General features: G+C 54.3%; 7 protein-coding genes and 1 long non-coding RNA gene across 13 annotated transcripts in view; 5 read left to right on the top strand and 3 right to left on the bottom strand.

Moving 5' to 3' along the window:
- LOC142003679 (intelectin-like protein) overlaps positions 1–6,803 on the top strand; it is a 12,787-nt gene extending 5,984 nt beyond the window's left edge. Inside the window, exons 4-8 of the mRNA XM_074980819.1 lie at positions 1,793–2,040; positions 2,452–2,610; positions 4,104–4,224; positions 5,093–5,196; positions 6,527–6,803. Coding sequence (XP_074836920.1) covers positions 1,793–2,040; positions 2,452–2,610; positions 4,104–4,224; positions 5,093–5,196; positions 6,527–6,679 — 785 coding nt within the window. The 3' untranslated portion in view covers positions 6,680–6,803. The remainder of the gene's footprint in view (positions 1–1,792; positions 2,041–2,451; positions 2,611–4,103; positions 4,225–5,092; positions 5,197–6,526) is intronic.
- Positions 6,804–23,468: 16,665 nt separating this feature from the next.
- FCRL6 (Fc receptor like 6) lies at positions 23,469–44,314 on the top strand. The gene is made up of 12 exons (XM_074980725.1): positions 23,469–23,606; positions 25,298–25,564; positions 32,923–33,210; positions 33,977–34,264; positions 35,130–35,417; positions 35,786–36,088; positions 36,997–37,101; positions 37,993–38,020; positions 39,890–39,975; positions 41,453–41,524; positions 43,595–43,626; positions 43,739–44,314. Exons 1-12 carry the CDS (start codon positions 23,516–23,518, stop codon positions 43,868–43,870), a joined length of 1,980 nt encoding a protein of 659 aa, XP_074836826.1. The 5' UTR covers positions 23,469–23,515; the 3' UTR covers positions 43,871–44,314.
- A 3,939-nt stretch (positions 44,315–48,253) lies between these two features.
- PEX19 (peroxisomal biogenesis factor 19) lies at positions 48,254–64,313 on the top strand. 3 transcript variants are annotated; one of them, XM_074981414.1, is made up of 9 exons: positions 48,255–48,425; positions 51,306–51,415; positions 52,411–52,576; positions 55,483–55,568; positions 55,975–56,136; positions 56,227–56,403; positions 56,705–56,749; positions 62,671–62,795; positions 64,038–64,313. In XM_074981414.1, the coding sequence occupies exons 1-8, from the start codon at positions 48,368–48,370 to the stop codon at positions 62,752–62,754; spliced, it is 888 nt and encodes a 295-aa protein (XP_074837515.1). In that variant the 5' UTR covers positions 48,255–48,367; the 3' UTR covers positions 62,755–62,795; positions 64,038–64,313. The 3 variants fall into 3 exon arrangements, with proteins under 3 accessions (XP_074837516.1, XP_074837515.1, XP_074837514.1); XM_074981415.1 differs by having other exon boundaries at positions 48,254–48,425; positions 52,432–52,576; positions 62,671–64,313; XM_074981413.1 differs by having other exon boundaries at positions 62,671–64,313.
- A 15,244-nt stretch (positions 64,314–79,557) lies between these two features.
- DCAF8 (DDB1 and CUL4 associated factor 8) lies at positions 79,558–130,304 on the top strand. 3 transcript variants are annotated; one of them, XM_074981411.1, is made up of 14 exons: positions 79,558–79,617; positions 80,282–80,352; positions 104,691–104,761; positions 106,287–106,960; positions 108,115–108,255; positions 110,086–110,180; positions 111,876–111,986; positions 114,866–114,938; positions 115,865–115,922; positions 116,494–116,601; positions 117,095–117,225; positions 126,407–126,526; positions 127,653–127,769; positions 129,059–130,304. In XM_074981411.1, the coding sequence occupies exons 3-14, from the start codon at positions 104,713–104,715 to the stop codon at positions 129,170–129,172; spliced, it is 1,791 nt and encodes a 596-aa protein (XP_074837512.1). In that variant the 5' UTR covers positions 79,558–79,617; positions 80,282–80,352; positions 104,691–104,712; the 3' UTR covers positions 129,173–130,304. The 3 variants fall into 3 exon arrangements, with proteins under 3 accessions (XP_074837512.1, XP_074837511.1, XP_074837513.1); XM_074981410.1 differs by having other exon boundaries at positions 79,563–79,696; XM_074981412.1 differs by lacking the exons at positions 79,558–79,617; positions 80,282–80,352 and adding an exon at positions 93,612–93,771.
- An 8,180-nt stretch (positions 130,305–138,484) lies between these two features.
- PEA15 (proliferation and apoptosis adaptor protein 15) lies at positions 138,485–173,385 on the bottom strand. Of its 2 annotated transcripts, none has more exons than XM_074981209.1 (4): positions 173,198–173,385; positions 141,874–142,047; positions 139,740–139,895; positions 138,485–138,681 (listed from the first exon to the last, which is right to left on the bottom strand). In XM_074981209.1, the coding sequence occupies exons 2-4, from the start codon at positions 142,043–142,045 to the stop codon at positions 138,617–138,619; spliced, it is 393 nt and encodes a 130-aa protein (XP_074837310.1). In that variant the 5' UTR covers positions 142,046–142,047; positions 173,198–173,385; the 3' UTR covers positions 138,485–138,616. The 2 variants fall into 2 exon arrangements, with proteins under 2 accessions (XP_074837310.1, XP_074837309.1); XM_074981208.1 differs by lacking the exon at positions 173,198–173,385 and adding an exon at positions 149,973–149,995.
- Positions 173,386–184,631: 11,246 nt separating this feature from the next.
- CASQ1 (calsequestrin 1) lies at positions 184,632–213,693 on the bottom strand. The gene is made up of 11 exons (XM_074981138.1): positions 213,396–213,693; positions 203,817–203,901; positions 201,817–201,917; positions 200,988–201,099; positions 197,240–197,313; positions 196,669–196,799; positions 192,620–192,665; positions 190,053–190,107; positions 189,216–189,316; positions 186,352–186,426; positions 184,632–185,414 (listed from the first exon to the last, which is right to left on the bottom strand). The coding sequence occupies exons 1-11, from the start codon at positions 213,633–213,635 to the stop codon at positions 185,268–185,270; spliced, it is 1,167 nt and encodes a 388-aa protein (XP_074837239.1). The 5' UTR covers positions 213,636–213,693; the 3' UTR covers positions 184,632–185,267.
- On the top strand, positions 208,026–213,062 carry LOC142003944 (uncharacterized). The gene is made up of 4 exons (XR_012642906.1): positions 208,026–208,223; positions 208,999–209,142; positions 212,341–212,443; positions 212,690–213,062. It is a non-coding gene; the product is annotated as an uncharacterized LOC142003944 (long non-coding RNA).
- A 19,058-nt stretch (positions 213,694–232,751) lies between the features above and the next one.
- On the bottom strand, positions 232,752–260,849 carry LOC142003865 (sodium/potassium-transporting ATPase subunit alpha-2). Its single transcript, XM_074981201.1, has 23 exons — positions 260,714–260,849; positions 253,085–253,189; positions 251,957–252,016; positions 250,988–251,191; positions 249,859–249,972; positions 247,338–247,472; positions 246,427–246,544; positions 245,370–245,638; positions 245,085–245,283; positions 243,488–243,597; positions 241,932–242,066; positions 241,075–241,264; positions 240,731–240,906; positions 240,037–240,173; positions 239,815–239,965; positions 238,025–238,193; positions 237,679–237,833; positions 236,133–236,256; positions 235,325–235,470; positions 234,992–235,122; positions 234,482–234,583; positions 234,049–234,140; positions 232,752–233,661 (listed from the first exon to the last, which is right to left on the bottom strand). The coding sequence occupies exons 1-23, from the start codon at positions 260,723–260,725 to the stop codon at positions 233,633–233,635; spliced, it is 3,063 nt and encodes a 1,020-aa protein (XP_074837302.1). The 5' UTR covers positions 260,726–260,849; the 3' UTR covers positions 232,752–233,632.
- Between the last annotated feature and the right edge of the window lie 18,275 nt (positions 260,850–279,124).

Raw genomic sequence — 279,124 nt, 5'->3', positions numbered from 1 at the left:
CGCAGGCAGGACCAGTGGCAGCCTGCTCCACCGCGCCCGCCCACCCCCCTGCCGAGGCCGGCTTCTCCACACACGGAGCAGAACGGAGGCCGCTTCCCATGGCCATGGAGAAGTGGGCCTCAGCCGGCCCAGAAGGCGCGGTGGAGCCGAGCAGGCTGCCGCTTGTGCTGCCGGCATGGTGAGGGCAAGGTGTGTGTGAGGGGGGACAACCCCCAGCTGCTGCCACCCACTGCCCAGCCCTGCCCCACGTAATCCTCCCCCTCCCATCTATAGAATGGCTGGGGCAGCCACCGTGGGGCCCCCAAAGCAGGGAGCCTGAGGCGGCCGCCCCAGTTCGTCCTGTGGCCGGGACAGCCCCGCGGCTGGGAACGGCGCTCAGGCTGTCTTTGCCCGCTGGTGATTTCAGTGCAAACAAGCTCTTCCTGCAGCCTCTGTGGGGACGAGTTACCTGTTGAATGTGGCCACACGGGGTCTGAGGCCTGCGCCCCTTTCCTCTGCCTGGAGAAAGACTGTTTATCAGTTCCCCTGACCTGCAGGTTAAATGCAGCATAACCATAGCTGTGTGCGCCCTGGGCTCACCGAGGGACAGAGAGGCCCATTACACGTCACCCCTTAGATACAGATACGGGCACATGGAGCTGCTCCGGCCAGCTGAACCTCACTGCAAGGTACCAGGGAGCTTCAGGCAGAGGGTTGCTCTTAGGCTTACACTGGCTTCTTCCGAACAGAGCCAGGGCTGGGACAGAGGGTGAGCAGGGCAGACCGGGGGGCAGCATTGTGTGCTGAGGCCACGTGCAGGGGGATCTCCACGTAGAGGGAGGCTCATGCGCAGCAGCTGCTGGTAGAGAAAAGCCCATTAAGGTCATCTTTGCAGGGAATTTCAGAGGCCTAAGCGGCACAGAGGTGCCCAACTCCCAGTGTCCAGCATGTGCCTCTAACCCTATCCTCCCCGCCAGCCCAGCCCAGCCGGGACACCACCCTGAGTCTCAGATGGTGCAACGCGCAGGACTCAGGCAGGGAGGCCAGAGGCTGCTCTTGGGGATCAGCTCATCCAGCACCAGGCCACGTGTAGGCAGTGGGGGACAGAATTTTTGCCTGGCTCCGTTCCACCCGTTGTGCAGACTGCAAACCAAGCTGCGGCAGGCTCAGGCCCCAGTGAGGGACACAAGTGGGGGAAGAGGGGGGGAGTCGCACAGACATCAGAAGGGGAAGGGGACCTAAACAAGGCCTGGGGCATTTTCCTGGCATAAACGGCCCCGGGGTCTGAGCCTCAGTCACACTTAGGCCGGTTCTGCTGGAGTCTCTGCCAGTTCAGGGGGTGGTTTTCCTGATACAGTGATTCCAATCCAGCCCCAGGGGGAGCACAGTTATTCCAGAGCAAAGGTTCCTTCGAGAGGGACATTCTTGTCCCCTGCCTGGGTGGGAAGGGCTGTCCCAGTGCAACGCTCTTCACACCGGTCCCCGCTGCATTTGCACGAGGGGGCCTTGGTGCTTTCCCTACACCCATACCATTAACGCAGGGCGATGTGCGTCGCACACCTTGTGCCCTCACGAGTGTGTGGGAGACCTTGTCTTTGCACTCACTCTCTGCTGCCAGGGGGGCTTCTGTGTCCCTGGGAATCTGGCTGCCCTGCTCCCAGAGGAGGGGCTGTCCTGCTCCAGTGATGCTGGGTTCACTCCCTGCTGCCTGGCACTAAAAGCTCTCTTTTAGTGGGCGTCTCTGAGCATCGCCTTCCCATTTCAATGGCCCCAGCTGACCTGCTCAGTGCTCCCTCTTTCCTACCCCCTGCAGATGGGATTTACACCCTGTCCACCCAGGATGGGGAGATCTACCAGACCTTCTGTGACATGACCACCAGTGGGGGCGGCTGGACCCTGGTGGCCAGCGTGCATGAGAACAATGCCTACGGGAAGTGCACTGAGGGTGATCGCTGGTCCAGCCAGCAGGGAAACAACATCAACTACCCCGAGGGAGACGGCAACTGGGCCAATTACAACACCTTTGGCTCTGCAGTTGGCTCCACCAGTGACGACTATAAGGTGGGGGTCCCTTTCTCCTTGGCCAATAGCCACCTGTTGGGGAGAGGGGCATTAGAATGTGCTTGAATGAACATGGGCGGGTTGGAGACATAGGAATGGGGGTTAGATGGGAGGAAGTGGCCAGTGATTAGGGTACTTGCCTACGGCTTGTTAGCCCTGGGATCCATCCCCTGCCCTGCCACAGGCCCTCTGTGTGACCTAGGGCAACTCACCCAATCTCTGTCCTTTGCACTGCCCCCGCTCCCTCCCCACCCAATGCAATGAGATGGTGCTTCTCTGGCTGGCAGTGCAGGTCTCAGGATAAATATGTCACAGCTGGTGAGGTGCCTGGATGCCCCCGTGATGTCGGGCGGTGGATGGTAAATACCCAGGACATGGCTGAGAGGTTTCAGCTGGGTCCTCGCTTTTCAGAATCCTGGTTATTACGATCTGCAAGCCCAGGACTTGTCCGTGTGGCACGTAAACAACAAGGCGCCTCTCAAGGAATGGAAGAGCAAGTCTATCCTGAGATACCACACCAATACCAGCTTCCTGTCCTCGGAGGGAGGGAACCTCTTCAAACTCTACCAGGTGAAGGTGCTGGGCTGGGGGCTTTGGAGACGCATGTGTGGGAGGGACAGAGTGGCTGTGCTGGTCCCAGTGTACATGGGGGAGCGAGAGTTGGTAAATTCCCAACGTGCTCCATGTGCTCCATGATGGGGCCCAGGAACTGATAATGGGACAAGGAGCTTTCTCCTGGATGCAGCCCGTTGGAATCTTACCATGCCCTGGGTATGAGATGAGCTGGCCAGTCTCAGCTAATTGCTGGGATTCACATCCCAAACCAGCAACACCCCCCAGCTGCTGACATGCTGGCAGACTCAACAGAGGGCCATCCAGGCCAGGAGACTGACCCCACCTCATACCCTGGGGTTAGGGGAGCATCGGACACAGGTGTTGGTGCTAGGCCAAGCCCTTGACTCACGCTTGTCCCCCATTTACTGCACACACTGTGGCAGCCCCTAGTGGCCTCTTTGTTATGTTGAGCTGAGTGGGGAGGGGGTCTCACTGAGAGTGCTCAGTCAGGGCGAACTGCAAAGAATGGGGCACGAGATTCCCCAGATCTGGTGGTCATTCGGATACTTAGATTCACCAAACCAGCATCAAAACAGCTCCTGCATTTCTCCACTGGTTACCCAGAAGCCAAAACACGACTCCCTTGAAACAACCCAGCCTTGGGTTCCCACCCCGACTGCCAAGTGAAATATGAGGCGGATTACTGAAAACCTTATTCATCATACAAAAGGATTGGACACTTTGCCAAGCAAGTTAATGCATATTTCAGACGTTACTCAAATGAATGCTTACAGCCAATCCTTATTAACTAAGCTAAGATTTATTAGAAAAGAAAAGAGAGGTTGTTGGTGAAAAGATCATAATACATCCAGACAGGAATAAAATCCCTCCGGTCAGTTTCAGGGTGGAGCTGGTGAGTTTCAAAGTTGCACAAAGTTCTTTTAGAATCAGTCCCATGGGTTACAGTCCAATATGCAATACCTAGGGGACCCAGACTGGAGCATGAGACTCAGACAGTGAAGCTCAAATGGATTTGAGATACACGATTAGGGCCCTCAAGTTCCTTTTATAGTTGTCTAGGAGCCTCCTGAGCACAGGCATTCCTTGGGTGAATCAGTGCGGCTTTGAAGTAAGACTTCTTGTTTCCTGTGTGCTCCTGGTAATTAGCTTCATGGATTAAGATAAGGCAACAGGTTTGCCTTTTAGAACTCTTGCCTCCCTAACATGGCTTTGTTAGTTATTGATAAGGCAGAGCTCTAAGCACCATGTATATACTTTTCTATTATGCCTTCAACGGTTGAATTTGGGTCATTTAGCTTGCAAGCTGCTCACCCCTTTCTGGCCCAGTGTCACACCTGCCCCAAAGAGTCTGTGATAAATCCACCCCGGGGACATGAACAAATCACCCAGGAAGCCGTGTTTATCCCCCATGCCTTGTCTGTGCTGGAGCTGCCCTGCCACCGGGACAGAAACTTACACTGGCTGCTCGCTGTGCTCATGTCTTTCAGAAATACCCAGTGAAATACGGCGCTGGTGTCTGCAACACCAACAACGGCCCCAGTGTGCCCGTCATCTATGACTACGGTGATGCCCAGCTAACTGCGAACTACTACTCTCCAAATGGCAGAGGTAAGTCTGATAATGAGCCTGCATGTTCTGCCTCTCACCTGCACAAACCAGCCCTGCCCAGGGCTTAAATTCTCAGAGTGTCTGGGAGGTTGCAAATATTTACCACGGCTCTTGGCTTTGCTTCAGACCACTCCCTATGAATGGAAGCTCTGAGCCTGTCATTCCAGTGTGACGGACTGGACTGGGCTGGACTGTTCATTTTAGAGCTGTGAGGCTCAGACCTCATGATTCAAGAGCCAAATTAGCGATCAGCATTACCCTAAAGAGCCACGAGAGTACAAATCCATGGTTTCGTTTACTACAGTTCTCGTCATATTTAAACACTATGAAAAGGAAATATTTATGTATTATTACCACAGCAAATAAGCTAATAACTTAGTGCCAGTTGATAACTTAATTGATTAATCTAATGAAAGCCTCCTGATTGGTTAATAACTTAGATTGGTTAGCAATTAATTCACACAGTGTTTTCATATGATTTGCTGCAAAGAGCTGCAGCAGACACATTACAGAGACACTTGTGGCTCGCAAACCACAGTCTGAGCTTCGCTAATTTAGAGAAAGGGAAAACAATGAAACAAGGCAGAGCAAATTGGAAAGCGACAGGAGAGAGCACGGTGCGCGCTCTTCATTTTAACATACTGCATGGCACCCACACCCACTCTAAGATGCTGTGTTACAGAGCTGTGAACTGCCTGCCTGAGACTGGCAATTCCTGGGACTGAAGTTCCTGATCCTTATTCCCTGGTCATTCTCAGTTTGCACAAAGGGATTTATAAAAGGGGCTCAGCTGGGATCAGAGCTCTGCCACTTCTCCCCACTTGTCCATGGCAAACAACCATCCTGACTTCCCCTTCTCTGTTGCCAGGTGAATTTGTCTCTGGCTACATCCAGTTCCGTGTGTTTAATGTTGAGAAGGCACCCATGGCTCTGTGTTCTGGGCTGAAAGTCACCGGCTGTAACACTGAGCATGTGAGTATCTGGCCAGCATGGGGGCTAGCTATGGAGCCACAGCCACCTGTTCTGTCTTGGAGCTGCCTCATGTCTCTGTCAGAGCTGGCTGCACCAGGACTGCTCTCAGCTCTGCACTGGTGCAGGGAGGGTTTAGCTGTGCCCAGGAAGGCAACTATCTCCAGAATAGGTCACGGGGATGGATGTTACGCCTCCTGTGAGGGGCCACTGTGGGTGGGAACAGCTCGCAGGAGCTCTGTTGTCAGCCGCTGCTGTGGGCACTTTGCCCCAGTGGGAAGTTTTTTAAAGTATAATTTCAGCTGACAAGGGGCCTGCAGCCCAAAAGTCTGCTGGGAACGGGGAGCGAATCAAACCACTCACAAGTGGGTCCAGAACCGGAGAGGTCCTTGGAGTTCTGGGTACTTGCTTTTGTAATAATAATCCCTAGCTCTGGCTTGGGTTTAGTCATTGAATCGAAAGTGCTGGACAGAGGGGTCAATATCATCATCCCCATTTTACAGAAGGGAAAACTGAGGCACAAAGCAGCAGAGCTAGGAAGAAAAACCAGCTTGCCAGAGTCCCAGCCTAGAGCTGTTCCCCATAGGCCATGCTGCCTGCTCAGCTCAAAGCCCAGTTTCCATCCTAGGACATGTTACACAGGTGGCAGGCACGGCACCAGTAGCGCTTTCTCCAGCAGCCCTGTCTCTGGGGCCCTTGGATGTGGAGGCTGGAAGGGCCAATGCACTGGATCGTGTAGCCTGACTCCCAGCAGAGCACATGCCAGGGATTCCTCCATCAGGCGTTCTGACCTCTGCCGATCATCTCACTTCAGGTCTTCCTCAAGCCCTTGTGGTGAGGACTAAGTTGTGAGCTCCTTGGGGCAAGCGTCATACTTCTGTTCTCTGCCTGTACAGCACCTAGCACCAGAGGGGCTGTCCAGCACTGGGGTCCAAAGTGGTACTGCAATACAAATAGTAAATAATAACAACAAAACCCAGTGGCCTAAACCCACTTAGCCCTGTCCCTTGTGCGTTCAGAGCAGTACGACGGGGTGGCAAATTCAGATATTTGGGAACACTTTGCACCAGGGTAAGTGACTGCAGAAGGGCCAGGCAATGGCGATTCTGGTCCCAAGCATTAGGAAGGGATTGAAACCCTCATGCTTCAGGGCATTTGCTGACCTCGGTCGGGGTCAGGAAGTAATTTTCTCTGTGGGCAGAATATTCGCCAACTGGCTATTGCACGGTTCCTGGCACCTTGGCTCTGAAGCAGCTGGCACTGGCCTGGAGGCAGGAGAGCAGATGGGCACCTGCTCTGCTCCTGCCTGGCAATGCCTCTGCTCTCTCCCCAGCACTGCATTGGAGGAGGAGGGTTCTTCCCAGAGGGGAGCCCGGTGCAGTGCGGCGACTTCCCTGCCTTCGACTGGAACGGCTACGGAACCCATAAGGACTGGAGCGTCTCCAAGGAGATGATTGAATCTGCAGTGCTGCTTTTCTACCGCTGAGGCTGGAGAGGCTGGGGCGCCCTGGTGAACGACCCCGCTTCCTTCCAGCCAGGGCTGCTCCTCCACAGGAGAATGATCGTCTCAGCTTGGACATCTGTGATGCAAATAAAGAAAATGAAGTGCACGGGGGTCTGGGTGTGATTTACTCCCCAGGTGAGCCAGGGATCCCAGCGCTTGTCAGGCTCAGGCACAAACACCCAGCCCTTTGCTAGTGCTCTGGGTCCCTGGCACTTTACCAGGGCAGGTGGTGCTGTTACCCTCAGGTTACAGACTTAGGGACAGCGATCAGGTTGTCATGGTTGCTGAGTTGGCTGCACCTCTGACCCGCTCCTGCTCCCCAACCCCCGTCTCTTTGCGCAATGCCCACCTGGAGGTCAGGCCTCCTGCTGTCACTCGTCTCGGGGCTGGGTTCTGCACTCCAGAGCAAGGCCTGTGCCCCCATTATGAAATGTCATGCCCCCAGAGAGGGTGCACCCCCTACACTTTGCACACCTTTATTAGCTGTTTGTTTGTGTAGCTGCCCAAGAGAGACTCCGATGCTGCCCAACTGATTAGCAGAGCACCCCCAGCTAGATTTGAATGTTGACTGCGGTGCTCATTCACACGTGCTTCAGTGCACAGAAAAAAGTTTATTCTGCACACGGGTGGAAAAAAATTTCTCACTGTTGGAAAAGATGAGCGGGAATGTTGCTAACAGTTAGTGCTTCAGGCCCAGTGTGAAGGCCGCAGCTGGGGCCAGCAGATTCAGAAGCACTTGATCATGTCTGTGCTGTGAGCAGGGGTTAGTGCTTACTGTATGCTAGGGCTTGCCAAAGCGACAGACAACACATACAATAGGCACAGGCCTCACCTGCCTGAGGAACAAACTTCCTCTAAAGTTTTCCGCCATTGCGCACCCTGGCTCACAACCTCTGCTTTGGCCTCTCCCCCCAGCAGGGCACCCCAGCCACTAGCTCTACAACAACCATCACACAGCCCTGCTCTGATCAGGGGTAACCGGCCACCCCCTCACTGCCCTGGCCTCTGCCTGTCCCACCCCGTCAGCTCTGCTGTGCCCACAGCACCCGGCCCAGCATCTGGAGCCTCACTCAGTGTCTTCACTCTCCCTTTCCCAGATTCACCCTGCACTGACTCCATGGAGAGTTCTCCGCCCCCCAGAGCCACAGTGCTGCCACCAGGTTGGTGCCTCCCAAGTTATGGGGAGGCCCAGGCCTCGAACAGTGCCACTAGGCAGGAGCTAGGTAGAGGGAGGCCAATTGTGTCTTCCCCCCCGCCAGAACTTCACGACCGCCCGAGGGCGCATGAAGGCGGGGTCATGCCACAGCATTCCAACCCGCAGCGGAGTCAGCATCCCGAGCCGCAAATGACTCCTCAAAGAGCTGCATGTGGCTCCGGAGCTGCAGGCTGCCGACCACCTGCCCTAGTTCAATGCTCCATCCAGTAGGCTATGCTCCCTCCCCTTGATACAGGTGGGACTGGTTGCACACCCAATTATCATCAACTCACACTGCCCGTGACAAGACTCTGTCCATGACGGCATATCATTTTGCCAGACTTCAACCCTTTGGGCTGAAGTTTTCCATGCCAGACTCATGACTGAGTCTGTGTCTTCCTCTTTTTATCTTCTGCCAAAGGCTTCAGTGCTTTCTGAGACCAGGAACCTTGTTTTTCCCATGTGATGCCCATCTGACAGCATTTTATCTGAATGGCTGTAATTCAGGACTGTCGTCAAGTCCAACCCCCTGCCCAAAGTGGGACCAATATCAACTAAATCAGCCCAGCCAGGGCTTTGTCAAGCTGGGACTTACAAATCTCTAGGGATGGAGATTCCACCACCTCTCTAGGTAACTCATTCCAGTGCGTCCCCCCGGTGAAATAGTTTTTCCTAATGTCCAACCTGCACCTTCCCCACAGTAACATCAGATCATTGCTCCTTGTTCTGCCATCTGTCACCACTGAGAATAGCTTCTCTCCATCCTCTTTAGAGCCCCCTTCAGGAAGTTGAAGTTGGATATCAAATCCCCCCTCACTCTTCTCTTTTGTAGACTAAATAAGCCCAGATTCCTCAACCTCTCCCCATAAGTCATGTGCTCCAGCCCCCTCACCATTTATGTAGCACTCTGCTGGACTCTCTCCAATGCGCCCACATCCTTTTTGTAACAGAGGCCCTGGAATTGGACACAGAATTCCAGGTGCTCATCTCTTCTGCCTGTGTCTTTGGAATGGTATGCAACAAGATGGACATTATGGACTCAGAACCACACAACAGCCAGCAATGGGTCACAGTCTGAAGGGTCTGCATCTGTGTTCCCCCAGGGCAGTGAGAATGGCAGCTCTTCAACTCTGCCATGACTGTGCCTTGGCAGGACACTTAGGGCAATAGAAAATGTGCTGCTTCTTCTAGTCGGTGTCTCTCAACAGAGAGCTTTGTTCCTGCAAGGTGCGTGTCCACACTAAGCTCCCACACCATCCCCAATGTGACCTCCTCAACCTCATCTCAGCCACGGGAGGTCATTTCCTCAGCCGTTGTTGTGGAACTGCCAAAATCCTGTGATTTCACAACCATCCTGACCATGGTGAGTTGCTTTTCCAAAATGATCCATTCTATTCCCTGTCTGGTACTAGCCTCTGCAGAGGAGAGTGCAAAGTTCCAGATAAAAAGACATAATCTGCATTCATGGCTTACCAAGTTCCCACATCACGGCACCTCTGACCTTGGACCCCAACTTACCACCCACTTCTGACATGCGGCCCCTGCCACTATTAGTCTCCAAGCAGCCAAATGAAAGAATCGACCACCTCCTTGAGCAATACCTACGCTACAGCAGCCATCAAATCATAGAATCCTAGGGCTGGAAGGGACCTCAGGAAGTCATCTAGTCCAGCCCCCTGCTTCATGCAGGGTCAATCCCAACTAAGTCCTCCCAGCCGCGACCTTGTCAATCCATCAGTCGGGCGTTGGATGTTTCTGTTACTATATGCCAAATTCTCCCATAATAATGCAACTCACACATCCCCAGGCCATAGCCTCTTCTTTGTCAACTAAGGGTGTATCCCCAGTTTCACCTTCAATGACCCACATCCCCCCTGAAACCATCAGCCTTGGACCTTGTACAACACGCCCATCTCATCCAAGAGGAAGCCAAGGGCCACGTGAAGAAGGAAAGGAGGACTTCAAAAGTATGGAGACAAGAATATGCCACAAGCTTTCCCCACTCACGCTGTAGAACCAGGGCCGTCAGCCTTTCCAAGGAGGAGAGCTGAAATTTGACTTTTGAACTCAATGTGTAGGCCAAGTGCCGGTGATACTTTTTAAAGTCACTAATAGTCCAACTTACCACAGATTCATTAACAAATAAATTCAGATGTGGAGCTTTACCGTTCAGGGGGCGGTTGGGAGCATTAGCTGGTCTTTTCTTAACCCGCAGGTGGCCTGGCTTTGAGAAAGCTCTTGGCTGCCAGGGTGAGGAGGGGTGGGGCTGAGCTCCCGCCTCGCGTGCTGATGAACATCAGCTTGCATGCCACTCTTGGCACCTGTGCTGGTGGTTGCTGATCCCTGCAGTATGTATGGCTTTCTCCTGAACGCCTCTGCACGGACAGACTCCCTCAGAAACCAGAGTGTTGGTGGCTTGACCCTTACTGGGCTAGCTGGGAAATCAGCCCGGCCATTTTCGAGCTCCAGCTCCCTGCATTACCGCAGCATCTATGTTGTATTCCACATTTCACTTCCCTATAGAGCCCAGTCACCACCCCAGAGTAGGTATCAGGTCAGGGGGGATACATTGTTCATAAAGTCCTTGATTCTAAGATCACAGGGGGCAATTCGTGGAACCTGGCTGACCGGGAAGGGTATGGCCCAGAAGAACACATCTGGGAGCCAAGAGAAAATAGTCAAGCTCCTTCCACAGGAAGAGAAACCAGGACCCGCATCACGCTGAGGAATCAGGACCCGCATCATGCTGAGGGGAAGAGGAGGGATTGGTGTCATGACTCAGGGATCTCAAACTTGGGCCACAGGAAAAGTCAACAAATTAACAAAGACAACAATTAACATTTGGTATGAACAAAGACAACAATTACCTCACGCATTACAAGCACTGCTTCCCTTCCTTCGATGCTTGGAATTATCTCAGGCAAGATACTTCACACCCCTCACCCCCCGCCCCCACTTCAGTCCTATGTACTTGATTTGTCAGTTTTTATTGCAATTTTTTTATTTTTTGGACCTCTGTGCTTATAACTGTCAGCCTGTATTGGAAATGCGATTTGATCTGATGAGGTGGGTATGTCCCACAAAAGCTCTTCACCAAGTAACTCATTTTGCTAGTGTTTAAAGTGCTACAGGACTTCCGGTTTGTTTGCTTAGAATACAGGTTAGCACAGCGACCACTCTGTTACTGTTTGTCCAGAAGGTTCATGGAAGCGGCCAGTGATGAAATGCTGCCTTGTAATCATACCCTATGAACCAGCATATTAATATTTTGACACATTATAACCTGTCAGATAACACAAACTGGTCAATATTGTCTTAGTGTAATCCCTGTGGCAACACTACTTGTGAAGTAATACAATTCCCCTATATGGTGCTCGAAACTCAGGTAGCGTCAAACTGGTCAAACTTGCTTGCTGTGAACAAAAGGAAAAAACAGTCAAGTAGCACTTTAAAGACTAGCAAAATAGTTTATTAGGTGATGAGCTTTCGTGGGACAGACCCACTTCTTCAGAACAAAAGGAGTGTGTGTTTGCCTTAATTTTCATTTAAACAATATGCAGAGTTGTCACGCAGGGAGGGAGAGCAAACGTAGCTGAAACCAGAGGAAGAAACATTCTCCCACATCATCTTTTTGTCTCCCAGTTTATCTAAGCCACTTTGCATGAGTTGAAGTGGCTGGAAGCTCCTATGTACACTCGTGTATTGGTCCATTAAAGGAATAACAGAGTTAGGAGATTTCTACTGTCCAAGGGAGGGCTGGGCCAAACAGGACAGCCATTTCTGGGGAAAAGTCCAAGATAGGGGGTGTGTTGTGGTCATGCTGCAGGATAACCCGGACTGGTGAGTGCTGGGGGGTGGGAAATGGGGGGCATTGTAGTCACACACAATGCTTGGGGTGTGGCTTGCAGGCTGGAAGGTTGTTTGTGAGGGGATCAAGCGGGGGCTACAGCCACAAGGCATTGTAAGGCACCCAGTGTTGCAGAGCCGGGTGACACAGCCCCACTGGTCTGGAATGTACCTGGGTATGTGACACAGCCACACACCAGCCTTCCACCTGGCCCCATGACACTTCCCTTCCAGTGTGAGGATCCACCCCATGGTCTGGTTGGCAGAATCCTGAGGGGTTTTTTTGGCCCTCTGGTCCTGCTTCAGCCAGCAGGAGGAACAGGAAACTGTCCACACACAGTGCCTGTTCCTTCTCCTAGCATCCCAGCCCAACTCGAATCCTGGCCTCTGACCTGTGGTTTCAGACCTCCAGCCCGCCGGCTCCCACCTCCCAGAACTGGAACAGCTGATTCACAGCCTTCCATCCCTGGGAGGAGCAGGGACAGAGCATAACTCAGGCAATTCACGCGCTCCGAAAGTGCTGGGAGGGAGAAAGAAGAGGAAGAAGGGCGGGAAACTAGTGCCCAAGTGTTTAAGAGGTGCATGCGGTGAGGGGTGCCATGGAGTGTGCAGGACACAGGTGAAACCCTAGTGGGCAACACGTGGCCTGTGGGGTGCAGGATGCCCACCAGTGGCTTTGAGCCAGGTAAGGACTATAAGGAAATACTGTACTGTGGGGCTGCCAGCAATACAGAAATTGCAGAACCAGGAGCTTGGGACATGATAAGTGAACAAACCAGGAACTGCTTCCTAAACAGGACGTACAGAACAGGCCGGTGATTGGGAAGCCGGCCCTACCTCCCACTCACGGCCTGTCCTTTCATATCCAACATTTCCCAAGAGCGGTGCTGCTCAGGGGATGCTTCAAAGGTAATTTCAGTAGCATGACAGTCATGATGTCCGCATCACATTCACGTTAATGTGCCCAACAGCATGGGGCTCAGGCTCAGGCTCGGCTGACACACGACGTCTCTACTGCTGTAAATATGCCCCATAGGGGTGTGACTCTGACTGGCAGACTTATCCAGTGACTGAGCTCTCTCCTGCCATCAGGTGATGAACTGGAGGAAAAGATCCCATGAGCAGAGCTGATTTGCATTGATAACTCTTGTCTCAGAGGAGGCACCGTATTAGTCTGCATCATCAGCATCATCATCATCATCAACAACCGTGGGCTCAGTGCCCATTGCCTCTCTCCCTATTTCCTTCCAGATTTCCCTGTCCAGCGTGGAGTGGCTTAGCTTCTGCAGACTAGCTCCGCACCAATCTACTGCATCATCTATCCATTCTCTGTGGGGTCTGCCTCTCCTGTTCAAACTACCTATTATGCCAAATACCAGGGTCTTGATTTTTCATTCATCGGTCATTCTGCAAATGTGCCCGAATAGCTGTAACTTGCGTTGTGCAACTTTCTGCAGTAGGTTCTCTTTCAGCTGTATCTTCCTGTGTAATTCCTCATTGGTGACCAATCCATCTTATTCTCAGGATCTTCCCATAGCAACTCCTCTCAAGGGCCAATATTATTCTCTTCGAATCTTTCGTTATCATGTTAGTCTGTAGCTTCACAAAAGCCAAGCAATCTTGTAGCATCTTAAAGACTAACAATTTCATTTGTTAGGTAGTGAGCTTTCATGGTTAAGACCCACTTCTTCAGATTCTACCCATCCTTCAGAATCTGATGAAGTGGGTCTTTCCCACGAGAGCTCATTACCAAATAAATGCTATTATTAGTCTCTAAGGTGCTACCGGACCTCTTGTGTTTTTTTATAGATGGCTCTAGCATGTCAAGGTGATTGTAACCCAGCCTGGCTGTCCCTGAGGGAGATCACGCTCATGCCCTCTTCGCTGTTGAGCCCTTCACACTGCAATTGTTTAGCAGCAATGAGCAGTCTTTAAAGATCAATCCTCTTGATCCGTGCTGGGCAATAATGATTCTTTGAGCTTCGGCCCTCAGGCATGCTGGGGCACCAACAGTCAGGGGCTCTGGCCTGTGGTCAGGGCAGGACAACACAGTCTGAAGGCCCAGGTGCTGCTAACGTTTAGGAACAACAAGAAGTCTTGTGGCACCTTATAGACAAACAGATACTTTGGGACATAAGCTTTCGTGGGCAAAGACCCGCTTCAACAGGGCTCCTACACTCTTCACTGCCTCGTGCATCTGATGAAGCGGGTCTTCGCCCACGGAACCTTATGCTCCAAAATATCTGTTAGTCTGTAAGGTGCCACAAGACTTCTTGTTGTTCTTGAAGCTACAGACTAACACAGCTCCCTCTCTGAGATGAACATTTAGGGGCTCTGGCCAGCAACCAAGACAGTAATGCAGTGTCGGAGCTCAGGCAAAGTTTCAAAGGAGAGCACTGAACATAGGCCTCTGGGTCTAAAGAGAGGAGGCTACCACCCCAAGCTCCCTCAAAGCTGCATGGCTGCATGGCTGCCTAGCAGGCCCCAGGCAGGGGCTCAGGGCTCTCACACAGAGCACTGTCTCTGTTCGCTGGCCCCAGTGGAGCTGCCCTGGCAGAGCTGCATAGCAGCTCTGTGGTGGGGTTAGTGGAGAGGGGCAGCTCTGACGCAGATGCAGCAGCTTTGTGCTGGGGCCTGGGTCGGGGCACCTCTTCCCCGCCACGACACCCAGCCAGGAGCTGCTGGGAGAGAGACACCCCATCCCTAGCCCACCAGCCTCGCCCAGGCCTCTGGCAATTTTAACTCACCACAGCCAAAATAGATCACCTGGTGAAGTTGTTGTGCCTTTCGGTCCCTGTAATGAAAAGTCCTGGTCTTCTGAGAGGCCTTTTTCACACACTGCTTTAAAGTGCTACTTGACTGCTTTTTGTTTTGATAGTGTATAGACTAGGCCGGCTTTCTCTCCGTTGCTTTGCTTGGTGATACGCAGCCAGCCCCCTCCAGGTCCTGTTATCACCCACCGTGACAGCAGGTGGCGGCACACACCCAACTGAGTTACCTGAAAGCTTTACCTAAGCCAGTGGTTCCCAACCTTTCCACTAGTGCGGCCCCCCCAGTCACCCTCCCCAAGCCATTCACAGACTCCCCATCACCTTCCCTAGGCCATTCACAGACCCCTAATCTCCCCCCAGACTGTTGGCGGTCCCCCACCAACAGCCTCACTGTGATCTGACTTCCTCTTTACCTCCTCTCCATGTTCTTTGTCCCTTCTGATCCAGTTCACAGTGAACAGAGGTGGAAAACACATCCCAAAAGTGACTTGAGTAAAAGTGCAGGCGCTTTCACTCCTGGGTACGTGAGTACAATAAAGGCGTGACGCGCATGTGTGTTTGAGCATGTGTGAGTGCACGTGTGCATGTGCTTTTACTCAAGTCATTTTCCAGGGGGACAGTAGTGAGTTCGACTTACGTACCCCCTCTCCAAGCAGCTGTACTTTTACTCAAGTAACTTTTTTAGCACCTTTTCCACCTCTGATAGGGAACAGATCCCTGTTCTCCCCTCTACTCCACGGTCACCACTGTGTTCCTACTGGTGCTCCAGCTGGGTTCTATTTACATACACGTCCTCCAGTCAACAAGAAGTCTTGTGGCACCTTATAGACTAACAGATATTTTGGAGCATAAGCTTTCGTGGGCAAAGACCCACTTCATCAGATGCATGAGTCAGGGGTGGTTTCAGAGCCGTATTTAAAGGGTGGCGTCCCAGTAAGAGGGAGGGCCAGAGCTGACAAGGTCTATGCAGCAAGGTGAAAATGGCCCAGTTTCAACAGCACTTATCAAAAGAAGAAAAACCAAGTCAAATCAGACAGGTGGATATGAGCCTTTGTCAGAGTCTAGTGGGGAGCTATTAGCACCCAGAGCAGAGAAGTGGCCTTTGTAAGCTGCGAACCACTCCTAGTCTCTTTAATCCATGGTTAATGGAGTCAAATTTGCAAATAAATTGCAGCTCAGAGATTTCTCTCTCCATTTGATTTTTGAAATTTTTTTGTTTCAGGACTGTCGCCCTTAAATCTGCCACTGAATGTCTGGGGAGATTGAAGTGTTCCCCCACGGGCTTCTGTACATTACTGTTCCTGATGTCTGATTTATGTCCATTTACTCTTTTATGGAGAGAGTGTCCAGTTTGGCCAATGTAAATTGCAGTGGGGCATTGCTGGCACATGATGGCATATATTACATTAGTAGCTGCGCAGGTAAAGGAGCCCCTGATGGTATAGTTGATATTAGGTCCTGTGATGATGTCACTGGTGTAGATACGTGAGCAGAGCTGGCAGCGAGGACAGTTGCAGGGGCTGGTTCCAGGCCTACAGTCACTGGTTTGTGATTTGTAGTGGCTGGTAAGGATTTGTTTAAGGTTGGCAGGCTGTCCATAGGCGAGGGCAGGCCTGCCTCCCAAGGTCTGTGAGAGTGAAAGATCATTACTGGGACCCCACTCTTTAAATACCCCTCTGAAACCCCTCCCCCCACTCATGCATCTGATGAAGCAGGTCTTTGCCCATGAAAGCTTATGCTACAAAATACCTGTTAGTCTATAAGGTGCCACAGGATTTCTTGTTGTTCTTGAAGCTATAGATTAACACAGCTCCTTCTCTGATACTTTCCTCCACTCATCATCCTCACCATCACCATCATCACCGTCATCATCAACAACTGTGGGCTCTGCGCCCGTTGGTGTCTGATGCCTCTCTCACTGTTCCTTTCCATCTTCCCCCGTCCAGTCGTTTTGAGCCTGCAAAAGCACAATTGTTTTGCCTCAGAAATCCCCCCGACTTTTATACACCACAACATTCAACATTTTTTAACCAATTTAATTCTTTTCTTGCCTTTACAATGTTTGCTGCAATTAGCTGGTTAACTCTGACTTGCATGTGGCTGAACAGTTTAGCAAGGTTATGAACAGTGGAAATGGTGCACCGTTTCTTCAGTCGCCAGGCCTTAACTCCATAATTACAGGTTCAGAAGTAGACTTGGCTCCCTGGTGGAAAAACAGTGAATGTTCTGTGTGACAGGCAGGGTTCTGCTGGCTGGGCTGAGGCACCTACGTCAGTCCTGTATGGAGGTAGTCCACTCCATCACTTTGATCATCAGGGCCCTCATCAAGTGGGTAATTCTATGCTGGAGCCCTTTATCTGAGCATGTGCAGCAGGGAACGGGGTGTGTGAGCTCCTGGGCCCATGATAATTGGCCCACCATAGGTAGCTCTGTATGGGGTCTGCGTGCCCTGTCACATTTCATTGTATACCTACATACAAATAGATACACACACATTTTTCATATCACACCTACCTCAACTGAGTCGCCAGGTTCAGATAATCTTGCCATATACCTCATCAATTCATCTAGATTTTGGAGTTTCCTATTTTGAAAGAGATCAGACGGCGGCGTAATCTTTTGCTCAGCCTTTGAGTCCTGTGCGCATTCCTGATAAAACGCTAGTCTATCAGTTGACAAAGAAGTATACGGGAAAATACAGTTGCTTGTACACAGTAAGCCAAATTCATTCATATTGCCGTGATAAAGATTTAAAATCACAGGCATGTGAATTTACTTTGCTAAGAAATATACATTTTTAAACGACAGTTAAACCTGGTTCAACTAGTAGTTTCTAATGTCCCTGGAGAGAACCGTATGCTCAATTGTCCATACATGGCAGACTGAAATTAACGGCTCAGTATATATAAAGCAGTTCATTTTAATTTTCTTGATTGTTTCTTCATTGTGTACTGTTACCTTCCAGTGTCTGTGGTCTAGGGGATGGACCCATAAATAGCTTATGGTTAACATAAAAAGCTTTTGCTTGTTTGCTTCACATTTCTCTTATTTTCAATTACCTAAATTTGATATACAGATAAATTTATGTTGTAAAAGAGAAAAAAGTCTTCTGTAACACAAGCTATGCTTTTGTTCTGATGTTTTCCAGTTTTTAGCATATAGAAAATTGTGTCGGATGCTCTTACAATTTTTGCGTAGTCAATTATTTTTACTTCCTTAACACGGGCACTGCTTGTTTTACATTCTTCTTTGAGATGATGTATTGCTTTCCCCTCCTGAGCACTCTATTTTAGCAGAAGTTATTGCGGTAACAGAATTTTTCACCCACATTTTTTTAGTATTAATTTGTGCAGCATACCAATTCAACTTTGGTTAACTGTCAGGAAGCACACATTAACAACCTCTGCATACCTTACTCATAACATAAATGATAAACTTGTAGAAATTTAGGCAAAATTAATGTTATGCAATTTTATACAAATACTGAGGGTCCAGGTTGAACCTCTCAAGTCTGGCACTCTCTTGTCTGGGAATATCCACGAGCTGACATGATTTTAGTTTGCTGCATGACCACTTATCATGGATGTAGCCAAGTTTCCCATTGTCCCATAAAGTTTGGTTACAGCCACCAGTCCTGGCTCTCAGAGTTCTGAGCTGTTTTTTATCTGTAATTTACCCCTAAATGTCTCCAAAGAGTAGAGTGACCATATCCCCCCCCTGGTCAAATATGGGACATGGGGGAATGATGCTGTCCTGCCCAAAATGGGATAGATGGTCACCCTCCCTGGGAGTCAGGCGGTGCGGGGGGTCAGCTGAGGCTTGTAGCTATCCCATGACTTGGGGCCCTGGGAACTAGGCTGCTGCCTTGCCATTGACGCTCCCAGCTCTTCCCAGTCAGGGGAAGTTGGGTGACAGCTATACCGCCGCAAGGGTTCAGATCCCAGCTCCCTCCCAGTGGGGGGAAGTTGGGTGGTAGTCATGCCACCACAAGGGTCTGGCTCCTGGTTCCCCCTGTCCCTCCCGTCCATAGGAATATTGGGGCAGCCAGAGGGGTCCCCCAAAAGCATATGCTGGGGGAGTCACCCCAGTCCATCCAATGGACAGGACAGCTAGGCTGCCACCGTTGGGGTTATTGTCTTAACCATCTGACAGCAATGGCCTTAGTTTGCAGTCTGGTACCTTTCTTGCACTTGGTATTTTCTAGAGTCCACCCTCTCCCCTCCTAGCCTTACAAATTCCAGCCCGTGTTTCTCCCTGTCATTTTTCAGTCCCATGGGCCACTTCTTCTCATGACCCTGCACTGCACAAGCCGGCCACACCTCGTGTGCTGGGAGAGAACAGGGGATTTCCTGCCTCCTCATTTTCCATCACATTAGGTCACAGCCTCTTGGTCAGAGGCATTAAGGTGTAACCATGTAACCTGATAGTGCCAATGTGGGCCCCAGGACCCCGACCATCAGCTCTGCTTGGAGCTGTGCAGCTGCCCTCAGCTGTGGCCTTAGCCTGGGGTGATGAGGGGTGCAGACAAAGTAAAGCAGAAGACAGCCACAATTCAGCATCCTGCCCACAACACCGCCCCCAGCTACAAATTGTTCCAGTGTCGCTGGAGGAAGAAGTGCATTCAAACACTTCCTGCAACCTGCCAAGGCCGAGCTGATGTTTGCAGAACAGCGCGCTGCTCTCACAGCAGCAGTTCCTCTTTGGCCCAGAGGGAATCTCCTGCTTTGCATAGCGATGACTCTAATTCACCCAGGTGTGTTACAGCCTCATCAGCGCCTGCTGCAAGCAGCAGGCCCAATGGCATATCACCCGTGGGGCTTCAGTGCTGGGGTGGATGGTGATGGAGAGGGGGATGCATGGCGGCAGAGGGGTAGGTACCTTTTGACTGGGGTTGGGCTCCAGTTTCTTTGGGGACATGGGTTTCAAGCCCCCACCTGCCCAGGAAGGGAGTGTAGCCTAACAGTTAGGGCTCTGGACTGGTCTGCTGCTGTTCTGCTGGATGACCCTGGCAGGCTGCTTCTCTCGGTGTTCCTCAGTTGGCCACCTGTAAAATGGGGATAACACTTTGAAAGCTAATGAGGCACAACTCTGCCTGAGCAGGGGGGCCTTGGAAGCAAACACAGCCAAGCAGCATTTTCAGTGCATCCTTTTTTAACCCTGTTGCCTCTTGGCTTTGACCTTTTTCCTATGTTGGCTTCTTGCTTGGACTGGATCACCTGAATACCATGCACACCGCTGGAGGGAATCAGGAGCGATCCTCTGGCTGGTCCTGGGAGCAACACCAGCATGAGGGAGAGCAGAGACAGGTCTGGCCCTGGCTGGCTGGGAACCCAGCATTGTTACTGGCATTACGGACAGGGCAGACAAACTGGGCAGGCTGGGAAGGAGGGGGCTGGGGATCCAGGGGATACAGCTTCTCAGGGTCAGTGGCTGAACACTGACAATGTGCAGAGAGACCAGAGGGAGGAGAGCGCCTTGGGTCAGATCCCCAGCTGGTGCAATTCACTCCATCGACTTCAGCGGAGCAGAGAAAATTTATACCCACTCGCACAGCTCAGTCTGCACAAGAGGCAGGACGAGGTGAAATCCAGGCTTGTGCCTGGGGGCGGTTCGACGTGGTGGTCAAAGACACACTGGTCCCAGGACAGGCGTTGGGGACTCCCGGCAGCACCTCACCCCCAGAGCCACGACAGCTGGCTGGCTGCGGGCAAGTGCTGGGCTCACCGCAGCCGCCTCCGGGTGCCAGGTTGGGTGAAGGGTGCTGCCCCTGCAGCAGCACATGGGGAGCAGCCCCTCTGTGAAGGAGAAAGCCGTTTCCTTCCTCTTTCCCAGCAGAGACAATATACACAGGGGAGGGTGTTCTGCTGCTCTGGGGCAGCAGCTCTGCTCACAGTGCCCCCGATGCTAGGAAGAGCAGCGATGCTTGTGCTGGGTGAGTAAGGGCTGAGTGACGGGGACCCATGGGGGCAAGGGCTATGGTGCAGTCCCAAGTCACTGGCAGCCCTTGCAGGCTGCGGGGGATGAGCTGCATCCAGCTGAGAGCAGAGGGATCCCCACCCCTGCAGGGACACAGAGCAGGGCACAGTCTGTGTCCTGTGCAGTCCCTGGCCTGAGGGGCAGTTAGTGGTGGGGGAAAATGTCTGGAATAAATTGCTTAGGATGGGTGTAGATTCTCCATCCCTGGAGATATTTAAGAACAGGCTGGATACACGTCTATCAGAGATGGTCTAGACCCTGGCTTCCCAAACTGGGGGGCCTGCTGAAATTCCAGGGGAGCGCAAGGCAGCCCAACCTCCCCGCATCATTTCCTCCCACCCGAAGAAAGAGCCGGCCTTTGCTTCTGGCTCTCAGCCCCTGCCATTTCACATGGGTGACCCAGTACAGCCACGATGAAAAGCAGGTGGCCAGCCAAGACCCACATGCAGTGGTGAGTGAGTGTGGGTTGGGCAGGAAGGAGGAGGGGTGCAGGAAGTGTTGGGGGTTGGAAGGAGGAGGAAAATGGGGTAAGATGGGGGGCTGGGGTGCCTGGCTTGGGTAAGTGGGATGGGTAGGGTAAGAATGGGGGGCCAGTGGTGCCTGGCTTTGTGGGAGGGCAGGGGCTCGGGCGGGTGGCTCGTGGGGCTTGCAGGTCTTGGGCGGCTAGTCAGCTTGCAGGACTCTTGGGGCTTGGGCGGCTTGCCTTGGCATTGCAGGGCTCAGGCGGCTTGGGCTGGCGGGCAGGTGGCTGGTCCTGGTAGCACAGGGCTCGAGTGGCTCGGGCTGGCAGTGGGCTGGCCGGCCCCAGTAGCACAGGGCTTGGGGCAGCTTGGGTTGACGGGTGGTCAGCTGGCCCAGGCAGTGTGGGACTTGGGCGGTCGGTTTGGTGGCTGGCCCACAGCTGGAGCGGGAGGCTGGTGGGTGGGCATGTGGCTGGTTCTGGCGGTGCAGGGCTTGGTCAGGTGGCTCTGGCAGCACAGGTCTCAGGTGGGCGGGCGGCTGGCGTGGGCAGCTCTGGTTGCCGGCACAGGGCTCAGGCAACTGGCCAGCTGCAGCTGCACCAGGCACCCACAAGGGGCCAAGAAAAACTATTTGTGCTTATTTTTAATTGTAAATAACATTTTTATATCAAGTTTTTGTGTTTATTTTAACTTACAAATTGAATTTTTTGTTGGGGGGGGTTGGATGCTGGTAAAGAAGAAGGGGTGGCCTGAGGGGTTCTCAGAAATCAAAAGGGGGGCGTGATGCCAAAAAGTTTGCAAACCACTAGCCTAGGTGGTGCTGGGCCCTGCTGTGAGGTCAGGGGACTGGACTCGATGACCTCTCGAGCACGCGTCTTTGCCCACCAAAACTTATGCCCCAAAATATCTGTTAGTCTATAAGGTGCCACTGGACTTTGTTGGTTTTGGAGATACAGACTAACTCGGCTCCCCTGATACTTCCAGTTCTAGTGTTCCATGGCTCTTTGAAAAGGCCACTTTAGCTGCAGGCAGGAGGTGGCAGTGAGGTTGGGTGACCTCAAGACATTTCACTGCCCAAGAACAGGGAAGATGTCCAGCCCATCTGTCTGCAGAGCCCGGGCGCCCAGGGGAACAGCGTGTCTCCTGCCCAGCTCGGAATACGCTTGGCTAGTGGTTTTGCTGGGTTCCCAGATCTTCACACTTGTGGGGAAGTGAAATGGGGAGGGGATGAAGCGAGCTGGGCTCTGGTACCAGCTGGTCTCTAAGATCCTGGCCTGAGTCTAGGCAGAGGCTGTTCCTCTGCTTCACAGACCATGCTCTGGGAAGGGGCTTTCTGCTCTGACTGCCCTTGGTGAGCCCGGAGTGCCTGTCCGGCTGGAGAAACATGCCATGGCCAGTGCCAGCAGGAACAGGCACAGAGGGGAGGGCAGGTGAGCTGTGGCACAGGTCCTGCCACACTTCACCTCCATGGGCTCACACGGAGCCCATCCCAGCTGGGTTCTGGGCCATGCTTAGCCCCAGCAGTGCAGGGGACTCACGGTTCTAGGCATCTGGACACCTGGGCATCTCCTCCGCTGTGTGACAGACTGTACAGGAGGCACCAGGGGAGTTTCTGGCCCTTGTGCAGGGAAGGAGGGGGCTGCGATGGCTACGGGAGCAGGCTCCCACCCCAGACAGTGCAGCCAGAAGGGACTTCTATTGCCGCCTCTGAGTGTCTGCTCGGCAGGGGCCAGGGAGGCTTCCCGTTAGATCCCCAGTGCTGGCGTCGGGGGCACTGGGACACGCACTGACACGGTCTCTCTTGTTTCATTCGCAGCCCTTGGCCTAGCTGGTGAGTCCTGCTCGTCCAGGTACCGGGGCTGCTGCCCCTGCATCCTCCTACTAGACAATACCTGTGTGCCAAGAGGCACTGCTGGGGCATTTCCCCCTGCCCCATAACACCAGACACTACCTGGGTACTGGGGGATGCTGCCAGGACATTACCTTGCTGCCCCCTAGTACCAGACAATAGCCGGGTGTTGGGGGAGGGGCTGCTGGGTTCATTACCACAATGCCCCATGATACCCGGATACAGGAGGTGGGTGGAGGGTTGCTGGGACTGGGATACTCTTGCGCTGCCCCTAGCACTAGATAATATCTGGGTGCCAAGGGGCACCGTTACCCCACTCTCCCCTGAGGCTAAACAGGGCCTGGATGAACCCTAATGTGGCCCACTCCCCAGTGCTGAACAGCACGTAGTAACCAGGGGCACTGCCCAGGCGGTTGGGCGCCTGACCCTTTGGCGGTCCCAGAGTCGCACTGCGCCATTCACTGGCTCCGTGCTCAGGGCCAGCGGCTTGTCTCCCTTACGCTCAGGTCAGCTCTGTCCTGTTCTCTCCCTTCTCCTCTGCCTGGCTCCTCAGCAACTGCCCAGAAGTGCACTCTGACCCTCGAACCTCCATGGAGCACAGTGTTTGAGGGGGAGAGTGTTTCTCTGACATGCAACGAATCCTGCTCTTCTGGACGGCGCTGCCCCTCATGGTATCACAACCAGAAGCTCCTTTCCCACAAAAAAGAAAAAAGACTGAGGATGAAAACTGCAGAGGAGGATACGGGTAGCTACTATTGCTGGGCTCCTGGCTGCCAAGCAAGCAACACCGTTCAGCTGACAGTTTCCAGTGGTGAGTAACTGCTCTGCTCTGACCCAAAGGACCCCAGTGGGTCGAACCCAGCCTCAGGCAGCAGCAAGCAGGGGGTGATGCTGTCAACTCCGTCCAGGGCCTAGCAGGATTCCAGCCTGCAAGTGGGGTGGATGGACCTTTGTTGGACGGAAATCAGGGAAAACCACATGAAAAATAAGGGCTGATTTAGGGACACACGAGGTCCCTTAGCAGAGTAGATGTTTCTCTCTCACACGGACATTTCTCTGTCTCTCAGGAACACAGAGGGATTACTGTAAGCTTCAATTTAATATTTCAAATGGCCAAAGGGTGGTCCTTAAAATAACAGATTGGTGGTCACGCAGGATAAAAAGAAAAGAAAAGAAAAAAGAACCACCCCTTAAAACAGGGCATGTGTGGTCACCCTGCCTGGACCCCACTGGCTGCAAGCTGAAAGGCCATGGGGCACCTGCCCCCCAGCTCTTGGTAGCTGGAGTGCAAATGGGGCAGGCACGCTCAGAGCCTGGCACAGAGACAAAAGTTGCCTCCGCATCTGATTCTGCGAACCGGAACAGTGAACACCTGTGGATATAAAGCTGATACCTGCGGCTTTACGGGGCAGTAGGAATGCTCCCATCCCTGCAGTCTGAGGAGGCTGCTCATGGGTTCAGCTTTGGTGGGGGGGATCGGTCAATAGAGTCTGGGTTTGATGCTGAATTCCACAGCTGCAGGCCAGCTGGAGCAGCCCCCTCCTCTAGCTCGGAGAGCTGCCGCTCCACCGCCTGGGATGCTGTTTCCCTCCTGCTCTCTCTCTCTCCAGAGACCCTGACTTCTGCTTCCCTCCTCACTCAGCCTGGGCTCTTTGCTCAGGAGATGCACCATCCCCCAGCCAAAACTTTAATCGCTCTCACATGCCCCCTCCCTGCCCCTCTGGGTGGCTCTTACTGCACCCACTTGCCCTGCAGGCACCACTCACTCCTCTCAGGCTCACCCCGCTCCCTGCCAGGGCACATGGCCGTTGGGCCGCTTCTGGCTTGAACAGAGTCCCTTATCATTCACTTTAAGTTGGGGCTTTTTTGCCTGGCTCTCCCTTCCTCCCCCTGTGGGGGGGATTGCAGCTTGCAACCCACAACCTGCAGAGCGGACTGTGCTGAATTCCCTGCTGCCTTTGCAACAGCCCACTGGGAGACTTGAACCTGGGCCCTCCTGCAGGAGCCTCTATAGTGTGAGCTAAAAGCCCCCCCAGCTCAGCTAAGGCTGCAGCGGAGACTGAGTCTCTGTGTAAGTGGTCTAGGTGCCACTACATGAGACAGTGACCCACTCCTAGGTGTGTGGGGTACAGCCTGATACCCTGGGCCACCTGCTCTCGGCAGAGGCAGATGAAGTTGGAGCAAGTGGGAGGGTCCCCAGTCCAGAACAATGACCTGCCCTTGTTCCACATCCAGCCCCTCTGTCCCTTCCATCTGTAACCCTGCCTCATTTTGCCCTTAGCTCCGCCCTATTCTGCCCTTCCCTCACGGTGCCTCTCCCTGCTTGTGCCTCTCTGTCCAACCCCCGCAGCCTTGGGACTGGAGAAGTTCCGCCCCCAGGGTTACAGCAGAGAGCAAGTGCGGGAGATATTTCTGGTGGGCTCCAAATTGTCGGGTCCCAAGGCACAGGCCCAACTGGGCCACGCAGTAGCCTGCTAACGGCGTTCAGTGTCTCTCTTTCAGACTGGCTGATTCTCCAGACCCCTTACCATGCCGTGTTCGAAGGGGACCAGCTGCCCCTGAGGTGCCGCGGATGGACGCACTCAAAGTTGTCTGAGATAAGATATTACAGAGACGGAAGAGACATTACACCTCCCCACGCAAACTCAGAGCTGACCATCGAACGAGCAAAGACCGCTGACAGTGGCACGTATTGTTGCAAAGCACTCATGAAACCTTTTCTTCTTAAGCGTGAAGAGACGTCTCGTGGGGTACCTGTTTCTGTGCAAGGTGAGGAACTCTTGAGCGTGTGGGGGCTGGGCAAAGAGGGGGCAGTCCCAGCACACGGGACTTGCTCAGAGCTGTCCATGGGGCAAGGCACGATCTTGCACATAGAGCGCATGTGAGGTCATGGGATGCAGAACAGCGGTTCTCAACCGGGGGCCCGAGCCCCGCTACTGGGCCACAACTAGGCTTCAGGAGGTCTGCCAAAGATGGCTGGTTTCCGTCTTGCAAGGACGCTGGGCAGAAAGCCAAAATGCAGCTTCTCGGGACTGCAGTCGGGGCCCTGGAGCCTGAGCAGTTTGTCTTTGTGCTCTCCCCAGTGGCGTGGGGTCCTAGACAATCCCCTACTGGCGGCTCTGGCTCTTATATGCACAAAAACAATTGTTCTGGCCCAGCTGGGCCATCCAGCACGCAGTGGGGGTGGGGCTCAGAAAAAGAAAGATGGGACTTGCTGGTACAGAGGACATTGGCACTGTTGCTTGAGCCCGGCTCTTCTCTCTTCACACAGGAAGCAGAGTACATCCTGCCCCTGCCTCGCTTGCAGGGGAAGGCTTTGCCTTCGCTCGGTGCCCTTAGGAGAGTGATCATTTGGTGCAATGACTGTACTCCTAAACCTGGTCTCCCCTTGCTTTGACATAAGTGTTAAGTGCACGGGCTGTGCCAACAAACATCCCCCAGGGCATGTGAGAGCAGAATCAGGCCCTTTACCTCTATCTGCAGGAGCTGCAGCGTTACAATGCAGCAGGCAGGGACGGGCATCGGTGTGAAATGGGTCGTTTTAGGAATTCACCAAGAGGCTGAGTTGATTTTAAAGCTCAGATCTACCAGACTTGATTTAGCAAAGTGATGAAAAGCTGTAGCTGATATCGAAACAGGCTAAGCCCTTCAAGGCTGTGTCCACACAGCAAAGGTATTTCAGAATAACAGCCATTATCCAAAAGAACTGTCCTAGCAACACAACGCAACTGCTGTTTCGAAACTGGTAAACCTCATTCTATGAGGAATAGCGCCTATTTGAAACAGTTATTTCTATAGGTGCTGTTAAGACAGGGAAAGGAGCCTGTTTTGAAATATGCCACAGTGTATCCAATGGCCCTATTTCAAAATAGGCTCTGTGTACGTTGGTGCTGTATTTTGAAGTAGCTAAGTGCTATTTCAAAATGCATTTTCGTGTGTAGCAGCGGTTTTTTTTTAAACAAGCTATTCCAGAATAGCTCTTCTGCAATCGCTTATTGAATCATAGAACCCTAGAAGCCTAGGGCTGGAAGGGACCTCAGGAGGTCGTCGAGTCCAGCCCTCTGCCTAAAGCAGGACCAACCCCAACTAAATCATCCCAGCGAGGACTATGTCAAACCAGGACCTAAAAACCTCTAGGGATGGAGATTCCATCACCCCTCTCGGTAACGCATTCCAGTGCTGCACCACCCTCCTGGTGAAATAGTTTTTCCTAATATCCAACCTACACCTCTCTCTCTACAATGTCGGACCTTGAGAAATAAGGCTGCTGTGTAGACATATCCCTAGAGATTCCAGGGAGCTTACTTCTTGTAATGCGAGGGTCTTTTCAGGTCAGCTCTTACAAGGGATGGTAACACCCTTCAGGCTGCTCAGTGCTCTGTGGTCCGCAGACCTCAGCGCTCCTCATAAAGAACACCCACAGGCAGGACTCAGTGAGAAAGGCCCTCAGGCCTCAGAGATTCACCAGGCCCAGCGCTTCAGGCTCTCTCTCTGAGCTCCATAGCCTCAGCCTTCTCCTAGGGCTGGGTTTACTCTCAGGACAGACACCCTGTTACATCCTGGCACAGGAAAGAGCTCTTTCTACCCAGCTGGTCCAGGAGTTGGTAACACTTCTGGATCTGGTAGCTTATTGGTGAGTTCAGTCAAATTTGCTTCAGGCTGTGACCGTGGTGGGGGAGGAGAGGGTAGGTGCTTTCTCCCATGAGGGTTTAGCAAAGCTCTGAGGTCCACACGTAGTCACAGGCTATATCCCCTGCTGCTTTTATTTGGTACGGGTAAACAGGGGCTCAGATGATGGTGCTGGTACCTGACGCATTTCTTGGATGCTGCTATGCAATGTTGTAGCCTTGTTGGTCCCAGTATATTAGAGAGAAAACGGAGAGTGAGGTAATAGTTCCTGTTGGTGAGAGAGACAAGCTTTGGAGCCACATGAGAGCTCTTCCTCAGGGCTGGGAAAGGCTCTGAGAGCTCACAGGTGGGACAGATTGTTTAACATCAGGACTTAACACATTTTAAGTGAGCATTCAAGGCAACATAGCCAGTTTACGCTCCGCCAGTTACAGGGGGGAAAACGAAATGGGCAGGTTGAGAAAGTGTGTGCAGGTGGAGGAGGTTAATGGAGTGTAGAATCTTCTCTCACGTAGTCTGTTGTCCGTGAGGTCGGCAATCACGTTTTCATGCTACCTCTTTTTGTGGATTCTGGAGTTCTGGAGCACCTCTCAAGTCCCAAGTGTGATGCATATGCTGGTGGTGAGCAGATCAAAGAGACAAAATCATTGGTGAGCTCTTGGTAGCTATAGCAGAAGTATAATGCTTTCCCCTAGCAAACAATTATTTCTGTCCCTTTCAAAGGCTTGGAAAGCTCTAAGCATTGTATGTCACCAAGCTGAGCTATATGACATAGCGTTTTTGAGATCATCCAGTTTTATTGAACCAACTTGTAGGCAGTACTTGATGCTGGTCTTGTAGTGCTTTCTTGGGCAGCCATAATTCCAGTGTCCTTTTGCCAATTTCCCATGGGGAGTCAACATTCAGGCATCATAGCAATGGGTCCAAACCAGCATAGTTGGGTTTTTAGTGGATGGCCCCAGTGCTTATGGCATCTGACTTCTGGAGAACCTCCAGACTGGAAATTTTGTCTTGCCAGCAGATCCCCGTAATGGTGTGAAGAGGCCGCCTGTGGAAGACTGACGGCTGTTTGATACGCCATGTGTGTGGCAGCCAGACCTCACAACAGTAGAGGAGAGATATGACCACAAAATATTGCAAAGCTTTATTTTTATTGAGGGGGTTAAGTAGTGGGGGTTCAAGACTTTGTTACACATCTGCCCAAGGCCACATCTACACGAGGCAAAGTAAATCACGTAGCTAAAATCCACGTATCTGGGCTCGGCTAACTTGGCTGTCCCCACTGGAGAAGGTCCACGGGAGAGTTTCTCCCATCGAGCTCCCTTAGTCTTCATGTCTTTCGAGGAGTTCAGGGGTCGACTGTGACCCCTGAGAGGTCGATTTTGCGTGTCCCTACTAGAAGCATGAAATCGAACCTCGTAAGATTGACCCTGAGTGGGTAGATCTTCCAGGGTAGTGTAGAAGTAACCCTACTAACTAAGAAGCTTTCTGAATGCTGTTAGTGATCCCATTGTCAAGAGAGCCATGCCTGAAGATGTTGTAGCTGAGAGGTAAATTGTCAACGTGCCTTAGCTGGACTCCCGCAATGGATATGCTAGGGAATATGACATGGAGTGGTGAAGATGATTAATGTGACACCATAATTTTCTTCAAGGAGATTGTGAGGCCAAACAATTCATATGTAACAATTTTTGTAAGAAGCCAGAAATCTAGCATCTCCTTCAGTCCATGACTTCTAGTTTCTAACAAAGCTCTAAATTTAAGTTTCCAGGCTCATCTTTTGAAGGTGTTGGACAAGTTTCCTTTGAGGACAAGGTCTGGGAGGTCAGATACTCAGTGACTGTTCTGTGAAGGTTATTCACCTGTCAGTGATAGGATGTTTTGGACTTCTGTCATGTTGCTGTGTGAGCTCATTTGAGAGCACCATGATTGTCTGATGTCACCTGCATCGTTGTTGCTGGGGCAGTGAGTGGACTGGAAGAGGTACCACACATGCTGGTACAGGCCTGTGTGGGACCCATGGATCTTGACAAGTGTGTCGTGAGGGGTTTTGATTATCGTAGCCATGGAGCTGTGTCTACAGGCTTTGCACCTGTTGTTCTGGCAGAGTCTGGTACTGCTTTGAGCTGGTGGGTCCTGGTCCATGTGGGCTGCTGAAAGATTCCAGAGAGAAATGGTTCCTGATCCTCTTCATCCAGATTCTGTAGCCTCTCCAAGCTGATTCTCAGAAGCCAGCTCCCCTTAGGCCAGGACTCACCAATTAAACCTAGCTTTTCCCTGTGACACGCGAAGGGTTTATCGACACATCAACTGCTACAATAGCACATCATTGCCCCTGCTCCACTGTGAAGACACTACCTACACCAAGAGGAGGAGTTCTTCCATCAGCATAGCTAATCCATCTCCCTGGGAGGCAGGAGCTAGGATTTTCCCACACTGTCTACACCAGGGATTAGGTTGATTTAACTGTATCATGCAGGTGTCCTGACTGTTCACGCTCCTGAGCAAGGTTGTTATACCAACCTAATTTCCTAGTGTAAGGCTAGACCTGAGGAGCTTTGCTGGACCCGAGGAAGAGCTCTGGGTAAGCCAGAAGCTTATCTCTCTCACCAGCAAATGTTGGGCCAGTGGACAATATTACCTCCTCCATCTGTTCCCTTCAGTGCTTCTATTAGTCCAAAGGTTAAATTCATCTGATGGATTGTATTTCAGTATTAGCCTGGGCTACGAACTGGGCTTCCCCCTTCTAGGTGCTTCTGCCTTTCAACATCCCTTTCTTTTACTTGCGTTATACAATAGCTATCACTTCCAGAGCTCAGAAACTCCCTGGAAAGGAAACAATCAACCTCTTACAGCCTTCTAAATCGAAGGATGCCAGCCAGGTGTTCTTTGATTGTAGCTAACACCTTCCACTTCCCAGCTACCAGGGCTTAGCACTGGATGTGAGATGCTGCATTGGAGGAAAAAGACGGATTATTCACACGGAATTAAATCAGCAAATAGATATACATCTTGGACTGGGGATGAGGACCAGGTGGTTTGGATTGCTTGGGTGAGGCCGGCAGCTTACCCCAGCATGAGCTTCCGTCTTTTGGGTCTCCTAGCCAATTGGATCTCGTTGGTTTAACTCCTACATCTTGGTTCCCACACAGGAGACATAGGGCACCCTGGATGGGAAAGTGGCAGTTACTTCCGTCAGTCACTCAGCAGGGGGTTCTCCTTAGCTAGGCGGCAGAGACAGGAGTTTTAGCCACAAGTGAATTCTGGGAACCTTTTGTTCAGGGAACCAACATTGGTTGGAAGATTCCTTAGCAAGGATCAGAGCTTTCTTTTCTGGGGGACTGCATACTTAATGCTCCGCAGGCAGATGTCCCATCTGTTGGGATGGGGCTGTTGACTCTCACTGGCGTTAGCGTGCAGGGAAAGCTAAGGGTCTGCAATGTGCACGATGGGTGAGCGGTGACAATCTTACCTGCTGCAGACAGTTGGAAGGGGAGAGGAGGAGCAAGGGCCGTAGCTGCCAAAAATGTATGTTTGAAGTATCCGTACATCTACACACAGCAAAGTGGATCACACAGTGAAAGACAATGGTGAGGATAAACACCAAATAAAGGCCTCACAATTCATTGGCCGTGTCTACACGTGCACGCTACTTCGGAGTAGCGGCGCCAACTTCGAAATAGCGCTCGTCACGGCTACACGTGTTGGGCGCTATTTCGAAGTTGAAATCGATGTTAGGTGGCGAGACATCGAAGTCGCTAACCCCATGAGGGGATGGGAATAGCGCCCTACTTCGACATTCAACGTCGAAGTAGGGAACGTGTAGACGATCCGCGTCCCACAACATCAAAATAGCGGGGTCCTCCATGGCGGCCATCAGCTGGGGGGTTGAGAGACGCTCTCTCTCCAGCCCTTGCGGGGCTGTATGGTCACCGTGTGCAGCAGCCCGTAGGCCAGGGCTTCTGGCTGCTGCTGCTGCAGCTGGGGATCCATGCTGCATGCACAGGGTCTGCAACTAGTTGTCGGCTCTGTGTATCTTGCACTGTTTAGTGAAAGTGTGTCTGGGAGGGGCCCTTTAAGGGAGCGACTTGCTGTTGAGTCCGCCCTGTGACCCTGTCTGCAGCTGTGCCTGGCACCCTTATTTCGATGTGTGCTACTTTGGCGCGTAGACGTTCCCTCGCAGCGCCTATTTCGATGTGGTGCTGCGCAACATCGATGTTGAACATTGACGTTGCCAGCCCTGGAGGACGTGTAGACGTTATTCATCGAAATAGCCTATTTTGATGTCGCCACATCGAAATAGGCTACTTCGATGTAGGGTTCACGTGTAGACGTAGCCATTGTGTGGCGCCAGCTACCTGCTTCCTTCGGGGGCCTCAGAACGCACAGAACCAAACACGTATTGAAATGAAGGCAATATTATTTATTCAGTAACCAGCGCCAGTAAATAAATACCAGAGTGGGCTCAGAAATCCTGCCCTCCTCGCCCCCAAAACCAGCCCCAGGAGACAACAAAACAACCAGCCCCTCAAATCTCAGACCAAGAGACAGAACTGCCTGAGGTCCTGCTCTGCCATGAACTCCCTGTCCATCTGCAGAGTCCTGGACCTGCCTCCCACTGCAGGGTCCACAGTTCCATCTCTGGTGCTCCTAGCTGCCGTGATGGGAGACAGAGCAGCAGGTGCTCCAGGGAGGCCTGTTTGGATGAGGTCTGAAGCTTATAATGCCTCCTTTTGAAGCAAATCAGTGAGGGACTGTTACTGGGTATCAGGTTTGGAAATGAGGGTGAAACGCTCTCTCACGGGGGACAGGTGGTTCCTTGTGATGGGAGATTTTAGGGATGAGGAGCAGTGAGTGGAAATGGAACAGGGGATCACTGTCTGTCTGTCTGTCTGAAATGCATTACAGGTTGCACCTCTCAGAACCAGAATTCTCTAACCCTGCAACGTCAGTTGTCCAGCAGGAGGACGGGTGTTCCTGGGTTTGAGAGCCCCAGCCGGGAGGCTGCTAGGAGAAGGGCCGGTGGCTGAGAAACCTGCTGGGCAGGAGCCCAGTAGTAGTGGGGCTGGCAGCCCTGTGAAGGGGAGCCCAGGGGCTTGTGTCCCTCATGCAAGCAGGCTAGCAGGTGCTGGGGCCAGCAGCCCAACTCTCTGGCCAGGGCTTGTGCTGGTAACCCAACTGGGGCTTGTGCTGGCTCCCTGACTTGGGCTGGAGTTGGCCTCCAAGGGGCCAGCAGCTGTGGCTGTGCAAGGTCAGGGCCGTCAACATCAGTCCATAAGGAGCCGGGGTTGGCCACAGGTAAGGGGACCATTAAGGCTGGAGGTGGGGGGCCGAAGCAGGGGACGTCTCTTCCTCTGGCAATTCCCTCGTTAGGATCGGATCAGGTCCAGAGGGTACAGGACAAGGGAGGTGTAATCTGTAGTTTCCAAAGCCCACCTCCCCCAGCTACTGGCCCTGGCTCTGGACATGGGTGGTGACCAAGTCTGATGTCCTTCTAGAGTTGTTTTCATCTCCAGCGCTGAGTGTAACAGGCTCAGGTGACATCACAGAAGGAAGCCCAGTGACACTGAAGTGCGACACGCGGCTTAATCCCCAGAAATCAGGCATATGGCTTCAGACATTTTTCTACAAAGACAACAAGCTCTTGAGAGAATCTGGCAGCTCCATTACCTACCACATCCCAGAAGCAGGCCTGGAAGACTCAGGATTTTACTATTGTACGGTGCAGACGATGACCTCGAGTGTAGAGAAAAGAAGTCTCAAGTCATTACAGATTGCTGTTAAACGTGAGTGTCTGGGGCAGGGGTGCTGGACGCGGGTTCTGAAGCTTCCCACCTACTTGGGGTGGAAAGAAAACCATGTGGAACCTATGCAGAGCTTGCTGTGCCTTCTAAGCCCTCAAGGGAGCAGCAGGCCCTTGCCGCATTCCGGTGGCTCTTGCAGGCTGAACTCCGAGGAGCCATGAAGCGCCTGATAAGTTCCATGGTGCAAAATAGAGAGTCAGGGCCAGGGGCGAAAAGAGCACAGCATGTCAGGTGCATGGGGCCATGCTGAGCTTGAGGGAGAACCTGCCCACGCTGAGGAATGCTGACTACTCCCATACACCGAACTCATTTCTGGCCCCTCCTTGCGTCCTGCACTCCCCAGCTGGTGCCTTCCACCCCTCCTGCCTCCCAAGCCCCCCTGCCAGCCCAATGAAAATGAGCATGGGGGGGGTGTAGAGCGAGCAGGGGTGTGGCCTCAGGAGAGGCGGGGCAGGGGGTGGGAGAAGAGTGTTTGGTTTTGTGTGGTGCTGGGCAGGTGCTGGCCCATAACCTGTGGTGGTGTCCACAGCTCCTGTCGTATTCCTGCTCCAGGCCCCATGCCTGCAGTGCCGGGAGCATGTCGGCCCATGGGCCATAGTGTAGTGGGCCTGGGCCCTACATTCTGTCCCTCCTGTGCACATAGGACCCCCGTCCTCACTGGGGGGGCGGAAGTGCCGGTCTGTCCAGAGGGCACCGAGCCACCCCCCATAGGTCACAGCAGCACATCCTGCCCTCCTCTTCTCCACAGGAATCCCAGTGTCTGGAGTCTCCCTGGAGGTCCAGCCCCTCGGGGGGCAGGTGATGGAAGGGGAGTGGCTGGGGCTGAGCTGCTCCGTGAAGAGGGGCACAGGGCCCATCACTTTCTCCTGGCACCGAGCGGGCTCCAGGCTGGTGCTGAGAAATGAAACTCAGTGTGCGCAGCGGCTGGTCCATGAAATCCCCATGGCCACAGAGGCGGACACGGGCGAGTATTACTGCCAGGCCTCCAACGACAAGGCCCCAGCATCCAGCCCGGCGGTGAAGGTCGACGTGAGGGGTGAGCAAGTCTCAGCCGACTGGTGGAGTGCCGGGGCTTTACCCTGGTCCAAGAGGGCAGGAGAGCCTCTGCCTGACTGTGAGCTCAGCAGAGGGGCGTGGGCGGGATACTGTCTCTGGCCTGGGCCTGCTGAGGGGTGAGGCCCACAACGGCTCGCCAGGGGCAGCTCCTCGGAGGTGCCTACTCTGTTGGGGCCTGAGCCTTTAAATGCCAAAGGCCATGAGCTGCTGTTTCTGGCTGTGGCAGCCCTGGGTGGGAGCGGGGGGGAAGTGGCCTCCCACAGGGGTGTGAATGGAGCTGGGACGTTTTGATCAAACTCATCCTCGGGGCATCCATCTCACACACACCCTGGGGTCCTTCTGCTGGCTTCCAGCTGCCCCATGCTGCGGAGAGGGGCCAGTGACACTGCACCCTCAAGTGGGATGCTGGCAACCGAGAATGAACCTGGTATCGGGCTGGGAATGTGTGAGCCTCTCCTGCCCGAGCCGAAAGCCCCAGCTCGGCAGCCACAGCTGCAGCCGGCACAGCCACTGCTAGGCGGGGCCCTGGCGCCACTAGAGGGGTCCGAGCACCAAGCTGGTGGGCCAGGGGCACGTGTGGGCCCAGTGGCCTTGCAGCTGGGCCTCAGAGCAGCCTGAGGCCTCAGTGGCAGGAGGGGTAAGTGCCAGGTCTTCAGGACGTGATGGTGCTTCCCTTTGAAGGGCTGGTATCCATGCTGGGCCCTGGCCCTCGGTGCTGGGTGCTGCAGACACAGGGCCAGGGGCTGCTCTTGCCTACATCGCTTCCAGCCCTTGTGACGGCCCTGCCCCTGCTCTCAGCTCCCTGGGGTACCGCTGAGCCCTGACCTGCCCCAATTCTCTGTCAGTTCCAGTGTCCCCGCCTCTCCTGACCCTGAGCACGGCTGGCTCCGGGGCCGCCGTTGGGGACATGGTGGAGATCCGGTGTCAGGCGCCCCACGGCTCTGCCCCCATCCTCTATCGGTTCCATCATGAGGCGGCTGCCCTGGGGAACAGGACGGTCAACTCCCGAGGGCCAGGGTCCCTCACCCTGAATGTGACATCTGAGCAGGATTCTGGCACCTACTTCTGTGAGGCGGACAATGGCCTGGGCGAAGGTGCCCGGAGCAGCGCCCCGTTCCTCCTCTCTGTGCTCGGTACGCAGCTCCACGCGCTCTCTCAGGGTAGGGGGGCGAAGCGGGGGGAGGGCCGCTGCCTGCCAGCTGGGTTGATGCTCGGTTACAGCAGCATCCTGCCTCCCACAGGTCGGGGCATCTCAGCACTCTGTCTCTAGTGCTTCGGTGTGATGGGCAGGATGGGCACTCGATGGGCTGAGGGACTCTGCCCACAATCCCCCCATCACTGTAAAGCAACCCCCTCAGGCGGAGCAGGTCCAGACACCGCTGCCCCCAGAGCCTGTTCTCTGTTGCCTTGCCCAGCCTGGGTTACCCCTCTCTGGGGTGTCGGTGATGGAGCATCCCTCCAGCGCTGGCCCTGCTGTCGGGCCAACTCCTTTGTGTTGCAGTGCCTGTGTCCGGGACCACCATCACTGCAAGTCCCCCGGGGCCAGAGGTGATGGCTGGCGAAAGCCTGAATCTCACCTGCTTGGTGAAGTCTGGCACCACCCCTTCGTTCAAGTGGCTCCACAACGCCCAGGAGCTGGATGCGGCCTCGGGGCTCAGCCTGCCCATGGCCATGGGGAACATGCTGCATTTTGGGTCGGTGCAGCTGAGCCATGGAGGGGATTACCAGTGCATTGCCAGCAACCAGCTCAGCCCTCAGAGAGTCTTCCAGGCCCAGAGCGAGATTCTGGCCATCACCGTGATAGGTACTTGCAGGGCTTGGCTCAGGGATGGGGAGTGGGAGGCCAGGCTGGGATCTGGGCTCAGGTCTGGTCTAGGTTCATCATTCAGATTCCAGACCCCAGCAGTGTTGCCCTGAGGGATGGTGTGTCCATGTATTACCCCCGGCCAGTGTGTGCTGTGTCCTCCTTGGGCCTAGTCCATCAAGGGGCTGGGTTGGGTGTGTGTCTCAAGTTGTAGCTGCTGCTGCCCTCAACATGCGAGTTCCCCTGTCCTGGAGTGTCAGCCAAGGTGGTGGCCAAGATCTCAGGGCTTGCCTGGTGCAGTGTGAGACACAGGCTGCAGCGGTCTCACAAGATCAGCTGTTCCCCTGAGATTCTGGCCATGCTGGAGTGGCAGCTGGGTTTGGATTGGACCCAGAACCAAAGCTACAGAGGCAGGCTCAGATGCAGAGGGTAAAACCTGAGCTTCCATCCCTCTAGCCCTCATTTGGCAATGGAAGGGCTCTGATTGCTGGTGGTTCTCCTTACAAGAATGACCGGAACGGAGCTTCTCGTTACTACATCCCAAAAATCAGATCAGGTCCTGGGCTGCAGGCGCTAGCTGAAGTGAGAGTTATTTTGGGGAAGTTCTAGGGCCTCTGCTATCTGGGAGATCAGACTGGATGAGCTCACTGGCCCCATCTGGCCTTGAAAGAAATATATGAATTGAACAGAGTGGGAAACTGAGGCACAGCCTCACAGTGAATCAGAAGCAGACTGGAAGACAACTCCAGTGCCCTGGCTCCCTGCCTGATTCCTGATCCATCAGACCAGGCCTGGGCACAGTGGTCATTGGCCGAGGTGCGGTTTGATAGGCTCAGCTGGTTCCTGTTGGGAAGTCTTTTCTCCAGGGCACTGTGTCTACTGGGGTATGTTCCCTTTCTCTCCTTCAGAAGGTGCTCGTCCCTGGGTGGCTGTGGCTGGGACCTTCTCCTTCCTGGGCCTGATAGGTATCATGGTGGCTCTGGTGTTCTACTTCAAGTTCTGGAAGAACGCAGGTGCGTAGCTCCTTCCACTGAGTGTGGCTAGCACAAGGCATTGGGTGCTGGGAAACACGCTGCTGTTTCTGAGCGTCTCGCCCTTGCTCCCAGGGAAGGGGGCTTAAAACAGCCAGAGCCAGGTGGATGCCAACTCCCTGCCAAATTCACACCTGGAATTCTAGGCTTTTGGTCCCATGCTTGCTCTGCTGTAATTAAGCCCTTTTGCCAGCCCCAGCCCCCACACCTTCAGCCCTGGAGGCGCCTGCCAGGGGAAAGGCTGATCCCTTCCCTCACCTTTGTCTTCCATAAGGAGTCACCTGAGCAGGGCCATCCTTAGCAATGCTGGTGCCCCACACAGCCCAGCATCCCTGTGGGGGCAGAAGCTTTGGGGTCCAGGGGTACTGCAGGACAGGGAGGCTCATCTGTAGCTTCAGGAGAGTAGACGGGTAACATGGGCAGTGGTGAGCGGCCTGAGTTTGCAGGCTGGAAGACTCAGAAGGAGCAGGGGGGGAGCTGCACCACCAGCCAGAGAGAAGCAGTGGTTTCCTCTTCCACCTTTCTGTCCAGCCGCTGGCATGGCCGCTCGCTGCCACCCTGAGTCCTCTAGCCTGCAAACTTATGCAGCTTGCTGCTGCCTGGTGAGCAGTGGCTGGAGGATGGAGCCGGGTGGAGGATGGGCAGGAGATGGGCTTGGCCTTGGAAGCCAATAAGCTGCTAAAGGCACCATGAAATTTGGGACAATTCGGTGCCCCACATTTGGTGCACACCTCTATGCAGCTGCATAGTTTGCGTATCAGTGCGGACAGCCCTGCACCCTCTTGCATTCACTCCCGTCAAGACCGACCCAGACCAGATTGCCAAGGTGACATTTGGAGACATTAATGTACCGTCTTCTGGTTTGCTTTGCAGACGGATGGTTTTTCAGTGCCCCGAGGAGGTGAGTTGGGCACAGACTGGGCAGAGGTTGGGGGGAAACATGTTGGGATATGGGGCAGGAAAAAGGACGAGTTCAGTATTGCCCTGATTCAAATGGGTCATGATTTAATCATTGACTGGCCCACTAGTTTCAGCTTGTGGCTCTCCTGGCTGTTTCCCCTACTCCCGCGGTGGACACGCTGCAGGAGACTTGTAACTGGGGGTTACCGCTGCAGCGCCTCCTGCTGTCTGCTTGGGAATTAGCTCAATCCAGCCTCCAGAGTGATCTCTCCAGGCAGGGTCTCACTGACAGTTACCTGATGTTGTTTTCCACCACCTGATATCAGGACCCACAGACCACAGTGCCCGTCCCTCAGGCTGCTGCCCCGTAGCAGTGCCCCACACTCTGGGGTCCTCCCCTCCTTGGAGACCCCAAACCCCTGCACCCCCACTTAGAAGCATAGAATACTAGACCTGGAAGGGACCTTTAGAGGCCATCGAGCCCAGTCCCCTGCCCGCAAGGCAGGGCCAAGCACTGTCTAGACCGTCCCTGATAGATGTCTGACTAACCTGCTATTAAATATCTCCAGTGATGGAGATTCCACAACCTCCCTGGGCAATTTATTCCAGTGTTTAACCCCTGACAGGTAGGAAGTTTTTCCTAATGTCTCACCCAAACCTCCCTGGCTGCAGTTTAACACCCCTGCTCCTTGTCCTATCCTCAGAGGACAAGGAGACCAATTTTTCTCCCTCCTCCTTGTAACCCTCTTTTAGGTACTCGTAAATCACTATTGTGTCCTGTCTCAGCCTTCTCTTTCCTAAACTAATACCCCCCTTACCTCTGTGACCCCCTGCCAGTCACCATCTAGCCCCTTACCTCAGAGGCAAACTGCAGTCTGGAATGGTCACTCATCGTTGGCACGGGATAGGACCTGCTGCTGTCCTAGGACCCTCAAGCCTTGTCTCAGGCCTTGCCGCCTGAGAGCTTGCCTGGCCAGAGCTCCCCCAGCCCTGCCTGCCTCAGACAACTCAAGCTCCCTTCCAGCCTGACATTTCTGATTCTCTTATATTTTTGCATCCAATTCGAGCCACCTTGTGGCAAAAGGGGAGGAACAAAAGTCACAGGTTGATCCTTAATATTTGAGGCCCCCACTTGTTTGTTGGTGGGAGTCACACACTCACCTCCTCCTCATTATGCGATGTGAGGAACCAGTTCTATTCTGAAGCTGGCTCCTGGGATTTTTCTGACCTCTCCACCGTTTTCAGCCTCCAGTGGCAACCTCCACCACAGGGTGGATGGCAGCACCATATGGTCTAGCATTATGTCTTGGAGCTTACGTACCTGGCTCCACAAGAGCGTATGGCTTGGAAACCACCTCTTCTCTTCCTGTTCCAAGGCAATCCCACCTCCAGCTGATCAGAGGCCAACAGGCTGATGTCCGTCCCTCTGTCCACCAGTCCTGTGGAGCCAGGACAGGGCCAGAGAAAAAGGGCTAAGGACAGGATCCTAGCAGGGGAGTAGCCAAGAATGCTAACAGGCCTTTATTAAGAATGTGGTCCAGCAAAGGGACATGGTTTGGAAGGTGGGGTTTAGACAGGGATTTGCCAGCTGGGAAACAGGTGACCGCAGAGTGTGAGGTGCATTTCTGACAAGAGTTTCACACAAGTCATATTTAGTGGAGGGTGTGGGAGGGCCCAGGACTCAAAAGTAGCAGGACTCCTCCCGCTACCTCTTTCCCCTGGAGATGCTCAGGGCTGGATTCTCATTACGCTCGGCCCCGTCACCTCGGCCATGCCCTGTCTCAGTGAGTTCTGGTGCTTGGCCTTCTCCTGCATCCTACATCTTGTGCTAGTTCTTCGTCTCTCTGGTCTGCATCTTTCCTGTTGCCAGAGACATGCAGCATAAACCCCCTGGCCAGAGGCCGCCTCCGCCGGACAGCAGAGACCTCCATGCTGAGGAGCCATCTTACACCAATGGTAAGGGGAAATAACCTGCATTCAGGGCACTTCATGTGGCTTGGGGCCTGCATGTGGCCCACACCAGAGAAGGGAGGCAGTGCTGGGGTGTTGTGAGCTGCACAGAGGTAACAATGCTGCTCTCTCTGGCTACGTCTACACGTGCAGCCAACATCGAAATAGCTTATTTCGATGTTGCGACATCGAAATAGTCTATTTCGATGAATAACGTCTACATGTCCTCCAGGGCCAGCAACGTCGATGTTCAACTTCGACGTTGCTCAGCCCAACATCGAAATAGGCGCTGCGAGGGAACGTCTACACGTCAAAGTAGCACACATCGAAATAGGGATGCCAGGCACAGCTGCAGACAGGGTCACAGGGCGGACTCAACAGCAAGCCGCTCCCTTAAAGGGCCCCTCCCAGACACAGTTGCACTAAACAACACAAGATACACAGAGCTGACAACTGGTTGCAGACCCTGTGCCTGCAGCATAGATCCCCAGCTGCCGCAGAAGCAGCCAGAAGCCCTGGGCTAAGGGCTGCTGCCCACGGTGACCATAGAGCCCCGCAGGGGCTGGAGAGAGAGCATCTCTCAACCCCCCAGCTGATGGCCGCCATGGAGGACCCAGCAATTTCGACGTTGCGGGACGCGGATCGTCTACACTGTCCCTACTTCGACGTTGAACGTCGAAGTAGGGCGCTATTCCTATCTCCTCATGAGGTTAGCGACTTCGACGTCTCGCCGCCTAACGTCGAAGTTAACTTCGAAATAGCGCCCGACGCATGTAGACGCGACGGGCGCTATTTCGAAGTTGGTGCCGCTACTTCGAAGTAGCGTGCACGTGTAGACGCAGCTTCTCTGTTGTTGTCCCATTGTGCACACAGCCTGTGGCCCTGCTGGCAGGCACCAGTCAGACATAGATGCTGTGACCCTGGCCACTATTCCAAGGGGAGACTATGGGTCTTGTCTGTACTAGAGCAGGAACCCCTGCCTTCCCCAGGCTGGGAGCTCCACGTCCATACTGGGGCCCCGGGAGCCCCCACCTGTCCCAGCTGGGAGCCTGCCCCCTCCCAGGAGTGAGTGCCTGGCTGAGAACCCCAGTGCTAGAGAACCGAGCTGACCCCTTGTATTGAGCCTATTTGGTGCAAACAGCTCAGCGTGTCCACGCCAGTCGGGCTGGATCGAGCTCTGAGTCCTTGCACGCCCACTCCAATGCCATCCTTTCAGCGGCCACACTCACTGAGTACCTATCCCACAATCCCCAGCGAGGGTCCGTGGCGGGTGGACAGTTTGTGCCCTTTCAGTCAAGCCCCTGGCACTGAAAGGGGGCAGGTGCCAGTGGTCTGTCTTGCTCCAGGCTCAGCCCTTCTGTAGCCTGGTCTGACCCAGCTGGCAATGGGTGACAGGCACTCTGCAGCAGCAGCAGGGAGAGCGGACGGTGCCTAACAGAGACAGGGTGTGAGGCCGAAGCGAGGACCGGCTTTGTTTTCACAGTGTGTCCCCTGAGACAGCAACATGGCAGAGATGTGGTCTATGCAGTTGTCAACATCAAGAAAAGAAGTGATGGTGAGTGGACCATAGGGCATCTTGCCTGGGGAGGTGAAGAAGGATCCAGGAGAGATGCGATGGGGGGAGATAGGTAGATGCAGCTCGCACCTCGCTCACTTGCTCCGTGACTGTCTGGGCCAAGTTAACTGGTCCCAGGTGAAAGCCCAGGCAGGTGTACGTGTGTAAAGAGCCTTCAGTGGCTGAAAGCTGACAAGTGGACAGTAGCACGCTGTGAGCCGCCATGGTTTAAAGAAAAAAGAGCTCTGGGAGTTAGTCTTCAAGTATTCTCAACCATGGCTCATCAGTGTAGGTTGAACCTGAGACCTTTAGCAGTGAACGCCCAGGCCTCTGCCATTGGACCTCAAAGCGTAAATCCACATGATAGCAGTAGTAGGCTTGGTCGTCTATGTAGAGCAGGTACTAGCGGAAGACACAGGCCTTGTAAGCTAGTGTGTCACATTGTCAAATGATGAAATAACACCCCCCCACCCGCCAAAATGGAAGAAAGTAGTTTCTCTGCATTAAGAACATAAGAACGGCCACACTGGGTCAAACCAAAGGTCCATCTAGCCCAGTGTCCTGTCTTCTGACAGTGGCCAATGCCAGGTGTCCAAGACAAATGAACAGAACAGGGAATAATCAAGTAATTCCCTCTCTGTCACTCATTTCCAGCTTTTGACAAGCAGAGGCTGGGACACTATTCCTACTCATCCTGGCTCATAGCCATAGATGGACCCATGCTCCATAAATTTATCTAGCTCTCTTTTTTGAACCTTGTCCAAGTCCTGGTCTTCACAACGTTCTCTGGCGAGGAGTTCCACAGGTGGACTGTGTGTTGTGTGAAGAAATACTGCCTTTTGTTTGTTTTAAACACGCTTTAAACCTATTAATTTCATTGGGCAACCCCTAGTTCTTGTGTTATGGGAACAAGTAAATGGCCTTTCTTTATTTTCTTTCTCAATATTAGTCATGATTTCATAGACCTTTATCGTATCCTGCCCTCAAGTCTCCTCTTTGCTAAGATGAAATGTCCCAGTCTTTTTCAATCTCTCCTAATATGCAGCTGTTCCATACCCCTAAGCATTTTTGTTGTCCTTTTCTGAACTATTCCAATGCCAACATATCTTTTTTGAGAAGAGGTGACCACATCTGTATTCAAGATGTGGGTGTATCATGGATTTATAGAGAGGCAATTTGATATTCTCTCTTATTCTCTATCCCTTTATAATGATTCCTAGCACTGTTTGCTTTTTTGACTGCTGCTGCACATTGAGTAGATGGTTTCAGAACTAGCCACAATGACTCCAATATCCCTGTCTGGAGTGGTAACAACTAATTTATTCCCTGTCCTTTTGTGTGCATATTTGGGGTTATGTTTTCCAATGTGCATCACTTTGCATTTATCAACATTCAAATTTATCTGCTTCATGTTGTTGCCCAGTCACCTAGTTTTGAGAAATCATTTTGAAGTTCTTCACAGACTCCTTCAGATTTAAGTGTCTTGAGCAGGTTAGTATCATCTGCAACTAACTTCTTGCAGTCCCGCTATTTCTTATAACTTCAATAACTACAGAACAGGCAGATGAATTTGATTTGCAAGTTGCAGGTGTCCCTTTGAATCAGCAGGGAATCTTGAGCTGGGTACATCTCCTAGGTTGGAACTGGGTTGCTTTTCTGAGTCTCATGGGTGGAGATTTCTCCTGACATGTGGCTCAGACTGGGACTTTTGGAGGAACGGGGTTTCCCTTGGCATTTTAACTCTTGTGCCTCCATTCCCCGTCAGAGCCCGGAAGCAAAGAGGCAAACACAAACATGAGGATGAGAAAAAGTGGCCCAGATTTTTGAGTCCCCTCAAAGGCAGGTAGTGGGCTGGCAGAGCAGGGCTCTGACCTCTTGAATACACTCTGCTTAACATTTAGCTTGGTGGATGTAACTCCCCAGGCTGTGGTACGGCCAGTGCCCCGGGGCAGAACCCTGGGATCCTCACACTCCTCCCCTAGCTGGGGCTGGCTGCTGAGCTGCTGGGAACGGAAGCTCAAGGGGTGAATGTTAATGCCTAGTCCTGATCCCTTCCCATTTCTCTTACAGCCACACCGGAAGGAACTCTACCAGGGGACACCGTAAGTGTGACGCCCTCCCCCGTCCCCGCCAGCTCTGCTGCTCCATCCCTGCTGCTCTCGCTGGCCTTTGTCTGCCTCTGTCCCCTACTGACTGTCCATGTGCCCTCTCCAGGGGGAATACTCGGTCAGCTATTCTGTGCTCTCCAACCACCTGCCCACCGGGCAGCCAGCGGCAGGAGCGAGGGCTCCGAAAGAGGAATCTTCCCCCACCAGTGACATTTATGAAAATGTTCCCCACCTGTGACCTGTGAGCGACCCCAGCCTGTCCTCTGGTCCAGCCCAGGGAGCCTGGTTGCCTTGTTAACCTTTTGTTCGTCTGCTTGGCGTGTAGGGCACAGCGTGCAGCCCACGCAGGCTGGGCCATGGGGCCTTGGTCCTGGCTGGGGCTCTGTGCATGGGGACTGATGGGCCAGAGCAATGACAGAGGCAAATGCTCTGGGTCTGCACCGCTGCTACTGCCTAATGCGGAGTTGTGAGTAGATGATTTGATGAGGTTTGTGACTTGCTGTGTTAATGGCCCCCCATAAAAGGAGCCTGGGCTGCAGCCCTGATCTCTGTTAATCCCTGTGATGGGTCTGTGCCTCTCAGATATCCATCCCAGGGGGTGTTATGCATGGAGGGTCCGGTTTGGTGAGACTTGTGACAACTGAGCTAGTCTCCTCTGGTGCCAATAAAGGTTTGATTTGCTGCATGATTTGTCTTTGAGATTCCTTCTGTTCAGGGACTGATCCGCAGGAAGTGCCCTCTGCCTGTCCTGCTCTCCTAGCTCAGGGCTTTCCAGCCATGCGTGGCTCTGTGCAAGGAAACCCTAATAGAAACCCATCCATGGCCAGGTACCAGAAAGAACAGAGTCTTTAAAGGAGTGGGGTAACACCCAGGGGACAAGTCCCAGCTGGGCTGATCGTTCCAGGACTGCAGGAAACTGCAGGAGGGAGAGACATTAGCTATCGTGGTGAAATACCGCAGTAGACAGCTTCAAGGCTAGGTCCCTAGCCAGTATGCTTACAAGGAGCCTGCCTGGAGAATGGCTGTATCCATGATCTCACAACACAGAGCCCAACCCAGCTGGGCCAGCTGGTGCCTGACTGTGAGACTCAGGTGATATGGGCTTTGGCTTTCTCCCACACAAGGGCTCCAGGTGTCCAAAGACTGCCGGTTTTACCTGCATTTTTCCTTCGTCGTCCATTCTGCAGATAAGCCCGAAAAGCTGGAGCTTCTGTTGTATAACTGTCTGGTATGTGACATTGTTACGGAGTAAATGAAAGCGCTGATTGTTCTGAAGGACGCCTTTGTTCTTTGGCAAGCCGTGCACTGACATGCAGGGTAACCTTTCCCACCCATGTGGTCAGGGAGATGCTGGCAAAGTATCACAACTAGCAGCTGTGTTCAGGTCCAGGCATCAAAATCACAGCTGGGAGAGTGCAGAGGAAAAGCTGGACTCCCAGAGGAGGAGAAGGCATGTGAGGGCATGATGGGGGGGTGCTGCACATGGCCTTTTAAATCTGCTGTATGGGGGTGCAGGAGAGCGGGCAACTTCTTCACTGTGCTGCTTCAATGCAGAACTGGGCGCAGAGCCTTCTCGCGGGGCTCTCTGGGTGAGCGGTTCTAGCTCAGGGCCGAGCAAACTTTTTACACTAGGCCCAACTTTTTGTTCCTGCAATTAGCAGGGTCCCCCCAGCCTGTCTAACGTAGGCCAGACGGATGGAAATTTCAGTTATGTTCATAAGAAAAGAACCCGGTCTGTTCTGTGAGATATATGTACAACCCTGTCGCATGCGCAAGCAAATCAGTCTGTAGAAAGTAACAATTTTATGAATCAGTATGGAAATGTGACTACACAGACACAACAGTGACGTATTTCAATGTCTGTAATGAGATGGACGAGCCTGAGACCCAGCAGCCGATTGTGCTGTGCGCCCCCCCAGCCCTTACAAAATTTCAAGCTCCTCCCGAGGGAGCCGCCCCTCAGTGTGCACGCCCCTGCTCTCGCTGACAATCCAGCCCCAGTTTCAAGTGGGCTCAAAGAGCTCTGATGCCACCTACTGCACAAACAGGAAATGCTCCCGACAATAACAAGAAGTCCTGTGGCACCTTATAAACTAACTACTTTGGAGAATAAGCTTTTGTGGGCAAAGAACCGCTTCATCAGATGCACGAGTGGGGATGTTTCAGAGGAGGATTTAACCCCACCCCACTGAGTCTGCGGCTTGGGCAGCTGGCTGGGGCAGCTGGCTGGTGGGTGGCTGTCCCCAGCAGTGCAGGGCTCAGGCCAGTGGCTTAGGAAGCTGGCCCGTGGGGCGGGGGTGGCTGGCCCCAGGAGCATGGGGCTTGGGCAGCTGGTGGTCACGTGGGCAGCTGATCCTGGCAACTGGCAGGCAGCTGGCCCTAGCAGCACAGGGCTCAGTCAGCTCGGGCAGGTGACTCTGGCAGCACAGGGCTCGGACGGGTGGTCAGCTGGCACGGTCAGCTCTGGAGGCTGCCACGGGGCTCAGGCAGCTGTCCAAATGGGGCTGCACCAGGCACCTGCAAGGGGCCAAGAAAAACTATTTTTGCTTATTTTTAATTTTAAATATTTTTATATCAAGTATTTGTATTTATTTTAAGTTACAAATTGAATTTTTTGTTAAAGGGGGATTGGATGATGGTAAAGAAGAGGTGGGGGGTGAGGGCTTCTCAAAAATCAAAAGTGGGGGCGTGATGCCAAAAAGTTTGGGAACCTCTGTGTGTGTGTGTGTGTGTGTATACACCAGAGGGTATATTGATTTTGAGATGGGGCAACCAGTACCCAAGCTGCAGGTGTGCCATAGATTTATGTACAGGTAATATGGTATTCTCTGTATTAGCTATCTCTTTGCTAATGATTCCAGCACTCTGTTGGTGTTTTTGACTGTCACTGCACACTGATGTTTTCAGAGAACTATCCACAATCATACCAGAGGCAATTTCTTGAGCAGTAACAACTAATTAGACCATAGCCTTTTATATGTATAGTTGGGATTGTGTTTTCCAATATGTGTTATTTTGCATCTATCAGTATTAAATTTCATCTGCCTTTTTGTCATCCAGTCACACAGTTTTGTAACTCTTAGCAGTCTGCTTGCACTTGAGTAGTTTTGTATGATTTGCAAATTTTGCCACCTCACTGTTTCCCCCTATTTCCAAATCATGTTATGCATATGTTGAATAGTACAGATTGAACCTCTTTAATCCAGCATCCTTGGGATCTTACCAGAGTCATATGAGAAAATTTGCCGGACATCAGGAGCTCAATATTTTTCAGAAGCATTACCAGCACTTCCACTGTCTACCAGGCTCTTAGAAGACATTTAGGGGCAAACTAGAGCTAAATGACAGCACAGAACACTGAAAACCAGGACTGATAGCTGAAAACAAACTTTTTGGAGGCATGGGAAACTTGGCCATACCTATGGTAAGTTAACAGTCACAGAGACATAGCTGTGGTAGTCTGTATCTTCACAGAACAAAAAAAGCAGTCCTGTTACACTTTAAAGACTAACAAAATGATTTATTAGGTGGTGAGCTTTGATGGAACAGATCTGAAGAAGTGGGTCTTAGGACTTGTTTGGCCCTCTTGCTATATTTTTAACTGGGTTACACCTTTAGGTTGAGCCTCTATTATGCTGTCTTTTACAAAGTTTTCATGCAGATTACAGGTATTTCAATTTCACACTGTAGCTTTTCATTTGTTTCACTAAATTCCTCCTGAAACTGCAACAACAGGCAGGGACACAAGGAAGGGGGCACAGCCGCACCCCCGACAGGAGCTGGCTGACAATGGCAGGATATGCTCCGTAGCAACGTTCTAGTTGTCCCCCAGGGTGGAGGCAAATTGTGTGCCTGATCCTGACAAGAGGAGGAGGAGGGTGCCAGGCTCTAGCAGAGACAGGCCCTGATAGGAGCAGCCAGCCCCAGAGAAGGCCAGTGGGCAGTACTAGGCCCAAAGGAATATAAGTGAGGGTGCCCACCACCAATGGGGGGTGTCTGACCCAGGCAGGGCAGGTGAGGGATGCCAGGCAGGGAGCAGCCAGGGCCCAGTGGGGCAGGTAGGAGATATCTGGCCCTAAGGCGGAGGCAGCAGCTGCTGGTGGGGGCAGGTCAGGGTGCCAGGCCCTAGGGAGATAAGGCAGGGGAGTGCCAGGCTCTAAGGAAGAAGGAGAGACAATAAAGGAGTGCCTGGCCCCGAGGAGCATGCCAGGCCACGCAAGAAGGGGTACGGGGGGCACGTGCCAGCAGGGCTGGGGAGTTCCCTGCACTTTGAACCTGGCAGCAGTGGGTATGGGAGCCAGACCCTGGGGTGGGAAGGCGGGGGGGGGGGGGGGTCAGGCCTTCAGGGGAGCTCCAGGCCTGCTGGAGGCAAGTAAGGGGGTGGCGGCCATGCCGGGTGGGGCAGGGACGGGGGGTCGCGCCATGCTGGAGTGGTTCCCAGTGGGAGAAGGAAAGGCGGGGGGGAGGGGCAGGCTGGGAGCCGGGTCCGCTGCGGGTGGGGAAGGAGGTGAGGGCGAGGAGCAGGAGCAGGAGGCGGACCCGGAAGGGGGACCGGAAGCTGGACCCGGATAGGGGGCGGGGCCGACGAGGCGGGGCCGGAAGCGGGACCGGACGGAGGGGGAATACGGGAGGAGAGGGGGGGCCGGCGACTCCCCGCTCTCGGAAGCGGGCGGCCGTGTGGGACCTGCCCTGCCCCGCCCCGCGCCGCAGGACGGGCCTGGAGGCGGCTGTGAAGATGGCGGCGGGGGCCGGGCAGGCGGGCCCGGACCGGGAGCTGGACGAGCTGCTGGAGAGTAAGTGGGGCCGGCGCGGCGCGGCGCTGCGGGGGGCGGGGGGTTAGACCGATGGGGCGGGAGGAGACCCCGCCGGGGAGCGGTGAGGGCTGGCGCGGGCCCCACGGGGCGGGGGTCCCGCTTTGGGGCCCGCGTCACCCACCCGGGCTTGGCCCGGGGGTCCCCACCCCGCCGCCAACGCCCTGTGAGACGCCGCTGCCCGGGGCTCAGACCCCCTGGCAGGGACTGGGGTCGCTGCTGGTGCAGGAGCAGGGGGCTCCTGCCAGGCCCTGGGGCGCTGCGGGGGGTTCAGGGCTGCAGCCTCCAAGGGGCTCTGAGTGCCCTGCAGCGGCGGTGGGGGGGCATCAGCGACAAGGCAAAGCGGGGAGCCAAGCACGTGAGACCCCGGGGAGGGGAATAAACTTAGTCCTGGACACAGCTTGGGCCGTGCGATGGGGTGACTGGGGGCCTCTAAGGGGTAGAAATACTTGATCCCCAAGGGCTGCGGGAGCAGGTCTGTGTGCCCTGCCTCTGCTCGGCAGGGGGAGTGCAGCCGGCTGGGAAGATCTGTCGACAACAACTGCTCTTTGACCCCTTGGCTCTAAGCTGTCAGGTTGGCCCTGGCCGGTGCCTGAACTTGGGAGATTCAGAGGGTGTCGGGTGACTCTTCCCAGTTATGCGGCACCCAGTGCAAGAGGTGGAGGTGGGGGTGGTGCTGGCCAAAAAAGATATAGTGGAATTGGAAAAGGTGCAGAAAAGGGCGACAAAAATGATTCAGGGTATGGAACCTCTGCCGTACGAGGAGACAGTTATAAGAATGGAACATTTTAGCATGGGGAGAAGAGGCGATTAAGGGGGGGGTATAATAGAAGTATATAAAATCATGACTGGTGTGGAGAAAATAAATCAGGAATTCTTATTTACTCCTCCTCATGACACAAGAGCTAGGGGTCACCAAATGAAATTAATAGACAGCAAATTTAAAACAAATAAAAGGGAATATTTTTTCACACAGCACACAGTTAACCTGTGGAGATCCTTGCTGGAGAATGTTGTGAAAACCAAGGCTGTAGTAAAGTTTAAAAAAGAGCTAGATAAATTCATGGGGGATAGGCCCATCAGTGGCTATTAGCCAGGATGGGCATGGATGGGGTACCTAGCCGCTGTTTGCAAGAGGCTGGAAATAGGCGACAGGGAATTGATCACTTGATGATTAGCTGTTCTGTTCATTCCCTCTGGGGCACCTGGCATTGGCCACCATCAGAAGACAGGACACTGGGCTTGATGGACCTATGGTCTGACCCAGTACGGCCGTTCTTATGCTCATATGTCGGAGGGCTGCATCCTCTGGAAGAGAGGTGTAAGTTCCCAGTCTTCTGTACGGCTTTCGGATTCCCTGGCCGTGCATTAAATTATGGCTGAATTGTGGCTCAGGCATCTTCACAGATTTCCCTGTGGCTTTATGTAGATACAAGATATGTTGTCCCTCATTTACCCTAAGTTTACTTATGTTGCTGTTGAACAGCCACTAAGCATCACCCCAGAGACAGTGGCATTTCGGTGCATGAACTGATCTCTGTTGTTGCCAAGGGTGAGGCCAGTTTCTTTTATACTGCAGTAGGGCCCAGAGGCTAACCACCTTGAGCTCCATTGTGCTAGGTCAGGGGTCTGCAACCTGCAGCTTCAGAGCCACGTGACTCTTTAAGGACTACTTTGTGGCTCTTGATGCTACAATTGCAAATTAAAAAAACTAACCAAAACCCCTCCTGATTGTTTTTGATATTTTGGTGAACATCTAAAAGCCAAACAATGAATAACTAGTATCTAAATAGCAAACAATATGTAATCTTGAAACACTGGATCACTCCCGTTTAGTATGTGCAGTGCATTATGGGTGTGTGTGTGTGCGTTATAGGGGTTATACAAAGTATGGTGTGATGTTATTTGTTAAGGACAGTCTCATAGTCACATGCATTGTGGCTCTTGAATTACTGATTTTTTTTTTTTTTACCAAATTCGGAAAAAAAAATGGCTTTTGCTCTTTTGATGGCTGGCCCCTGTGTACGAAAATGGCACCCCCACCTCACAGAGCTTGTAACCTACATGCCAGAGCATCTAACATGGATGGGATAAATGAATGATCGATCTGTGGTGGGGAAAGAATGTAACAAATAATAGGATGTGGGTAATTCTTAGCCAGGAGCAGGGATCACAGTATAAATGTCAGTTCACTAACTTGCCTTAATTTGCAATGAGATCTCCGACTGGACCCAGATTACTGCATTGCAGGAATCAGTGACTCCTTAGAGGAATGCTGTCACACTGAAGGAAAAAGGGGAACTTGCCCCACAAAGCAGGGATCATGGCTAAGTTGCCCTGCGGCAATGTGAATAAATGAAAGTACCACAAATAGGATGAGGACGGGACAGTCCCCTCCTTTTGCCCTCATCTTCTTCAACCCTGGGATTGGAGTGCTCTGTCCCATTGGAGCAGTGGCTGGCTAGCGGGTGGGGTTCATGATAAAGCAAAACTCAGTACAAGCTGTCTGAGGCCTCTGACAGTGGGGAGATAGCATTTTGGAGCAAGCCTCGGAGCCTTGGCCAGCAGATTCAGGCTGGCGGGTTCACACTCGTGCTTGCGCTAGCATGAGCCGTGCTAGGCCAAGTCTGTCGCAGCAGAGGCTGGGAAGCTGGCTCCAAAATTCTGTGTAGACAGACCCTTAGGCTTCTGAGATGCTCATGCAGTACTTCATCCTTAACATCAGGTGGTGTGTGGCATCCCTTGGGCTGGCTGTGGCGGTTTCATAGTGTGCTTAGTGTAAACTTCCCCTCTTCTCCCTCTCTTCTGGGACCTGCAAGGTTCTAGCCACACCAGTGAACTCTCCCTGCTTCTCTTTTTAAGGTGCACTCGGTGACTTTGAGAAGACCAAACCAGTCCCGCCCCCGCCGCCCCCTGCTGCTGGAGCTGGGGATGCCTGCAGCTCTGAGAAGTCGCCTGGCGATGCAACCCAAGTATGAGTGCGGAAGGTCCATCTGCGTGCCAAGTAGAGTGGGGTTGGGGAGAAGTTACCTTGCTTTACAGATCTGGTAGAGTTCTTGGTGGCTGGGCTCTTATCTGGCAGTTCGTGGCCTTCTCCTCCCCTAGCCCCAGCAGCCTTCCTCCCAGGTGTGGAGGCCTGTTCGGGATAGGGCATTAACTGTTAGCTTTGGGAATGAGTAGAGGGGCTGGGTCACATGGCTCAGGAACTGCTTCACCTCAATTGATTGGCCAGAATGTTCTTGCCGCTTGTCTCCAGAATCAGGCACTGGAGGCTCCGTGGCAGGGCTGTGAAGGGTCTAGCTCTCTGTCTCTGGAATTTGTGCTTCCTGTGGCTTGGTGGAACCTGTGTCCATTCAGAGCAGCTCAGTTGTTGGACGGTTTCCTTGTGGGTGGAGGTGGTAGGGAATGGACACGTCTGGGACCAAAGGTCACTGTTTCTGATGATTGTAACTTACGTGGGTGGAGCCCTAGTGGGGTCCATGGCCCTGGAGAGGTTTTAATGACTGGAGGTGGCCCCGGAGGTCAGGTGTCCTGGCCTAGTCACTGACCTGCTGTGTGAGCCCAGGCAAGTCATGTCCCCGTGTAGGTGTGAACTTCCCTGCCTTTAAAAACACCCAGATCTCTCCCTCAGATTCGATCCCATCCCGAACCCTTTGGAGGCTTTGAACACTTTGGGCTGTTTTGTTCTTATGGGTCTTTGTTCTTGCTGTGTCTTTGTGTTCCCTATTTTGGGAGCAGAGCAGCTGTTGTGCAGGAGCCTGGTCTCAGGGGCCTCTCAACTCTGGTTCACCACCTTGGCAGGTTTGGATCAGTACTGGACTTGGCCCGTGGTTCTTCCTGGCCAGTTTCCTAAGGAACACCCATGCGTCTGCATTGCACAGTCCCTGCGTGTCCGTACAAAGGGGAAGGTTTCCCCTGAGTGGGGCACAGAGTGCTGTGAGACCAGAGTTTTCTTGTTTCCTTCCAGCACTCCCTCTTTGCCTCCCAGGAGAAGTTCTTCCAGGACCTGTTTGACAGTGAACTGGCCTCGCAGGCCACCGCTGAGTTTGAGAAGGCCATGAAGGAGCTGGCAGAGGAAGAGCCCCATCTGGTGGAGCAGTTCCAGAAGCTGTCGGAGGCAGCCGGCAGAGTTGGTGAGGAGCAGTTACCCTTTGCATGGTACCAGTTCCATCGGCGCCGACTCCCTGTGTGTTCCAAGGGTGGTTGCAGCCACAGAAAAAAATAGCAGGTCCCACCAATCAGTTTCGCACATGAGCCCCAGTTCATCCTGCCTGCCAATGGGTCTTGCTGGTCATTTCCTTCCCCCTCATGGTGTCTCCCACCTGCCAAGGGGCAGCTGTTCAGCAGTGGGCAGGAGGCTCGGGGGGAGGAGCAGGCACAGGAAGAGGTGGAGTGAGGATGGGACATGCTTGGGGGAGGGATAGAGGAGAGGGGAGTAGCGTGGGGCAGGAGGCCAGGTGGGGTGGGATCTGGGGGAAGAGGTGGAATGAGGGCAGGGCCTGGGTAGAGTATCCCCTGGGAAATCAGAAAACGGGAAGCTCTGATTGCTTCTGCTGGGGGTGGACGTACCTGGATTTAACATTAGAGCAGTTAGTTGCCCAGTGGGTTAGTGTGAGGACCCAGGAATCCAGAGTCCTGGGTTTTGTTGCTGGTTTGTTGGGTGGCCACAGGACATTTGTTTCCTCTGCCCTTCTGCCTGCCTCTCCGGGGCAGTAAGGGGCGTAATTCATGGTGGGCAGCCTGCGAGACAGGGGCTTCTGCAGAGCATTGTAAAACTTACTGTAGTATTCATTGTCTGGCACAAGCAGTGGCTGCTCAGGTGTTCCATGTGTTGCCCGCCAAGGCACATCCATCCCGGTCAGAAAGGGATGAGGAGAACTCTGGCTTCATGACCCCATTAGGCTGTCAGTGGGGGTGGGGTGGGGCCAAATGGCACCAGCTGAAGACGGTTATTTTGCAGAGTGAAATATATGGAACCAGGGGACAGTGGGGAGCTTTGGGTTAAACACACAGGAGTGGCCCAACTTGGGGGGGGTGGGTATCAGGTCCAGCGTTTGTTTCCAACAGTGTTTGGTGTCAGCTGCTTCTGAGGAAAGTGCAAGAAATCCAGCAATAACAGGACAGTCGACTCCTGAACCCAACAGTCAATGGCTGGCTTGTGCAGTGGGTTATCTGCCCTTGCAAAATGTGACTTGTTAATATTTACTAGTCTAACACTGGATGCGCTCATTATCCATGTAAGTCCTATGGGCTTTGATTCCTCCAAAACGCTCAGCCTCAATGCTAGCCTGTGGAACCACTGCCACCGAGTATCCAGGGCTCACATGAAAATAGTTTTCTTCTGTCAGTGTTGGGTTTGGCAGCTGTCAGATTTGTGGACTCTCCTGTGTAATGCGGCCCCAGGGCTTCTGGGAATGAGGAGAATCCTCCTTTAAGTGATGGCTTTCAGATGTCATCTTTCATTGTGCAGAGTCAGATTACCTAACCATGCCACAAAGAATCTCTTTGAAACTGACACGGAGGGTGTGCTTCAACCCCAATGCCTTCTGATCACAGAGAGCACCAGGAGAGCAAGATGTTACAGTGGAGCACTGAAAAAAAACAAACCACTATCACTTCACATAGTGATGCTGGCTGGCTCTTGTGGCGGAGAGGACCAGGAATAATTGTAGTGGAAATCATGCAGTCGTGGCATTAGATATTTAGATGCACTTTGTTCACTTAGAAGCCTTATGGAGCTGCTAAAAGCTTAGGGCACAGAAAGCTTCTACCACTTAATTTGGCTAGGTCGACTCTAGAGTTGCTTTGCTAGTGCAGCTGTGCCAGCATCACTCTACTGGCAAAGTGCTCCTAGCATGGACGTCGTTTGTCCTGGCAAGCCTGTGCTTCTGATGATGTAGCTTGTTTCACTCTCAGCATGCTTTTACCCCTCAACTGTACCTCCCGAGGTGCTTTTTCAGCATTGCTATGTGGGACACAGGGGTTCCAGCAAAAGATTGTAGCATAGACTTTATTTCAGATCCATAGAGAGACAGCAGCAAAAAACCACCCCCTCTCCTCCCCCCATTCCTCTGGGCAGATGCAGTTAGGTTGGTTTAAGTGATTATACTTCTGTAGCTTATTCCAGTTCTGGAAGCAAAATCAGCTGTCCTTGTACAAGATACCTCTGTGCAAATACACATGAGTAGCACTAGAGGTTGTAGTGGTGTAAGTGGGTAGGTAACAAACCGCCCCAGTCTACGCTGTTCTACTGGTGTAACTTTTTGAGTTTGGGTGAGTCCTTACAAGAGAGCAAAAAAGTCCCACGTGAGGAAAATCTTGTCTGTAAACAAAGTTTTCTTTTGTGTCTGGGCTGTGGGCTCAGGTGCAGAGTAGCACAGACTGCAGGGGAGTTTGGGTTTCCTCTGTCCTTCACATGCTCTATTTATGTTCCTAATCAAAGAGCAGAAGATAATTTTTATAGAGCTGGGCATGTTGTTCACAGCACCAAGCAGCCTCTTCCCAGTAATTGACAGGGCCTGGTGTGCTCCAGATTTGCAGGGAGAGTTGTGTGTTTAGTGGTTTGCCATCATTTCCAAGGAGCAGCAGACATCAAGTCAGCCAGGCACCCTACCCTGCTCTGCACCAACCTGGAAGACTGGAGGGCTGGCTTTTCCCATGTCCCCCTTGCTGTGTGACCTGGGTAAGTCACGTCCTCTCTCTGTGCCTGTAGAATTGGGTGTGATAATCCAAGACACTTTGATGGGAGCTCTCTGAGACCTATGGATTAAAAGAGCCGTAGAGAAATCCAAAGTATTGTTCTTATGCAGGTAGCTAGGTCTGCAGTCCCATCCCTGCTCTGTCGCATACATAGAAGCGCCAATAACTTGAAGGTGTAATTTAACCTGTTTAATAACATGGTGGATGAATAAGCCATTAGAGGCTGCAGACTCACACACCGCTCACAGATCCTCCCCGCCACTGCTAAGCACCATCTCTCGAGACAAAAAGGGGCCATATCTATTCGCCTGATCTACCCTCTCTCCCTTGGTCTCTGCAGGAAGTGACACGACGTCCCAACAAGAGTTTACCTCCTGTCTGAAAGAGACGCTCAGTGGCTTGGCTAAGAATGCCAATGACTTACAGGTAAAGCATCTTCTGAGGTTCCTGGAACCTCTTCACGTTCTAAGCCAGTCCAGATGAGGTGACTTACTGTCTAGACACTGACTTCTCTGGGGCCACGATCCTGAAGGGAAATAGCTGTAAAGATGCCAGAGGAGGAAGCGGCAGGTTGTCGAGGTGTTTTGGGGCAACCATTCTTGGCTCCTGCCTTGCAGGAGAGCATTTGCTTGTAGTGGTGGTGGCACAGTAGGGGGCGCTCCTCCCTCCGCCAGAGACGTTCCGGTGGGGGGCGCTCCTCCCTCCGCCAGAGACGTTCCGGTGGGGGGCGCTCCTCCCTCCGCCAGAGACGTTCCGGTAGGGGGCGCTCTTTCTGGCCCCTGGGATGTGGTGGATGCAAATGTCATTGGTGGGGTTTGATTTCCCTCCCCAGAACTCCAACATGTCAGAAGAAGAGCTGGTGAAAGCCATGGAAGGCCTGGGCCTGGAAGAGGGTGACGGTGAGGGGAATATCTTACCCATCATGCAAAGCATCATGCAGAATCTCCTATCCAAGGACGTCCTCTACCCCTCCCTCAAAGAAATCACGGATAAAGTAAGTGGCTGGAGCAGGCGGAGTGGTGTGACGTCTCTCCTCCCCCGCCGGCCTTGAGAGTCACCTTGTCCCCACGTCCTTTGCTCCTAGTACCCGGAGTGGCTGCACAGCCACCGTGACACCCTGCCTGAAGAACAGTTTGAGAAGTACCAGGAGCAGCACAGTATCATGGGTAAAATCTGCCAGCAGTTCGAGGCTGAGCGGGCTACGGACAGTGACGCTGAGCAGAAAGCTCGCTTCGAGATGGTGTTGGATCTCATGCAGCAGGTGAGCGGCCGTTCTGTGGCAGAGTCCACCTCTGGGGGCCTGGGGGCTCTTGCTGAGGGGTGTCAGTCCTTGCATGTCATTATGGATGGTGGTTGTTGAGCGCCTCAGTCAGCTAGGACTAGGCTGGGAGCCTGGACTCACAGGCTACACAAGTGCTGTTGGTAACAACCCGGTTCACTCCTGACCTCTCTGGTGGGCCAGGATCCAGCCACTGAGGGGCAAGAGCTGTCCAATCCCCTGCTCACATGCTGGGCCTGCTGCTTGGAGCAACTCTTCCTTAATGCTCCTGTCTCTCTTCTAGCTCCAGGACCTGGGGCATCCTCCCAAGGAGCTGGCTGGAGACTCGGTGAGTATGGGACATACTTTCCTCATGTAGACACTGTCTGATTGCCAGCCCTGGGCTCTGTACTCTTAGAGCCCACTGCAGCTGAGTGTGAGTTCAGGACTTCTGCACCTGAAGGTGGGCCCCAGGCTCACCCAGGACTCTGCTGGGAGATGGTAGAGCCCTGGACCTTGTCTCTATCTGCTCCACCGGTCTTCTTTCTGTTGGTTGGTAGCTAACAGAAGCCAGCACCTTCTTGCTACTGAGTAGGTCAGTGCTGAGTGCCTGTGGGCTGGCGGGGATGTGGAAGGGCTGACTTTCCTGATGGGATCAGTGTCTTGAGGGGACAGAGACCACCTTGTGGCAGCTGTCTCTCTCCAGCTGGGAGGGCTCCCGAGGGCTAGACTCCAGACACACTTCTGTGCTCTAGTTTCATTCCTGGCTCCAGCGCCAAAGGGCTGTGACCACGAACAGTCGTTTCCGCAGCTCCTGTGTCCAAGGGAAGATGAGGTAATGCCAGGCGTGGGCAAAAGGGACTCGTGAGGCTTTAAGGTCTTAAGGGCCACTGTGGTCTAATGGACGTTTCTGTGATCATCTGTTCTCCTGACCGGCAAAGGTCTAACTAGCCAGGTGTGACCCTTTGGCACCTAGTGGTGCTGACTCTCTACCTGCCTGGTTCCAGACACATGAAAGGAGAAGGTGGGATCTGCACAGGAGAGCAGTGAAAAGGGATTTTAGAAGGAAAAATCTTCCTGGACAAACTCTTCTGGTGCTGCTTGACCATGGGCCCCTGGGGGAAGAGTAAGTGTCTGTGGCTGGTTCAGTGGTTAGAAGACTAGATTGGGGTGTAGGAGACCCTGGTTCAATTCCCCCCTGTGCCATGGGGCCAATTCTATGAACTTCAGCAGTCACACAGCCTCTCTGTACCTCAGATCCCTCTCTGGGATAGGACTTTCCTGTCTATCAGCTAGTGAAGAACTCTGAAATCCACTCAGGAAGAGCCTGATATGTGAGTTTAGTGTTTGTGGAACCTGGGCCCTGCTTCACTGAGCTAGAAACAGCTCCAGGGCCGTGGATTACATGCACCAGTTGACTTATGCTTCTCCTTGCAACTGACGGTATTGTTCTGACCATGCTGCTCTGCTGTCTTGCCACCATTGTGCCTGCTCATAGGCACGCTACTGCCAGGCTCTGCAGCGGAGAGCAGGACTCTGGAGCAAGTCCTTCTCCAGGCTTCTGCTTTATGGGCTGGGGCTAGAGGGGGCTGATCCAGGGTCAGTGCTGTGTTTGTGGCCTGCTCCCCACTCTGGGGAGACTGCTGGAACTGGAGCTGAGCTAAAGACCTCAGTACTGGTTTTGCAGCTGGTGTCTGGGACATGCTCGGGGTGTATGGATGTGAGGGGTTGTACACATGAGCCAAGCTCTCCCACGCCAGTGCTGGGGCCGTGCCATGATCCCAGGTTTCTCTGCACTGGGCTGTTTTCCTACAGTCGCTCTAGCATCCACGCGGTCCCTCAGTGCTGAGAACACTAGTTCACAGCGATCGCTCGGCTCTTTCCTTGGTGTTGTCAGAGCCAGCTGGCAGCACTGTCGGCAGTTGGCCTGCACTCGTGTGCTCACCACTGCTAGGGCTGGTGCTAGCCCAGCCCTGCGAGAGCCCTGGAACCTCCGAGGAGCAGGTGAACCGGTTTCCAGCCGCACTGCAGTGTTGTCGTGGCTTGTGCCCCTGGGAGCGGCTTGTCTGCACACAAGCGGTTGTGCTTTACCCGTCTCGGTCTAGTTAGCAATGCGACCCCTATAGAGCAAATGCGCTTGGATTGGTACAAAGGTGCTTATGCCCTGAAGGGAAGGGGAATAATTGTTCTGATCTAAGGCTCCTCTAGGCTGGTCGTCCGCACTAGCAGCTGCCCCCGTGTCATTATATTGGTAGAAAATCCCTCCCATCTGATTGGCCTTATTGTACCACTATAAAAGGCGTGTGTGGACCAGCCAGCGCCCTTCTGGAGCTGCTTGGGAGTGCTCCAGCTGTGCTAGCAATTGCTTTAAAGGCTCTCTGCCGTCAGCTCTGCTGGTTGTAGTCTGTGCCTTCCCAGCAGCCCTCGCACTGCACAAATTTCTGCCTGGGCCCTTTCTTGCATAAGAGGGCTTAGCCGGGGAGGGGATGGGGAGGAAGCCAGCAATGTGCTAAGCCTCAGTCAGAATCGAGAACACGTGTGCTCCTCTCTCTTCCTACACAGTCCCTCCTCGGTGCCAGTGATAGCATGCGGGGCTGTGGGAGGGGGGAGAGGAAAAGATGCCCCCTGTGGAATACCATATGTGGGGCTCAGCTCTGTTAACTGGCAGGTCCGAGCACAAACCGAGCCCAGGAGCCAAACAATCTGTTTGCTCACACAGCAGGCACAGTGACATTTGGAAATATCGGCGACTTCCCAAACAGCCATGAATCAGCCCCTGGCTCTTCCCCTTAACTGGGCATTGCAGAGCAGCTGATGCTGGGTGGAAAAACATTCGCTCCGCGAGCTGTTGCCTGAGAATAGACTGCTCTTAACCCATCGCTGACCATGGAGCTGCAGCCTCCTTGGGGGGTGTTTGGGGAAAGGCAGGGAATTGTGTTCCACAGGCCATGTCCTCTTTCACCCCCGAACTGCTTGTCCTCAGCCTGTCTTTGCTGATCATTGGTCTGACGCTAGAACTTGGCTTGGCAGCATAAAACTCTGGAGTCCAGCAGCTTTTCCGTTCCCTGGGAGAGCTGGCTTTCCTTTGGGGAAGGCAGGGTGCTAGGAATAGGATCCAGGATCTTAGTCCAGGTTCTTGCTGACTCTGAGACCCTCTCAGTCTGGCCCTGGCTCAGTTTAACCCTTCAAATCAGGAGCGGTGCTATAATCAGAGAACTGCTTAGTTGTGTTATAGATGTACTGCTGGAAGGTAATAGAGCGTCTCATTTAGAGCACGTGAAAGGAGCATTGGTTTTGTCTTAAAATTCTCAAATGTGCACCTGTGACATGCTTAGAAAGCCCTTGGTTCTGACATAACATGCTCCTCCCCATCCACCTGTTGTCAGCGTCTTCCCCTAATCGACCTGAAGAATATCTGTATTACTTTGTCCATTGCTTGTTTTGCTCCTTTATCCACCTGGTGCACTCGGGATTCTTGGGAGAGGACTTGAGGGCGAGGCCTGGTGCAGGCTATTTGATAGATCTTCTCGTTCCTGGTCATGCTTCTGAGCCCATGGGGGGTGCCAGATAGTGTTCCCTGTAAGCTGAGCACTTGGGCAGCCACCCAGGGAGAGATTCAAATGCTGATTAACAAGGCGTTTCTGCCAGTGGTGCACATCCGTGCATGCCTCAGTGCACACAACAAAACTTATTCCACAAATGGATGTTTAAAAAATGCAAGGGAAGCAGCAGGAGCGCTGAGGGGCAGCCAGAGTGAGGAAGCAGCGAGCTTCTGACTTTCCTGTGGCAGGAATCCCAGGCTGCCTTAGGGGTGCGTCTTCCCCCCCGAAGCCCCGGATCAGAACAGAGCACATCTCAAAGCTCGCCCATTTATAAGCTGAGCATTAGCAGCTGTGCTGAGATGTGACAACACGGATGGGTGGTGTCACATCCCATCCTGTTCCTGCCGCAGAGAGGGAGGCTGCACTCACTCCTCCAGCAGAGGTGAGTAAGCTGACAACCGTTCCTCTCTCCCAAAGCCTCAGGGTCCGTGTGGATCAGGATCGAGCTTTGCTCCTTGGGCGCACCTTTGCTTAGCTGTTCATTGTCCACAGGCCTCCAGGGGTGAACAGATCATGCAGAGAGCTGGCTGGAGAACAGCTGCTTAGCTGTTATCTTTCTCTGTTTGCATAAAATCCATGGGCTCTTGTTGCGTTAGGCTGTGATTGGATGGGACTTTGCTCCACTCACCCTTGTGCTCAGATGACTGAGGCACAAACACTTGCAGGCTCCCAGGACTGAAACTGTCCTGCTGAGGTTTGCTGCCGTCTCCCAGCAAGGGAGTTGTTCGCACTGAACGCCATGGCTAGGCTTCTGTGCTACAGCTGCTAGTCTCGCCCCGTGGGGCGGGAGAAGGGGTGCCAGGGAAGATCTCCCTATTGCTGCACCACAAATAACCTGGCACAGGTGGACTGCAGAGCCTCGGGGTTGGGCCAGGTCAGAGCTTTAAGGCAGCCACCTGGAGGTGAGCAGGTCTTAAAGGAAGCTGGCAGAATTGCAGGAAGGTAAACGCCACCCCATAAGTGCCCAGTCCAGCCGCCTTTATCCCTGCACTGCCCAGACTGTGACGGAGGGCTGGGGGTAGAGCCACTGCTTTAACTTCCCCCTCCCACACACCCTTCTCGCCTGAGCAGAAGGGTGCAGCTCCCGGCATGGTGCTCCCATGGCTGTTTTTTCCCCACTCTGCCCCAGAACCCCTCCTGGGGCAGCCAAGCCGCTGAGGCACGAGGAGCCTCTTCTACTCTCTGACAGCACAGCACTGATTAACAGCCTGATGGGCTGTGCTGATATTCACCTGGGTAGCACCTTACAGCGCGGTGAGGTGGCAGCGTCCCAAGCCGCAGGCAGAGCTGCTGTCTCATTGGCACCCCAGAAGGCTCTTGGGAGGTGCAACTTCTCTGGGAGTGATGTGTCAGCAGCTCTGCTGGAGACAGGTAGGTGGAGAGGGCAGCGGGGTAGGGGGGGAATGTCTCTCGCGGCGGGATTTCTGCCAACTGAAGGAAAGGGCCCTGGAAGCATCTGGGTGGGGCAGCTCCCCGTGTGGGAGGTCAGCAGCGGACTCTGGTTCACAGTCTGCAGAACAATGGGGAAGGGAGGGGAGCCAGGCCAGCCACTGAGCTAGAGGACACCGCAGCTGGGTGCAGGAGGCAGGAAGGGTTGTCAGCTAATTCACCTCTGCTGGAGGAGTGAGTGCAGCCTCCCTCTCCGCGGCAGGAAGAGGGGTGGGCGGACAGCTGTTCTGCAAAGCAGAGTCACTCGCGCGCCTTTAGCCCCTTTTCACGGCAGTAAAAGCACAGATCCCCTCTGCTCTGCTGGAGATCCTTGGCACTCACTGAAGTGACTGTGCTGGCAGCCTGGCAGATAGTCAAGGGAGCTGGGTTCTGTCCCTGGCTCTGCCTAAGATCCCCCTCCCACCCTGTGTCTGTTTGGGTTGTAAGACAATTGTAAGGGACCGTGGCAGTGTTGGCACAGCACCCAGCTCACTTGAATTCGAGTGATGAGCACCTTTCAGTAGGCAGGCAGGTCCCTAAAAGCCTGGTACCAGTGTAAGGTGGAACGCTAGTTTCATGCTGGGATGGGAGAGAGGGTGCCTGCAATGGGCAGCTAGGCTAACAGTGTGATGCAAGGAGGCGGCCCAGTCTGGATGCTCCAGGCTGTAGAAAGGCGCAGAGACTGGGGGGAACGTGCCAGGATTTTGTTGACTTCAGGAATGTAACTGATGTGAGCCCCGGGCCACCTCCCTGCTGGAGTGCAGCCTGGGCCAGGGGCTGACCCCACCCCCAGCTGATCCCTCTGCCTGACTCCCTCGGGTGATGTGTGTCTAGCTCAGGGCTGGTCGAAGGCTGCACGGGGGGTTAGTCCCTTGCCGTTGGTCCCTTGGCAGGCTGAGGGGTGCATAGGGAGCTTGGTGCCGTGGGCAGCGGCGGTACCTGCAGGATGGATAAAGCCTCTGCTATCCCTGCACAGCTGCGTGCCCAGCAGGTTAGGCCGGTCATTCCCGGGTGAGGGAGTGTCGCCCTCTCCCTGCGTGGGGCAAAAGGCGCTGGTGTCACGGAAGTGCTGAGCCAGCAGCAGAGCTGGGAGGAAAGCACCAGCCTGGGGTCTGGGGTGCTGGGTTCTGGTCTGTCCTGTGCCTGAAGCCTGAGGCTCTGGCCTGGTCACACCAAAGCCAGAGCAGGCGGCTGTGCCGTGGCTTTCCACATGCTAACCCTTTCCCGCTTCTCTCCACAGCCGCCGGGGCTGAACTTTGACCTCGACGGACTCAGTCTGGGAGAGACAGCCAGTGCCGGAGGTGACCAGTGTCGGATCATGTGATCACCACCTGCACCAGCTGACCCCAAGGACGGGTGATGGGTGTAGGTTGGGCGACAGCCCCCCGGAAATGCTGCGGTGCCCAGACAATGCTGGGCTCATTAACATACAATTAAAAATCCCGATAGGGTGGCCTCAGTCGGAGACTTTGAGAAAGACTAACGAGATGCCAGTAGATGAGCAAGTGCACACTGCAGAGATGCCTGGAGCGCTCTGACCGTGTGGTTCCTCCCCAGTGCCTCGGAGTTAGGGCTCCCCCAGACTGCTGCACTCAGTCTGTATAATTTAGCCTCTGGGGTGCTGGAGTCCTCTGGAGCACCCCAGCTGTTGAGGGGTGTCTCAGGGAGTTGGGGGGGGGTCAGTTGCCATTTGACGGTGGGGTTTGAAATACGATCCTCGTTCAAAGGAAAACCAGCCCCCTTGGCCCAACAGGTCCTGATCCAAGCCTTTTCCTGCTGTGACTGATCCCCTAAGATTGGCAGGGCTGGGGGGCCCTGCTGCTGAATCTAGGGAGCACTGCAGTAGCTGAGCTAACCCCTGGGTTGGTCTCCGCCTCTCATGTGCCCAGGCTCTGTTAGTGACTGAGCCAGCCTGGACAGGCAGTGCTGCCTTGAGGCCAGGGAGATCGTGCTGCATTGCTCCTTCACGGTAAGGACGCACAGGTTAGTGCGTCAGGGTTGCGGGGCTCTAATGGCGCCGCTGTCACTCATGGCACTTCCACACCCTCTCTGCTGAAACGTGGAGCCAGGCCTGTGCTGAACTCTGATCCTTTCCTTTCACTTGCTCCCCTGGGCCTGATACCAGCAGTCTTCTAAAGGCTGGTGCCCTGCCAGTGGCTCTGTGCTGCGGCAGTCATTGCCTGACTCCCTGGTGAGGGGCTGAGTGTGCACTGCACGTCCCTTGCCTGACCCAGTGTGCCAGCAGTGCCTGCCTTGGTCCCCGTGAGAGCATCCTTCATCCATCTGTCTGCTCCAAGCCAGGCTCCTCCGAGCACTGAGCTCCTCTGAGCAATCTGAGATCAGTGTGGGCCTCCCAGGGACGGGGGATCTGCCGGGAAGTTACACTCCCCAGCTGGGTTTGCTTTCCGCTGCCATGCACCCAGCAGGCCCCACCCACAGCATGCCTGGGAGTGCCCCACTGACTCACTCCAAAGACCCCTTTAAAGGCATCTGCACTGAGCTCCATGCCATTGGCACCTGTATGCCACTGTTTTTCCTCTCGCTCCTCCCAACTTTGCAATTAACACGTGGCGCTGTTTAACTCAGACGTTCCTTACTTGCTGCCAGGGTGACGTGAGGACTTGAGCAGTTCCACTTCGCTCTAGCTAAACAGGAATGCAACCCCTGGGAGCAGCTTGCGAACACCCTGCTGGCTGCTTCCAGACCCCGCACTGCCCATCAGGGCCTCCCTGGACCTGGGCTTACTGGGGCAGCTGGGCCAGAAGTGATCACCCTGACAGCCGTCAACTCTGATGTGAATTTTTCTCCCCTCTTCCCCCACCGGCGGAACCCGATTGTACACAACAGACGGTCCAAGCTCCCCGAATAAAGGTGGTGACAGTCTCCACGGTTCAGTCCTGTGCGTCTCAATGGTGGGAAGTAGGGCCAGGGATCAGCTGAATGGGGAAGGAACAGAGCGCAGAGGCCTGCAGGGAGGAGGCAGGAGCGGATCAGCCCTTCTCCCTACTGCTGAAATCCAGCTCTCCCCAGTGACCTGAGCAGTCCAGCCACGCTCACCCCTGTAATCCCTGTACAGAGCAGTGACGCTGTGGGCTGCTGCTCAAAGGCTCCACCGCAGGGATGCCTACGGACGTGAGGGAGGAGAACGTTTCTGAAAGAGCTGGCACCTAATCTGGCAGCAAGGCTGCTTAATCCAGCAGCGCAGGGGCCGTACTGTGTGAGAGGAGAGAGGCTAACGGCGTGGCGTGAGTGAACGATGCCAGTACAGACCTGTAAGTCTGGTCTGCGGAGGTAAAGGGGATGCAGTGCAGCAAAGGTTCTCCAGCCAGACAAACCCCGCTGCCCCCTTTGAGAAAATGTGTTTGCCTTTTAGATAAGGGAACTGCAGCCACTGGGGTGCTCTCAGCATCAGTAAAGCATTTGAGCCCGTGCTGCCTGGGAAACCCTTCATCAAATCAGGGGAGATGGGCTGTGCTTACAGGCTAATCATTGCATGGCTGGGAAGTGACTGATGGAGTTGCTCCAGGGTTGCTCTTGGAGCTGGTCTTAGTATTTTTATTCATGACCTCGGCACAAAAAGGAGTACGCCGATGAAACTTGTTGATGATACAGAGTTGGGAGGTGGCATCGCTGCAGAGGAGGATCAGACTATCCTACAGGAAGATGTGGCTGACCTTAAAGCCAGGAGTAACAAATGGGGTGGAATCCAAGAGCGTGAAGTCATGCACTTAGACCTTAGTAAGAGTTCCCACTACCAGCCTGGGCCTCATCAGTTGGACTCTCTGGAGGAGGAGAGGTTCCTGGGGGCACATGTGGGGATCACAGAACGACCAGGAGCCACCAGTGGAGAAGGAAACTGCAACCCTAAGAAGTATCAAAAGGGGGAGCGATATTAATACCATTGTAGAAAGAACTGGCGAGGCCTCAGCTGGAATATCGCATCCAATTGTGGTTACTCCTGTTCAAGAAAGGTGAATTTAGCCTGGAGCAGGTCCAGCGTAGAGTGACTAGAGTGACCTGGGGGCTGGAGGGCCTGTCTTGGGGGACTGGAAAACAGAGCTTGTTTAGCCTAGCAAAAAAGAAAGGTGAGCAGGGCTATGGCTGCCCTCTCCAACTACATCGGGGTGGGAGCTGGGGGGTATTGGGAATGGGGGACATGAGTGGGAGTGGAAGGGCAATGTTAGCCCAAGAACAAAGCCAAAGAACCAAAAATAGTAATCAAGGTTGAAAAATCAGAAAAAAAGTATCCAGAAAAAGAGTAGAGGGGTGGGGGTGGGGAATCAAGAATTAGGTTAAGCCAAGTATGCAATCTAATTCTTGACCCCCCATCCCCGCTTCTGCCCCTCTACTCTCTGACTTGCTCACCTTGATAAGGTTGACAAATCAGAAAAAAATGATTAAGGTGAGCAAATCAGAGAGTAGAGGGGCAGAAGGGGTTGGAGTCAAGAATTAGATTGCATACTTGGCTTAATCTAATTATTGATCCCCCCCCCCCCCCGCCACCTCACTCTCTGATTTGCTCACCTTGTTAATTTTCAACCTTGATTACTATTTTTGGTTCTCTGTGCCTTAAATATTGAGTCTGGTCTGGTCTGGCTCTGGTCTGAAGAAGTGGGTCTGTCCCACAAAAGCTCATCACCTAATAAATTATTTTGTTAGTCGTTAAAGTGCTACTGGACTGCTTTTTTGTTTTGATAGTATATGGACTAGCCCGGCTTTCTCTCTGTTACTATTCAAATTCTTGGTGTGGCAGCCCAGCAAAAATTACTGCCGTAAACTCTGCCCCGGTCGCCAGGGGACTGCAGCTTCTCAGGGAGGAGGGGACTGTGATGGCCACTTCCAATCATGAGCCAGCTTCTGCTTAATGCTGCCCATACCCAGCTGAAACGGCTGGGGCTATTTAGGGATGTGGAAAGGGATACCTCCAGCTGAAGGGGGCTGGGCTGGGACAGGACTGGGAAGCGCACCCACAGGCACGTTGGGATCTTCACTGGCAGCCTGGGACCACACTGAAGTAGAATCTTGTTCCAAATTGGTGATAGAAAGGGAAAGGTGTTACCGTGGGCGGCAGCGGCAGCGGCAGCAGCAGCGTGACACACTCACAACCTCCCAGGGCTGCCCTTCGGATTTATGCCTGCCCCCCCCCCCGCTGTGTTATTACAGTGGTGCCCCCAGAAGAACCCTCCTGTGCTACTGACACACCCAGAACATCGTATGCACGAGACGCTGCAGCAGCTTGAGGAGCGGGAGGTGAGGTTGAGGTGGCAAAGGATCCCGAGTGGCCCAGCCCACCTCTTGAGGGTGGAGAGTCACAGTTCCCTGCCAAGACCCCCTTACCCTCTCCCTCATACAGAATGTGCTGCGTAGGTGCATTTGGCTCTGTGAATATGGCCCCTGCCTAGGGAGACGCAGCACCGCTCTTCCTTACTGTCCCAGCGGTGACCTAAATTTTCAGGGGCAGCTGCGTACGCCTAAGGATGGTCCCACTGCCTCCTCCTTCCTACCCGGGTAGGAAGCAGCTCCGGGTCCTCCAAAATGGTGATAATACATGGTTGGGAATCGTTCGACAGCCAATTCCTTCCACATACACAATGGTACCAACCATAACAAACCCTAGAGGGTGGTTTCCCACACTGGGGGTGGGGTGTCCCCATGGGGGGTGTGAGGTGACTCAGCCCCTCCCCCACAACCACCCTGTCATTTGCCCCACCCAAAGAAAAAGCCGGCCTTTACTTTCAGCTCTCAGCCCCTGCCATTTCTCATGGGTGAGCCAGCGCAGCCGCTAGAAAAAGCAGGCAGCTGGCAAAGACCCACATGGAGCTAGCTGCCTCCTGCAAAGGTGAGTGTGTTGGTTTGGGAGGGATGGGGTAAGAGAGGGGGGCTGGTGGTGCCTGGCTTTGTGGGAGGGGAGGGGGTTGGGTGGCCAGCTTGCGGGGCTCGTGGGGCTTGGATGGCTGCCCCCAGCATCACAGGGCTTGGGCGGTTCAGTCTGGCAGGTGGGCAGCTGGCCCCGGCAGCATGTGGCTCAGGTGGCTGGGCCTGGCAGCTTGGGGCTTGGGCGGCTCAGGCTGGTGAATGGGCAGCTGGTCCTGGCAGCATGGGGCTTGGGCAGGTGGCAGGGTGGTAGGTTGGTGGCTGGCCCTGGCAGTGTGGGGCCCTAGCGGCTGGTGGGCAGGCAGGCGGGTGTCAGCTGGCACGGGGCTCAGGCAGCTGGGCAGCCAGGGCTGCACCAGGCACCTGCAAGGGGCCAAGAAAAATGATTTGTACTGATTTTTAATGTGTGTGTCTGTTTTAAATTACAGATTGAATTTTTTGTTAAGAAGGGGTTGGATGACGGTAAGGAAGAGGTGGGGGGGGGGCGTGAGGGTTTCTCCAAAATCAAAAGTGGGGTGCGATGCTGCAAAGTTTGGGAACCACACTGCCCTCGAGCAACTACACAGATACACAGTCAAGAATATAAAAAAAATCACCATGTTTTTCAATTCTATGCAGAGATGCTGCTTACATGTAAAGAAACACTGGGCTTTGGGAGTCCTTGGGAAGGTAGCCTTGGCGTGCAGCAGAGAAAAACATGTATTTATCAGTGCTGTCTCTCCTTATGCCACCAGCACCATATGCATTGCTAAGCTTCATCTGTGCTGTACTCGCACATCTCCATAGAAGGCAGGCTCTTGGCCAAACATTTGCAGGGCGGTGAGCATCTGGTGTTGTCACACGAGCATTTGATTAGCCGAAGGATTGATTTGAGGGTTTGTGGTGGTTCACACATAACTAGTGTGAACAGTTCATCTTCCAAGATCCATCCATGCCTGATAGGGGAGGGTAGTTTTGGATGTGTGTCATCATCCTTGAGCCATTCCATAGCTTGATAATTTGCCCTATTGAGAGGAGGTATAAATGTCCCCCTTCTTGGTGGCTTTTTTCCTCCATTTGTTTGTTTCTTTGAGGATGTTCACCTGTGTGGCTCTGCAAATGTCATGATGTCAGTCTTCAAATGCCAAACTTGGCCCATGGCTGCATCCAGTACAGCAGTCACTCGTCAATGACTGTTTCAGCCACTCTGAGCACCATTGGAGTGAGGAGAGAGTCTCCAAACACTGAATCAAATACCTTTCAGGAAGATAATTTGGTCTTTTCAGCCAATCTTCCAGTAGCGTCAGATCTGAACGGGCATGAGAACCTGGCAGTGCAGTGGCTTTGAACTGTCCAAGAGATGGGGATACATCTCTGAAGGAATACACAGTGAGTCTGTTTCCCAGCCGCTGGCACAGAAATGGACTCTTGTAGACATCTTGGGTAGCATTCCTCAGAGCACGAGAACATCTGCCTCTTGTGCAGAAATCCAGACATCACTAGCACCTTTATCTCTGGCACTGAGGGCAGGCAAGAGAATTAAAGTGTCAGCCTCCTTGTGGGAACTAGAAAGAAACTGCACTGATCATTGTGAGGCAGCAGCTTTGTTCAGCCATGCAACTCTTTGAGAAATTCTTTGCATGTTGGAGTGGTTTATTCTTGCAAGATAGCTGCTAGTGAATCCTTTGGGCGAGTATAGGATAATAGTTTCTTCATTATGGCACTGAAGAACTTTGTGGAATCAATTATTTTTGCACTGGACAGAAGCAATGTACATAAGAACGGCCACACTGGTCAGACCAAAGATCCATCTAGCCCAGTATCTTGTCTTCTGACGGAGGCCAATGCCAGATGCTCCAGAGGGAGTGAACAGAACAGGGAATCACCAAAGCGATCCCTCTCCTGTCATCTATTTCCAATTTCTGACAAACAGAGGCTGGGGACACCATTCCTACCCACCCTGGCTAATAGCCATTGATGGACGTACCTCCATGAATTTATCTAGTTCTTTGTTGAACCCTGTTAAAATCTTTGGTCTTCACAACCTCTTCTGGCCAGGAGTTCCACAGGCCTACTATGTGCTGCGTGAAGGAAAACTCCTTTTAGTTAGTTTTAAACCGTGACTGGTTTGACTTAAACCCTTGTACTCTGCGCAGAGCATAGGTCATCTACAAGTCTTCTCCAATTCACTTTGTTTCGAGACAAAACTTCTGGCTGACTCCAGGAGTACCTCAGTTGTTGTCCTTCAGTCCCAGTCGATCTTCTCCACGTTGTCCGAGGTCTTCCTCTTTTGCATTTTCCTTGGGGGTTCCATTTGAGAGCTTGATGGACTGCGCTGGATGATGGTTTTCTGACAGTGTGGCCCAGCCACCCCCACTGTCTTCTCTTGATTTGAACGTCAAGTGGTTCTCATCCCACTCTGTTCCAAAGATCCTCATTTGTGACAAAGTTTTGCCATTGAGTGCAAAGGATGTACCTCGGGCATCTGTTTATGAATGTCTGTAACTTGTGGCTTGAAGACTTTTTAGTATGACAGGTCTTGCATCCATACAAGAGCGCACTTTCCACATTGTGTTGAAGATCAGTTTCATCTTCACAGATAACATTTGTGAACTCCATATGGAATGAAGACGCTTGAATGCAATTGTTGCTTTCCCTATCCTGGCACTGATATCCTTGTCTAGTCCTCCATGTCTGCCCATAATACTCCCCAAGTAGGTGAACAGCTCCACGTCTTCCAGGTCATCCCCTCACAGTGCGATGGTGTTGTTGGACTGGTTGACCCTCATTGGCTTGGTCTTTCCCTTGTTAATGGTCAGTCCAGTCATTGAGGCAGTTTTGTCTGGTGTTGCCACCTTTTCCATGTTCTCATGTCCGTGTGAAAGGAGGGCGACATCGTCAGCAAAATCACCGTCCTCTACCTGTTTGAAAAGTATCCACTGAATGCCCCATTGATGGCCATGTGTTGTCCTGCTCAGAATCCAGTCCATTGTGATCAAGAACAGGAAAGGTGACCATAGGCACCCTTGTCACACTCCTGAGAGTACTCTGAAAGACTCTGTCAAGACACCATTGTGAACAACGTGGCCTGTCGAGGGTTCGTACGTTGGATTTGGATCACCTCTCCCAGAGGCAAAAGGGGTTAACAACCCTATCTGCGAAAAAACCAAAAGTTGCAGAAATATCTACAAAGAAATTAGTCTTGGGTGGTGTTAGCAATCTGCATGGATTGTGTATGAAGTATGGTAGGCAAAGCCAAAAGGAAGCTGCCCCGCAGATGACCCTTCTCTCATCTAGGACAACCACCCAGTTTTGGTACGTGGAACGTTCAGACCAGGTATCAAGTGGGGAAGGCAGCACAGATTGCGGCGGAGATGAAACAGTTCAAGCTTGCGGTTTTGGGCTCGTGTGAGACAAGAGGGACCCAGTCTGGGCAGCTACGCTTGGCAAAAGGTGAAACGCTCGTCTGCTCAGGACAGTTTTAAACCTGCTTCCCATTAATTTCATTTGTTGACCCCCCCCCTAGTTCTTTTGTGATGGGAACAAGTAAATAACTTTTTCTTACTCATTTTTTCCAGACCAGTCGTGATTTTATAGACCTCTAGCGTATCCCCCCCCCCCTTAGTCTTTTTTTTGTTTCACTGAAAAGTCCCAGTCTTTTTAATCTTTCTTCCTATGGCACCGTTCCAAACCCCCTAATCATGTTGTTGCCCTTTTCTGAACTTTTTCTAATATATCTTATTTTGTGATAAGGCCCCCGAAAGTCCCTCTGCCAGACCCCCGGCCTGCCAGAAGTTACACAAACTCACTCACAGGTTCTCCAGCTGCTCCTAATGCGCAAACTCGCACCCCTCTTACTCAGGTGAGAGGCTGTGAAATCCTATTTCACCAAATCCACACAGATTCCTCCATCCCCCAAAGAATCCAGCCACATTCCCAGGTCAGTATATATTTGGATCTGACCCAAAACAGCACACTGGGCCAATCCTTTAGAATCTACGATCTAAAGGTTTATTAATTGCAAAAGAAAGACTGGGGTGAGACAGAAAAATTGTTAACTTGATACCTTACTTACATCAGTTACAGCTCTTGCTGCAGGCCAGCCGTGATACGTGCTGATTTCTTGAATGTCTCTGCACATACACCTTTTGAGGGATGGGCCCCTCAGTCCACAAAGGCTTCGTTCAGGAAGACTGAAGGAACAAAGGTGGTCACTGCCAGGGCCATCTGGAAGGAAAAACGCCTTTCTTCCAAATCCAGAGCAGATGGGCTGATATGGCACTACCATTGGGCGTTGCCAGCCAGCCTCACTCCATTCAGTACGTGGCATCCACGGCTGGGCGTCTGATCCCCATGCCTTTCTTTGTTCAGCCCAGGTCATCTGACTGGGGAAGTGCTCACACCTGCCATTGTGAATCTCCACCCTAAAGCATTTCTCGTTTGGGTACAAAGCCAATTTCTGTAACTTCACGTACAAACATGGCACAGATGGATGAGTAAAACACGCAGATTCAGGGTGCCCCAGCTTCCATTAGACACGTCATTTGGCCCACTTGGCATAAGATTTGGTGCTGCTATATACAATGGTGACAGAAATGGCTTTCATACTTCTTATAAAAATCCAGCCATGTCGCAGGTCCCCTGAGGAGAGGTATCCATGCACAGGTGGAGTAGACAAGAGCTGTGCTTCTTGCCAATGAGTGCGGGGCTGGTCCCACCTGCTCCCCTGAGCAGCACGCCAGGAGAGCAGAGGCCACTGGGGCAGCCTTGCTCTGCTTTCCCTGCTGCTGCTGGTGAGTGTGTGGATGGGGCAGGACCCCTGGTGATGTCACCAGCTCGCCTCTCCTAATACCCTCCCAAGATGCAGATGTGCATGGATGCTATAATTGCTGGCCAGCCATTTGTCCTTCCTGTGTATGGGATAGGGGGCATGTGCCCCGTCTTGCCCCCCACAAGTAGGCCCTGCCAATGTGTGGGAGTCTCCCCACCCCATGTCTCAACCAGCAGACTGCCATGCTTCCAGCAGCTCAACCTCCCGCCAACATACCTGTTGCTCCTCCTAGTCTTTGTTTTGCTTCCTGGGCAGCGTGACCTGGTCAAATCCCCCTCCTGGTCTCAGTGAGCATCGGCCGTAGCTTAGGGGTAGAGGGCTGGAGCAGCCTCCCCTGCTCCTAGGGGTCTCAGCACATCACACATCCTTATTCACACAACAAATGAATTAGTGTATGGGGAAACTTAGGCACACAATATTTATGCAAAACAGTTAAGGTTCAGATAGGCTTGCGTACAACATAATCAAGGAAAAGCTCCACTTTGTCACACACAAACCTATAAAGTCTAATCGCTATGTGCAATTTTATAACTATCATCTCTTTTTATCAATACTAACACACTGGCACCAGGCTAATGCCCCCTGTGTGTTTGTCAGCCTTCAGCTGAGAGATGATGCCTTTGGTTCAGCTGTCCCCTGCTCTGCAAGCATCATGCACATGACAACTCTTCCGATATTATGTACAAAACTGTCAGAGGGGGAGCTGTGTTAGTTTATTTCCACAAAAACAACAAGATCGAGGGGTGACATGATAGCTGTTTCCAGGTATCTAAAAGGGTGTCATAAGGAGGAAGGAGAAAACTTGTTCTTCTTGGCCTCTGAGGATAGAACAAGAGGCAATGGGCTTAAACTGCAGCAAAAGGGAGGTTTAGGCTGGACATTAGGAAAAGGTTCCTAACTGTCAGGGGTGGTCAAACCATGGAAGAAATTGCCAAGGGAGGTTGTGGAATCTTCATCACTGGAGATATTTAAGAACAGGTTAGATAGATGTCTGTCAGGGAGGGTTTAGACAGTACTTGGTCCTGCCATTGGGGCAGGGGGCTGGACTCGATGGCCTCTCGAGGTTCCTTCCAGTCCTAGTGTTCTATGATTCTAAGAAGTCCTGTGGCACCTTATAGGCGAAGAGATCTTTTGGAGCATAAATTTTGTGGGCAAAGACCCACTTCGTCAGATGCATCTGACGAAGCGGGTCTTTGCCCATGAAAACTTATGCTCCAAACTATCTGTTAGTCTATAAGGTGTCGCAGGACTTCTTGTTTGTACGAAACTAGTGATCATTGGCACTGAACTGCTTCTTTGCTGATGATGGCAAATTGATTGGAAGCACTTTTTCTATTTATTGTAGTAATCTGGACCAGCGGTTCTCAACCAGGGTTACATGTATCCCTGGGGGCAGGAGGAGCACTTCCAGAGGGTACATTCATTTGGTGTTCCCCAACCTTTTTTTATTCATAAAAAAACTGGACTTACCCTGTTTGCACTATCATAAATATGATGGCAAGTTTATCACCTATAGGCCATTTCTTCCAACCCATCAGTTATGATTAAGTTGTTTAAACAAATGTGTTGCAGTGGTAGAAAAAAACCAAACCTGTGTGTGTGTGTGAATATTAGAAGTACTGAGGGTACTTATATATATTTTTAAAAGGGGTACTTTTATAAAGAAAAAAAAAAAGCTTGAGAAACACTGATCTGAATCATTAAAAAAACAAAGCGGGTATCATGTTCTGAGCATTAACTGGTAACACAACGCTGCCAGGCAAAGGCTGCAATTTAGCTGTGGGAGGGCTGAAGGTTTGATGTGCCTGCGTTAAGGTATAATTTAAAAAATCCTGGGTTTTTAAATATTTTCTTGGAGGTATATTTGCATAATTGTTCTAGGTTTGGCATGTTTGGTACTACCATGTTCATGGGAGAAAGGACTTTCAACTGAGCCTCTGCTTGACCCATTGCCAGTGCCAGGGTGTTATCAAAATTCCCCCTACCCTGAGAAGGTGAGCTTAGAACCGGAGCAGGGTGGACAGTGAGTGACCCCTGGCCATGCCACAAAGGGGGCGACCAATGAAATATGATTCTGTAGGTTTTTACAAATCCTTTGGCACCTCCTTTCCCTTCCTGTCGTGAACTTGCCCAGGGAATGACGTGGGCTCCCAGGCCGGGGCCTCCAGCCCTGAGAACCTTGGGTTCTAATTCTCGCGACACGGCCTCCCTGCCCCACCCTCCCCAGGAATGCTCTGGGGCCTTCACTGGCTCTGTGCAGCAGCATGGCTGGCTCACGCCACTTCCTCAGAAAAGGGCTGTCTGCCAGGTTGGGACTGTGCCAAACTTGCAAAAGCAGCAGCTCAGCCCGGCCTTGTGTGCTGCAGGAGGGACTGTGTTCCATCCTTGGTCCCCTTTTCGAGGCAGCCTGTTAAAAAGCCCAGCGCTCGCCTGGGTTGCTAACTGTCTAATCACACAAACCCAAACACCCTTCCACCCTTCCTCAAGGCCCCACTTCCTCATTCCATGTCCCCCCTGGCCCTACCTGGCTCACTCTACCCCATCCTCACTCACTTGCACCAGGCTGGGGCAGGAATTGGGGTGCCATTGGGGCAGGCCTCAGCGGGGTGGCATTCACCTCGGACAGCTGCTGGTGGGTGGTGCAGCAGAGTTAAGGTAGGCTCCCTGCCAGCCTCGGCTCTGTGCTGCTCCCAGAAGCGTCCAGCATGTCCCTGGGGCCCTAGAGAGTGGGACATGGGTCTCTATACACTGCCCCTCCCGACAGGCACTGCCCCCACAGCTCTCACTGGCCACAAGTTCCCTGTTCCTGGCTAATGGAGCTGCAGTCAGCACTCAGGGCCCCAGGGCGGGGGCTAATATGTGGCACCTCCTTCTCCAGGGCTGCAGGGATGTGCCAGCTGCGTCCAGGGGTGGCGTGGAGCCAGGGCAAGCAGGCATCCTGCCTTAGCCCCGCTGTGTCGGTGGAGTTTTAGTGCAGGTTGGCTGCAGTAGCTTCTAGAAGGTAGAACCCGATTTTGGGAGGCTCCCGGCAAAGCCAAGTGGGTTGGTAACACTAGCGCCGGCCTCCATGGCTGAGTGGCACAAACCAGAGAGTGAAGTTACTGCAGGGAGAAGAGGTGGGACAAGCTGGGTTCCACTTCTGACCCTTCCACCACCTGGGAGGCCAAGCCCGCACAGCTGGTGCTGAAGTGGATGGGGCTAGCAGGTGCCTCCCCCTCTTCTCCCCGCCCACAGCCTCTTCCTCTTTGTACGATAGAGCTAATAAGCCTCACACCAGAGCAAGAGAATTAATTCACAAATGACTGGAAATAACTTGAGGTAAAGAACTTCCCCCTGCCCCCAAATGGTGCATCAATTGTGCCAAAATCCTGGCTGGATTTTCAGAGCTGCTGAAAAGGTTCCTTTCGGTCTTGGACTTTATAAAGGTGAATCCCCCCCAGGCTAGGCCTTTTAAAGGCACCACTTTACTATCCCTTGCCTCTCTGAACACTACCCCTGGCACTGCCCTGGCCTGGGAATGGTCTTTTCACCCTGGATGGAGACTTGGCCAAAGCTCGCAGCATGTGAAGGTTATCAAAGCCGCTGGGAGTCAGAAACAGCCTCTGCCCCTTCTCGGCTTTCCTTACTAGTGCTTGGGACATCTCCCCCAGCTGGATCTGGCCATGCTGCTGCCCCTGGAACAGGAAGCCAATGACGCTTACTAAATGGCTTTGTACTGGTTGGCTTCCCTGCAAGATCTTTTCACGCACACCTTCCATTTACGAAACGGTTGTGTTCTTTGGGATTATTAGATGGCCACATCTTCATCACTGGAATGGTCCTCTGAGCCTAAGCCGGGAATACTGGGAGGGTGACAGATTCCCAGAGCACAGGGGAGAAGCAGAGTCTCCTCCTCTCTTCCCAAGAGCGAAGAGGTGGAAGAACAGGCAGTGAGGGGCTGCCAGGTGCCAGGTAGTCTAAGGGCACCACACTACCAGGGTTAGGGAGAGTGGAGTCAAAAATGAGCTGTTTGTACAGCTCTTGACCTGTGCGTGTGCTAGGTCAAGCTGCCTGGAAATCTGACCGCTTGTCTTGTGGTGTTTGAGGCTGACGCTTGCCAGTGGTGCAAATGGCACGGCCAAGCTGTGTGCACAGGGTTAGCTGGCAGGAATGAAGGCCCTTTCCTGGGGAATGGGTGAAATGGTCCATATCCACGGGGCACAGCCAGTCTCCCTGCTCATGGGTTGTTTGTTTTAAAATCCTCCTTGGAAACTGCCTGATTTCGTAAGTGTGTTTAAAACTCACAGTGGGAAATGACACCGGTTGAAAAGCAAACTGCCTGCGTATGACTGAAACCTGCCCTACTGCTGGGTTATGTCCGTGAAGCCTGTGTAACTGGTTGAAAGAGTCTGTTTTCTCTCCCACCACACAAAGGGTCAGATCCTCAGCATCTCCAACTCCATGAAGCAGGGCTAATTTCTGACCAGCTGAACACCCAGCTTAACATCTGCACTGCTATATTGTCTCTGTCTTTAAAATCAAAGCTGTTGCAGCAGTTGTAGAGATTTAAAAAACCAAACCCTCTTGTGCCTCCTGCTCTCTGAGGTTACTGTTGTCGGTGTGCCCTTTTCAGACAGGACAAGCAAGTACATGGCATCTCTAAGATGGGGAGGCTAAGGCAAGAATCTTGTCACAGGTGCAGCAAAGAGGTAGAGCCGATGCTTAGCTCTAGATTACAAATCAACATGGCCCAGGGCATCTTAATATTTACCCAATCAGGCTGAGATGGGTACCACAGAGCGAGCGTGTGTTCTAGGAACTGGTGGCTTGGTTGCTTTGTGACACACTGAGAAGGATGTTCTGATGTTTTTACAGGACTTTTCCCCTGCTTGGCTTTTCCCTGAAGGCCATGGAGCCTGTTCTTCCCTCTTTCAAGGACATTTCCTTAGAGCAACCAAAGCTTTCTCTGTCCCTCCTTGAAAAGGGGAGATGTTGGATTCCAGATTCCAAAGTACTAGTGTGCAGGAGACGGGGAGGAGGAAAGGCAGATTCAGGTGGCATATTGCGATGGTCTGAGCCATGGGAAGATGATCACAACCCTCCTGAGGTCATGACTGGTGCAGGGCCCCATTGGGCATAGCAGCTTGAAGAGCTCAGCCAAGGAAGCAACGGAGGCCACTGCCAAGTGGCTGAATAAAATATAGCACACTGCTATTTGATGACAACACCTAGCTCTTATCCAGTGCTGTTCATCAGGAGACAAAGTGCATAAGAGAAGAGGTCAGTATCATCATCCCTGTTTCCCAGGGGAGGAACCTGAGTCATGAAGCACGGATGTGATGTGCTTGAGATGCTCTGTCCAGCATCTGACCCGTCCTCTATCCATTAGATCACACTGCCTCCCCAAGAATCTCTTGTTCTTGGCTCCAGGATAGTGGAATGGTGACAGAGTGGATATTTGTCCTAACACAGTAAACCCCTGAGATGCGCATAACCGAGATGCACGTGTATCAGGTTAATGTGACTGCTGCCCCAACAGGAGCAGGAAACCACAAGTCAGGCTGCCATCTCTGACGGGAGTGGGGAAACCGCTCCTGTCAGGGGCAGCAGCCTGACTCTTGCTGGCCCTGATAGGAGTGGTTTCCCAGTCCCCAGAATGGTGGAGAGCTGGGAAACTGAGCAGGACAGCAGCCCTGGTTAGTTTCCTGGCTCCAAGAAGTGGAGGGGAGCCAGGATCCAGGCTGCCCCTGGTTCCCAGCTCCCCTCAACTGGCTGGAGCCAGGAACTGACCAAGGCTGCTGCCTTGGTCAGTTTCCCGGCTTTGTAAGTGGAGAGGAGCTGGGAGCCAAGCTGCTGCCTGGTTCTCAGCTCCCCACAGGAACAGGGAAACTGACCAGCTCATGGCTGGTCAGTTTCCAGGATCCCCCTAAGCAGCTGGGCACTCTGGGAGGCAGGAAACTGACCAGCCCTGACTTGCACAAAAATTTGAGTTAGGCTGGGTTGCAGGAACACAACCCCTGTGTAACTAGAGGGTTTACTGTATTTTGAATAGCAACAAAGGGTCCTGTGGCACCTTGTAGACTAACAGAAAAGTTTTGAGCATGAGCTTTCGTGAGCACAGACTCACTTCATCAGATGAGTCTGATGAAGTGAGTCTGTGCTCATGAAAGCTCATGCTCAAAACTTTTCTGTTAGTCGATAAGGTGCCACAGGACCCTTCGTTGCTGTTACAGATCCAGACTAACACGGCTACCCCTCCGATACTTGTATTTTGAATGAGTGCTGTGTATGCCTGAGTTTCCTCCATGACCTACCTGGTTAACAAGATGCATGGAAAAGATTGTTTACTCTTTGCAGAAATCCAGGTGTGACTGGTGCTTTGGGGGTCTGTGACCCAGGGCCAGGGTGAGCCCCAAAAGACAGTTGTCAGGAGATTTGCTACCTAGGAACTGATGATGACGGGTGGCCCACCCTGTAGAGGAAGCCAGGAAGATGTTACTAACTGGAGAACAAAGAGGTAAGGAGCATGGCCAGGACAACGTATTTCCTGGGAACAGGAACAACAGACTAAGAAGGGGCCAAAGGAGAGCTCTGGGCTCTGAATTGACCCAGATGGACTGTGCTGTAATCTTCTATCCTCTGTAATAACTAAGGGCTTTCGATGCTGCGTCCCAGACACCTAATAACTCCCGGTGCCCTTTCATGATCCAGGTTGAGAGTCATTCCCCAAGCTCCCTTCTGCACCCAGCCTCCATCCCGGACCCTGAACCTTCCCCATAGAAAAGCACGGCCCTCCACCAGTCACAAATTCTTGGACTGGCCTCCATCAAAAATGGTTGCCTCACCCTGGCTTATGAGTTGCTCTGCAATAACAGAACAGATTGCAGGGAAAGGGGCCCCTACAGCAACAGAGAGAGAACTGACGGAGCGGACTTGACAACAACACCGAGGGGTTACAGGGAAAGGAGCCCCTACAATAATGTAGGGAAACCTGGGTGAGGGGACCCTACAACAACCCAGGGGGCTAATGGGGGGGTCCTATAATAATATAGGGAGAATTGGGGCAGGGGACACTACAACAATCCACGGGGAACAAGGGGTGAGGTCCCTATAATAACACAGGAGATAAGTGCGGGCGAGGCCCCTACAATAGGACAGGAGAACTGGGGGGACTCTGCAATAACACACGGGGTAATTGGGGTGGAGCCTCTAGAATAGCACAGGGAGACCCGGGGGACCCGACAATAACCCAGGGGAGAAGTGGGGGCGGGGCCCCTACAATGGCACTGGGGGACCCGACAATAACTCAGGGCAGACGTGGGGGCGGGGCCCCTTTAACAGCAGAGGCCGGAGCCGGGGACTGAACGCCACAGCGAGGCTGGCCCTGCCGCGCGCGGCCCCTCAGGCCCCACCCACGCGACCCTCCCCAAACCCCCGGCCGGGGCAGCGGGCGTCGCGAAGCCGCGGCTGCCGTAAAGCGCGGGCGGGAGCCGCCAAGCGTCGCCGGCGGAGGGAGGCGGCGCAGTAAGATGGCGGCTGGGCCCAGAGCCGGTGGCAGGGAAGCGGCCGGGGGCAGCAGGATCCCGGCCTGAGCGGGAGCAGGGTCCGTGCGCGTCCCCTGGAGCCGCGGCCCGAGCGGGCCCCGCGCCCGGCCCCCCACTCCCCCTGCCCGGCCCAGCGGCTCCCCTCCTCTCCCCTCCCCCACCGGGACAGCCGCCCCCACCCCGCCTCGGCCGCCGGGGGCTTCTCCTCCGGCCTCGGCCCCGGAGCGAGGGGGCTGCGCCGGGACCGGCCGCCCCCGGCTCAGCAGGCGCCGCCGCCGGTGCCCGGCCCGCCGGGTCAGCGCCCTGCTCCCTGGCTGCTCAGCCTCGTGCCGCCGAGCGAGGCCGGGCCTCCAGCCTTGGCTCGCTCCCGGGGGGACGTGGGCTGCGTTTGGGGGGGGGGCTGCTAGCGGCTGTCACTTCCGGGGGTGTGCGCGGTGTCCCGCCCGGGGCCCCTGGCCGTGGAGGCGCGAGGGGGGTGTGCAACCCTCCAGCTGCCTCCGATCTCTCGTGAAAACATCCCTGCGCCTGGCCGGGGTGGGCAGGCTGGCGGCGGAGCGCCCCTGTTCCCCGTGCAGAGCCGTAAGGCGGTGAGATGAGGAGTGGTCACCTGCACTTCTTGAACTTAAACTGTGCGTTTTTCTCAGTCTCTCCACACAGGTACAGAGCCAGTTTCCCAGGTGCTGCTGGGCCTGCGTGGTGGATAGAAGTGGGAGAGGTGAGTGCCTCTAAAACAGGCCTGTGTTCAGTCTAGTCCTTCCCAGCCTGGAGCCAGCAACTTTTCTGTGTTGTATTTTTATTTTTGGACCAGCGAGTAACATATTTGGGGTTTGTTGCGGGAAGGTGAGTCTGGTTTAGTCAGCTGCCGCTCACTTGCCTGAAAATGTTCTTTCGCCCTTAAAGCAGTGGGTTAGGAATCGGGGCTTGTGGGTGCCATATCTCTTTCTGCCACTGACTCTAAGAAAACACGAATTACCTTACTGGTGGTCAGGCCAGTCCAGTGTCCTGTTTTTACTGTCACCTGTAATGGAGGCTTCATGCAAGAAGCCCTTTATGGGCAATGTGGAAGGAAATTCCAATGAGCAGCTTATGCCATAAATCCAGTAGTTTGGCTTATGCTTTGCAGTAGTGGGGCTTATATATATCCTTTTCTTATCTTGTGTAGTGTAACTGGATGTTCTCATTATCCGTGTAAGTGTTTAATCCTTTCATAATCCTACTAAACTTTTGCCCTCAGTTATTTCTTATGGCAGTGAGTTCCCCGTATCGTGTTGCTTTGCATTTAAATTTTAAACATGTTTTGGGACTAAACCGGGTTGCTACCCTCTTATCTGAATTGGATGTGCCCTTCTTATAATGACTCCAGAAATGGAAAATTAAGGAGCGCATCATCTCTTTCTGTACTGTTTCTTAGTTGGTGTGTCTGCTATAGGGAAGATAAATAAGGAATTGTCCACCTTAGAAGACTGTATTACGTTAACATTACCAGTGTAGTTAAATAGGTTTAATCACCCTCTGCCTTCAGATGGGCATGGTTGAGTATTTTTATTGAAATACCAGAATAAATGTTATAAAAGAGAGAGAAATAACTATACCAGTGTAAAGGAGGCATATGCCAGCATAATCGCATTTAAGTTCAGTCTTCTACCTGAATAACTAAATCACATCCCTAAGTGTCATAGGTACACTACTGAAGTTTTACAAGCACAGACAGGTGTGGTCTATGCGTCCCAGTCTTTCCATTCTCCTTTCATATGGAGATCTTTCCATGCCTCTGATCACTTTTGCCACTTACTTTAGAACTTCATCTTCCTGAGAAGAAGGTGGCCAGAAATGAGCCCAGTAATCAAGTTACAGGTGTCCTGTTGCCTTCTGCAATGGCTTTTTAAAATTTTGCTGTCCTGTTGTCTGTACGTCAAAGTGCTCTAGAAGTTTTTTGACCATATTGCACATTGAAGTTCCAAAAATGATACCCAAATCTGTATCTGACAGTTTGACTACTCTTACACAAGTGAATGATTGTGTAAATCTTTCACCTTTTTTACTAAAATAACTGTATCCACGCAAGCTCTTTAGCAAGTGTACACAGTAACAGACTGAGGCTCTACTGATGAGCATATGCTGTCATAGCCCCTTCATTTAGATGGAATGAACAATGACAGGAAAGGGATTTCTGGCTGGTGTAGGAACACCCACTTATGAGCTGGACTGATAGAAGCACTCTTTGTTGGCATAGCTTTCCTTACGCTGGGGTTTGTGTCAGTTTCGCTGTGTTGTTAGGGTGTGTGCTGTTCCCCTGCCCCCCAACTCCCACATCCCCTGCCTGATCTCGCCATGATGGTATAAGCATAAAGAATCTTTACATTCTGGTAGTTGTGCCTGTGCTAGGGGGGTTGAATGCTTTCATTTATACTGACTCAACTAATTTGAGTCTTGAATGCAGACAACCAATAAAGTGGGTGTGAGTAACTCTGAGGATCGTTCTTTTCAGTGTACGCTACCTTCTGTCTGACAATGAATTTCATTGACCATCATGCAGCTCTTCTCTGCTCCTGCCAAATGGAGTTAGTAATCTCTCTGTACAGGGTTGGGATGAGCCTGAATGGGAAGGGTTCTGGGTGTTGCTGACAAAAAGTAGAGGAGGAATCTGTCTCCTCATAAATGCTGCCAAACTGTAAGCTGGTTGTTTCAAAGCCTCTCTGAGGTAATTGAGTGCCTTGGATACATAAATAATGAAGAGCATTATTATTCATTGACAAGGCTGTTCCATATGCTTCAGAACTAGTGTATTGTGCAGTAATTTAAAGGTATCTGATTGGTGGCAGCTTTATGAGGTGCTTATCTCTAAAAAGATGACCCAGTAAATTAAGGTTATCTTCCTGCTCTCTACCTCCCCCAGTCCCATATCTTTAAGGAAAAGAGTAACCATGAGCTGATTTGTGTGTCCCCAAGAGAGGGTGAATCTTGAAATTAAAGTTTATATACGTTTGTTCAGGACAGCACTAGGTTTTAAAAAATATAGACACTTAATTTGGAAAATTGCTTATTTGATGCAATCTTGGGGGCTCCTGTTAGCCTCATAAGCTTCCCTAATATAGAGAGGGCCTTTCTAAAAACATGCTTGGTGGTGTTAGCAGTGGTTCTGCTTTTGATATTAGCCACACTGGGGACCCTAACACAGGCAGGCTGCTGGTATTTCTAATACAACAACACATTAGAACATTTCTAATATGTTCTTGATTTAGATGTGCTCAGAGCGTTCTTATCCAATATGCTATTAAATGCTGGCATCCTGTCCTGCACAGAGCACCATGCAAGAGGTCATCTGGGCCTATGCACTTCTATGTACGGGATCAGGTCTTAAGTGTTCCAGTGTGGCTAACAGTTGGCGATCTTTACAAAATATCCCTGTTGTAAATGAGGTATTGCTAGTGAATGACAGACTGATGACTAATCAGTACAGGAATGGCATAAACTTTGCTCCACAGGGTGTTCGTGTTGCTAGTGCCATTAGGGTATATGGCCTTTATCCTAGTTCTCAGGGGCTATAACATTCTATTGATCTTCTGGTTGGTTAATATAGAAAATGTTAGTGAAGATGTGTTCATGTGGGGGAGGAAGGGAAATGAGATTTACGTAGTGATAGGCCATAGGATCTTAAGTTGTAGGTCAAAGCCCCATTGTGCTAGGTACTGGACAAATGCATCAGAAAGGTGATTCCTGCCTTGAAGTGATGATGAGCTTAAGTAAGGTGTTACTGGTGTGTGTGTGTGTTGGGGGGGGGGGGGGGCGGTAAGCACAATAACTGATATCCAGTCTCCTTGAGCTTTTGATAAAGTCTTATAACTTAACTGAGATTCAGCTCCTCTGGAAAGGCTCAACTAAGAGGAGCTGACTCTAGTTGAGAAGCAAAGTGCCGTTTATTGAACTGCATCTTTCTGATGCGTATCAGAAGCAGCATTTGTCTAGTGAAAGAGCCTCCAGACTGGTGGTTCTAGGTAGGGCCCTACCAAATTCATGGTGTATTTTGGTCTTTCATGGTCATAAGCTTTTAAAAATCATAAATTTCAGATGTAAATAGCTGAAATTGTGACATTTCCCGATGTTGTAATTTTGGGGGTCCTAATGCAAAAGGAGTTAGGGGGAGGGTCATAAGGTTATTGTAGGTGTGTGTTGGTGAGCAGGGCATTGCAGCATGACTGCCCTTGTTTCTGTGCTGCTGACAGTGGTACTGCCTTTAGAGCTGGGCAGCTAGAAGCAGCTGCTTTCTTGGAGCATGGTGTGGTATTGCCACCATTCTGCTCTGCTGCCTTCAGAGCTGGGCCATTGGTCAGCAGTCGCCATTCTCTGGGCACCCACCTTTGCAGACAGGGTGGATGAAATTCAATGATCTGAAAACATTTCACATTTAAAAATAATTGCAATTAAATCTCGTCACAAACATGCTACACAGGCATTTACAGTCTCACAAAAAAGGCATTAATGGCTCTAATATATCCAGCCTAACTTGTAGCTCTTGCTTCTTGGAAGATCTGGGGCTTTCAGTTTCTGTTTCTCAGCAGACAAAAAGGCACAGGTTAGATAGGATTGTTTTTTATTCTGTGCTTATATGGTAGTGGACCTTGGCCAAGCACAGCAGAGGAGTTAGTTTAAGTATAGGGGACTATGGAGGCAGCATAGAAAGGAACAGTGGAGTGGAATGGAAGGAAAAAGAGAAGGCATTATTCAGCGTGCACAGGTTGTTTTACACGTGCCACTTTCTTTGAAAGTGATGTGCTAATAAATGCCCCAAAATATGCTAATGAGGTGCAGATGCAAATTCCCCACACCTCATTAGCATAAGGTCACGTGATTTGGAGTCCAGAAGACATTTTTCAGGACTCCAAAACGCTGTTTAGAAGTGCAGCCGCCGGGGGGTCTTCCGGAAGGACGTCCTTCTTCCAGAGGTCCCTTTGTCCTGAATGTTTTTGGGAAGAAGGGGCCTCTGGAAGAAGGACATCTTTTCAGAAGACCCCCCTGGAGGCCACGCTTCTAAACGGTGTTTTGGAGTCCAGAAGAACATCTTCCAGGCTTCCAAATCATGTGACCTTATGCTAATGAGGTGTGGATAATTTGCATACACGCCTAATTTGCTAATAAACAGCCCAAAATATGCTAAAGTGGCATGTGTGGAAATGGCAACAGAGAGCCTCCTGTATTCTCTGGCACTTTCGCCACAGAAAACCTGTTGCCTTTTAGGCATAGAGGGGAATCTTTGAAGAAGTTGATTCCCTGGGTAAAAAAAGGAAAGTGCAAGCGTAAGCAATGCAAAGAGGAAATGCAGGGCCTAGTTGCAAGAGTGAAACATAATAAGAAACTGCTTTTTGGGAGAAGATGATATGGAAGATGTGGATATGGCTGAATGGATCAACTGGTTACTAACTTGAGTGCTTCGCTTTGCAATGCATCATTCTTCAATACGCTCTCTGTGCCTTTTAGTAGAAGTGTGATTTGACAAGTAAATTCCCAAGCTGTTGGCTGGTGCTAGAGCAAAGTATCTTAGCTAACCCTTCTGGCTTGTTTGATTAGTTAACCATGTTTAGAATCCATCACCCAAGTGTACAATACAGAAAGCTGCAATAAGAGAGATCTAGAGGTGCTAGTTGCCTTTGAATAGCCTGTTTCTATTTTTAATACTACGTAATACATGCCCCTTAGTTTGGAACATCATGACCATGGACCATTATGGTGATGTCATAAATCTGTTCCCTATTTTACTTCAGCATAACTCCACTTTTCCAAGGGGACCCCATTCTGTACATGTTTTCTCAAAATCCAGAAGTATCAGAGTTCAGTGGCATTTACTCCAAAGTACACTCTAATTACAGTCAGTCTTAGCTTATTTTGGTAACTTGATTTAAATCAGTCATTTTTTTTTTTTTTTTTTTTTTTTGGTGACTGAAATTGTAATTTAAACCAGTTATTTAAAATGCCTTAATTTAAATAAATCCACCCTGTCTGCAGGCAGTGTAGATGTAAGGATGGCCCCCCATAACTATTTCTGTGCCATCCCTGCAGCTTTCTCTTTGGTTCAGAACCTCCTATTTGAGTAACACTGGTCTTCTGGAGGAAAATCTGTTTGGTGTTGGGTAAAAGCACACAAGACTACATTTCATGGTGAGAAACCAGATTTTGCTGTCCATGATGCCTTTTTCATGCCTGTCAGTTTGGTAGGGTGCCAGTCCTAGGACTTTTTCTACTCCCAGTTGTGCCACTGACTTCCTCTGACCTTGGGCAAATGGCCCCTGTGCCTCTCCTTCTGTATCTTACAGGTTGGGAAGGCTGAGGGGCAGGGTGGGTAAGGCTACACATCTGGCTGCAACAGACAGAGATCTGTGATGGAATGTGCCATGGAAGTACCGTGTTTTTAAAGCTAAAAGGATTATCTAAGCACTTAACCTACTGTCTTCCATAGATGCTGTTTACTTTAGTTTCACTGCCTACCCAGAGGAATATTAAGTCTGGTCAGTTTCACTGTCAGATTCTCATGCTCTAGGAGAGTGTAAATCCCTGTCACTTTAAGGCAAGGCTTAAGACCAATCAAAATATTTTCATTGAAATTAAAATGTAGCTATAAACTGGCACCCCCATACCTCTATTATGCCTGAATTGTTTTTTGTAATGCTGAAGTGGGGGGCGGCAATGGCAGTGTTTGAGTGATAGCTGAAAAGGCTTGGGGAAGAGTGAGAAGTAGCTGTCTGGCTGAAATGCCATTAACTGCTGTGCTGACTGGAGGAGAAGCCAGTGGTAAAGGGGGTAGAGATGGAAGGAGAGAGATGGGTGGGCATAGAGGTTTTGTCTTGTTTGCGTCCTGTGTTAAGCTTTGTGTATTTTACACATCTGAAATGCAACTGGGTGCTCAACAGCAGCATGTGTCATTTAGATGGTGGGGCCTGAGGTTATCTGCAGCTATGTACTGAGAATCAGGGTGCTGCCCTTTTGGTGTGCTTCAAAAGTAGCATGTTAGGATGAAAGGATTAGTCAGCAGTGTGAAATCTTGCAAGTCACATATTGGGCCTAAATCATGTGACAGCCTTGTCATGGAGTTACAGAATATTTGTCAGGTTGCCATACTTCAATACTTCAGAGAAAACCTTGCTTAAATATAGGAGCCCCAGAATAAAAAAAAAGTCATGTAACACTTTAAAGACTAACAATAATTTATTAGGTGATGAGTTTTCATGGGACAGACCCACTTCTCCAGATCTGGAATTATGATGAAAGTAAATTGACACAACGAGAGTTTAACAAAGACAGAAAAAAATAAAATGAAAACTGACAAATCCACTACGTAGGGCAGAAGGGTGGTAAGGAAGAGGGGGAAGAAAATTACTTACTCCAAGTGTGTGTTAAGTGAGTTGCCTGAGATCACTATGAATGTCAAAGATGGGGAAACTGTCCTTGTAATGTTTAAGGTAATTGCTATCTCTGTTGAGACCTAGGCACAAAGTGTTGAATTTAAGAATAAACTCCAGGTCGGATGTCTCTCTCTGTAGTCTGGTGTTCATGCCTTTGTTTTAGGATGCAGATTTTCAGGTCTTTAATGCTATGGCCTACTCCATTGAAATTCTCTCTTATGGGTTTGTGTATTCAGATGCCTAATGTCTGATTTGTGTCCATGCTTTGGTGAAGTGATTGTCCAGTCTGTCCAATATACAGAGCAGAGGGGCATTGCTGGCACATGACACACATAACGTTAATGGAAATACAGGAATATGAATCCTTGATCGTGTAACTGACACGGTTAAATCCAGTGATGGTGTCTCCAGAGTAAATATGTGGACAGAGTTGGCAATGGCATTTGTTGCAGGAAAAAGTTCCAGGATTAGTATTTCTGTGGTGTGGCATGTGGTTTCTAGTGAGAATTTTTCTGAAGCTGGGTGGTGTCTGTAGGAAAGCACAGGCCTCTCCTTACATTCACCCCATCTTGTATGGAGATACACAGCCCTGTGTTCTCAGCAGGGATCTGTCTGCAAAGACCCCTGCGACTCTTACTGTCTGGGAAGACAGACCGAAATCAGGCTGGCCATGGAAGTCGGGAGTCTTCAGTAGACTAGAGAAATGCCTGACATTTTTCACATTGTTGCCCTATCGCCACGCTCATTTTGCCTGTGCTTCTTGGTCCAAATGCGACTGTGGTGCTGCTCTGGCAAAGCTAGTCCATTAGTGTGTTTATAGCTACATATCCATTATAATAATGGATTGTTCGGTAACTAAGGAGCTATAAATATCAATTCAACTTGCTTAAAGTTGGCTTGTCTGCAGTATTTTAAGCATGTTATTGGGCTTTGTATTGAGTACAACTGAAGTTGTCCAAACGTAATTGGACGTTTTGATCAACTGTCTTTTGCAGGGTGGACATTAGTAGGTGGTAGACTTCAGCCAAGCGCATCTGTGTCTGTTCCAAAGGGCCATGAATCCTGTTTTGTTCATTTTTAAAAATATCAGGTAGATATTGTTCGTTAGAGTCCTGGGGGTTTGCAACATAGCCTCTATTCTAAGGAAGGGGCTTGTGGCTAACACCCCTGCATTTACTTCCGAAATGTCAACCATCACCATTCAGTCACTTGATCCCAAAGTGCCTAAGCCTCAGCTCATTTCTGTGAAACAGAGGTCATCCCTGTGGGACATCTGGGGCACTCAAGGCACAGGGCCTGGAAGTGACTGCACTAGAGCTGGGAATAGAATCCAATTCTCCATTCCTGTTCTTGTGCCTTGACTGCAAAACTAACTTGCTCCTCCGTGCTCCATTTCTTAGCATTGCGTAACATGGAAACCCCTCTTCGGTGGGCATAGTAACAGTCTAGCTCCATAGGCTAAGTGCAGGATCTGGGGTATCCTCCAAGTGTTCTAAGTTTAGGGTGAATCCATTAAACACTCAACATAGGTATCCCAGAAGCTGTCCAATGGCAGTGGATCCCTTGGTAGGAGCTGGGCTGGTGCAGAGGGTACCCTGGAAGGGAAACTCCTGCCTACCTTCACAAGCACTAGACGAAGGAAGGATGAATATTAAGCACAAGTGCTATATGTTCTGTGCTGTCTGTCTGTCTACTGACTTTGGGTTATGCCCTTTCAGCTCTCTTGGCCTCTTTGTCCGCCTATGTACAGTGGGGCTAATGTGTAACACGGTAGATGGGGGCGCTGAATTTACTGGCTCTTGTAGAGTGCATATACATCCTGGGAAGGAAGGTGCTGGAGGGTGAATATTTCATTGGGCGGATGGTGTCGGAGGGATGCCAAAAAGAGCTACCTATGTGCTTTATCGGCTTGTGCAGTTGCTCTTCCTTCAGCCCCAAATATTTGCACGGTGCTCCCCTGGTTATAGGGTGTTTGGAAGCAGATAGCATTTATGGGAACAAGGCATGATGCAGTCAGCAACTGTTTCCTTTGTGTGTGGTTTGGGCCATGGTCTCTTGCATGGGGAGGCTTACTGGCTTTGAATATAGCAATCGAGTTGTGCTGGGCAGTGCCCTGGCATAGTGAAATCTAGTGTGTTGCAAATATGGGGTATTGGTGTCATGGCCTATTGGGGAGACGGCATCTCTTTGGTTCAACATGAATTGGATATTGTCTGTAATTAAACTCTAATTGTCTCTGGCTTAGTTGAAGATCCTGGTGGCTGTGCACAGGGCCTGGAGTGTAAGCTTTTGGGCAGGAGTTTTATCTTTCTCTGTCTTTTAGGACACCAACTCTGCACTGCAGTAGTACCCAGAGCAGCAAAGCAAATAATGCATACCAGAGCTACAGACACAACTTGCTTAGTCTCTGCAGGGCTGGGAGCCAGCAAGTGTTTTCATTTCTCAGCTAGCTGTGTAATTAGTGGGATCCAGAGCTTGTAGATATGTGTGTACTGATGCAGAAGGGAAGAATGGGAGCTGACCAGGAGTTGCTTTCCATTCTGGCTTCACTAATGGAGAAGTTTGTGGTGCCAGACCCTAGGCCTCAGGTGACTGCTTTGCTTGTGCTTCTGCTGTCAAGCCAGTTTTAGGGAGTTGTATTGATGAGTTGCCTAATGTATAGCTGGTACTCTGATGGCAGGATTGTGCTGTGTTTGAAGGAATCTGGAACAGTGTTTCCCAAACTAATTTGGCCAGGGAACACGTTTGGGCTTGGAATATGTTGATGGAACACATACACGGTGGTGGGAGCGGGGACGGGGGAAGGTTTCATACTGAAAAATTGCTGCACTCAATGCTCAAAAGTTGATTTAAAAGTAGTTGTTTTAGATGTCCATTTTTTAATACAAAGAACAAAAAATAAGAGAATCAGCTGAATGAACTGATGTCCTTCTGGTGGGAGGATAGTTAGTAACCCTATAGTTAAGTAGAACTCCAAAACAAGCCATCAGTGTAACAGCTGAAAGGAGGATGGTTAGTGGTGGTTGGTTTTTTTTTTTTTTTTTTCTTAAAAAAGACAATATTATTAAGAGAGGACTTTTCTTCCTTAAAGCTTAAACAATTTTTATGTAAAAGGAATGCAACACAAAACAGGTATGGGAAAAATATTTTTAAATTGTGTGTGGTGTCTTTACAGAAAACTACTGGAAAATAAACATTTGACAGTTTTAATGGGAAGTGGTGTTTTTTTGCATCTTTTCATTACAAATCTGCTTAATATTAGGAACAATGCTGGAGAGTTGGATCCTCATGTCAGTTGCAGCATCAAGTCTATGCCTGTATTTTGTTCTCATTGCAGTGTAAGGTGAAAATCCAGTTTCACATAGGTATGTTGTAGCAGAGGGAAGGAGCACTCAAGCTGCACATTTTGCCCCATTTGGGTACTCTGCAATTAGACTGCTTCAGAAATTATTTAGTGAAAGTTTGTTAAACTTGTTTCAGTTGAGAGTCTGAAATCGTCAGACTGTCATAATCTTGCACTAGTAAGGAGACTAGCTTGAGTATAATTGCAAAACAGATTTTGAATCCAAGCAGCATTGATGGTTGTTGGAGGGAAATATTCAAAGAGAGTAGAGTGCGAATGATGCAGGTGTGTTAGAATTAATTTCAATCAGAAAGTCACTAAGCATTGGAAAGCAGTCAGAGTTCTTTTCTTCTACGGATGCATTCCAAAATTTCAGTTTCCTTTACGAGGATGAGATTTTCTCCTTTTCAGTAAAACTGGTTCTTTCTTTGCAGTGACAATCGCTTCATTTAAGTGTGTAAAAAAGTATCTGCAAGGCACTCAAGTCCCAGCAGCTGTGAGGAACTTGTCAGACAGTTGAAACTTAGAATCCAAGAAAACCAATAGTTTACCTAGAAGCTCAGCCTTACAAGTACTTTCCCTCACAATAGTCACCTCACCTCTGTATGTAGAAGTTCATACACACATAATTTCATGTTTAGTATTTTAGAAGAGAGAAAAAATGTCACCAGCATTGAAGTTTTTTCACAGAACACCTATTCACATCGCGTGGGTTCCACAGAACACAGTTGGGGAAACACTGCTCTAGAAGGCTTTTCGCACAAGTGTGGAGGGGTATCTTCAAGCCCTGGAGAGGGCACTGGGAATGACAGCCCTTGGACATATGAAAGCTAGTGTAATTATCACCTCCAGATGTGTGGAGCACACGGCTTTATTCGGGCCCGTCCCTCTGTCTCTAGAGGCTGAAAACTAAAGAGTTTTTTGAGCCAGTACTTTACTCCTACTTCTGCCTTTGGCTGTTTGAGGACCCTGAGGTGTATGGAGCTGTTGCCACCGCTTCAGTGTGTTGATAGATGACAAAGATCCCATTAAGGTTTCTTTTCTCCGCAGTCAGGATATTATCTCAGCCTCATGGCCAATTTCATCACTTAAAGCAACTGTGTCCAATAGGAATTCAAAGATTTCAGTCTTCACTGAGAAATCTGAAGGAATGCCTGACATAGAGAATGCTAGTGACAAAGGGGTAGGTTTAGAAGTTGAAATACGAAAAGGACAAATTAAAATTTACTTAGAAAAATTAGATGTCTGCAAATCACCAGGGCCTGATGAAATGCATCCTAGAATCCTCAAGGAGCTGATAGAAGAGGTATCTGAGCCTTTAGCAATCATTTTTGGAAAATCATGGGAGACGGGAGAGATTCCAGAAGACTGGAAAAGGGCAAATATAGTACCCATTTATAAAAAGGGGAACAAGAATAACCCGGGAAACTACAGGCCAGTCAGCTTAACTTCAGTGCCAGGAAAGATAATGGAGCAGGTCATTTAAAGAAGTAATCTGCAAGCAATTGGAAGGTGGTAAGGTGATAGGGAACAGCCAGCATGGTTTTGTTAAAAACGGATCATGTCAGACCAATCTAATAGCTTTCTTTGATAGACTAATGAGCCTTGTGGATAAGGGAGAAATGGTGGGTGTGGTATACCTAGACTTCAGTAAAGCATGTGACATGGTCTCACATAATATACTTATCAATAAACTAATCAAATACAACTTAGGTGGGGCTACTATAAGGTGGGTGAACAACTGGCTGGATAACCGTACCCAGAGAGTAGTTATTAATGGCTTTCAATCCTGCTGGAAAAGTATAACTAGTGGGGTTCCGCAGGGGTCTGTTTTAGGACCGGTTCTGTTCAATATCTTCATTAACGATTTAGATATTGACATAGAAAGTACACTTATTCAGTTTGCAGATAATACCAAGCTGGGAGGGGTTGCAACTTCTTTGGAGGATAGGGTCATAATTCAAAAGGATCTGGATAAACTGTAGAAATGGGTGGAGGTAAACAGGATGAAGTTTAATAAGGACAAATGCAAAGTGCTCCACTTAGGAAGGAACAATCAGTGTCACACATACAGAATGGGAAAGGACTGCCTAGGAATGAGTACAGCAGAAAGGGATCTAGGGGTTATAGTGGACCACAAGCTAAATATGAGTCAACAGTGTGGTGCTGTTGCAAAAAAAGCAAACATGATTCTAGGATGCATTAACAGGTGTGTTGTGAACAAAACACGAGAAGTCATTCTCCCGCTCTGCGCTGGTTAGGCCTCAGCTGGAGTATTGTGTCCAGTTCTGGGCACCGCAGTTCAAGAAGGATGTGGAGAAATTGGAGAGGGTCCAGAGGAGAGCAATGAGAATGATCAAAGGTCTAGAGAACATGACCTATGAAGAAAGGCTGAAAGAATTGGGCTTGTTTAGTTTGGAAAAGAGAAAATTGAGGGGGGACATAATAGCTGTTTTCAGGTATCTAAAAGGGTGTCATAGGGCAGAGGGAGGGAACTTGCTCTTCCTTGCCTCTGAGGATAGAACAAGAGGCAATGGACTTAAACTGCAGCAGGGGAGGTTCAGGTTGGACATTAGGAAAAAGTTCCTAACTGTCAGGGTGATCAAATACTGGAATGAATTGCCAAGGGAGGTGGTAGAATCTCCATCACTGGAGATACTTAAGAAGAGGTTAGATAGATGGCTTTCAGGGATGGTCTAGAAAGTGCTTGGTCCTGCCATGAGGGCAGGGGGCTGGACTCGATGGCCTCTCGAGGTCCCTTCCAGTCCTACTCTTCTATGATTGTGTGGGTGGGGGCTTAGGGTGACATAACTTCACCACGCAGGGAGGTGACAAATTCACAGCTGTGAGTGATACAGCATAGAGCTGACTTTAGTCCTTGTCTGGTTTCTCTCTGGGCCACCTCGCTACTGCGTGGGACCTTAGCCACCATGCCTGGGTACTTACCCCTATCTCTCTTCCCCCGCATCTACTGTCTTCTGCTCATCTGTACCCAAACTCTTTCCTCCTGAGTGTCTGAGAGACTACAGTTGTGCTTTGATTCCTACCTCTGGCCACACCAGTGTTCTTGCTAACTCTGGCTGTCGCTTTGCTTCAGGGATCTTAAGAGTCATCTTTGAGCTGAGCTGCTATCTTCCTCTTACCATTGTCTTGATATGATTGCTGAAGCATGGGCAGGACTTGTTTACCTTGTGTGTCTCCCAGGGCTAAACCTCAGAGCTGTCCAACCCTTTGCCGTTCCGTGGGAAAGGAGCAGAACACAGCGCCGTGGGATTCCTCTCCCAGAGCGGCCTGACTAGACAGTGGGAGTGCGTCATATTGGGCCCGTTGAGAACTGGCTGGTGTGTCGGAGCGCAGAGTTCTGCTGCAGTTGGAATGTGGCAGTTGATTGGAGAAGGTGGGAGTAACAGCTTGGGGGGGCGGGGGGGTGTAACAAAGGGAGGTGGTTTCTCCCATGGTCTCCTACCCTATCTGCCCCTTGCTGGATGCACAATGAGTCTTGTGAGCTGAGGAAGAGTGGAGCTGGGGAGTGCTACGAGCTTGCCGCCGTCTTGAGAAGAGCAGTTGCACAGAGGGTGTCGTCACCCACTGGCCCCATGAAATTAGGCCCTTGGCTGCTTTCCAAAATCTTGGCCTACCCTCTTCTCCTCACCCCCCCCATCAGAAACGATTGCTGCTCATCTAGACCGTTCTTGACAGGTGTTTTCTAACCTGCTTTTAAAAATCCTCTACAATGCCGGTTCCAGTGATAGATCTGCAGTCCATTGCCTCAGCAGAGACGTGCCCGAGTCGGCAGCTCGCATATGTCAGGGGAGCAGTTGTTCTTTAGTAGCTGAAATGTGGGATCAGGCATCAGCAGGACTCCGGGCTGTGGGGCTGACGCCTACTGCAGACCCTGGAGCAGGGTGGAAGGGGCCCCGAGCTCTGTGCCCCTGGTGAGGCCAGGGCAGAAGGGTTGGTGTCTAGGCTGTTAGCCCTTACTGCTGCCCCGACTGAGGTGCTGCTAGCCCACTCTTTTTCCCCTCCCCGCAGCTATGCAGAGTGTGACTGCCCCAGCTCTTCAAAGCGGCCTGGAGCTCTGGCTGCCACTGCTGCAAAAACCAAGCTCTGGGGTAACTGCTCCCTTTGCCCCACCCAGGGTGGGCCTGACTCTGGGCTTTTATTCCCAGTTCCGCTGTCTGGACACTGTGGTCTTGGGTGGGCCTGCGGGAGCTACAGTGTAACTGATAACAGCCTTTTGTAAATCACTTTGGGGGCCTTGAGTGGAAGAGGCTCTGTGAGGCCTGGGTGCAACCAACAGAGTGAGTAAACTGTGATTAGAGCAGCTGGAAGGGACAGTAGAGCTCGTACCACGTCTTGGGGGCATAAAATCACTTACGCCCCATAGCAAGAACAATGCGGTAACTGCATTGATCATACGCCCTCACCCGTTGTACCCACCTGTTCACTTGTGCCTACTGACCTAAACCTCGAATCTGGCTCTGCTCCTGTATTTCATGAGCAGTTGTCTATTAATGGCCACTTCTCTGTCTTTCCAGCCGTGCAAGGCATTGGTTTATGTTCTTTTCAGGCTGGCCTGAACATTGTTGCATTGCATACTGAGAAGCCCTTTTTTAGAGGCTATGAAAAGCAGAATCGTGCTTGGTTTTTTTTTTTTTTTTTTTTTTTAAGATTAATGCCCGTGGAGCTGGGCTCATGGGCCTAAGGCATCTTTGGCTTTACAGGGGTGTGTAAAAATGAGTTAGTAAAAACTTCTGGGGTTAAAATAAAGTGGGTCTAAAGGTCTGACACTTGTTCAGGGTGGCCTCTAGAGCTCCATTATGGATTACTTGGCCATCTCCAGTGTCTGTCAAGCCAAACTTTATTCCATGAACTACATTCTACTCCAGAGAAATAAATCGAGTAGCTGCCATGACCTAAATCTTTCCAATGCAATGGCTGCCTGCCTGCCCGTAACAGGCAACAAAGCTGGCATGTTACATGAAGAGCAGCAGGCTCCTGATGGTATCTTCAGGCATCCTTTAAAGCCATCCTTATGTGTGGGCTCCACCATCAATGTTCCTGCAAATGAACTACTTTTTGGAGTAAGTGACTTGGAGTAAAGGCCTTTTTAAATATGAGAACATTGATTTGGGCTGCTTCTTTGATGTGCCTCTATGTAGCTGTGAAGGAGATGGGAGGAGAAATCACACCCCAAATCTACCTTCACCCGATAGACCTCTGCTTGCACTTTTGTCACGTCAAAATTATAGGACTGGAAGGGACTTTGAGAAATCATTTAGTCCAGTTACCTGCATCCAGGGCAAAACTAAGCATTATCTAGACAGGGTAGGCAAGGTGCAGCCACAGGCTGGATTTGGCTTGCCAAGCCTTTTAATCCTTCTTGCCCCGCTGGCACACTTAGGCTGCCCCACCCCAGCACAGTCTTTCAGCTCCCATTGGCCTGTTCTGGGGGTGGGCAGGGACAGCACACACAACTTCCTCCTGGTCTCCAGCATGCAGTGCAGAGGCTCACGGAGGGAGCAACTGGCTGCTTCAAGCAGCATAGGGCTGTTGCAGGCAGGGAGCCTGCCTCGGAGTTCTGCTGGCAGGGAGCTGCCTAGGGAAGCGCCTCCTAGCCAGAGCCTGCACCTGACACCCCAGCGCTTCCCACTCCCCCAGATTCCTGCCCAAGGTCACCACCCAAACCCTCTGCACTCTCCTACACCCATCCCACTTCCCAGGCCCTGCATCCCAATCCTCTGCCCCAGGTCACAACTCCCTCTTTCACCCAAACTCCCTCTCCAACCCCACAACCTGCCCCGAGCTCCCATCTGTACTCAACCTCTGTCCACAAACTCTGCACCCCCTCTGAAGAAAAATGTGGCCCCTGACTGCTTTCCAAAATCTTGGCGTACCCCCTCTCTCTCCCTTCCCATCAGAAACAATTGTACCTGATCTAGACCATTCTTGACAGGTGTTTTCTAACCTGCTTTTAAAAATCCCCTAGGATGACAGCTTCTCTAGACAGTTTATTTCAGTGCTTGGTCACCCTGATAGGAAGTTTCCTAATGTTCAGCCGAGACCACACTTGCTGCAATTTAAGTCCATTGCTTCCTGTCCTATCCTCAGAGGTTAATGAGAACAAGTTTTCACCTTCCTCCTTGTGTGCTCTCGTTTATACACTTGAAAGCTGTTCTTCTGTCTCCCCTCCGGCTCCTCCTAGCCTGACTTAAGAAATCCATTTTTTTCCCCCAACATTCTCCCATAGGTCACATTTTCAGGATCTTCAATCACTTTTTTGCTCTTCTCTGGACTTTTTTTTCCCCCCCTTCAGTTTGTCCAAATCTTTCCTGAAGAGTGGTGTCCAGAATTAGACACGCTACTCCAGCTGAGGCCCAATCAGTGTGGACTAGACCAGAAGATTTATTTCTTGTCTTGCTTTGCAAAACATCCCAGAATGGTGTGTGTTTGCACTGTTGTCCCACATTGAGCTTGTGGTCCACTATGACCCCCAACGTCTCTCTCTAGTACTCTTTCCTAGGCACTCGTTTTCCATTTTGTACATGTGCAACTGATAGTTCCTTCTGAAGTGGAGCACTTTGCATTTGTCCTTATTGAATTTCCTCCTGTTTATTTTGGACTATTTCTCCACTTTGTCAAGATCATTTGGAATTTTAACCCGGTTCTCCAAAGCACTTGAAACCCTGCACAGCCTATCTGCAAACTTAAGGGGACTCTCTGCCTCAGAGGGGTAGCGTGTTAGTCTGTATCTTTGCAAGACAAAGCCAGCAGCAGGCCCTGTAGCAACTAACGATGGAAAATATTATTTATTAGGTAATGAGCTTTCGTGGGAAAGACCCACTTCTTCAGATTCTGGTGCAGAACTCAGAAATCCACCTAAATGTAAAAGTTAAATTAGGGACCTCCCCTCCCATTTCTTGTTTTACTTTCTATGCCATTATCTAAATCTCTTATGAAGATATTGACTTAGAAATGATCTTTGTGGGACCTCAGTCATTATGTCCTTGAAGGATGACTATAAACTATTGATAACTCTCTGGAAATGGTTTTCCAATCAGTTATGCACCCACCCAATAGTAGCTCCAGCTAGGTTGAATTTTTCTAATTTATTTATGAGTAGGGATGTGCGAGGCAGTATCAAAGTGTTACTAACGTTAGGATGTGCCACATCTAATGCTTCCCCCTTATCCACAAGCCCTGTTACCCTGTCTAAAAAAAACTTATCGGGTTGCTTTGGCACAATTAGTTCTTTACAGATCATCCTGTTACCTTCTAGAAGTTTGCAAGTTAATTATTTGCTTCAAGTTGAGGACAACCCTGCTGCTTTCCGTTTTTATAGATGGCTACTATATTTGATCTTTTCCAATCTTCTGAAATCTTGTTCACCTTTGACTTTTCAGAGATGATTGCTCATGACTGAGATTTTTCAGTCAGCCCCTTGAGTATTCCAGGGTGCATTTCATCAGGCCCTGGTGACTTGAAGACATCAACCTTGTCTAAGTAATTTTAACTTGTTCCTTCCCTATTTTAACTTCCTGAGCCTGCCTTATTTTCTCTGGCAGTCACTATGTTCGATGTCCAATCTCCACCAGTCTTTGTGACAAAAACTGAAACAAAGAAGTTCATTAAGCAAGCCCTGGCTTTGTCAGACCGATGGAGAACGTGAACTGCTGACATAGTCCCTCCACTGGGACTGTCCTGAACCAGCCCTCAGAGTCCTCCACGCTTTAAACAGCTTGTTTCTAGTACAGCAGCCTAAAGGAGGAAATAGACCTAACATGGGTGGCTGGGTTCCAGGTGCCGAGGGGTTGTTTGGCCAAGTGGAGGCTAGGGACTGATTCCAAGGAGGACATCCCTAGTGAAGAGATTTAGGGGAACTGGCAAAGGATCTCTGGTTGGTCCCCGCATGGATTGCAGGCTCGACCCTCTTCTGCAAAACTCAGTCTGCTTTTCTGTTTGGTCTTTGAGTGCTACTGTTTAATGTCCTTTATTATTATTGAGTGGTGTATTCAGCTCTGTACACCCAGTCCCTGCCCCAAGGAGTTCCTAGGCTAAGTACAATGTAATCTCATTGTCAAGTTAAACTGTGTTTAACTGTGTATGAATCGGATCGCTAAGAGGCAGTTTTAGACAGGCTGACACAGAGTCTCTGCAGTTGGAGAGAATCCAGCCTGCCTTAAATACAAATGAGTATATGGAGCCCTCAGTTTGAACTGCTTCAGCTATCTAATGGAAGAGAGGTGGCTAACTGGTACAATCTGTTATCTCTATGGCGGCGGAGTTAATACTGCCAGAGGAAGCAGGAGGTGGAGAAGCAAGAGGGCAGCTGAGTGTTTGTTTTTCAATTTTGCTTCTTTATTTCTTAACTAGATTTATAGCTAGAGCAGATACGAAATACAAAGCACCTCACAGCAGCTGCTCCTGCCGCTCTTTCCCCTCAAGGCTGGGCCTGCCTCGCCGCAGCAGACAATGGGACCTGGCCCACTGCGTTGCAGAACCTCCCAGCCCCCACCCCATTTGGCTCACCTGCCTCTCCATCTTCTTCCCAAACCTGAGCTGTGCTGTGACCCTCTGTGCTAGTTTGCAATGATTGAAGTGTCGCACGACTGAGTCCTGGATGGTTCTTTTTCCCCCTCGTGTGGCTGAAACAAAATAATGCGAAACTCCTGGAATATTTTAAAAAATAAATAGAATTTTTGCAGAACTAATTATAATCGTCTGTGGTCGGTGGGTGAGGGAGTCAGATTGATTACCCAGTAATAACTACCTTTCCGCTTGAAGTGAATTTCTTTTATATGCCTTGATGAAAGTGTGTTAATGGCTGATTTTTGAGTAGGTAGTTTGGGGAGGAGGGCAAAGCTTGCTCCATAGCAGCTGAGCCCAGACCTACGTATTTCTGTGTCATGATGTATCTGATCTTCCAGATTCGTACATCTGCTGACTGTGAAGTAACTTTAGCTGCAGGGTCCATAGGCGCATTCATCAAGTGGAATCGAAGATGAAAGCCAGTTAATAGTTTCAATCTGCTCAGCTCTCAAGGAGGATAATTGACAGTTATCAGTTTATAGTCCCACTTCCCTCCTCCCAGAAGAAAACCTTCCATCTAAGAGTGTTCTGGTGGTTGAATGTAATCCTTGTATGTACCACATATCCGGAATGTTACAATAAGAGACACCACGTGTCTCTGTAATGTAGTTGGATTAAAAGGAGTTGTCATATGCTTGCCCTGACAGTAGCAGTTTTAAGTGTGAGTTTCTTGCCCCTCTTTTGGGTGGAAGCTGCCTATACAAAGAAGGAAAGTGGACTGGAAAGAACAACCTAAACTTTGTAAAATGATTAATGATTTTGCAAAAATGGGGAGTCCTGTGGCACCTTATAGACTAACAGATTTTTTTGGAGCATGAGCTTTTGTGGGCAAAAAGTGGGTCTTAGCTCACGACAGCTCATTTTACAAAGTTTAGGTGGTTCTTTCCGGTCCAAGATCCACTTTTTGCCCACAAAAGCTCATGTTCCAAAAAATCTGTTAGTCTATAAGGTGCCACAGGATTTCCCGTTTTTGCTGTTTGTGCGCTGCACGACGTCTTTGTAGTCCACTCTGCTCTTCCTTTCTATGCTACCTCCATCCTTTTCTGTATATTGTCTCCGTGTTTTAACTATTTCCTCTGCTGTGCTTGGCTACAGTCCACTACCCCCAAGCACAGAACACAAACAATCCTATGCAGTTTGTCTGTCTTTTCACATATTAACTTTTAGCCTGCTGAGAAACAGAAATTGGAAGCCCAGAACTTTCAAGAAGTAAGAGCTAGTAGTTCGGCTGGACAGACTAGAGCCGTTAACTTAATTTCTGTGGGCTGGGTCTACACTTGTCCCCAACTTCGAAGGCGGCATATTAATCAGGGCGATGGGAGATTACTAATGAAGTGCTGCAGTGAATACACAGCACTTCATTAGGCTAATTCTCTGCCGCAGCAACTTCAAAGTGTCAAACTTCAAATCCACCGTGACTGCAGAGGGTCATAAACCAGGGAAGAATTTACTGTGCTGTACTGTATCGGTGACATCTAGAAGATGCTGTCACATAGATTAGGCCCAATATTTGGTACAATTTGTTTTTGTGCCGTTGTAAGGCTGAAGTAGAAGGTCCTAAAGGAATCTAGTGAAATTCAAGTAGGTGAAAGATTTTTATGGAAACTGTTCTGTGTTTTTATTTCAGTGCAGGCTGCCCTGACCCAACTCTCTCGCTGTGTTAGGCACTGACCTAGAGGTGTGACATTAGGAATTTGGTTTTCCCTAATCTTTGCCTCTTTTGCTGGGACTGCAAAGCAATGTCAACTGATAATGTGGAAAGATCCATACCACTAGCTTTATGTGGGCCACAGAGCTGCCAGCAGGTGGCAGTAATCGGGTAGGACCACTTCAAATCAAAGCCATTGAAATCCTGTTTTAAGGCCATCTCATTGGTTTTAAATCAGATTGCAATTTTAGATTATAATGAGCCAAGTTACAAACTAAGGCCTTGATCCTGCAGTCATTTGCATAGCTGCTAAACTTATTCTCACAGTTAGTTCTGTTGGCATCGATCATGTGCTGGAAATTAAGTACGTACGCAACTGTTTTGTAACATCAGGAGCTAAAACGGTATTTTTATTAATCTTCTCTTAAATGATGTATCTGTGACTTCAAACCAAAATTGCCTCACTGTTAATAATGAAAAATCTGTTCGGACTTCAACAAAATGTCTTGTGGAAAATATTCAGCCAGGCCAAATTTTTCAAAAATAGGAGCGTTCCACCTTCTAATTTTCCTAATCAACTAAGTGACTCAAGGGCCCAAGACTGATTTCAACAGAGGTGTACAAACCTTTTCCATGGGGCCCCACTTTTCTTCCATGCAATTAGCAACACCCCCCAACTTGTCTAATGTAATCCAAACCAGTGGAAATGTTGGTTATGTTCATATTTTAAAAAAAAACAAAACTTTTTTGGTATGTGCAAGAAAATAAATGTGTATCAATCAGGATATAAAAAAATAAATTAAAAATGTTGACACTTATTGTTTTTAATGAGGGATGAGCCTGAGACCCAGCAGCCAATCGTGCTGCCCTTCCAAAGGGGCCAGCCCCTCACTTTGCACACCCCTGCATCAGAAGATGGTGTTAGCTATAAATAGAATATTGGTTAATTGTATTTGGGTTTGTCTTATTCTCACGGTATAGATGTTGAGGTTCATGACTTGTTTATTTCTTCACAGAAGCACGTTTAAGTGTAAAATCTGACATTATTCTAAGAGAGAACTCAAGCAAAAAGCGTAGAACTTTCACATTAAGGCTACGGATCCACTAGCAAGTTTTGCCAACAAAACTGGTGGACTGTCCACATGCAAAATGCTTTTGTTAACCGTTTGTCCACCAAACTCAGTGCTTTCACCGCCACCGTTCTGCCTCTCGGCCAAGAGGCATAACGCTGCTGTTGACAGATTGTGTGAGCAGAAAAGCTGTGTGGATGCTCCAGGAGGCCTTCCCTCGACAGACAGGGCATGCAGCCCAATGGGCAGCCCTGTCATGTGCTTCCAGGTGCCTGTTTTGTCAAGAGGGCAGCCCGGCTGCTTTGACAGATCAGAGCGTTCTCCCAGTTGGCTTTTGTGTCTGGCCGCACTCTGTCGTCAGAAGTTTTACCCGGGGAAATCTCTTCCGACAGGGGTTTCTGTCGGCAAAGCGCTGTAGTGTAACCGTAGTCTAACAGTTTAAAATGAGAAGGAAGTAAAGAATTCTCCAGACATAAATAAATAGCCTGATTGTGATCCACCATGGTCATGTCTGTCGCTTCTGACTTTCGTTGGACTTGTGATCAAGGTTGGTTTGTTGTTGGAGGTTGGGAGGTGGGGGAAACATGTAAACCGAGCAAATCATGCCAGGCTTTTGCAGCGAGAACACTATATCTGAGCTGCTGGCTAACTGTTGGGATTCCCACAGTATGGTGAAACTACGAGCTGGTGCCATGTTCAGACATCCTTGATCCTGATGCACAGTGTAAAGTAGTAAAGCGCACAGAGCTTCCTTAATTTCAGGCTCTGTTAACAGCCTTGAAAGTGGCCAATAGTGAAGTGCCTTTTCCAAATACTACAGAAAGTAAGAGAATCCATGCTATTAAAAACTGTCACTAAAATCCAGTAGGAGGGGGCAATCCCTGTGGTGCAGAACAGTATGATACAGTCAGCTTTTGAAGTGAATGCATAAAAGCAGCTTTTACTCACAAAGGTTTGAAGGAAAGATCAATATTGAATAGCTGCCCTGCCTCTAGCAGTTTGCAAACTGAAATTTCTCCACCACAGGAAAAACTCAAGGTGTTAAACTAGTTTTTTAAGTAATGAATAAAAACCATTTTTCCCTCATGGAATTAACACTAAAACATTTGGGACCAGGGGCAGGAATGCTTGAGTGGGAAGAGGAATCCAATAGAATACGTGGCAAGATAAGATTCTGGTACCGTATTGAGCTTTTCAAGGGGTGCCCCAGTGAACTATGATGAGTTCATTAAGGAAGCTAAAGTAGCTATTGCTGGCATGAGCTCTCATGCAATATCACTGTGGGTGATTAAAGGTTTGTTCCACAATGCCGCTAGAATGGATTGAGCTGGAAACTCTAGAGCACTATTTCTATTCTGTTCTGGATTTATCATATGCCCATATAAAATGAAAAAGCTACCCAGTTAATTGAATAATGGCAGCAAGCGTGCGGGTACTTCCAGCCTCACAACTAAGCTGCCAATGCACTGGAGTTCCCCTGTGCTCTAGGGAAAGCATGGGAGCATAAATGAACCCTGCAGGTCAAGCCTTAAACTCTAGACCCGTTTGTGTGTGGGGGTAAATTCCAGGGCTTTGGGGCATCTGATGGGAATCTCCTGACCCTCCACTACCTACTGTGGACTCAGACTGTGTAAGAGGTTTGGGTGGACCTTTGTGTGTGGAAATCTGATACAAGGAAAAGGAAAAAAAAAGCTTCTTGAATAGCTCTTAATCCTACAGTCTGTGGTTGTCAGCCCTTACTGCACCTCAAAGCCGCCCTATTCTCAGCTGTATTTCACAACTAACATGCTTAATTTTGTAGTCTGGGTGTGTGAAACCGGTCTTTTCAGTGATGGATGGGTATTATGCAGCAGCTGTCGTAGAGCTAACCTCAGTAACTCGTCATGTCTTTGACTGTAGCTGGGGATCAGGAGTTGGATGGAAAGAGCTTGCCTCATGATGGGATAAAATGTAAGGAGATTCATGGGCCCAAGACAGACTAGGGAGGGTTTACATAGGGAAATACAGTGGAAAGCTTCAAGAAATTGTGCAGATGCATTGGGTCCGGGACCTTCTCTTCCCTGTTGGGTCAAGGCAGTCTTCATGGGAAAATGCAGCTGGAGGAGTATACAGATCTTGATGGTTAGATGGGGACAGAGGGGAAGAACTTGAGAACGAACCTTGTGGAAGTTCTGCTTTAGGTTAATTTTGGACTGCAGTGGTGATAGCCGTAACTGCACTATGGTGGATTTTTCACTGACCTAGTGCACTAAACAGGGTGGTTGTTTGGGTGGGAGACATGCAAGGAATACTTGTCATCTAGTAATAAGGGGTCTTCAGAATCAGTACCCCAACATGATATAAAGGGGGGTCCACTGATGGTCCATGTACCACTGTGTCGGAGCAGAGAGAAATCTGATCTTCTAGCCATTTGTGACTATTAACAGGAATGCCAGAGTTTCTCTGGGAGCCCCAATTCCTTGGCCAAATGTGACCTTGAGTGATTGCATTACATTTCCTAACTGCTCTCTGGCAACAGCAAACTGTCCAATGCTGCAGTTTTTAGTAATGCAGAGTTACCCTCGATCCTGCAAGTGGCCAGCGAAGTATTATCCTGGACACAAGTTTGGGATCCTCTGAGGTAAAAGGTGCTAGGAAATTTGGAGGCATTTACTGAGGAAATATGGCTATCCTCAGTACATACACACATCCCAATGTAGTTAAAACTAATACAGGGGGTATTTTAATCTCTTCTAATCTAACTCTAGGAGCCTTAGAGGAAATGTTAGACTGTATTGCCTTGGCTAATGCGTGTCCTGTAATAAACAGGTGGTTCTTCCCTGTTTGAGAAATGGGTACTGTTTTCTCAGTCCACTGGGTCAAGCCATTGCAGTTTTTTTTCCCCCCTACAAGGTGCACTTGTACTAGACCAAGTCTGTAGTACAAAGCTATGGCCTTTATGAAGTGCTCTCAGAGGGCATCTCTCATTTTGCTGTTGCCAACTCTCGTTTTTTAATCTCTTGTGTTCAGGGTGAACCCACAAGAAAACAAGATGTCGGATAAGGGGTGTAACACCGATGGAAAAACCGATATAGCCAATGGTAAGGCTAAAACCCTCCTTTGAATTGTCTGCGCTTCGGACTAGCACTCTGTGAACAACAAGAAATTTGGGATCATTTAGTGATTTCTCTGCCCATGTTCACAAAACTCTGAATTTGCCAGTTGTGAACACTTACTCAAATAAAGAGCTTTTAGTGTCAATTCTTGTTCAGAGCAAATATTGGATGTGGCATGAAAATGCATTGTACTGAACAAAATGAACACTGTGGCCAAACAGATTCCTCACTGAAGTGCTCCATAATGTGATTTGAGTACTCACCAGAACTTCGTTGGCAGGAATGTGTTTGCACAAAATAGTTACTGAAAAGCTTGGTTAATGCATACTCAGAAGAACGGAAATCTGTTTAGGGGCAGCAGAAGAGGCTACATTTGCAAACAAAATCGCCCACCCTGTGAGTTATTCACTTAGCTCTCTGAAAGCCAATTAAAGTGATGTGGAGGAACCAAATGTGCTATGTAAGCGTCTTGCAACATGGGGCATCTGTATATCCATATTTTCTTCCCCACCAAAATTGCAGTGGTAGGATCTCTGGACTAATTCCTGGTTCCACTGAAGTCAATGACACAACTTCCATTGACTTCTGGAGAGCCACTAATGGTTTGCCCCACTGTTGTCTCCTCCTTCCAAATCTCTCTTAATCAGAGGATGGATGGATCATCTTCAGGTGGAGGAGGATCAGCAGAGAAACCCTTAAAAAGCAGAACTGGCCTTCAGATAGCCTTTGTCAAAGGAGAGGAAGTGTATGTATAAGCAGGATTGTTGCCTAATGTAGTAGAGAACCCCCTGAAGTGTGGCAAAGCCTAGCTAGCTGAGTCAAATGTCAGGTAACGTTCTACACCTGCCTAGACTCTGTACATGGGAGTAGAATTTGGTTAAAGCCCTTGTGCAAGATATTGCAAGGAGGGCAGACTTTTCGTTGCTAAATAAATGGAGCCTTCAGAATCCTGAGCTTGTTTGTTGCAGGGGAAGGGGGTTGATTGTGTGCCCCAAGGGGAGACGGGAATAGACAATGGAAGCCAGGGTGAGCATGAGACTTGAGTGGGGAAGGCCAAAGTAATGGGAGAGACATGGTGATCCCTGAATGTATCTGCAATTAAAAATGTAATAAATGGGAGCAAAACAACTGCCCAAAGGCTTGTTCTTGAGTTAGTTACCCAGTAGGAATGTCCCAGTGTTGTATGCATCAGCTGTGAAATGGAGACTTCTGAGAATAGAACCATAGCTTCGAAGGCTGAGCCGTTCAGGGAGCTAGATGGCATTCCATGCAGTGTCCTGGGTCTGAGTCTGTGGACCCAGACGTTAACTTCACATCTTGGCTACTGTATGTATGCGCTGACCATCCTTCATAAGAGGAGGGATTTGTCCAGAATTTCCTCCCTCTTTTGTGGTGCTGTCCTCCACCCTGGAACTGGCTGCATTTCAGCAGTGGTTTGTAGGTGCTGGGAATCCTTTGGTGCTGTGATGTTGTTTATCCTAGAACCAACCACACTGTTTGTACTTTGCAGGGAGTTTATCCAGCAGCCCTGAAGAAATGTCTGGCATAGAAGAGGGGCGAGAGACCTCTTCAGGCATAGAAGTGGAAGCTTCTGACCTCAGCCTGAGCCTCACAGGGGATGATGTAGGGCTCAACCGCACCAGCACAGAGAGCCGGGACATGGACACGGAGAGCTCAGGAGAGGAAAAGGACTCGGACAGTATGGATGACACAGGCCACTACTCGATCAATGAGGAAAACCGGGTCCTTGACCAGTCTCACTCAGATGAGGAGGAGGAGGAGGAGGAGGAGGAGCAACGATCTCGGCGACGTGCCCAGCGCAAACTTGCCAACCGTGATCAAGACTCCTCGGAAGATGAGCAAGCACTGGAGGACTGGGTGGCCTCGGAGACAACGGCTCTTCCTCGGCCCCGCTGGCAGGCAGTGCGTGCCCTCCGGGAGAGAGAGCTGGGCTCCAGCTCGCGCTTTGTCTACGAGGCCTGTGGGGCCAGGGTCTTTGTGCAACGTTTCCACCTCCAGCACGGCCTAGAGGGGCACGGCGGCTGTGTCAATACCTTGCACTTTAACCAGCGTGGCACATGGCTGGCCAGCGGCAGTGATGACCTTAAGGTGGTGGTTTGGGACTGGGTCAGGAGACAGCCAGTGCTGGAGTTTGAGAGCGGCCACAAGAGCAATGTCTTCCAGGTGAGAGGGCGCCCGGGGTGGGAGGTTCTGTAAGTACATCCCCCTACTTTGCTCAGACCGAGGCAGAAATCTCAGCCCTTTGCTGTGGTTGCAAAAGGGTGACAGTAACCGAATGTGTTGAAATGGTGCTCTCTGAGAGCACATGTGTTGTTGCCAGGACTCCAGCATCCTTTTCCACCTCTGCCCCTGACTTGCTGAAAGACTCCACACAGATTGCTGCACCTCATCTTCCCCGGGAGGTTAACTGGGGATAATACTAAACTTCCCTGGTACAAGCCGTCTTACACCCCTGCCTGTTGCTGAAGGGTGTAGCTGCTGGAGGCTGCATTAGATACGTTGTGTGCTTTTGAAAGCTTCTGATAAGTCAGAAGCTTTCCCTGGCAAGTGAGAGCCAGTGCGGGGCCCTGCTGCAGGAACTGAGCTGTCGTGGTGTCTCCAGCCTGCAGAGCTGTGAAGAGCCTCACAAAGGCAAACCACCGTGGGGTTGTCTCCCTAAGCCCGCCAGTAGCACCTCAGCTGGGTCCATTTCGAGCTACCCCAAACAGCAGGGGCTGGGAAGGGCCACAAGGGCAGGAGGCGCTGCAATAGCACAGAGCAGTGGGCTCTGGTTTTCTAGCAGCTGGTGCTGGAAGGAGCTTCATGCTTTAACCCACCTGCTCACCAGGTGCTCATAGGAAAGAGTCCAGGGCAAACCTGTGGGCATCCCAGCAGTTCCACTGCTCCAGATCTACTGAAGATGGAGTTAATGCTGGGCTTCTCAGCCAGGGCATTGACACTGCACTGTGCCAGGCATTCTCTAGCTGCAAGGGTATTGCTGGTGAATTGTTCAAACCCTGTTCTAAGTACTGTACTGTGCCAAGCCAGCCTCCTCCAGTCATTGCCCGCAGAGACGCTGAACCCCAGAGAGAGTTAGTGAATTGCCATTGGAGCCGGCACTGCAATTTGGGACTCTCTGGGTTTTGCCTGCATGCTCGGGACACAGGTCCTGCTGCTGTGTTTAGGGTGGAGGGTGGGCAAGGGCTCCACAGAGGAGAATTCCAACCTCTAGGCTGGCGGGGGGGCGGGAAGGACGGGGACGGGAATGGGGACGGGGACGGACGGACAGTTGTTCCCAGGTCTGCTGGAACCCAGCCTCTCCTCTTGCTCTCCTCCAGGCTAAATTCCTTCCCAACAGCGGCGACTCAACTCTAGCCATGTGCGCTCGGGATGGCCAGGTCCGGGTAGCGGAACTCTCTGCTACCCAGTGCTGCAGAAACACCAAGCGCGTGGCACAGCACAAGGGAGCCTCGCATAAGGTGAGCAGACTCGCTGCTGCTGCTTCTGTCTGGTGCCAGGGTGTTGGTATAAATAGAGTGAGTGGACAGGCTGCCCTTGGCGATGAAAGGAATCGCTTATACCTGCGTGATGCTGGTCGGTCCCTTTCCCTATCCCCTCGTATTTTCAGTGTATATAAACATCTGTCTAATGCTAAGGCTTGATTTGAAAGGCCTGTGCCTTCCGCTGCTCTCTTCGTGCATAGTTTTCTCCAAAACTGGTGTGTTCCTTAAACTCAGTGGCGTGTCTCTGGGGAAACTGGCCTGTGCATTCTGGGAACATCTGCGCAGGGAGACTGGTCTCTCATTGCACTTCAGAGGTGGTAAGATTTGGACTGCCTCGTTGTCTAGCGCTTTGCTCTGAAAACATTGGGCCCTGAGGATTTCCTTCTGGACTCTCTATGGAGCACACTATGCAGAGGGTTGCAGTTAATTTTCACCTGCTCAGGCCTCTTCTGAGTGCAACAGTAACATCTTTCTCTTGATTGCTTTGCACGGTGCGCGACAAGTCCCTGGTGCTTGCTGTGACTCCAGCTTTATGAGCTCAGAATAAATGCAGGCAGTACAGGTCATTCTGTAGCCTTTCAGTTTGCATTACCATATGTTTATCGACAACGAATTTAGTCTATAGTTGTTCCACCCAGCAACTGATCCCCTGTGGAGCCTTTCAGAAGCGCTTTGCAATCCTAATTATAGAGTTCTGCCTTTGTATTGGTCTCCTTCCTTGCCAGATGCTTCCCAGTAACAGTTTTCTCTCCTGGATTTCATGAGGCTTGTTGCTACACCACCTGTTTTTGTGGTTTCTGTAGCAGGAACATGTCTGATTTTGGAGGAGGAGGGGTTGGAGCAGAATGCCGGGGAGGAGAGAATGCCAAAGTGCTGCACACGGTGCTTATTTGTAGCATGGTCTGTGGGCCATGAAAACTACCTGTCCCAGCATGCTGTCTCCATCTAGGTAGGGGCTGCTTCTTACATGCATTTCATCTGCACTGAAGGCAGAATGGGCTGCAACCTGCTTGGTTTCTAACATAGCCACTAGGCACCTGTACATTTACCACTGTGTCCTTCCGCTGGGCGGTGTGTGGAAATGTTGACCTAGGGTAGACTTCAGTGGCTCTTAAAGAAGTACTTTCATCTGCAGGGTTAAAGTGCTGATTATATTTGAACAGCTGCTCATGGAGGAGCAAGCCTCTGAGACCTAATCTTAGGCTGCACATTCTTCAGCACAGGGACTATGCCTTTGTCTGGCAGGCAATTAAGGGCATGCATTGATCACTGTGGTAGCCAAGTGTGCTAGGCCTAAACCTAACCAGCATGTCTCACCCCAGCAAACAGACCTCTGTCCTTACAGATGGCAAAGCTGTGGTTACCCGCTTAAACTTTCCCTCTGCTGAGCTCTAGAACACAGAGTAAAATGGGCCCCCGTGGCTAAGTCTGCTTTCCTTGAAGCAGGGGTTGTACCTCAGAGCCCTTTTTTTCCCTCATCAGTCTAAAGGCAGCTGTGCTTGTTCTACTCCCACTGATGTTAAAAATCAGACGTCGCCCTCTTCTGGTTTCGTGCAGTCACGAGGTGTAAGGGAAGTCGACAGTTACTCCCATCGACCTCCCACTGTGCGGATGGCACAGGTTGACATAGGGCAACTCACGCAGCTGGAGTTGCATGCCTTACATTGGTTTTTCTCCCCCAGTGTAGAGTTGGGGGAGTGTTTTATGATCACAGGTGGAAGGGAGGGTGGTGATATGCTAGGGGAAGGAGTCTTGTCCCTCTTGTTGGCTAAAAAGGGAATCAATCCCAAAGCATTTCTCTTCCAGCTGGCCCTAGAGCCGGACTCTCCATGCACTTTCTTATCAGCTGGCGAAGATGCTGTGGTCTTTACCATTGACCTGAGACAAGACCGCCCTGCTTCGTAAGTATCTTTCCTTGACGTTTGCTGTTGATTGCTATGAGATCCTGGTAAATTGATGAGGTTTCTAAGCTCCTAATGGTTCTTGAGGTCATTGTTCTGTGGTATGCCAGAATGCTGTTTAGGTGAAATATGCAGAGGATCATTTTAAATTGGCCTTTGTGTCTTGCTAGCTGTCTGTAGTGCAAGGGTGTTATCTGTCTGACCCAGAGACAGGCTTACTTGACAGCAATCAAGTTGGCTAAGCACACCGTTTGCTCTGCTGTAGAGAATCCTTTGGTGACTAAGTCAGTCTCCCCTTTTGCACTGGAGGGCTCAAGGTGTGTGTTCATGGCTGGGATATACAGCTTTTACATGAGCCGTTTGAGCCATCAGGCAGATGTTTGACTTACATGAAATGAAGTTGGCTGTCTGTCCACTTCTGCATTTGTCAGCTGATTTGGACCCTGACACTGAATTACCTTCCATCCTCCACAGAGTTCCTCCCTTTATCATGTACTGCAGTGTGAGCTTCTGCAGGAATCTGTAGTGGGGACTCCGTCCATGTCTGAATTACATGCAGACCTAAACAAGTGCATGTCTGGTATATCTTGAAGAAAACATTGTGATCATGTAATGAGAGGCTTTGACAGGTGCAAGATAGATACGTGGTCTGTTTTAGTGAAGGGTCTGTGTGATGATTAATCTGTCCTGCACTTGAAGCCTGTAGTCTGATTCTCTTTTGCTAAATTCTCATTGTTTATTGAAAAATCATTTAACTAGCAGCTGGTTGTGGGTAAGATTTTTAACCTCGTATCACATGAGTTGTCATTTTTGACAAACTTCCTAAATATGCAGATTGCTTTTAAAGCATACTTCTAATTTAGAAACAAAGTCCTTTCCTGGTGCACTGAAATTTATTTGGAAGAGGATCTGATTTTTTTGAAGCAAAGGGTTTCAAAGTCAACAGCATTTGAGCTCATCATCTTGTATAGAATGTTCTTAGTTTGTATAGGTCACATCTTGATTGCCTACGATTTTAAAATAATCGGCTTCGTAGCCAAGGTAAAGATTAAAAGGGCATCATTTTAAAACAGGAATCTTATGTCTTTAACCTTTAAAGCCTAAAATAAAGCTGGGTGGTCAGTGATGCTGGAGCTTGTCAAGTTTGCTTTTTTTTCCTGAAATAGCTCTGTGCTGCTGTTTTAACACTCGAGAGAAAGATTTGCATTGTATGTATCATGAAAACATGTCTGTGTTTACTAACGTTTATGAAACCTTAATAATTGGCCTAAATTATTTTGAGTGTAGCCTCTTTTAAAGGTATGGGTCAACTTATTTTTCTGGCTAGAATAACCTTAGCGTAAGTGTCTCTGCTTTTGGGTAAAGTCTGGTGCCCTTTAGCTCTCAGTATGTTGGTATCAATTGTACAGAAACACCAGATTTTGATACAAAAAGCAAAACACTTCGGATCCCTTCTACTAAATTCTGCTGGAAGGAAAAAGCCAGAAAATGATTTCACTCCCCTGTTTGACTAGAAACTGTTCTATAGAATCATAGAATTGTGTGCTTTCTTCAGTTTGAAACCAGAAATGCTTTTGTTTGTTCCCCTCTTAAAGTGAGTAAATCTGCTAAGAGATCAGCGAGTCATGCACGCAGTTCTCATCTGGACACTCTTTTTTGCGTTAACACGTGGATCTTTTTTTCCCTCTCTTAAAGGAAACTGGTTGTGACGAAGGAGAAAGAAAAGAAAGTGGGTCTCTACACCATTTATGTGAATCCTGCAAATACGCACCAGTTTGCTGTGGGAGGCAGGGATCAGTTTGTCAGGTAGGTCTGTCTCCAGAAGATGTGAAAGAGGCAAAGTCATTGCTCCATACTGGGGATTAGAACATTGCAGTCTGATTGATGCCCTGGAGAAAGTAAAGCAGCTCTGAAGACTCCTATGATTACTTCCGTTCCCTGGACTTTAAATGCTATGTAGTGCTTCCTGGCCATCCCTTCTTTTGCAGGGTGTCACTCAGGACACGGAGGATCTGTGGAGGTCAGAAAGGGATTAGACTTCTCTGTGGATGGTGGCATCTGCAGTTGTATCATCTAGGGGTATAAATCCACCTGCATGGGCTGTAAACCAACCTCTTCTGATGGGTGGGAAGCTGCCATGACAGGTTTCTCTTCTATCAGTCGTCTTCTGGAGCGCTCCTTGGAAGGGTCTTTTATTGCCTGTCTGACAAGGTGCTGGACTGGGAGGATCACTGTGCTTTGATCTGGCAATTCCTATGTTCTTACACTTAAATATTTTGACTCTTCTGGGTTTAAACACTAGTTCCTGCCTATTATGAGAGCTTTAGCTACGCAAGAGCTTAAAGCAACCCACCTCAACTTAGAACTCCCATTCACTTCCATGTCACTCTTGGAGCTGCCTGCTTACCTGCAGCCTCACCCTAAGAGCGTCAGAATGGCCACAGTGGGTCAGACCGGTAGTCTGTTTAGTTCAGTATCTCATCTTCTGACATCAACAAAGCAGGTCATTTTATTGAGTGAACCATCTTCTTGTTCATGCCCAGCTTCTAGATTCAGAGGTACTGGGACACTTTGAGCATGGGGTTGCCTCCTTAACCATCTTGGCTAATAGTTCTTGATGCATTCTTCCCATGACCTTACCTGATTGTTTCTTTTTCGAACCTAGTTATACCTTTTGGCCTTCACCTCATCCCTTAGCAACCAGTTCTCCAGTTTGACTGTGCATTATGTGAAGAAATACTTGCTTTTGTTTGTTTAAATCCTTTTAATTTCCTTGTGTGAGCTCTAGTTAAAACACTACTTGTTCACTTTCTCCACATCATTCATGGTTTTAGAGACCCCTCTTCTTTTTATCTCCTGTTGTGTGGCAGCAAATCCATACCTGTAATAATATTTGTTGCCCTTCTCTATACTTTTCCTATTCTAATGTACCTTTTTTGAGATGAGGTGATTAGACTGACACAGAATATTCAAGGTGTGGGTGTAAAATGGATTTGTATAGTGGCATTATGATATTCTTTGTCTTGTCTCCTTCTTTCGTACTGCTCCTAACTTTGTGTGCTGCTAAACATTGAGCAGATGTTTTCAGAGAACGATGTACAATGACTCCAAGCTCTTCAATGGCAGCAGCTAATTTAGGTCCCATCTCTTTGTAAATAAAAGCAATGCACATTAGAAAGTATAATTCCAGCTTTACATACAAAGTTGAATTTAATATGCCATTTTGTTGTCCAGGCAGCTAGTTTTGTGAGATTCTTTTATAACTCTTGGCAGTGTGCTCTGGACTTAGCTGTCTTCACTAATATCAAATGCAAACTTTGCCACCTCCCTGTCTATCCCTTTTGCCACATTATTTAAGAATGTCTTGAACTGTATTGGTTCCGTACAGATCCTTCGGGGACTGTACTCATTCTCCACTACCATTTTGTTTCGTATCTTTTCACTAATTGCTGATCCGTGAGAGGACCTTCTTGCTTACCCAGTGACTGCTTATTTTGTTTTAGTGTTTGGCAAGAGACCTTGTCAAAGGCTTTCTGAAAATACAAATACGTCCTGTCTGCTGGTTTATCCTTTTTCAAGTTTGTTGACCTCTCCAAGAGTTCTAAGAGATCATTGAGGCATGATTTCCTTTTACAAAAGATGTTGAATCTTCCACCCAACAAATCACATTCATCTATGTGTCTGATTCTGTTTTCACTGTAGTTTCAACCAGTTTGCCTGGCACTGAAGTTAGGCTTACCAGCCTGCAATTACCAGGATCATCTCTGGAGCTTTTTTTTAAAAAAAAAAAAAAAAAAAAAAAAGAGAGAGAAACCCAGCATGACATTAGCTCTCCTCCAGTTATCGGGTACAGAGGCTGATTTAAATGACGGGTTATGTTCCACAGTTAGCAGTTATGCATTTACATATGCATTCCTTCAGAACTCTTGCGCAGTGCCAGCTGGCCCTGGGGATTTTGTGGTGGTTAACTTATTTGTAGCGGTTTTGATTTGTAAACCTTGTTCCACAATTATGCACAGCCTCTTCCGTCCTTCACAGGCTCCCCACTCCTGTTGCCTCAGGCCTACTCTACAATCTGAGGATTTTAACTGTTGAGCTCCCTTTACCCCCTCAGTTAGCACTAGCCACCTCCTAGAGCCTTTTCCCTTCGTAGCGCCTGCTGGCTGGAACAATATTCTCTTGCCACATGGTGTCTCTGAGTCACATCAAATCTCAGCTGAAGACTTATTTTCTCCCTAGCTTCTTTTCTCCCTTCATTCTTTCCCTGTCTGCTGCTCAGCTAAAACTGGTGTGTAGTAAGTACAAATAAAACTGCTCCCGCATGATGTAAGGAGACAGTCAGCTGCAGGTGTTGGATTTTGTTGGATGAGATTCAGATCTGGGGCCTCAACCTCTTACTGTTGTTAAAGATCACATGACTCCACTTGCAGATGCCAAATCCCTGTTCTAATACTTGCCTTTTATCTAGGTTCCCCTAATGTCAGGTGATTTGCATTCTTAAACAGCTGCCACACTCCAGCTCAGAGGTGGTGCATTTAACCACAGGTGAAGTGACTTAGATACATCTAATCTGCATAGTTAAAAGCTGTAGGGCACTCAGTTGCAGAAAAGCACTTAATTCGTTCAACAGCTTTACTGGTGTCTGAATATGGCATTAATCTTAACAGCTTTCTGTCTTCATCTAGGATTTATGATCAGCGGAAAATAGATGAAAATGAAAACAATGGCGTGCTTAAGAAATTCTGCCCTCACCACCTGGTAGGAAGCTGCTTTCATGATGTATTGGAATTCCTTCCCCAAGCTTACCGGGATGAGGGTTGGAGAGGGCTGTTCCTCAACCAGCATGGCCTGCAGTGTCCCATACACCAGATGCACTGCAGGTGTGATATGGGAAAGTGCATGTGTATGGCTGGGTCAGTAGATGGTACGTACTGTTGGGTGTTTAACTTGTTCCCTTGTTCTTGTGGGCTTGCCCAGTTTGGGGTGGTGCGTAGCTACTCCCCCACAGCAAAGTGGCTGGTACGTGGAGGTTTCCTAGGTTCTGCCTGTTGGGGGTTGGGCTTGGATGGGGTGTGCACCTCTGTCGTGGGTAGAAATGCAGCTGCTGCCGGAGAAAATATTCTCCACTAGCTGTGCATGAACCAGTCTTGTAGGAGACAGTCGACAGGAAAACAGCTCGGGTGGAGATGGTATCGTGTGCCCAACTCTTGTCCCTCAAGCTCTCCTATTCCCAGTCCAACCAATGAGGTCTGTGCACTCAGTATGCAGATGTGTACAGGAGCAGGAGCGGGTCCCTAAATCTCAACACTTCCTAGAGTTAAGTGTCATCCAGATTTGCTGTACTGGGGTGTAGGAAAGTGGGACTGCCACGGAAAAATTACACCCAGAGCCCAACTGCAAAGACTTCCTAGCTAAAAGTTGTGGTGCCAAACCCAACAAACCAAATGGCCCATCTTGCCCTTCGAGTGTTCCAACACCGTGTGAAACGTTACCCCAATGGGCTGCCCTGTTTTGGAGACAAACCAGCTCCATTTTGAAGCTTGTTGTGGAACACAACCGGGGGCTGTCCGGCATCACCATAATACAGCATGATGGGCGTAATGGCATCAGTGAATTAGCACTTGGGAGGCTTGTAACAAAGGAATTCTGACTCGAGCTGTCTGGTCTGTCCCCTCCTCTTTTAGGTAAACAGCGAATCCAAAGCTAACATCACCTGTCTTGTGTACAGCCACGACGGATCAGGTGTGTAAAGCCCTGTGTCTTTAGGGCCAACCCTGTTGTCACCTCCTTCTGTTTGTGTGGGGTCCTGTTCCTGCTCACTGAGGTGCTGAGCAGTGCAGAGATCCTGTCCAGGAGTTGAAGGCTTCCCAGAGTTGGGACTCTCTGCTTGCATGCAGCTGTTTGAGCTGTTGTAGAGGAGACTAAAAACAAGTCTTGGGAGGGGAGAGCCATAGCCCAAGGGCAGGACGGCGCTGCCACTGCCATCTGTTACACGAGGGGCAGTGCGTGTGCACTAGGGTTAAGGGATCCAGGGTCTGTGCGCAGGTGAGTTGGGAAGGACACCAGCCCACCTTCTTTCCAAGGCGCTGCGACCCAATGCAAGCATGAAACATTATACTCGCACCCCAGTTTAGTCCTGGCTCTTGAGATCAGGTGGAGCCTACTGTGGGTGGCTCCTGGGAGCTGTGCCAGTGCAAGCTGCTGCATAGCTTACCCCGCCCCCCCATGGTTTCAGGGAAGAGACTGTCTAACACATTAGCATCAGTCTGCCGATTCTAATGACCCTCTATGAATGTCTCTTGTTCTGTGGCAGACCTCTTGGCCAGCTACAATGATGAAGACATCTATCTCTTCAACTCCTCCCACAGTGATGGGGCAGAGTACATCAAGAGGTACAAGGGGCATCGCAATAATGCCACTGGTAAGAACAAGCCATTAACTTGTTCATTAACTGCCTCCTGCCTCCCCAGTACCGTTCACTAACGAGCCCGTGCAAATTTCTTGGCCTTTAAATTGGCAGGGATGCTTATGCCATTATACATCTGAGGCTTTTCAGTTTTAGCTCTTTTGTGCTCGCTGACTCTGCAACGTCTGCTCTGAGGATCTGGGGATATTGTGGATTTGGGCCGAGGGGCAGCGGCAGAGCTGCATGGGGAAGAAATAATCAGTGCCTGTTATTGCCTCCTCCTTAGTCCTTGTTTCGCAAGTACCGAATTCAGGCGCTAAGAATCACCTCTTGAGTTTTACAGAGCGAGCCGGTGGGAGAAGGGAGGGGTGGAGGATGGACAGATCCAGGCTGGTAACCTTGGAAACTTGCCGTTTACCAGGCACAAAGCAAACACATCTCGCGGGGAGAGCTCCATGGACTTCGGTGCTGTCCTTGAGCTCTCCACTTGACATCGCTCTCCTTTCAGTGAAGGGTGTTAATTTCTATGGCCCGAAGAGCGAGTTTGTGGTGAGTGGCAGTGACTGCGGACACATCTTCCTGTGGGAGAAGTCATCCTGTCAGATTGTGCAGTTCATGGAGGGCGATAAAGGAGGAGTGGTGAGTGCCCTCATTTGTGTGCGCCAGACTCCGCACTCTGAAATCTCCCGTCTGAAAAGCTTTGGGCTCCCGCTGCGTTAGACGCAGGTTTGGCGATGAGTCACGGATTCCAGTCTGTGGCGAGGGCAGGATGGGAATTGGGAGATCTGGGTAGCAGTCATGGGGGTGATGCTCTGGAACTAGTCTGAGAGGCAAGTCAGGACTCTGGGGCAGCATTTCCTCTCTCTGAGCTCACTGGTCCCAGGGTGAGATGCTTACGCAGCTTCTACCTACCTGGGTCTGACCTCGGGGCATTCAGCATCCACGTCTGCACCATGTACTCCATGCGGTGACTTTGCATGGGCAGGGCTCTTGGGGAAGCCAAAGGGCCCTGCACCCCAGCTTTGCATTCAGAAGTTAACAGGAGCACAAGAGCATATGAGCACAGGAAACAGGAACGTCCAGTGAAGTCTGTCTTGAGGGGTAGGGAGCCCTGCACCAGGGCTGTGACCTTCCCCCAAGCCAGCCAAGACTCACTTCAGCTGCCTGGCCCCAGTCAAGCCCTTTGCTCTTTCTCTGGCCTTTTCTCTTCTTTCCCAGGCAAAAGATGTCACCTGGTTCTCTGTCTCTCTCTCCTGGGGCATAGGTCGCAGTTAGCGCGGGCCGTTGTTACGTGCAGGCACCTGGGGACCTCATGTGCTCTGAGGGCCTCTGTGGAAATCACATGCCCAACTCCCATCACCATCTAAGCCGTGGTGCAACCCCAGGCGCACTCAAGTACACCTAGTGCTAGTTTGGGACGGTAAGACTCACACACAACATAACCAAGTGAATACAACCCGGTTTGACAAAGTGGGGCTGTACACTCGTTCTGCTGCTGACTTACAAGGCCCTCCCCTGAGTCTACAGTTGGGTATTTGTCAACTTCTGTGAGGCACTTTTGAGATCTTTGTAGAAATGCCAATTTGATCAATAAATGCAGTTTTTTAACCCTGAGCATAAGACTGGCCAAACCAGGTCAGACCAATGGTCCGTCTATCCCAGTATCCTGTCTTCCAGCAGAGGCCAGTGCTGAGTGCCTCAGAGGGTATGAAGAGAACAGGCAGTCCCCTGTCATCTGCTCCCAGCACTGGCAGCCTGAGGCCAGGAACGCTCAGAACAGGGGGTTGCATCCCGGACCACCTTGGCTTATAGCTGTTGGTGGACCTAACCTCCATTAACTTGAGTGATTATTTTTGAACCTCATTGTAGTCTTGGACTTCACGACATCCTCTGGCAGCAAGTTCCACAGCTTGATTGTGTGTTACATGAAATACTTCCACTGCTTTAAACCGGCTGTCTAATGTAATTGTGTGCCCCCCCCAGTGGTTGTGTTGGGTGGGGGTGTAAAATGTCACTTCCTTATTCGCTTTTTCCCCATACTATTCACAACTTTTTAGCCTTCAACCATCTCCTCCCTGCTCCGTCATCTCTTTTCCAGGCTGAAGAATCCCAGTCCTTTTAATCTCTTCATGTGGAAGCCATTTCAAGCCCATCATTGCTTTTCTTGTCCATCTCAGAGCCTCTGTTTGCTTAGTAGCATTTCTCCCCCTACTCCCGCAGCCATGTCATGCGTAGCATCTGACAGAAGCTGTCCAAGCGTCCATCAGTACCACTTCTGCACTGACATTGATTGCATTGTGTCACAACAGCAGCTAGACAGGGAAAAGGCCCCTCCTCTTTGTGCTCCTGATAAAGGCAAAACCCAGGTACTCTTGAGTTGGTCATGGTGGCAGTGTCCAGAAATCATCTGAAGCTTGTAAATCACTGGAAGAGAGGGTGGTTTAAAGTCTTTTTGGTCCTGTTTTGTGCTCCTTCTTTCTCTAAGGACTGGCAGATGAAAGAATTGAAAGCTGGCCTCAAGCTGTTCTCGGGGCAGGGGCAGTTTTGGCTGTGTGGGATAGATCCTGCTGCATGGTCTAGAACGTTGACTCTTAGAATAATGTATTTGTTAAACCCCACCCACCCGCCCTGCGCACACATACAGGGTCAAGGTTTTCATCACTTGACCCTTTCCCTCTGTGGATCTCAAAGTACTTCAAAAAATAGCTGAAGTATCATTCTCCCCATTTTACAAACAGGGAAACTAGTGTCCAGAGAAAAAGTGACTTAACCAATTTCACGTAGCAAGTCGGAGAGCTGGAAATAAAACCTAGGTCTTCTGACTCCTGGTCCATTGGGCACGTGTCCCTTGGCCTATTGTTTACTCATATTTGGCCTCCTGATGTGCATGGTCTTCTGCCCCCGAGTGGTGAAAACCTGGTCTCTGTCCGTTCACTGCGGAGGCATAAATGTTCTCTGCCAAGCTAATATCTGTTCTTATCAGTTTAACATCTGATACTCCCTAGATCACCTTACCTCAACCTGAGAAACGAAATGCTGTGAGCTTTATTTCCACACAAGCTTCCTGTCTTGAGAGATGTACTGAAGCTATCTCGTTGGTGTTGGCAACCCAAACACAGCTGTGCCGGGCTAGTGCATGAGGCCTGGGTAGAGAAACTGACTTGTTCGTGTAGCCAAGTGGTGTGGCATGCAACTGCGTCAATGGAGAAAAATCAGAAGTATTTAAAAGTTGCTTATCTGCTAGTAATCACTTAGACCTACCAGGCGTTGCCTCCAGCCAGAGGCATGAGCCTCCGTAAATTTCTAGCTCCATCCAATTAATACCCACTAAACGACTTGCTGAGGTCTGCCAGATGCCCATGTAACTAATCTGTCAGTGTGTTTCAGAGGCAGTAGAGTAGAGCTGCATTTAGCGCTACTTTATTATGTATCCTGTGGTTTTACCCTGGGTCACTAGGAGTCACTCAAGAAAACATGGAATTTCCAGAGCAAAATGGTTCAGAGGAGCATTGGTACATCACCACTGGCGAGGAATATTCTCTCTCTGGCCGTACAATCACAAACAGTGGTGTCAATGAGTAAGGCAGCAGCAGCTATGAACAAGTTCCTGTTCCCTGTGCCTAGCAAATGGCTGTGACTGCAGATAAAAATTGTGCCCTGTCGGGCTCTGTCACTGAGTCCCAGCTCGCAGTGAAAGTTTATTAGCATGATTTTGCTGTGACTCAGAGCTGAGTAGGACTGGGTCTCAGCAGTCAGGGACTCGGGGCTGAGGGCAGCCTTTGGGTCTCAATGCACTGCTGCCTTGTGCCACGTTCCCTGGGGGTGGAGGGGTGGGGAGTCAATCCAGGCTTATTCCTGGCAGGGGTGCCAGTGCTGCATTGCTTCCATTTGAGATGCTGCGAGCATGATGCACCTTCTGCTGATGGTTAAGGAACCCTGGGTTCCCACTGCGGACTTAAGTCTAGATTGCTGTATTGTGTGTGCGGGGAGTGAGTTGGTTGTGGTACTTGTACAGCAGTGGCAACAAGGGCCAGTGTAGGCAGTGAAGTTTGCCTCAGAAGAGGGTCCCTCCAGGTCCCTTTCCATTCGTCAGCTTTCTTTAGGGCTTGGTCATAGACGTTGGAGCAAGCAGAACATGACTGAATCTGTTGGTTCTGTATTTTGAACAGGATGCTGAAATTCTTTTCCAGAACGCCTCTAGCAACACCATGTTGCTCTCTAACAGCAGGGGTCCCTGATGAGCCCCTGCAGAATACAACAAAACCGACACGACTGTGGGCAGGAGCTCCTGTGACTTTTCATGTGTCTGTCCTCGTTAAGCCTTAATCTGCTCCTGCCAGGAGCTCTGAGCTATTTGCTGCAATGCTGATGGCACTGGGTGGGAAAGTGAAAGGTTGGCCTGTGAATTGCTGGGTGATGGGAGAGCAAGTGAGAGATCAGGCTGCTCTTGGTAGCTGCGAATTCCCAGTTGCTGCCTATTCATTTCCTTCTGACTAATACCAGCCTTCCTCGGTGTACTTCATGGCTTTTCCTGGCTATGTGCTGGAGTCATGAGGATAAAAGCAACAGCATCATTGGTCGTGGTGTTAGTGGGCGACTCTGCGGTGACGTAAGAGGCCCATGGTTGGTTACTCACTGGCCAGTACAGCAGCTAAAGGCTTGCAAACACGAGGGCGTAGTCCTGAACGTTCTCTTTTTGTCACAGCCCCCTGGCCAGTGAGTTTTTGGTGAGCTGCAGATCTCCCCTGTCAGGCCTTGCAGCTGCACGAGGGGAGGGGCTTTAGCTGTCTGACAATGTTCAAAAGTTCCAGGCACCAATTTTACCTTTGTCCCCAACAACCCGGATATGGGTGAGGCCTTTTGGTTGGTCCTCTTACCTCACTGGCTGACTTTTTGTTTTAGCTACCAGGAAATTTGACCCGATTGTCACAGGAGTGGCTTTGGTACAAACACCCTCCTGATGTGATCTTAGAGGGCTGTGCAGCTGTCTGCATGATCCTGAAAGAACAGGGGTTGGGCAGGGGGCAGTGGGGACCAGGACCAGAAAATAGGGTTCCAACCCATCTTCCTTCCCCACCTCCATCCTGCCACCCGCCACCTCGTCAACTTTGAGCCCAAGCAGCCAAACCTAGCTCTGAAGAGCAGATGCCGGTGGGACCATCTCAGTGGGAGCGCTCATTGCTGCTGGGTTCTTGGACCGCCTGGTGGCTGGGAAGGGAGTTGGTAGCAGTGACTGGGGACCAGGGCTCCTTGGCTCCTGTTTTCAGCTCTGTCAGAGTTTCTTGGCTGAGTAGCAGGTACTGCTCTGCCTTGCAAGCTGCTGAGGCTTCATCAGCATCCTGGCAACTTTCCATGCAAGTCTAGAGCCTCAGAAGACAGCTCCCATATCGAGGCAGTCACTGCCGTTCCCATTAGCTTTGGTGTCGCACCTCATCCTCCTGGCTACTTCACTGTTCCTCCCAAGTTCCTGGGCTCCTGTTCAACATTCTTCGTATGTAACGCCCCCTCGTTCCTTCAGCCATGTGTTCTGGGGCCCTGTGAGCACTGGGAGACAGTCATCATGGCTGTCCAGTTCCCCCAGTGCTGCTCGGGGCCCCTGTTCTGCAGCGCTGCTGACCTCTCCCTGTGCTGGGAGCTGCATCTGGTGGCAGAAGTGTGGCAGTTCAGAAGAACATTTGTCTGGTTTTGTTCTGCATACTTGTGGTGAGCCTAAGATGCGAGCACCACACAGGGTTAGATGGCACAGAGGTCTAGTTCAGTAGCTGGGGGGGGGGCGATCTGCTTCCTACCTCCTTCCTGAAATTCCATGAGGCTCTGATCACATCTCCTGCTGGAACCTGGCTAGGACACCACACAGGCTCCCAGCCGAAGCCAAGAGACAAGAATCTGTGGCTCTTGCAGGGTTGGATTGGGACTGGTGCTGAGCAGATCCACCATTGAGTAACGCCTCCCCAGCAAAACCAGATCTCCTCTGAGGCAGGTTTTAGTCAATTGTGTAGTAATGGCACCAGAGGAGGGCTGACAGTGGTCATCGCCTCATTCTTACTTCTGTCCTAGGGCCAAAGAACCCCAAAACTCTCACCTGTGTGATACATAGAATATGATTGCTCCTCTCCTTGTGTCTGTGTGCTTAATGCTCTCTTGACACCTCTCTTTCGAGGTACATGTTGTTAGGGTTGCCCATTTTGGTTAGCTGTATTCCTGGAGGTTTCATCCCAGGACCTAGTCTTTAGTTAAAGATTAAGCTGTAAGTCCTGGAGACTTCAGGACCATCCTGAGGGGCTGGCCCTTCTCTGGAGATCTCCTTGCTGGAACTGACCCCTTTGTAAAATGGGGACATGTGGGACCTTTGGACATCATCAGTCAGTGCCAGAACAGAGAGTAGACCCAGGCATCCCTGTTCCCAGCTCCATGATCATGACGCTGCACTAGGCTGCCTCGTCTTGTGAGCCTTTTTGCTCTGGCCCTTGTACGGTTAGGCCGTGGGGTAGAGGTCACCAAACTATGGGGCATAATGGGACCTGGGCCAGCCCCCAGGAGGCGGAGGGAGCACCTCTGAGCCATGCTCTGCTCTCAGCTGATTCCACCCTATGCAGGGCCCAGCCCCTAGGTGCGGCCCCAGCCTTGGTCCTCTTACCCCATCCATATTTCTTCCCCTCCCCTAACAGCTGTTGCCTCGCTTCTGGCCCTGGCTGGGGAGAATGGGGACAGAGGTAATGGGGGAATGTGAGCCTGGTAACCTTGGGGACCACTGCCATATGCTGAGTGAGACACCTCAGTATTGTGGAGGGAAGTGGTGTCTTGGCTCCCACTTCCGAGTTCAGCTGTGATCCTTGGCACAGGTTTGGGTTGGAAGTTTGGCTTTGCCTAGGGCGGAGTTGACCTCACACCATGATGTTGAGCTACAACGAGAGGCGCCGGGCATTGCTGGAGCTTTATTACCCGCAGCGGGTCAGAATTGCTCCCTTAGGGAATTTTACAGCGTGCGCGGGTAAAGCGCTGAGCGAGAGCAGACCTCCGGGAGGAACTAAGTAAGACAGAGGTGATGCTGGTTACAGCAAACCCCTCGTACTGGTCAGCTGTCTCAGGGTGGCACACCTGCCCTACCACTTTCCCCAGACACCTGCTCTGCTCCGGGTGCCTCTTTTGCCTTTGGCTGGGAATGAGTCAGATGTGCCGCAAGGCTGGGCCAGCAGTTCTCGGTGGGCGACAGGAGGGTGTCTCTCGCCCCCTCATTCCTTGCCCTTCCCTCCCCCAGTCATTCCAGTTGGTTGCTGTTCTTGGAAGTAAGAGCCAGTTCAGGGGGGTTTGGAAACTGCTGTGGGTGTCTTAGTCATCTGAGCTGAAGCACACCTCAGTGGCTGTAGTTAATTGGCAGCCTTGGTTTTGTGTCTGTCTCATGCATACATTCCTCCTCGCTGGCTCTTGCAGTGTGTGTGGTTGGGGGTGGGGGGGGTGGAATCCTGCATATCAGAGCCCTCTGAATGGATCTGAACTGACCATTTCTTGAGTGCCAGATGAGCCAGTCACTTCAGATTCCTTGAGTTCACGTGTCTTAAGTGCTGTCCTGTGGGCTGCTAGAGAAGGTACAGAGCCCTGTAGGCCAAGGCCGTGCGGTTCAGTAATCCCCATGGGTGATGGAAGAGGGGTGGGGCCAAGTTTACTTCCTTTCTGCCCACACAGGTTCCTTCCTCAGGCCTTCCCTAGGCGTGTGTTGACTGTCCAAAGCGATAGACATTCCGCCATGCCCATGAGCAATAAATACAGTTTGCTGTCGGGAAGATACAGGGTTCAATGCGTGGTGTAAAATACTCCGGGAAATGTTGACTCCCAGCAGTTTGTTTGCAACTGTCTGAAGCATAATCGAAAAGTCTGTCGTTGATAAAACTGGGTGGTGGTTACTGGTAAGATTAGCACTGTAATTACAGCCACAGCAAATCCTAGGAGTGATGCAAAATGAGCTGCTCCTATCCTTTATGTGAAGGCCTAATCCAGGTGTCTGATTTCACTGAAACACGAAACCAGCCTTTTCACAGGGACGACTCGATGAATGCGTTTCCAAGAGTATCCTTTGTAGTGACTGTGCAGGTATCCGTTTCTAGTTCCTCCTGTCAGTCCTGGCTCATCCCAGCACTCTGTGGAGGTGCCCGTTGCTAGAACTAGTCTTTGCTTGCTTAGAAAGGAGAGCCAGGTTGTCGCTTTCACAGTCGGCCATGCTTCGTGGCAGGGTCCCTGTGAACAGGCTGGACGTGGATTGTGTCTGTTAGAACCCTGGTACACCCTGCAGTCATGCAGGCCTGAGACAGTGGGCGTGGGGTGGATTCTAAACTGAAACAAAACTCTTGGCTAAAGCAAACCCCAGCGTAGCTGAGCTTTGCCCTTGCCTGAACACCTCTGCTTTTTCCGATATGCCAGCTAGCAGCATGAGTCTGCTGTGGGCAGGCAGGGCCCGTCTGGTCAGCGCTGCTGTTAAGTTGGGTCTGTCTGTCTCTTGCACCGAGTGCATTTTGTCTGCACCTCTAGCCAAAGAGCGGAACCAGCATCTGAGCTGCGTTGGCCGTACTATGTCTAACACTTTGGGCTAAATCAGCCCCCTCCGAGCAGACTTGTTTTGCTGTCTCTTGTAGCCAAATGCGCAATCCAGAGATCCGAGCTAAAGACTCGTTTCCAAGCAACTTGCAGGAACTGATCGAGCTTTGGCTTTTACACATCTATTGGCTATTCAGTGTGTGCTTCGTCTCCCCTGTCCTTGAGTGAATTCGCTGCTGTGTTGAATAGTTTCCTCGGAGTTAGCGCTCGCCCCTCCTTTGTCGCCTTGTGAGATGTGCCAAACGTGATCTTGGATGCTGCTGGCCGGAATTCAGTCGTCTTATGAATTAAGACGTTCCAGACTGTTTGGATATAACTTAATTGGCGAGTGTTAACTCCCCTTAAGCTACGTCTCTCTCGCCAGGTTCTGTCTGGTGCCTGGAAATATTAGATCTGTCTCCTCAGGTAGAGCAGCTCTAAGAGAAACTAGACATCCTCCTATTTTACAAGATGCTTTCCTATGGATCGAGCCTGAAACAGGCCCCAAACAGCAGCAGCAGCAGCTTCCAGGGTGTCGTGCAAGAACTAATTTTCCCAAAGGCCCTTGGCTAAGCCTGCTAGGAAGTCAGAGCAGCCTTTTGCCACTTCCCTCATCAGAAGCCACCGTTTCAGCACCTCTGTTGCTAATCATGAGTGACATAGCCCTGGTACAGTGCACCAAGCATGTGTGAGTCAGCCATCAACAGCTGTACGCCACAGCAAGGGAGTGACTCCGTTATGCCATGGCTGTGTAGGGCAGAGAGCTCAGGCACTCCCTGTGTGTTCTAACTTCTACAAACCAGTAGTGACTCGAGTCTCATGCTGCCCTGAGGTAGGATAGGTAGGCAAACTGAGGCACGGGGGTCCTGTGGCTTGGTCATGGTCATGGAGGAAGGTTGTAGCATATGTGAGAGTAGAATTTAGATCTTAGGTTGTATCCATGGGGCTCATTCTGCCTGTGAGTGTGCTCAGCACTGCACACAATTTTTTAGCAGCTTACCTACAGGTCCGAGCGCCGTGCAGCCTGAGGAGTGAGTGGGGCTGTCCCATTTACAGATTTGGAAATCAAGTCAGAACGGAAGTGGCTTGTCTGTGGCAGAGCCAAGATTAGACCCGGGGGTTGTGTGCCTGGGGGCTGTCTCCAACGTAGTGTGCTGGGCTGAAGCTGATCTTCTGCCTCTGTCCTCTGCTTTGCTGTGCTGCCTTCGCTGGGCTCTTTCCGACTCTCACTGCAAGACTGTTTCCACTGCAGGTAAACTGCCTGGAGCCTCACCCACACCTTCCTGTCTTGGCCACCAGTGGGCTGGATCACGATGTCAAGATCTGGGCACCCACCGCGGAGGCACCCACCGAGCTGACCGGACTGAAGGAGGTGAGAGCTGGCAGTGACCCACCATTGGTGCCAGTGCACTGCTTGCCTGGCTCTTGGGGTGAAGTATCATAAGAACAAGATTCCCAAGAACAGCCAGACTAGGGCAGCCCCATGGTCCATCCAGGCCAGTGGCTGATGCCTGATGCTTCAGGAGGACTGAACAGAGCCAGCAGTCACCAGGTGATGATCCAGCCCGTCGTTTGGTCCTCTCTTAAGAGACCCTCTGGACCTTTTGGAGGTCACCAGCTCCTGCTGGTGTCTGTTACAGTGGGAACCTGGAGTCCGCATGGAGGGCAGGATGGCAAAGTAGCAACGCAGTCACCTACTAGCAGCGCCTGGGCAGTGTTAGGATGGGAGATCTCCCAAGCCACTGAGACGTCAGAGGTGGCTCAGGACCTGGCACTCTGCAGTGTCTCTAGACACCCATTGCTCCCTGCATGGCAGTCACTCCAAAGGGCCTGCCCATGTCCTGTCCTAGATCCCTAAGCTGCCAACCATGGTCATCAGATGAGCTTTGGCTCCTGTAGCCTGTTTTCCCCCAGGTTTCCAGCTGTGTCTTCGCTTCCTCCGGGTGCACACCCTGGAGGTGGCTGGTTCTTGGCTGTGGGGAAAGTTCTTCATGTGTAGCTGTTGTGAAGGGCTTAAGGACGGCAGCGTGATCGTGTCGAGGCCAATATGCCAGGACCAACTTTTGCTTTTGCTTTTCAGCGATGGTCTCGCTTTGCTGCCCTGGTAGGACGGGGATGAAGATGGGGACTGGGGAGGGAATTGCCCCTAAGCAGCAGCTGCTTTTCCCTTGCCTCTCTGCTGAGTTTTGGAAGGGAGTCCTCTGTCCAGCTGGTGCTACTCTCCTGGGTTACTACTCATCCTCAGCCTGGCAAGGAGTGTTCCAGCCATATGGCACTGCCTGCTTCCATCCCACCCAAAGGGCAGAGGCTGCTAGCTGCTCTCCTTCCTGGCATTGGCTTTCTGGGTCAGGTTGCTAAAGCTGCTGACTCCTGATGTGGGTCCAGCTGAGTCGCAGGACAAATGGCGGCTTGATCTGGTGCCTGATGAGAGCAGGCAGTGACTCCCTCTGCGCTGCTGCTACTGTCCTGTTCCTCTCGCCCGCCGTGTTCCTTTCTAGGTGATCAAGAAGAACAAGCGGGAGCGAGACGAGGACAGCTTGCACCACACCGACCTGTTCGACAGCCACATGCTGTGGTTCCTCATGCACCATCTCCGACAGAGACGTCACCACAGGGTAGGTGTCAGTCCTTGCCTGCACCTGTGACTTTCTGGTGTGCCAGTGACCAATGGTAACCAGAAGGGCTGTGAATATTCACCAGCCCCGGCGACCTCCTGAATTGCAGGTACTGTCCATGTCTTGCCCCAGCAAACGGGGAGCAGAGAAGACCCAGGCTACCAGGCTTTTCCAGTGCTCCGGCCGGAGTCTGCCCAGGGCTCTGTTCTCAGGAGACTGGGTCTGAGCCTCCCTGCATGTAACAGCTGGAGGCTGCTTCTCCTGGCAGGCTGCTGCCTAGTGCCTAGAGCATAGGGCCGGGACCAGCGTCCTCTTTAATTTTTCCAGCCATGGCGGGAATAAATTTTGTTATACACACCAAGGTGCAGGCAGATGCACTCCACCGGGAGAAACATGCCAGTGGCCGTGGGCGCTGTGCTCATGAGCTGGGCGACTGCTGGCTCTCTCCTGGGGAGCCTCTCACTTAGAGCAGCGGTTTCCAACCTTTTCCAGAGAGCGACCCATTTGGACAATACCGTCAGACTGTGACCCAGGCAATTCAAAACCGGCGGGGGGTGGTGTGGTTCTCCCCTGGGAAAACTTTTTATGAATCCTGATTCTCCCTCCCCCTTGCAACTACCTCCACATGAGCACCGCTGGCCTTCTCCCCGCTGCTCCTTCGCCAGGCTGCCGCTGTCATCTCTGCACAGCTCCCCCCAGCCGCCCCTCCTCCTCCTCCTCCCCCACCCGCAGCATGGGCAGTGCCTTGCCCTGCTGCACTGAAATGGGACTCAATTTAATCAGTTAAAGGGCCGGATCCCTCCTGCCAGCCGTTAAGCCAACTAAATAGAGTTCCATTGCAGCACGGCATGGCAGGGCCTGGGAGCCAGAGGAATGAGCAGTGGCAGGGGAACTGCAAATGGCTCCTTAAAGAGCCATGTGCCTGAGGTGCCCAGTTGGTGACCCATGTTTGGGTCCCAACCCAGAGGCTGGGAATCCCTGGCCAAGAGTGAACACTGGGACTCCTGGGTTCTTTTCTGCCTCCGCATTAACAGCCTGAGGAGGCCAGGAAGGTCATTTCCATGAAAACTGCAGCTGCACCAGCCTCCTGCAACTCCCCCTCTCCAGTGCCAACTTTTCCCCAACGCCTCTTCCTTGGCTCATTTGCACAGGGAGCTGCCCCTGGCAGAAGTCTGCAGGGCTGGCTGTTTGCAAAGGGCTCTGAGCTCCAGGCTGAAGGGGCGGAGCCTGCTGAGGGGCAGGGCTTAAGGACCTGTTTGGTGTGTTTTTTTTTTTTTTCTTTTAAACAGCGCCGAAGAGAACCAGGAGCACCAGAAGGTGACTCGGACGAGTCCCCCAGCTCCTCCGACACCTCGGACGACGAAGAGGAGGGTCCGGATCGGGTGCAGTGCATGCCTTCCTGAGAGCGCCGAGGCCGCAGGGCCCCTTGGAAGTGGGGATTGCAGGGAGGAGACGCACACAATCTACTAACACAGTCAGCTTTTTCTTGGAATGTTCAGGACCCCCGGCTCCTCCTTCCCCACGTCCCTGGGGCGAGCAGCTCTGCAAGAGTGCACTTTGGACTCGCCTTTGCTTTAGGAGCCCTGGCCAGGAGGGGAGGGGCAGGGCAGGGCTGAGTGTCCGAGAGCCCTGCATTCAGTGACAGCATTAGCCCGGCTCTCCCGGTGTGGAACCGCTCCGCGGAGGGGCCCATGCAGAGGAGGCCTGTGTGGTTTTGGTACTAGAAGATTTTTCTGGAGGAGGGCGCGCTTGGCTTCCACCCACACCTCCTCCAGGAGCTTCTCTGCAGCCTGCGTTGCGTTGTTTGGTTTTTCCTTCCTCCCCTGGAGCTGTTGGTGGAGGCCCTGGGCAGTCTGCACGCCTGGGCTGTGAGGGGCACCCGTCCCTGCTCCTCCTGCTTTGGTTTTGTCCCCAGCCGAGAGCCCTTTTGACTACTGCTCTCACCCTGGGGCCTTCCCGCCCTCTGTTGGGTTTTCCCCCCCCCCCCCACAGTGGTTCCTAGGAAACAAATACCTGATCTAAAATGTCTCCACCGAGCTCGTGTTCCGGATCACTCCTGCAGCATCTGTTGTCAGGCTGTTTCCTCCCCATCCTTCCCCCCCATCACGGGGGTTTGCCAAGAGCCGCTTGCCTAGTTTGTACATAGCCGTGATTTGCACTTGGTTTTTGCCCCTGCGCCATACCCTCTTGAAAAGTAAAGAATAGCTGCCTGGGGCTGTCGGCTGCTGCCCTGTAGCTTGCTAAGATGTGCGTGGAGGGGGCTGATTGGCCAGAGGAAGGGCAGCAGGATCAGCCTCGCAGTGGAGAGGGGAGTAAGGGAAGGTCCTTTAATTTTCTGTTTACTTTTAAGAAAAAAAAAAAATCTCTTGTTTTGGGAGCTGTGGCCGAGAGTTGCCCCTTCACTGTTAGAGGCCTAATTTTATATGTCTGAAACACCAACCCAACCAAATTGAACTTGGATGTTATCAAGTTAAAATTATTGTAAAAGTTGAAATATATATTATATATAAATGCAATAAAATGGAGCGTGAGGCGGCTGAGCTGCACTGAGCGTCTCTTCCCCACCCGCGTGGGGCTTGCCCATGGAGGTCGATGCAGCCCCAACCGGAGCAACAGGGTTGGGCCCTTGTGCTGCCTCCACTTGGCTTGAGTTTGGGGGCTGCCTGAGCAGCACTGCATGGTGGTGCCTGCAGCCAGTTCCCGGCTGGGAGCAGAGCTGCCCCGGGGCAAGGACCCCTGGCGTCTGTTTGCTCCTGGCTGTTGACTGGTGTGGGGCAAGGGCCTGGGGACAGTGAGCACCACTGGTGGAGCCCCTGTCCTCAGCTGACGGGATCCATGGGCTGGCAACAAGGGCTCCCTTCTCACAGCCTGAAACCACGTTCTTAAGGAGCCAGGCCGTCTCCCCCAACCCCAACCCCAGGATTGCTGTGGATGGTTGGGCAGGGAAGTACAGAACATGCCCCTGGAGTTGTCAGCGGGTGAGGGGCTGGCTGGATGGGGAGCTTGTGCCTTGTTCTCCCTTGCCGCTAGGCAGCACTAGCTCCTCCCTCTGCATTTCTGTGCTCCAGGGCCCAGCAGGGGCTGTGACTCAGCCCTGCCCCAGCCCCATCTTGCCATTGCTTGTCCTACCCTCACTGGCCCTGTTGGCTCCTGCCTCACCCAAGCCCCTGTCCCAGTCTCCAGCCCCCGTTTCCCCTTCACAGGGAGGGGCAGGTGGGATGCAGGTTGGGGGAGCTGTCTGAGCCAGCTGCTGTTTGCAGGGGTAGCACAGTTCTCCCTGCGGGCCTGCAGCTTCTGCCTTCCCTAACCACCTACTCTTCTGTGGGGGTTGTGCTGGATGCTTTACCCCATCAGTGAACTGAGCCTGGAAGTGAGGAAAACTGAGGCACAAGCAGGGGTTGACCTGTACTAAGCCTGCTTCTTGTGGAGCTGGAGCAGCACCCTGGGGCCCTGCTGCTAGGACTGGAATTCCTGCTCCTGGCATCAGCTGGAGCTCCAAAGGGTGTAACTTGTCTTCAGGGTCCCCCTGTGGTGTTGGAGGCTGGTTCTTTGTAGCGGCTCAGTGCTGCTGCAAGGGTGGGCTTGGGCCTGGGCCTGGGCCTGGTCCCCCAGTCACAGCTACAAACACTGCCGTAGGCTCTGCTTAGGGCCTCAGTCCTCCCTGGGGCTTGAGCCAGTACCCCCCTGCCCACATAGGCGACAAAACATGCCTTCAGCAGCCCCCCTGAGCCCTTTTGGGAGCATCCTCGTGCCGCCAGGCCTGCGCGGGCCGGCGAGCCATGCTGCTGCCAGAGGGGCAAAGCCAGGCCCTGCTTTGTTCCAGACACAGTCTCTGCTGCTGGCTTCTGGTCCCTTCCCTGCTGTCTTTCAGCTTTATCCTTCTGCCTGCTGCAGCCGCTGTGCCGCTCCACCCCCACCCCCATCCGGTTTTGCTTTGGTGGCTGTTTGAGCCAGACTGGCATCTTCCCTCCTTGCTTTGATTGGCGGCACAGTGGGAGCGTCTCCTGGGACCACGGCACTGCTTGGTCAGCCTCCGTCAGCCCTTGTGCGTGGGAACATCCTGCCCAAGGAGACCCTGGCTCTAAGGGTGGGACAGGGCTGGTTCTTTGGGCACATGCTGCAGCAGCTTTGAAAACCAAGTATGTAGGGCCAGGTCCGATGGGACGCAGCCTAATCCCTAGAGAAGGGACAGGCCTGTTTGCACTGAGCCTCTGGAACGCCCTGCCGCTGCGGGGCGGGGGGCAGGGGTGTGTGTGCACAGGCATTGCTGGTGGACCAGCAGGCACGATCCTGGCCTTGGAGAAGCTCAGACTCACAGGGGAGGGGGTTCTAGTTGAGTTCCCCCCTTTTCTTATTGTGCCCCATGTGAGAGCAGGGCCCCATCAGGCCTGCACAGCCCCCTTAGCCTCTCCCTGCTTCAGCCAAGCTCAGGCGCCCAGCAGGCTGCATGTTGCGTGCCCAGAGGGTGAGCGACTCCTTGCCCCAGGGAGGACTGCAGGGGCCTGGAAGGCAACACAGAGCCCCAGGCCAAGGGCAGCCTGTAGCTCAGCTGCATCACCACATGCTCGGGCTGGTGCTTGCCCCACTGCTGGGGTAGGGGGGGCACTGATGGATGAGGGGCTGGCAGAGGGTCAGTCAGGGATGAAAGTGAAAAAGTTGGGTGGCTCCAGCTAGTCTGTACCATCCTGGGTGGTGGGGGAGGGCAACTGAACAAGCTGCTGTTCACCCCTTCATGTAACATATTAGCAGGCGGCTGTTTTAAAACAAAGGAGGCCGCCACCTGGCAGCCTGGGGGCCTGGTCGCCAGGGGCTGCTGAAGGCCGAAAGTCAAATGGCCTCAAAAAGAATTAGGGGCATCCTGGCAGGACAGCTCTGACCGACTGCCAGCAGCGGGGTGAGGTGGGCGCCCTGGGTCCGCGCCCTTGTTTGCTCCTTCACTGAGCAGCCTCTGGATTAGCCCTGGCAGCTTGGCTGTGTGGCTGGTCGTCAGTTGCCTTAATGGGGGAGGCTCACCGGCTGAGTACACAACCGGGCTGTGAGGTACTGAGTGAAGTGGTGCAGCAAGGCTGGCACCCCCCATGGGGACTCCCCTGGCAGGACCCACAGAAAAGGGCGCTGTGGGCTCCCCTACGCACAAGTTAGAGTCAAGACACCAGATTTTTTAGTTGCCCGGGAGCACAGGGACTGTTGTTTGTACACCAGGTGTGGGGTAACACAGCAAAGCTGAGGCTGGTTCCTACAGCGCTTTAAGGGGGTCGTGCCTGGCATTTGAGCTGTGGCTGCAGCCAGGGCGAGAGATGCGCTGCTGCAACAATCAGTGCGAACAAGGGGGGTGGGAAGCCAACTTAACGGCACAGGCACAGCTGTACTCAGTGTAGACACACGCACTGCCCCCTGCTGCTCGCCAGCCTCAGCTGCTGCCAGCCTCGCACCTCTGGACTGCAGCTACACTGGCCCATCTGGGCCCGTGCTGCTGGCTTAGCTGCAAGGTTGGGGGAGGCTCAGAGCAGCCCCTTGGGGTCTGATGGTGCAGGATTTCACCTCCCTTTCCCAGCACCATGGATGGGAATGAGCTGTGGCATCAGGTGCATGGCAGATTGGCCCCAGCTCCATGTCTGGGCTGTATCTGGTGCTCCCAGGAAGCCACTGACGGACTGGGTTCTGACCAGAGAGGTACCAGTGAAATCAGCTGGTAGGAAGGCTCTCCCCCTGCCCCCCAAACCCTAGCTGGGTTTGGTGGCTGGGGAGGGGCTGGAAAAGGCTGGCAGCAGGTTCCAGGGCTGAGCCGGCAGGATTGAGTGACACCATTAAGCGGTGCTGTTTAAAGCAGGTTTGTTGCTGGGGCAGGGAAGTGAAAGTGAGCCAGCCAAATACCCAAACCCCGGTGGGCCTGGGTGAGTGTCAGCCCCGCCCCAGCAGGAGAATCCAGGGACCGACCCCCCACCCCCCATCCCACCACTGTAGCGCCCCCCCCCCCCTGCGCTACAGGTCCGCTTTGCCACAGCCCCAGATCGCCATGTACAGGTTGCAGAAGCCTGGTTAGTGCCCATGAATGCGACTCCCCAGGTCTGGTATAATACTGTTTATTTGAACACTTACAAAAAAAGACCCAACACCATCTGTGTCCACCATCACTAGGCCTGTTTGTGTCCTGTTTTGTTTGCTGGCAAAATAAGTTAACACTAAACAACACTAAGGAAACACTCACCATGATCATGACTATACAGATATTTATAATAGCTCTGTACACACAGTTAGCACGGTCTGAGCGGTTTTGGGGTTGGGGGGGAGGGAAGCTGGCAGAAAGCAATCGGTAGCAACCCCACCCTGACTCCCATGGGCCTTAGCCCCAGCTGGCCTCCCAGAACCAGGTCAATGACAGCCAGGCCCTGGGCTGACGTGCCCACTGCTAGCCAGCTGGCCCTGTTGTGCCGGCGTAGGGTAGCCAACAGCCTTGCGGCTCATCACAGCAGCGATTAAATGGGAAATAAGCTCATTGGGGTGGGGGTGGGGGGCCGCAGGAGGATGATTTGCCACTGCAGCTGACCACATCTTGCAGGGTAGGCAGTTTTCAAGGCTTCACCCGCAACCACTATTAAGCCAAGCAGCAGCCGAACGTGTCGCGCTTGGCAGCAGCTTGTTTGGGGAGTGGGGCGGTAATGCCTTTTGGGCAGCATTTTAAGTAACCTTGGTTAGGTGGCTTTGGGGGGGTGGGGGGGGGGTGGTCTGGCCTGAGGGCTCCTTCACAGCCCAGCTGAGCAATCAGCCCACCAGCAGGGCAGTGCTTTAATACTGGCACGGTTACCACCCCACCCCCATGGACCGTCCCAGCTGGGTTGGTATAGGGAAACCGAGGCCCAGAACAGCACTGCTCTGCAGAGAAATTGCCCCCCCCCCCACACTTCTAGGCTATTGCTGTGCCCCACTGCTAAGCTGGGCCCTTCTGCCAGCCCCCCCCCCCCCCAACAGCGTGCAGCAGGGAGGCTCCTTGCAAAGCCACAACCCAAGAATTGGAGAGGGAGGGCACAGCATAATGGCCCCGCCCCCCCCCCCCCCCCTCCCCCGGCCAACCACCATGGCGCTGTGGCAGAGCCTCCCTCAGCTAGCCCCACTGCCGGTGTGTGGCAACGTTTGTGCCTTGGCGGGGTGATTGCCTTGGCCAGGCCATTACATGGAAAATAAACCCAGGCTGATTTGGCTGCCCAGGGCACTGCCTTGGCCAAGCCAGCTGCTCAGGCAAAGGGGGACAATGGAAGGGGAGTAAGAAAAACGGCGTGGGGAGGCGCTGTGGGGCACAGGCCTTCTGCGGGGGGCTGTAGGCCAGGCACACCATCGAGCGGGGGAGGGGGTGGGCTACGGCAGACACAGACCTGGCTAACAGACACGGTGCACACGGCGGCTTTTAGCTTTTATTAAATAAAATATATTAACATAAATTCTTTCCACTCAGTCGCCGAGAAGCCCCTGTTGGGTTCCCATGCCTCTGGCTCCCTCCGCTCTCGGGCGGCTGTTAGTTAGTAGCCAGCTGTTAGCGTGAAGCTCCTTCACCCCTCACCTGGCCCCTGGCAGCTGAACGACTCCCCCCCCCACCCCCACCCCAAACCCGCCCCCGCATGCTCCTCACGCAGGGCTGGAAAGCCCAGGGCCAGGCCTGGGTGCTGCTGAGTGCCTAAGGTGCTAGGTGCCAGTCTCATGTGCTGAGCGGAGGGTGCAGCCGGCAGTGGGCTCGGCTCTAGCTCAGGGGAGGCCTCAATCTGAGCTCATGCCCCCCCCCCGACACACACACACTAGTCCTTGTGCCTGTCAATGCAGCTGGTGCAAAGCAGCAGGGGGGCTCAGTGCCCAGTTGGCCCAGGTGAGGGAGTGGCACAATTGTGGGCACTGAGGAACTGACCCAGTCACCGGGGGCCTCCCTTCCTGGGCTGGCTGCCCCCACCAGGCAGGAGCCTCCCCAGAGGAAGCTTTTGGGGCTGGACTCTGCTCTGTACCTGCCTGCCCTCCGCACTGGCGCGTCACCACTTCCCTTGCCCTGGTTTCACAGAGCAGCTCTGATGCTTTGTGCTGGAAGTAAAGGGCTTTGTCCCCTGACCCGGAGCAGCTCCCCCTTCCCCCTGGGTGCAGCGCATGACCCACCCTTCCTCATACTGGATGGAGCGGGGTGGGGTCCATCTGGGAGCCGGTGCCCCTGTGGGGGGCAACATTGCTGTCTCAACCGAGTTGGGTGATGGGAGAGTTCTGGGGCTGCCCGGGAACAGGCTCTCGTGGCTGAGACAGCAACAGATTCGCTGGCAGGATGGGGGTCTGTTCTCTTTCGGAAAATGCCACCCATCCCCGCCTCGCCCTCCATTCGCAGACCTGTGCTGCTAAGCGGGACTGGCTGGAGTCGAGGCAAGAGACCTCAAGAACCTCCACTGCAAAAGCTCAGTTTCCACCCGTCACTTTCAACACCACTGGTAAGTGACATCCCCACACCCCGGGCCTTCCAGCCACAACCTGCTGCCTCCAGCATGGGGACAGGGCACCACTCGCTAGCCCCAGGAAAGAAGCTGGTCCTGGCTCCTGGCCGATGCTGCTGCATGGGTGCCAGTGACTGGCTCTGCTCCCAAGGAGCCACATGGCTGCACCCCTTCTCCCCGGGTCTAGGCAGCTTTCAGCACTCCCAGCAGAGGACCATCATAACCCCCGTGGGCACAGGGTGGTGGCAGCTGCCCCGTGCTGCATCATGACAGCTGCATGTGTGGGCTCCCCTGCTTGCCCCAGAGGGCAGCTCCCTCCCTGCCAGGGCCTCGTCCCCTGAGGTCCTGAGCACCCTCAGCCCCTCCAAGTGCCCAAGAGATAAAGACAGCTCAGCAGCTCTCAGGCTCAGGGACCTAGAAGTGTCCCAGGCCAGAATGGGCCCACAGGCCTCCCCAGGGCCGCTTAGCGCTTGACAGGGTCAGGTCACTCATGGCGGGGGCAGCTGGGGGCTGGGTGTGGTACCAAAGGGAGAAGGAACTGGGAACCTGCCCCCGCCCCCAGCTGATTTCCCCCCCATGGGCCCTGTCTTCTGCCCCCTCCCCGCAGCAGCCACCGCCCGCACCGCCTCCCTAGAGGAAGGAACTTGGGCTGAACATTCCAGAACCTTCAAACTGCGAATGTTCCGTCTGGCAGACAGAAGCCGTGGGGGGTGGGGGCAGCAGTGCCACCCCACAGTAGGGGGTGGTGACGAGTGGCCGCCAGGCTGGAGCGGAAGGCCTGGCAGGAGTGGGCTGAGCCCCATAGGGAGGAAAGGCACAGCGTGGAGAGCAGATCAACTGGGTCGTGGCAAAGGCCCCCGCCATCCTCCCCCCCGTCCTAGGCGCACTGACACAGAGCTGAACACACAGTGTGGGGGGCGGGGCGCAAATGGAACATCCTCCACCAAGGGCCCATGTGCCCAGCCCCCCTCTGCCTTCTGCCAACATCCCCGGCCCTCTCCCTGTTCCCAGTCCCGAGGGGACCTGATCCTCTCTCCAGCCAGGGCCCTGAGCTGGCTGCCCAGCCCTGCCTGCTCCCCTCCAACGTGAGGAGGGGTGGGGAAGAATGATGATGCGGGGGCAGGGGCTTGTGTGTGTAAATGCACAAGTACGTGTGTTGGGGGTCAGACTGTGTGCGCGCACCAAGGCACAAATGTGTGCACATGTGATGGTGTGCACGAGTGCGCAAATGCAAGCAGGCGTGTGCTTGGGTGTGCAAGCACACGAGTGCCTGTGCACAAGTGTGCCTGTGTGCAAAGGCATTGAGTGGCGGTGTCCACAAGGGTTCTCTTAGTGCCAGCACATGGGCACTAATTCCTGGTTGCGGGGCGGTCTGTGGGTATGCTGGGGGGATGGCCTGGAGAGAGGATGGGGCACTGCCCCCCCACAGCCTCACCCTTCCTGACACTGATGGGGTGGGGCTGATAACTCTCCCCACTCCCTCAACCTACCTCTGGGGCTGTGCCCAGTGTGGGTGCCCGATCCTGCCCCAGGCCTGCTCCTCCCCCACCGCAGGGACCCTTACTCAGCTGTGGCTAGGCAGGACCTTGCAGCTCCTTCCCTGGGGGGGGCACCTGCTCAGGCCAGGCTCCTGGGTGCAGAAGCGGGGATGGGGGTGCCCAGCCCACCAGCGGGGTCCAGAGCCCGCAGGAGGCTGTGGAGCTGGCACGTTCCCTGCCCTGCCGCCCTGGCACAGGCTCCCTGGTTGCTTGTGGGGCAACTGAAGGGCGTGATCCTGGACGGGGGCGGGGATGAAGCTGTGGGGGTGGGGGAGCAGGGACAGCCACCCCCTGTTCCCCTCACATCAGAGCCCTGTAGCCATGTGGGCCCTGCCCGTGCTGTGCAGTGAGTTACCCGCTGGGGGCCCCCTCTCCCCTCTGCTCCCCCCTCACTCTCATTTGTACTTTCCCTTCCCTTCTCTCTCTTGCTTTTCCCCCCTGGCTCCTGCCCCACCCCCGGCTCCTGGGTGGGATGCTCCATTTGGCTCCGACCCTCTCTGCCCTCACAAGGGGGTGCACATGAGTCGGACACAGACCCGACCCAGGGGAGGCACAGACCTGGATGTCCCCTTGCATAGGAATGTGCCCCCCCAGCCCAAAGCAGCCCAGCCCCTCCCCCAGCCTCAGTGTTCCCAACCCTGCCTTCCCGGGGGGCCAGATGCACAAGGGGGAGGGGGGCACTAAGACTGGGTTAGTGCAGGAGGCCGAGCCTTCTCCCCACCCCGCCCCATCCGGTGGCAGGCGAGGAGGAGGGGCGGGTGGGGGGGGCTGATGGTGGAGAAATGGAGTTGGGGGTGGGGGACAAAGCGGCGAGCCTGGCAGCCAACCCCGTCTTCCTCCTCCCCTGCCCTGCTCAGGCCTTCTTGGGCGGGGGGGCTAGTTTGATGATCTCTTCTTCTGAGGGCTGTCGGATGATGTCTGCAGAGAGATGGGAGGAGAGTGAATGGGAGCTGGGGGGGACCCCGACGGCCCCAGCACTGACCCCCCACCCCCGGCTGCATTTCCGGCCGGCTGGGGGCTCTGTGGGGCTGGGAGGAGCAGCGAAGGCACTACCGTGGCTGCTGGCGAAGAGAAGAGGCTGTGCATGGTGCCGGGTAGAGCCCCTGCCCCAGCCGTGGGGTTCTAGGCCTGGGGTGGAATGTTCATCCTCTGCCACACCCCCGGGGCTCCCCGTGCAGAGGGCACCGCCAGCTGAGGAAAGGGGCATTGGCTGACGGGCTGGTGCCAGGTGGGTCCCTTTTCCCCCATGGGACAGATGCCGCTCAGCGCCCCTGACGGCCTGGAGGGGTTAGGATTGAATTCCAGCTCCCCCGGGACCCAGCCGGCCACTCGGCTGCCTGCCACGTTTGTACTGCCAGGAAGGCAGGGGGAGGGGAGGGGCCCCAATCCCATGCTGCAGGGCTCGGGCTCCCAGGCCCAGGGAGAGGGGCGGCCTGGCGAGCTGGATCCTCACTGGGAGGTCTGCTCCCCGCTTAGCCAGGTTGCTTGGCCCCCCGCATAGGAGCCAAGCCCAGGAAGATGATGCTGCTGCTTGAATCCCAAGGAGCCAGCACCAAGCTGTGCTGCCCCCTCTCAGGGCCCAGGGTGTGGTGGGAGGGGGAGGTGCTGTCCTGGTTACCTGGGCCAAGGGGGGAGCTGGGGCATGTGGAGTGGGTGGGTGGGGGGGCTGGGAGGACCAGCCCTGGCTACCTGTCCTGCTGCACCCCCAAGCTCCTCCCGCCAGAGTCTTTAAACCCTGCACCCTCTACACTGCACTGCAACGACCTGGCTCCCTGGCAGCTGGACTTCCCCAGTAACCCCTAGGCAGGGCCCAGAGCCCCGAGGCTCCTGCTGCTGCTACAGCAGCATCCAGGAAGGGACACCGAGGTAACTGCACACCCCACCCCAGCCCTGAGCGGAGGTACCCAGGCACCCCCGGCCCTACAGTGAGGGATGGGGAATGGTCTTGCCCTAGGAGTGTGTAAGGGGGCTCTGACCTTTGTACTTCTTGGCGCTGGGGATGCGGGTGAGCTTGGTGTCCACCTCGTCCTCCTCGGAGATCTTCAGCACCTGGGTGCGGTACGCCACCACCGCGGTCAGCAGGTCTGGGCGCCGGGAGATCTCGAAGATGTGCTCAATGTACGAGAGGTTGTCTGTGTGGGCAAAGCAGGGGTGAGAGAGCCCGGCAGGGATGGGGCAGGCAGAGCGAGGAAGCCTGGCAGGGGAAGGGCCGGGGTGAGAGCCTGGGGGGACGGGGAAGGCAGGAAAGTTTATGGTGTCCCTGGGTGCGAGGGGTATGGAGGGGAAACAGGAGAGAAAAGCCACAAGGTTTCAGCCTCTGCCTGTCTGTGGGGAAACCAGGAGTCTCTCCAATCCATGGGGATCTCTGCTTGGGGGAAAGATGGACAGAGCTGCAGGGGTTGTGGGTCGGGAGTGGGGGGCACCAGCTGAGCTGTGGTGGGGAGAGCCCAGGGGCTGTGGGTCAGCATGGAAGGGCACTGGCAAGCCCCATCTCTAGCCATGCAGTGAGGCAGGCAGGAAAGGCCCAGCTGGAAGGAGCAGGGGCTGATATTCTGAGGCTGGGGAAAGGGCCTTGGCAGCTGTTTTCTCTCCCATCTGAAAGTCAGCACCTTCCGCAGCACTGCACCAGCCAAGGCACTGTGCCTCAGTTTCCCCATCTGCATAATGGGAGGCCGAACTAACTCAGGACTGTGCTGCACTTTGCCCACCTGCCAACAATTCCAGCCCGGCCGAGCTCCTGACGCCTCTTTCTCTGCCAAGCTCACTTGTAACTCCAGGGCTGCCTGGGGACCAGCTTCTCCTGCTCCCAAAAGGCTTCTCACCTGTGCTACAGGCGACTCCCCACTAACACCTCGTCCTACCATACTATGATACTCAGATGCTCAGCGACTGTCCCTAGCCAGCTCCTTACAGCGCAAAGCCTGCCCCAGGGGGTTCACCCCTAGTTATCGGTGGGGTGCGCGTGCTCTCCTCTGCCCTGCCCTTGGCGCACTGCCTTCCTGCCCCGCTCGGACGCACACACACACCACGAACCACATCCACCTCCCAGCGGCACCTCTCCCATCCCCTGGCTGGGGCTGCTGAACTCCTCTCCCTCCTGGGAACCGGCACAGGCTGACTCGCAGGGCTGGGCTGCTTTCACCTCCAGGTCTCCCTGCTGGGCAGTGAAGGGGGCTGGGAGAGAGGCTGGGGCGGTGTTCTCCCAGCAGGTGCTACAGAGCACGATGTGGAGGCAGGATCTGCCTTCCAACCACAGCTCTCCTGAGATCAGCCCTTGGCTGGCGTACGGCACCACAGGTCCATTAGCACCAGGGCCTGAGGTGCCAGCCCACACGAAGGGCTATCCCAGCATGCACTGGGCTCCGCATGGCTTCTTGGGGGGGGTGGGGGCATGTCACTTTGCTTGGAAGCCCCAGTCAGGAACTGGGAGGGACCCCACCTTCCCTCAGGGGGGTACCACGGGAGCCCTCCTGGCCAGTGAGCTGTGGTGTTGGCGATGCAGCCTGCTCGAGCAGGTGGGTGTTATCCTACACAATCTGTCATTAAAGGTCCCAGGGCATTGGGCGGCAGGAACCCAGGTGTCCTGGCTCTGCTCTAGAGGTGAGCCTCAGCTGGCAATTTCAGTTGGCCCTAGGGATATTTTTCACTCCCTGAGCCGACCTCTGGAGGCAGCTGTGAAAGTGCCAGGTCCCACCCCAGAAGTGGCTGCATTTCAGTGCTGGGCCAGAGAATCCCTGCATGTGAGTTGTAAGTTAAAGGACTGAACTATGGAAATCCTCAGCCTCACCGTCCATCCGCTGAGGGCTGGCTCCTAGCCGAGGGCATAAAATCCAGCAGCCATCCCTGAGAGAGACATATGGGGAGGGAAGCGGAGAGGGGGAGAGACAGATCGGAGCCGCGCAGCCAGAGGATCTGTCTGTCCGTCCATTCCCTCACACATGGAGCAATCACTGTGCCAGGCCGGGCAGCAGCTGGAGTGACTCAGCAACCTGCTGTGCCGCTGGCAGCTCAGGCCCACGGGTCAGACCTGCGGGGCTCGAGGGAAGCGACGCACAAGGGCAGCGCAGACCTGGGCTGGGACCGAGTGGCGCTGGCCGGGCACGCGCTCACCTTTGTCCAGTTTGTTGTGCTTCTCCAGGAAGCTGAACCAGTCCTTGCTCGTGGTGATTTCCTCGTGCTTCTCACTTGGGATGTCCTCCTTGCACGCCGACTTCAGCTGGTCCAGATCCTCGTTGGTGATGTTCTCCGCCAGCTCCTCGAGCAGGCTGCAGTACTCCGCCATCTCTGCAGGGGGCGCACACGGTGAGCAGACCATTAGACGTGGACCTGGCAGGCCGGTTACCCACCCCAGCCAGGAGCTGCCTCAGCCGGCCAATGCACCCGGTGCAGCTGGTCGGGGCTGGGGCTCAGCTCTGCACTCGGATGCAATGAATTCAAGGCGCTCTAGGCCCTGGTCCCGCGTGTCCACCTCAGCAATGCGAGTGGCCCAGCCAGTGCCCGATCCATTAACGCTGCCCCTGGGCTCTGTCGCGGCCGAGCCCAGGGCTCCCTGGTTCCAGTCCCTGCCCTGGACAATGTGAACAGGTCAATCCAGCAGGCCCACGCCATACCCCCTTGAAACACCACTGCACCTCTCTGGGGAAGCCAGTGGGCACTTGGCCCAGATCAGGCCTGCAGACCAGAAGGCTCCTGCCCTCCCGCCACCAGCACCAGCTCACTGGGGCGTCTGAGACAGCCAAAGTGGGCGGGTCCTTTAAATGTTATACCCTCCCCTGAAAGATGCTGCCCCTGTCCTCCCCGTCACTGCAGCTGGCTCATAGTGCAGGATGCAGCCCAGAAGCGCCAGCGCAGGATGTGGCCTGGCTGCAGTTAGGGGGAGGGCAGGGACTGCCGCTCCCACCCTCTGACCTGACCTCCCCCTAAATCTGTCCAGGGGACTGAGACGCTACCCCCTCCCCTTGCCCAGTGCTTGGTGAGCCAAGGGTCAGGGAGGGGTTGTGGGTCAGGCGCTGATGAGCAGAGCTCCCACAGCTGGCAGTGTGCGTTTCTACTGGTGGTGCACCTCCACCCTGCACTGGCGCATGTAACAAAATTTATTCCACCAATGGAAGGCGCAAGAGCAGAAACACGCTAATGAAAACTGCTGACGGTTCACAGCTGGGAGGCATTGGCAGTGCAGCTGAGGACCGGAATACTACCCAAGAACTGCTGGGCAATCTTCGAAGACAGGAGTGACAGGAATGGGATGAAATTCAATTGTACCAAGTGTGAAGTCAGGTACTTAGAGTCTCATGATAACAATTTCTGCTCCAAGCTGGCAGCTTCTCCATTGAAAGCGATGGAGGAGGAGGGAGAATTAAATTTAGAATTTAGAGAATCAAAGGAGGGAAATACAATTAATGCCAATCAACATGGGTTTATGGGACACAGGTCCTGTCAGACTAACTCAGTATCTTTTTTTTTATGAGATTATATGTTTTGTTGATAAAGGGAACGGTGGTGCTGTAAGACACCTAGACTTCTGTGTGGTTTGACATGAGCCCGCCTGACGTTTTGATTAAAAACCCACAATGACAGAAAATGAATGGTGCACGCGGTAAATGGGGTAAAAGCTGTCTGAGTGATTAGTCTCAGAAATGTTACTGTACATGGGAAATCCTCGTTCAAATGGATGTGTTTTTTGGGGGTCCCACAGGATTCAGGTCTTGACCCTATGTTATTTGATGGTTCTATCAATGACCTGCAAGAAAACATAAAATCCCCATTGATAAAGTTGGCAGAGGATACAAAAACCAGGGGGCAGGGGAATGAAGAAGACAGGCCCCTGCCCTGGAGCAATCTGGATCGCTTGATAAACTGAGTACAAACCAACAATATGCATTTGAATGGGGCTAAACATAACTGCGTACCTCTAGGAACAAAGAACGCAAGGTGGGGGTCTCTGGAAGGGGAGCAGGGACTCTGCCTAAGATTTGGGGCCAGCGGTGGATAACATGATCTTTTCATGCAATATAGCAGCCAAAGAGGCTAATGCAAAAGTAGGGTGTATAGACAGGACTCTTGAGTAGGAACTAAGAGGTTATTTTATGGTGGCTGGAACCTTGTGGCCAGTTCTGTGTTCACAGTTCAAGGAGGATGGTGATAGGTGGGCGAGGGGTCCTAGCAGAGACAGGAGAGCCCTGAAAGGTTAGAAAACCCACTTGACCATGGCAGGCTCCAGGAGCTCCATTTATTTAGCTTTACAAAGAGAAGGCGAAGGGGTGACTTGAACTCAGCTGGTGCATGGAGAACAAACATTTCATAGCAGGCTTCTCAGCCTAGCAGCGAAAGGTCACACCCCACACAGTGGCTGGAAGGTGACGTGGGAAAAGGCAGAGTGGAAATGAATGTGCATTTTTAAAAGGGGTGGGATTAACCTTTGGAACACCACTGCAAGGCCTGACACGTTTTCAGGAGCGGGAGAGGCACTGGAGAGGCCTCCTTGGAAATGCTGGGTCCAGTTCTGACTGCTCACATTCAGGGAAGATGGAGCTGACCTGGAGTTGGTGCAGCACAGAATCATTGAACACTAGAACTGGAAGGGATCTCAGGAGATCATCGGATCCAGTCCCCTACCCTCATGGCAGGACCACGCACTGTCTAGAACACCCCCGCTAGACGTCTGTCTAACCTGCTCTTAAATACCTCCAGGGATGGAGATTCCATAACCTCCCCGGGCAATTTTTTCCAGTGTTTGACCACCCGGACAGTTGGGAAGTTTTTTCCTAATGTTCAACCTGACCCTCCCTTGCTGCAGTTTAACCCCATTGCTCCTCGTCCTGTCCTCAGAGGCCCAGGAGAACAATTTTGATCCCTCCTCCTGGTAGCACCTTCTCACAGAGGTGTTAGGATGGACAAGGGCTTGTCTTAGAGAGGAGACTGGAAGACTTGGGCTTGTTTAGCACAAAGGAAGTGGAGAAGTGCTGTGATTGCTGTTGGGAATTTCACTGGGGGTTAATCCGCGGGAGGGGAAGAACCTTCAGGCAAAAGGACAATGTTGCATTGGAACAAACAGATACAAACTGAGGAGCAAAGGGAAACCAGAAGCAGGTATCAGAGGGGGAGCTCCTGGAACAGTTGCCCCATAGCAGCTGGGGGAGAGAGCTGAGCTGTATGAGTACAATGGTGTGACGGGGTTACTGGCAATTGCAGGGGCAGGGGTAAGCAGCTCACTTCTGTTTGCCTGTTATCCCCCTCCCCCCGACCGCCAAATTTCAGGCTTATGCTGCAGGGGTTCAGCCGGCTGCATCAGGGCCGGGAAGGGATTCTGGCATCCCACCAGCCTTGTAATGTGTCCTCTGTGATAGGTCCTTCCTCTGAAGCATCAGCCACGGCCACAGCCGGAGACAGGACACTGGATGTGGGGCGGGGAGCAGGGCTGGCACTGAACTTTCTGCCCCTGGGAGGTTGGCTGGCTGGTCCTCGCTCACTTGCTGAGGGTCTCACTGAGGACTATGTCTGCTCAGAGTTGTGGGGGGCAAAAGGGACAGGAGGTCAGGGAGTTCACCTTCCTCACTCACTGGGGTTATCCGGGTCTTTCACTTCATCACTTCCCCTAGCTGCTGGGTAGAAAAGCCCACCTGTGGCCTGCCTGGGGCACTCATTAAACTAGTCTCCGTTGGGCTGTAAAACTTGGTCTAACGTTGGTTGTTACATTTAGGATGATGTTGCTGGTGCAGTGGACGGCTTGTGTTGTGGAAGAGATGGGACTACATGATTTGGGAAACCCGATGGTGTGAGCAGTGGGATCCATTCAGAGACCAGAACTTTGTGTAGTACTAGTAGTAGTAAGCCTCTTCCCCTCCTACATCTTTTCCTTTCTCCTGGTGGGTTCCAGCTTAAGGTTCACCTTGTGATGGTGGTGGTCAGTTTTCTGAGGCTATGTCCAATCCATCACTGCCTTCTCTTCCTGATTTCTTTTTTGGCTGGAAGTCAGTCAGTCAGTTGTCACAGGTCTAGGTGCTCGATGGTGCATGGCCAGTGGATCCAGAGGATTTGAGAGGGGCAGTGGCTTACCCCTTTCTCTGTAACGGACTAACAGAAAATGCCAAGTGGCCAGAGCTCTAGGAATGGTCTCTCCAGGGTGGAGGAGCAGGGAGTGAGATGTCCCCGTGGGCACAGTGTGCTGGGGGGCAGCCACTGGCCAGTATCCTCTTATCTCCCTTGGCAGCAGGCACCATTCGGAGCAGAGAGGCTTGGTGTGTAATGAAAAGAGAAGCAAGATCTCCAGAGACTTCCTAGCCAGCAGCCGGACTCTCAGCTCTGTCACCTCCATTCAGCAATTCAAGCAGATGCTGACTGGTCTCTCTTATGCACAGGATTAAAGAGCAGGTTTGACAGGTCTACCACCCGCCCACGCAGCTCGCTCTGAGCGCCAGAGCTCTTTGGGTGCCAGCTCTGGCACCACTTTGAGAGCCCCGGGCAGCCTGGAGCAGACCTATGGGATAAATATGAGTCTGTGCAGAGCCGTCGAGGGCTGTGGGGGGTCTCTGTAGCTGTGGGCTAGGGCTGTGTCAGCTGGAGCCAAAAAGGAAGATCAGTTTACTCCAAATCCGACAACAGCTGCTTGGAGCTTGTCTCTATCCTAAAGCAGGAAGTTTGGGGCTGCCAGGTGCCCCACTGTTCCGAGCCTATTCCCTCCACATTTCCTGGGCCCTAGACTAGGGAGCAGAGTTCAGATCCTGGGGCTTGCCCAGAGATGTGGATTCTGGAGCCCAAATGAGCAACCCACACGTGTTGTGCAATGCAGAGTTTGCACTATTTTCACCAGGGGCCCTGGCTTTCCTGGCAAACGTAGCCAGAGCCCAGGGCTTCTCTGCAGCCGAGTTTTGTCCCAGAAGGTAGAATCCTGCCGGTTTCCTGGGAAATGTGGCTGGCTTTGTCCTCCAGATGAGGCTGCCCAGCAGAAGCTGGGGAGGGGGAAGGGTAAGCGTGTGTGCGTGTGTTGGTGTGTGCACAAGTCCATGTGCGCACACTGGGGGGGGGTGTTCACTTTCAAGAGCAGAGGGAAGGGCTGGAACGACCTGCCCCTCCTGCTGTCTCTCACTGTCCTGTCTCCACCCTCTGCCCCTTGCCCTTACTTCTGCTCCAATCCGGCCATCAGGGACCCCAGGACGGGGAAACGGCAGGGTTTGCAGACAGCCTTTGGCAGATTGAGGGCAAAGCACAAACCCATTGACCTGATTAGGAAAGGACCCGCCCCCACCCCCCGCCCAGCCCCACCTCACCAAACATGGAGATCGGTGTCATGCGTTCCCTGCTCAGCAGCCCCTGAGCCGGGAGGGACACCAGGGCTCCGGACCAGACCCAGACGTTCACCTTCCAACCAGCAACACACGGAGCCCATGGCAGACACCAGCGCTCTCCCAGCATGCTCACACACCCCACTGCATACGCTCCTGCACACTCAAGCCTTGTACACTCACTAACTCCTCCACAATCACACCCTTTCCCGCAGCCCTGTAAAATCACACCCACCCCAGCACAATCACACCCATTCCCGCAGCCCCATCAAATCACACTCACTACAGGACAATCACACCCTTTCTCGCAGCCCCATCAAATCACACTCACTACAGGACAATCACACCCATTCCTGCAGCCCCGTCAAATCACTCACCCCAGCACAATCACACCCATTCCTGCAGCCGCATCAGATCACACTCACCACAAGACAATCACACCCACAGCCCTGTTAAATCAGACACCGCCATAGCCCTGCTCACATATGCATATGTTTACCTGACACATAGTCCTACACAGTTATTCCCATGCCCACAGCCCTGCACAATGCCACACATTCACACCCACCTACAGAATGGCATACAAACTGTAGCCACCCTATCTCTGACACACTCCTCCTCTTCTGAGCTCAGACACCACACACACCCTGCTCCTACTCTTGCTTAAACACGCCCCCCAGACACGCAACGACACCAGCCGAGGTGCGCACACTGCCAACAGCACCGCTCTCCTCTCCCTAGCCAGTCACCCTGCACACACCCCACAGCCACACACACAGAGCACCCCACAATCACGCTGCGGCTCGCGGTGCGCACGCACAGCCGGACACGGTGCACAAGTGTAGCAGGGCTGGGGCCTCGGCGGGATCGGCCGGCTGGCTGTGACTCATCTGACGCTCAGCGGTTCTGACATGGCGGGGAACTGCACAGAGCAGAGCGGAGCGCTGGAGACACTGTGACAGCTACAGTCAGGTCACACTTGACTGCACGCTCACCCCAGCCGACAGCCTCCCCGCGCTGCCCAAGCGCTCGGTACCCCAGCAGCCTGCAGGGAGACACACACAGAGCGGAACCGATTCTGCCCAAGCGCTCCCACCTCTCCCGATACCCCACCCCCTGCCGTCACCTGACACCCCCTCAAAGCCAACAGGTCCTGGTACGCCCCCCCGGACACAGCCGTCTCCTGACAGCCCCCACAGCGACACCCCCAACGCAGACAGACAGACAGAGACAGACTCCATCCACTAACAGCCCAAAGACACCCCCAGCGTGCACAGGCGTCTACTGGCACTTCCCGGTTACACCCCCAAGAGACTGACACCAACGCTGCCCCGTTTCTGACACCCCCACTGCCCCAGGGTATGTGTGGAACTGCCCCCCACCCCTTCCAGGCATGCTGCCCCCCAGCCTCACCTCTTTCCCTGCCCCCTCCCAGGTCCATGAGGCCACAAAGACATCGCCAAGGGAGAGGAGGTCAGAAAGGGGCTGGGACAGGTGAAAAGGACAGAGGGAGAGAAGCGCTGATGGGGACCTCCTGGGGGAAGCGTGGGGCACCCCCTTGTTCCCTAACGGGATGGATCCGGTGGGGAACTGTCCCCTGGGAGGAAGGGAGAGGACCCCCACAGCTCAAGGATAGGGGACAGATCTGGCTGCAGGGTACAGGCCAGGAGGGACTGGGACAGGGCTGCTGGGGGGCCCCATAGGGGTGACCTTGTACTGGGCCCTGGGTGGGGGAAGGGATGGGACCGCAGGGGGCTTTGCCAGGCAGAGATCTGAGCTCAACACTCTGGCAACGGGGCACAGCATCGCCCGAGCCCAGCCCCCCGCCCGCCCTTTGCTGAGCCACCTCCTTGGTTGCCCTGGAAACAGCTGCCATCCACCACGAAGGGAAAGATGGTCACCATGGCAACCACTATTTCTTCCACTTCATGTTTTCTTCTTTCTCGCCTTCGCCGGTGGGGCCCCCGAGCCCGCACCCTGGAGCCTGGGGAGTCATGGGGAGTTAGTTCTGTCAGGGCCCAGATTGTCCCTGGGGCGGGGGGGCCAGTAGGTAAAGGGAGGCTCCCTCCATTCCCCCATAGTCATCCATCCACCTAAGAGTTCACAAGCCAGTTTGCACGTCTGTCCCCAGGATCGAACCGCCCCTCGTGAACAGCCATTGGTCACCTAACACCATACCAGATCTATCCATCGGCTCTGACCACTGACCTCCAGAGCCCTGACCTCCATCCCCAGAAACTAACACCCCCACCCCATGTTCCCCAGGATCCAGCCTTCTCCCTCTCTCTAACGCCTCCCTCCCTCCCCACGCCTCTGGGGCTGGGGTTTCCATAGCTCCCGGCCCCTCCTGTGATGCACCCCTGGCTTGGGAAGGACTAGGGACTGGGGCCTTCGCCTCTACGGCTAACAGCCTGGCTGGGTTTATTTTGTCCTTTTCAGGAGGCATTTCCTGAGCCCAGAATGACGGTTGGGGGCACAGCTGCTGCAGAGGGCTGAGAGCTGGGTGCCCCATCAGCCCAGTGCCTCAGCCTCTCTGGAAAGCCTGAATCCTGGAGAACAAACGCTGGAGTCAAACTGGGGTCCCTGCCCAACTCACAGCGGGCCCCTCGCTAGACAAGAGGCCCGAGCCACAGACCCAGAGCTGAATGCACCCGTGCTGGGGGGTGCCTGAAGCCCAGGCCAGCTCCCAAAGCCAGTCCCTCTGGCCTGCTGCACCCACCCACCCCATCAGGAGGAGCTCAGAGCGCTCAAGCCTGGGACAGGACAGCCCAGGAACATTCCCACAAATGGGATCCTGGCACAGTGGAATTTTATGCACAACTGAGGGCAGCTACTAGCCAGATAGAGACCCCCGCATCCCCATGTAAGTCCTTGGTCTGTCTGTTTACTCCTTCCAGGCTGGGCTCCAGCCCATCCCCAGGCCCTTACCCCTCGCTGGATATCCAGGCATCTTCTGTCCGACAGCCAGCCTCCTCCTTCCTCTCTAGCCACACCCTCTCCCCACGCAAGCGCGAGAGTCTCCTCCTCTGCCTCTCCCATCTCCCCCCACATTTCCCCACCCATGGGGCTGTGTCCGTGTCACCAAACAACTTGTTATCTGCTGCTGGGTGCAGAGATCCAGCCTGACCCCTTCTAGAGTCAGGAGTGTTCCAGCCAGCCCCAGCTCCCGCTACACAAATGGTTCATTTCAAGTGGGCCCAGCCACGTCGCCAGCCACAGGCCGGTCATGCGCCAGCTGCTCACAGGCTGCAAGGACAGGGGTGTGTAGCAAGCACGCACAAGTGCATTTCCTGGCCCCCTTCTCTTGTAGCCCGCGCTCTTTCCCAGGCCTGCTTCTCAATTCGCCGGACTTTACTGGGAGGGGGAAAGTTCCTGTTGTGTTTCTTTAAAGCAAAACTTTTCCCAGCTGGCCTGTCTTCCTGAAACAATGAATCACTGGCTGGGCTCTCAGCCCGGTCTCCTGAGTTCTTTTTTTCCCCGCTGTTGTTCCAAGCGGATTTTTTTTTTCACTCAATATTCCCGGCTGTCACTGCAAGTTGCTACTCCGCGCGCACGAGGGGCTCTGGGCCTTTCTCTGCAGCTCTCTCCCATTCGCTCCCTCGCTCCTTTCATACCAGCACAGGGAAGGTTTCCCTCCCCATTCATCTGCCCCTTTCACATCTCAGCCCCTCTGCCCTGCTTCCATTCCGACTGCTTTGCTCTCTTCTCCCTTTGCTTTGGTTTCTTTTATTCCTGTCTTTCACTTTTGTCCCCTCAGTGTAACACAGCCCTTTGGGAATAATAAACTGCCCAGCCTGGCTTCCTGCCCATTTCCCAGGCAAGCTGGGTGGCAAGATGAAAAGAGCCTGGTACAGTGAGGGATGGAAGTGATGCCTTGTGCTGCTAGAGGTGAGGGACTGTGGCCTGATAATCTGGTCATGTATGGAATGACGATTTCATGATATCTCTTATGAGATCAGCTATGGCATGTGGTGTTGGAGGTCCTATGCTCGTGCTTTCTGCTATCCTCAGCCAGTTAGTTATCATTGGACTATTGTTGTACGTGGGATAATTTATGGCAAGCCAGTGTATATCATCAGCTACTTCACATGTTGCCCGATATCACACTCACCAATCAAGTCACAGAATTATAGATTTCTAGGGCTGGAAGAGACCTCAGGATATCAAGTCCAGCCCCCTACCCAAAGTAGGACCAGCCCTAACTATCATGTTTTATGCAGAGGGCTGGACTCAATGACCTCCTGAGGTCCCTTCCAGCCCCAGAAATCTGTAATTCTAAATTATCTGAGGCAGGACTTTGTCAAGCCGGGACTTGAAAACCTCTAGGGATGGAGATTCCACCGCCTCCCTAGAACAACAAGAAGTCCTGTGGCACCTTATAGACTAACATATTTTGGAGCATAAGCTTTCGTGGACAAAGACCCACTTCGTCACATGCATGAGTGGGAGTGGTTTTCAGAGGGGTATTTAAAGAGTGGGGTCCCAGTAAGAGGGAGGACCAGAGCTGACAAGTTCTATTCAGCAAGGTGGAAATGGCCCAGTATCAACAGTACTTATCAAAAGAGGAAAAAACAAGTCAGATCAGGTAACGCTTCTCTGGGTAACTCATTCCAGTGCTCCACCGCCCTCCTGGGGAAACTGTTTTCCCTAACATCCAACCTAGACTTCTCCCACTGCCACTTCAGACCATTGCTCTGTGTCTTGCCATCCATCACCACTGAGAACAGCCTCTCTCCATCCTCTTTAGAGACCCCCCTCAGGAAGCTGAAGGCTGCTGCCAAATCTCCCCTCACCCTTCTGCAAACTAAATAAGCCCAACTCCCTCAGCCTCTCCTTGTAAAAGAAGCAAGCTCAGGGTTTGAGCCCCAGCCTCCCATAGCCACAGCACACACCCACCCAATAAACTACAGAGGGTAAGTCAGCTGCTGTGGGGCTGCTGTGTCCCAGATGTGGCGTGTGCCGTCTGTTATCCCATGTCAGTTACTCTGTGTCAGGTGGGTTATCATGGGACCATGATGGTGCATGAGCTGAGTAACTGCATTTTAATTTCAAGCCATCATGTTCCCTGAGGCTAAGCAGCTATAAATCAGGCCCTTCTAACTGCACGCTTAATGCGTCTCCAAAGCAATACTCAATGATAGCTATTTAACTGGATCCCAAATGCACTCTGACTCAGAAACCGACAGCTCCCACTCCCAGGGGGCCACGGAGGGAAAATAAGCCCACACTCCTTGCATCAGCCTTCTCACCCGTTCCCCAAGGCCTGTCAAAGCAGCAGCCCCTGCAGACTCAACTCAGGGCCAGTGGGACAGCGTTGGCTTCTCCGGACACCAGAAGGGCCTGGAGCAGGCAGTCAAGATACAGCCCTCAGGGACCATACAGATCAGGGCCTCCCCGGCTGCCAGCCTGCAGGGAGATCAGGGCCCAAATCACAGAGATTTTTCTTAAGAACCCTGTTCCCTTCTCCGTCTGACTGGCCTTACTGTCACAATGCTCCAACACCCCTTTGGGAAACCTCTGGGGGCTCAAGAAAAGAAGGGTCCCAGAGCCAAGGCCAGAGGAGCAGAGCTGGGGTAGGAGGGGCACATTCATTCTACTAGTGATGTCAGAGGACCCACCATCCAGGAGCAGGAGCCCATCTCACCTCCGGGCAGCCCAATCCGCTGTTTCTCATGGAGACAATATTTTCCTTGCTGTCCCAAAGTGCCAAGCAGCTGTTCCGTCCCACCCCAGAGGTGGCCGCATTTCAGTGTGTGTGTGTCTCGGGGAGGAGTGAGTGTGACATCTCAGGGCAATAACACTTAGCAGTGGCAGCTGGGAGGAGGGATGGGTTGTGCAAAGAGAGAGCGGGGAAAGGCACGGGGTACGGAAAGCTGATGGTTTCACTTTGCTCCAGACAATGGAGCCTTTCACACTCCTGGTAATTGAAGCCATGAGGCCTCAGCCTGACATTTGGAAAGAGGAGAGGCTGGGAGCAGTGGAGCTGGAATGGCTGGGGGCTGGCTGGGGACCCTGGAGAACCATCTCTGGGAGGCTGCAGAACAGCTTCCTGGGGATTGTCTCCTACACCCCGACGGCCACCAAGGTACCCCCCAGGGACTGACAAATCGCAGTCAGTGACTGATGGCTAGATGGTTAAACCCTAGCTGCCAGGGAGAGACCAAGACGCACACCCATGGGACACAGGAACACACAGCAGGACACATCTGACGCCACTGACAGCCAGTCCAAACTCAGCATCGCACTGTTCTAGAACCTCAGCGGGCCAATCCAACATGAGCCGCACGCTGCTCTAGAACCTCAGAGGGCAAATCCAGCCTTAACACCACAACGCTCTAGAAAGCCAATGGGCCAATCCAACCCCAGCAACACACTGCTCTAGAACCTTAGTGGGCCAATCCAACCCTGCCATCACAATGCTCTAGAACGCCTGCAGGCCAATCCAACCTCAGGGACACGCTCCTCAAGAATTTTTGGGGACTCTTGAATGCGAGATCTCAAACAGTCAGAAATTCTCATAATCGAGCCCTTTGTCTACCAGTTTAAAGAGCTAATCAGTCAAGAGCTAATGTGATCCTGGGAGGCATAAACAGAAGATTCTTGAGTAGGAGCTGAGAGGGTCTTTTACGTCTTTATACGGGCAAGTGCTGCTGGGATCCTTTGTCCAATTCTGGTGCCAACTGAAGAAGGGTGTTGATAAATTAGGGGAGGGCCAGAGAAGAGCCATGAGAAGGATTGCAGGATTCAAAAAAAACAAACAAACATTCTACAGTGGCAGAGCGGAAGAACACAATTATTTATTTTAACAAAGAGGCGATGAACAGCTGACCTAATTACCTCTGTCGATATCAAGACAGGGAACAAATATTTCACCAGGGGCTTTTCAGCCTAGCAGAGAAAGGTCCTGGGACTGGAAGGTGAAGTGAGATAACGGTCAACAGGAACTAAAGATGTAAATCTCGAACAATGAGAATCACCATTGGAACAATTTACCCAGGGGTGTGCTGGATTCTCCAACACCGAAATAAAGGTGGGAAGTTTTTTTTACAGATCTGCTCTTGGAATTATTTTGGGAAAGTTCTCTGGCATGTGTGTTACCCAGGAGATCATGATCACAGAGGTCCCTGTTAGGTCTGGAATCTTGCAATCTTACCATAGATATGTTTCCTTGAAAGGTACACAGGGGTTTTAAACCTACCATTTCTTGCACCACAATTAGGAGCCACCTATACCAGCAAGAGTCTCTCTTCTCTCACCTGTTTCTCAGTTTCTGCACGTATAAAGCACACACCCCGCCCACAGGGCAGGGGCTGGCAGACATAATACATAAGTATAAATAATATATACTGCAAAATGATACATTATAGTTCTCTTGCACCTTCTAACAATCTAGAAGAATTAATGAATTAAGACTCATTTTGCCCTGGGGAAGACAGGTCAGTAAGGAGGCCAGCAAATAAACAACATCAATAAATACATTGCTCAAGGAACGAACACGTTGGAGATTTAATTGCTCTCACTAGCTAAATGTGTTACAGTCACTGGCTGAATGGATCCATTCCATCTGAGCTACTCATAGTTCCAATGACTAATGCTATATAGGATTTGTTCCTGGGGTGGGGGTGGATGGTAGGGGGTTGGGTCTGTAATCTATATTCCAATTCTCAGACTGCACTGAGATAAACTCGAAGCACAAAGCTCCCACGGTAATGGTATTTCTAAAACAAGCTGGGAAATGGGAAAGAAATTCTGTGGGTTTTTAATTTCCAAAATCTGCTCTACCCCCGGCCCTCCCCCCCCCCCACCCTCCACGCTTCTTTTAATTTTACAGAATTCTGAAATGGGAAACAACTCCCAGCTACAGAGACAGATGGAAAAGAATGGGGGATGGAAAATTCACACCCACAAAAGGACATTTTTAGCAATTTTGTCAAATTTCCTCGCCGCTGCAAGCATGAGGGCCACATTCAGGGGCCCTAATGAACTGTCCCCCACCCCAAAGCTGCTGCAGTTCCTCTTGGGCATGTTACAGGGTTACAAAGCACAAGAGGGTCAAGTGATGGTGGTAAGAACTGCCTTCTTCTGACACTGAACAAGGAACCTTATGGCTGTGTCTACACTACAGCGATCCTTCGAAAGAAACTCTTCCGGAAGAGATCTTCCGAACCAACTTCTCTCGAAAGATCACGTCCACACGCCAAAAAGCGGATGGAAAGCTTGACTGGCTCTTTCTATCGACAGCGGCCACACTAGCCCCCTCCTTTCTGAAGGAGCATGGTAATAAGCGAGTCGGGAAGATGCTAATGAGGCACTGCCATGAATATGCAGCACCTCATTAGCACAATGGCAGCCACGTGAGGCTCGAAAGCACCACTTTTGGAACACACACACTGCCCGTGTAGACGGGGACCTTTCGAAAGGACCCCCCCCCGGCCTTCAAAAGCGCCTTCTGCCCAAAACCAAATAGATTAGAATGGGGAGAACAGGGTTGTCCCTCCCAATGATCTTCTTGTGCATCGGATCTTCCCTGGCCCTGCTGCTGGCTGATGGGAACTGACAGACATGGGAGATGTAACCTCCCACCAGCAGCTGGATGTTGCTGGGTACCCAGCCCTGTTGGTGGCACCTCAGTGGTGCATGGAGGGGCAAGGCTGAGAGGGGTTAAAAGCACTTTGGAAGGCTGGGGCAACTGCGGAGAGGCAGAGGGGGGTTCAAGCCTCAGCAGGGGGGAATGAGTAGTAGGGGACAGGTGAGGGGATGTGGTGGCTGGGATCTGCAGAATCCTCACAGCATGGGGCTACACTGGCTCTTTAGCTGGGCTACTGGGCACAGACAGAACCTTTGGGTCTTCCTGGCTTTCCACCTCCCAGCTCACACCGCCCAGCATCACCATATGGGGGCAGGCTATGCACACACCTATAATGGAAGGCAGCCAGGGCAGCGCTCCAGGGGGAGGCGTTCAACTCCCCTGAGAAACAGGTGCCCCAGTGGGTCAGGATTACAGGCGCAATAATAAGCAGAAGGGGCCCACCAGACCCTGTGGAAAAAGGAAACAGAAGACCATGGGAAGGCTGAGCCAAATGACCACCCCCTTCTTCCTCCATTCATCTCTTACATGCAAAATGCCTCATGAATATGCAGGAAGGGGCATGGCTCAGGGAGCCCCATTCACAAAAAGCCACTTCACACACACCAGCTGGGTGCCGTAATGAGAGTAATTATTTTCTCTTCCCAGCCAGGCTATTTTCTCAGAGGAGCGACAAAGGAGAAGAAAGGAGGAGTTTGGTTTATGCTTCCTGTTTATCCAGCCGGCTGGGGCCTGTTGCCACTAACATCAAAAATTTAAATTTCTTCTCCCCGGCTTGGGCCCTGCCTGCATTCCTGGGCTGAGCTGAGCTGGTCTGCTGCTCCCTCCTGGCCTGGGAGCGGGGAACCAGGACTCCTACACAGGGTGCTACAGCACCCCTCCCTGGCTAGGGAGTGGAGCCGAAGGGGTAGAGCAGGAGACCTCCTGGGTTCCCTAGAGAAGGGAGACAGAGCCAGGACTCCTGGGTTCCTTTCCCCTGCCTGTGTCTCAGCCCCTGCTCCTTAATTTGCAGATAAAAAGCTTTGAGATCCTCACACGAAAGGGACAGAATTCAGCAGCTCCACTGACCCTAGGGTGAAGCTGAAGGCCTGAGGGCCTGGAGCTGAAACGTCGGATTCTCTCCGCCCAAAACTTCCCAGCTGTCTTGGGCAGGTGAGGGTGCAGTGCAGGACACAGGAGTGCCGGAGTCAGCCTGGGCCAGCCAGGATGCCTTGGAAAGAGCACAGCTGCCCTGACCCGGCGACTGGGCGAGGGGGCCGGTGCTGCAGTGTATTGGGAAGGCCGCAGAAGGAGTGGGAGACAACACCCAGGACAGGGCAGAGTCTGCAGCTGGAAGGACGGGGTGGCTGGATACAGAGTGCACTGGAATGCATGAGGGATGCCAGGCAGATGGACCACGGGGGATGGGGAAGGATGGCGGGGACAACTGGTATGATGTCAGAGAAGCTGCCCCCCACAGACCCACTGCAGGATGCTCAGTCTCTCCCCAGCGTGCTGTCCCTTCCTGCCCCCCCGGCCGCCCCCTCTCCCACCCAACACTCTCCTCCCTGCCCCCTCCCCCCGCCCCCCGCAGCTGCTGGGAACCTCCGGGCTGCTTTGACAGAGCAGATTAAAGTCTGCAGCCCTGGATGAAATGTGAAAAGGGCTGAGCAGCCTGAGGCGGGGTGGGGGGGGGAGACAGGCGGGAGGGGTAAATACGGGGGGTGGGGCTGGTCTCTTGGAGCAAAGAAATCACCATGGCAACTGTGAGCCCAGTGTTCTTTTAACCCTGGCATCTCCTCACTACATAGGCCGGGTCCTTTCCCTTCCCTTTGCTGGGGAGATCCTGGTGGTGCCAGATGCCCCCTTGCCCCACGTCCCCCGATGGCAGGTGGGTACATGGCTGGGCCACAGCCTCTGCACAATCTTGGGGGTAGGGGGGCGGGGCTGTGCCCTGCTCTAGCAGAGCAGGGGGGCTCAAAGATCAATGGTCTGCAGGGGTGGTCCTCCAGGTACCAGTCTAAGCCGTGCATATCAGAGAGACAGCGAGATCACCGCTCCCCATTGGATGGAATTAAAACTGCCTGGCTGTGTGTCAGAGCCCCTCCACTGATGACAGTCACTGGGGAGTCTCCTTTAGCTCAGGTGTCAGCTTTTCAGCACTGGAGTCACTCCCTGCTGCTCCTGGGAAGCTGCCATGCAAATGGGGAAGGGGCTGCAAGGGGGGCCTCTACCTTCCCCCACCCCACCGCCCCCAGGATGCAGGAGGGGAAAGAATGCAGCAGATGGAGGTGGCTTGGAGCAAGCAGGGCTGCTCAGGGTGCTCAGCAACAGCTGGGGGTAGGGGGAGCTTCAGCTAACCCCACACTCAGCCAGGGAGGGAGAAATACCCTCCAGCCTTTCCAGGCAATGGTTGCAGCCAAGCCAGGCTCCTCTCCTCGGACCCCAGCTCCTGCATATCAGCCCTCCCATCAGTGGACTCTGCTTCTCCACCTCCTGCACTACCTGCCGCTCTGGCACCAGCATTCAGCAGGGGGCGAGGGGGAACCTCAGGGGCCAGCAGGCTCATCCCACCTGAGATTCCTGCAGCAACCCACTGCGGGCATCGGCTCTGTCACAGCTCGGGTGCAGCCGATGCCTCAGAGGTGGCCTGCCCCGGTCCTGCCTCTCCGCTGGGGCTGGGCCTGTCTCACCCTGGATGTCTGAGCAGCGCCCAGCCCGACGGAGCCCTGGGTTCAGCTTCACCTAAGTGCCTCACCTGCTGCCACTGGAATGATTTTTCCCTCCGCTGACGCTAGCACCGCCCCTGTCCCAGCTCCAAACACAGAGGCGAAGGGAGTGGAGCTAATGACCCAAGATACGAAAGGGTGACCCTGTGTTTGCAAGACAAGCTGGCCTTCGACCTTGGCCATCTCCTGCCAGCTGCAGTCACCCCTAGCCCCACACAAAGTCTGCTGGCCGGCGGGTGGCTGGGGCAGATGTGACCCACTGGCTGCCGCAGCTGTCTATAAACACAAGGCTAATGCACACTGGCAGCTCTGGGTCTGCCTTGGCCATGGAGGCAGCAAGGGGCTGGAGGTTTGAGCCCTGGTTTTGCCACGACCGGCTGTGTCTCCCTGGACAAGCCCTGGACAGCAGGGACTTTTCTGGCAGAGCTGAGTCTGGGCTGTCCAATCCAGCCACCCCTGAACTTTGACCCCACTCTGAAATCAGGGACAAACACCCTCACTGACTCCTCACTCCCACCACCTGCATAACCCCGGCCGGAGAACTGCCTCAAACCAGTCCCCAGAGCCGAGCTGTTAGAAAAACATTCCCTGCGGCTTTCCAGATCACTGGTGAAGCTGAATCCCTCGCAGCCCCTGGGCAATTACACCCCCTGTTTAAAAGCTACACCTTCTGCCTCCATTTGTCCCCCTACAGCCTACAGCCACTTCGATCCCATTACACTTTCAATTGCAGAGCCTGTTGATACCTGTGTTCCCTGGGGAGCTGTTTAGAGGCTGGGAGCAAGTCGCCCCTTTGCCGTGGGCAGGGGGTGATACCGCAGCTTGGGAGGCAAGCAGCCTCAGCCCCTCCCTTTCTGCCTGAGGTCCAGCCCCACACTCCAGGGCCACTAGCCTCTGCCCAGCTCCCCCACCCTCGAACACACACCATGGGGCTGCTGGCTGCCAGCCTGGGATAGCGCACCCCAGAGTTGCGGGGAGCAGGTGGGTGGCGTGGCTGCAGCCTCCCCTGGCCCCCATCCCCCAACCAAGCCACCAGTCCCAGTGCTGGGAGGACAGGTGGCATGTCACGGTCCCCAGACTCTGCCACTGTAAGAACAGCCTGGGGGTGGGAGCCTGGAGGCCTCTCTGGTGGAGCATGGGTGGCAGCAGGTGAGGAGGGTTGGGAAGGTAAAATCTGCCTGACCTATGATATCCACCACCCACTCCCTTCACCTGCTCTGCATTCAGCTAAACAGACAGAGCTCCTGGAGTGTCTCACTGCTGGGCTGGTTTTCTAAGCCTTGAATCCTTCCCGTGGCTCTTCTCTGAGCCCTCCAATTTATCACCATCCTTCTTGGATGGCGAACACAGCCCCAGCCCCAGGGCTGCAGCCGCCCTCCCAGCGGTGCCAGACATGGAGGCGACAGAACCTCTCGGCTCTGACTCGTTCTTCCCCCGTTTGTCCAGTGCAGGGTCTCGTGAGCTCTTTTGGCCAATGGCAGCGCACGTTCAGCTGAGCATCCACCGTGACCCCCACCCCTTTTGCAGAGTCCTTGCTCCCCAGGGCACAGCCCCCCGCTCTGGAAGTATGGCCGCGTTCTTTGCTCCCGGCTGCCTGCAGTTACCTTGTGCCCCGTTCATACAAATACTGCACCCATGACCAGATGGCGCAGTGTCAGGGACTTGCCCCCCTCATTTACCCCTCCCACAATCTTCGCCTCACTTGCAAACCTCCAACCACTGCCAAAATTTTCATCCAGGTCCTCGATACCACTGTGAAACAGGAGGGACTGAGGTCCGATCCCTGCAGGACCTGCTGGAAACGCCCTGGCAACGCCCATTCCCCAGTGACAATGCCATTGGCAGACCAGCTTTTAAACCCTGCAGTCTGGGCCACATTCAGTTTCTATCCCTGCTGGAGCTTTTTTAATCATAACGTCAGCCTGCGCCAAGCCAGATGCTGGGCAGAAGTCACAGGCTCTCGTCTCTATTAGCTTCTCTGAGCGGAGGACGTTCCAGACCTCACGCTTATCTTGGCCCAGCCCGAACAGGAAGAGCGCCCCGCGCCCCCAGGATGGATAGGGACACCCCCACCAGTGTCCCCATGCTTGGAGGCAGTGGGAATCTCAGCTTCATCCCCTACCCCCACCCCTCTTCATCTCCCCTGGACAATCTGCTTAGCTCCCTCCCGCCCTGATGGGAATAGCTCTGTGCCCAGCTGACCCCTTTTAGGCAGAAATAGTCTCCGGGCTTGTTACCTTCCTGAATGCTGGTGCTGCCCTAAATACAGTGGCTGTCACAGGGGTGGGGTGGCAGCTGGGGGTGGGGGGTGCGTTGCTTTAACAGGATGTAACACAGGAATGAGGATGCAGGAAGTTGCTTTGTAACCAGGGGAAACAAACCAAGCAGAGCCCTTCCTCTCTCGCTAGCTTCCTTCCTCCCTCCCTCCCTCCTCATCTTCCTGTCTTTGTCCCTCTCTCTCCCTTGTGCCGCCTCTTGCCATCCAGCGCAGCGCACACAGGTGTGCAAGGAAGGGCGGGAGGCAGGTAATTAGCACAAGGCAGCTGGGCTCCCAGGTGGTCTGTCAGTTCTGGGACAGGAGTGGGGTCTAGTGGTTACAGCAGGTGAGCTGGGACTCCTGGGTGTGGTTATTTGTCTGGTTACTAGTCCAGTCCATGATAGACCTCCTTGTTACTCATCCTCCAGCTGCCGATGCTCTGGAGGTAGCAATGGCACCAGGCATTCGAGGTGCTCCAAGAGAGCTGCAAATATTCAGCTATGTAGCTGTTTAGGGGCATGCAGTCTGGCTTTCCCCAGGCGGCCCACAGGGTCTGTGTGATGCAGGAACTTTCCACAAAGTGTCGTTTCTGGGCAAGCATCCAGCCCAGGTGGCAGGCAGGGTCCTTAGGCCCCTGCAGGCTGCTGAGCTTGGAGCTGGTTGGCACGACACCCATAGCATGGAGAAGTCGGTGCTGTCCCATGGGGAGATGTGCCCCCGGTCGGTATCCAGCCTGTGCTGCAGGTGTGGAGTTAACCACACCACATGCCTGTCCAGCTCGTCTGCTTTGCAGCCAGTTCCGTTTCAGACCGGGAGTGAGTCAAAAGGATTTTTTTAAATCTCCGACGCGGAAGAGCTCTTCCTCTGGCGGCTTGTTTACAGATCTGCAGAGGAGCATCGGTGGGGCCAAACCACGGCCTGTCGATTGCGGCCAAGGGAAGGACCGAGTTAGCCTCAGTGGATTCACTTGCTGATGTTTGGCTGGCTGCCGTGAGGTTTCACGGGGATGTGATGCAGCAGCAGCTCGTGCAGGGGCTGTGCGAGCTAGAGAACTCTCCGTCTGGCTACGAGGCACGGGGGTGAGGTGAGAGCCTAGCTCAGGCAACGGGCTAATGCAGCTGGCTGTGCTACAGGTTTCCTGTCCAACTGTGCACCTAAGTCCACAATATCCGGGCCAGCGAGATCCTCAAAGTCCTGGCGATGCTGGCGCTCAGGTCTGGACTTAGCCTCTGCCCCTACACTGGCACCAGCGTCCCCTCACAGCTGAGCACTGGGGCGGCCGCCCAGGAGAGATTCAAATGCTGCCCAGCTGATTAGCAGAGCGCCCACGGTCAGCAGCCTGTGTGTCTATGGGTGGTGCACATTACACATGCTGCAGTACGCAGAAAAAAATGGATTCTTTCCATGAATGGAGAAATATTAGAGCGCGTACTGCTGGTGACTGAGGATCGCAGTGGGGTCTCCAGCCCTGGCTCCCTTTGACTCAAGACTAAAAGCCCAGCTGTGGTCCAAAGAGGAGTTAGCACAGGGCTGTTCTCTGCTACGGGTACCCAGGAGGTCCAATTGGCTGACCACCTGGTTGCTCGGTGTCAGATCTCATGACTCCTGGCTCCGGCATCTTTTTATTAACTTGGTATTGGTTAATGTTTGTGTCCTGGTTTTTACTTTTGGGGCTGAGATTTCCCAAGTAGTCTCTCCCTGGTTTCCTTATTATTACTTGGGTGGTGGCAGCGAATTTTATCCCCCGAATCTAAGGTTTTTAGGATTTTGCGGGGGAAGTTTATACCAAAAGCTGGTAGATAAGGTTTTGTAGGTACCTTTGCTGGCCCCCACTTCTGCATTTATCTTGCTAGAGTGGGGAAGGAACCATGACAGTCCCACTCCCCATTGCCTCCCTCGCCCCCTCCTTTCCTCCCCACCTGCACAGAGCTGTTCTCTGAGGAGGAAGATGCCTCCAGAAGCAGCCAAGAGCGTGTTGAACCACTTATTCAGCAGGAAGCCCTGGAAGCGTGCCCGGGCCCTGGGGAGGTGCCATCCCAGTGGCAAAGCACCTCTTGTTACACAGCCAATCGCCCCAAAAGCGATTTTTAATAAACAACAGAAACTTGTGATGTGGAAAAGATGCCAGCTCCAGCGTCGGAGCTGGAAATGCGGCATGTGGCTGGCTCCCTTGTGGGATAGTGGGGGTGTCTCTGTACAGGCTCCGCTGGTACCCCTCAATCCCAACCTGCAGAATGTTTTCCATTGAATTCTGATAAACCGCAGCAAGAGTTGCTGTGAAGTGTCAGTTTCCATCCAGCTTTGCCAAGAACGAGGGAGGTGAAGCACCTCCTGAGGTCAGAGAGCCAGTCCTGGGTGGACGTGGCCACGGAACCCAGGAGTTCTGTCCCTAACCTCTGCTCTACGCTGCCTCCAACTAGACATGTGGTGGGCTCTGCAGCCCACTGCCTGCTACATCGCTCCAGTGCCATCCCCCCGCCCCCAGGCGAGGACACATTAAGAGTCATGAAACCAAGAAGCTCCAGAGCAACTCTTGGAAGGGAGGGAATTATGCAGCCCTCAGCCAGCCAGGCCCTGCACTGGAGCAGTGTGGCTCCATGCCTGGTCTGGAGCCCTGGGTTCCATCTGTGCCTCCACGCTGCTGGATTGCTCATGGCAAGTCCCAGACCTGCTCTGTGCCTCAACTTCCCCTCCCTCAAGATTCCCTTGGGAAACTGTCCCACCATTGCACTGGGTTTCCCTCACTTCCCACTCCCAGTTGCAGCACTCAGTGAATCCCACTGTCTGCCCGGAGACCTTTATCATGCCCTCTCCCTGTGCAGTGGGGCCAACTTGCCCCTTACCTCCTCCCCAGCCTGGGATCATTTCCTTGCCTGGTCTCTCAGTTCGCTTCAGAAGGTCAGTCTCTTCCTGCTAACAAGGCACCAACCCCAACACCCTGAGAGCTCCCTGGAGAGACAAGTGGGACTCTAGGGTTTGAGTCTCAGCTCCCAGCATGCACCAGGGCAGAAGCCTTTAAGCTACCTTTACACTCTTCATATTCCAAGGCTGTGCAGTCCCTGGTGCCAGTTAGAGCACCCTCAAGGTTGCTCTGTCCTACGCTTTGCTCCCCACAGTGCTTCTATGACTCCAACAAGCGGAAAACGGGCAAGACCCAGGGCTCACCAGCCACAGCCCATGTGTCAGGAACTGGGTGGGTTTAGATCCTTCAGGCCAGCCCAGGGGATTGTCAGAGGGTCATCCTCATCCACCAGCTGAAGCAGCACAAAGGGGAGTTGAATGTGAGTAAGTGGCTGTGGGAGTCCTTCATGGAAGTCCCATTACTTGCCTGGCACTGGTCCCCACTAGCCCCCACGGCTCACCAGCATCATGTGCTTCCCATCCACTCAGAGCCCTGGGGAGCTGGTAAAGGGCAGGACAAAAGGGGAGCTTTGTAAAGCAACAGCTCCCCAGTTTCCCAGGCAGTGGATGGTGCTGGATGGGCAGCAGCCTGGGGAGCGCCTGTTACTGCATGCACCCTTGTTCCTTCCATGCTGCTTCCCCTGACCTCTGCCTACCTAGTCCCCAACCCCAAAGGGCCAGAGGCCGCCCAGGGGAGCTGCTTCCTTGCGACAACCGCCAAGCCCAGAGAAGCAGAGCTAGGGCGCTGGCTGCCAGGCGGAGAGGGCGCTGGGTTTCAGTCTGGATGGCTGGGCGGGGGGGATCTGGCTTAGTTGAATTCCCACTAGAGCAGATGTGGAATGTTGAACCTGACCCCAGACTGAGATCCCCTGTGTCTGCTGAGAGCATTGGCAGGTTCCAGTTTCCGCCAGACAGCTGGAAATAATATCATACTGAACAAGACAACAGGGCCGATTCACTCTCTGTCCTTCATCCTCCCCATCTTTTTCTTCTCTCCTCCTTCATCAGGTCTCGCTCCATCGTCCTGTGCTCCAAGAAGCAGTCTCCCTTCCTCCTGCTCTTTTCACACCCCTGGATCTGTTGGTCTCCCCCAATGCACACGCCCCTCCCCACCCACAAACACCTTGGATCTAACTTAGCCAGTCAATGCAAAACTTCCAGCAAGGCGCCTCCCCCCTCGCCTGCCCAAACGAGAATGGAATGTCCGGTCGGCTGCTGGAGTGATACAGAAAAGCTCAGGGACACAAACAAAAGAGGAGCAGGGGAGGGAGGGGTTGGTACGCGCCCCAAACAATGAGCCTTTTATTCGGCAATCCCAGGCACCCAAATCCCCGGGACAATGTGGAGTGACTGGCAGCCCTGTACTGCAAGCCCAGCACTGACACCCGGAGAGAGAGTCCTTTCAGAGACGGGCCTGACGTGTTAACTGTTTCTAGGACAGCTGCACTCAGCAGGCTAAAGGAGCAGCTCAGATTGTCACCATGCTGCCTGCTGGGGAAATTCAGATTCTCCTGCTTCAAAACTATAGCCTACTGCTGGGGAATCACCACCAGCTGTTAGCACTATAGGGCCTATGACACACAGAGGAGAAGCTCTAATTCATCCAGTAGAGGGCACTGGGGGTGCACGGACACACTAGCCCAGCTCAGCCCAGGGCATTCCACTGATGCAGCCACTTCTCGCCAAGGACTTCCCAAACATTCCTGAAGGGAGCCTGCCAAAGCCTCCAACGTCAACCACATGTCAAGCCGGTAAGGAAACTGAGTCAGAGCGTGACTCACCCCAGGGTTTGCTGAAAGCCTAGAGCAGAATTAGGAATAGAAACCAGTTCTTACTGCCAGCCACCTGCTCAAGCCACTACCCATCCTGAAGGCTCCTTTGATTGAAAGATGAGACCATCCCTCACTCCCAGAGTTGGAAACAGACCCTAGATGTTTCTGTTCCCTCCCCTCCCCCTTGTTTTAAGCCCCAGATCCCACTTCCCCTGGTCACAAGAAAAGCTTTAAAACCAAAGAGGGAACTACACAAAGCAGGAAGGGGTTTCCCAGCTTGTTTCACCACCATTAAAACATGCGCTCACTGGGCTGGTAAATCCCCCTCTTCTGGGACCTCTTTGCTCCTTTCTCAGCAACCCATAGAAAAGGGAGAATTTTCGACCAAAACCTTGTGTGTGTATGGGGGGACGGTGGGGGGCCGGGGCGGACACAGCGGTGAGGGAGTTAAATGACAATTCCACCAAACAAATGTTTTGCCATTTACACATCCCTTTCACTGGAGTCCTTTGCTTCACAACAAAACAAATTTGAGGTGGGGGAGGGAGACAAAGGGGAGATCCATTTTCTTTCTCCCCCAATTTAAAAACGACTGTATCAGAATGTCCTTCCGTTTTGTTTAGAAAACTGCAAACCCCTCTACCAAGGCTCCCCATGGAACGACACCATGTTGGGTTCTGTCAAAGCAAAAATGTTTTGGTTGCGCTGATGTGGCCAGGGTATTTTCTGACTCCTTGTTTCACTAATCATTTTGCAAAGGTGCATTTCCCGTCCATCCCGAGACAACTTCCCCTGCTTCATCCCCTGACTTTTCAGAATTCTGAGTGTGTGTGTGTGTGTGTGGTGGGGGGGGGGTGGCAAAGCAAGCAAAGAAGAAAACACTTCACCCAGCTGGCATGATGACCCAGCTGATTGGCACCTGCAGCCAAACACCATCTCCCTAAGCCTTCCCCACCCTTCTTGCCCTCCACCGAGGAAAACCTAGGACAGGACTTGCAGTCTCTCATGTGGATACTAAAAGAGCCCTCAGAGCAGATTTCCTAGCAGAGTGACAAGGTGGAAGGGAAAATACCTGAAGTGATCAGTCAACTCTCTTTAGAGTGGATTATTTTGCTGTGCACGTAACCAATAGTGTCATGCTTCAGGGCAGGGGTCAGGAGGGAACTATGGCAGGTTATCCCGTCATTGCAGCGCCTTGTGTTCCTTCCTCTGAAAAGCAGCTGGTGCCATTTGCTGCTGGAGACAGGACAGATGGGACCCAGGCTGCAGCATGGCAGTGCCGGGGTGCAGCAGTAGGGGATGCTTTGAGCGGATGCTGCCCCCGATGGTACATCTGGGGGCTGCCCCATTACTGGCCTTACCCCTGAGGAGGTCTCATGGCCAGGCCTCACACGTACCTGACCTGGAGGGAGCTGACCAGGCCCTGGTGCCCCTGGCTGAGTGGATGTGTTAGCCCAGTACTGTGCCCAACCCACATCTATGGTCCTCTTGTGCTGAGCCGGGAGTGCGGCTGCTGCAGGGTTTAACCTCATGCAGGCTGGCTGTCGTGCATGGCTTCTTGTTGCTAGAGGAGCCAAGTGGTGGTTGGACTGGACCTGTCAGACAGTGGGTCTCCCTCTCCCCATCTCTGCCAGTGGACGACCTTGCAAGGAAGATAAAAGCCCTACTACTAGTCACAGCTGCTGGGAAAACCTCCTTTAGACTATGTGGTGAGGCTGGGCACGGAGGGGCCTTCTTTCCAGCCCTGCTAGGGAAGAGAGTGCTGCCTGGCAGGCTTAGAATGAGCCGTGGCCCAAGCAGAGCTGCAATACCCACGGGGCCAGTACTGAGGCATTCACCAGATGAGCTGCCTGCAGGGACCCTGGGAGTGTCATTAGGGCTACGCACAGACAGCAGTGGGGTTCAGTGTGGCTCAGATGGGGGGAAATGGAAGTCAGGACACCTGGGATCCACTCCCAGCTCTGATTTGCTCTGTTGCCTTGGGCAAACTCAGACGTGCTGTGCCTCAGTTTCTCTCTCTGAGATGCAGAAATAGCCACGCTCCCTGGCATCCGCCGCGCAGGCCTTAACAACCAGGTAAGTGCTCAGACAACAGGTTCTGGGGGAAGCATCATTATAATCACATAAACTCCACCCAGCCTGGCTGGAGTCCCACGCTTTCACCTGGGTGCTGATCGCTGTTGATGCCCTGACATGTCCTGTCCCCCCAGAGGCCGGACCCCCTCCCCAAAAGAGTGATACACAGGGCATGTGACTCCGCAGCTTTAGCACATGTACAACAGACGTGGCTCAATCACCCCCATGCAGAAGGGCGTCTGGGGATAACTAGATCTGTCACTCACACCACCGGGGCGGGAAATCTCGCCTCTCCCCCCCTCCATCAATCAGCTCTAACCCCGCACGGCTGAGACAGGAGAGGTTAGCAGCAAGATCCCTGTTCTCTGCCAGCCCCCAAGACCTGGCTCTGGAAGGACAATACCCTCAGCACCACACTGGGATGGCTCCCCAGGGCTGGGGGAGGGGATTCGTTACTCAGGCTGAAGGACACAGGCAGATCTTGGGGCTCTCACTCACTACTAGCCTGTCACCCACCCTCGCTGGAGTTTAGCAGCTTCGCCAGCGACCACCTGCGTCCCAAGGCCAAGGGGGTGGGGTTGGGGGGATGCCTCATCCATTTGGAAGTCGTGGGATGTGGCTTGGGCCCTGCCCAGACTTGCCCAGATGCTCATAAACGAGGTTTTGCTTGCCCTGCTCCAGGCTGGCAGGGCCCCCCTGGGGTGCCCCTCTGCCCGCCCTAAGGAGCCAGGCTGCCTACTTTGCACTTGCGGTTGGGCGTCAGTTTCACTAGGATTCATCCCACCCCAGTCCCCACCGGCTGTTTCAGGGCCTGGCAGAGCAGAGGAGCCAACAGGCCATTTACAGCCCCGGGAGGGAGCTGCACCACTGAAGCCGGGTTCAGGGCACAGAGAGGGTGCAGGGAGCCCAGCCCAGCATCAGACGGGTGAGGAGGAGAGGATCAAGCTCACAGCAACTCAGAAAGAGCGTAAAAGCTCCTTTTCCGCAGGGCGCGGGGGTGGGGGAGCTTGTCTGTGTAATCAGCGTGTGGGTGGGTGGGGAGCGGGCACACAGTGACTGCGGCAGGTGTGCAAAGCGGGCCTCGCATTGGGTGGCGGGCGAAATGAGAGCAGCGAGCGTGCAATGAGCGTGACCGTGGGGGGGTGATTGTGCAGAACGTGTGCCGTTGGGAACAGAGGGCTGTGTGGGGTGCCTTTTGCACGCGGCTGTCACAAGCGAGTGCGCACGGCGTGCATGAGGGAGGCACACGCCCACGTGCATGGTGAATGGGCGGCTGTCCAGGAGAGGCAGCCACAGCGTGTGGGCCGTCAGCATGAGCCTCCGGGGCGGGTGTGTCTCAGGGCTGAGTGCGAGCGCGCCCCGTGTGCTGATGCGCCGGGTGGGCCTGTCTGGTAGCTGGAATCAGGGCCAGTTTGGGAGGGGAAGGAGGGGGGGAGTGCCACGGGCCCAGTGCACTTCCCCAGCCTCAGCCTCCCCGTCACCCTTGGAGTGAGGCTGCTAGGAGGCCCACCTCTCCCTTTAACAGTGACCCCCAGGGTCCTGCCCAGAGCATGGGGCAGAGCAGTGGGTGCAGAGGGGATGGGCCAGTGGGCACAGCACAGGGTGGTGTAGCATGAGCCATGGGGCACATGTGAAGGGGGGAAATGGGGCAGGGCTGGGCCGGTTTGAGGCAGCAGGATGTAGATAGGTGGGCGTTGGGGATGACAGGCGTGTTCCTTCTTTGACCTCTCCCTGCCCCACTCTGTGAGGTCAGGGCCCTGTGACCGCCTGCTCCCTGCCCCCTCACTCAGGGCTGTCAGCTCTGCCTGGGTGTTGCTAACATCAGTGGGCTGCCAGCAGAGATATGGACAGAGATAGGCTGGCAGGGTAGGGCTAAGCAATATCGCAGGCCCTGGGCAGCCTTGGCCACCAGACGGAGCCCCCCTGGGTGCTCCAGACCCGCCCCCACAACACCGACCAGCCAGCCTCACCCGTGGTAAGTCCTTAGCACCAGCATTCAACCAGCCTGGGAGCGGAGGGTGTCAGTTTCAAACCAGGGCAGAAGGGAACCCACCAGCCACACTCCAGCAGGGGCAGGGACCCGGGACATGGATGACCGCAAACACTGGGACATTTTGGCTCCTCCATCATTAAACTGCTGGTGAAACTCCCAGCAGTTATCAGCCCTGTCTCCTGGTGGCACTGAAGCTGCCATGTTGCCCTTCAGTGGCTGGGGAGCAGATGAGAATAAGCCCCTACTACTGCCACCCACTAGCCAGGCTGCCCCTTTAGCAAAAGTGGCAGGAAACTGGGTCTTTAATGCCAGTGGTCCTGCCACGGCCCATGCAGAGGAGGAGTACGACAAGTTTGGCACATACAGGGGTAGACCAGTGAGGGCAGAGATGGGACTCAGGAGACCCGAGTTCGACGCCTGCCTTGCCTCGGATAGACCACTCCTCATCTGTCGGCCTCAGGCTCCCCTCCCATGCTTGTCTGTCTGGCAGACCCTCAGGAGATCTCTGTTGCGTCACGCACACTGTCAGAACTCGGGCTGGCCCGCAGCGTTTTCTGAGGCGAACACAGGCTGTGGGCACGGGAGGGAGAAAGGGGCCGACTTCCAGAAGTCAGGCTTCCACGGGAGTGACTCGTAGCCCAGGGAGGGGCTGGACCTCGGGGCTTAGAGCTTAAAGCAGCTCAGCTCAGAGAAGCCAAAACAGCTATTGGGAGAGCCTGCATGAGCATCTGCCCACCCGGCCACGGTCACTGCTGGGGGGGATGCAAACGACTGGGCATGCCAGGGCCCAGGTGGGAGAGAGCCAGGGATCACACTGGGAAGCAGCAGCTGCATGCCCAGATAAGGCATGCAGCAGGGCTGAGAGGTTATGCGACGGTTTAACCACCAAAGGCCTGGGATACCAGCAAAGGGAGGAGATTATTGCAGGGCAACTTTCTGCTGCCCGTCACATGGTGCAGGTCGGCCAACGCCCGCATCATACTCACACATCCAGCCTGGGCCTTCTCCCAGCTCTTCCCCTGGGCCTGACAGCGGGGAATCTCTCCTTCGCCTCTCTTCCACAACCCGCGACAGCTGCTCCAGGCTGGGACACGGAGCTGGGGTCAGTCTCTGCGCAGGGCCGGGCAGCTGCTCTGGGGGATCTCGGGGGCACTGCCCCAGGGCCCGGCTCAGAGACAACCAACCTGGATCCCGGTGCGGGAGTTAATCTGCCAGCTCCTCTCTTGTTAGAGCCTACGGAGCAGGCTGGGCAGCTCAGGCTCTGCATGCTGCCGGCTGAAGCTTGACTGAGCTCTCCTTCCTTTCAACCCCACCAGCACTCCCTTCCCCTCCCAGCTGGGCCCTAGGGAGGGTGCGGCCAGTATCCACCAGTCCAGGACTGGGAGGTGGGGGAGGGGCTGAAGGATGCTGGACACAGGGGTCCCGGGAGTTCTGTTGCCCAGGGTGAGCACACTCAGGCCCGTGGCTTTCTGAGCCCCCAGGGTGCCTTACAGAGGTTGGATTTTCAGGCAGTGCTTCCTGAAAACCTGCATCTCCAGCAAGGGTCACTTCTGATTGGAGTGGCAGCACCTCTCTTTGGCAGGCCCCCTCTGCAGCCAGCCCAAGAGCCAGAGGATTAGAGGAGGAAGTCCTGGGGGAAGGGTGCTGGGCTGGGGCCCTGTGAACTGGGCGGACGAGCCCATCTAAGCCAAGAACTAGAGTCTCATTCTCACTGTGCTGCTTTCTGAGTGTCTGCTGCGTGCGTGCGTGTGTGGGGCGGGGGGACCCCATCTATACAGCCAGATATCTGCAGGACAGGGGTTTGTCAATTTCAGGTCCAGCCAGAGGGGTCTGTGGAGGCCTTGGAGCAAATGAGGATCAGTCCCTAAATCTTTCCCCAAAACCACAAATTCTCCCCCCCAGGACCAGAGACATTTCCATTTTGGGAGGCTTGGCCACTCACGGGCAGCCAGCTCCAGCACAGAGCCGGCAGATTCGCAGCAAGCAGAGGCGTCCCAAGAGGATGGAAAATAACAGCCCTCCAGGACCTTCCATCCATGGGCAGCAACACTCTAGAAATGTTCTTTCCCCCAAGGCCAGCACAGTATCATCAGCCCAATGTGACGGAAAGGTAAACTGAGGCACACAGGACACAACATGCCCAAGGACACACACAGTTAGCAGCAAAGGGCAGGACAGAACCCAGGTGTCTTGGCTCCGCCCTGGGCCCCAGCATCTAGACCTGACTCCTCTCCAGGGCTGGAGATAGAACCCAGGAGTCCTGACTCCCAACTCCATCTAACCCCAAGAGCCCGCAGCCTCTTACTGACCATGCCTCCCACCCCTGCGCCGTTAGCGTCAGTGACCAGAGACCCAGCCCGGTTGGGAACACTGCCCCCGGGTGCCTGCCGCACTCCTCGTAAACAGCATTTAGGGGGAGAGAGACCAGCCGGGGAAGTTGGCACAGCAGCCACGCCCCTGTGCTGTGGCCAGCGCAGAGCTCCCTGCCTCACCCCTCCAGCACCAGCCCGGGGACCTCTGCTGTGTGGTCTCTCCCACTGCTGTCACCTGGTACTGCATGAGCCCTTCTCACCAGCCGATCCCCGCAGGCTCTGCCCTGGTGTCAGGGCCACTCTCCCCAGCTTGCAGAGGGTTGGGGGGGGGGGCGGCGTGACTAACCAGGCTGTTTGCCAGGTGTGCCATGCCAGCCCCTGGAGAGCCCAGCCCAGAGCAAGGTCCCGCAGTGCCTGGCACTCCGGCTCCAGGATTCCTGCCCCATCCAGCTCCCAAGGGAGGCAAATCCAGGCGAGATGGTGCCCCTCAGGGTAGATGAAAGGAGTTGGGCAGAGGCAGGGGCTGAGCCCAGGGCTCTGGCCCTTTCCACACTCCCTGGGGTTCCCCGGCCACCATACCTCTGCTGCCACGCAGCCCAGCCGCTTCCCGCACTGAATCACGCTGGCGAGTCATGGAGTGACCAGCTCCCAGCGTGGCCATCGCATGCCTCTGGATTTCACCACTTCCCCTCTGGGCTGCCCTGCAACCCCACCCCCACCCTCCCCAGCCAGGGCTGGCCCTGGGCAGGGTCAGCCCCAGAAATGGAAGCTGAGCGCTGGGGGGACAGAAAGGGAACCAGCCCCAGCCCATATGCTTGGTGTCCCAGCCGTGGCGGATTTGCAGCTGCTAAGGGATGTGGGGAAGGGGAGACTGGCCTGGTCCCCGGGGCAGAAGCCCTGAGCTCTGGGAAAGGGGCCAAGTTTGTACAGCACCGAGCACAAGGGGTTGGAGATTAGGGGAACTAACGCCCAACGCCCCAGGCCAGGGGGCTGCCCCATCTCGGCACAAGGGGAATGAGGAGCCTGTTGCCTCTAGGGCAGGGCTCCTGGGCGCGGGGGGGAGGGGGCTGGATAGGGAGGGGGGCCCGAGCCCGAAATCGCCCCTGCCCGCGTTCCGCCGGGAGCAGCACGTGGGGGGAGCGGTGGCTGGCGGCAGCTGGAGGTGGCGGGGCGCTGGCTCCTCCGGGCGCCTCCCGGTTCATCTCCCCGGCGCGGGGTGGGTCCCCGCCAGCCGCCAGCGGCCGGACGCTCGGCGAGTCTGAGCTCCGCGGGGAGGCGGCGGCGGCCGGCCGGGAGCGGGCGCTGGGAGCGGCTCTGCCATGGGCCGCGCTGGGACGCGGTGACCGAGCAGTGACTCAGCCGCGGGCTCCCCCAGCCCGCCCGGGGCGCAGCGCTCGGACCCCCCGCTCCGCTTGGACCCCCGGTTCCCCCCCCGCCCGGGGCGCAGGGCTGCTAGGAGGCGGCGGGCGAGGGGCAAAGCTCCCAGGACCAGCCCGGACTTGGGGACCAGCCCGCGCGCCCACCCCCCGGCAGCGGCAGCAACTCACCGGCTCGGGCTGGGCTGGGCTGCGGCCGCTGGCGCTGGCGCTGGGGCTGGGGCTGGGTCGGTCCCGCCGCGCCTGGCGCGCTCCGGACTCGCCTCCCGGAGGCAGCGGGCGCCCGCTGATGTCAGCGCCGGCGAGCGCGCGAGGCAGAAGGCGCCTTTGTGCACGTCCCCCCGTCCGCCGCCCGGGCTGGGACTCGCCAGCGGGGTTTAACCCTTCCCCGCCCGCGCCCCGGCCACGCGCCGCCCCCGGCACCGCCCCCTGCGCCCGCACCGCGCGTTCGGGGCCTGGCGGCCCGCCGTGGGGCGTGGCCGGGCCCGGCCTTCGGGAGCCCCGCCCCCCTCCCGCCCCCGCGCCGGGCTCCGGCCGCCGCCAGCGCCGGGCGGGACGGACCCGTCCGGGGCCGAGAGGCCAATGGCAGCTGCGACCCCCGGGGCTGGGGTCAGGTGGGGGCGGGGCGGGGAGGAGCGTCCCACGTGGCCCGGGAGCCGAGCGGAGCTCCGGAGTTGGCCCCGATCCTCACCCGGGACTTGGCCCTTTGGCCTTCTTGCCAGCAAAGGGCAGGGCCGGGAGCGGCAGCGCCGGGCTCCCCTGCAGGGCCCAGGTTCGGTGGCACAGAACCTCTGACCCCAAAGGGTCGAGCCGGCTCCCATCCCCGGGAAGCAGAACCTGCCAGTGTCTGGACAGGCGTCCCCACCACGGGCTGGTCACCAGCCCCCTTTCACTTAGTTACCCTGGGCTTGTTCTCGTAGGGACACCCCGCAGTGACAGGCGCCCTGGCCAGTGCATTATTGCAGAGTCAGCCAGCAATGAGAGGTGCACTGGCCAGTTCGTTATGGTAGGGTCACCCTGCAGTGAGAGGCCCACTCCCTGGTTTGTTACTGCAGAGTCACTTTTTGAGCTGCTGCGCTGCCCTGAGCCAGGGAGCTGGGGAGTGAAACAGAAGAATCTCAGGATGGACACAGGCTCTGCAACCAGGCAGTCCCCAGTCTGGCTCCTTCCTCCCACTGCATCTCTGAGCTGGCTCCCCTCCACCCCCCGCACACACACAGCACCCCAACCCTGCTCCTCTCCAACCCCCACAGTCCCATTGTGATTGCAGGAACCACTCCCATGTCCCGGCAGGGACAGCCCATCTCGCATTCCCCTAGCCCTGCTCCGGTGGCCTGTGGAGAGAGGCCCCAAAGCCCAGCGTGATCGGAGCAGGGTGGGAATGAGCTGGAGATGAGGAACTGGGCACTTTCACTTCCCCCGGAGGAGTTGGGTGGCATACAGGCAAGAGAGAGGGACATCAGCGTTTTTGAGTGAGCAACTTCAGCCCCTGTGGACTTGCCTTTCTGATGAGCGGCTGGGCCCTGGGCCCTGTCCTGGGCATTGCTCCGGGCTAAGGCCTGATGGTGGGGCCCTGGTGTCTGGCTGTGTTTGGGGGCACCAGGGGGAAGATAACGGCCTGGCAGCTCTTGCTTCTGCTCTGCAGCGCAGGGATCAGCTGCCTGCTCCGGCCAGGAGAGGCCAGAATCAGTTCCTGTAGGACCGCCAGCTGCAGTTCCTCGATGATGTGAACCGAGAGCTACAGCTGTTTGGAAGGCTGCCACCGCTGCCTTTGGGATTAGTGTAGGAGGCGCTCGCTATGCAGCCTTCTCAGCAGCTCCAGCCCTGGCCTCTCCCAGCAAGGGGTGCGCTGCAGGGCAAGCAGGGCGGGAGGGCTCCCAGTTACTCTACTGCCAGCCTAGCCCAGCAGGTAGGAAGCTGGGCAGGAGGGCTGGCTGTGGAGGGAGCACCCACTGACTCCAGTCCCAACTTCTCCCAGCAGGAGACGCTGTGGGGAGGCCGCATGGAGATGGGTGAAAGGGTTAGGACAGGGGGCAAGCGGCTGGAGCAAAGCCATGGAGAGGTTCAACTCAGCCAGGGGCATTAATACGTCAGTGAGAGCCTGAGCTGAATGCAAAGACCAAGGGAAGCGTCTCTCTCTCTCCTATCTGGTCCCGGGGCAGAAGATGCCTGTGTGGGCTGTCGCCCTTGGGTGGATCCTATGGCTGAGCTGGTCTTGCTGGGTGCTCCATGCAGCCTGCTGCAGGGTGTTGCCTGTGCCCTGGGCCCCCTGCCATCTGCACTCAGTGTTATTCCATGCATTATTCCACAGGGGTGTTGCACAAACACCTAATCTCTACTCCCAGAATTTTCACGCCACTAATGAGAATGCAGCAGGGCCTCCTCGGCCATTGCCTACTGCCCCACTGCAGCCATCAACACAGCCAGTGTCACCCGTCCCTGCCCTGGGGGCTGTGCTTCCAGCCCAGGGCCACAGAACGTTTTACAAACACTGCGAGAGCCCTGCTGGGAAGTGGGTAAAGTTGGTCATGCCACCCAGTGGTGAATCAGCTTAACAGACACACAATGACTCTGCACCAGGCTCATTTGCCCAGCACTGATTTGCAGCCACCTCTGGGGTGGGGCGTGGCAGCTGCTCAACAGCACAGAACAATATGACAGGTCAGGAGGAGAAGCAGAGAAGAGTCTGGTGTCCAGTGTAAACACCTGAGAGAATTTACTCGGGTGGGATGTAATTACCCAGTGGCCCAGCTGGAATGTGGCCTAAAACCTTGATGTTTGTGACAGCGGGGTGGGAAGCTGGGTTGTGGGGCTATGGATCAGCACTGACTCGGGGGAGGCTGCCCCCTCTTGAGCCCCAACCCTAAGCCCTGCAGCACAGCACCCTCTAGTGCCACACTGGGGCGCGGCGGTTAGCTCTCATTGAAGGACTGGGTCTCCCGTGAGCCTCCTGCTTTGGTCCCTGCAGCACAGCAAAGTTCGGGCTCAAGCCTCTCAGGCCTCCTTGCCTCTGCGGCTGTGCTCAGGTCCCCAAGCTGCCACTGCAGCACCTCCAGGGCAGGGGCGAGAGGGGGCATTGCCATGCTCTGGACTGACACCACAGGAGGGGAGAAATGGCCACGGGGGATGGGCCCGCTGCTTTGAACTGTCCCTGTGTACCTGACTGTCTCATGCTTCCCCCTCACACTCAGCCATTCTCCCTCCAGCTCTCCCCACAGCCCTGGCCTTCTTCAGCTCAAGCCTCACGAGGCTTGGGGGCCTGTCGTCCCACAGCCCTGGGAAAGGAGCTTTGCCTGAGCTGGCTGGCTGGGACTCCTTGTCACAGAGACACAGCCAGTGAGGACCAATCTGATCTAGTCTGGCCTGTACAGCCCAGGCCGGGACCTCTCTCACCTGGATTCCTGACTCCAGCTCCAATGATTTATGCCTGAGCCAGAGCAGGGCTGCAGGGGAAGGTCCCACAGATCGGACCATCCCTCAGGAAGCTGTTCCCACCTGGGGACAGTCAAAGATCAGCACACTTGTCTGGTTGGGGTACCCGAATGGAGAATTGGACTGTGGCAGCCCAGCTACAGGCTGGAGGAGTTCTCAGATCCAGATGTTCCATCCAGGCCAGCTTGGCCCCTGGTGCTGGCAGGAGCTATAGCCACACCATAGTGTCCTGGGCCCCTCGCCTTCCCCAGGCCAGCCAGCAGCACAGAGCTCCTGCCTGTTGGAGTCTGAAGACCAGATTTGAGCCCTTTGGAGCTGGATGAGGCTGGGCAAAGCCAATGAGCAGATGATGGAGGTGCGGTGCTTGGGGAGGGCACGCACCTGTCCACTCTCTCCTCTCGCTCCCCTTCCCCTAGCTATGGGGGTGTTTCCCAGGTTGCTCTCTGCTGGGGCTCACAGCGGCTAGGGCCTGGAGACACTCCCCCAGGGATCATGGGGGTCTGGATCCCTGCCCGGCAGGACTGACCCAGGCGAGCCTCTGCCTTTGCAGCAGATGCTGCTGCTGCTGCTGCCTGGAGAGCAGGTGGCATGTGGCTGCAGGCTCAGCTGAGCTCACCTGCCAGGCACGGGCCCTGCTGGTTGGTGATAGCCACTGGCAGGAACGTCATCCCCTGCTCTGGATTCAATGCTCCCATGTGCAGCGGGAGGGAAGCAAGGGGGGCTGCTGTATCCCCTGGGAGCCGGTGCCAAATGCAGTATGAATGGACGTGGGCGGTGCCTCAGGAAATGCTTCTGCCAGTGAGTGCTCCAGCCAGCTGTGACCATGGTGGGTTAAACAGCAAGGCAGCGATGGGATTCAGCAGCCTACGTGCCCAGTGGGGAGCCCCTTGTTACAGCTCTGCTGGTGCCCCTCAATCCCCTGACCCGCATTCCCCTGCTAGCCCAGGCCTGTGTCTCCCCCTAGCTCTGCTGGTGTTCTTCACTCCAACCCACAACCCCCTGGTAGCCCATCCCTGGGCTCCTCCAGCTACTTTGCTGGTGCCCCTCAGTCCTGACCCACAGCCCCCGCCTGCTCTCCCAGCCCTGGTCCGTCAGGTCCCCTCCATCCTCCGGCACCACTCTACCCTATCAGCACCAGCCCTCCGCTCTGGTTTTGGGTCTGACGGCCAATTTCACATGCTGCTCCGTGATGCTCCTTCATCCCAAGGGAAACTCAGGGTCATCCACTTGGCACCGCTGTGAGTCCAGGAGGATCACGTGATCTGCCATTTGCGTGTGCTGCTGCCCAACTCACGCCCTCCTCCTGCCCCAGGGCCGAGTGGGATGTAGGGGAGTTTCCCAGCTGGCAATACAGATGCTGGCCCCACTGCCCCACGCTCCCTGGATGGCTGGTTTGGGGAGGCCATGGGCACAGGCTCCGAGGGACAAACAGCTGCAGGGCCTGTGGGTCAGCAGTGTCAGCCGTGGGGGAGGCTCTGCAGGAAGCGCCTGTGGGGTTTGCCTGGGGAATCGGTGCAGCACCACTCGGCAGCAGCCGACAGGGCAGGGGGATGGGGTCATGGCGCAAAAGTGGCCAATAGGAATTTTCTAAGGCAGGGTGTGCAAAGGCGGGGACGGACCCCCTCAGAGGGATGTAAAATTTCATACGTGCAGCACGATTGGCTGCCTGGTGTCGGGCTCATCCAGCTCGCTGCAAAGGTGGAAGTACGGTCCTGTCTATGTGTCAGTGTGGTCACATTCAGAAAGTTTTGACGATCTACAGACTTATTTTCTTGCACACGCCGAAAGGTTTTCTGTTTGTTTCCATAGTAGCATGACCAAAATCTCCATAGGTCTGGTTACATTAGATGGGCTGGCGGGGTGGGGGTGGGGCGCTGCTGATTGCAGGGGCGAAAAGAAATCTGATGCAGTTCAGCAAGGAGAAGTGTAGAGTTCTGCACCTGGGACAGAAGAGCTCCAAGCATTGTTATAGGCTGGGGACCTACTGGCTAAGCAGCAGTACAGCGGACAGGGACCTAGGGGTTATGGTGGATGAAAGGCTGGATATGAGTAAACAATGCGCCCTTGTAGCCAAGAAGGCCAATGGCGTATTAGGGTGCATTAGGAGGAGCATTTTGAGCAGATCTAGAGAAGTAGTTGTTCCCTTCTATTCGCCACTGGTGAGGCCACATCTGGAATACTGTGTCCAGTTTTGCCCCCCCCCCAGTATAAAAAAGATGTGGATGTGCTGGAGCAGGTTCAGTGGAGGGCAACAAAAATGATCAGGGGGCTGGAACACAAGACCTATGTGGACAGGCTGAGGGATTTTGGCTTGTTTAGTTTTTACAGAAAAGAAGACTGAGGGGGGATTTAATAGCAGCCTTCAACTTCCTGAAGGGGAGCTCTAAAGAGGAGGGTGAGAAACTGTTCTCAGCGGTGTCAGATGGCAGAACAAGGAGTAATGGTCTGAAGTTAAAGAGGGAGAGGAGTAGGTTGGATATTAGAAAAAACTACTTCACCAGGAGGGTGGTGAAGCACTGGAATGTGTTGCCTAGGGAATTGGTGGAATCTCCATCCCTAGAAGTTTTTTAATTCTGGCTTGACAACGTCCTGGCTGGGATGACTTAGCTGGGGTTGATCATGCCTGAAGCAGGGGGCTGGACTAGATGACTTCTTGCGGTCCCTTCCAGCCTGAGGAGTCTATGATTCTATGATTCTAAACCAATCCTCTCCCCTCTTGGGGTCAAACTTCACTGAACATTTTCATTCATGACCTTGGCACAAGGAGTGGGTGTGTGCTGAGCAGGCTTGCAGATGACCCTGAGTTGGGGGCAGTGCCACTACAGAGGAGGACCAGGATCTCATTGGTCAGGAAACGAGAGGGCAGAGAGCGGCTATGGTAACAGGTTTCAAACACATGAAAGTTTATTAGGAGGAGGAGGGAGAACATGGGGCTCTCCTTAGCTCCCGGAGATAGGACAAGGAGCACACTGCAGCAAGAGCAGCTTAGGTTGGCCGTTAGCTAAAAGTTCCAGTTGAGGGAGTTAGGCGCTGGAATAAGTTGCCTGGGGAGGTGGTGGAATCTCCATCACTGGAGATATTTAAGAGCAGATTAGACAACTCCCAGTCAGGGATGCTCTTCTAGATAACGCTTGGCCGTTCCATGAGTACAGGGTGAAGATGTGCTTGTGCAGTGGTTCCCAACCTTTCCAGTACCACGGCACACTTCAATGAGACAAACAATTCCACGGCACGCCCACTTTTTTCGGCCGAATTGCTTGGTCTTAAACATTGCATTTCCTTCCATTCACTATGGCTTTGGTCTTAATCGAGAGGTTTGCAACGTACCAGTGCATACAGCAAGCTAAACAAGGACCCAGTGCAGTACTGTGTCAAATCTGCCACAGAGCACATTGCCGTGGACAGCGAGCACAGACACATTGTCAGATCTGCTCCACACCCTGCTAGGGATGTGGTGTAAACCAGTAACCACTGAGCGCAGACTCCCCCACCAGCCCGTTGAGTCAGGATGAGGCATTGAAACAGTGTCCTACCTCCAACAGGCTCTAGCCCTGCATCCTTCTCCCTTGCCACAGCAGGGAGTGGGGTTCGACTCACTGCCAGCTCATTCAGGCTGAGAAGCAGCATTTCAGCTACGTCCCAGTGCACGTGGGGTCCTGTGGGATCAGCATCCCTCCCCCCGCTGCCTGTTGAGGCTCTGTAAAGAGCCACTGCAGGGAGGAAACAGATGAATGCTGTTGCTGCTGGGGCTCAGACAGCTTTGCTTTTAGAGCTCCAGCTGGTAGGGGGTCGTCAATTCCCGCCCTTCCACCCACACATGAGCATTATGTAAAGAGCCACAGTGAGGGGAAATTGATGAAATTTCAGGGCACACTCGAACAGTTCTCACAGCACACCTGTGTGCTGTGGCACACTGCTTGAGAACCACGGACCTAGTGCACTAGAAAGCATCAGGAAGCCCCTTCCAGTCCTAGGGGTCTATGATCACACAAGAAGATCTGCATGACCTTGCACACAGGTAATAGAAGTAGTATAAAGTAAACTTGTGCAAAGTGTGAGGTCATACGCTTGGGGCTAGCAACAGGAATTGTTGCTATCAGCTGGGTGCAGGCCAGCTGGGGAAACAGCAGAGGAGAAAGATCTGGGCGTGTGAGCTGATTGCAGGATGAATATGAGAAGTGGGTAAGAAAAAGACTATGGGGATCCTAAGGATGCATCAGGCACGGTATTTCCAGGAGAGGCAGGGGAGGGTCAGTACCATTACACAAGGCACTGGTGAAACCTCATCAGGAGTCCTGCGTGCAGTTCTGGTTTCCCCTGGTTAAGGGAGATGAATTGGAACCAGAGCAGGTGTCATATCATAGAACTGGAAGGGACCTTGAGAGATCATCAGATCCAGTCCCCTGTCCTCCCAGCAGGACCTGTCACCATCCCTGACAGATTTTTTTTTTTAATATTTAACTTGCCCCAGATCCCTCACGCCCCCTCTCTTTACCGCTCGACACTGCTCCCCTCCCCAGTTGGGCACAGAACCTCCAGATCTCAACAGCCAGATCCCTGCTGTTAGCAGCTGGCTGCACCCCTACAAGGCTGTGCACAGCCTGACATGAACGGAACCGAGAGGGGCTCATGCATTTTTAATTTTAAAATCTTTTTCTGTAGTAGAGGCTTTTTAGGGAGGTGTTTATTTATTTAAATGTAAACCTGCCTTGGTGCTAGGAACCCCAGCACAGTGTACGTTCTGGGCTAGAACTTGGGAAGTGGGAGCTGAAGCTGACTAGCTCTCAGAATGGCCCCACATACTCAGGCCCAGTATTCTGTTTCTATCCGGGGCTGCAGTCAGATGCTTCTTGGAGGCACAGGAGTCTCTGCCGTGGGGGGAGGACCAGTCAAGGGGAGAAGCCCCCTCTTGGTGCTTGCCCTGCCCCAAGACATAGCTGGAACTGACTGCACTAGCCTCTTGCTCTTCCCCCAGGTCCGCAGGTAGCAGTCACCCAGCGACGGACGCTGCCCTGTGCCCTGCACCAGCCTGGCTGTCACTTCTAGTAGCGTTGAGTAGATGAAGGGCCCAGCTTATGACTGGCAGCAATACAGGGCAGCTCCACACACGGGAAGGGACAACGAAACCCATCCCACGTCCAGCTGGGCTGGAAAGAGACCCGTCATCCTGCGACTTCGGGTGCACGTGGGAAATGGTTTGCCTGCAGGAGTTTTGTCACTGGACACAGCCCAGCCTGTAGCACTTGGTCCACAGGTGAGGTGGTGTCAGCATGGGGCACGGCCCCCCTGACCTGAGCAGGCTGAATCAGCTCCAAGCCCTGTCCCTTAATTGCCCCCAGAGCAGCTGTGAAGCTTCTTGGCCATGGAGGGGCTAGAACCTGGATCCGCTTGCTCTGCAAGCCCACATCTGCTGGCCTGGAATTGTGGTGGCCGGCACGGGGACTAGGCCCTGCCCCAGCATCGCTCTGTTTCCTTGCAGTAGTGCAGACTCAAGCCGGGCGCGTGACTAGCTGATTTTGACCCTGCTGGGAGCTCTTAAAGGAGTGAGGCCGATGGTGCCCAATCCAGGCGGCCTTTGAGCAGAGGGTACAGTTAGCACCTGGGTTCCCGTACTCCAGACGCATGGGGGTGGCGTCCCACATTAGCACGACGTGGGTCACTTGCCCATCCGTGTGCCCAGACACCTGAGCACACAAACAGCGCACACACAGACACAAAGCTATGTGCATCCCCTTGCCCCGAAGCAGACAGTCTCCCCCTGCCCTGGCCCATCATGTTGCACTGTCTGAGCTCCCCAGCTGGGCCATCAGTCGTGCTTGCAGCTAATGGAGCGTAGACCTGGTATCCTTGGCAACTCCAGCTACATGGGAACAGTGAAGGGTTGCTTCAGCTCAGGTTCTCCCATCGCCCAAACTCCTCTTCCTCGTTGCAGGGGACAAGGCCGAAGGCTGTGGGCCCCAACACCAGAGACTGGCAGGTGTTGGCGCCAACCAGGAGAAGGGCTGGATCTTAGGCCCGCCTCACTCCAAGAGTCAGCATGTAAGCACCAGTGGGTGAGGCTGGCATGATTCCCACCGCTTATTGCCACCCCAAAATCCAGTGGAACATTCAGTGATGGGGTTGAGCTGGTCAAAGGTCTCCCGCTGACCAGTTTTTTGGGGTGAAAAATAACTTTTTGAGCACCAGGAAAACACAGCTTGCGCACAGCTCGGCTTTGATGTCGTTCTACTGGAAGGGAGCAACAGGAAAAAAGCATGTCAAGCAAAAACCCAGTTGCCTTGTTTTGGCTCTGTCTCCTTGTTCTCCCAAGGGTGCAAAAAGGGGAGGGAGGAAAGAGGGACAGAGAAATTTCCATTTTGACTCAGTCAGAACAACCCAAACGAGCCCTCCAGCCCCAGATACTAGTTAACGCAGCTCTAAATTTTTCACAGCACCCCCTTTAATTGCCAAATTTACATGGCCGTGCTCGTGCCTCTGGGTTTTCTATGCCATGGTGAGCTCCTGCCATGTCACTGCCCCCACCCCTCCACCAGTTCTGTTCCTTGGTTGCCAGGAGGGAGCTGGCTGAGAGGCCCGGTACCTGCTCTTTGAAGGCTGCTGCAGGACAACCCAGCTATGCTCCCGACCTGGTTAAACAGACACTGACTAAGCGGTGAAAATCAGCAGCTGCACTTTGGTGAGCGGCTCCAGCAAGAGCTGGCTGAGCCGGGACAGGCGCCACAGGGAGTTATTTGCAGAGCTGGCTGGGACCCGGGTTGCAACGGGGCAGGACCTGTAAGAAATCTTAAGTTACTTTCATCTCTGCTCTCTCTTTAATAAAGGCAAATCCACCCATCAATGGGCTCAGTTACTGATCAGCTGAAGGGGCTCCCTCGGCCTTCTCCTGCATAGGACAGTCTTAGCTCAGAGCCCAGTTCAGTCCATCTCAGACATGGCTGGGTCTCATGCACTGTTTCTAGTAACTTTTTCCATCCGAGTGCAGAATAATTTTTGTCGTGCACCAAGGAATACGCAGATGTACACCACCAATAGAAACACATGCTGCTGGCTGTGGGAGGCTGTGGGTGCTTTGCTAATCAGCTGGTGGCATTTGATTATCTTCTGGGTGGCTCCCCAGGTGCTCAGCATACAGGGAACATTGGCTCTCTGTTGGCCGAGCCTGGGCTGAGTGCCATCTTCCTAGGAGCCTGGACTCATACAGTCCCTCAGGGGCTAGTCCCTGGTGTCTTGAGAAACCGGGTCCTGGAAAAAAAAACCCACCTCCTCAATGGAGCCAAACAAATCAACCAACCCGGAAGCCCCTTGTCGTTCTCACTGTTCGTTTTTAATCACTTTGGTTGTTACAATATTGATCTGTACAAAGTTGTTTAAAAATATACAAATTGTACATTGGCTGCCCCCTTTGAGAGAGGGCGTGTGTAGGGGGTGGCCGTGTGCTGTTCTGTGAGAGGACAGAAGGGTGCGTTGGGGTGCGAGGGAAGCAGCAGAGATCGCTGATTAAAACTCCACATTGGGACACTCAGGATGGTAAGATCTGGCTGCGGAGCAGGTGAAATACACAGGGAATTTTTATCTCAGGAGGTCAAATGGCAATTTTAAGGGACAAATTTCTCTGGATTTGGCCTTCGGTTTGCCTGCAGGCTTATTTATGCTTTGTAAGGGACTGACTAGGGCTGTTCAGGACACAGTAGGTCTCTAGCGGGTGGGACTGGAGCTGCTCTACTGTGTGTCAGGAGCTCTATAGAGCTGAGAGAGAATGGGGATTCTCCTCTAAATCAGGGCACATTGGGCTGTAATGGCCTAATTTTCCCCTGCCGGTTCAGGGGAGGGGTTTAAGAGCACAGTGAAAGCCAACAGGACATAGGCTCCTGTGCTTTTGGAAAAAACACCTTCCCTTCGATACAAAAAAGCAGTAAAGTAGCACTTTAAAGACTAACAAAATAATTTATTAGGGAATGAGCTTTTGTGGGACAGGCCCACTTCTTCAGCCCATAGCCAGACCAGAACAGACTCAATATTTAAGGCACAGAGAACCAAAGAAGTAATTAAGGTTGACAAATCAGAAGAAAATTATCAAGGATTATCAATGATAATTTTTTTCTGATTTGTCAGCCTTGATAACTATTTTTGGCTCTCTGTGCCTTAAGTATTGAGTCTGTTCTGGCATGGCTATGGGCTGAAGAAGTGGGTCTGTCCCACGAAAGCTCACCACGTAATAAATTATTTTGTTAGTCTTTAAGGTGCTACTTGACTGCTTTTTTGTTTTGATAGTGTAGATACTAGCATGGCTTTCTCTCTGCTACTTCCCTTCAATGTTTGGCTCAGATTGGGCTTGTCCCTTGGCAGGGAAAGGGCAACCTGTCCTGATGCTACTGCAGGGATGGGAGTGGTGGGGAGCTTGTGACACGCAGGAGGCAGAGTGGGATGCTCACAGCAGGGGACCTGGCCGCTCCAGACTCATGTGCTGAGGTCAAACTCCAGAGGGGCTGCTCCATGCTGCCTGAGCGCTCAGCGGGTGGCAGACAGAGAGAGGAAGGGAGGGGGGCAGACAGACTATTGAGGGGAACCATCCCCCGTGGGCCCAATCTCCCCCTGGAGCCAGCGTCCTGCGGGGGGAGCCTGGGGCCGGGGAACGCCGGCTTCAGTCGGATCCATATAAAAAGGTGAGAGTCCGGTGGCACAGCCATGGGCCAGACGCTGCCTCGCTCCCACCCCTGAGACCCCGGTGGGGTGGCACAGGTGCGACCTGGGCAGGGCCTGGCCGTGCATGTCCGGCAGGCTGGGGACGCCCACCGAGAGGCAGCGGCAGCTAATCGTCATCGTCGTCATCCTCGTCCTCGTCGTCGTCATCCTCTGTGTTAATCTCCCCCTCCAGCACGTCCTCCAGCCAGTCCTCCAGCTCCTCCGCAGATGGCAGGTCCTCCTCGTCGTCCATCTGCATCCAGACGCTGTCCGCCTGAGGGAGGTGGGAGGGGGCCAGTGAGGCCCGGGGCAAGGGGAAAGCAAGCTGGGGCGCCCCAAGAAGAGAGCGGCCGGCGGGGGAGAGGTTCAGATTGCTGCCAGCCAGTGTGCACCAGTGGGCCCGAGCCAGCACCCATAGCCCCGCCAGGCTGCTCAGGTAGCTGGGCAGGATGGTTCCTGTTGTCCCAAATTTCTCCCGCCCTTTGCCACACCTCTTTCCACTCCCAAGACCCTGCCCCCCATATCTCCCATATCCCCTCCCCAACGGGGGGCTGAAGTAATAGGACAGTACCCACATAGGGAATGGAAGGTAATTTCACCCCTGGATGAGGGCGGTGGCTGAGGGGTGGGAGGGGGGGAGCAGGGCAGACCAGCAGGCCAGACACAGGGTCACCCCAGGTGCTGGCTCCGGCATGGTGCCGGCCTCGGATGCCAGGGTTCATGCTGTACAGCTGCCCTGCCCCCGTAGTTAGCCAAGGCTCAGGCTGCGGTGCCTGAGTATCCTTGTCTCTGCAGACATCAGGGGGCAGCTGGCTGGGGGCAGCTCGGGAAGTAGCCAGCTCTGGGCATATGCCGGGGTCTGCAGACCTGGCCTGTAATTCATTCAGTCTCTGGGCTGGATGCCCTGTGTCCTAGTGTGCCCCGAAGGGTGCAGTAATCAGCAGCTGCACAGAGCAGGCTGGGGTGCAGAGTGCAGCCAGTGCCAGCGTGGTGCTGACATGGACTGACCTGTGCAGAACATACGGGACCAAAGCACGCGGGAAGCGTGTTCCCTGGTTTTCCCAGGGTCCTGGTGTAGCTCCGGCCTGTTTGAAAAAGGCTGCGGGGCACTGATTCCCTCGACACAGCCGGGGTCTGCCCCAGGGACTGGCTGACTCCCAGGTGGACCAGCTTGGACATTCGGACCGCCCTGGCATGTTTGCAATACTCACATCTGTGACGTTGACCACACCAATCTGGGGCCGGGATAGGTCAATATCGAACGTCTTCTCCCAGTACGGGATCAGCTGCGGGAAGAACAAGAGCAAAAGTTTAGGCACTTTGACAAAGCCAAGCCTGGGCTGCCCCATGCCACCCACCTCCTGAGCCAACGGAGACTCCCCATTGGTTGCCAGCACTATGGAGGTTATGACATGCCATCAAACTGTTGAAGCTTAATCCAGTAGAGGGCAGCAGTGACACCGCCCCATTCATTTTATTCCACATTCGACACTCCACCTTCCAGTCTGTGCTGCCCACGACTCTCTACAGAGTGGGCTGAGCTCAATGGAACCGCGCCCCAACCCCCCGACAGCATCATCCCCTGCACCCCGGGCCGATTCACCCTGATGTGCGGGAGCTGAAGATGGAAACACCTGGTCTCTCCAGAGGGGCTGCTGATAGAGAGCTGCTCTACAGAGTAGTGGGAACGCCAGTAACGCCACCCACTATCACCTGTGAAAATAGAAGCTATCCATCTATCTATCCCCAGCCACGCTCTCTATCCAGCAATCTCTTTCTCCCCATACACACCCCTCTGTCTGTCACTCTCTGTCTACCATCCATTGCCCAAAACTTTGTATGTTTGCCCATTGCTGCTTCTTGCCCTTCAGGGACATGGAGTTCTGCTCTATGCCCATTGAGAACCAGACAGGCCAGAGTAAACCCAGCCCTGCCCCACAGCCTTAACTGTACCTCCTGGATGCACCTGGGCTGCATCATCAGCCAGGGCTGTCCTCTGGTAACCAAAGGGAGGAAGGATTAAGTGCATGTGCTCTTTTTGCTTGGCCTGGCACATCCCACAGCACTGCGTACTCTCACTGGTCTGCATGCACCGGAACGGCCCCTTACTGTGCTAGAGACAGCAGGACTGGCTGGGTCTGACTGGGCCTGAGGGACAGCTGGAGTGGCTGGGGGAGAGGCACTTGGACAGGCTGGGGGAGGGACACCTGGGCTGGAGGGGCTGGGGAAGGGAAGTCTTGCAGCAGGTCACCACGGCTCAGGCTGTGATATGTTGTGAGGGGCATCTGCTCCCAGCAGGACCCCTTATTCCTGTGCCAAGCTCTGCGGCCATGGGACACAGCAGCACACAAGTTATTCCTGCTGTGGAACTCTGGGGCAGACCTGATAGGTCCCCCACAGGCCGGGGAAGTGCAGGGGATGTCCCTGGAGGATCCCTGGCACAAGGGCCATGGGGTAGGACTGTCTGGCAGCTCTGGGGGGATCATCTCAGTGACGACAAGCTCTGCACCCCACTGGCCCCGAAGTACCCAGATGGGGAGAGCACTAGCATGTCTGCCAGAACCTGGGGTACGGGGGTGGGTTTGCCCCACCCAGCTTTGGCAGGTGGCGCAGTGGCTGTCACACAAGAGCAGCACAAGAGCGATGCTCAGAGGCAGTGAGTCTGTCCGACCATTCTTTCGTGAGATGGGCAGACCAAAGTACCACTGCCAAATGCCCAGCAGGGATCAGTCTGGCTCACCCGGGTGCTAATATTATTAAAGTGGGATGATAAGACTGTGTTTAGGGCTTTGGGCCTTATTGAAGGCTGGTGAGCTGCCGTCAGCATTCAGCTCCCTTCCAACAGCCGCGCCTCGGGAACACCTGAGCAGCTGTATTGAGAACCATCTGTGACTGCGGCAGTCGCCAGCGAGGAGTGAGGTAGGAACCAGCGTGAAGCGCTGATCGCCCTGCGGTGTGTCTCGCCCATCAGGGAAGGGCCATCAACATGGACCGTGGGATGTTAAAGGGGACGAACGATGCTGGTTGCTCTGCTGTCCCTCGCTCTCTGGAGACTAGTCATGGAAGTGGACTCCTCCCATCAGCTGAGTTTGCAGATCAGGGATAAAAGCTTCTGACTGGAAAGAATTGGATCTCTATGCTGCTCGGACCGGAGAGGGCCAGAGGAGGTGGCAAGGTTTTCTAGGCATAAGCGAGAGATCCCCTAGATGCCTTTTGCCTAGGTTAGCCCTAACGGACATTCAGTGCTTGCTTATGACAGAGGCTTCTATTACCTTTTACACGGATGATTGTAATTAAATTTGTTCACCTGGATTAACCCCATGCACATCTCTCATTTCCTCTTCCTGTTAACAGATCTCCATATTGTGTATTGCTGGGCTGGCTACAATGTTACTAGCGCTGTCTTTGGCGTGAGATGAACTGGGGCTCCTTCGAGACTGGGCGTAACCTGAATGTTGCTGTGATTCTTGGTGCAAGGGAACAACTATCACAGACGTGGGCTCCCCTGGCTGGCGAGGTAGTTCTAGGGGGCTGTCTGTCACCCCGTGCGAAGGCTGTTACAGTGTGTGAGGAGTCCCCTTGACAACTGGCTAGTGAGATCTAAGTGCAGGGCTTGTAGCTGTTCAGGGCCTGTGCTTGGTTCCTGGACGTCTGTCTGAGGCTGGTGCAGGTTTTGGAGTCTTTGCAAGCAGGGTTTATGCAGCCCTTGTCTTCCCCGGACCTAGCACTTTTCTTACTGTTCTGGGGCCAAGTTCATCTCTGGGGTAAGGCAGCTGGAGTCTGTGTCATTACACCAGGGCTGGATCTGCCCCTTCATCTTTGTTCTCCTGCTCTGGGCCGCTCCCCGCATGACAGTGACCTGGTCTGGGGAGGCCAGGGCAGGCCAGGAGTGGGTGCCTTACACAAGGGTCCCCTGGCAGAGGGTCCGTTCCTGGGCAGACAGATCCTTGGGAAGGGTGGGGGAATTTCTCCTACTGATCCCACCCTCAGCCTGCAGCTACGCTTGTCCCTTGCGCTGGCCACCAGGGAACCTTGGCTCCGGAGAGCCGCTCCAGAGTGCCTGGGAGCCACGTACCAGGGGAAAGTCCTCTGGGTCGATCCAGATGATGCTCAGGTCAGGGTTGTCTGTATTGTCCTGGGCAACGTCCTTCAGGATCTCCAGGAACTCAAAACCATCTGTTCCCAGAGAGAGCAGGCAGGTGAGGGACCAGGGCAAGTGGCCACTTCCCCAGGGAGCCAGGCTGAGCCCTGCGAGCTCCAGAGGAGAAGCTTCCCAAGCCACTTCCCCTCCCAACCTCCTCACCTTGCCTACAGCTGCCACACACCCAGCTTGTACCTCCTTCTCCCCATGCAGTAGCAGTGACTCCAGACCCCACCCAACTTTTCAACACCCGCCTAGACTCCCACCCATGCACCCTGCTCCAGCTCTCCCAAGCCATTACCTGAGCACCCCAGCTCAGAGGCAGGATGGGAAGGAGCAGAAAGGGGCCATACCCGCCTGCCCTAAAGTGAATCAGACACAGTCTGATTCCCTGCCAGTGGCAGGCCCCTTTGCCCCAGTGCCACATTCATGTGTCTATTTCACCTGCCCACCTTCCAAGTGGTACCAGCTGCCCCCTACTCCTGCTGCCCCCTCCCACAGCTGTGCGCCAATCCTGGCAGCTGGACTTCTGCACACCAGCAAGAGGAGCACGGTTTAGCCTGTTCTCTGGGCACTTGAACCCCCTGCCCCAGCTCCTAATGGAGCAGTTTCCCTCAGAGCACAGAGTGCCCCTCCAGGGACCATCCAGCACCCCTCATTGGCACATTGTGTGCCCCAGGCCCACAGACAGCCCCCTTGGGAAGCACAATGCCCCTGGAGCTCTGCTCAGCTGCTCGGGGTCTCTGCAGGGTAATCAGTGGCGGCTCTCACCAGGGTCATCCTCCTCTGCAAAGGCCACAATGTGGATTCCATCCATGTCGTCTTCCTGGGAAATACAGCAGAGAGAGTCAGTGGTCATAAGGTGCATTCATCTTCCCATGCCTGGTTTGTCGTGTGTGCGTGTGTGTGTGTGTGTGTGTGAGCGCATTGTGGGGGGTGTGAGGAGTGAGGTGCAGAGCATGTTAGGGTCAGAGGTTCAGCTGGGAGATGGGCTGGTCTTCACACTCATCCACAGCCCTGTGAAGGCAGGCACCCACACTCATTCACACCTCTCACATGCTCACCAGTGCTCCAGTGCCAACTCCAGGGCAAACTCCCATTCACCCCATGCACACTCAGCAGTGCCCCAGTGCCGACCATAGTGCAAGCTCACGCAAGTCATCCACCCCAACACAGACTTCACAGCCCATTCACACTCCAGTATCGGCACATCTGTACACACCCAGACTGCAGCTTCCAAGGACACTGCATGTCCCTATCCACACACCTACTCTAGACCACCACACTCACATCCATACACTACCATATGCTCACAACTGCTTGGGAAAATACACCTCTGTGCCCATAGATTGACATGCGCAGAAATCTACATGCACATGCCAAAATGCATGTATATTGTTATGGGAGTGTCCCTGCTTTGTTGTGGCTATATTTACAATGCATGCACACAGCTTGGCAAGCATGCCGCACACAAAGAAACAGCCATGCATCAACTGAGACTCAGATATACACACTCATTACACAAATGCAAACCACACGTACACACATCCTGCGCAAACCAGACACACAAAGAGTATGTATACACATACATACACACATGCAACACAATTGGACGTGTGCAGACAAACATACTGGATACACTCCACACACACACACACACACACACACACATATACCCCATAACATTAACCTCACCCTCCAATAGCCACACACAGCTCTGAACCAAGGAACAATGCACCTTAGAAAGTAACAAGACCAGTGGTATTATAGGGTTAGGGTTTATTTCCAGATGCTGTCACATGCAGGAAACATACAGCTTTGATTTCCTAGCTATTGGCTATATGTACTATAAAGAACACTGGCAATATAAATATAATAAATATAAATAAAATATATGCATATAAAATAAAGTGCATCGGCAATATGCATGCATATGAAAGGCAGAGGTGACAACTGATTTTTTTAAAGGGAAAAAATATCTCACCAAGTCAGCTTCACTGTTGCGAGTTAAAAAATGTCAAATATATAATGGGACATGGCTGGGCTAAGAAACAGAGGCCATTTTTACAATCTTAGTTGCTCTGATTTTTCTGAGTGTGCAGAACTGTCCTTGAAGTTAGGTTTTGAACTTCTGAAAAATCAGACCAGTTATTCAGTTTCCTATGTAAAAGTTCAGGTGCCTGATTTTAGCTTGAACATTTGGCCCCTTTATTGCTCAGAAACCAAATTCTCTCCCCTGTGCTAAATACACCCTGGCAGGTTGTTAAAACAGAGAGCATATAAAACCTCTAATTTATGCACCTCCTTCTCACTTTCTTGTCAATTTCAGGTCTGGTTTCCCCTCCAGTCATTTCACTTTCTTCTTTTCCAGCACCAGCAAAAAGCTGATGCCTTTTAGCTACTGAAGAAACAGAAAACTGCTTTGATGGAAGTAAGAAAAAAAAATCCATGAAACCATTTCTATGAACTTTAGTTTGGTAAAAACCTTAATATGACTACCTCGCAGCTCTTCTGCAAACCATCCTGTAACTTTGGGCCCAAACAGCTGGCCAATGAGGCCCAGACCCTATGGTATTTAGGCACCTAACTTCCACTGGCTATTTAACCTGACTTAGCTGTATGCTTCAAAGGGCATAAATGTGCCAAGGTCCATGGGAGATTACACGGATTTTTTTCATAAAGGTGTGGAGAGGCAGATCCTCAGCTGGCACAAATCGGTGAAGCAATGTTTTATGTCCTCAGACCCTCCCTGCTCTATGTCAGCTACGGATCGACTCACATATGTGCGTGGTGCATTTACGGATCACACATACAGACCCAGTCCTGGCTGAGTCTTTAACTCATCTGGCCTGATCCTCCACTGCTCTGATCTTAGTGTAGTTCTCTAAATCAGTGCAAAACAGGTGCAACGTGCGACTGTGCTGATCTGATTACATTTCGTACCCACTTTGGACGAGGGTACAAGATACCAGGCGTGGGCGAATCAGGCCCAAGAGTTAAGGTGTCAGTAAGGGTCGGGCCCTGTGATTTCCACGAGTGCTTTGCCCAAGTTAAGGAAAATAGGAGAAAGTAACTTGAACCTCAGGGTTTGAAAGAAATGAGAGATAGGGACATTTTCCAGGGTTCAACACAGTATAGTTTCAGGCATCCAAGCCATGCTACTGACAGCATATCATTCAGAGAGGGGGTAAAGGGGCCTGAGGGACCCTACACGGCTCATGGTGAGGGTTCAATGCCATACTTGGGTGGGTTAGACACTGGTTGGCAAGGAACTGTGCCCCTGCCTGGCCATGCCAGAGCACGAAGCTCGTGTGCTGCCAGGCACTGTCTGGACTCACCCAGGTCTCATACATGCTGTCTGCCTTGAGCTTCCTCAGCGTGGGCCTGCAAGATAGCAACAGAGGCAGCTTTGAGGGAACGTGTGAGAAAGGGAGTCCTGCAGAAAGCCAGAACCCATCAAGCTCAAGCATGCCCTGGGCAGTGGGGCAGCAACTGCTAAGTCTAAGCTTCTCCCTGGCAAAAGAATGTTCCGTAGAGTTGAATTTCTCTCGGGCAGAGCAAGGGACTGGACCTCATGGTGCCTGATTCTGCTCCTAACTTTGAAAGGGATAAGGACAGTTGGAACAGGGCATGTGGACAGCTGGATTCCTGGGCTCTGTTCCCCACGGGGGGGTTGAAAAGTGGTGTAATGGTTAGCAAAAGGGAGTAGGAGGCAGGACTATGAAGTAGTATCGCCTGCTCTAGGCGGGGGTGTGGTCTAGTGGTTAGAGCACAGAGCTAGGACTTTTAAGGTTCCATTCCAGTATCCGCTGGTGGGAGAACACAGAACACTGTGCAGTGCTAGGCTCTGGGGTTCAAAACCCAAATGATGCAGCAAGTGGTGGAGGAAGAGTGAGGGAGACAAAGGTGGGCAGAGTGATACAAAAGGGAACAAAGCAGCGCAGAATCAAACACAACCCAGTCTGGAAGTAACTAGCAAGCTATTCGATAGAATAAAGAGCAGCTGCCATAGCAACCAAAGTCCCTCATCTACCAGCATCTAGTGTGTGTTGGGGTGCGAGAGCAGGTCTCTATGCACCCGGGCAATAAAATGGAACCAAAGCCGAGTAGGAAAACCTGGCAGCTCCTGGCAGGATCCAACCCTGGGGAATCTGCTGCCTTTTGCAGAGCCATGCATGCTACTCCCGGACGCTGGGCCTCTGTGCAGGGGGTAGAGGGGACATCACTCCTGAATTGCTCCCTTCCCCTTCTCCTGCTGGCTCTGTATTGAGGTCACTGGGTGGGGGAGGGAGGGGAGCGGCTGTTTGATCCGAGGGGATTAGAGTGAAGAGAGAGATTGGAGAATGTAGCAGGAACATCCTTGCCCAGAAATGCAATTTGCTGGGGGCAGGGTGGTGCTTGTCTGTTAACCCTGTACCTCCCAGTGCACCAGGGAATATGTGGGGGCACCAGGAAGCTCAATGGGCCTTTGGAGTTGTGGGGTGACCTGCTCTGACCGGTGTGAGGCAGGTCAGGCTAGATAAGCATGAGTGGGGGTGGGGGTCCTGGCCTGACACACAGGGCATTGATTCTCAGCTCCTCAGTTCCTGTGCCTGGACAGGGGTAGAGCGTGTGTGTTAATTTGGCTCTCAGATCCCATGTCACTTAGAGAAGCCTCAGGGCTGCTCTAATTTACACTCTGCTTCCCAAGAAGCCGGGAATAGCCACAGTGCAGCCTGCTTGACTTCACCCGCTACCTTGGGAACAGGACCCTTGGGCCTGCTGCTTGCTCAGTGAGGTGGCCCATTGTGTGTGTGTATGGGGGGAGGGGGAGGTGACAGCCTAAGTGAGAATCAGGCAGGATATATCTCCACAGCAACTTCGCTGCATGCTCTAGGTAGGGTAGTGCTGGCTCCATAGTCCTGGGTGCTGCAGCAAGAGCAGCAGCCAAGCAAGCTGCCTCATTCTCTGTGCTTTTTATGTCCTGTGTCCTGAGGTTAGACTGGCAGCCGTGTATCATTTAATAGCCACATAGCATGCTGCAGAGGGAATCACTTGCCCAATGCTGAAATGCAGCCATCTCTCAGGTAGCACTCAGTTGCTGTTTAACAGCCACGCAGTTTCGGGCAAGAAATGAAGGGGAATCCTGCCCCTGCCCCTGAGCAGTGGGGAAATGTAGTGATCCATGTGGGGATTAGGGCAGCACCCCAGAATGGCATCCCCACTCCGCATAAATGTCATAGGCTATGTAGCGAGAAGTGCTTGGAGCCTTGGGGCTGAGTCTCAGCTGGGAGGGTTCTACAGAGGACATGGAGGAGAAGGATGATAGGGCTGGCTCCAGCCCAGGCGCCACCAGTGCTGGAGAGTCTGTCACGGAGGAGGCCAGAGAGGGACAAAAGAGCCAAACATCCTCTCCCACCAGGGGCTCCAGAAAATGGGCAAAGCTTTTGGAGGAGGGGAGGTGGCCTAGAAAGACAATAATTAAGGTCCAATGGCTCTGCCCTAGCACTTCCACGCCTCTGAGTGCAGAGCAGGGGCAGGACATCTCTTGGGGCAAATCCCCATCGGGAGTGGATCTGGCCCTGGCGGGTGAATGGCTGGGTGTGGCTGGGAGAACGGTGGATCACATCACTGCCTCAGTGGGAGAAGGGTCTCTTTGGGGGGGTGGGGCTCTCTATGGACTCCCCAGAAAACAAGCAGGAACCAAGCACCCTTGCAGGAGACAGACTCTGCACCAGCCCAGTGCCATGTTTCTATGGCAGCAGGAGAATTTCCTTGCTCTGCCGCCACCATAGAAACGGAACCGTTGTCAGGCTGGGCAAATATCCCAGCCTAAGTCACAGGCATCCAATAGGGAAAGGGGGGTCTGTGGGGCTGGCCTTCCTACAGCCGGGCCAGGGAGCCTGGGGAGCTGCTGCATCTCCCCTCCCCCCCCCCCCCGGATCGTTCCCTCTCCCCATCAACCCAAACTCCTCACGGCAACTGACTCTCCCTGGCAGCTGACCAATGCCCCATGCAGCTCAAAATCCCAACTGGTTACAGCTCCTCAGCGTGGCCAGCTGTAGTTCACCCCCAGGACTGACTGTACGTCCTCGTTACAACTGATGGCAGCTCCCCGAGGTGACCGACTGTAGCTGTAGGTAAAAACTGGGAGGGCTGAATAATTTGTAGGGAGGGGGCGAGAGCCACTTAAACTGCAAACCCTGAGTATGATGGAAACCATTTCAAGCTAGGGGGAACGGCAGCCCCCTCAGCACCCCTAGTTCCAGTATCTAGGGTCAAAATGAATCCACTGCTGCTCCTTCCTGTGCCTGACTGTAATTCCCCTATTGACTTGCATGCATGACCAACTGTGCCCTTCCACACCCAAGCCCGACTGCTCTGTCTCACAAGAGCACCTTGCCCCCGAGAGCCAGCCCCCATCACAGGTTCCTACCTGGCCCACCTACCCCTAGAGCGGCCTTCTGCCCTATGCCCTTCCCCTTGGGCATGTGGTCAGCAAATCCCACTAGCCCAGCCCAGCCCAGGTGGTGAAGGTGGGAAAGGAGCCCCTAGCCAATGCTTTGAGGGTTTTTTTTTTTTGCTTCCTGGTTGTAGACCAGCCCCTCCCGCCGCCCGAGATGCCTTCTCAGTGGGGTCCCAGCAGGCAGCCTGGTCCAGGGGATGAGGGGTACACCCTGTATTCTCTCTATAATTGGCTCCTCCTTGCCCACATTCACCAGCAAACTCCTCACAGCCAGCTCCACCCTTGCCGCACAGCGGTCGCCCCTGCAGACACACTGCCCCTGCCCAGATGAGCTTCCCAGAGCTGCCCAACTGGGGAGTTTTAATAGTTATGTCTTTCTGCTGCTCTGGCCATGCACACTCCCAGTCAGCTCTGTCCGTTTCCCCCTGCCCATTGGGGAACTGGGCAAAGGAGCTTCTGGCCTCTCTGCCCTTAAAGAGCCTCCTGCCCACAGGCTCTGCAGACCGAGGGCCCCACGGGTGGGGTTATGCCAATGGGAAGCAGCTTCACCATGGGCAGTAACCTCCCCCAATGTCCTTTCTGCCCCTATTTCCATGGTCCCCATCCCCACAGCAGCAGAACACCTGCCTGTCAGGAATTAACTCAATCCAGGAAGGCACGACAAGGGTGTTCGCCCCAAGTGACAAAAGGGGAAACTGAGGCACAGAAGCCATTTTCTAAAGCCTGGAGATTTCAGCGGCTCACCTTCAGACACTGTAATGAGCTCTGGTTTCCAGGCGCTTATCAGCAGCAGGGATCCCCCAAAGCACCACCCATGCCAGAAAAGACGAGCCTGGGTTCTCCCAAGATCAGCTGGGGAATGGGAATACCCACAAGCCTGGAGCCCTGGCCCTAGGTGCCCATCTGCCTTGCTGGGCTCTGACTTTGCCAGCACCCCCGTACCTCTTGTGCTCCTCGATGAACTGCACGATCTCTTCCTCACTGTTGGGCTTGTCTGGGATGGTGAGCGGCTTCTCCATGAAGGGCTCGTAATAGTCGATCTCGTTCAGCTTCAGCGTCAGCTTCTTGGCCACCTGCCACAGAGCGAGGGCCGTGGCCAGTGAGCGGAGGGGGGTGCCTGTGGCCTGGTCACTGGGACCCCTCCAGCCGTCACCTCGGCCCCGTGGGCTCCTTTCCTCACTGCAAGATAGCAGCCAGCCATTGGCAGAGCAATGGCAATGGGGCCTGATCCGGAGACTGATCTACCAAGACGCTGAGGCGGGATGGATCTGTGGGTCCTGATCCCCTTGCCTTAAAGCAGCACCCCCCAATTGTGGCTGGAGCATGGCAGCAAGCCCTGCCCCACTCCTGTAGCCAACGGGGTTATTGCAGGCCTGTTGGCTTTGGCCCACAGAGCAAGGTCACAGTAGAGAGAGAGGGAAGGATCCTCTCCCACTCTACATGAGGCCTTTTGCTTCCTGAGGGTTATACAGGTTCCCCCGCCCCAGGCCCTGCCCTGCCCACCTGCTCCTACCTTGCCGTCAAAGGTTGCAAAGAAGGGGATGTATGGGTGGAACTCTTCAGCTGCATCCACAAAGGCCTTGAAATCTGAAAGAGACAGAGCCAGCGGGTGGGTGGGTATCTCCCCGAGAGGGTCTGGAGAAGCAAACCCCCACATTCGAGTCGTCAGCTGTGGGCTGAACTCAGGACCTTTGGTACCAACAGCATGAGCTTCCAGCACCTCCTAACAAGCAGCTGTAGTAGGCTCTTATCTCCTGTCCTAGGGCAGCCATTATAAGGGGGGACAGGCTGCTCTGGCCATGTACCACCTTTCCTCTCAGGCCTAGCCTGGCATGTGTGTGTTGACTGATTGGCCAGTTCATGAATTATGAAACATACAAACATCAGCTTCCACTGCTCTCCTTTTTATGGGTCTTAGGCCGTGTCTACACGTGCCCCAAACTTCGAAATGGCCACGCAAATGGCCATTTCGAAGTTTACTAATGAAGCACTGAAATGCATATTCAGCGCTTCATTAGCATGCGGGCGGCAGCGGCGCTTCGAAATTGACGCGGCTCGTCCAGATGGGGCTCCTTTTCAAAAGGACCCCGTCTACTTCGAAGTCCCCTTATTCCTATGAGCTCATGGGAATAAGGGGACTTCGAAGTAGGCGGGGTCCTTTCGAAAAGAAGCCCCGTCTGGACGAGCCGCGCGGCGACGAGCCGCGTCAATTTCGAAGCGCCGCTGCCGCCTGCATGCTAATGAAGCGCTGAATATGCATTTCAGCGCTTCATTAGTAAACTTCGAAATAGCCATTTGCGTGGCCATTTCGAAGTTTGGGGCACGTGTAGACGTAGCCTTAAAGAGCCCCTCAGGCATGCGCCAATCAAACTGCTTCTGAATTCCATGGCACTCCGAGCTCCCACCTCTGACACTGACAACTCCCCGATGACGAAGCTGAGACCCTGACCCAGGTGGGAACTTGTCCCAGGTCATACAAATGGGGCAAATTTTGGTCCTGATAACCTCTGACCTCAATGAAATCATGTGGCAATGAGTTCCACAGGTGAACCACACACCTTGTCCGGCCATGGACCCAGTCACTCCCGAGTGTACTCCGTTTTAAATGCGCTGCCTTTTTTGCACTCACTCGATTCGGGGGGATTATCTGGCTTAGTTCTTAGCTGAGCACCAGCAGAATTAGTTAAAAGGGAGCCCAGGATGGCAGGGGCGGGGGAGGTAATCGGGCTGGGAAGAGTGAGAGGAATGGCCCGGACAGCTGGTATGGTGCGGGGATCAGAAGTGGATTTAATCCAGAGCAGGCAGGCAGATCCCCCCATCCTCCAGAATGTAATGTGTCCTATTTACCAGGCACCACCGCTCCAGGGCCTGGCCCCTCGAGCTGTGCCGGGTGAGCGGAGCTGTGACATTCTCAGGGCTGGCGGGTTAAGCTCACTGAGAGCTAGCGAGATAGCAGGCGCTAATCGGGGCTTGGCGAGAGGCTGCTGGGCGGCTCACTCACAGCCCCTCTGAATTCAAAACCGCAGCAGCGAGAATTTGCTCTTGGCCCACTTGTCATATAGGGCAAAATAGGCTCTGATGTCACTGTGCTGGGACAGCATGAGGGCGGGGCTCACCCCAAGGAGAAAACTTTCCTGTAGCACTTTGTCTCTGGGAGCTTATGGAAAAGGATGAGGTCCCTGCTCCAGGGCTGGAGCACGGAATCCATTTAACAGTGCACAGCAATGGTGCCTAGGGATCACTCATCCAGCACTTCAGTGCAGCCACCTCTGGGGTGGGACGTGGTAGCTGTTTAACAGCACACAAGAACACTGCACTGGAATAAATCCCCCAGCACTGCAATGCAGCCATCCCTGGGGTGGGACGTGGCAGCACACAGTAACACTGCACAGAGATCACTCACCCAACCTTGCAACGTAGCCACCTCTGGGGTTGGATGTGGCAGCTGTTTAACAGCGCACAACACTGCACAGGTATAAATCGCCCAGCACTGCATTGCTGCCATCTCTGGGGTGGGATGTGGCAGCTGTTTAATAGCTACACGACAGTTCAGCGCAGGAAGTGAAGCTGCAGGAGACCGGAGTAATGGAGGCGGGACAGTGGAATAACCTGAGTTGGGGTTTGGCCCAGACACAAGGAATGACAGCTCAGCTCTTACAAAACATGCTGGGAGTCTTAAATGACAAGTGGTCAGGGCCTTAGTCGGTATTTGGCTTCAGGCAGCACCTCCATCAGCTTCACGTGCTGGGGCATTGGGGTCAGCATCAGAGGAGACAGCACCTCCGACTGAGTCCCATACCCCTTTCCCAACCGCACACTGCCGCTGACACCTGCCTGGCTTACAGAGCAGAGCGCCTCCTACCATCCTCAGCACCACTTCCTGCACCTCCCCCAGTGGCTGCAGCCGATCATGGAATCCTGGGGCTGGAAGAGACCCCAGGAGGTCATCGAGTCCAGCCCCCTGCTCAAAGCAGGATCAACCCCAACTGAATCAGCCCAGCCAGGGCTTTGTCAAGCCAGGACTTAAACACCTCTAGGGATGGAGATTCCACCACCTCTCTGGGTAACACTTTCCAGTGCTGCACCTCCGCCTGGGCAAATGGTTTTTCCTATTATCCAACCTAGACCTCCCCCACCGCAACTTGAGACCATTGCTTCTTGTTCTGCCATCCCTCACCACTGAGAACAGCTGCTTGCCATCCTCTTTGCTATCCCCTTCAGGCAGTTGAAGGCTGCTATCAAATACCCCATCACTCTCCTCTTCCGTACACTAAATAAGCCTAAAACCTCAGCATCTCCTCCTAAGTCATGTGCTCCAGCCCCCTCATCACTTTTGCTGCCCTCTGATGGACTCTCTCCAATGCATCCACAGCCTTTGCATAATGGGGGCCCAGACCTGGATGCAATACTCCAGATGTGGCCTCACCAGTGCTGAATAAAGGGGAATAATCACTTCCCTAGAAGCGATGGTGAAGTAGCAATGCTCCTGCTAATGCAACCAAATATGCCAATAGCCTTCTTGGCTACAAGGACACACTGTTGACTCACGTCCAGCTTCTCATCCGCTGTAATGCCCAGGTCCTTTTCCTCAGAACTGCTGCTTGGCCAGTCGGTCCCCAGCCTGCAGCAGTGTTTGGGAGTCTTATGTCCCAAATGCAGGATTCTGCGATTGCCCTTGTGGAACCTCATCAGATTTCTCTTGGCCCAGTCTTCCAATTTGTCTAGGTCACTCTGGACCGTAGCCCTAATCTCCAGCATTTCTACCACTCTCCCTAGTTTAGTGACATCCCCGAATTTGCTGCGGGTGCAATCCATCCCCTCCTCCAGGCCATTAATGAAGATGTTGAACAAAACTAGCCCCAGGACCAGCCCTTGTGGAATACAAGCCCTGCCATGGGCAGAGAAGACATCTGATCCTGCAGATGACATGTGGGAATGCAGGGACCAGATCCTGGCCCCAGGGTTCTCTGTGGGTGCTTTAGCTGGACGCTGCTGATATCCACGGCTTGTGGCTGGGGAGCGCAGAATCTCCCAGACCTACTGTGGTTTTGTCTGCCCTGCTGTGGGGGTTTGTGTCGGGAGCCTTTATCCAGCCATTCCCACCTCCCCAGTAGCCCTGAGACAGGTGGCTCTGTCACTGCTTGGAGGAAGGAAATGCACAGCCCTCTGCAGCTGATAGCAGCTCTGCCTGGGTGGTGGGGCTGAGCCGGGGCTGGGGGCTGGTTCCAGGAAGGGTGGGACCCCACTTCCTGCCTACATACGCTCTGACTCCTCGTTCTTGAAGTAGCCGATGAGCTTGGGCTCGTCCTCAATGTTCTCAAAGGCCTGGAGCTCGCGTTCTCCCTCGATGAACTCCACCGGGTCCTCCAGCACCTGCGAGGGGCAGCGGGGGCTCAGGAATCCCACTCCCCACACCCAAGGAGCTGGTTCTACAGGAGCGGATGGGGTGGAGAGGGTGGGACATGGCACCTTCCCTGGGCTGCCCAAGGCACCGGGGCTGAGCCAAGGCCCTTGCTTGGAGTCATTTCAATGAGCCTTCACACCCAGCCTGAGAGCTTCAGAGTACTGGGGAGACCCCGGGGCTGACGTTCCAGGTAGAGGGAGAGGAGACAAGGTCTGTGCCTCTCACTTGATGTCCACCTGCTAGCTAGGCCCAAGCAGGGACACAGTGGGGCAGGCCCAGGGGGGAGTCTGAAGTCCTGGGTTCTAGCTACAGCACCGAGAGGGAGCAGCAACTAGTGGCCCGTTGCGGGAGGAGGGAATCAGGACTCCTGGGTTCTGTTCTCAGCTTGGGAAGGGGAGTGGGCTCTGGTGGTTAGAGCAGGAGGGCCAGAACACCTGAGTTCTACTCCCAGCTCCGCTGTTCACCAACCATGTGACCTTGCCTCAGTTTCCCCCACTTAAATGGAGAGGGTGATCCAGGCCCACGCTGGGGCTGGGGCTTGCCAGGCTTGTGAGGGGCCCTGAGCGTGCCGGGTGTGCCGTGCAGCAAGATGGCAAAGCGCCCAGGCAGGGCGTGTCTCTCCAAGTCCCCTGGTCTCTGGGCCAGGCGGTAAAGGGGAGGCAGGGCCAGGGGACATTGTCACTCACATCCAGGAGAAATTCCACCAGGGTGTCAGCTGCAAACTCCCCGTCGTACTCAATCACCTCATCCTCCTTGAAGACGTACACGCTGTCCTCCTCCGTCAGCCCTGCCCAGGGAAAGGGTGTGGTGAGCGGGGCCACAGAAAGGGCTGTCATTGCAGCTCCTGTTTCCTGAGCCTCTGGGGAGTCGCCCTGGGGGTGGGACACTGCAGTGTGTGTGTGCGCGTGTGTATGTGTGTGTGTTGTCGTCCCCGTTATGGGACTGATTCTGGGCCGCCTGCCCACAGACCAGAGGCTCTAGAGTGTGACTGAGGACACGGCTGTGCGGGGGCGGGGGTGTGCTGGGCTGTCCAGGCACGATGGTGCTGGGATGCTGCCCCAGGGGCTGGGGCAGTGACCCCAAGTTGGGGGCCTGGCCCAACAGGGTGGGCCAGCTGGCGTGGAAAATGCCTGGCCGCCCAGCAAGGACTGAAGGAAAATCCTTAGCACCTGCTGCAGGGCTCCAGCACCTCAGCCCAGGGCCTTGTCAGTGCTGGGGGCAGGGGTCTCTGAGAGGAGGGGGTCTGTGCTGTCAGGGCTGGGGGAGGGGAAGTCTCTGGGGGGGGGGGTCTGTGGTGTCAGGCCTGGGGGAGGGGGAGTCTCTGGGGAGGAGGGGGCCTGCGGTGTCAGGGCTGGGGGAGGGGAAGTTTCGGGGGGGGTCTGCGGTGTCAGGCCTGGGGGAGGGGGAGTCTCTGGGGAGGAGGGGGCCTGCGGTGTCAGGCCTGGGGGAGGGGGAGTCTCTGGGGAGGAGGGGGTCTGCGGTGTCAGGGCTGGCGGAACATGGGGAGATTTGTGGAGTCAGGGTGGTCTGTGCTGTGGGGGGGTCAGAGAGAAGGAACTCTGTGGGGAAATGGGGAGAAGGGGCTCTGGCGGGGAGGGAGGGGCAGAAGGGGCTCTGTGGGGAGATGGGGAGGAGGTTCTGAGGGGGCTGGAGGAGAAGGGGCTCTGGGGGGGGCAGGGTGGTGGGCATAGGGAACCTTCTGGAGTTTGTCCCCATGGCGGGTGGGGGCAGGGGAGCAATGGTCCCAGTGACCCCTAAGGGGCTGCCGTGGGCCGCCCCACCCCGTGCCTATAAGTGAGCTCCGGTGCCCTCTGGTGGCCGCTCTGCAGAGCTGCGAGCCCAGCGGGCTCAGCCCCTTTGTCTCATGGCTGGCACTGGACCCATGGGCCTCCAGGGGCCACGGCTGGGCTGAGCCTGGACCCACTGTCAGGCCTTGAGGACTCACAGCCCTCTGAGGGCCTGTGGCCTGGAGCACCCCCGAGGGCAGGGGAACACAGCCCACTTCTCACCCCTGCACCTTCCCCAGCTCCTTCCCACCACGCTAACGGCCCAGGGGATTGGTCCCCACTGGACCAAGCCCTGCCCAGCGCTGGCTGCAGCTCTCCCGTGGCTTGCGGCTGAAAAACCAGCTCAGGCAATCTGTTGCTCCGAGTTGGCGACTGGGGGATCTGCAGTCAAATGTCCCACCACTGAGCTGGACCCTCAGCAATGGGCCAAACTTCAGGGGTATTTGCCTCTTCGAAACCAGGAGCTCAGGGACACTGAAGCCTCCATGTTAGGGCTGTATGGGGGGCAGGGCTCAGAAGAGAGGGAGGGACAGCCCCTCCCTGCCTCCCTGGTTGTGCATCCAGCTGCTTCCAGCCTGGGTCTTGGGGGAGAGAGGTGTAACTTTTGTGTCCTTCATGGAAGCAGCTCCACTTGAGCAAACTTCCTTCTATTTCTTTCCAGCTGTGTGTGGAATAAATTTTGTTATGTGCACCAAGGCATGAGCAGATGTGCACCGCCAGTAGACCCACATGCAGATCTGCCCTGAGGTGAACCAGGGACCCTGGGATGGGCTGGGAGGCCACTGGGAGGGACTGAACTATGTTCTCTCCCCGCTATGCCCACAGAGATGGTAGCTGGCGTGGCTGGCTGCAGCCAGGGGAGCACCTCCTATCCCCCCAGGTTCCAGCTCTGTCCTTACCTAGCTTCTTGGCCACTGCTGCATCCTTCTCCGAATCCACCAGGCCAAACCCCACACCCTTCTCCTCCAGGACTTGGGCTGCTAACTAGGAAGAAGAGCAGAGACAGAGACCAGAGAGAGGGAGAGACTTTCAGAAAGGGGTAAGGACGGAGCGGGGCAGCCAGATTGGGCCAGACTCTGGAGCTACATCTACACTAGAGAAGTTTTGTTGACAAAACTGGTGGAGTGTCCACACTAAAAATGCGACTGTAAATCCCCAGAGCACGGCACTTTTGTTGACAGCGTTTGGCCTCTCCCCAACCAGGCAGCGGGCTTTTCTCGACAGCATCTGTGGCCAAAGAAGGCATGTGGACACTCCAGGGGGTGGGGGAGGAGGGATCCTGTGTCAAGACACAGCCCTGTCTGCTGTGCTTCTGGCTGGCCATTCTGTCAGGAGAGCAGCCGGGCTGCCCATCCACTGTCTGTCGACAGAGCAGATCACTTTTTCAATCCACTTGCTGTCTGGCTGCACTCTGCCAACAGAAGTTTCGTTGGATGATCTCTTCCCACAGTCACTTCTGTTGTGAGATTGTTGTAGCATAGACATAGCCTGGGAGTGGGGACCTGAGCTGGTCTTTTTCACCCCTGTACCCAGGCTGGGTAGGGTCAGATCTGTGCGGCTGCTGCTGAAGGTGTAGCTGCTCTCAGGTGGAATTGAACCTGGAATCTCTGGCGCTTAATGCAGGAGCCTTTACAGGTGGAGCTAAAAGCCGGCTGGCACTCAGCTAAGGCTGTAGAGTAGATGGACTCTCTCTCTCTGTATAAGTGGTCTAGGTGCCACTACGTGTAACAGTGAACCACACCTAGGTGTGTGGTTTTAAAGGCATCGTAGGAAAAGTCCAGAGGAGCCCACAACTCCCCATGAGATGCCAGCAGCTGGGAGCTTTACCACCAGAGATCAGTTAGTAGATATATTGATGCCCACCCCAGGTCAGGGCTTGGGGGGCCAGGTCAATCCCTAAGTTTTCCATCCTTCACCAAGGGAAGGTTCCCAGTGCTTAAGGCCAGGAATGAGGACCAGCAAGTCCTGGCTCCAGTGGCACCAGCCCCAGTGAGCCTGGCTGCCTGGAGGGGCAAAGGTGGGGGGGGGAAGCATTTCTGAGGCTGCAAACTGAGTCTGGCTTTGGGTGATTTACTCAGCTGCAGGTCAGACAGGGACAAGGAACTCAAGCCGCCCTCACCACAATCAGCACCAGCCACTGACTCCCATACCAACACAGACAGCCTGAACCCAGAGCTGCCAGGACCAGCACCAACAACTTAAGCCCAGCAATAGCCCCTACTTCTTGTCTATACAGCCCTTACTCCAAAATAGCTATGTCAGAACAGGCACGATTCCTCACGGAACGAGGTTTACCGAATTCAAAATAAGCCGTCCGCTATCTTGAAATCATTTCTGCACAGGGGTTTTGCTGCGCAGACGCTCACAGAGTTATTCCAGATTAGCAGCCGTTACTCCGAAATAACTTTGCTGTGTAGACGCACCCAGAAGGGAGCAACCGGGGACCCAGCCATGCAAAGGGGTGAGCGGGCTGTTGGCGTGTATGAGAGAGCTCACAACGCCCTCTAGTGACAGATTGGCTAAGTCACCACTGAAGATGTCACCCACTTTACACCCCACACCTTCCCGATCCTGGTTGACTCTCACTGTCAGAATCAACACCGCCATCTGGGCCACGCTTAGCATTTGGGAAAAGCAGAAGCGTGCAAATGTTTGGCAGCTTCTGCTACGCTCACTGACTTGCTCCTGGGTGGGAGGATAGTTGTGGGATGCAGAGACTTGTTATCCTGCCCTGAGGTTGCTTCTGTGTCAAAACAAACCTAAAGGGCCCTGGAAATGTATGTTTCATTTCACCCGCACTGAAATGCAGCCACCCTGGGGAGGAACAGCACCGCTATTTAACAGAAGCACATAACAGCCTTACCCACTGGTTGGAGATGGGAAGGGAAGGAAAATACCTAGCCAGCCAAAACAGAAGGCAATTTTCCAGAAGTGGATTGTTTTTATCCCTAAATAATTTGGCCAGGACACTAGGGCTAATGCTCTGACTCCAGGGATCAGGGCCACGGGCTGTGTTCTGAGCACTGGGGTTTCATCTCATCCCAAAACGAGGTCCTCCCTGCAGCACTAGCATGGCATGTGCACACTGGGTCAGTACTGAGTCCAAGCATGCCCAGCTGAGTCATTCACTCTTTTCCCTGGAGCCCAGCACCCATAGCACCCTGCTAGGGACCTGGGGCCAGGATAGACCCGGGGGGACAGTGCCCCCTAGTGCTGTGCTATGGAGCTGTGTCTAGGGCAGACCCAGAGGGGACAGTGCCCCCTAGCACTGTGCTAGGGGACTGAGGCCAGGATGGATCCAGAGGGGAGAACTCCCCCTCATGCTGTGCTAGGAAACTGAGGCCAGGATGGACCCAGGGGAGAGAGCATCCCCTAGCTGCACACTGGTGCATTGGGTCAATGAATAACTGGCACCCAGGGTCCCACAGGTGCCTGACAGCACGCGGCCGGATCACAGGCACTGCTCTGAGCTGCCAGGGTGGGTAACGCCTCTGTGCAGCCCTGCCCAGCCGACTCTAGTCCAGCTGTGCCAGGCCATGCTGGGCAAGAGGTGAGCAAGGTACAGGGCAGTGCTGGGGGCTGTGGAGGAAACGGGATCTGCTCAGGGAAGGAGGTTAGGGCCGGGGATTAGAGCAGGAGACTCTGAGCTGTCCCTCAGTAACACTGTCATACCCCACACACTCACCCCTCACAGCTAGGAATGCAAGACGTGCTTCCCCCACCCACCCACAACAGCCTCACTGGCACACAACCCATACATAGACATACAACACATGCCCACCCACACAAACACACATCGGCACACAATACATGCTCGCCCCTTCCCATACACAGCATGCACGCGTCACAACACACGTTACAATACTCACACACACACTCATCCTCTGCACACACAACACACACACCTTCACACAACACACGTTCACCCACATACAATCCACTCACTGCACACGTAACACTCACAGAAATCCCCAACACGCACAGAAACACTTGGGTCCACTGACACACAGGTAGACACAAGGCACGTCACGCACAACCATGGACACAAACACTGCAGTCAAAACCAGTGACGATGCCATGAACTATACTCCGTGGATTTCAGGCCTGGAGCCTTGTGCGGGAAAACAGGGCTGCAGACCATGGGGGCTGGGCCAATCTCCTTTCCACTCTGCTGCTGCTTCCTCAGCACTTTGTCCCAGGGGCAGAAGACAAGACCCCCTGGCTGGGCCGTGTCCAGAGGGAAAGGTCTGATGGCTAATTTCTGAGCCATGCCTTCGGCCGTAGCCCTGCCCTGGATGGATGCTGGTACTTAGCACAGGCTGGACCTCGGAGGTCCTGAAGGTCCCCTGAGAGAACCTGGATTGGGCAGCAGTTTGCAGCCAAGAGATTTGGAGAGAGCATAAGCAGCACCAGGTCTGCATCTCAGCTGAATCTCCCAAGCCTCACTCAGAATTGGGATCATTCAAAGAGTGACAGGAAAGCACCAAGGGGTCCGCTAGTCCTGGAGGGGGTCATGTAGCCCAGAGGTGGAGAAAGGTACCCACAAAATTACTTGACTAAAAGTGCAGCTGCTTGAGGGGGGAGGGGCGCGCGTGTACTTAAGTACAAATTTACCGGTGCAAATGACCTGAGTAAAAGTACACACACGTGCACGCACGCACTCACGCGAACTCGTCACTTCTCGACTGTACTCAAGTATCCAGAAGTGAAAGCAGCTGCACTTTTACTCAAGTAACTTTCTGGGTACTTTTTTCACTTCTGATGTAGCCAAAGCGCCACCAGGGTGGTCCAAGGAGGACAGAAGTGGAGCTGGACAGCCAGGATTCCATCCCCTTCTCTGCCCTTCTTGGGCTCCCCCTCCAGCAGCTGTCGCTGGTCCCTGGAGTACTATGTCTCCCTGTCGTGGCCCTGGGTGATGTGACACTTCTGCAGCAGGTCCCAGGCCCTAATTCCACCTTGGGCTCCCATTGCTGACTGAAGAGTGCTCCCAAGAGCAAGTGGCTCATTGGCCTGATATCGCAAGACTCACCCGCCCCTTGCTAAACCCCCAGCTATAGCTGGCACGATACCTCTGTAACACGCCTCCACAACACCAGCACAGGCAACAGCCTCTCACCGGTGCTACATCCCACCCTCCCAGAGCGAACAGCCACCGAGCTCATTACTCTTCACCCACAGGGCTTCACAGGAAACCGCCAGCTTCCAACACATGCTGCAGACCTACGGGACCTGCTAACCAACTGTGCCCTGCCATGTTAGCACCGGCAGCTCCTACAGCGAAAGAGCAGGGTATAATTAGACCTGTGGTAAGTTCAGAGATCTAAACACGGTACAGTCTCACGATTCGCGAACTTAATGTTCGTGAGTTGCCAAGTGGCCGCTTCCCTGGGGCTCTAGGCAGGAGTCCCAGCAGCCCCCGCTTCCCCCGGGGCCCAGGGCAGGGACCACCAGCAGCCTCTGTTTCCCCGGGGCCCAGGGCAGGGACCACCAGCAGCCTCTGTTTTCCCGGGGCCCAGGGCAGGGACCACCAGCAGCCGCTGCTTCCCCGGGGCCCAGGGCAGGGACCACCAGCAGCCGCTGCTTCCCCGGGGCCCAGGGCAGGGACCACCAGCAGCCGCTGCTTCCCCGGGGCCCAGGGCAGGGACCACCAGCAGCCTCTGTTTTCCCGGGGCCCAGGGCAGGGACCACCAGCAGCCGCTGCTTCCCCGGGGCCCAGGGCAGGGACCACCAGCAGCCGCTGCTTCCCCGGGGCCCAGGGCAGGGACCACCAGCAGCCGCTGCTTCCCCGGGGCCCAGGGCAGGGACCACCAGCAGCCGCTGCTTCCCCGGGGCCCAGGGCAGGGACCACCAGCAGCCGCTGCTTCCCCGGGGCCCAGGGCAGGGACCACCAGCAGCCGCTGCTTCTCCGGGGCCCAGGGCAGGGACCACCAGCAGCCGCTGCTTCCCCGGGGCCCAGGGCAGGGACCACCAGCAGCCGTTGCTTCCCCGGGGCCCAGGGCAGGGACCACCAGCAGCCGCTGCTTCCCCGGGGCCCAGGACACGCCCCCCCCGCCGCATTCCTGACAAATCAACATTCACCAGGGTTCTGAACACGGAAGCCTGGTGAGCGTTGAGACCCTCCTGTGCATCGCAGAGCGCATGCAAGATGAGGCAGAAGAGCTGCTGATGAAGGCAATCGATCGGCAGCGGTGGGATGCCAAGGCTGCGTCTCCCCACACATCCAGGGCAGTCTTGGCAGGTTTGCCACCATGGCTCTGCCCCAGGGCCCTACCCAGGACTTGGAGCAGTCCAATAAACAGGGCCATTTGGGGAGCACTAGAGTCCCCTGCAAAGGTCAGAGCCCCATGGACAGAGCAAGAGACAGTCTCTGCCCCACAGAGCTTGCAGACGGACAAAGGGAAGGAGGGGAAAAGAAGGGGTGGCTGACTGGCGGCTTGTCCAACAGTGCACAGGTTTTGCATCTTGCAGCCTTGGACCCTATTCTCTGCAGGGCAGGGAGCACTGTGGGAGGGGTTTAGTGGCATGGCTAGGCCTTGCAGTGCGGTTACCAGCCCCTTTTCCGGGCTGCTTTGTCCAGTCAGGGGTCTAGCAGTGATACGGGCAGCACAGGCTGGGAGCTGGGCAGCAAGAGAGACCCAGGGGGCCTGTGCTTGTCCAGCAGCCTCAGTGTGCTCTCACAGGCACACATCACGGGAAGGCAGCAGAACAAGCTGCCATTGGCACAGCAGGCAGAGAACGGATGGCAGAAGGGGCCAGAACCACCTTCCCCAGCGTCTGGAGCAGCTGACTGTCCATCCCCTGCCTTTGTGGGCCTTGGCTGAAGGCAGTTTCCTATGGCGAGCTGCACGGGTGGATGCAGAAACCTTAAGCTACTCTCCTCACTGAGTCGCTCCACACTGGGAGGGCCTGGGGGGGGAGGGGGAGGGAGAGCACTAGAAGAATTTTTGCAAGGGGAATATGTGTGTGTGTGTGTGTGCGTGCATGTGCGCGCACTGAGAGCCTCTGAACCAAACTGTAAACTCTGTACGTAATGGAAACCACTTTCAGCTGGAGTTGCAGCAGCATCCCCAGCTCCACTATTTCCAGCACCTGCGCCCTGGGCTACAAAGTCCACCTTGTACTCGATGACAGCTGCACCATGGCTCTCCCCTGAACAGATCTGTCTACCTATCTATCCCCAGCACTGAACCCCTAAGTGTCTCACCTCTGCAGGTCCCCAGAAATTTGCACTGTAGATGGGAAGCTGACAGCCCAGGTGTGAATCTCAATGGTATCTTACAGGTGTCTCTGGTGCTGTGTCAGGTATCCACTGGTTCCAAGTCTCCCCAGAGCAGGCAGAATCTGTTGTATCTCACTCTGGGACAGAATCCGACCACTCCGGTCTCAGAAGCCCCCAGAGTTTCCCCAACACCCACTGTTCTCTCCCATTTCAGTAGCACATTGCACTGGTCACATCTGCAGGGAACAGTGGCCCCTCTAGCCTGATGGCCCTCACTCCTGCCATACTGAACTGCATCAGTAAAGTGCCCTGTCTCCAGTGGTCCAAGCGGTCTGGTACCCTGTCTCATATCGTCCACCCTAGCAGCCTAGCAATCCACCCACAGGGCTTCTCTAAAACCACCTACAACATGGCAGGAGGACACATGACTGCCCAGAAAGGATCCCCAGTTAGGTGCCGTTTTTGTGCTTTGCTCTCATGCATCCTGTGTCGGCCATGTTGTAGGTGGTTTTAGAGAAGCCCTGTGGGTGGACTGCTAGGGTGGACGATATGAGACAGGGTATCAGACCGCTTGGACCGTTGGCCTCTTCCAGGGGGTCGAGAGACAGGACACTTTACTGATGCAGTTCAGTATGGCAGGAGTGAAGGCCATCAGGCTAGAGGGGCCACTGTTCCCTGCAGACATGACCAGTCTCCATTGCTGCAGACTCAGGACTCCGAAGGACACTATTCCAGGGTTAGCATGCTGAGGGGGTGGCACATGCCCCCTCTCTGAATGCATCCCAAGTATGGAAGCTGCAAATTTAGAGCCTTCTTCTGGGAATGGTTTGCAGATCCAGAGAAGCACCTCCAGCTGAGACACAGGTGTCCCAGCCAGTGAAACCCAACCCTGCCTAGGAGAACAACCCCTCCTGATTCAGACCACTGTCCTTCCACACACACCGTCTTCTGCTCCCAATGCCGCTATTAGCCACTAGAAAATTACTACAGTGAAGGGCTCCAAAACACGCTAGCAGGAAATTTATACTAACGCTACTAGGTGTGTAATAATGCTATAATGCTGCCATAGCAACGCTGCACTAAAACTAGTGTTATTCTAATGTCATTGTACTAATGCTGCAATAATATTGCTAGGAACCTTGTAGTAACATTGTAGTAACACTATAACAACACTGTCCCAACAGCCTAGTGACTCTGCAGCAGTGTTATGGTGAGGCTGTAGTAACAGAAATAGGGTGGTAACTATAACAGTAGTATCACTGCAGCAACGTTGCACTAACTCTAGCGTTTCTGGCCTTGTTTTCAAGTAGTTTATAAGGGTGACACACAACCTCACTGCATCAGATAGACATTTCTACTCTCCTCAGATACTCAGTTCAGATCTGGGGACTCACTTCCTTTCACAGTTCTTTCCAAACCGCTTGGCCTGTCGGCATCAATCAAGTTAAAAGGGAAATACACGTCACTGGGTACAAGTGAAACTCTGTGATCACTGGCCCCCAGAGAGCACAAGGGTTGTGCTTGAATCAAAGCTGGGGACAAATACTGACCAGAGGCTGAGTCTGCCACTGTGAGCTGGGGTCCTGGGACAGCTACTGGTGTAGTAGTGTGCGTGTGTGTTCTGGCACAGCTTTGGGTGCAATTATGTGTGTGTGTGTGTGTGTCCTGGAGCAGCTTGGGTGCAAGTCTGTGTGTGTATGTGTGTGTGTCCTGGAGCAGCTTGGGTGCAAGTCTGTGTGTGTATGTGTGTGTGTGTCCTTCCGTCTGTCCTGGGGCACCTTGGGTGCAAGTTTTTGTGTGTGTGTGTGTGTGTGTGTGTGTGTGTGTGTGTGTGTGTGTCTCCTGGGGCAACTTGGGGTGCAATTGCGTGTATGTGTTTCCCCTGGGACAGCTTGGGTGCAAGTTTGTGTATGTGTGTGTGTGTGTGTGTGTGTGTGTGTCTCTGGGGCAGCTTGGGTGCAAGTTTGTGTGTGTGTGTGTGTGTGTGTGTGTGTGTGTGTGTTTGTCTCTGGGGCAGCTTGGGTGCAAGTTTGTGTGTGTGTGTGTGTGTGTGTGTCCGTCCGTGTCCCCTGGAGCAGCTTCGGCTGAAATTTGTGCATATGTGTCCTGGGAGAGCTCAGGTGCAAGTTGTGTGTGTGTGAGAGAGAGAGCGAGATTGAGGTGCTGCCACAGCTCCTGCTTACAGGGCTTTCCATCCTCCACAGGGTTTACAGTCTGTTCAATGGCTCCAGCCCCACTACACACATTGTACCAGCCTCCTGGAGACCGGTGCCCCTCTACCATCTGGCCACAGGCAGTTCTGGGTTTGTAAGTCTCACACTGGCACAGGCATTTCAAGGGGCTTTGGACACAGTACCTCACTGATCATTACCACCCCTGGTACCTTTGTTAACTGGCAGGTGCCACTCTCCCATCCCGTGACACACACTGGATTTATGTGTGTTGCACATGCAGCATGTGTGTGTGTACATACACCCCACCTCTCATCCCCCTTATTTGAAACTAACGCCAGCTGGCCACTAACAATCCCATGTCTCTTTCTCCCAAATGCAGACAAGCCTGGAGCGTCCTGGGCCACATTCCAGCCAGGGGAACCACTACTTTCACTGGCATCCGCCAATTCCATTCCCAGCTCCAGCAGTTTCACCCCAGCCTTCCAGTTGCCATGTTCCACCCAAGAGGCAGCTGCATTTCAGAGGCAGGCAGAGCCGTCCACATAGGGAAAAACGCTTCATCTCCTACACAGCAGTGGTTCTGAACCAGGGATACGTACACCCCTGGGGATACCCAGAGCGCTTCCAGCAGGTACATTAACTTAATGTTGCTCAGCCTTTTTGATGAACAAAAATGGACTTATTTTATGTTCATCTGCTTTTTTTTTTGTTTATCCTTTTTGCACAACCATAAGGACAGTGGTAAGTTTATTTGCCTACAGTCCATTTCTTCCAGCCCACCATGTACAATTAAGTTGTTTAAACAAATGTGCTGCAATGGTAGAAAAAATGTGTGTGTGTGTGTGTATGTGTGTGTGTGAAAATTGTAGGTACTGGGGGTAGTTATAATTTTCCTTTTGAAAAAAGGGGTGCTTTACAAAAAAAACTTGAGAAACATTGCTGGACAGGCTTGGCTCATGCATGTATGGCTCAGAGTTTGATCCAGCTGTGGACCAAAGATGCTGGGTCTATTTGAAAACAGCTTTAGCATCGAAACACTTCTTTCCTTCCTTCTTTCTCCCTGCCCCATCCCGCCCCGCCATTACCTCTAAGGTCAGCTCCTCCAGCTCAAACTGCTTCTGCGAGGCCTTGTCATCCCCCACAGGCTCGTGGTAGAGCAGAGCCAGCACATTGTACTTCTTCAGCACCGCCTTGTAGTTCTTGATGTTGACATCGACGACACGATCAACGCCATCGTACTCGGGGAAATCCAGTCCCTCCTCGGCCCGTGCCCCGGGGCTCGCCGCAGCCAGCAGTGCCAGCAGCACCAGCCCGCACCACTTCATCCCGAGGTGGGGCAGGTCTGGTGGAGAATGAACGATGCTCTGGGCCCTGGTTCCTGGGAGGGAACGGTCGTCTTTACTGCCCCCTCCCCCTGCAACAAAAAAAACCAACCTAGCCCCAAGTTCCCCTCCTCTCTCCTTCTTTCCCTCCTGTCCTGGCCCCTGGCTTCCCTGGCCCGCTCTTGAGTCCTCTTTATGGCGGGGGGTGGGCAGGACACTCCGGTGGGAGGCTGCCTTGGGGCTCGGCTGGCACAGACTGGTGGCGTCCAGGAGGGCAGCACGGAGGCGGTCCTGGCTGCGTTGAGGGCCACAGAGGCTCAAAAGCAAAGAAGAAAAGAGAGAGGCAGGGCATAAAAAAGGCTTGTGGGGGGAGGACCCGAGGGGCGGAGGGCTGCTCTGGCCCCACCACCAGCAGCCCACCCCTGCACTCCCTGACTATATATGTATATGGCAGATGTATAGCCTTATATACGGGCTATGGCTTCATGCTGCCATGTCTACCCCAGCCCCCATCTCCCCCCACCCCCCTCCAACCAAGACCCACTGAAATGCAGCAAAAAAAAGGGGGGATGGATAGAGTTTCTCCTTTTGATCATTCTCTCTCTCTGCTCCTCCCTTCTCCCAACCCCCTTTCCTCCTCCGGTCAAACTTGATGGCATCTTGATCACCATATTAAGAAAGGAAAAAGGAGACAGGATCGGGGTGGGGGGGGGAGGGAAGAAGGGGAGGCTAAAAATAAGATGAGATGAGTCGGAGGTAAATGAAGATGGGCTTGTGCGGATGGCGGGTAATTAGAGAGAGCAGCAGGCCGGGGTGGGGGGAGAGAGAGCAGGGAGAAAATGCTGCATGGCCAGTCTGAAGGATCTTTGGGGTTCTTGAGTGACGTGAGGGAGGCGGCGGAGGGTGGGGTGGATGTGTGGGGTGGGGATTGAGCTCCGATCACCTCGGTTCCTTGTCTCCAGCGCCCATATCCTCTCTGGGGTAACAGACACTGAGCTTTCGCTGCCAGGTTTCCAGGCCACGGGCTCCGGACAGCCCTGGAAAGCGAGTCTGTCCATTCAAAAGCCTGCACACGTTCAAACAACCGCGCCAGCTTCTGGATTGATTGCAGCGGCCATGTGGGATGAGCCGAGGGAGAGCTCAGAGCCTTCTCAATGGCAGCCGGTGCTAGCTAGGATCTGTATGGAAAGGAAGTCAGGCCACTAATGGGCCCACCTGCCTCGCCCAGTGGGGAGCGCTGTGGGAAGTGGGGCAGACACTGGCTGTAGGGGAACTCCTGGCTGTTCCAGCCTCAGCTTCTCCCAGCAGGAGGCACTAGGGACAGGAGGACTGGCTGCCAAGGGAGACCTCTGGGTACAAACGCCTTCTACACATGGGATTTAAGCATTCAACACTGTTCTGAAAGCCAATTTTGCACATTAAAAAAATGTTGTTTTACCTGGAAAGATCCCAGCAATCCTGATCCCTCAGCAGGCTTAAATGCTCACAATATCAGTCGTCAGATACCATGGGATGGCACAGGTGCAGGCAGGTCAGTGCTGGGAGCCACGAGGGTCTGGAGCATGCTCAGTGAGCTTGGAATCATTGATTTCAGCTGCCAGACTCTAACAAAGCTCTACTGAGCCTGGGCAAGCACAGATTTTGCCAGAGGCTCATTGTTTGGCCACATGTTGGCAGATTTCCACCCAAACAGAAAATATTACATCCCTGACCATGACCACGCCCCCCTGCCAAATTGCAAACAACAATTCCAAAAAATGGAGGTGCTGGAGCTTTTCAAAGACACGGTTGTGGGGATTTTTTAAACTGGCCGAAACAATGGATTTTCCCCTCAACTCGTTCTCAGAAAGGGCTGAACCATTTTAGCTGAAATGTGTCCAAAAATCCAGTGTGAGGGAGCTACCAGGTATGAGAAATTTCCGCACAAATTGTTAAAGTCTGGAACAGTTTCTAGCAACTGGAAAGAAAGGATCTCATAATGGTAATTGCAGGGCAACCTTAACTATAGCTGTTAGTTCCATACAAAACACTTTGTTAAAACAGCATTGTGAAGGCAAGCTCTCTAAAGTTAGGGAATGCCAGTTTTACCATTAATTACCTTAACTCCAACCTTACTTATGTTAATTTACCTTAATTCTGCCCCCTTGCAGGTCCATCACTGAACAAGGGTCTGTGGGAATAAGGAGTATGTAACAGTGTAAATAATGATTGTATATTAATGCATCAGGGCTGAATTAACATTGTGCAGCTGGCCATAAATACGTCCTTTCCTAACTGTGGAGTGCTCAACTTCACCATCTACGTCACGTTCTTTTAAGGGGGAAGTGGAGTGGTGGTGGGGGGGGGTTGTTTTTTTAATGTAATTCTCTCAGGTTTTTAAAGCAAAATCAAATTCAGTTCTCCCATAATGCACCAGGATTTGAGCCCCAGTCAGCTAGCACTTGACTCTCACACTAAGGATCAGCTTTATCAGAATAAGTGTCAGCTAGACACAGGGGAAGGCTATTTTCCCAGGGGAAGTATGGACCCCTGGGGACGGATGCTTGGGCCAAGTGGGCAAGCCTGACTCAGCTCTCTTGCTCCTACCTGACACCCCTGGAGTAGGGAACTGGGGGTGGGGAGAACCACAGCCTGGCTTTCTCCTTCCTGAGTCTCACCACAGCTGCTCTGGAAGCTTCTAGGTGCTCCCAGTACAGTGGTGGCTGCTGCTGCTGGGGGCTCCCCAGAAGCCCAGCCTTACTGGGTTGCTTCTCAGTTGTTATTTTGGCTGCTCCTCACATTTCCTGGAGTAAAACAAGTGAAGGGGAATGGTCATTTCTAGCAGGTTATCTTTCAGCAAATGCCTGACCCGATGTCATGGGGCAAAGAAAAGGCACTTCCCTCACCCTAAGTCCTGTTTCCGGCCAGATATCGAAGGCCTGCTGCAAAAAGAGAGGTGTGGGAGTGTCTCAACCCCCCACCCCTCTGCCCCTGCCCCCAGAAGATTGCAACTGGCCTTATCGTGGAAAGTGTGAGCTACCTAACTAGACAGGTCAGGACGAGCTCTCCATATACTATCACAGGGGTAGAGCCCAAGGCTTGTCCACACTTCCCATTACAAGACCTTGCTCTCGGAGGCCTGCAGTGTTGCCAAACTGTAACTGATTAGGCCAAATTTTTCCCTACACCCGCAGGGAGGTGGATGGCCCGTGCTGTGGGGGTGTAGGACCGCTGCCTACACCCACAGGGAGATGGATGGGCTGTGCTGTGGGGGTGTAGGACCACTGCCTACAGGGAGATGGATGGGGTGTGCTGTGGGGGTGTAGGACCACTGCCTACACCCACAGGGAGATGGATGGGCAGTTCGGTGTTGTCCGTAGGGCCACCACCTCCCTTAAAGCAAACTGCTTCCCATTTCCCAGTCCTGAGACCTGGGGGTCTGATGCGCAGAGGTGCCAAGCGCTCCCAGCTGCGACAGAAGCTGGAGGACGCCGTGCTTTGAGTGTATAAAGAGCAGTAGAATGATAAGCACACTGAAGAAGTCAGCCCTGGACAGCCAAAATTGAGCCCTCAAAGTCGTGGGTGGCTTGGATCTTAATTTCTCTCAGCGTTCAGTCACCATGTGCACCGTGGGGAAGAGCAGACCCCCGCTCCTCACGGGCGTGTGGTGACTCTCCAATCGGCAATGTCTGCGAGGTGCAATGTTGAGCAAGCTGCAGCAAAACACCGGCGGAAATGAGTGAGTCTGGATTCAGAGCAGGGTTGGGGCGGTCTGCAGAGTGCACACGGCACAGAGGAGGCAGAACCGATGACTGACCAGCGAGCCTTCAATGAGCACCATTCATGCAGCATGCAGCCCCTGGCAGGGCTTCTGTGGCAAAAATAGCAGGTGATTCTGTGATGAACAACTACAGCACAATGCGGCTGCACGAGGGGCTGCATTAAGGTCACACAAGGCACTTTCATGAATTTTCTAACTTTGGAGCACTTCACTTTGCCACCCGGAAGTTCTTTTAGCACAGGCCGTTTTGGGTGAAATACGTTATAGTCGGTGGGTGTCTCTGGGATGACCCGGGTAAAACAAGATTGACTCCTCCTCTTAAAATGGCCACTGGGATTCTGTGCACAGAATCACTGAACACTGGAACTGGAAGGGACCTCGAGAGGTCATCGAGTCCAGTCCCTGCCCTCACAGCGGGAACCAGCACTGTCAAGACCATCCCTGATAGGTGTGTGTCTAACCTGCTGTTAAATATCTCCAGAGAAGGAGATTCCACATCCTCCCTGGGCAACTGATTCCAGTGTTTAACCACCCTGACAGTTTGGAAGTTTTTCCTAATGTCCAGTCTTAACCTCCCTTGCTGCAATTTAAGCCCGTTGCTCCTTGTTCCATCCTTAGAGGCCAATGAGACCAATCTGTGGCTCCAAATCTGCTGACCCACGTTGGACGCAGGACCCTCCGGCACAGCCAGGAGACACAGACAACCTCTGAAGGTCTATTGGGTGGACGCACCCAGGAGCTTTCAATGCTTCTCTCAAATCTCCAGTCCCATCTGGTCCAGCGAAGGGCCTGTCACAAAGTGGGGGGGTCACCAGGTCCTGTACCCCACCTGCAGTCAGACATGACTCTCACTCAGCAGGGAGAGCGGAAGGTTTATTAGGCGACAGGGACACAGCGTAGAACACGCTTGTCAGCAGAGAAACCAGCAGCCGTCAGTACAACCTATCTTGGGGAGAGGGGCCCAGAGGGGGTCCTCGAGCTGGGGCCATCCTCCCTCTCCCTCATGTCGGCTGAGAGACACTCCCCCTCAACTGCCAAGTTCCAATTCAAACCAGCTAGGCCCCTCCTCCGGTCTTTGTCCTATTTCCCGGGGAAGAAAGGTGTCACCTGGTTGCCTAGGTTACAGATGGCAGGAGGCCCATTGTGTACCCGCAAAGTCATCACAATGCAACACCCATCACCAACTATGTGTTGATGCTGTGCCTAAGGAAACTGAGGCACATACCTCAGGTTACTTCAGGACAGTAGGAAAACACATGCAACCTAAGCAGGGGAATAAAATCCTCATGCCCCACTTTGGCACAGGTCCCAGAGCTCCACCGACTTCAGCGGGCCTTGTACCAGCCCTGGCCCTCCCAGGAGCAGGCCTGACCCACGGGGATCACAGAGGCTCCAGAATTCTCCCGGGGCTTGTAGTGGGGTGCCGCCCCCCGGGAGGATGCTATGAGCTGGTTCAGATGCTAAGCTGGCCTCAACCAGGGCAGCTGTGCTGAAGGCAGCAGGGTGACCCCAGTCTTGCAGCTGGCCCAGCATGGGAGCAAAACTGCAGATGGGAGGTAGAAATCCCAGTCCTCAGTTCCCCTGTTCTAACCACTGGCACCAGCTCCCCTCCATTCCCATGACAGTGCTTCGACTGTCCTCAGGCTGGGCAGCTTGCAGCTGGCCAGGGAGGTTTCTTGGACTCTCCTGGCCCTTGGATAAGCTCCGGGGAGTCAGTGGGAATGGGCTTTGCTTCTGAGGAGGTCAGCACATGCCAAGGGGAAGGAGTAACCTGATCGCCCTGCAGCTTAGCTGGGGATCAGCATGCTGAGAAGGACTGCAGGGGCGAAGGAAGAGCTCCCACTTGTTCCCTGGCTGGTACACGGCTCTGTTTCCCATCAGCACGGGGGCGATCAGATCTGAGTCCCTGCATGGGCCTGGTGCCCCCTTCAGCAGAGGGAGCTGGATCGGCTTGAAGGTGGGAACCCCACTCTTACATATCAGCGTCATGGATTCACCCTGGCTGGGGCGGCAGGAAAACATCTGCCGTGTGCTTTGAGATCCTGACCTGAGAGATCCTGCTAGGGCAGAGACCTGCCTTTCCTCTGGGTCTGCTGCTGCAGCACTGGGCATTGGGCAATAAGCTAAGCAGGCTAAGGGCTGTCATGGGCTGTAGCTGCAAGACAACAGGTGATAGAGACGCTACAGGCAGTGGGTGCTGCTCCAGGGGGCTGCTTTTCCAACTCAGCGCTGACTCGGTGCCCCGGGGGTTGGCAAGGTGTAGGGCCGTGTGGCCATCTTCCAGATGAGCCAGGAGTGTGAGATCCGGCCTCACAGTGTTCTGTGAAGACCCCACAGTTCATTTCCCAAAGGTTAAGGCTGTTAATGCTATCATCCTGGCCAAACTCCACCTCCAACACCCTGGTTGTTGGACTCAGTATTCTCCCAAATCAGTGTGCTGTTAAACAGCTGCTGTGCTGCACCCCAGAAGTGGCTGCATTTCAGTGCTTGTCTAAGACATGCTGATGTTACATTGGCCCAGGGCAGAGGGCTGGAGGCTGCTGTGGGAATCACTGAGGAGTGCTAGAGTCATTGTGTCTGGGGTGGGTAGGATCTGAAGAGGGTTCCAAGAGCTTCCCCCAGAGGAAAAGGGCCTGAAGCTGCCTCACCCCTGCCCCCACTTCCCTGTGGCGTGCCGAGGGGCTGGTGGCTGGTTGGGAAGCAGGGCTCACCTGCGTCTCCCCCGTGATGCCTCTGCCCTCTGGCTGGAGGCGTGGGGCGATGCTGAGCTACCATCCCAGCCTCAGAGCCTGTGCGGTGCATGGGATGGGCGGCGGCCCAGCCCTGACAGCCCAGCTGGCGATGCCGCCCTGCTGGCCGCATCCCCACAGCAGCAGCAGCAGCAACAGCCGCAGCCAAGGGAGAGGCCATAAATCACAGGCCTAATGCAGGAGCTTGGCTGAGCTGCAGCCACCCACCACATGGCATGTCATGTGACAGCTGGGCCACCCATGGGACGGACACCTCTGGGGTCACGTGGGAAGCAGCTGGCCCTCCCCAGGACCCCAGGGCACCCTCCTGCTGAGCTGCAAGCAGACGGTTAAGGAGTCACACCAGGGGGCCGGGGGGCGCCCTAGCAGTTTGACCAGGAATCAGGACTCCTGGGGTCTGTTTCCAGGAAGGAGGATCCAGCGGTAGAGTGAGGCAGGGGGTCAGGGTGTCACACTTACAAAGTTCTATTCAAGAGGGACGGGGCCCCACCGGTCCATCCGCGGCTTTGCCCCACAGCGAAGGTGAACTTGCCCCCGTGAAGCGAGAACCAGAGCCAGGCTTGGGGGCTCAGCCCCACTCCTCAGCAGCAGTCTGTGCCTCCTATGACCAGCCTGGATGGCACAGGTGCCAGGCACGGAAGCTGCGCTATGTGCTGGCAGCGCTGCCCCATTCCTCGCAGGCGTCTCAAGGGCCTGCCCTTGCCTCCTCCCTGGGACAGAGCGGAGACGGACGGGCAGTGTCAGCCGCATGGCCCAGCGGGGAACGGTCTCCGTTTGAGGAAGATATGTGCCTCCAGGAGCGGAGCGCCTGCTCTCCAGCCGACTCTGCGCTGTAGGAGCGGTTAGAGGAGCAAGGGGTGCCTGGGAGCAGAGTGGGGTCTAGTAGGGAGAACAGGGGGAAGGGCTGGGTGTCAGGACTCCTGGGTTCTGCCTCAAGCTCTGCCACTGAGTCCTGGGGTTTTGCTAGGAACAGGTGACTGGGAGGGGAAGTCTCTTCAACTCCCTGGCAGGGGCTGTGCTACCCACTCCCTCTGCCAAGCTAGTGGGCAGTATTCATGGATATGAGGGTGAGGGCCAGGCTGGCAAGGGCATCATTGCAGGGGGTTAGGAGGTGGAAACCCCACCGCCACCAGCGCAAGAGCCCTGCCACGGCAGGACACTGGCTCCTGCCTCCCATCTACCCGGGAGTGTGAGGAATGTAGGACACTTTCGTTACGCACCTCTGGCTCTGCTGTTTCTTGGAGGCTCCCCCCACCCTGCCTGTCCCCCAGTCGCTCTGATTGAAAAGCTACTTCAGTCTTCTCCAGCCCCCTCCGGGCTGGCTATTCTTTGCTCTATCCCCCAGTAGTGCTTCACTCTATGGCGCCAAAGAGTGGCCACCTGCTGGCATCTTCCCCTGCCGTCAAGAAACAAATGTGCTGTCACACCACAAACAGTGCCTACATTACACTTAAAATATTCTTGTGTTTTCCAACTCTCCAATTTGGTGGGGAGGGTGACGATACCCAGGGTGGGGCATCTATTCTTCCATTTCGTTCCACTTTACACTGGGCTGAGAGCCAGTTCCCTTTGCAGTGGGCTGGGTCAGGTTTCCAGGTAGGGCCCAGACTGTTACACTCAAATGCTGATTCCTCGGCAGAATGGCAAATGCACTTTTGAATTTAAGGACTTTTCCCCAGAGGACTTTTCCTGCTGGTTACTGGGCAGAAACGGCAAATCCTTGCTCTAAACAGCCAGCCATTTTATAGCCGTGTGTCTCCTGTACTACACGTCTTTTCCAGCTGGGATGTAATCTTACCTCCTGTTTACTTACTAATATTTCTGAGGGTAGCAGAGTCTCTCAAACTTGAGTACCTTCAGTGAAGGTTCTGGAGGTGATGTTTATACTCTCGAATCCTCCTTCCCATCCTTTGTACGTATTCATAATAAGGTGTGAAACTAGCACATTTCTCAGTGTGCTGTTAAACAGCTGCTGTGCTGCACCCCAGAAGTGGCTGCATTTCAGTGCTTGTCTAAGCCATGCTGAATCACTGAAGAGTACTAGAGTCATTGTGTCTGGGGCGGGTAGGGTCTGAAGAGGGGTTCAGGAGCTTCCCCCAGAGGAAAGGGACCTGAAGCTGTCTCATCCCTGCCCCCACTTCCCCACTTCCCTGTGGAGTGCTGAGGGGCACTGTCACAACTTATCCCCCTGCTTGGGGGGGCTGCTGTGATAAAACAGCACCGGTAAGAAATTTAAGTGTTGGATGGAGCACAGAGGTATGGGGAGTGTGTGGGGAGGGTTTCAGGGCAGGAGGTTGGGGTTGGGGGAGGGGTTCAGGAGGCAGAGAGTTGGGGTGCAGAGGGCGGGGTTCAGAGGCAGAGTGTTGGGGTGCAGGGGAAGGGGCTCAGGAGGAGGATGGGGTGTGGGGGGAGGGGTTCAGGAGACAGGGGTTGGGGTGTGGGGCACTGTTCCCTCGCCGATTGTTCATCCGTGACTGGAGTGACTTTTGCCTTGTGCGCCGACACTGAGGTCAGGGGTGTTTGTTCAGATGTGTGCTGCCACGGCACCGCACCTGCCAGTCACTAACAGCGGTGTTTTTAAAGCAGGTGTGTGCGCACCCGACCCAGAGGGAAGGGCGAGCCCAGCTCCCCTGCTCACACGCTGGGAAAGGGGGAGCTCAGCCCCCCACCCCACATACACACACCAGCAAGGTCAAGAGGGGAACTGACCCTGGTCCAGCCCTTCAAGAGTGGCTGGGATCTCCTGGCTCCTTGGAACAGCTGTGCAGAAGAGCTCACTGGGGCTGGAGCCCTGTTGTGCCTCTCTGCCACTCTGCCACCTTGGCAGGGAGCCTGAGGGCCAACAGCCCTGAATCCCGCCTCTTCTGCCCTTAGCTCCGCCCCCTCTACCTTCAGCCCTGCCCCCTCTGCCCTCAGCCCCGCCCCTTCTTCTCTCAGCCCCACCCCTTCTGCCCTCAGCCCCACCCCCTCTTCCTTCAGCCCTGCCCCCTCTCCCTCAGCCCCGCCCCTTCTTCTCTCAGCCCCACCCCTTCTGCCCTCAGCCCCACCCCCTCTTCCCTCAGCCCTGCCCCTTTCAGAGCCGAGTCTTCTCCCACCTTGCCCTGTGGCCCAGCATGGCTGTCAGCCCCACTGCCCCCCCCACCCCAAACCTGAGCTGAAAGGGAAAGGAGGGTCAGTGCCCGTTTGGGTTCAATGGAGGGTCCTGGGCAGAGCCAGGGCCTGTGAGGGGGCCACTGTTGCCCTCCAGGGGGAAGGTCCTGGGACCTGCTGCACTTGGGCAGGTTGTGCAGTCCCAGCCCATCTCACCCTGATGTGCCCTGGGAGTTCTGCTCTGCTGGACAACCTATGGGGTACGGTGTGAAATGGTGGGGTGGGGGGGAGCAGGCGCAGCCCCACCAGGGAGGAGGAGGTGTCTGGAGGGAGAAATGGGCTGTTGTAACCGAACCACTGCTGGCGGTCTCGTTCTGTCCGTAGGAAACGTCCGTTGGCACTGGCTCCGCGAATGCTTTGGGTGTGGCCTGTTGCCAAAGTAGATAAATACCTAGGAGAGCTGATGCTCCCCTGGAAGGCCTCTGTGCACCCCCAGAGGTACATGTGCCCCTCGCTGAGTACCATTGGCCTCACGCTGCGAGGGGAATTTAATCTCCATCTCTAAGGCGCCTTCGCAGGGAGAAAGCAGCAGGTCCCAAGGGGCATTTTGATCTATCAGAAACAAGCAGAACACGCACCAGTGGCTGGAGGCCGAAGCCAAATTCCAGTTGTAAATTAGGTCAAACTGTCGAATAAGGAGAGTGGTTAATGAGGGCAACATACGTCGACCCCCCCCCCCCACACCCTCCCCCCCCCGAGTGCAGCCTCTCCCCCAGCTCCACAGGAGTTTCTAATCAAGACGTCCTGCCTGTCTCCCTACGCCAGCAGCAGGGCTGGGGACTGTCTCACTATCACCCCAGTCTGTCAAGTGACCGATAAGGGAGGATGCAGCCCTGAACCTGACCCCAGCCCCGCTCCCCACCCTTGGCAGGCTGGTGGCAGTCTTGGTGTGGCCCACTCAGAGCTCGCCTCTCTGCTCTGTGCCAAGGAGCCGGCTGGCTGCCTGGCGGAGGCTCCCAGGTGCCTCAGTGGCAGGGAAACATTGGCTGAGCATGGAGCATGATCTCCCTGCCCCCCACCGGAGGCTTTTAGGGGCCACAGGCCTGGTTCAAGTGGGACTCACAGCTGTGACCTCCAGGTCCCCACTCCACTGACTCTGGGCTGGACTGCCCTGGGCTGGGATCCTCCCCAGCCACCTGGGATAGCCCGGTTCGGCCCCCCAAGGAATGCCCACATGAAGCTGGCCGGGCGTGACCCTGAAGGGAGTGCTAGGTGCTCGGGGTGCAGTCCTGCAGGGAACAGGGCAGGGGAGAAAAGGGGGTGCAGTGCTTTGGCTGGGGCAGGCAGGAAATAGGGGCTGCGGTGTGCTAGGGAGCAGTGTGGGAACTCGCTGGGAAGCCGTGTGCAGCAGGGAGAGGTGTGGGTGGTCCATTGGGGGCACTGTGCAGGGTGAGATCTTTGAAGGGGGTGCCCACATCTTAAATGGCTTCCTCTGCAGCCCTGGGGCTGTTCTGGGAGCTGCTGTTGGGCTCAGTGTAGGGGTGCAGGAGGCCAGGCTGGGGGGTCTGATGATGTCCCTCACCTCTGGGGAGTGGTGAAGATGAGGCCCCGATGCGGCACAGATGACGTCAGTGCTGCTCAGGTCTCGTTCGTGGTCACCTCGTGGTTTAGCTCTGGGGCCCCGTGGAACAGCCTGGTCCAGGCGCGGCTCCTCCAGGATTCGCAAGTGGCCCGTGTTTCGGATGCATGGCAACAGGGTGTCCCACGTGACTTTACCCTGCAGATGGTACACGTCTTTGAAATGCTGGCCCCGGTTTCGAATGACCCTGAGTCTGGGCCTCCTTATTTTTAACCCTGCTGGATATTTAAACCCCCGACACCCTGCAAGTGAAACCCAAGTGGTGCCCAGAAGCTCTCAGCCTCCTTTGGAGCCCTCCCCCCACCAGCCGCCACCTTGCCTTCCTTGCTCTAGGACTCTCTATTTTGGGTTTGCTGGAGTCAGCAGCCCTCAGTCTGCTGGGCTGGAATGCTGGGAGGGGAAGGAACCAGAGCCAAGCACCTTGTCCACTGAGGCGGGGCGGGAGTGGCCGGGGGGCGGGAAGGCTGCATAGCTCCCCACCCAAGTGGGAGAATTTCGTTCCATTCTGCAGGTCTCAGCCCCAGCTGGAGGCAGAAGCCGGAGGTCTGTCGACAGCTCTTCTGGCACCTTGCAGCCTGGAAATAGAACCCAGGAGTCCTGCCTCCCCGCCCCCTCCTGCCTCAAGAACTCACTTCACACCCAGAACCAGAATCCAGGCATCCTGGCACCCGGCCCTCTGCAATAGCCATTAAGCACAGCTGCTTCTCCTGAGCCAGCCATGACCTCACTCCTCAGGCACCTCATTATTTTAGCATGAATCTCTCTCTCTCTGTCTCTCTCTCTCTCACACACACACAGAGAGTGGAGCAGGAGCAATGCAGTAGGCTCAGGAGATGGTGGCATCACCCTCTCTCTTCCAGCTCCATGGAGTTTCTAATCCAGACACCCTGCCTAGCTCCATCCCCTTTCCCCCAGCAGCAGGGCTTGGGACTGTGTCACTATCATGCCAGTCTGTAAAGTGACCAATAAGGAAGGATGCAGCCCCAAACGTGACCCCAGCCCCTCTCCCCACCCTCAGCTGGCTGGTGGCAGTCTTCAGCTACGTCTATGCTACCAGACAAATGTGATTTTTATTAAATTTGATTTTATAACACTGGGTTTTATACATTTGATTTGGCAGATCCTCACTTCCCACAAAGTCGAGTTAGCACTGCCACACCAGAGTGGCCAAACCTTGACTGTCGCAGCAGTGGATTGTGGGACCCTATCCCACAGTTCCCTCAGCCCCACATTCTGTGCTCTCCCCGCCATCATTGCTGCATCCCCACCGCCGGCCATGCTCACCCTGCTGCCTGGTTCCCAGGTCCCCGCAGCTTGGGGGAGCTGGGAACCTGACCGTGCTCCTGAGCCTGGCTCGTGGGAGCTGGCAGCCAGGAGCTGTGCTGGTCAGTTTCCCGGCCCCTGCCCTGTGGTGGGCAGCCAGGATCCAGGTGCAGCAGCACCCATCACACCAAGCTAATGAATTCGACTCAAAGGCATGACGCTTCCACACCAGCCTTCATCTGAACTGTTACATTCAAACGTGACACTATATCCACCTGGTTCTAACCATATTATGATGTTAGTGCTCCCTAAATGGAGCTACTGGCATTTACAGTGAAGACAGTCACATGGTACAATCGAGCTGACTGCCTTAAATTTGAATTTATCCCATCGTGTAGATGTAGCCTCTGTGTGGCCCGCTCGGAGCTCGCCCCTCTGCTCTGTGCCAAGGAGCCAGCTGGCTGCCTGGCGGAGCCGTCCCAGGTGCCTCTGTGGCAGGGAAACATTGGCTGAGTCTGGACCATGTTCTCCCTGCTCTCCACCCGGGGCATTTGGGGGCCACAGGCCTGATTCAAGTGGGAGTCACAGCTGTGACCTCCAGGTCCCCACCCTACTGACTCTGGGCTGGCCTGCCCTGGGCTGGGATCCTCCTCAACCACCTGGGATAGCACAGTTTGGCCCCCAAGGAATGCCCATATAAAGCTGGCTGGGCGTGACCCTTAAGGGGGTGCTAGGTGCTCGGGGTGCAGTATTGCAGGGAACAGGGCAGGGGAGAAGAGGGGTTGCAGTGCTTTAGGCTGGGGCAGGCAGGAAATAGGGGCTTCAGTGTGCCAGGGAGCAGTGTGGGAACTCACAGGGTAGCCGTGTGCAGCAGGGAGTGGTGTGGGTGGTCCATTGGGGGCATTGTGCAGGTTCAGATCTTTGGAGGGGTGTTGTGGAGCTGGGGGTCAGTGCTGCAGTAGGGGTACAGCAGTGCAGGGAGCCGGGTAGGACATGGTGGGGGCATTGAGCTGCAGGAGTGAGGTGAGGGCTCAGCAGGGGGATGCAGTGGTGCAGGGAGTGAGGCAGGGGCTTAACAGGGGCACAGTGCTGCAGTGAGTGAAGTGGGGGCTCAGCAGGGGATGCAGTGGTGCAGGGAGTGAGGCAGGGGCACAGTGCTGCAGTGAGTGAAGTGGGGGCTCAGCAGGGGATGCAGTGGTGCAGGGAGTGAGGCAGGGGCACAGTGCTGCAGTGAGTGAAGTGGGGGCTCAGCAGGGGATGCAGTGGTGCAGGGAGTGAGGCAGGGGCTCAATAGGGGTCACTATGTTGCAGAGAGCAGAGCAGGAGCTCAGTACAGGGTGCTGGGGTTCAGAGGAGGCGCTCCCAGGGGGCACTGTTCACTCTTTAGGGCTTGTCCGCACCAAATGGGAGATGGGCGCTCCAGAGATTGATCTCCGGGGGTTGATTTAGCAATACTAATAGGGCCACATTCAACTGACTCTCTACCACTGACCCTGGTACTCCAGGGGGCCGTGAGGAGGAAGGGAAACCGATAGGAGAGTTTCTTCTGTTGATCTCCCACTGTGGGACACCAAAGAAATTCGGCTTAAGGTGCGCTGACTCCAGCTGCACTAGTCACATAGCCGGAGTTGTGTATCTTAAGTTAATTTGCTCCCTAAATGTAGACCTGTCCTTTCTGGCCTCCTGGGGAAGCAAAGCCGGTCACAGCAGGGCCCTGGGACAAGGTGGGAGGAGGTCCGGCTTCCTGCTGCTGGAAGGGGTGGGGCCAAGCACAAATGGGGTGGGGCCAGTGGCAGAAGGGGGGGCACTAGGGGTGGGACCAGGGGAGGAAGGGGCAGGCCTGAGGGCAGTCATCCCTGGGTCCCTCCCCGCCATGCTCCCTCAGAGCTGCCCCTTTGAAATGCCAGGCGCAGGGGCAATTGCCTCAACCCCCAATTGGTGGTCCTGCACATGTGATCCTTTCTAGGTCTGCCAGATTGCTGTCAGGGGCATGGCTGGAATGCCATGCTAGGCTGTATCAGTGGCTCCTGGGGGTACTCAGAGCTCTTCCAGAGGGGACATTCGCTCAGTGCATCTCAACCATTTTTTAGGAATAAAAACTTGACTTATTTTATGTTCATTTTTCAGTGGGTACACGCAGCAGCACAGGGCCCTGATCCTGTGTGGGGCCACTCGGCAGTGCTACGGTGCAGATCATATCGCCCTCTGGGCTGCTCCGGGGAGACCAGGCCCCCAGTAGGTAGGCACATGAGCCCGTCGCAGGGCTGATTCCTCTCCAAGGGCGACGCTGCTCAACTCACGCACCTGCCATCACCGCCTGTTCAGACGGACGTGGCTGTTTCCACTGGCTCCGCCACTGGCCTGAGCAACTTGTCCTATGTGCTGGCACTGCCTGAGCACCAGTGACAGGTGTCAATTGATCACCGCCACTGTCATGATTAACAGGCACCCCCTCTGCAGCGCTCCTGGGATTTGCAGACCCTGCCAGAGCCTCGAATGCCCTACAGCTCTGGGCAGGGCAACTCGAGAGAAGGGAAGGCCAGGTGCTGCCCGGTGACTGCCTGTGGACAGGTGGCGTAGTGCAAGCCCCAAACCTCTTGCTGGCGGGAGCACTGGTCTTTAAGGCAAGCTATGCCTGGGCTCTATTTATAAGCCTGTGGCTGCAGCCCAACAGCTGCCCTTCTTTTAATCTGTGAGAAATGCCTGGGCCCTGGCAGCAGGCGCGCTGGGTTTCAGCTCTTTCTGCTGACCCAGAGGCTTAGTTTTAAATAGCCAGCCCAGCTCTTCTTACCTGCAGCAGCGCTCAGGCTGTGGCATCACCAGCTGGCCAGCAGGGGGCGCCACTGCCGGGGGGATGGATGGTGTGGGGGGTGCAGGGCAAAGCGGGGGGTTGTGCCGCAGAACCTGAGAGGCAGCCAGTTCCCCATGTTCACACCTCATGGCAAGCAGGGACAGGCGTGCTCCTGGGGGGCAGGGTGGGGGATGCTGCTTGGAGAATGCAGGAACAGAGGGGTTGTGTGGGAAAGGGAGCCACATCCCTAACTCTTATCTCCCATCCCCTCCACCCCTTCCCTCTGCCTCCATCTCCCCACCAGCCCTCCCCTCCTTTCCCAACCCAATGCCCCCTCCACCCTCTCCAGGCTGCCAGCCTCATCACCCACCCACCAGCGCTCACCCTACCCGAAGTGTACCACTCCATCAGCTTCACCCCCATGCCAGCTCCCACCAGCTTTCACCCCACCAGCCCTCCCCCGCTGCCTTCACCCAGAACCCGCACCTGGGGGAGAGGTACACTTTATTAGGGCTTGAGGTCCCGGAGGGCCAGGCACTCTTTGTGGAAGGAAGTGCATGTTACAAGCCTGTATTGGGCCTTTAAAATTTATACCCCCCACCTCTTCTCCCCCTTCTGTGCCTGCCCCCCTCCCATCTATGCTCCATTCCTATCTCCCTGCTGGCCCCTGCGTCCCAACACTCCACCCCCTCCACTTCCACCTCCTCTCTGAAGTGCCTGTACCTCCACACACTGCAGCCCTCCCTCCCACCTCTGTCCCCCCAGTGCCCCACCATCCCCCTCTCCAGTGATTGCTGAACATCCACCAAAGAGCCCAGCTCAGGCCCTTGGCTGGGGCCTAGAGGCATATGATAGGTGGGACTGGCAGGGGGATGTGAGGGGGCCCTAGCCCCTGTGCTCCCTCCATTGCCAGGAGAAAGTTACACATGGTGCTCACCTGCCAGCCACTAACACCCATGAGCAGCTCATGGTGCCTCTTGCTGTGATGTGCTGGGGAGGGGAGACAGTGCCCCCTCCGTGTTGTATTAGAACGTTCTGAAGTGAACCATATTCCCCCAGACTGGGCAGAACAATAAGAGAACTTATGATGAACACCTCTGGGGTGGAACAGTGGGCTCTGTCTCCAGGCCAGATCTGGCACAGATGATCATGTCATGGTGTCAAGAGTAAACTAAGAACAAAAAATAAAAAAGCAGCAAAAATGGCTGCAAGAAGTCCTCATTCCACTGCTTTCCAATGTCCCAGAGAACATCCGCTGTTATAAACCTTCCCAACGGACAGACGAAAAACAATACTGGGCAAGATTTTGCATTGCTACTAAGCTGCAACAAGGAACTGGAGATATATGTACATATCTCATAGAGCTGGAAGGGACCTTGAGAGGTCATCACGTCCAGTCCCCTGCCCTCATAGCAGGTCTAAACACCATGCCTGATAGATTTGTTTTTAAATCTATTTGCCCCAGACTCCTAAATGGTCTCCTCAAGGACTGAACGCACACCTGGGTTTATGAAGCCAATGCTCAAACCAGATATCTTTAATGTAGCATCTGGGGAAGCAGACTTCAATGAAAACACTCAGAAATGAAAAGGTTCTGGCTATCTCTGATGCATACATTATACCTCAGAAAAACGTGGTTTACGAAAGAGCATATTTCCACCAGAAAATTCAAGGACCGGGGAAAATGTTGAATGTTTCGTAAGGGCTCTGCAGACACTGACTGTCATTTTGGCAACGCTGAACACAGGTTTTCAGCAAAAGGTTGATCATTGGCTTAATGTAAAAAAATGTTTCACGGCAGCTACAAATGAAGAGATTTAACTGTAGCCACACCTATTCAGGTACCAAAACAGCCTGAGCTGATGAGACAGCTAAACCAAGAGCAATTCGCTAAACCTGAAAAACAAGAAACTAACTTAGAACCTGTTAACACATGCAGAGTGAGTGCTAAGTCATTCTCCTAAAACACCTGCTGGAAGAATTCCAGCCTCCGTCCACAACATAGGGAAAAATCATATCCCAGATGACGACATACGTCCAACCATAGGCAACTAGTGTAACAAATGCATGAAATACGGACGTGCTGCAGCTCTTTGCCACGTCAAAGCAGTCAGGGAGTAACGTCATATTACAGACCATCAAGAGTCTGCTTTGGGGATCTAGCACAGTCACCACAGCAGTTCCCTACAACCACTGTCCACCTCTCCCAGCTCTGAAGTCTAGCCCAGATGAGCTCTGGTGGGATTCTGAACCGCAGGGGCCAGTTCACTACAGAAACAATTTAACTTTGATCCTATCAAAGCATCAAAGGCTGGCAAACTTCTGTAGCAGACTTGGTGTGAGAAAGGTGGACAATTCAAGGGACTATTTTGTGAACTTGAACCTTCAGAAAGGTGATCCAGTGCAAATTACCCAGCGAGACAAAGCAGAACCATACAGCGTACACGCCCCTGGGAGGGCTCCTAGCCCCTTGCTTCATAAAGTGGAAATGGAGTTAGAGAATGGTGCTAGCAGACACAATTGAGGAAATCTCTGAGGCTGTCTACACAGCAGCCTTATTGCAAAATTAGCTATTCTGGAAGAGTTTATTTTGAACTCACACTGCTACACACAAAGGCTGTGTCTGCCCTACAGTCCCCTTTTGAAAGAGGAATGCGAGTGAGGCAAATCAAAAATGCAAATGAAGCACTGATGTAGGTATCTGGCACTTCATTTGCATAATCACATTTTCAAAAGTCTTTTGAAAGAAGAAACAAGCAGTGTAAAACCCTGTTTTCGAAAGCACACTTCTTCAGATTTTTTTCTTCAGATTTTTAAAAAAATTTTATTCAGATTTTTTGAGCATAAGCTTTCATGGGCAAAGACGCACTTCATCAGATGCTGAGCACCCCTTTGAAATGTGTGTGTAGCAGTATTATTTCAAAATAAGCTCTTCTGGAATAGCTTATTTCAAAATAAGGCCACTGTGTAGACACAGCCTTACAGAAAAAGAATTCAGGGCTTAGCTGAGATGTGATCGAGACCAAGAGTGGAGACTTCCGTAGAAATTATCACCAACTAGTGTGTGCTCCTCAGAAGGAAGAATCCACAGTGGGAACCCTACAGGTGGCAGACTTGGAATTCCAGCCAAACTGGGTGTAACTAGTGGCCAGCCAGATGACTAAGCGGTTATGTTTGAGTCATGTTGTTACGAAACCAGCATGGTTCTAAGACACTCAACCACCTGATCTGTACTGAACTCCAGAGACAGCACGGCTGCGTAGGGAGTGAAACGTTGGTTAAGGAGGAGGGTATCAGAGGGGGAGCCTTGTATCTGCAAAAAACACAAATCATCCTGCGGCACCTCATAGACTAAACAGATATTCAGATGAAGTAGGTCTGGCCCACAAAAGCTCATCACCAAATAAATCATTGTGTTCGTCTTTGAAGTGCTGCATTTCCGCTGCTTTGTTTTGTTGGAGTCCAGACTAACACAGATATTTTGGAGCATAAGTCTGCATGGGCAAAGACCCGCTTTGGCAGATGCACGAGTGGTCTTGGCCCATGAAAGCTGATGCTCCAAAATGTCTGTGTTAGTCTGTAAGGTGCCACAGGACGACTTGTTTTTAAGAACAAGTGATGGAACATTAAACTGTGTCACATAGTTCAGCGGCTGGGTGGCGCTATGTCTACAACACTATATTTAAACAGGCCTGGGTGAGACCCAGGCCAGGATGCTAAGCACAGCTCTGAGTGAACAGCAACCACATCAGACGTCAAGTTGCATGTTCTGAGCCCTGCTCCCCAGGCAGGCTGGGAGCTACACTGAAGGAAGGCCGAGGCAGGAAGGGGTTAAATTATTTTTATTGCACATCTTCAAAATAGGAAGCGCCTACTTTTGGGGGCTTCACTGCCCCTCCACCCTCAGCCCAGAAGAGTGACCAGACCCCCTGGACTCTCCCTCCCCCACTTGGGGCATCCCCTGCCCTCAGCCAGAACAGTGACCAGACCCTCCCTTCATGGTGGCAACCTGTCCTTCTGCAGCCTATGTGGGGAGCTGGGGGTCTACTCTCAGCCTTGGGGAACCCTTGCAGGCCAGGCCTAGGGTAGGGCTCCCACCTTTTCAAATAGCATAGGCAGGAACCCCTCCCCGCTCTATGCTCCTACCCCCTACCCTTTCAGGGCTCATCCTCCCAGGGGCTGGGGTGCTCTGCATCCTCCCTGCAGGGGCTTTGGGTGCCCCCACCAGAGTCACACTCCTCCATTCTCTGGCCAAGGGCTGCTGGCTCCCCAGAGCCTGTCTGGGACCCCCCCGTGCAGAGCCATGACACAGTCCTTGGTTCAGCCCAGCCCCACCAGAGCCTGTTCAGCTCCCCTCTGTCCCATAGGGCCTTGCAGGGTTTGTGTGTCTAGACCAACCCTTCTCCCCACCATCCCCTCCCCATCTGGAATTTGGCAGGGACCCTTCAGGCTCAGGCCTGCCCCACTTACCTCCCAGCTTAGCTAGCGTGTGCCCCGGGGCAGGGGTCGGGGGTCTCCTGCCCTCCTCCCAGCAGGGTTAGTGCCTACACATTAGATCTACACAGGACAGTGTGTGCTGCTGGCCCCCCCTACCCGCTACCCCCTTAAGCACTAAGGTTTGCGGTGATGTCGGGTGGCCTCGGCGGAGCCACGCTCTCCCCAGCGTGACATGGAGAGAGGATCCACCTGGCCCGCCCAGGCAAGGGCTCAGTAATACGTCTCCTTCTCCACCCAGCCTGGGCAAGGAAAGGAGAGAGGCTGGTCAGTGGGAGCAGCGGAGGGGGTTGGGCTCCCCGTTTTCAGGGGGAGCCGCATGGGGAGGGGGAGGTGGCGTCTATTCACTGCATGGTGCCGACTCCCTCCGGAACAGGGTGGCAGGAGCTGAGCCGACAGCTCATGGACTCCGGCGCCCTCCACCAGGAAACGGGGGAGCCCTATGGCAGAGCACGTGTGGGGGTGGGAGAAGGGGGCACTGTGCAGCTTGGGGGGGGGAGTGTGGACAAGAGGGGGCTGAAACTGAGTGGGAGCAACTGGCACTGCGGGGTGGTGGGCCTGAGGCACTGCATGGGTGGGATGAGTGGCACTGCGAGGGGGCCCATGGCACCGCATGGGCGGGAGCTCACCGCCAGGGTAACGCCGCAGGATCAGCTTCCGCACTTCGTCATACACGAAGATGAGCAGGCTGTAGGGGAAGGCACAGAACCACCAGGTGACCCTGCAGGGGGACAGGGAGAGAGTCAGAGGCTGTGCCACAGGACAGGGGGTGGGGGGCAGGAGCTCTAGGGAATGAGCTATCGGGGGACCCTGCTGGGGGGGGTGCTTGGGACTGTGCTCTGGGGGAGACCCTGGGGAGGAGGAGCACTAAGGACTGTGGAGCTGAGGGGATCCCTCTGGAGGGGAGCACTGGGGCCATTCCATCTGGGGAACCTGTTTGGGGGGATGTGTGTGCCACCTGGTGACAAGGTGGGGAAGGGGAGCTCGACGGAGGCCTACCACCCTGCAACGGGGGCAGCAGCTCCCTGCCCTGGGGGGGTCCCACCTCCCCCCATCACTCACTTGAGCGGGTACATCCGCAGCGCCACCCCCATGCCAGGGCAGTAGGACAGGAAGGCAGCCAGGGCCGTCTCTTCGAGGAGGCCGAAAATCAGGATTTTGTTCCTGGAGGGGAGAGGAACACGACCCAGGAATGGAGGGAGCAGAGACCTGCGTCCATCCCCTGGAGCCCCTGGCCCAGCCTGCGGCAGGAGGTGCGGGGAGTCCCAGAGACAGGCCTTTTGGGGGAGGGAGGTCAGGCAGCGCCAGTTGGGACAGGGAACCTGGCCACCTGGGGCAGGAGCAGAGCTGCTGGTTTACAGCTCATCTGAGCCAGGGACCAGCCAGCTGCACAGTGCCCCCTACGGAGTCCCCCACGTCCCTTGGGCACTGAGCAGCCCCTGCTGTGCCCCCTACGCTGTGGCACGGCCAAGCCTGCCCCGCCGGCCCCTGGGGACGGACGTCCTGTGGATCCTGCGTGAGCAGTGGGTGCGGGGCCAGGCGGGGGATGGAGGGGAGCGAGCTGGGCCTCACTTCATGCCCTGCTGGAAGACAGAGTTCCTCCGGGTCTTGCAGATGATGAGGTCGGCCCACTGCACCACCACGATGCTGGCGAAGAAGGCCGTGTGGCAGGTGAACTCCACCACCTTGCGCTGCTCGTAGGTCTGTGGGGACAGGGACAGGCGCTGGGCGCTGGGCGTGAGGGAGGGCAGCTGGCTCCCGGCTGCTCCCTCAGGCGGGAAGAGCCCCACGCCACAGGGGCAGCCTGCCCGTCTCAAGGGGCTCAGCGCCCCTCCCAGCTGCGAGGGGTGCCATCGGGAGCACCGGGAAGGCCGTGCGCCCCCACCCCCTGGGGGCTGCACTCACCCACTCCTGCCCGTAGCTGTCCTCCAGGTCGTTTTTGGAGCGGTCGTCCCAGTCCAGGCGGATGCCCAGCAGGGTGGACGGCAGGAAGCCGTTCTCCGCCAGGATCACAAAGTAGGTGAAAAACCCGCCCAGGGCCTGGATCATACCTGGGGGTTGTGGGGGTAGGCAGCAGAGAGAGAGGGGCAGAGACCCGTGAATGCTCCTTCCAGCACCAACCAGGGTGAGGCTCAGCTGATGGGCCAGAGCCCTGCACAGCACAGGTCAGCTGCAGCATGGGAACCCCCCCCCCCCCGCGAGCTTCAGACCCCAGTACCAATGAGTGGGGCCTCCCCACGGATTGCTGCACCAGAGTGGAGTATTTCACCTGGACTCTACCACCTCCAGCAGCACAGCGCCCCCTGCTGCCACACTGGGGCACAGGACAGTGCTAACCCCCCCGCACCCCCACTCCCTGCACCACAGCGCCCCCTGCTGCAACACTGGGGTGCAGGACAGTGCTAACCCCCCCACCCCCACTCCCTGCACCACAGCGCCCCCTGCTGCAACACTGGGGTGCAGGACAGCGCTAACCCCCCCCAACTCCCTGCACCACAGCGCCCCCTGCTGCTACACTGGGGCGCAGGACAGCGCTAACCCCCCCCACCCCCTGCAGCACAGCACCCCCTGCTGCCAGGCTGGTGTACAGGTACTGGGGGGGAGGGGGAGCACGACTGACCAAGTAGCACGTCTCCCTACAGCCCTCAGACTGGGGCTCTCAGCCCAGGGTGCAGCTCTAGGCTGAGCAGACGGTGACCACAGCCCAACTCACCGATCTGCCCGTAGGCCATGCTGATGAGCCGCTCATTCACCAGCTTGTCCGTCTTGGGGTTCCGCGGTTGCCTCTTCATGATGTCGCTTTCTGCGGCTTCGTAGGCCAGGGAGATTGCAGGGACCTGGTGGGGCAGGAGGGCTGGGGGTGAATGGGGCTGGTTCCAGCGATGCCGGTTCCACAGAGGTCAGAAACCCCGGGCAGGGAAGGACTCAGGGCTCAGATCCTGGCCTAAGCGCTTTGAAGGGGTCTGGGGTCCAGCTTCCCAGGAGTCCCTTGGGTCAGGATTGTCTGGCACTGTCTGTCATGGTGTGAACTGACTAATAATGATGCTCCCAGGAAGGAAATGAGAGCACGGCCCCAGAGACTGTGAGGCTTGGAACAGCCACCAGGAGTCAGCCTGAGGCTTCCTGAGTTCACTGCAACGCCCCCCCCCCCGCCGCAGTCCTCTGGTACTGCCCACCCCCTGAGCCTCTCCCTGCTTGGGGCTGCAGTCTTCAGATAGCTGCAATCTACAGAACCTGCCTCCCTCCATCCCTCCCTGCATGTCCCCCACTCCTACCACCACTGATTTGTCTGCTTTCCTCCTGCACCCGGCCACCTGCCCACCCTTCCCTCCCTCCCTCCCCCCACCCCTGGCCTGCCTGTCCATCCTCCCCTCCTCTCTCCCACTGGCTCTGTCCCACGGACACTCATCACCTCAAATAATAATGTCTTTGAGTGCCCCAGGACTGGCTTTTTGTTTACTGAGCCACTTTCTCTCTCTCTCCCTCCCTCTGTCCACTAACCTGTGTGTCCATCTGTCCATCCACTCCTCCCGCCCTTCTCCCACTGACCTCCCTTCCACCCCACCCTTCCTGTGACTTGCCCACCTCGTGTCTGTCTAGCCCAGGGTGTGCAGATTGGTTTCCTCAATGAGACACGCTGAAGCGAGAGGGAGGGGTATGATTTTGCCTAGCACGGTGCCGTTGCAAGGCCCTGCATGGCCCCAGCCTGCTACAGCTGGGAGGGTCTTCCAAGCCATGACACTGATCACAAAGCCTAGCACAGCCAGCCTGGGACTGGGGCTACTGGCTCAAACCTCCCGCTTCCCGGCACGGTGGCCCTGGGATGCAGGGAGCAAGGCAGAGCCAGCCAGGTCCCTGCCAGAGCCCAGGGAGGGCCGAGCCCGGCACACTGTGCGTCTGGTCCTTGCTGCTTCCATCCCCATGCCGGGAGAAGGAGCAAAGGAGCCGATGTTCTTACTGCCTGCAGGGCCCAATCCCCAGACTGGCCTGGGACCCCCACAGAGCTGGCCACCCCCCCACTTTGCCTTGGGGCCCCATGAGCAACTCAGGACCCCCAACCCGTGGGCAGGCAGAGGGGCACCCTCCAGGCTCAGCTGCAGCTCTGTGTGCTGCCCCACGGGCAATACTAAGGGAACTGGCACGGCAGCTTCTCCTAGAGTCACCCTCTGCCCTGGGGCACTGTTTCTACCCTCCCCTCCTCATCCCCTCCCTTCCCCTCACCCCCTGCTCCCTGCCCCCGCCAGGCAGCACTCCCTTACCATGTCAGTGCCCAGGTCGATGCAGAGGATAGTGACAGTGCCCAGGGGGAGCGGGATGTTGATGATGATGAAGAGCAGGAAGGGGGTGATCTCGGGGATGTTGCTGGTCAGCGTGTAGGCGATGGATTTCTTGAGGTTGTCGAAGATCAGGCGGCCTGGCAGGTGTGAGCACAGCAGGGAGCTGACCCAGGGTGGGTGCTAGGCTGGGTCACCCTGTCACAGGCCCAGGTCTTGGGCGCCCTGGATGCTGGGGCCTGCCTGGGGCTTGGCTGGAGGAAGCAGGGGAGGGATGCAGGTGGGAGGGCACCGCCCACCTCCCTCCCTCCACACCCAGCCGGGCACTCACCTTCTTCCACCCCCGTCACAATGGAGGCGAAGTTATCGTCCAGCAGGATCATGTCAGCCGCCTGCTTGGAGACGTCGGAGCCGGCGATGCCCATGGCAATGCCAATGTCGGCCTTCTTCAGGGCAGGCGAGTCATTCACGCCATCCCCGGTCACCGCCACAATGGCCCCCTACAGTGAGAGAGGTGGGATCATGCCAGGAGGGCCCGTGACAGCCACTAGGCAGGGTAGGAGACCCCTAAGGGGGAGGCACTGGGGTGACAGCTCCATAGCACAGCCATGGCGTAGGGGTACTGTGGATCCTGGGGTGAGATGGGTCAAACCCAGCCCAGGTCACTGTGCTTGCTGTCAGGCTCAGCAGGAGGGGCTCTGGCTTCCCCCCCAGAGACAGGGCTAGTGGGTGGGTCCTTGAGCTCCAGGCACTGCAGGGGCTAAGGGAGCCGGACTCCTGGGTTCTGCTCCTAGCTCCAGGAGGGGACTGGCAGGGGCTGGTCCCAGCAGAGAGGCAGGACTCCTGGGCTCTTTTCCTTACCCCAGAGGGGAGGTGGGGTCTGGAGCAGGGTCCCTGGAAGCTGAGCACTTGGGCAGTTGCTCAGAAGAGATTCAAGTGCTGCCCAGCTGGTCACCAGAGCACCCACAGCCAGAAGCCTGGGTTTCTATGGCAGTGCACGGCTCCCCACACACAGTGGTGCACATAACAAAACTGATGTGCCCGTGGATTGAACAAAATAGAGGAAACAGCGATCTTGAGGTTCCCTGTGCAGCAAAGTCAGTCTTATTCCTGGGCCTCTGTTCAGTCCACTGGTCCCACTGACCCTCGCTGTGGTGAGGGGTGGTCTGGGGGGACCCAGCCCCCACCCACTTGTGCCAGGCTTCAGCCCAGGGACCCTATACGGCTGCTAGCGGGAATAGCTGACTCCCCAAGCCCTCCACACAGCAGCTCTTCTCCCTGGGCCACTTCCCCCCCCAGCGATTCCCCTGGTAGCTTCTCCAGGCTACGGCTGTAACAAGACCCACTCTCCTGCTGTGGCTCCTAGTGAGCCCAAGCTCCCACTGCTCTGGTCTTCTCCCCCCTCCCCCTGTGAAGGGCTTTTAAAGGCCTCTTATTAGCCCAGTCATGCAGCCAGCTGGCCTCAATTACCCTGAGCCATCTCCCGCCCAGCTGCCTGTGATTGCCCTGCCGGTGCTTCACAGGCCCTTCTGCTAGTTTGGGCTCCCTCTCAGGGGTCCCACCATCCTGGCCCTGCCACATCTGGGTGGGGCTGAGCAGTAGGCAGACAGGCTTGGCTGAAGATTGGTGTTTGGTGTTTTGCACAGGGCAATGGGGTGTCAGGACTCCTGGGTTCTATTCCCAGCTCAGGATGGGGGAGATGGTTCAAGCGATTATTCCCCTTTTATATCCTCAGGGTTCTGCGCCAGGGTGGAGGTGGCCCCCATGGGCCTGACATGAAGTTCGCAGGCCAGAGGCTGCAGGGCAGGGCAGACATGTGGAGGAGAACGGAGCTGCTGGCCACAGAGACTTCCTGCCAGCTGGAAACACGAGTGCTCTTGTACCCATTGCAGTTCCCCTCCGCGTACCTGTCCCCTGCGCTGGGCTCCCCTTGGAGCAGGCGTGGTGGCTGATTTCAAAAGGGCAGGGAACTGTCCCCCCACCTGCCAGCTGCTCTGAGCAAGCCAGGAGGAGAACCAGCCTTGGGGGTATGCAGCCCCCCTTGGGCCATTGCGGACAAGTGTGTGGGTCAGGCTGGTCAGAAGGGTTCTCATGGAGCCCCCACTGGGGGCAGGCTCCCACCTGCCTCTGGCAGCCCTCCACGATGATGAGCTTCTGCTGCGGGGAGGTGCGGGCGAAGACAATCTCCGTGTGGTTCTTGAGGATCTCGTCCAGCTGCTCCGGGGTCATGTCCTTGAGATCAGAACCATGCACCACGCAGGCCTTGGCTTCCCTGCAGGACGAGAGCAGTGCCAGGGTTGGCCAGCTCCCCACAGGGGGCCCTAGCAGCTGGGGTCAGCCTACCTGGGGTTGACCTGGCTAACGGGGATGTTGAGTCGGGCTGCAATGTCCTCCACCGTCTCGTTGCCCTCGGAGATGATGCCCACGCCCTTGGCGATGGCCTTGGCAGTGATGGGGTGGTCACCGGTCACCATGATCACCTGGGGGTGGAGCCATGCAGTGAGGGTGAGGCCCAGTGCCTTGGGGATGGAGCTGGGAGCAGGACCCCTGGGGTCTGTTCCCAGCTGTGGGAGGCTCAGGGGCCAGTGGTTAGAACAGCAAAGCTGGGACTCCTGGCTCTGATCCCAGCTGTGGGAGGGGAGCAAGCTCCTATTTTTGGGCTGGGGATGGTGGTTGAAAGTCAGGACTCACAGATACAGCACAGCGTACGGTCTAGTTATCTGGGAGCCAGCTCTGGGGGAATAAGGGCTAGTGGTTAGAGCAGGGTGGCTGGGAGTCAGGACTTCTAGAGGTAGTGGAGATTACAGTCTGGTGCTCGAAGTAGGAGCCAGGACTCCCAGGTGGTGCTCCTGACAACGCATCCGCCAGCCAATGCGTCGTGCCTGCTGTGTCGATAGAGCACCTGGTCAGTGGCTTTGAGGCCAGCACAGGCGCAGGCATGGCTGGCTGTCTGCATGGCTCCATCTATGCAGACTGCTCTGCCCCCGGCCCAGAGCACTGGGTGACCTGTGGTGAGATCCCCGCCTCGGGGCTTTACCTTAATCCCTGCGCTCCGGCACTTGCCCACCGCGTCTGGCACGGCTGCCCGGGGCGGGTCGATCATGGACATGAGCCCCACGAAGCACAGGTTGGTGGTGGGGAAGTTGATCTCATCCACGTCAAACTTAAACCCCCGGGGGAATTTGTCCTGGGGCAGGTAGAGGTGGCAAAAGCCTGCGAGAGCCAAGAGCGCCAGCATGAGCTGCGGCCAGACGCATGCCCCTGCGCACCATCAAACCTTGGCGCATGTGCACACACACGGTGTTCACTCGCTCACAATCGCTCCCCCCACCCCCCGTATCCCTGACACGTCCCCCCAGTGCCTGGGCCGGCACGTCTCACCCAGCACTCGCTCCCCCAGGCCGCCCAGCTCCAGGTAGGCGTTCTGGAAGGCGTCTCTCATCTCCTCGTCCAGGGGCACCTCCTGGCCCTGCGCCAGGATGGTGGAGCAGCGATCGAGGATGCGCTCCGGAGCGCCCTTCATCACCAGCACGTAGCCCTCAGGGTTGTCCTCGCGCTCGTGGATGGAGAGCTGGAAGAGTGGGGGCGTCAGCTGGGGGAGCCACTCCACTCTGGGAGCATGATCTAGCGCTGCGGCCTGCCAGCGGGCCGAGGTGGCCGAGTGTAGACCAGGAGGGCTGGGAGTTGAGTCCTGCTGGCAGTGACTGGCCCAAGGGAGGAGAGGAGGCTGCCACGGCCACCCCAGGACCCCACAGCCACCCCAGGGACTCTCCCTCCATCCCACCAGCCCCTCCCCATCCTTTCACCCCAGCTCACCGGCTCTCCTCCTGCTCCTATCCCAGTGTCTCTCCTAATCCCTCCTTCCACCCCCTGCCCCAGCTGCTCACAGGCCTGGGGCTCCCTGGCTCCCTTCAGCCCCTCCTGGCCCTGGAGCTGGGGGCTCGCAGGCTGCAGTCTCTGGCTGGAGCATTACCTCCCATCTATGCCCCATTATCACCCATGGGGACTGAAGCTGCTCAGTGCCTGGGCTGCTGGGGATGCTGTGGGGCCAAGAGCGAGTGGGCAGTGCCCCCGGTGCAGCTTCTCCCAAGGGGCCTGACTTTCCCTTAGGCCCATTGGATCCCCCTACCCTTATCCCCAATGCCACCCCGCAGCCACAGCCAGGTTCCCGCCCCACGTCTGTGCTCACATCAAACCAGCTGGTGCCCAGTCTGAGCCCTGCCCCAGCCCCAGCCCACCTGGTACTTGTTGGTGGAGTTGAAGGGAATCTCTGTCACTTTGGGGTTCTTGTCCCGCATCCTCTTGACGGAGCCGCAGGAGAGCTGGATGCACTTGAGCAGGGCCGACTCGGAGGCGTCACCTGCCGTGTCCCGCTGGCGTGGGGAGAGGGGCTGTCAGTGGGGCGAGGGCAGCTCGGGGGGCTTTACTGGGCACGCTGGTGGGGGGAAGGAGGGGAGGTGTGGCAGGGACCCTGGCCAAGGAGGGATGGCTAGTTATGACCATGGCCAGTGGGTAGGGCTGGGTGCTGGGGCCCTGGCTAATAGGAAGGAAGCATTGTTCTCTGTAAGCTGAGTGCTTGGGTGGCTGCCCAGCAGAGTCAGATGCCACCCAGCTGATTATTAGAGCTCCCACAGCCAGCGGCCTGTGTTTCTATTGGTGGTGCACATCCACACATGCCTTGGTGCACAGAACAAAATTTATTCCCCCCTGATGGAAAAAAGAGAGGGAACCCTGGAGGGAAGGTGTGGCTGGGGCTATGGCCAATGGGTGGGCTTGCGTAATATGGCCCTGAGCAATGGTGGGGGGGGCATGGCCAGGATAGTGGGTCCCTGGCCAATGGGAGGGGAGTTGTGGCTAGGTGATGGCCAATAAGGAGAGGAAATGCAACTGGGGTCCTGTGGCTAGTGGGAGGGGAGGTGTAGCGGGTACCACACTATGAGAGTTTTGGGAACCTCAGAGCTAACATATGGGGCCCTGGAGACTGCAGGAGACCTAAACCCGTGGGCCCAGTGCTCCAGGTGCCAGGGACACTGGTCTGCATGGGCCGTTGGGCTGAACCAACACAGCAAGGGGACGAGGGACTAGCTGGGTACACAGCTGTGATTCAGGGTGTCAGAGTGGGGGACATGGGGGGATGTGGGCCACAGCTCCGCCCTGCTGAAGCAGAGATGGGACTGTCAGGCTGACTGGGCACTGCTCCCATCTGGCATGGCTGGCAGATGGGATATGGGGCTCACTGGACATTGCCCTGATCTGGCATGGTTGGCAGCTGGGACCTGGAGGTTGCTGGACACTGCTCTGGCCTGGCATGACTGGGGAAGGGATGTGGGGCTTGGGGAGCATTGCTGTGCCCTGGCACAGCTGGCAGACAGGACATGGGGCTTGCAGGGCATTGCTGTGAATCTGACCATCCTGCTGAGACAGCAACAAGCCCAGCCACCTGCTGTGGGTCGAACTGAACAGCTGCTGGCTCCGGGACCCAGCTGTCCCCTGGAGAGCACACGCCTGTGGGTGGCTTAGTCCCCTGGCTGGCCCTGGGATGGATGGGGGGCTGCACAGGGCTGTGTGATCAGGTGATCTGGGCAGGGCACAGCCCTGGAAGCATTGCAGAGGCTGTGGTCACCCAGGCACCACGGGCAGCCTGAGCCCCTCCGGCTGCAGTTGTCAGTGATGCCAAGATCAGCTCACAACAGCCCCCACAGACAACCTATTCCCCGGCGAGTCTGGCGCACAGAGCTGGGGGGGCAGGCAGGGAGCCGGGGAGAACGAGGGGTAGGGCGGGAACCCAGCCTGCCTTGGAGATGGAGACGTTCTCTTGGCCTGGCTTGAACACAGCTCGATTGCACAGGCCGGCGATGCGGGCCAGGGCCGCCCAGGTGGGCGAGCGCTTATCGAAGGTCGCCCCTGGAAGGAGACACACTCGTCAGCCACGTGACCTCCTCCCAATGCTCGCCCATGGGGCTGGAGCAGGGAGCCGAGCCCACGGCCTGGCTGCAGCATTGTGGTCAACAGCTGGGACATGGTTCAAATGCCACATCCCAGCTCCAACGGGCTGGCGGGAAGAGGAGCTGCTTCCCCGGCCCCTGCCCTGCAAGTAATCGAGTAACCAGAGAAATTTTCAGCAATTACTGCATTACTCAACATCCTGTTTGCTCTGTTCAGTGTGTTGTGTGAACTGCTCTGTTACAAACCTCTCTAGTAAGACCATAACCATAGTCAATGTGAGCAAATATGACGTTTATGAGCAGTCGATTCAGCTAAAGAAAGGGGGTGTGTCGTGGAATAGTTTGTCTCAGTGAAGTGCGCCGTGGTACTGAAATGGTTGGGAGCCATGGATGCAGGAGGGTGTGAGTTGGTCCATAGTTACAAGTTGTGCATGACTGTCTGTCAGAGCTGGGTTTGCTGGGACATTCATAACCGTGCTGGGAACTTGGGTATTTGCTCTTGTGTTTAAAATGAAAAAAGCAGTCAAGTAGCACTTTAAAGACTAACAAAATAATTTATTAGGTGGTGAGCTTTTGTGGGACAGACCCACTTTTTCAGACCATAGCCAGACCAGAACAGACTCAATATTTAAGGCTCAGAGAACCAAAAAAGTAATCAAGGTTGACAAATCAGATAAATATTATCAAGGTGAACAAATCAGAGAGTTGAGGGGCTGAAGGTGGGGGGGAGTTAAGAATTAGATTAAGCCAAGTGTGCAAACGAGCCCCTATAATGACCCAGAAAATTCACATCTCGGTTCAAACCGTGCGATAATGTGTTGAATTTGAATATAAAAGAGAGTTCAGCAGCCTCTCTTTCCAGACTGTTGTGAAAATTTCTCTTCATTAAAACACAGACTTTTAACACGTGGTTTGTTATCCACATTAACACGTGGTTTGAACCGAGATGTGAATTTTCTGAGTCATTATAGGGGCTCTTTTGCATTCTTGGCTCAACCTTATTCTTGACACACACACCCATTCTGCCCCTCTACTCTGATTTGCTCACCTTGATAATTTTTTTCTGATTTGTCAACCTTGATTGCTTTTTTGGTTCTCTGTGCCTTAAATATTGCGTCTGTTCTGGTCTGGCTATGGGCTGAAGAAGTGGGTCTGTCCCACGAAAGCTCACCTAATAAATTATTTTGTTAGTCTTTAAAGTGCTACTGGACTGCATTTTTGTTTGGACAGTATACAGACTAGCCCGGCTTCCTCTCTGTTACTGCTCTTGTGTTTGTCTGCATTACTTGCCTCTGGTGGCCTGTGTCCTTATGAGCTCTAGAGCTAAACCAAGCAGAGATAACTCTGTTGGACTTGAGAGTAGCTGCCCGAGCTGAGCCCTCAATGGGGTGACGTAACCAGCACTAAACCCAACTTTACATAGTTAGAACAGGCCGCAGCCCTCACCGGACTGGTCCTCGGTGGTGTCGGCCTCGTGGATCTGGTTGTCGAACCACATGTGGGCGACCGTCATGCGGTTCTGGGTCAGGGTGCCCGTCTTGTCGGAGCAGATGGTGGAGGTGGAGCCCAGCGTCTCCACCGCCTCCAGGTTCTTCACCAGGCAGTTCTTGCGGGCCATACGCTTGGCTGTGAGGGTCAGACACACCTGCGGGAAAGAGAGGAAGGGGGTGGGATCACCCTGGCTTTACACCCAGCCCTGCCCTTAGAGCCTTGCTGGAGAGGAGCTGTTACCGTGACGGTGGCCAGGAGCCCCTCCGGGACGTTGGCCACAATGATGCCGATGAGGAAGATGACGGCCTCCAGCCAGGTGTAGCCAAGGATGAGGGAGAGGATGAAGAAGGAGAGGCCCAGGAAGACGGCCACGCCAGTGATGAGCTGGATGAAGTGCTCTATCTCCATGGCAATGGGGGTGCGGCCCACCTCCAGGCCAGAAGCCAGGGAGGCAATGCGGCCCATCACGGTGCGGTCCCCCGTTGAGATGACGATGCCACGGGCCGTGCCTGGTGCAGCAGTAGGAGAGGAGAGATGAATATGTGTGGAGGAGACTGGAACCGGGTGTTGGGGGGGGTGTCTGGGGCTGGGAGGGGGCTCAGGAGCAGCTCTGGTAAGGGATGGATTGAGGCACCTCAACAACGCAGCAGCTCCCCCTTGCATGGCTTGTGTGAGGCCTGGGCATCCCCTCAGCCCCCCGGCCAGGAGCATTAGTCCATGGCTCAGGAGCCTTGTGCCCCTACTTGAACCCTAAGTGGTGCCTGTTGTGTGCAGTGAGCTTGCGGGGTCGGGGGGTGTGTCTCAGCCCATCCCACCTGGCTGGCCCCTAGTTGGCAGTGCCAGGCCCGGACCGGGCCCCTTGAGTTCATGCCACCCATTGGGGGGGTGATGGGCCTGGCTGGGGAAGTGAAGCCGGTCTCCTCACTGGGGTTGGGCCCATCTCTGAGCAACGGGGACCGCCACCCTCCAGGGCTCCCTGTCCAGCATGGCATCCCCTAGGGCCTATCTCAGCACAGCCACTGTGCGCCATGGCCAGACCTTCCTAGCATCATGGCCTGGTCACCTGCCCAGGCACCCCGTGACTGTCCCTTCAACGCTGGGGCTGGGCTGCCGGATTTCAGCGGTTCCTCATTTCCCTGGGGCAACTGTGCATTTCAGATCCTGTGCTCACTCCCCACTCCCCCATTCACTGCAATGCTCTATACCTGCCCTCAGCTCAGCGCCAGGGTGGCGTGGAGCGTGTGGGACAGCCCTGAAGATCTAAGGCCAGCGGACGGGGCAGCTTCCTCCCCCTCACCTTCCACGCAGTTGGTGGAGAAGAAGCAGATGTTGCGGGTCTCCAGGGGGTTCTCGTGGGTGAACTCGGGGGAGCGGGTCTGCGGCTCCGACTCGCCCGTCAGCGAGGAGTTATCCACCTGCCGGGGCAAGGGGAGGCAGGTGAGGGGCCCTGGGAGACAGTGAGGGGCGGAGCACCCAGCCAGCGCGGGGACAGTTTGCTTCCATCATGGGCAGTCCCCCGCCCCCATCACTGACATCCCACGCGGCTCCCTGCAGGCACCTGGCAGCTGCACGGCTGGCCGGAGGGTGCATGGACGGAACAAGGACGCAGCAGCTGGTTGTGGGGAGGGCCGCTGGCAGGGAGGGCTGGGGGGTTCCGACAGTAACCAGGGTTTGGGCTGGCAGTGGCCCCTCCCCTCGCAGGTGGCTGGCCGTGCTGCCGGCGGGCACACAGGGGCAGCCCAGTCTCCACTCTGAGCTCAGCAGGGAGCCCTCGGTTCACACGCGGTGCAGAGATTCGGCCAGGCTGACGCCCTGCAACCTCCCCCCAGCTGTGCTGATACAGCCCATTGCCCAGGGGAATTGGACAGGAGCCACGACCTGCCCACATGCCCCCTGCAACTGTGGGTTCCTATGGAGCCCCAGGGTGTGCTGCAGCTCCACCCCTGGAAAGCAGGCACCAACTTTACCTAACGTGGCCCTGGGGTAGAGCTCCTAGAGGCACAAGACCAACAAGGCCTCACGAGCCCTTCTGTGTATGATCGACAAAGCAGTTGTCCCAGCGCCCTGGGATCCATCCGTCCAGCGGGCCTGTCTGGTTATTCTGCATCCCCAAACAGAGCAGCACTGGCTGTCCAAAAGCCAGCTGTGCCCCCCACCTAGCCCGCAGACCCCCCTTGCCAGCCTGTGGCACAGCCCCACCATCCGCACCTTGCAGCCGTGGGAGGAGATGATGCGCAGATCAGCTGGGACCCGGTCTCCGCCCTTCACCTCCACCAGGTCTCCCACCACCACGTTCTCCGCATTGATCTGGATCTTCTCACCCTCCCGGATCACCAGGGCTTGCTGCCCAAAGCAACCAGAAGGAGCATTAAAGGCAAGAGCACCACACCCAGCTCCCCACCCCCGGAGCTCCCACGGCCGGCTGTGCTCTACCACCTCCCTCTGCCCTGACGGGTCCTTCACCCCAGCCCCTCAGAACCCTGCAGATCAGCCCTGCCAGTGGAAGCTGTGAGCTTGCACCAGCGTGTCCTGAGTCCATCCCCAGCTTTCACCCTGCTGCTGGGCTTGGCTGAAACGCCCACTGGAGTTCTGCCGGAGCACGTGTAACCCACCCACCTAGGTGGGCTCACTGTTCCATGTCATGGCACCTCGACCACTTACACAGACAGAGAGTGAGGCTCCTTCACAGCCAGCTGGCTTTTAGTGCAAACTGCAGAGGCTCCTTTACTAAGCTCAGGAGATCCCAGGTTCAAGTCCCTCTGTGGTGGTTACACAGTGACTCCCAGTGGGGTCTCCCAGTCACCACTGCAGCTGCCCCTCTGTCCCCTCCTCTAATGCTTGGCAACCAGCTCAGTTTGGATGTTGCATTGCTTCTCTCAGAGCCAGGGGTGGCTGCCTGGCATGAGTCTGGTGTCACTTATCTCCCAGGCTTTTTGACCCCAGCAGGGTGACTCCCAATTTCTACCAGCTGGAGGGGGGATCCCAGCCCATCAAGGCTGTGGGCCAGGGACTGACTGGCAGGAGGCAGAAGAAAAGTCACAGGATTTGGGACAAAATCATGAGCTACGCAGAGCTGTGTCCAAACTCAGAAATGGCCCCGTCTCGGCTGCCAGCTCAGAGAGGAGATGGACCCCCCCCAGCTGGGCTCAAGGACACCCAGGGAGCCTCCAGCTCTGAATTCTCTTCTCCGATCGCTAGCCATGGCCTGGGATATAGCTGCAACTGCTCTTGCCGTCCCATGCCCTGGGCTGGTTGTTAGCAGCAGGGACTGAATCCAGGAGCTCTGGGTCAAAAGACACCAGCTGCTACTGAGCTAAAAGGCCATTTCCCCACCTGTCCCACACTCATGAATGCTTATTTGTGGCCCTAACCACCACTAGAGGGAGCCAGAGAGCCACATGGGCCGGGTTAACCCCTGCAAGGGACTGGCTCCCATCTGAACGCCCTAAAACATTTCCCAATGGGACCAAAACCCCGGAGCAGACCCTGCCCTGACTCCCATCCAGATCCCACGGGAGCTGCTTTGGTCTGTCTCTTCTGACAAGAAGGTTTGGGATTCTAAGGGAGGTAAATTCTGCCCTCTAGTGGATGGAATCAGAACAGCTTGTCTGTGTGTCATAGGCCATATAGTGCCTAGTCAATGAGGATTAAAGGTCTAGAAAACATGACCTATGAGGGAAGACTGAAATAACGGGGTGCCTACGGCTACGCTAGTGAGGTTTTTTTCTTTTAAAACCATACTTTTGACAATAAACTTCCCCACACACAAAATACGTGTTGTCGACGGTCTGTCGATAAAACACAGCACTTCTGCCAACAGCCTTCTGCCTCTCCCAGACGAGGAAGAATGCCTTTGTCAGCAGATTCTGCCAAAAAAAGCTGTGTGGATACTCAGGGGGGCTTTCTGTCGACAGACAGGGCTTGCAGGACACTGGGCAGCCCTGTCTGCTGTGCTTCCAGTTGGCTATTTTGTCGAGAGAGCGGCCGGGCAGTCTGGCTGTGATGTGGACAGAGCAGATCACTCTTGCAATCTGCTTTAGTGTATGGCCTCACTCTGTCAACAGACACTTTCTTGGAAAATCTCTTCCAACAGAAACGTCTGTCAACAGATGCTTCTAATGTAGCCACAGCTGGCTTGTTTAGTTTGGAAAAGAGAAGCCTGAGCGGGGACATTATAACCGTCTTCAAGTATTTAAAAGGTTGTTACAAGGAGCAGGGATAAAAATTGCTCTCCTTAACCTCTGATGATAAGACAAGAAGTGATGGGCTTAAATCCTGGTTTAGATTGGACATTAGGAAAATTTTCTTAGCTCTCGGGGGGGTCAAGCACTGGCATAAATTGCCTAGGGAGGTTGTAGAATCTCCATAATTTAAGAGCAGGTTGGACAAATATCTCTCAGGGATGGTCTCAATGGTGTTTGGGGACTGGACTCCGTAAGCTCTTGAGGTCCCTTCCTGTTATAGCTTTCCGTGATTCTAGGATCTTTCTTTAGCTCAGGAGGCTGGGCCTGAGGAGGTAGAAGACACCAGAGGAGTTCTAGCTGCCCTGAAGTGAGTGGTCCTTCATAGCTGTAGGGCTTTTGCAATCAGTGTTCTGTTGCTGAGCCATGACCCTTCGAGCCAGAGCTACCTTTATGCAGGTGATTGCTCTGCTCCCTTTGTTTGTGCTTCCCTTCCCATGCCACGTGGTGCCAGCAAGGTGTGGGAGATGGGAGAGGGGGGCTCCTACCTGCGGCACCATGTTTTTGAAGGAGTCCATAATCTTGGAGCTCTTGGCTTCTTGATAGTAGGAGAAGCAGCCAGTGACTATGACCACAGCAGCTAACACCACACCCAGGTACAGCTGGGGAGAGAAGGAGACTGTTCAGACTTAGGGGGTTCCCTCTCCCACTGCTGCAATGCAGCCACTGCTGGGGTGGGACATGGCAGCTGCTTAACTGCTGACTAGCAACGCTGCCCAGCAGGTTAGGACAGGAAGTGACAAATGTGGGGGGAAGTAGGGACTTATGGGAGCAGGAGTTTGCCCAGGGCTCAGGGGCTAATGCCCCGACAAGGATGAAGAATTGGTTCTTCAACAACCTCAAGCAGTCAGGACTTGGACTTGAGTGGCATCCTGCAGGCCTGGAGCATCAGAGATCCCTGACCATTGTGCTCAGTACTGGCTGAGAGCACCCCCTGGTGGACCATCTCTATCATTCCCTGTGGCACCGCTCCAGCAAGCACCCCCTGGAGCAGTGGGGCCAGCACTGACCGTGAGGGGAGAGCACCCCCTACTGAACCTCCTCCCCTCTCCCTGCAGCACTTGCAGGTCTCCCATCTGAGACCCGCCCTGGCGTGCGACAGCTGCCAGGCCCAGCAGCCCAGCTTGTGTTACCGGAGCTCTAATTTAGGAAACAGGGCTGAGTTCTTTTGGAACCTGCCTTGAGTGCAGAGGGACAGAGCCCCCTTCCCCCCAGTCCCCCGATTTCCAGGGAGACCCGTTCAGCTTGTCTCTGCCTGCCTTGGCTGGGAGATGCTGCTTACTTGGTCTGGGTTGAGCTGGGTGCATTGAACGCCAGAGCTGAACGAGGTGTTGGGGCTGAGACCCAGGGAGCCTGAGGCCAGGTCAGGCGCTCAGAGATCTCCGGGAGCCGGGGATGAGATTCTGGGGCTCTGCCATGCAAAACGGGGTCACCCCTTGGGAAAGACCCAGGCCAGAGGGAAGGGAGGTTCAGTTTCAAGGTTTGCTCAATGCCCCCAGGCGCCAGGGGTGGGGTGAGAATCCAGATGGACCCAGCCTAGAGGGACGGTTCGTTCCCAGCCCTGGCTCGCAGCCCCGAATGATGCATTTTTCTCCCGCCTCAGGCCATGCGGCTCACATTGTCATTGGCCGGCTCGTCCTCCATCACAGCCTGGATGCTGTAGGCCAGGAAGCAGAGGATGGCACCGATCCACAGCAGGATGGAGAAGCCCCCGAAGAGCTGGCGGCAGAACTTGACCCACTCGGGGGTGGTCGGCGGGGGGGTCAGGGCATTGGGGCCATCCTGCACCAGGATCTCAGCAGCGCGGGCGTTGGTCAGACCCTGCCCGTACAGAAGGGGTCAGGGGAGCGAAGGAACCACAAGGAGACAGGACAGAGGGAAAGAACCAATTATGTCCTTCCAGGATTGGAAGGACCCAAAGGCCACTAAGGTCTCCCCATCCCAGCCATTTCACCCTGTCATCCCCCCCACCAGTGCACTCAGCAGCTGGCAAAAGGAATGGAATCGGGGTGCTGGGCTCCCCAAGCTGCTGCTGCCCACAGTTCTTCCCCCTGCACCACCAAGTCTTGGGGTTCAATTTGCCCCAATCTCCCACTTCCCTGCACAGCGGGGGGTGGGATTGCCAGGGGAAGCCCTTAACTCACCTACATGCAGCTGAACCAACCTTGCTGCCAGGGAAGGGGCTTATGGGCAAGTAATCCCCCCACACACTAGGACTTCTGGGGGGCCCTTCCCTGCATTTCCAAGTAGCAGGAGAATGGAGCAGCCCGGACGCTGAGGCCTGCACTGAGCCCGCATCCCTGGAGCATGGGAGTCAGGCCCAGAAGGGTGAAGAGGTGCGTGCCCCAGGATCTGTCAGGAGGTGAGGGTCAGAGGGGTGTGGGGGAGCAGAGGGGTACCTGGATGGCAGGTGCTGAGGCAGAAGGCAGCCCATCCTGGGAACTGGGACGAGGGAGCAAGGGACGACAGGCCAGGCAAGGAGAACTGAGGTGTGGGAGGGGAGACAGGCTGGGGGGCGGTGGGAAATAGAAGGGGGCAAGGGGGGAGCAGACACCAACACCGAGACCCGGGTACCTCCTGACTTACCCTGGACAGATCCACCTGGTATCTCCTGCCCAGTTCATCCAGGGACAGCTTGTGATCATCCTGCCAGGGGAGAGGTGGGGGAATGTCACGGTCAGACTAGCCAGAGAGATGAATGTCCTGGGAACAGAGTCAGATCCAAGGGGCCCATCCAGCAGAGCCTTGCCCCTGGCCATGGCTTCTCGGGGCAACCCACATCACACTGGAGAGCAGATTTGGAGTGCAGGAGACACTGTCCGTTCATCTGTGAAACCCTCCTTCATCCACTCGCCCACCTGCTCCCCCCGGCGGTTCAGCCAGCCATCTACACCATCACAGAATAGAAGCAGAGGAGCTGCGAGGTCCCTGAGTCCAGCCCCCTGCGCTGACATGCTGATTACCTAGGTGTTTGCAAACTGATTGCTTACGTATTTGCTCCCTTATTGTTCCAGGAAGTTCAGCTGCCTGGGCTGTAATTCCCTGCGTTGCCCTTGTTCTGTTTTTATAGTGGAATATGAAATAGAATATCTCAGTGGGGCTGTGAGTTGCCCCTTTCTGGTCCTCTGGGATCTTTCCCATCTCTCTGTCTTTTTGGAGATAATGGCTCAGATATCTCCTCGGTCAGCTCCTTGAGTAAGCCAGGATGTGTTCATCAGGTCTTGGGGCTCTGAAGACATCTAACTTGTCTGAGTCATTTTCAACTTGTTCTTTCCCTATTTTAGTCCCAGACACTGCCTCGTTTTCACCCCCTCAGTTGTCCAAGCGCTACTAACCTTTCTGGGGAAACTGAAACAAGAAAGTCCGCTAACACTTCTGCCATTTCCATATTTTCTTTTCCCTCCTCCTGGGCCTGTCCTGTCCTGGGTCTTTCTCTTGCTTCTACTGTATTTGTACAATCCAGCCAGCCAGACGCTTGCAATGTCCTTTCATCCTCCACCTGCTCTTTCTGTCTCTTACCACCCTGGTATATGAGGCTAGGTGCTGGTCACAGGGTAATGAGCAAGATCTAGGAAGGCTGGGAGGAAATAACCTCACAGTCCATTAAGCATGGAGGAGACTGAGCATGGGAGGGCCACAGGTCTAAGCCCATCCTGACCCAGGCGCTGGCAGCCCAGCTCCAAGCAATGCCCAGGGGACAGAGCGGATCCTTACCATGTTCACCTCCTTCTTCAGCTCGTCCAGCTCCTTTTCCTTCTGCTTCTTCTTGCCGCCGCCATTCTCTGAGGTGGTTGCCGCTGGCGAATACTCCCGCCCATCCTGCCAAGGCAGGAGAGAAATGGGGGTGTAGCCCACACACCTACTGGGTGGGTCATTGGCCCCCTACACCACTGACACAGAGAAAGGCTGCATCTCCTCTAGCACCTTAGCTGGGAGCCAGCTGGCTTTTAGCTCCAACTGCACAGGCTCCTGCGCTCAGCTCCAGAGGTCCCAGGTTCAAGTCTGCCTGTTGGCAGTTACAAGGACATCACCATCTCAGGGGACCCTTGACAGCACGTAGATCAAGGAGGACCAGAGAGACGTAGGAAGGAAGCCAAGCAACACCAGAGTCATAACTATGAGTGAGAGCCCAGGACTGGTGCGGCCATGGCCGTCCCCTGCTGGGCGAGGAGATGCCAGGCTGCAGGTGGGGAGCCTGTGGGAGGCAGCCCTGACTTGGGATGTTCAGCTCCCCACTTAACGGTGGAGCCCATCACCGGCAGAGCCAAAGGCTGTTCCTGGGCAGTGGTCAGAACATCCGCCTGGCAGAACGTGCTGGGTGGGGAGTGGGAATGGGCTCCGGGCAGATCAAACCCCTCAGGCCTCCAGCCAGGACTCCAGTGCACAAAGGCTCCGATGCCCCAGCACTCAGGACAGCCCAGGGTACTCCAGGCTCAGACAAAAACAGTGGACAGTGGTGCAGAGTGGTTACAGCCAGCTAAGCAGGAGAGCCAGGTGTGTAGAATGGTGGGGTGGGGTGGACTGGGGAGGCTGGGGTTCTGGTCTTGGCTCCATTGCAGCTTCTCCCCAGTTCTGAGCAGGTACCATGAGGCAATGCCCCATGCCTCAGTTTCCCCCTCTGCAAAGTGATGATCCCAACTCCCTTCCCAGGGTGAGAGGCTCAGCTTGTGCACAGGTGAGAATTGCTTTGAGATCCTCTGCCAGATGGGCAAAGGATACAGCACAGTAACCCACTGGCCCTGCCGGTGGCACCCCCGCTGGCAGACTGCTCCATGCAGGAGCCGCAGGGCCTGAGCACCAGGAGAGAGGCTATTCTGGGTCCCTGCACGCAGGCAGTGCTGGGAATCGCCTCAGGATACCTGCTCTCCGGCCCATTTGTGAGCTCACCCCACCCCGACTGAACAACAGGGGGATTCTGGGTTGTGACCCCTGCCAATGCCAGGCCAGCGCTGCCTCTGGCCCTCCTGTCCTGGCATAGACAGCGTCGGGCCCTGGCTGGGGCTATGCCAGGGACTCCTCCCTCCCCAGGGCACAGTATCCCCTGGGTCCTGCGGCTTTGGAACTGTGCCTGCTCCTGCAGGCCTGTGGGGCTCCTTACTGCAGGTCCCCTGATGGGATGAGGTGCTGAGGCTGCTGGAGAAGAGCCTGTTATGTCCCTGCCCCCACCCCCCTGCTGGCAGGGCAAAGGGAGCCCAGTGGGGCATACTCCCACCCCCGGTTGAGGTGGGGAAGGCAGACTGGGACTCGAGCGCAAATGGTGGGAGCGGGGCCAGGCAGCCGGAGAGAGGCGTTTATTCAAAGGCAGAAAATAGAGAGGCCTTTGGCTCTCTGCTGTCATGGAAAAGTCCCCCCAGTGCCAAGAACAACTGCTGTGAGTAAAGGGTCAAGTTACGGGGGTGTGGGGGGGAAGGGGTGAGGGAGAGAGGCATTGAAATTGTTAGGACCCCTTAAAGCAGGGGACAGTCCCCAGGACAAGGCCGACCCCCACCGATCACTATGGAGCCTGGCCCCCAGCAGGGCACGTTCTGTACAGCCCAGTGCGATAGTGGGGTGCACTCAACAGACCCTGCCCTAGGACTCTGCGTACATTCAGTGCAGCCCCAGGCGTGATTCAGGGTGCACTCTGCACAGGCTCCTCTAGTTTCTGCACCAGGCTCTGGGCCTCTCCCTTTGCTCTGGATCAACAGAAACCGACCCCTTTTCCCCAGGGACGGGGAGGCAGCATCCCAGGCCTCTCTCCCCAGCTCCATGCTTGGGAACAGGCTGGAACAGAGGGACCAACAGCAGGACAGCTGCAGGCCCAGGGGAGCAGCAGCAGTGGAAGCAGAACCGACCATTTCAGAGGCAGCCCCAGCTCGTCCTGCTCACCCGCCTGCCCCAGCTAGGGCACTGCCAGGCATCTCCTGCCCTGAGCCTGGGTCTGGGGCAGCAGGCTCCTTAAGGGGCAGGGGAAGAGGCTGGCACACACCCTCGTAAAGCAGTCTCAGATTTGCTGCTACAGGTCACTCTTCCTGGCTCAGATAACCCAGGATCCTCCTGCCTCAGATAAGGCCCATCTAACCCAGCAGCCCCCTAGTTTGGATAAGGCCCCTGGTCCCTGTTCAGTAGCCTCCACCTCTGAACAGGGCATTGCTTTATACTTGCAGTGCCCTGGCTTCTGCACTGCTGAGAAATGACTCTCTTTCCCACTACCATCCTGCCCCTGCACCTGGTCACATAGGCAAGGCAGGATCCTTCCTGACCCCTATATCTCCCAGCCCTGAAGCATGGAAGTTGACTACCCCAACCTGGGCCCTATATGTAAGCACCCACAGGCAGGCTCCAACCTGCAACCTCTGGAGCTTAGTGCAGGAGCCTCTACAGTTTCTCAGCTAAGGCTGTTGAGGAGACTCATTCTTTCTCTCTGTAAGGTGTGTCTACACTAGGAACTAGCTTCGAAGTTAAGGCACTACATCAAAGTAGCCAGCAGAGAGTCCACACTTTTTTTTTCTCTTACTTCGAAGTTAACTTTGGAGTAGGGAGCCCAACTTCGAAGGCCTTACTGCATTCCTGGGAATGGACTAGTGCCCTATTTTGAAGTTTAACTTCAAAGTAGGGTGTGTGTAGACACTGCAAGTTGCGTAAGCCACTTTGAAGTTATTTTGGTAGTGTAGACACGGCCTAAGTGTGAGCGCCACACATGGGGCAGCGAAGCACCCCAACGTGTGTGGGTTACATTTGCATTTTCCAAAAAATATCTCCAGCCATTTTGGGCTGCACCCCAAATGAGGGGCCCCGGCAGTCCAGGTCTGGCAGTTTGGGCCATCGGCCCAGGCAGGATCAGGCACTCCTGGGACGCAGCTGGTCCCTGGGGCAACTTGGTCAGTTTCACTGCACAGACAGGGCTGGGTCTGACTGGATCCTCTTTTATTTGGCAACACTGATCCAGTTCGGGAACAATTCCCGGGGGGTTGTGAACAGGGCAGCAAGGAACTGACTTCCTCTGCCACCCTGGGCAAGGCAAGTGGGCCTTGCTCTGGAGGGGAAATGGTGTCTGTGGCCGGAGACCGGAGGGGAGGCTGAGCCAAGAGCCCCCTGCAGGGAGAGAGAACGCGAGGATGAAAGACTCTCTCAGGCTGTGAATGAAGAAGGCAGAATAGAGCTTCCTTTCTGCTCTGCATAAAGGGCTGAATGGTCCTGGCACTTCCCAGTGGATTCATGAGTCCTGCATCCTGCCTGCGGTTTCCATGGCTCTCTGGGATCCTCCACCGTGCGCTGTGCCAGCTAATGCGCTGTCTGATGGATAACCCCTTGCTCTCAGCAAGGTTCCCAAAGCACCTTCCAGGATCTCCTACCCCAGCTGCCAAAGTGCAGCCCCTTCTGGGGTGGGATACAGCAGCTGAGTGGAACAGAACACCATACACAGCAGCAAAGGGGTGTAGATCCTGCCTGGCTTTAGGTGCTCTGGGCTGAGGGCCATTCAGCCTCCCTACTCCCCAACCCAGACTAGTATGGTCAGTTAGAGAGTCTGGATCACTGTGACATCTGTGGTATATTTCTGGGGCTATCCCCCCGAGTTGTCTTTCCCCCATCACCGGTTAGCTGCCTCTTCCCTCACAGCCTCAAAGTGCCCATGCTCTGGGGAGGGACCGTCAAACAGCTAGCGGAGACCTGGCAGAATGAGCCACACTGCCTGTCATTGGTTTCAAAAGTGAGTTAGCAGCTATGGGCCCGATCCTGAGGCTCTGTGCCCTCCACCTTCCCTCCCTCCCAACGACTTTCCCGGTTGCGGGGGGGGGGGGGGGGGGGGGGGGGGGGGGGGGCACCAGCTGCAGAATCGGGGCCATGACAGTACAGGTGCCTGCAACCAGCCATGCTCACAGGGATCACAGTTCTGATCCCAAACACCAGAGGGGAGCACAGAGCTCCATGCTGGGATTTACATGGGGGACCAACGGCCAGGAAGAATGGTACAGGTCCTGGCCACCCCCCACACTGCCCCAGCTGCACCTTGTCTTCTCCAGGGGACTGGGTGGGACAGAGACCAATGCAGGAAGTTTCTGGGGGCCAGATGAGAAGCTGTAAAGCCCCAGCTTGGCAACAGCTTCTCCCAACAGCCCTGGGGAGGCAGAAGAATCAGGCCCGGTTGCTTCTCCCTGCATTGTGCCCATGGCAAGCTGCAGGGGGTGGGGACCAGGACTCCTGGGTTCTGCTCCCAGCTCTGGGGGGGGAGCAGGGTCTAGTGAGGGCAGAGGGAGACAGGACTCCTGCAGTCGGTTCCCACAGCTGTGACTGACGTAGTGGGAACTGAAGCAAGCTCCCATGACTCAGTCCCTTGGCTTCCCCAGCTGGAGGCTGGGGCAATTGCTGTGGGCTTGAATTAACATCTGCTTGGGGAATCTCTGCCACCTCTGCCTTTCCATAGGTCTCTCCTAAGCCAATGACTCCCAGCTATGACCCTGTGGTTCACGTCCTACCTCCTGTTTCTCTTTATGGCTGGCATCTCTTGGCAGGCAGTTGCCCATTGTTATTTTCTTCAGTGCAATGAACTGGCTAATGCAACTGCTGTCTACTGGCTGGGATGTCAACTAATTAGCTGTGTCATAGACCTCATACTGCTCTTAGGCAACGGGACTTCTCATTTAGTTCAGAGCAGGTGGATGAGAGTTCTTGCCCTGCTGTGGATGTGAGGTTTTCCCGGGTGCCACAGGATATAGGAATGTGACAACTCTCACAGAGCAATAACCTCTGGGAAAAGTTGCATCCAGCTTCATTTTTGTTTCCTCGGATGGCAAAAGTGTCAGCAAGTTGATGGCTGTGAAGTCCCTTTACTCAAGGTGCTGTATCAATGCAAAATGTTGCTGTTAGTGATTTATGGAGCTGATCTGAAAAAGGGAGGTCTTGCCCTGGAAAACTTGGATGAAAACAGGCTGAAAATTCCCTTTCATCTCATTAGTTCTAGGAAAAATTATATATTCACACCAGAAATTTAAATACAGCGAAATAGCCTCAGAAAAGAGAAATCGGATTTTGTGACAAGTGTCAGAGGGGGAGCTGCAAAACCAATGAGAAGTCCTCTGGCACCTTATAGACTAACAGGTGTGTGGCCTATAAGGTGCCACAGGACAGCTCGTTGTTTTTTTATATACACTTTTTTGACCAAAACAGTTCAATTTTCAGGGGGTCAGTTTTCTTCCAACAGAGGGTCCACAGAAAACGCCTGGAAAGCCAACTAATTGTGTGAAAGATTTTGGTGAATCAAACACGCGCTTGCTGCTGAAAAAAACAACAACAGAAAAAAAAATTTCAGCCAGCCCTGATTATTATAGCTAGAGCCGGCCACTTGGCAAACCTCAGCACAGGACTCAGGATAATGAAAGAGAAACAGATGCGACTGCGGGAATCAATCCTGTGATAAGCTGCGGGCAGGCAGCTCTCTGTGCCCAGGTTCTGTTTCATTTGGGAACTACAAAGGCAGCTAAGAATTGCAACCAAACTGATCATCTCAGAACTTTGGGGCTATGGTTCTGCTGTACGTGGGGCTCCAGAGCCATAGCAGAATGATACCCAGGCACTGTCCCAGGTGAACCAGAGGAGACTCTCCACAAGCACTATAGGGGCTAGGACACACAACTGATCAATCTGGATCCAGCCAGCAGAGGGAGACATACACATTAGCCATTTGGTGACCCTTAAGTGGCTGGCCGAAGGCCATCCCAAAATTCAGTGGTAGGTTTGGGAACAGAACAACTGTGACCACTAGACTCCATGGTCTCTTAGTGATGGAGGCAGAATCCAGGAGCTCTGACAACCAGAGCCCTGCCCTGATCCCTCGACCCCAATCCCATTGCAGCATTGGGACTTGAACACAGCAGTCCTGGCAGCTAAATCTCTAGTCTCTGCCACCCCTGACAGACACACCAGCAAGCCCTCTGCTAAACGCTGTTTGCTGTGTAGCACTTTCCCCGCACCTTTCCCATGAGTAGCGTATTAGAAGCAGTGTATAAATAATGAATTCATGGTCTAGCCCTCACTCCACAAAGGTTCCCAAGCTCCAGCATTTCCTAATGACTTGGCTAGTCTAGCTACCTAAATAAATCACCCCAATCTGCAGCTCAGCATCAGGGGAACTAATTAGCCAAATGGAGCAAGGCGTTTTGCATTGCAGGAATTCTGAAGCGAGCTGGGGCACATGACCCCCCCCTACTCCCCAAACTGTGATGCTGCAAAGCCATTGGATGGCTGGGCTGGGAGAGGGCTCTTTCCGAGGGCTCTTGCATCTCGACAGCGGTCAGGAGGCCAAGGCGCTGGAAGGGGCAGTGGAGCGGAGCCAGCTTGCACCAGTCGGGATATTTTCAAACTGCAAAAAGTTCCGGAAGAGACAGGCTGGAGCTGAAAACACCAGGAGGGAACCCCCAATTGATTCAGACAAACTTCCGGGCTGAGCCAGCTCTGTGATCCTGGCTGCAGCATGCAGAGGGACAGCTGAGCTTGTTTTGCTTTGGGCATGCAGCTCACATCTCCAAAAAATCCCCCAAGATCCATGCTCTGGCCAACGCCTTCACCCCCCACCCAGACTCTGACCCAGGCCTGGCGAGGGGGCAGTTTATCCAGCTGTCACATTGTTTGTTCGGTGGCCCCCCTCCTTTGCATTGTTTGCAAAAATGTTTCCCTGCAGCAAGGGCAGTGGGGTGGCTATTATGGCTGGAGAGACGGGGGCCCAGTGCGGTGGGGGTGCCGCCTAGAGCTTCTTTGGAATGAAAGAGCCACCAGCGGAGCTCAAGCAAGTTTTGGCATTCATAACTGACGTGGCAAGCCCAGAAGTACAGGGGCTTTCAAAGAATCCTAGAATCCTAGGGCTGGAGGGGACCTCAGGAGGTTATCGAGTCCAGCCCCCTGCCTCAAGCAGGATCCACCCCACCTAAATCATCCCAGCCAGGGCTTTGTCAAGCCGGGACTTAAACACCTCTAGGGATGGAGATTCCGCCACCTCTCTAGGTAACACATTCCAGTGAGGTACCTCCCTCCTAGTGAAACTGTGGCTATGACCTGCCAGGCCCAGAGGTGCTGGAGCTGAGCTGTGGCCCTACCTGCCCTGGGCTGCACCAACCAGTCCCAGAAAGCTCTATGGCTCTGTTCCCTCCCGTTCGCTGCTGCTTCACGTCTGTGTCAAATTTTGAAACACTCCAGCCCCACATTCCCCAGCTGCATCGCTGAGGGCAGACTCCGGGGACCGGAGCCCTCGCCCTCTCCTTCGGGGAACGGGGGTTTAGTTCAGGTTCATTTCCCCACTTGTTCCTTCCCCAGGGCATCACTGCCACCTCCGGTCCCTTCACTCCTGTCGCGCTCACCGTGGCTACTCACCCCTTTCCCCATCTTTGCCAGCGGGGGCCGGATGGAAGGAACACACAGGAGGAGGGACAGACAGATCAGTCACTAGAGGAGATTCCCCAGCCCCTCTGCGAAGGCACCGGCATGGAGTGGGCTCGCTTTAGTCTTTCTTTAAATAGCTCCTTCCTTCACCCCACTCCTTCTCTGGACAGGGTCACAGCTTGAAACAGGATCTTGGGTTGGGAAAAACTCCACCCTCCACCCACCCCTGGCTCTCCCTCCCCACCCCGCCAGCCCCACCTCCCCACCCCGTAGTCATGGCCGTGGCCCGCTAGCTGGGGGAGGTCTGGGCCAGCACTCTGTTGTGCCATGTAATGATGTAGACCCGGCAAAGCAGCCCACCCCACCCCGCCCCCCGCGTCTGCCCGTTGGCTGCAAGGCAGAGCTCTGTTTGGGGAGCCGAAGGGCTGTGTAAGATTCCCTTTTGCTCCAACTGACTGTGACAAATGAAGCTCTCTGGAGGGACCCGGCCGTCACACACAGGGGCTTAGCCAGGGCTTCTCATGCACTTCCGGAGAGGAACAGACTCCGGTTTGTTTGCAGAGTCTGGGCCATAGATCTATGGGAGTTGTGACGGAGCACAGAATGCACAGCAATGCGCTGTCAGCTGTCGCCAGGTCCATCCTTCCCCCAGCTCCACCTCTCTCTCTGTCTCTCCATCCCCCCACATCCCCATCTTGCCTTCTATCGCCATGACACCCCTCTCTAGCTATCCCACCACTCTGGGTTTGCCAGGGACGGTTACAGGTAGGGCAACAAGAATGAGCGGGGGATTGGAACGGCTGCCTTAGCAGGAGAGATTAAAAAGACAGGGACTTTTCAGCTTAGAAAAGAAGAGGCTCGTGGGGGGATATGATAGAAGTCCATAAAATCATGATGGGTGTGGAGATAGTGAACCAGGAAAAATTATTTACTTGCTCACAGAAACCAAGAACTAAGGAAACAAACAGGTAGCAGGTTGAAAACCAACATTAGGAAGTATGTCTTTACACAGCACACAGCCAACCTGTGGAACTCCCTGCCGAGGTTGTTGTGAAGACCAGGACTTCAACTGGGTTCAGAAAAGACCTAGATACATTCATGGAGGTTCGGTCCATCAATGCTCTTAGCCAGGATGGGCAGGGATGGTGTCCCTCGCCTCTGGTAGGCAGGAGCTGGGAATGGGTGAATGGGGATGGATCACCTGGTGATTACCAGCTTTGCTCCTTCCCTCTGGGATGCTTGGCATTGGCTCCTGTCAGGGGATGGGATACTGGGCTAGCTGGACATTTGGTCTGACCTAGTATGTCTGTTCTTATGTAGGTAAATACACAGCAGAGCTCACCTCACTTCTCTGCCCCGGTTCGCCTGTTTGAGTGGCCTGGAACAGCCTGTGAGGCTGGTAGTAGCTCAGGGATTCAGCCCAGGTGCTGCCGTCATCTCTGCAGCTGCGTGCCTGTCTATGGGTAGCTGCTCAGGCGCTGCCTGGGCTGTCCCCAGTGTGTAGACACCAAATCAAAGACCCTGCCAGCAGCTGAGCCAGGCCTGTCGGCTGGGTGCAGCCCAGTGGATGGAACCTAGATTTCTGGACTGAATTCATGGCTCTGCCTCTGCTTTGTGGAGGTGACTGCCTTTGCTGTGCCTCAGTTTCCCCATTGCCATGACGGGGAGTGTCCAGGGTTTAGTCCATTCCTTTGCCTGAAGCGCCTTGTGCTGGCAGCAGCTAGTGAAGGGCTGAGGATTGTTATCTCCCCGCCGCACCCCAGGCTGAGCCCCTTTCCCGGCAGGGGGTTAATATCACAGCTGGCCCAGCTACTCTGGTTGCCGAGACTGGCTGCAGATACAGAGAGCCTTTGCTGCTCGGAGGAAACCAGCCACAAACGATCTGCACTGAAGCGGAGGGAGGTTTCAGCATCTACTTGATGCAGAGTGTTCAGGACTGTCCCGGACCTGCAAACTATCTGTTTAAGGGTGTGCGAAGGGGAGGACGGAGGTGTGTTCCTGCTCCTGCTTGCAGGACAGGGGCCTTTGTAGGGCAGCTTGCAAATTGCAATGGGCAGTCCGGCTGGAGGAGCCAGTCTAGCACATAAGAGGTGCTTCCCTGCCTGAGGGTGTGTCTACACTATAGAGTTATTCCAGAGTTATTATTCCAGAATAATGCATCCACACTACCGGGAACCCCCACACTACTGACTCCACACACAATAGAGCCTATTTCGGATTAGAGCCTCTGGAAGCGAAATACTATGGCTACGCAGCAGCTTTATTTTGAAATAAATTATTCAGGAATCCCTACCATTCCAGGGATGGGAATGAAAGCAGGGTCACATTGCCACCTGCCCAGCTGGTATTTTTAGCTCTGTCTCTGGGTGGGTGCCACAAACATAACAAAGAGATGATGGGCTCAGGCGTGAACTTCACGGGAAACAGCCAGAGGGGAGGACATTCTCATCCCAGCTAGTAGAGACTGGGGCAGGTGTGGGGAAGGGGTGTGGGAGAAAGCCACACGTGGCAACCTTTTGTCTGAGCTGCCCCCAGCTGTGCACGAACAAGGCTGCCTGGCTCCGCTGAGTGTGTTTTTGCTCATGTGATTACCCTGAATTTCAAACAGACCCCAAAAGTTATTTGAGTAAAAGTAGTGCTGCTTGTGGGGGTGTCGTTAAATACAAGTCACTGGTGTCCCCTCTGGAAAACTACCTGAGTAAAAGTACCCAAGGGCACACATGCAATGTCTTGCTTGTGCGTGGGTACCCAGAAGTGAAAGCAGCTGCACTTTTACTCCAGTTACTTTTTCCCACCTCTGCAAATGGGAAAACTGAGACTTGGGAGGGGAGTGACTTGCCCAAGCGAGGTAATAACAGAGCTGGGAAGGGAACCCAGGAGTCTTGTCTTCTATTCTAGCCCCTAGAAGGATCCCAAGGGCTGGGAAGTCCTGACTCCCAACTCATCCTGTAACCTCCAGCCTCACTGCCTCTCTGGCCAGGCAGAGCAGCTGTGCTTAGGCTGCAGAGCTGTGTTATCCTGCACACCTTTCAAATGTTATCAGCAAAGCAGAAACAGGTTGGCTGGGCCTGCTGGTGCAGGGAGTTGTGAACCCAGCCAGCTGTCCTCCTGCAAGGCCTTAGGCATGCCTGTATACCAAGCAGGCACAGCCAGGAAGGGGCACTCAGCAGGCCCAGCTCCTCAGCCTTCCAGGACTCTCTTGTTAAAGCAGCTCTTTCTCTACCGCCTTTTGAGCTCTGTGTCCTTCCCAGAGCGATGGCCGCAGCCCCTGAGCCCTGAGAAAACAGCAGCTGTGATTTACTGCAATCAGGTTAGAAACCGAGGCCATAGAACCTGTGCCGATCTCTTTCTGCACAGCCATGCCCCTTGTAGTTTCACTGCCCCAGTCTGAGAGGGCCAGGCTCACGCAGCCTGCCTGGTGAAGATGCCCTGTGCCGGCAGAAGAGCGCTCTCCCATCCGTACAACGACTCCACCCTGGTGGTGGCATTAGCTCTGTCAGCCGGAGAGAGGGTACAGACGGCTTCTTCACACCCCAGCTGCAACATTCCCTATCAGCTGAGAGCATGGGCGGCCACCCAGGAGAGATTCCAAAGCTGATTAACAAGGCTCCGGCAGCCTGTGTTTCTACTGGTGGTGCACATCCATGCATACCTTGGTGCACCTAACAAAATTTATTCTGTGCATGGGTGTTAAAAGTTAAAGGGGACATGGCCCCAGAGCGAAGCTACACTGAGCAGTAGTGTAGACCTGTACCCTGGATGAGCCCCTTGTGGGTGCCAGGACCTTCCCCTGGGACGGTAGCGTGCATGGGGGAGGTGGGGCGGGAAGGCTGTGCCCTGCAGACGTTTGAAACTGGCTTTGTTAAATTGGAGCAGCTTCCTGGTGCAGACAGGGAGTCCTCGAGCCACAAGGAAGGACATCAGGAAAGCACTGATGTGCTGCTTCCAGAGCTGCTTTTCCAGCCCCTCTTTCGCCGCTCAGAGGGAGCTGCCGAAAGAAATGGGCACAATTCCCTGGCTTTAATTACAGCCCACTCCCCTGCTGTCTGGGGCGAGATTAGCCCCAGGAGCTGTGGAACGCAGCATTCGCTTCCCAAATCTGCTTTTAATTTGCTTGCTTTTGATTAAATCCCCTCCAAGAATGGCCCCCTCCAAGGACTGGCCTGGCATGTTCTATCCCTCAATCACACTGTTTTTCCAACAAGAGCCCAACCAGGGCTGTGTGGTGGGACTAAGAAGTTCCTGGAGCATCTCTGGGGTGCTGCACTGCAAGGGGCTGGGGAGGCGGTGATGCCCTTTAAGAGGCTGTGTTTCGTTAGGGGCTATGGCTCCCCTGACTTGGGGCAGGGCCCAGGAGCTCAGAGCTATTTGGTGTCCTAACTCGCATTTGGAGTGGCTGGATCTGGGCTGAGGTACCTGCAAGGTGCTGGCACAGTTTCAGGTGACCACCTGCATGGACAGCTCCGTCAGGTGCTCCATGCAGGGAGATACAGGGGGGCAGCGGACCCGGCAGAGGGCACAGCAGCCTGAACTCCTGTCTCATTTCCCAGCTCTGCTGCTGAGAGACATTGGCCAAGTCACTGCTGTGTTCTGTGCCTCAGTTTCTCCCTCTCATAAACTGGCTTCTCTGTCACAGGAGGCTGCATGCTGAGCAAATGCCATGAGTGCTGCAAGCGGAAGGTGCCAAGGAGGGGAATTCATAGCACCCGTACCTCCTGGTGGCTCCAGGGCACCCAAGGGAGCTGCTGTCTGACAACTGGTAACACACTGCCCCAGCCAGAATGCCATGTGCTGAGGGGTGCTGGCAAAATCCCTGCCCCCAGTGCCCTGGTTCCCCTGGGTCTGGGGGTGTTAGCTGGCAGCAGGAGGGTGTGCCCTACCCAGCAGAGGGGCAGCGTGTGGGCTGTGGGAACAGGGGCCACACCTGGGATCATGGGCAGAGGAGAAGCACATGCTGCTCGCGCCAAGTCGGGGACAGTAGCCAGGGTGAGCGGAGAGCACACAGGCATCGGGCACCTTCCTTCATCTCACTGCAAGGAACCTAAGGAGTTGGGGGCTTGTAGCTGGGCTCAGGGTTTAAAACTCCAGAGACATTCACCGCTCCGGAGTGGACCACACGTCCTTGAGGGGAAGGGCCCCATTGCCTTCCCGCCCTCACCAAAACCAGAAACGACGCTCCTGGCGTCCAGAAGGCATTTCTACCTGTGCCAAAGGTGACAAGGGCTGGTACTGACTGACTTACGCTCATTAGCTGCTCACACAGGATACAGGCCTGGAGGTTTCTTGCGTTGCAGCCTAATACTATGGATAACTCTGAATACCTGTGCCGGATAAAACCAGGCCACTGAAAATACAATTCAGGCACAGCAGGAAATAACAACAAATTCATGTAAATGAACCCCAGAAGAGCACGTGCTCTAGTCCAGCAGGCCGGCAACCTCATCTGATAGGCTACCTCCCACGTCCCCCACCTCCCACACTCCTTCATTCCCCTGCCTCGTGCCCCTGCTTCCCAGCAGGCTCCGGTTCCAAGGCCCTGGCAGGAATCCCTCTTCCAGCCTGCCCCTCGCTGGGTTCTCTTTAGATTAGCACTGACCAAGTGCTGGGGATTAAGGCTCGCTCTGCTCCTTGGAGCACACAATGCAATGCTTGGCCCAGGGCTCTGGGATCGGCTGTTGCCAGGGGACCAGCGGCTGGGAGCCTCAGGCCCTTGTGAATCACCAGACCTTGGGGTGCCTGCCCCCTTTGCCTCCCTCCTCTACCCCCGACAGGGAGCCTGCCTGCAGCCAGTGCAGGAGAGGAGCTCTGGCCTGGTTTGTAGTTGGAGAGACCTGTGGAACTGTGGCCCATTATGGCAGATGTGCAGCACCCGGCAGGCTGAGCTCTTTGGAAAACAATCCCCCACCCCAGGAGCTCTGTGAGCTTTGAAAACCCTGGCCAGGGAGGGGAGTCAGTCCTCTCCTGGTGGCTTAGAGGACACTGATAGCCAGCAGGAATTTAGGCCATACCATCGGCCCGTGTTTGAATCTCTTTTCTCATCCATACATCACCTAACTCTTGGGAAAGGTGGGCCAGACTCCCCTTCCGCTTTGACAGATGGGGAAACTGAGGCACAGAAAGGGATTGTGACTTGCCGTGGTTTCCACATCAAGCCACTCGGAACAGCAGGAACAGCCCCTCTTCTCTGGAGCACACCGCCTCCTGTCTTAGCCTACGATCTCCGCACCCCTAGAAAAGCCTACAGCTCCTATTACCGTAATCCGAACCGGAGCGGAACTATTTATACTCTGCGAGGGATGGAACTTCTGCCCACCGCAGAGCCTGACACCACACTAACATGTGGAGAGCTAGAAGAATTCTCCGACTCTACCTCAAAGAATTCTTTCTTAACGATACCCGACACTCCCCATCCCCGCAAGCCCGCCCACCCCAGCCCTCCCCCCCAACAGTCATAAAAGACCAAATCATCTGATTGGACTTCCCACAATGGACCCAACATTATTACTTGATTGCCTCTAAAGGAAAATTAACAAAAGTCCCGTCCACCACTGCAGAGAGAACAGTATAGAATCCCTGGCGTCCACCCGAGTGGACAAGTGCAGAATCCTGCACTTGGGATGGAAGAATCCCCAGCATTGTTATGGCTTGGGGACTGACTGGCTAAGGAGCAGGGCATTAGGAGGAGTATTTCCAGCACATCTAGAGAAGTGATTATTCCCCTCTGTTCGGCACTGGTGAGACCACATCTGCAGTATGGCGTCCAGTTCTGGGCCCCTCAGTATAGACAGGATGTGGATGCATTGGAGAGGGTCCAGCAAAGGGCAACCAAAATGATTAGGGAGCTGGAGCACATGGCTTGTGAGGAGAGGCTGAGGGATTTGGGGTTATTTAGTTTGCAGAGGAGAAGAGGGAGGAATGGTCTGATAGCAGCGTTCAGCTTCCTGAAGGGCACTCTAGAGAGGAGGGAGAGAGGCTGTTCTCAGTGGTGAGGGATGGCAGAACAAGGAGCAATGGTCTCAAGTTACAGTGGGGGAGGTCTTGGTTGGATATTAGGAGGAAAAAACTATTTCCCCGGGAAGGCTGGTGCAGCACTGGAATGTGTTACCTAGAGAGGTGGTAGAATCTCCATCCCTGGAGGTTTTTAAGTCCCAGCTTGACAAAGCCCTGGCTGGGATGATTTAGGTGGGGGTTGATCCTGCTTTGGGCAGGAGGCTGGACTCAGTGACCTCCTGAGGTCTCTTCCAGCCCTAGGATTCTATGAGTGTGATCTAACCATCAGGAGAAGGGGATGCCTTCGTAAATCTCAACTGGGATGACCACATTAATGAGGCCAACTGACAACTCTCTGACACCAACTATAAAGAGTTCAGGAAAGACTCCATCCCGCAACTCACCCAGTCATTTAAGGATATCATCAAATCCTTCCTTACACAACTCCAAGAAAAACTGTGATCTTGTCCCCCAGGACTCTACCCCATGGTACTTCTACATGCGTCTCGAGATGGAGAAACAAGGGAACTTGGGCTGACCCATCTCACCGAAGAAATATGAGGAGTTGTAGAAATCATCCTCAGACCTCCCCCCCCCCGTAACTTGAGACCACTGCTCCTTGTTCTGCCATCCCTCACTACTGAGAACAGCCTCTCTCCATCCTCTTTGGAACCACGCTGCAGGACTGCTGCTAGCAAAGGGCCACACTCCTCCAGGACACAATCAACCCACTCCAGAAACTCCAAAACATCAGCTGCTTCTTCAGAACACCATCCTTCACACCATGGCTGTCTCCTCCCTGTGCACCAATATCCCTCACCACGACGACATCCCGCCCTGCCTCAGAGAGCTACAAGATAGTGGACGAGCCTCGGATGTCCTGTTCATCCTCACCCATAACATTTTTTTCAGTCAACAGCAAAATTATGTCCAACCCACAGGACCCTAAACATTTAAAAAATCCACATCCTTGAGTGATGTAGTTAGCCAGGTCTAATTCCCAATGCAGCCTGCAAAAGGCCACCGGGAGAATTCTACCCCTAGCTGATGGTGTAACTAGAGCCCTGGGAGAGCCAGTGTTTGCTGTAAGCTATGCACCAGGGTGGCTGCTTGGAAAAATTCAAATGCTGCCCTGCTGCTTAGCAGAGCACCCCCAGCACAGCGTTGTGTTTCTCTAGGTGGTGTATATTCACATCCGACACAGTGTGCATAAAATTTATTCTGCACGTGGACAATAAAATCCACACAAGGCGGGAAAAGATTAGCGAGAACATGGGGGAGAACTCTCCCCCTGCTGCTAAGATAAAACATTGACACAAGTGTGCTACAGTGGCACTGCTGCAGTGTTTTAAATGTCATAACCACCACCATTTATTCTACGTACGGAAACAGAGTTACGTAATTCTGCATTATTTGTCTGTACTATTTTGTGTATTAATAAAATCGGAGTAGAGTTTATCCCTGGTGTCTACTGGTTCCTTTTGAATCCAAAGCCTTGAACACATGACAGTCCCCAACATCTTTCACCAGCTGTGATGGTCCCCAGTGCCCCAACCTCAACGCAGACCCTCCCCTCTTCCCAAGCTTCAGCCTTTGCCAGATATCCCCAAGGCCCCTCCCTACCTGCAGACCTACCATACCCCTTCAAGCCAGGCCTGGCACCTGGGGGAGGTCCATGCCAGGGGTGGGTGCACCAGCATCTGGGGGAACAGCTGGTCCTTGCCTCTGCTCTCGCCGAGCTTGGAGGAACACTCCAGGCCACCCTGTCTCAGGACCCCCAGGTGGCATCATGCATTCCCCCAATGCTCTGTCTGCCCAACCCCCACCCCCAGTTCTCCCAGCCTGACATAGGGGTGCCTGGGGGTGGGGGGGAAACATCTGAAAGGGGGTGAGGGCAAGGGTTGTGCTGGGGGAAGGACTGGAGGGGCAGTGCCCTCGCAGCCCAAAAGGGGTGTGTGACAGGGCCCCCTCAGAGGGAGCCCAAACAAGCAGAAGGGCCTGCGCGGCACCAGCAGGGCAATACCAGGCAGCTGGGCGGGAGATGGCTCAGCCGAACTGGGGCCAGCTGACTCCATGACTGGGCTAATAAGAGGCTTTCAAAGGCACTTCACCCCGGGGGTGGGGGGAGTGGGCGTGGGCGCCGGCGACTAGAGTAGTGGGGGAGAGCAGGGATGCCAGACACTAGGGTGCTATCTGAGGTGTGAGGAGCCAGTGCTAAAGACTGGAGTTGCAGGGGGAAGAGTGCGGGTGTGACGCCTCCCAGGGACTGTTTGGTTTCCTAAGTTACCAGACTTCAGAGTTCCTGGCTCTGATGCAGGAGCTGTCTGGCCCAAGGTTGTCTCAAGGTCAGCAAGAGCTAGGCAGAGGGTGAGGCCTGGGAAAAGTATGGGGACAAGGACCAGCAGCCTCCCTGGGACACCCCGTTAATGCTCTGGTCCCTCTGTCACTGTTTGCCCCTCAGTGACTTTCTCTTCTGTCTCTGCCTTTCCTTTCCCCTGTGCATGTTTATCTCTGGATTCTCTGGCCTGGTTTTCTACCTGGAACATTTTGTGATGATCTCCTGTCAATACAGGAGCTTCAGTCCCAAAGCTATAGGTAGTGGTTAGAGCAGGGTGGCCCAGAAGCCAGATGTGGCTTGCCAGGGTTAACCCCTGGCAGGGCACCAGCACTTTGGTTACCTGCCTTAGCAGGTATGGATGCTTGCAGTGCCCATTGGCTGCAGATCCCTGTCCCTGCCCAATGGGAGCTGTGAGCAGTGGTGCAGACCAGCAATCTGCAGCCAATGGGAGCTGTGTGGGGTGGCGGCTGCAATTTGGGACTCAGGGGCACTGGCAGAGCTGTGGGGGGACCCAGGGATGGGCTAGCAGCATGGGGGAGCTGGAGGTTGGGACAGGAGCACTGGGCTGGGATAGGAGGGGGACCTACAGAGTTGTATGGGGCTGTGGGATTTGAGGGGCATTAGTACAACTAATTCAAAGGTACAAGCCTTGCCCTGCTCTACCTGCTGCCAGCCTGGCACCAGGGTGGAGGTCTCATGAAAAGCAGCCAGTGGGGGGAACGATGACTTGAGAGCAACCGAGGGATCCCAACACCAGAAAACATGAGCAGGAGAGCTAGGGGTGAGGGGATGCTGCAGCACCCCCTGGTTTTAGTCAGGGCTCTGCAGCTGGTCCTCTGTGCCAGCATCCCTGGGTCCCAGCTGCTGGCCCCGGGGCTCTGCTGCTCCTGGCCCTGTGCCTGCCCCCACCTTGGGGGGCAGGTGGGGAGGGTGTAGGGAGAGGGTTAAAGGAGTTGGTTTTCAGCACCCCCCACTGTCCCAGGGTTCCTGCACAGCTGGCAGCGGATGAGCAGTTAAAGCCGAAGGCATAGAGCAGTCTGCAGACTGGGCTTCAGCTGCTCACTCCCAACTTAGGCCGTTCCAGATTCATACAGTTGCGGCCCCACTGCCCCGGTGGGTAATTCCTGCCCTGCACTGGCCTGGCTGGGTCACTCAGGCCCTGGGCTGCAGCATTTCTGGTCTGCTGGCTCCAGCCCAGACCAGAGAGACTCATTTGAGTGGAAGCTGGAGGTGTTTTCGCCCCCCAGGCCACGCACGCTCGAAGGGCCCTGGGTAGGGTTGTCACACAGGCTGGGGGGGGAGTGCAGAGGCTCAGAGGGTGAGTGAGTGGGTGGTGGGGTCCTGGCACTGGCTGTGTATCATGGGTTCTTGGCTGTCGTGTGTGTGTGTGTTCTGCAGTGGACAGATGGTACGTGAGCGTGTTGAGCCTGGAAAGGGTGTTGGATGTGTGCTGGGGTGGCTGGAGGTGAAGATGTACATGTGAAGGGGTGACACCTGCACCCCTGAGCTGGGCTGGCTCTCTGCTCAGCTGTTCTTGAGGGCTGGGCTTTGGAGAGGTGGGTGCTAGCTGGGGCCACAGCCTGGGACTTTCCCCCACCCCTACTCTATCACCCGTAGCTGGGTCTCCCCCTCCTCTCAGCTCCATCACTCCAACCCAGCCCCTACTTGTATTGTGGGGCCTTCCTGGTGGAGCAGAAGCAGCTGGGACCATGTGGTGCCTGGGGGGCTTCCCTGATGGGGGCCGGCAGCTAGGAGTGGCAGCAGAGGGCAAGAGCCTGGCCCTATCTTCTTGGTTCACCCCTCCCCAGCTGCCCTGCTCATGAGGACTTTCCAGCTCCTTGTGTCTCCATTGTCTTCTTACCCTGCTGGGCTGGGGGCTCAGGAGACCCCCTGTCCCTGGGGGGGGCAGAAACTGCAGGATCACCTTTGTCATGAAGCTGAGGGCCAGACTCCCTCACACACCCTGCGTACAGCCAGGAGGGGCGTAGGGCCTCAGCCCCCTGGCATGAGACTTGTGGGTGCTGTGGATTGGCCCGGAGTGGGGGCGGGGATGAGGCGGGTGTCATTCTGCAGCCAGCCTGTGCATCACTAAAGAGCACATCTAAATGTGGCCAGGGCTATAATTAGCACCAGAGCCTCTCCGGGCCAGGGAGTGTCTGTTCACCCAGCCCTGACCCTTTGCAGACACCTGCAGTCTGGTTGTATCAGCGAGAGGGTGGGACCCAGCCTTGGGGAGCACCAGTGTTCCTTGTAAGCAGTGCCCTCAGGTGGCCAGTTGGGAGGGGTTCAAATGCCACCCAGCAGATTATCAGAGCGCCCACGGACAGCAGGTTGTGTTTCCATGGTGGTTCACATCTGCACATGCTGCAGTGCACAAAACTTATTCTGCATATGGGTGGGAAAAATTAGCAGGAACACCGACCACAAAGGCTTTGCAGAGGCAGGTAGGGGCGGACAGGTGCTGGGCAGGCTCTGTCCATATACCCCTGCTGGTGCCCCTCGATCCCACGCATAGCCCCCTGCTATTGCAACTCTGGTGTTTCCCATCTCTCCTGGTGCTCTGGATCCTGCCCTGCTGTCCCAGGTTAGCCCTAGATATTGTCATCGATAGCTCTGTGGAGATGGCAGCTCTCCTTTTTACTGAGCCCCGTGATGCCCTGCTGGGGTGGTGCTGTGAGATTCTCAGTGTACCCAGAACAGTTCCAAGGCGTGTTACTTTCCCTCCTCCTTCAAGCGAGTCTTGCTTGTGCCCTACAGGGAATCAGCTCCCAGCACTTTCCCTGGGCTATGCCAGCCTGTGCTTTGCCTGGCAGGTGAGCAGTAGCTACACATGACTCTCCAAGTCCCTCTGGAGCGTTCCCATGGAGCCGTCAGCCCGTTGTCCACTGAACGCTCACAGAAACACCACGGCTACTGTCCCCAAGGGATAACGCGCCCTGCAGCTTGTATACTGTGACTGCCTACCACAACAGCTTGGAGATGCATTTGTAGTGAAAACAGGACTGTGTTTCTAATCAAAGATGCAGGTGGCAGCGGATAAGTTTACTGCAAAGTGTTGCCCATGAAAAACAAAATCTTTGAACACTTTCTAGAGACACAAGCAGGTTTAACCTCCTGTCTACAGAGATGTGTCTCACCCTCCAGAATTTCCTGTTGCATGTCAGCCCAGGTGGGCTGGGATCCTGTTTTCATGGAGCTAAAGGTACAGCCTGTTTTCTTCCGAGGTGCAAAATAAGGGGTGTCTGCTTGGTTTCTGACTTGCACCTCCAGGCCTGATGGGAGAGTTTCTTCTGACTCGCTTATTCTGAGTGCTGTGGCCTGTTGCCTTCACTCCACTTACTCCCTGCGCAAAAGGACATCTATTGCATTCACTTGCGATGCTGAACTGATGGCCGATGGAGAGAACAGAAGGAATCTCTCGTGCTTTCTTCACCTCCGCTGGTGACTTGTGCCCGGATGCCGACTCTGAGAACCCACTTCCGCACCTCGGAGGTAAACAAGCCCTACGTTTACCTCCATGAAAACAGGATCCCAGCCCACCTGGGTTGACGTGCAACAGGAGATTCTGGAGGCTGAGACACATCTCTGTAGACAGGAGGTTTGTGCAAAGATTTTGTTTTTCACGAGCTATGCTCGCAACTCCTGCACATACATTTCAGAGTGGTGCTAATGGCCAGGGTGACCCTGTGACATGCCACAACCAGGAACTTGCTGTGACGCCCTGGCCAGTTGTCATTAAGGGGTTCTTGGGTCCAGGGGAGCTGACAGCCAAGCTGGACCCCTGGGCAAAGCTGGCTCCCTGCTCTCAGAGGGGGTGGGGCTGAGGGCTGAAGGCAGAAGAGATGGGGTTGAGGGCAACCCCTCAGCACTGCCTGGAGCATGCAGCAAACCACCCTAACCCCACCAGGCAGCACTTAGGGCTCCAGATGCCACTGCAGATACAGCAACAGGAGCCCTGGGTCCCTTTGTATCACCAGGCCCCTGGACAGTTGCCTTTTTTGCCCCCACATCAGCGGGTTTTCTTGGGACACTGATGAAAAGAAGTCTCAGGTAGAGTGATGCTTATGTCACCAAGGGCCCTGGTGCTGGCATAACAGCTGATAGGTGGACTCAAACCTGGGACTGGTGGAGCTCAGTGCAGGAGCCTCTACAGGTTGAGCTCAGAGCCATCTGCTGCTGAGCTACAGCTGGGGCAGAGGCTACATGGGACACAGTGCATGGGTTACACTGGGACCCGAGGACCCCATGACTCTCTGCCACGTTGGCAGCCCCTTGTCACTCTCCTTGCCTACTTCAGCTGCTGGCAGAGTCTGGTATCTGGAGGAGTGAGATCAGAGACCAGTGCCAGGCAGCCAGCTGCAGGCTCGGTGCAGCTCATTGGTTTGCTTCAGGGGGTTTCGTGCCTGCTGGGTATTTTGCTCAGCCTGGGGCCTGCCAATGGGGAACCACTCCTGCTCCGACCCCTTTGCACTCACGGCAGGGATGCAAATGGTGACTGGCCTTTTATATTCTAGGGTGATGATTCGGGCTCCTAGGGATGGCCTCGAATGCCTCTAGGTCCCATCTTTGAGGGTAATCCTTCCAGAGAGCCATACAAGGCTGATAGAACTACCCTGTGGGCCAGGAGGGGCATTCAGTGCTAAGGGGCTCCAGAGAGGATGCACAGTCCATAGGCAGCCCTGGGCTCACTCTAATTTACACTGGGGGCATTCTGGCCCCCTGCAGCAGCCCACTGCTCTAAGCCTTCCTTACCTCTTTCGCCTAGGGCTGTACCCCCTGTGCTGTATCCAGGCAGGAGCCGGCCCCCGAAACGATGGTCTGGTCCAGCTCAGAGACTCAGTGGAAGACCAGAGATCAAGGGGCAGAGGGAATCCCACACTGGCTCAGAGCAGGGCCCCCTCCAGCCCAGGATCCTGTAACCAGTACCATCTGGAAAACCTGTCCAGAGGCAATTCCCTGCTGGTCCCCATTAACAGTGGCCTTGAAGCAGGAGCTTTGTTTCTGGTCTGTTCAAGAGACACCCCAGCCAGTGGGGCCTGATTTGCTGGGGGATGAAACTGGCCATGAATCCCAGGGAGACCAGAGCTGATGTGCTCCATATTCCAGGGGGAGAGAGCTGCTTTCAGCCCGGCCCTGCCCCCTGCAAAGGATAGTGGGGCAGTGGGCTGTATTTGCTGGTGTGAGCAGGTGCAAACCATCAGAGGGAAGGGGCTGAGGAGTTAAAAAGTTGGGGCTGGGCAGGACCCACCCCTCCCCCGAGGCCAGAGCCTCATGCCAGTTGGGTTCACTGAGCTTGAATAGGAAAAAAATCCCTCCTTTTGAGAGGCCTCCACTCTGTGGTGGTGAGAACAGGCCTTAGCTGCCAGGAGAGGCCATGGCTCCCCAGGGGCAGGGCAGACCAATGCCAGCAGCTCTGATGCCTTCAGAAAGTGCCTGCCTGATCCATGGGCTAACACCACATTCTTTGCTCTGTGCCAACGTCCACGCAGGTCCCCTGCTGACTGTGGCACTCTCAGGTGCATCCCACACGGGTGGGCAGAGACCGACGCAAGGGCACCCATAAAATCAGCGGCAGTGCTGGGCTTTGGGTCTGCTCTAACCACTAGGCCCTATTTTCCAGCTGGAGCTAGGGGTGGACTGGAGGGGTCCTGGCTCTGCACCTCTCTTCCCCTACTTCACAAACTCCCCTCTCCCTCCCAAATCTAGGAAGAGAACCCAGGAGTCCTAATTCCCAGCCCCAACGCACTCTAACCACTAGACCCCAATCCCTTCCCAGAGCTGGATAGAACCCAGGAGTCCTGGCTCCCCGACAATGCTGCATATTATGGCTCCTACCAATGGGGCTGAAGGGGGTTCCACTGACCCCCCATACGGCTGGGATGAGGTTTCCTTCCCTGCCTTTCAGGCTGTCGTCCCCAAGTTTTTCCCAGCTCCGTTGGCTCCCTGTGGAGTTCAGCTGGTTTAGTCTCCATGGAAACTGGCGTAGAACACTGGTGCTCAAAGGCATCTCAAGGTTGCAGGGCCCAGAAGGGATGGGCAGCTAGGAGATGAGGGGGGCAGAGATGGGGGGATACAAGGAGCAGGAGGGACTGAGATACAGGGGGGCTAGAGGAGGAGCTGGGGTGGATGGACAGAGGGAAAAGAGAGACAGATGGACAGATAAGCACCCAGTGAAGGATCCTTTGGGATTTATCCCCTTATTTGCTGAGCTAATGCCCCACCCCTCAAACTCAGAGACCCAGGTGAGCCCCAAGTCCTGCTGTGCCTGGGTCTCAGGCATGCCCTCACCCTTGGGGAGAACTGCCTCCTCCCCACACCCCACCTTTAGTGTGCCTCCCTGCGGGACCCGGGCTGGTTTCCTCACCCTCTGGGGCAAAGGAGACAGAAGAGGGGCAGCTCTCAGAGTGGGGCCTTTGGCCACTCAGGGGCAGGGGGATAAAGGCCATGGGATGCTGTGTATTTGGCCCATGTGGGCCTTTCCTCCCTCCTATGCCAAAGAAGGGGGGTGGCATGTGGCAACCTCCCATAATGTCCCAGCCCAGGATGAGCACTGCCAGGGTGGGTACACAGCCCTGAAATTCCCAGAGAACCAGGAAGGGGACTTGAGTTTCCTGTGCAGAGACACAACTTCAAAGAGCTCGAACCCCAGTAACGCCGAGGGGCTGGTGGGAGCCCCCCTGCTCGCTGTGTGTGTCGACGGTTCCTGAGCCTCCCTCTGGTTTTAACTGGGCTTTATTCCCAGCTCCATCACTGCCTGTCCTGGCACCACTTCCTGCCTCAGTTTCCCCATGTAACCCTCAGGGCTGCAGGGAGGCATTGCATTTTGAGAGTCCGGATGAGAGGATGGAGGGAGGAGGCTGGCTTCCTGAAACACAGCAAGGTGGGTCAATGGATTATTATAACCTCACCCAGGGGCGCTTGGGGGCAAGGAAACCCTTAGGCTGGCACCCGGCGGGCGCATTCTTAGGCTGGTAGCTCCTGGGGAATCATTCAGGAAGGGTCCAACCTGTGGGGAAGAATTAGCTTAATGAAGTGCTGTATATGCCCCGCAGCACTTCATTAGTAATCTCCCAACAGCCTACTTACCATGGTCCCTTCCAAGTTGGGAGTGAGTGTAGACACAGCCAACTGGAGTATCATGTCCGGTTCTGGGCACTACATTTTAGGAAAGCTGGGGAGGAATCAGAAAGGGTCCAGAGAAGAGCAAGTGAAAATGATGAAAAGTCTCGAAAATATGAGCGATGAGAGAAGAGTAAAAGAAATGGGCTTGTTTAGTTTAGCAAAGAGAGGGGACCTGATAGCAGCTTTCAAGTACCTAAAATGGTGTTACAGGGAGCAGGGAGAAAAATTATTCTCCTTAGCCTCTGAGGACAGGACAAGAAGCAATGGGCTTAATCTGCAGGAAGGGAGGTTTAGAATCGACTTTAGGGAAAATCCCTAACTGTCAGGGTGGTTAAACACTGGATTAAATTGCCCAGGGAGGGTGCAGAATCTCTGTCACTGGAGATATTTAAGAACAGGTTCAATAAATGTACAGCAGGGATACTCTAGAGGGTGCTTGGGCCTGCCATGAGGGCAGGGACTGGACCCAATGACCTCTCAAAATCCCTTCCAGTTCTCGTGTTGCATACTTCTTCACACAACTCCCAGCCAACCTGTGGAACTCCTCGCTGGAGGATGTCGTGAAGATCAAAACTGTAACAGGGTTCAACAAAGAGCTAGATAAATTCATGGAGGATGGGTCCATCAATGGCTCTTAGCCGGGATGGGCAGGGGGCGTGTCTCTAGCCTGTCTTCCAGAAGCTGGGTGAATGAGTGACCGGGGATGGATCGCTTGGCGATTACCTAGCCAGGGGCCTGTCAGAGCCGCTGTGGGAAGACGGGGTACTGGGCTAGATGAACCAACCTCCAGCCTAACCCTTTGTGGCCCTACTTTTGCAGCAGTTACGCCCCCCGCCCACCCCTGCGCAGTAAAAGCAGGACCGTGCCCCCCGCTGGCAGATTCCATGTTGCAGCCCAGATCCTGGCCAGTGTCTACCTCCTCCCCTCTGGCCCCCGACCCATTGTGGGTCTGGGCCCCCTCAGGAGAGCCCAGCACTTGCAGGACAGCGGGACCCTGCAATGTCTTCCTGTGTGACCACAGCTTTGCACTGGACACTTGCAGAGTACGAACAGACCTCCAGGGCTGCAGGGAGTCCCTCCAGGGCAAACCCCCTGGGGATCTGCAGGGCAAAGCTGCAAGGCAGGGCGGGGAGCGGGGGCTAAGTGACTGTCATGCAAAACAGGAATCCCGTGCTGGAACCACCCAGCCATGGTGGATACACCAAGTTTACTAGTAACACCCACTGTGTCAGCCCTGGCTCTATACCCAGCACTGAGTGAGCAGAGCCCTAGACACAGAACTCACCAGGGCGTTCTCAAGCTGTTCTGATGGCTGCCAGATGCAATTCCTGTCCAGGGCCAGGAGGCTCTGGCCTCTCTTGGGCTGGGACTGGGCCTTGTGTTTCGAGCTGGGTTTCCCAAAGTGCTCAGCCCTCAGATTTGCAAGGGCTCAGCACCCCCAGGCAGGTCTGGATTGCCCCTCTGTTGCCCTTCAGACACCCAGAAGGCCAAGGCACAGACTCTCAAGTGGGGTGACTCTGTGCCCTGCCCATGGGGAGGATCTGCTTCAGGTTTTCCAAAGTGCTCAGCTCCCAATCCCAGCAGCTCCCACCCTGTGTTTCAGAAGAGCCCAATGTCCCATCCTGCCCCCCTCCCCCCACGCATCTCAAGGTAGGGTGTCTCCAGGGGCGCCAAGTGCCTGGGAGAAGCTGGGCCCTAGAGAGGAAAAGGCCCTGGATGGCTCAACAGCCATGTCTCTGGGCATTTCCTTTCTATGTTTACTTCAGCAGGCTGCTGGCTGGGGAGGAGGCTCTGGTCTGTCCCTTTAACCGTCAGGACTCTGAGGTTATCTCCAGGAGGTGCTAGATGGTGCCATGGGGGTTGATTCTGCTGCTGACACTTCACTTCTGTTCTCTCTTTGTTTTCCTTACTCTGAAATAACATTTCTCCCCAGCTGAGAGCCCCTGCTGCCC

The sequence above is a fragment of the Carettochelys insculpta genome, chromosome 30 (assembly GCF_033958435.1).
Source record: "Carettochelys insculpta isolate YL-2023 chromosome 30, ASM3395843v1, whole genome shotgun sequence".
NCBI lineage: Eukaryota > Metazoa > Chordata > Testudines > Carettochelyidae > Carettochelys > Carettochelys insculpta.
Note: the sequence above shows the minus strand (reverse complement) of the source record. Positions and strands in the feature narration are given on the sequence as shown.

Bases quoted from the DNA above. Each gene is read 5' to 3' on its own strand.
- LOC142003865 (XM_074981201.1), bottom strand. The intron at 249,973-250,987 runs GTGAGCCGCATG...TTCTCTCCCCAG, and splicing joins ACGAGCCGGCCAATGACAAT to CTGTACCTGGGTGTGGTGTT. The intron at 245,284-245,369 runs GTAACAGCTCCT...TCTTTCCCGCAG, and splicing joins GGCTCCTGGCCACCGTCACG to GTGTGTCTGACCCTCACAGC.
- FCRL6 (XM_074980725.1), top strand. From the start codon at position 23,516: ATGAAAACTGCAGAGGAGGATACGGGTAGCTACTATTGCTGGGCTCCT. The intron at 36,089-36,996 runs GTACTTGCAGGG...TCTCTCCTTCAG, and splicing joins TCTGGCCATCACCGTGATAG to AAGGTGCTCGTCCCTGGGTG. The intron at 38,021-39,889 runs GTGAGTTGGGCA...TCCTGTTGCCAG, and splicing joins TTTTTCAGTGCCCCGAGGAG to AGACATGCAGCATAAACCCC.
- DCAF8 (XM_074981411.1), top strand. From the start codon at position 104,713: ATGTCGGATAAGGGGTGTAACACCGATGGAAAAACCGATATAGCCAAT. The intron at 111,987-114,865 runs GTAGGTCTGTCT...GTCTTCATCTAG, and splicing joins GGCAGGGATCAGTTTGTCAG to GATTTATGATCAGCGGAAAA. The intron at 127,770-129,058 runs GTAGGTGTCAGT...TCTTTTAAACAG, and splicing joins GACAGAGACGTCACCACAGG to CGCCGAAGAGAACCAGGAGC.
- CASQ1 (XM_074981138.1), bottom strand. From the start codon at position 213,635: ATGAAGTGGTGCGGGCTGGTGCTGCTGGCACTGCTGGCTGCGGCGAGC. The intron at 192,666-196,668 runs GTACGGGGGTGC...GCTATCTTGCAG, and splicing joins TTCATCGAGGAGCACAAGAG to GCCCACGCTGAGGAAGCTCA. The intron at 186,427-189,215 runs GTACGTGGCTCC...TTCTTCCCGCAG, and splicing joins ACCCAGAGGACTTTCCCCTG to CTGATCCCGTACTGGGAGAA.
- PEA15 (XM_074981208.1), bottom strand. From the start codon at position 149,994: ATGCCTGGATATCCAGCGAGGG. The intron at 139,896-141,873 runs GTGAGCGCGTGC...TTGCCCACACAG, and splicing joins GCACAACAAACTGGACAAAG to ACAACCTCTCGTACATTGAG. The intron at 138,682-139,739 runs GTCAGAGCCCCC...ATCTCTCTGCAG, and splicing joins CAGCGCCAAGAAGTACAAAG to ACATCATCCGACAGCCCTCA.
- PEX19 (XM_074981414.1), top strand. From the start codon at position 48,368: ATGGCGGCGGGGGCCGGGCAGGCGGGCCCGGACCGGGAGCTGGACGAG. The intron at 48,426-51,305 runs GTAAGTGGGGCC...TCTCTTTTTAAG, and splicing joins GCTGGACGAGCTGCTGGAGA to GTGCACTCGGTGACTTTGAG. The intron at 56,750-62,670 runs GTGAGTATGGGA...TTCTCTCCACAG, and splicing joins AGGAGCTGGCTGGAGACTCG to CCGCCGGGGCTGAACTTTGA.